Raw genomic sequence first — 281,240 nt, 5'->3', positions numbered from 1 at the left:
GCAGGCACCCCTGTTCGGACACCTCACTAGGTCCAAGCCCCGAGTCACAGATCGGGAGCCAGCCTGCCAGGCCAAGCCTTCCCCACTGACAGTCTGGAGGCAAATCGTGAGGCTGCCCACCACCCCACACCACCTCTCTCCCTCCTTCCCCCTCCCTCCATTTCTGTCTGTCCTCAACATACACACGTCTTAAGTAACTTTCCTGAAAGCATTTCCATGATTTAAAAACAATACCCCTAGGACACTAATCTCAAACACCAAGGGACATGATTATGAAGAAACTTAGGCCTCACAGTGTGGCAGTGAAAACCTGCATCTGAGTGGAAGAGCTCTGACTCCTCTTGTGGGAAGAGACGTGGTTATCTCTAATAAGTGACAGCGCCCACCCACCCCCCGAAACTCACCCTTTCCTCATCTATGCTGGCTCTAGGAATTGCAGGATCCACAATGTACATCCATCCACCCACCTGTCCACCCAGCCACACTAATGTATTCATCCATCTGTCCCTCATCACAGGCCAATCTGTCCATCTGTGCATCATCACCCATTCCTCATCCACCCACCCACCCACCCATCCATCTACCCATTAATCCATCCATCCCCCCATCCGTCTATTTGCTCTTCTACCCACCCATTGCCTGCCTTTCACCCCAGCATGCCTCCATGCCTGTGTCTGCTCATCATCTGTCCCTCTAACCATTTGTCCATTCATCTTCCATCATCCATCACCCATTTTCCCATTCCAGCCTCCCATCATCACCATCATCATCCACCCATCCACCCATGCATCCACCCATCCACTCATCAATCCATCCATCCACTCACCATTCATCCAGCCAGCCAGCCATCCACTCATCCATCATCCGTCCAGCCAGCCATCATCCATCATCCATCCACACATCCATCCATCCACTCATCCACCCATCCACTCATCAATCCATCCATCCACTCACCATTCATCCAGCCAGCCAGCCAGCCAGCCATCCACTCATCCATCATCCGTCCAGCCAGCCATCATCCATCATCCATCCACACATCCATCCATCCACTCATCCACCCATCCATTCACCCATCAACCCATCCACTCACCGTCCATCCATCCATCCACCATCCACCATCCACTCATCCACTCATCCATCCACCCATCCATCATCCATCTACCCATCCATCCATCCACTCATCCACCCATCCATTCCCCCATCAACATCCACTCACCATTCATCCATCCATCCATCCACCATCCACCCATCCACTCATCCACCCATCCATTCCCCCATCAACATCCACTCACCATTCATCCATCCATCCACCATCCACCCATCCATCCACCATCCATCCATCCATCCACCATCCATCCATCCACCATCCATCCATCCATCCACCATCCATCCATCCACTCATCCACCCATCCATTCCCCCATCAACATCCACTCACCATTCATCCATCCATCCATCCACCATCCACCCATCCACCCATACACTCATCCATCATCCATCCACCCATCCATCATCCATCCACCCATCCATCTATCCACTCATCCACCTATCCATTCACCCATCAACCCATCCACTCACCATTCATCCATCCATCCATCCACCATCCATCCATCCAGCTATCCACTCGTCCATCCAGCCATCTAACCATCCACTGTCCACTAAGTGAATGCTAATTAAGCCCCCTAATATGCCCTGAGGCACCAGGTACTGAGGATAAAGAAAGATTATAAAGTAGTGGTCCCTGCTCTCTGAGCACATTGTTTCCCTATTTGTCTGTCAAATTAAACCAAACACATGTGCCTGATGAAGTCATCCACTGCCAGGCCCAGGTCTTCCTGTCCAACCTCGTCACTTAACAGTAGTTTTACAGCCAATCTGTCCCACAACAAAACCGGATCACTCACTGTCCCTCAAAGTCCTGCTGCCCCTCTTACTTCAGAGCCGCTGCTCACGCTGTGTCTTCTCTCTGTGACGCCCTTTCTCCTATCATCTTTCTCCACCAACATTCTAGCCCCACACCAATGCCCTGTTTAACACCCCCTCCTCCAGGAAGGCTTCCCTGATCCCCTCATTAAGATGAGCTGGCTCCCTTCTCTGACAGCTATGGTAGAGACCACTGCCTGCCTCTGCCCTGCAGAACACTTGGCTCTCGTGTGAGCTGGAGGGTGTGGCTGGGACAAGTCAGAGGACAGCTGAGAGCATTTTCTCTTCTTTCGGGGGACTTCTCCTTTATCTCTCCTTGTGGAATGTTTATTTCAGCACAAATCATGTAGTGTTCAAGAGCAACTTCCATGCCCTGACTGCACTGTGGGATCTTCCCTCCAGGTGTGCGGGGATCTCTGGGCCACCAATGCTCTAGAACCTGCCGCGGTGGGCTGCAATCACTGGCTAGTGACCTCTTGTGGGGACAGCATGTCAGCCAAGTCTGTGTGACAGGGTGGGACAGAGTCTGCCCTGGGGCCCCTGGCCCACCCCTGGAATCACAACCCCAGCTCTTCCAGGTGGACAAGCCCCTCCTCTATCCCGGCTGGAGCCTGCTCCTGCTCCACGCTCATATTCCCAGGACCAGGGCTCTTTCATGTTTGCTGTGAAGGTCCACAGAGGAAATGCTCCCAGTTGTGTAAGCCTTTCTTTGTGGTAACTATTCAGTTCCGCTGCTACAGCCCCAGAGAAGCCATGAAGACAGGCAAGCGCAGGGCGCGACTGTGGCCTGGTACACCTCCATCCACGGGATGCACAAGGCCGGGCCCGCCCTCCACACACCCACCTGGCAGCTGGCAGAGAGGGCAGGGCACCCCCTTGCTCCCGCCAGAAGTCTCTGCTCACGTGAGGGTCTCCATCCTGCACCCCGAGCTCTGGTCATTGAGGACCATGGCTGAGTGTCCATCATCTCAGCTGAAGCTGCCCAGCATTTAGGGAGAGCTGGCATCACGACCCTGGTCCTTCCTCAGGAGACTCGGCCTCTGGGGGGTCACCTCACCTGAGTGCTCAGGTGTGCGGGGAGGGCACCTTCTGCCAAGTGGCAGACCCTGGGGGTGGAGTCAGGCTGCCACAGGGCCTGGGGCCCACTGCCCGCCTCGCCACCACAGGTCAGACTCTGGGGACAAATGGGGCCTTGAAGGAGATCACACTCACATGCTGCCCATTTCACTGTGGACGGCAGAGACCAGAGCTGTTCCTGAGCCCAGAGCATGCAGTGGTGGGGGCTGCCAGAAGCACACCCCATCCATCCCCAGGCAGGGGGACGCAGCAGCTCCCTCCCACCTGGGCTTGACCAAGCAGGCGCCTGGCTCAGGACACCCTCCCCGCCAGCCCGCCTTGTCTCAGCGACCCCCGACCCTGCCAGTCGCTGCCCCGTCACACTCACAGGAAGCAAGGATGCACAACCGTATCCGCCCTCCAGCCCCCAAGCTCCACTGGATGAGCCTGAGTGTGCCTCCTCCGTGAGCCCTGTCCAGCCTGCAGTGACGCACATGAACGCTCGGTGACCCACGTGGACGCTCGGTGACCCACGTGGACGCTCGGTGACCCACGTGGATCCTCAGTGACCCACGTGGACGCTCGGGGACCACATGGATGCTCGGGGACCACGTGTGCTGAGCTGACCCGCCATCCACTTCTGCTGCCATCAAGACCCCCTGGTACCAGCTTTCTCGCGTTACCATCACCTACAGCAACTTGCTGGGCTTCTCTGTTGATTTTCTGTGCCCCTCCCCCATCAGACATCCGGCTCCAGGAGGGCAGGGACCCATGTGTCTCCAGCACTGTGGCCACCGCTGGGTGGGAGATGTCAGAGGTCGTGAAGGCAATGACAGTCCACAGGGTGGTCACACACTTAGCAACTGCGTGGGCCTGTCCTCGCTGGACTCTGTTCAAATGCCCAGTCCCTTCGGCTCATCCATCAGCCTGACAGGAACCTGATTTAATCGCCCTGTGGCTGGATTGAGTTGACCTGAGGGGGCGGGCAGTACTGGTGGAGAAGGGACAGTGGAGGGGCACCACCGGGTCCCGTCTCTGCAAGCCCCCTCTTTAACGGACACGCACGGGCAGCTCTTCCCGGCTGGAACACGGCCTCCCGCATCCCGAGCGGAGGGTCAGCGGTGCGGCTCTGCCTGCCAGGCAGGAGCCCCTGGGACGAGCCCGGTGCCCCGAGCCCGCAGGGAATTGCTCTAGGAGGGCACCTCGCGGGTGCTCTGTGCATCTGACTGGCCCCACACACCTCTTCACTTACGGCAGCCGGAGAGAGAAACGCAGAATCCCAGCGTGGCCGGGAATGGGCACCTGCCTCAGGCCATCTCGGAGCAGCTGGCGACCTGGGTGTGTGACACCCCTGCCACGTGGACACCTCCCCTCAGACCACTGGGTCCTGGTTTCCTCAGCTACGAGGGTGGCTGCCCAGGCCATATCCTTGTGAGGATGGAGGCTGGAGGAGCCTTCTGCAAACTCCAAGCTGGAGGCTGAAGAAGCAGCAGCTGGCCAAGAGCTCCAGGAGGTCTGAGCCACTTCCAGAGTCAGGCTCAGACAGAATCGCATGAAATTTTGGGCTTCCCTGGTGGCTCAGATGATAAAGAATCTGCCTGCAGTGCAGGAGACCCTGGTTCAGTCCCTGGGTTGGGAGGATCCCCTGGAGAAGGAAATGGCCAACCCCCTCCAGTATTCTTACCTGGACAATTCCATGGACAGAGGAGCCTGGCGGGCTACAGTCCAAGGGATCACAAACACGACTGTGTGACTAACACACTTCCCAACAAAGCTACACTCTTATTGTTACCTTAATGAGCAATGACAATCGGGCTTAGAAAGGGTGAAGTGTTTTCTCAGGAGTATAAAAGCCTGCGTGTGAGTCAGGTTTCTGCTGCGATAATGTTTTGTAAGAAACCGCCCTCCCAGCCGGTGGTTTAGGAGGACCCCTCCTTTTCCTGGCTCTCGGGGGTGCAGGCAGGCTGGAGGCGTTGCTCCTGGCCCGTGTGTGGTCAGCCAGCTCCGTGCCTCTGGGACCCGTGGCTACTGTGTGCACCTTTCTCACAGCAGATGACAGCCCAGGGTCCAAGCCTGTGTCCTGTCTGCTAATATCCACTGGCCAAACCCATTCGATGGCCAAGCCAGCAGCAACAATCTGATAAACTAGCTCCTGCGCTGGTTTGGAGCAGGGCAAACTGGGCATGATTCCAAACACAGGCAGGAAAAGAACTGGGACGAGAGGCTGATTCCACTCTGACGACACAGCCAGTCCACCTCCCCATCGCTTGGCTCCAAGAACCTTTTTTCCCCTGACCCGAGGGCCCTGGGAATGCACTGGGCTTGACCTCCGCTCTCCTGATGCCCAGGGTCCACTCTGCCACACCCAGAAGGACCCCAAGTGCCAGTGTCGCCATCCACGCTCACACTCTCCACCTCTACGGGTGAGCGTGGTACCCTCTCTTCAGACGCCAGCCCACCTCTGGTCCAGCCCTGCCTCAGCCCACCTCACAACAACATCTGACCAGGCCCGCGGGGTGGGAGCCAAGCAGGAGGAACCAGCTGACCTGCATAAAGAGGGAAGATGTCCCCCATCCCCACTCACAGTGCTCTTGGCACTGAACCAGCTCCTAACAGGCATTTTTAGAAAAATGGAAAAATACAGAAACAGGTCCAGAAAAGGAGCCTTTAGCTAAATGCACAGGGCAGAGCAGGTCTTCTGGATCCCAGGGCCCTTTGCATCCTGCACAGCTCTCCCCCAGGGCTCTCTCCTCGCTGTTCTGAGGCTTGGAGGCTCTGCTGTGCAGGGGTGTGGTGTGTGAGCAAGTGCATAGCATGTGTATATGTGTGCGATGGATGTGTGTTGGTGTGTGTGTGTATGATGCGTGTGTGACTGTGATGCCAGCATGCAGTGCGTGTGTGTGTATGACGTGTGTGCACGGGTAGTGCAGAGAGAAGGGGTCAGGGGTGTATTTGCATCTGAACAGTCAGAAGTCCCCTGCAGAGACGATTTAAGGGGTGACAGTGCCAGGGCTCAGCTAAACAAAGGGCTGGCGGATAGTCCATGTTCCATCTGAATGCCTACTGAGGTATGAAATTAAGTCAAATGCTTCTACTCAGCTGGACTGATTACTGGCATTGAGGCTACAGGAACAAGGCTTGCTCACTTCGCTGCCCCCGCCCCCACCCTCACGAGGTGGACTTGATTGCCGGGAACCTCCTTTCCTCTCCAAGGGTCTGATGGCCATCTTGGCTCCAGAATTCATGTTGTTGACAATTTCTGATGTGATGGGGCCCAGCTCCAACCCATATGTAATTTCCATTTCTGTCTGACTATGTTGGACCCTGTGTCGGGGATTCGAGATGCACAGTGGAGAAAACCCAGTCTGCAGCCTCAAGGATCCACGCTCAGTCCATCTCCGAGTGGCCAAGGTATTGCGGTGCAGCTATGGAGCCAAAAGAGAGGGCAACCATAGTCCTGGCAGGGCAGCGGACCTGAGGTGATGAACAAATACGGAGCAGCAATCACATAATATGTGTTACAATAACGCAGTGGGGATGGAGCATTGTCGGTGAATTCGGGGATTCTGGGTTTCTCTGGCCGACATCACCGATGTGAGCTTTCCCCCTCCACAAACCTTAGTGCCTACGAAGGGCCCCAAGTCATGCCGAGATGGGGGTGTGTTGGGGGCGTGGTCCAGAAGTGCGGGGATGAAGGTGAAGACGATGGTGATGGTTTGGGTGGACATGGCCTTCCTGACACTCCAGTGCCGCCCACAGGCGGGGCGGTTCTGAGATGATGGCACTGTGAGGGTGATGCTGAGGGTCACTGCATTAGGAATGGCGGTGCAGAGGCATGAGCATGGGGACAGCAGAGCTGGAGGGTGGAGGCAGTGGCGGTGGTCATGGTGTCAGCTCAGCAGAGCTGGAGGGTGGAGGCGGTGGCGGTGGTCATGGTGTCAGCTCAGCAGAGCTGGAGGGTGGAGGCGGTGGCGGTGGTCATGGTGTCAGCTCAGCAGAGCTGGAGGGTGAAGGCGGTGACGGTGGTCACGGTGAGAGCAGAGGAAGCCTTGTGTTCCGAGCACCATGACCCCGTCCTCTGCCTCTCCCTGCAGACTCCAGTAACAATAGGGCACCTGTCGTCCAGACAAGTTTGAAGCAGAGGAAGTCTTCTCAGTCGGTGGTCCTCCGTCTTCACCTCCCATGCCCGGCACGCCCTAGTGGAACCCAGGAGCCGCCGTGGTAGAAAAAAAAATTTCCCCCAAATTACATGCTCTGTGCTCAGGTGCTCTGCTGTTGTGATACCGTCAGCAGTGTGTTTAGGGGAAAAAAGAGCCACAGTGGGGTGACTGGGGACAAATCCGATTATGGTGATGAAGTCTCGGTCGGTGTTCAGGGATCTCTGTATTCTATCTAGACATTTTTGTGTCCCACCGGTGGCATGTCCACGCAGCACAGAGGACTTCTGTCCTACACAGGATCAAACCACAACATCTGTGTGACGCATCTCACTTTGTGCCAAGAGGCAAACACTCTGCAAAGTTGACATTTGCGATAATATATTATGTCAGGTGAAATAGGCAAGAAGTTAATTAAAGTCAGGGAGTTAATTAATGAGATCCAGTGCACATTAACGATCATTACCTCATGTGAGAAGAGTAATTAGTGGCGTGGCTGGGGTTTCCTTGTCCTCCTGGGTGGTGTGTTGACATGGCACATAAGTCACTCCCAGCTGGAGGGATACCTCCTCGTGCAGCAGCCGGGACAGCCAAATGTCATCAACCCCCGGCTTGGAAAGCTGTGTGACACGCGTCGGACATCCAAGGAGCCATGGGCGCCAGGGGTGGCCAGAGCCAGCCAGCTTCCACCAACGCTGCCTCCCGCTAAGCCTCGGCCCCTTCCTCTGAAACAGGGGCTAATCAGAGCCACCGTGTGGGACTGAGCTCACACTCAGCACAGAGATGAAGTGATACACGGATGATGAGAAAGGCTTGGTAAATCATCCTGAGTGGGAACGGGCATCCTTACATAAGGTCATCCTTACGCCCACAGGGCCCCCACGTCGTGCAAGAGCTCTGTTCTGACCCTGTGAGGGGCCGGCGGTGGGCCAGGGTGCAGTCAGCCTGGAAGGCACGGCCACAGGGGGTATGAGGAGCTCCTGGGTGGGGTGGGGGAACCTGAGCTGGGGCCCAGGGCAGGTTTGGTGGACTCAAGCCTGGACAGACACTTGAGGTTTGGAGAATGTGGGAGACACAACCCCTGACCCCACTCAGCTGCTGGCCGCTGGTGGAGACATCTTGACGGTCCCAGAGCTTGGGCAGAGATGCTGTCCTCCCCTGGGGCCCTCCTCCCTGAGTGCTGGGAGCACAGGGCCAAGTCACACTCCTGCGTCTGACAGGAGCCCCGCTGTGCAGCAGGGACTCTGTCCCAGGGGCCGACGTGTCTGCCTGGGATGGGGTGGTGCCTGCCGGGCACCCCAGCGCCTCACCAGCCTGGGGACCGGGCAGTGGGGGGCCTTGGGGGGCGGGGGGGGCCACGTGTCTGCACACAATGTCTTCGAGTCTGTCACCAGGATTCACTCGACCTTCATGTGACCCAGCATGTCTTTGCTGACTGGGTACAGCCTGCCCTGCACGTCACAGACGGCCGCCTTCCTCCGGGCCCTGCCTTATAATACAGGGGCTGTGCAGCTTCCCTGGTGACTCAGAGGTTAAAGCATTTGCCTGCAATGCAGGAGACCTGGGTTTGATCCTTGGGTCAGGGAAGATCCCCTGGAGAAGGAAATGGCAACCCACACCAGTATTCTTGCCTGGAGAATCCCATGGATGGAGGAGCCTGGTGGGCTACAGTCCATGGAGTCGCAAAGAGTCGGACACGACTGAGCATCTTCACTTTCACTTTCACAGTGACCGCCAGACAGGTGGGGCAAGGACAGCAGAAGTCAAGCCCACCTCGGTGTGGCTGAGCCAACAGCATTCAGGCAGGGGGAAGAGGAGCCCCGAGGCCAAGCAGCTGTAAGAGCCAGCTCCTGCCAGGCTCCTCTGCCCATGGGATTCTCCAGAATACTGGAGTGGGTTGCCATTCCCTTCTCCAGGGGGTCTTCCTGACCCAGGGATTGAAACTGGGTCTCCTGCATTGCAGGCAGTCTTTACCATCTGAGTCACGAGGAAGCCTATAATTACCTCTGCAAAGGCTCTATTCCAAGTAAGTTTACATCTCAAGGTTCTGAGTGGATGTGAATTTGTGGGGACACCATTCAACCCACTCAGGCCCCAACAAGGGAAGGACACAGGCAGGGGCAAATCAGGTCCCAAGTGGGTCTGAGCTGCAGAATCAGGCTGGTAGTGTCCCTTCAACACAGCCCAGCACCAGGCACCCCTGCCCCCTGCCCTCAGGGTCCCCAACGGTGGCCTCCACTGCCCTAGCTGAGTGGCAACTGTCCACGCCCCATGCCCCTCACCTGCCTGGCTTTGCTCTGACCCCTTGGCAGCAAAGGGGCAGCCGGAAGGTGGGCCGATCAGGAGTTGCTGCTGCCATCACTGCCAAACACCCCCGGGCACAGGAGGATGCCTGAGAGTCCAGGGAGTGCAGCCACCCTCTGGCTGCTGGAGCCGGGGGTGCGGGCGGGTGACCTGGGCCCCTTTTGTCCTCACCTTTCAGAATAAGCATTCTGACTAAAGGCCAGAAGCCTAGCTTGGCACCGAGCTATGGACCGCCTCTCACTCCTGGTGTAGCAGGATGGCCTGTCTGCCACCTTCTAAGGGTCCCAGGGAGTTTGGGTCTGTGAAGCTGGAGGGTCCTTGTCCTCACTGACCCCTGACTCTTGCTTGTCCTCCTTGCCAGACCCTCCCTAGCCCACCTGGGTCAGGATCCTCCGCTCCAGCTCACACGAGCATCTCCTGGGCACTTCTTAACAGCGCTGACACGGGCCTGCCCTGGAGAGTCTGACTCAGCTGTCTGGGCAGAGCCTGGGGTGGGGTTGTAAGGTTCCCCAGGCCTAAGCCACGGATCTAAACTATGAGCCAACCTGGATGGGCGCATGCCCTGCCCATGGGGAGGCAGGTAGGCCTGTGCCCACAAGTGTGTGTGGCTCACCCCAGAGGCAAAGCAGGCAAGTGGCCGCCTGGCCAATCTGCGTGTCCATCACACCCGCAAAATGTTCAAGAAGCGTCCTGCTAGGAACTCCGGCTGTTTCTGTCCCTCACGCTGGAGAACGGAACATGGAGAGAGAAAGCAAAAGCGAACAGGTGGAGAGGCTGAGTCCAGGGGCCCGGCTCCAGGCAGGAAGGACCCTGGGGTCCCTGCAGGCTTGCCGTGCATGCCCAGGTCCAGCCTGCCCACCCCCAACCAGGGGAAACACAGGAGGAGGGACAGCTGCCAGCCGTGAAAGGAATTTTAAATTCTGTGTTGCAGCATGAAACGGGCAGCTCAACCCCCAATCGTGTTTATTCTTTCCTTCTCTAGGACACACTCATGCATAGCCAAGAAGATTTAAAATGTTTATGCATTATGCGGGCCGGCATAAAACAAGGCAAAGCACCGCTATCACCGGGTGCTCAGGCTCATAATAAGCCGCTCCTCAAGGAAGTAACAAAGAGAGGAGTGTCCACCGACGTCCTGAGCACTTCAGGAAGGAGTGGGAGGGGGGAGGCGGCCCGGGCCTGCGTCTGCGGGACTCCCCATCCAGAGCTGACCTCCAGGCCAGAGGCTTCAGCCTGCCCCTCTGCCCCCCAAAAGCCGGCCTCTGGGATGGCAGAGAAGCCCCATGTTAGCCACTGCTTTCACAGACAGTATCTTGTCTGGGACCCACCACGCCTGCGCTCTATTTTATAGACAAATGGCTGAGGCTCCAGGGGGAGAGGGGGCCTCCCTGAGGTCACATCCCAAGTGGCAGGGCCGGTCACGCCAGCAGCTCAAACCCTGCCCTTCTGCTCCCCAGCCACCTCTGAGCCTCCCTTGTAAACCTGATGCCTAGATGGCAGCCTGGACCCCTGGGAACCAGGCAGGAACCCCGAGAGGGGAGATCTGATTCTCGTCGCTCAGAGAAGAAGCAGTCTGGGCCTGCAATGGCCCAGATGGCAGCGTCAGACAGGGACAGGCTGGAGAGGCAGTGAGGCCCCCGTCGCCATCAAGGCCCCAGGAAGCAGGAGAGTGCAGACTCTGATGTCAGAGAGAACCCTGAGAACCAGCTCTGCACCCGCTGGGAGACCTTCCTGGAGGCCCCTCACCCACACCTGCCTCAGCTTCCTGGGCTATGAAATGGCTATAGATATATGACAGCTCCCAGGTAGAGTGTGAGGACTGGGTGAGCTAATAGTTTTGTGGTTGTCAACACCCACCACAGCCTGACCTGGGCAGTCCCCCTCATCAGTCCTCCGCTCCCCCAGCCCCCTGCTGAGGAGGCCTCTCCACAACAGAGGTGATGATGGAAGCCGAAATTCAATTCAATGTCCTAACCTGACAGAGGAGACATTGTCGCTCCTGGTTTTGTGCCTGCTGCTGTTTGGACGCACGGGTGGGGCTCTCCTGAGGGTCTGGCGGGCTTGGACAGGAGGTGGTTGCAGGAGAAAGGAGACTTGACCAGGCCCTTGGGGTCAGATCCCAGCCCTGCAGCCTCAGGAGCTGGGCTCCTCGTCAGCCACACCCACCTGGCCTCTGTCTACCCCTCCCGCCTCCTGGAGGGAAGGGCCCAGCCGTACTGTGGACGGTCCCCCGGTCTGGAGGCCAGAAGGGGGATGCCTTCCTAGAGGCCACACCTCTGTTACCACGGTCTCCCCAGGGCCTCTTTCCCGCCCCTCAGATCTCTCAAAAGTGCTTAAAAGGGTTAGTCCAAGAGGCTGAGTCCAGGGAAGAGCGTGGTCCAGCCTCATCTACCCCACCTTGCTCCTCCAAGTCCCCAGCTCTGGAAAACAGGAAGCACCAATGCTGGGATATTTAGGGTGCTGCTCTGGGGTTACTGCAGGCGCGCAGGAGCCTGCCAGATGCTGTCAGGGTGGGGATGGAGGCGGGAGGGGATGCCTGCACTCACAGCCTGCAGGGCGGGCTGGGCACTAGATGGCTGGAGAAACAGGGGCCCCTAGGACTGTGGAACTCTGCTACTCACACCCTCCCGTGCACATAGGGTGCTAAAACACACGATGCCCGGTTAAATTTGAGTTTCAAGCAAACAAGGGATACTTTCTCAGGATGAGTGTGTCTGATGTGATATTGGCTGCATCTCTGGTCTCCCCCAGCTCCAGAGGGTAGGGGGTGGCTCTGACTGAGTCTCCTCCAAGGACCACAGCCTTTGTCCTTCTCCTAGAGTCTTCCTCCCCTTCCTCCTCCTCCTCTCCCTCCTCCCCAGCCCCCAGTGTTGGCAGAACCCACCAGAAGGAGGGGGACGCAGCTCCTTGACGCATTCCATAAAGGTCAGCCTCCCAAGACACAGGACCCGAGGAGAGCGGACCTGAAGGGCCAGATGGGGAACAGCCAGCCCAGGGGTGGGGTGGTGGCCACCGTGGCGACGGCGGAGGTTGCGGTACCCATGGTGGTGGACCTGCCAGTGACAGTAACCATGGTGACGGCGGGGGTGGTGTTGGTAACCATGGTGACGGTGGGAGTGACAGCGGCTCTGGAGATGCCCCCAGGATTGACGGTACTCATGACAACCACCAAGAGATGTCGGCGGCCTTTGCCATGACGGAGATGCTGTCCTGTCTCTCTCGATCCCCGAAACATGGCCGGCAGTGAGTGGGCCCTCTCCCGTCCAGCTGGGGATCCCCGAGCACCACTCCCCCGACAGCCTGCTCAGCGTCAAGCGGAACAGTTTGCCAAGACGGGTCTTCAGCTTGGGCAAGCGCTCATCGCAAGAGACCGTGGGGGAGGAAGTAGACAGGGCGTCTGGTGGAGGGGCCGGCCTGGCTGCGGCACTAATTAAGCCCCCACTCCCCTCCCTCGGGAAGAACTGTCCTTTCCACTGGCTTCTCCAAGCTGTAATCTGGCGGCTGGTTAATTAAAGCCAATTTGCTTTGGATCCAAACAGTGTTTACTGTGACACACAGGCAGGCAGGGGACAGTGGGGAGCACCCCCGCAGCCCCCACGAGGAGAGAGGGGACGGTATGCCGCCAGACAGGGTTGCCCAGGCACCTGGGCCCCTCGTGGGGGCACCTCTCCCAGATTCCACGCAGAGAACAGGAGAGGCTCAGCCCAGGACACACGCCCCACAGGTCCGAGCCCTGGCCCCCCACCCCAGAGTCTAGGGTGGTCCCAGGAGGGTCCCTTCACTCCAGAGCTCCTGAGTCCCCACACTCAGTGGGGATCCTGAGGGCTCCCACAGGCCCACTGGGTGACACTGCTGCTGGGGGGCTGCAGAGCCTGTGTGTGGGACCACCTCATCCCTCCAGAAGAGGCAGTATTTGCAGCCCAGATAAAGACTACCCTGTAGCCATGACCCACTCATCCGGAGAGCCCGGCCTGCCCCTAGCAAGGGCTGTGGCCGCCCCGAAAGACTGAGGCAGGGCCTTGGGCTCTAGGCCCCGCACGGCCGTGCTCTGGGCCCGCAGTCAACCGATGAACAGGACTGCTCATAGGGGCCCCAACCTACCCAGGACTGGGGAGGAAATAGCACAGCAGACTTATCTCCTGCTTCTTCTCCCCAGGGTTTGCAGCTCATGTGGGGAGACCCACCTCTGTCACCTCTTGAAGGATGCGAGTCAGGACATAAATCTTGACTCAGAAAAGCAATGAAGCAGTCAGAGCAGGCTGCCTGGAGGAGGTGGCAATTCACACTGATCCTCACAGAGATGGGATCTGTGCTCCTGGGGGAAGAGCACGGCTTCAGAGGTGGAGGCTGGAGCTCAAGCTGGGTTCTGCCACTTGCCTGCCGTGGGATTCATTCTTCCCAAGCCTCCGTCAACCCATCTGTGAAGTGGAAGCTACAGTGTTTAAGCAGAGTGTGGATGTAGCAAGCAGTGCAGGACCACGTCTACAGCAGAGGGCCCAGAGACAGGGAGGGCCCAGGCCGAGGGAGACAGTGACCGTGGTCCATGCCTGGAGTCAGCCTCTCTCTCGTGATTCACGTCCCAGGCTCTGGCCTCTCCCTTGGACGTAAGCCTCCCCTTCCCAGCGCCCCGCTGCCAGCCTCTGCCTCCATCCATGCATCAGCCTGGCTCAGCCCACACCACACAGCTGGTCCGCTGTCTGACTCACTACAACTGAGGTCACATCAGCTGGACTCAGGCCGGTCTGAATCCACGCCACGTGGTGCCTGCGCTCTGAGCTCCAGCATTGGACGGCCTGCCCTCGGGGGCTCCGACTCCGGGGGGGGGCCATGGTGGGCCCCTGGGAAACCATGGGGGCATCACAGGGCAGCGGTGAATCGCTGCGGCGGGGGGCGTCTGCGGCCCGCCCGCAGTGGCCCGACTTCCCCCCGGGACGGCTGGGGACCTCGGCTCCGGGCAGCAGGGATGGGGACTGAGCAGGCTCCTGGCGAGAGCTTCAGGGTCTCTTTCCTCAGGCCTCCCTGGCCTGGACCGCTCTGGGCAGGAAGAGGTGCCAGCAGTGGGGGCAGGGCTAGGGGTGGGCAGACTCCCCGCAGCAGTCCCCAGCCTTAAGGCAGGCGGCCGCTCTCCTGGGTGTCTGGTGTGCATTTGGCCCACAGGGCAGAGGGCCAGGCTGGAGGTGCCTGAATATTGGGATGCTCAGCCCCTCTTTCGAGTCGGGCGCCTGGAAATTATTTCATGGAGGTCAGGGCCAGGCGAGGGGAGAGCACTTAGGAAGCAGAAATTACAAAATTCTGACTAATTGCCTCTTAAAAGCACTCTAAGGCCCTAGAGGTGAGAGGCCCTCGGGTTTAATCACTTCTCGGGCACTGGCGGCTGGTGAGAGGCCCTGGCCCTGGCTCCCTGGTCCTGTGCCTCCAGCTCCTGGGGTCAGGGGGACACGGAGCGCTCTGGGGACAGAGACCAAGCCCAGTGCAGCCCCCTCCCGCACATGGCAGCTGGCACAACTCGGGGAGCCACGGGCATAGCGCCCACTCCCCTGCAGGGCAGCACGGCCAACGCTCCCCACAGCCAGACTCCCAGGGTCACGTGTGGCCCTTGGTCCCCTTTCCCCTCCAAAACGGGGCCCAGACCTTCTCAGCGAGCAGCCTCCCGCTGTCATCCAGGAGCTGCAGCAAGAAGCAAGGAGCGCCTTGAAAAGAGCTCAGGTGTGGGTGGTGGCAGCAGGCAAGGGTGTCCCAACCCTGGGTGTTCCAGCCCCAGTCGTCCCAGCCCTGGGACCTGCGGGGAGGGACGCAGGCTGCATATACCTGAGCTCGGCCAGATGGGTTGGACTTGGTCGCACGGGGTGGAGCCAGCCCTGCCCCCCAGGCCCCCGCTGCCATCCCAGCTTGAAGGAGGGTGAGGCCTCAGGCAAGAGTGTCCCTGGGGGTCTCTGGGGTTCTCCAAGCTGCCCTGCTTGATCATTACGATGGAAAACTGGTGATGACATCAAAGACAATAATCACAAATCTAGTCAGGGTCTCGGTGAGCTGCAGGAAGGAGGTCAGACTCTGGTCCGACTGAAGGGACTGGAGCCGGAGGGTTCGAGGCGGGGCCACAAGAGGCAGAGCGCAGCAAGGGCGAGCGGTCACTGCTCGGCCTGAGAGATGAGCGGGTAACGTGGGCCCCGGCGGCTCACGGGCTCTGGCAACTGAGACTGGCTTGCAGAAAGGAAGGGGGCAACCTCCAGGGTCCCCGCCGGGACATGCAGACAAAGCTCAAGGAGAGGGCTGTCACTGCCATGACGCCGGGGCCTCACTCCCTCCTGACCCTCCGCAGTCTGCGGGCAGGGTCTCTGCAGAGGTGGAAACGGAGGACCAGGGAGTGGGGGGCTGGTGGGCTGCGGGTGGAGTGGACCAGGCCGTCCCTCTCCTGCCCCGCCAGAGCCCCGGGCCCGTCACTCACGACACCTGTGAAATCACACTGGTTGGAGCCCTGGGGGGTGATGGTCAGGATCTGAGTCCTGTCTGAGCACGGAGGCCACTCTTGGCCCATGAAGTCCGGGGCAGCTGGCTCGGGAGAGGTTCACCCATCTTGGCAGGAAAGCGAGGGAGCCGTGAATGAGGATGCAGCCCCACCTCTGCCCCCGCCGCCCGCCAGCCTCAGCGTCTGCTGCCAGGAAATGGGAACGAGGGATGGGCCCCGTTTATGTCAGGGAGTGAGCGGGTCTTGGGCCTCATGGCGCTCCCAGGGTGACCCTTGGGAGGATGCTGTGGTCCCAAGACAAAGGGCCCGGGGAGGAGGGCCCACAGCTGCCAGCACGGCTCTCCCGGGACCAGCCCCACGGCCTGTTTCGTCTGGCATCCGCTGGGCTTCAGGCGCCGGCATCACACTCTCCGCCATCGCGGGGAGCGGAGCAACAGAGCCGGCTGCCTGGATGCTCCTGTTTGCAGCGGACGCTACCGTTCCCTGAGTGTTCCTTCATGGGTCAGGCAACACAAATGTGCTGGTCTTCCCTTTACTTTCTTTATTTCTTTATTTTGTTACGGTTTCAGTTAATGCTATTAAGCAGTCAGAAGCTGGCTCATCCTAGGGCTCCGGGGGGCAGGGTCCCCCTGGCTGCAGGAGAAGGGCAGAACCACACCCCGGCTTGTGCCCACCCAGGGTTCCGGTGCACAGGAGCCCGCTGTGACGGGCCCCACGGGCAAGGCCCGAGCCACCACCTCCCGGTTCACAGCTGCAGGAGCCCGAGGAGCTCCTTCAGACGCTGTGACCTTCACACATGTGAGGATGTGGCTGCCGCAAGTCACATGCCAGGTCCTAGGCAGGGTTCCCCTGGCACAGGCAGAAGCCAGAGCCTGGGAGCCCCAGGCAGAGACCAGGGTGGGGGTGAGGGGCCGGCGCGTGGAGGGAGCCGGAGAAGCGCGGGCCGTGGCCATCGAGGCAGGTCCTACAGCCTCTCTCGGATGCTGAGACCCTGAGGGCGGGGGCTGAGCCTCGTCCACTTCTCTGCCCAGCGCCCAGCCTGCAACAAACCAGCAACAAGAAAGCTATCGTGAGGGTGAGCCACAGGCTCAAGGTCGCCCAGCCCCACAAGGTCACCTCCTCCCAGAAGCTCCACCCTCGGCTCCTTCTGCTTCTCGAGGTTGGTACATCAAGGGGGCCCCCTGGACTCCTGACTCTCCCAGAGGAGCAGCAGGAGCCACACCCGGCCCCGGCCTCCTGTCTCCACGCGGTCTGATTAGGGAGGCCACAGAGGCTCAGAGGCAAAGGGCCTGGTGGACGTACTCAGAGGCTGACAGCACGTGCTCCCGAGGGTGCAGCCAGCAGATCTCTGCACCCCCACACTACCAGCCTGGGACCCACCACACACGACCCTCAGCCCAGGACTGCATCCTCGCAGGGGCTCTCCCTGCCCCCGCCCAGCTCTGCTGCCCCTGCCTGGACACACCAGGTGTATCTTGTCCTCTTTCATCTTCCAGGTTATGAGGAGGAGAAAAGAGAGCATCAAACATCTAATGATTTAAGAAATTGTGGACAGGTGAACGAATAATATGCTTTCTCGTCTCGAGCATTTTCCCATGTACTTATTCACAACAACAAAAGTCAAACACCAAGAGGCTGAATGGATAACTGTGCTAGCAGTTTGGGGCTTTTTTCCAGGTATTGTGTTTTGGTTTTTTTTTTTTAATAAATAAATAAATCTTGCAATTATATTTCATTAAATCCCTTGTGACTTTAATTAAATCCTTCCCGATAGAACCTTTTCTGGAAGGAATCTGTGTGTCCAGTGTCAGGATTCCGTGGAAACCAGGCTGCGCAGGAGAGGCTCCATCTGGCCAGCACCAGGCCTGAGGGTCCGACCCTCCCATGTTCACATGCCCAGGAGAATTAGGGGGTTTCGTCCCGAGTTGAGGACCTGGGTGCCGGACCAGTCGCACGTCCCACTGCCTCTCCTGGGTCCTTCCCTGCTTCTCCCAGCAGTGACGGGGGCCCCTGCCCCAGAGACCCTGCTGACAAGGGTTGGTCACTGGGTACACTGGACACCTGCATGACTGACCTCAAACTCCAGCCGCTCCGGAGGCAGAGCTGAGACTGTGTGGCTCAGGGGCCCCCGAAATCGCCTCACTAGCACAGAGCAGTCCCGTGGCCCAAGGGCCCCTGGGAACAGAGATACTCTCGTCAGGCAGGACGTTCAAGGGCTCAAAGGTCACCTCCAAAGAGCTGGCAAAGGCCAAACCTTTTGGCGGGGGGCAAATTTAATGCTTTATTGCATAAACAACAAATAAGATTTACTTCCCAAATATTGCCTGGGCCATTCTTTTTCTCTTTTGTTTTTTCTCTTTGGCTGCACTGGGTCTTTCTTGTATGTGGGCTAAGAGCCGGGCGACTCTTCCTGCGGTATGCGGGCTTCTCATTACAGTGGCTTCTCTTGTTGCAGAGCTTGGGTTCCAGACACACGAGCTCAGCAGTTGCAGCTCCTGGGCCTCAGAGCACGGGCTTCAGTAGTCATGGCGCACGGGCTTTGCTGCCCCACGGCATGTGGAGTCTTTCTGGGCCAAGGATCAAACCCGTGTCCCCTGCATCAGCAGGTGGCTAAGAATCCACTGCACCACCAGGGAGTCCGTGCATGGGACACTCTCTCTGAAAATTTGCCTGTCGCTGATCTGAAGTTCCAGTTTGCCTGCACGTCCTGGGTGCGAATTGCTCCCAGCATCCGTCACACAGCTCGTCCCTGTAGACCCGCAGCCACTGGCTGGGGACAGGCCACCTCCAGGGAGCGCAGAAGGGGGCACGTCAATGCCAGTCCCGTAATGCAGCAAACCTGCCCACCCCCAAGCCAAGACGCACGTGGGAATGACTGTATAAGCCAGGAATCGAAGCGGGAGAGGACAGAAAGAAGTGACTAAACACGACACATAAAATATTTTCAGCGAGATTGGAGAAGCTACACACCAAACACCAGGAAGCCACCGCCGTGGCCCTCCTAAACACCACCGTCGTCAAACTTTAATGTTCTGTCCTCTGCCTCCGATCTCATTTCCTTTAAGAAATAAAATCTTAGGGATGAGCCGGCCCTCCTGGCTCTCTCCCTCTCTCCTCCCCCTCAGTCCTTTCCCAGAAGGAGCCGTGCGGCGAGAGCTTCAGTCAAAACCTTTCATGTTGACACACGTGCCGGTGCGTTGGTCACAAGAGCAGTTTCCTTCACACCAAACATGCAGGGCGTCTGGGTAATCCTCAGCATTTCAGCTTCTTTGTGAAACATCCAGACACAGAATACTCATTCACTGTGAAAATGATGATACCTAGCTGCAGCCTCAGACATGTGAGATGGCTTTCCTAACGAGATCAGAGGATTCAAACAGAGCTAAGTCAGGACCCACGTCGCCGACACACGCATTGTTTGCCCTCGAGAACGGGAGAGGAAGTCACCCTGGGAGGAGAGCCATGGTGATTTTCCCTGCCTATTTTCCTTGCCTCTGTTACAGGTTGACAAACTTGCCTATATTAATTTGGAGATGAAAAGTGGAGAGCTGGAGGCCTCAGGGTTCTCCAGGGCCCGCTGGGTGAGGGTCCTGCATGTCTGGCCAGGATTCCGAGTGCCCTGGGGAAGCCCGCAGGCGGGGCCGCTCAGGAAGCCATTGGGGCTGGGTCCCTGCAGAAGCACGTATCTCTGGGTCACCATGGTCTCAGCACCCCTAGCCTGCCCCCACCCCTACCCCGGCAGGCAGGGAACCGGCAATGATAGCTCGGCTCCCAGAAGCTCGCAGTCCAGGCCAGGTAGGGGCAATCAGGCTGTGAGGCCCGGCCCAGGTGGGCGTGGGAAGACAGGTCACATGCCCAGGGTTGCTGGGCAGCGGGTGCTCCTGATCCTTTGAGCACTTGGAGAGGCCACAGGGCCTGCACAGGCTGCCGCCTCCCCAAACCCAGCCAGTTCAGGGCAGCTGGCTCACCCATGCAGCCACATTGTTGGCCGGGGTGGGAGGAGCCCCTCAGGGCCTACTGTCCTGGCAGGCATCCTGGCGACTGTCCTACAGCCATGCCCACTCTCAGGCTCAAACCGCCCTCTCTTCTTGCCAGTGACCTAGAGTTAGAGCTTCTGGTCCATCCCCTCCAGCCTCCTCTGGACCACAGAGGAGGCCAGTTCCCCCCGTGGCTGAGAGGTGATGGTGGTGGAGGTGTACTTGAACATCACAGTCGTGTTACCATGTCTGGGCTGGTGAGCGCCATGAGGTGACAGGTGGATGGGGAGGTGGGGTGGCTGGGGCGAGGGCAGGCTCTGAGCGCCGAGGTGATGGTGTCCTGAATGAGGTGGCGGGAGGTGACCAGGGCAACTGAGCCACACATGGTCTTGGATGCCACTCAGGGGAGTGACCGGGGTACCCCAGACCCGTTCTGCGTCAGCCAGGCCTGACTCTGACCACCAGGCAGGCAGTCAGTTCAGTGGCTCAGTTGTGTCCGACTCTTTGCAACCCCATGGACTGCAGCACGCCAGGCCTCCCTGTCCATCACCAACTCCTGGAGGCCACCCAAACCCATGTCCATTAAGTCGGTGATGCCATCCAGCCATCTCATCCTCTGTCGTCCCCTTCTCCTCCTACCCCCAATCTTTCCCAGCATCAGGGTCTTTTCCAATGAGTCAGCTCTTCGCATCAGGTGGCCAAAGTATCGGAGTTTCAGCTTCAACATCAGTCCTTCCAATGAACACCCAGGACTGATCTCCTTTAGGATGGACTGGTTGGATCTCCTTGCCATCCAAGGGACTCTCAAGAGTCTTGTCCAACACCACAGTTCAGAAGCATCCATTCTTCAGTGCTCAGCTTTCTTTCTTTTCTGACCACCAGGCAGGATTCAATACGCCCCTAGACCGATGTCCAGGAAGGAGCCCTCACAGGGGTCAGGAGCCTCCCCTGCCCCGCTTCCCGGGATGCCGAAAGCATGAACAGTCACAAGGCGCTGATGAGCCGTCTCCACGCCCTGCAAACAAGCCTGGACCAAGCACCCCGGAAGTTAACGGCAAGGGAGCCTTCTCCCAGGAAGGAGGTGATGTGTAGAGATTGATTGTCTTCAGGTCTCAGACACAGCACAATGTGAAGGCGACTGCCTCCTGAGCTTGAAAGACGCTGACACCTTAAATGAGCCTGAACCTGTCTGCTGTCATCGCAGACGCCACCTGAAGGGAATTCATTGCCCTCGGGACTCAGGCCCCCACCTCCGGGCCGGAAGCTGCAGCCTGGCTGCTGAGTGGCTGCTTCCTTCCTTTCTTACTTCTGCTGTTGTTTCTCGCCCCGAGTGGAGTGTGCAGAGTGCTGGGGACCTCAGACCCGTGGTCATCTGCCCCTTTCCCATCCCTCCTGCCCCGCAACAGCCAGAAGCCTGGATTTAGGGGCCAGCCTGGGGAGACGGGCCCATTCACGACTGCCCGTGTGGGGTGAGGTGCGCGGTCCATGGGTGCGCCAGGGGCCGCCAGGGTCAGCGGGCTGCGGCTTCTGAGTCGATGGGGGTGGCGGCAGCAGCAGACATGCCCCAGTGGCCCCAAATGTGCACAGGCCAGGAAGGGTCCTTCCGGCCAGTCTTCTTCCTCCGGGTCCTGGGAATGCACATACCCTGAGTCAGGGAGACAGGCGGGCCCGGGCAACTTCACCAACGGCAGTGTCCACCTATTAGGCCTTTAGCAGATGAGCAGACAGGGGCTCGGAGGAGCTGTGTCCTGCCCTCGGGCTGAAAGGGCTCCTGGGAAAGAGCAGTGTGGTAGTTAGCGTGTAGTTGACACTTGCTGTGTGCCCAGCACACATGGGTGAACCCAGTCATGAGTCCTCTCTGTCCACGCCTTCCTGGCCATGTGGTCTGGGGGTGCCCAGTCCCCCCACCAGTAACGTGGCCAAGATGCGGGCCTTCCTGCCACACAGAGCCTGACTCCCTCGGTGCCCAAAACATCAGCCATTGTGTTTATCATCGAGACGAGCAAGGCCAGAAAGGCAGAGGCTCCCTGCAGCATGGCTCACAGAACGCAGGGGCCCTGGGTCCCAGTCCCCCTGCCAGACATCTCTGCCCCGGGGGAATCCCCCGGCAGGGCCTGGTGCTGCCTGAACAGCACTGCCTTCCCCGCCCCTGCTGGCTGATGCTCAGGACATGTCTTTCTCGCTGCCTGGTCTTGGCAGATCCTCCCAGTTCCCCAAGCCCCAGCGGGTGGGTGGGAGGATTTGGGGAGATGAAATCTGCAGGATGCCAGCTCCATGCGGCCTTCCCGGATGGACAGATGGACGGATGAATGGACAGTGGGTGGAGAGCAGCGAGGAAGGCTTTGGATTCCTGCCCAGCGCCCCCTGCACCCAGCACAGGCCTGGCTGTAGTAGGCACTCAATAAATGTTTGCTGAGCTGAACTCAAGGGGAAAATTGACTTTCTTCTGCCCAGCGCAGCCCAGAGGCCCCTGATCGATAGCGACCATTGCGCCTCCTGCTTTATAAAGTGGTCACACTGCTGTGTTCGGAGCTGCCACAGAAACGCGCAGGCGAGCCTTCGATTCTGGGGAGAGCGTAATGGCATGGCCCTGCCCGCAGAGCCCAGCAAGTGGAGGTGGGGGTCACCCATGGTGAGGCAGGGGCAGAGCCTCTGGGGTCCAGTCTGTGTGGCCGGGAGGAGCAGCCCCCTCCCCAGGGGTCTCTGTCATACTGGGGGACAAGCAGGAACAGAAGAGGCTCCTGGCCCTGCCTCTGAGCACCCCCAATCTGGGCATGGAGGGAAAGGGCAGACCCTTGTACATTCAAGGGAGGGAGCGGGAAGAGGGCGCTGTGCTCCACAGAGGAGGGCCCGGGCTGACAGGCAGCAGGGGTCCAGGAGGCAGGTGCCGGCCGCTCTGGCCCCACCATCATACCAGCAGCCCCTGCCCTGGGCCGCCCTGTGCGGGACCCAGGGAGCCCATGGGTCTGCCCGCCCTCGGACCGAGTGCTCTAGAGCAAGGCCTGGGCCTTTCCGGCCTCCTCGCCCAGCTGAGCGGACAGCTCCCCTGCCACACTGTCGGGGGGGCCCAGTCCCGGCTCCAGCACCAGGGGGTGACTCCGCTTCCCCAGCCCCTGGACACCCTGTGCCGTTTCCAGAGGCTCCCTGGATGCCTGACGCCGCCACCTCGGCCACTCCTGCAGGAGAGGACATCGTGTGGGGATGGTGGGGGGCCCCCAAGAGCCTCCCTCCCAAGTCTTATTGGTTTTTCCCCAGCTGCCTCTCCCCCCAGAGACTTATGCAAATCCCATTGCCGGATTGTTCTTTAATGTCAAGTGCAGGCGGATGAATGTCAGATTCGGTCCCAGCCTCAGTCAGTAACAACACTTGATAGGATAGATTGTAATTTCTTCCCAAGCCAGAGGGATCAGCTCTTTAAGCCCATCGCTCAACAAATATTTCCTCTCTCCCTACCTCCCTGCTCGCCACCCTGTCCCCTTGCCTTGAGGACAGCTGCAAGGCCCTTAATCCCACACTCACACCCCCTCTGAAGCTTCTGTGGAACCAGGAATTGGGTGGTGGAATCAATTCTTCTCTGTGAATCAGGGTGCATCTTGATCAACTGTAGCCCTGCTACCATCACCTCCCCCTCCATCAGCTTCATCAACAATGGCCCCCGACTCAGCCTCTCCCGCTCCCAGTCACTGCCTCCTCCAGCACTCCCAAGCTCACTATGTGCCTGGTGTCCATCATTCCATCCTGGCTGACCTTCACAGAGTGGACCCACGACACCAGCCACTGCAACTCAACCAGAAACAAATGACCGGTTAGAGACTGGGCAGAGGGTCTGAAGAGACAGTTCCCCAGGAAGATATGCAAATGGCCATCAGCTCAGGGAGACGTGCGCAGCAACACGGATCAAATCACACCACAGTGAGGGGCTGTCTCACACCCATCAAAATGGCTACTACGAAGAAAATGTCTAAAAACAAAACAACTGGTGTTGGCGAGGATGTGGAGAAATTGGAATGCTTGTTCACTCTGGTGGGAACACGAAAGGGGGCGGCCACTGCGGAAAACAGCACAGAGGTTCCTCAAACACTTAAACATAGAATAGGCATGCGATTCAGCAATCCCACTCCTGAGTAAATATCCTACAGAAGGGAGAACAGGGCTTTGAAGACAGATGTGTATACTCGCGTTCATAGCAGCATCACACATGATAATTATAAGATGGAAGCAAGCCACGTGTCTACTGACGGATGGATGGATAAACACAATGGAATATTACTCAGCCTTGAACGGGACGGGCGCTCCAACACCTGTTAGAATATGGACGAGCCTTGAGGACATTCTCCAGGCCAGAATACTGGAGTGGGTAGCCTTTCTCTCCTCCAGGGGATCTTCCCAACCCAGGGATCAAACCCAGGTTCCCCACATTGCAGGCAGATTCTTTACCAGCTGAGCCACAAGGACATTATGTTAAGTGAAATAAGACAGTCACAGAAGGACAAACACTGCTTGATTCCACTTTCGTGAGATCCCTGGAGCAGTCACATTCAGAGACAGAGGAGAACGGTGGGTGGCAGGGCTGGGTGAGCAGGCTGGGGAGTCAGTGTAAAGGGGGACAGAGTTTCACTTTGCAAAAGTGCAAAGAGCTCTGAGGAGGGCGGTGATGGTTGCAAGGGCTGCACGGCAGCGTGAGCACACCTCATATTGTATTCATGGTGTTGGTGTTTGAGTGTGTTAAGTGCACGCTTAAACATGATAAGCATACAAGTTTTGTGTCATGTATGAGAAGTGAAGAGAAAGCATTAGTCACTAGTCGTGTCCAACTCTTGAAACCCCGTGGACTGTGGCCCGCCAAGCTCCTCTGTCCGTGGGATTCTCCAGGCAAGAATACTGGAGTGGGTTGCCATTTCCCTCTCCAGGGGATCTTCCCGACACCGGGATTGAACCCAGGTCTCTTGCATTGCAGGCAGACTCTTTACCATCTGAACTACCAGGGAAGACCTATGTCACGTATATTTTAGCACCAATTTTGGTTGGGTTTTTTTTTTAGAGACAGAATGAATCAGGCCAGCCTGCCACGCAGATACATTCACAGAAATTACAAGGAAAACCCAAGTGAACGTCCAAGGTCAGCAGGCAAGGACAGACTCTGGAGGATCCAGGGAAGGAGAGTGACACCTCAGTCCTGAGTTCCTTCAAGGCTCCAAAGTTCCAGACCTAGCAGCCTGGAGCCCCCAAGGGGAGCCCACCTGAGTCCTGCCTCCTGCAGCCCGCAGCAGGACGTGACCTCCTGGCCAGCCAGCGAGCTGCCCCAGATCTCAGCATCCGAAGCCCACATCCGCCTGCCAGGGACACAATAACAATGCAAAGGCGTGTTCAGTGAACGCTCACACCCTGCTCCCAGGCGGTTCCTCAGAGCAGGAGTAGGCGGCAAGGGACAGCCTGGCCTCCTTCCCAGGCCCCCCTGTCCACGGGGCAAGCCCCTGTCTGAGCCTGGCTCTGCGTCCCCTGCTCTGGCAGCATCAGGCCTCGGCCCTCTGTGGGATGCAGCACCTCCCTTCCCAACCTGCACAAAGTGTGACAGATGCTTGCAGGACAGGAACCCATGAATGAACAGACGCGGGAAGATCCATTCAAGCCGGGGTGGAAGGGGAGGACGTGGGGCCGGCCCTTCAGACAGGAGGGGTCCAGACCCGCAGGCTCGACTCCGCCCTGTCACCCACGCCCAGGCACGAGCCCTGTGAGCACTGATCACACAAGTACGTGTGTCAGTAAGTGTGAACTGAGCACCCTCTCTGCGCTGGGCCGTGCAGGGCCATCAGGGTCTTGACAGACGCATATGAGGGTGTGGCCAGCACACGGTCTCCAGGTTCAGATACACCTGCAGCCCTGCCACCCCCTAACTGTGTGACCCTGGCTGAGCCCAGTGCCTCTTTGAGCCTCAGCTTTCTCCTCTGTACAACGGGGACAACAGCACCCACACCATAGCGTCGGGGAGAGAATTGAAGATGCCGGAAGGCCAGCTCCTTGCGGTACTCTGCAGGGGCCAGCCCCGCTCAGTGTCCACATCGGGAGCCTGTGGGGCAGAGAGGAGCCCAGGGGAAGGCCTTGGTCGCTGAGTGGGGAGGAGAGGCTTTGCTGGCAGTAGGGAGCCTCTGAGAGTGGTGCAGCTGGGGCGCCACGTAGGCAGCCTCTCCCCCCAGCACTCCCTGGAGGCCGTGGCCCCTGTGGCCACGTCCTGTGAACCTTCTCGCCTGGCCCAGCCCCCGTCCAGCACCAGGGGCAGCCCCTCCTAGCTGAGCTGAGCACCCTTGTTTTCCATTCCCTAGAACTCATGGTGCAGGGAGGTGGCCACAGCTCTGCAGCCAGAGCCTAGGGTTCCAGGAGGGTGGGCTTCAACCCTCAGTTTTCTCACCAGTGGCAGCACCAGACCAGAGGCCTGGTGGACCCAGTAAGCAGGTGGCTGACTCACGCGGTCCCTCCATCCCTGCTCTCAAGGAGGGCTCAGAACAGGCCTGCCAGCTGCCCAGGGGAGACACCTGTCATCGGAGGGGGCGTCAAGATGTCACCAGCCAGTCCTCTTCTTTTCCAGGGGCCATCAAAGCCTGGCACGAAGCCAGAACTCGTCCAGAAGGGAAGCTGCTAAGCCAGAAATGAGAAATAAAAATAGAATCCCCCACCCTCATTGGTGGCATGATAACGGGAAATTAAAAGTAGGAAAGGGGGCAGGACAAAGCTAGCTGGGAGCTAACAGGTGGGATATTTATGGAATTCTTCAATAAAAGGCTGGGAGGGTGAATATACTTATGATTCAGATTGTCTGGCTCCTGAAACAATCAAGGTTCATTGGAAACAATGTATGCAAATTTATTTAAATGACTTGGGAGGGCAAGGCGGGGGGCCTGGGAAGCTCTGCAGAGGGAAGGGAGGCCAGGGGGGCCTGCAGGCATCCAGAAGCTGCCCCAGGGCTGGGGTCATACCAGCCGAGGGACCAAGAGTGGCTGGTTTACCCTCCTCCTCAAAGTCTCATCTCAGGCCCACAGAGTGACCGCCAGTGACATTCAGCATGTCGTGGTCAGAGGGAGGCCTGGATTCTGCATAAAGGGGAGTCCTCTGGGAAGCCCCTGTTTGTGTCCTGGCTTCTGTGGAAACCGATTGCTGGGCACTAACCTCCACCCTCCTAGTCACTACGTACCCACTTGTCTCTTTGGTTCAGCCCTGAATCCCTGGAGGGCAGAACCCCTGACCATCCTGTCCTCTCCCCGCCTGCCCTGTGGTACCTGCAGCCAGGATGGTCACGTACATCACAAGGACTCTGCTTACAGAACTAACGAGGGAGGGAAGGAGCCGACAGGAAGGACAGACACCTAAGCCAGTCACTCACCCTTCAACAGAACCTCCTCGAATGAATGAGTGAGTCATTCATTTACTCCCAGAACAAAACTAATGATGTGTCCACTTTACAGGTGTGCACACAGGCCCAGGGCCATGCAGTGACTTCCTGGGGCTTCTGGTTTAGGGAGGCAGGGAGCTCACTGGAAACAGCACCCGCTTTAGAGACAGACCTGCCTGCTTTGGTCACTTACCTCCTTACAGGTAAGTGGGGCCCCTGCCCTGTAAACGGTGCCACGTGACTGCTGAGGGCTGAAACACCTCCCCACAAAGATCACCCAGGTCCAGCGAAATTCCTGTGCTGAAGCCCTGACCCCAGGACCTCAGTGGGAGACGGTGTGTGGACACGGGAATTAAGGGAAGCCAGCGCATGAGGGCGGCACTAACCCAGTCTGACCGGCGTCCTTGTTAGAGGAGATCAGGACACAGGGGGCTGATGCCTAAGGACGCAGGGAGGAGACGGTCGTCTGCACACCAAGAGGAGTGGCCTCAGGGGCTCAGCCCTGCCGACGGTGCGATCTTGGACTTCCAGCCTCAGAACTGGGAGACGGCGAGTTTCTGCGTTTCCACCGCCCAGTGTGGTGGCTCTTATGACAGTTGAGCTGGTCATTACACTGGGCCGCGGCTTATATTAGAGGAAATGACCAGGGAGAGAGGAGGGGTCAGAGCGGACACACGAAGGAAGGATGGAGCCAGGATGCAGGCCTCGCGTGTCAACCGCCCCCTTCCGAATTTAATTTAAAATGAATTAATTTCAATTTAAGGAGGCACGTGTGGCTGGTGGCTGGCGCCCAGGATGGTGGAGCTCACAGATCCTTCTGGTGATGGAGAGGACGGCGTGGGGACAAGGGGGTGGGCTGGGACCAGTTACAGCCCTCCCACGAGGACGGCGGGTGAGAGGGAGAGCTTCCCCCCACCCACAGGCCGTGTCCTCGTAGCAAGAGGGCACCCACTTCCCACAAACCCGAAGGTAAAGATCCAGCAGCCCCCTGCAGCCCCACCGCCCAGCAGAGCGAGGCCCAGCCCTGCAAGACACTCCTCCTCACTGCCGGGTGCCAGCTGACTGTCCATGGCTGGCCCACCAGATGCGGGTACCGGGGGCAAAGAACAGGGGCCAGGCAGGAGGAGAAAGGATTTCCAAGGCCGTTCTCACCTTGAACCTAGACAAGAGAGTCCAACGCTCTCTGCCGCTGACAGCTCCTGCTGGCAGCTGCAATTAACACAGAGCCGTTGACATCTAAATAATATAACAGTTATCATGAAAAATATGCGGCTGTGATGAAGATCAAGTTATTTATAAAAGAATTAATAATTGAGACGTGAGCGTGCTGTTGGATGGGATTCAGCGGGGACACTGCCCAGCTCCCTGATCAGAATTTCTGTGGGGAATAAAGAGTCCCCTTAAGAAGACGAAGACCTTGACGTCTCCTCTGCTGTTTACAAACCGATTCCTGGCAATGAGGAAATTAACGTGGAGAGTCGGGCTGAGCTCCGGGGACTGGGGAGGGCAGGAGATGCATCTGGCCCGGGCATCCCAGCGGAGAGGACCACACGACTTGTCAGCGGTTCTGGAACGCGGTCGATGCAGGGAGTTATTGGAACAAAAGATCAGACGCCACCCTCGGAACACACACGTGCATGGAGCTCTGAGGTGGGGGCCCACCGGCCCTTTGCCACACGGGCCTCCGCACACTCCTAAAATAGCGGGAAACTTGACCGACCGGCCTGGGTCGGTCACCACAGGCCATGGGGAGAGGAAACAGACTGGCTGGGGGGCCACCCCCTGCCCCCACTCCCAGCTACCAGGAGTGCTGGTAAACCAAGGGTTTGCCTCTGCCAATCCTGCTTCCGAGGGCTGGTCCCAGGCCAGTGGCAGGCTGGAGCTTCGTCTCACCCAAATGGAAGCATTTCCTGCTGGACACGTCTGATTTCTGGGGGCCTCTCTGCCTCCAAGGCCTTCCCCCCTCCTCACCTCCCTCCCTACCGGATCTCTGAGGCCAGCTCACATCATCTCAGTCCCCCAGGGCGGTCGTAACCAAGCCCCACCCAAGGGGCAGCTTAGGCAATGGACGTCTATGGTCTCAGCGCCCTGGAGGCCAGGACACCTGAGATCAAGGTGAGGGCAGGGCTGACTCCTTCCAAGGCCTAGGGGGAGAAGTGCCCAGGCCCCTCCCCCAGCCTCCCGTGGTGGCGGCATCCTTGGCCTTCCCTGGCTTGAAGAAGCCTCACCTGGTCTCTGTGTTCAAGGGGCGAGCGTGTCTATGTTCAAATTTCCCTTCTCGGAAGGACCCCAGTCATGCTGGATGAGGGCTGACTCTGCCACAGTGTGACCTCATCTTATCAAATTATTCCTGCAAAGACCCTGTTTCCAAATACAGTCACATTCTGAGGTCCTGGGGGTTCAAGTTGCAACATGAATCTTGAGGGGATGCCATCCGGTCCAGGACACCCCATGGGCAGGGCCCCCTGGTGCAGCCTGACCATCATTAAGGGCAGGAAACAGCCTCAGGAGGTGCTGACAGTCATCGGGTGTGGGGAGGCCACCCCGAGCTGGACACCCAGGAGCTGCACTCTCTGCCCCCGGAATGGGCATGGCCCCCAGACAGAGGAGACTTGGACCCCAATTCCAAGCCATCAGCAGCGCTGGGCAGGGGCTTATTCACTCATTGTTGCACTTTCGCATACTGATTTGAAGGGTTGCTGTTGCCCAACCAGTAACGCTGGAGAAGCTGAAGCTGAATGGTTCTATGAAGACCTACAAGACCTCTTAGAACTAACACCCAAAAATGATGTCCTTTTCATTATAGGGGACTGGAATGCAAAAGTAGGAAGTCAAGAAACACCTGGAGTAACAGGCAAATTTGGCCTTGGAATGCGGAATGAAGCAGGGCAAAGGCTAATAGAGTTTTGCCAAGAGAACGCACTGATCATAGCAAACACCCTCTTCCAACAACACAAGAGGAGACTCTACACGTGGACATCACCAGATGGTCAACACCGAAATCAGATTGATTATAGTCTTTGCAGCCAAAGATGGAGAAGCTCTATACAGTCAGCAAAAACAAGACCGGTAGCTGACTGTGACTCAGATCATGAGCTCCTTATTGCCAAATTCAGACTTATATTGAAGAAAGTAGGGAAAACCACTAGACCATTCAGGTATGACCTAAATCAAATCCCTTATGATTATACAGTGGAAGTGAGAAATAGATTTAAGGGAGTAGATCTGATAGACAGAGTGCCTGATGAACTATGGAATGAGGTTCATGACATTGTACAGGAGACAGGGATCAAGACCATCCCCACGGAAAAGAAATGCAAAAAAGCAAAACGGCTGTCTGGGGAGGCCTTACAAACAGCTGTGAAAAGAAGAGAAGCAAAAAGCAAAGGAGAAAAGGAAAGATATAAGCATCTGAATGCAGAGTTCCAAAGAATAGCAAGGAGAGATAAGAAAGCCTTCCTCAGCGATCAGTGCAAAGAAATAGAGGAAAACAACAGAATGGGAAAGACTAGAAATTTAATTTAATTTCTCTTCAAGAAAATTAAAGATACCAAGGGAATATTTTATGCAAAGATGGACTCAATAAAGGACAGAAATGGTATGGACCTAACAGAAGCAGAAGATATTAAGAAGAGGTGGCAAGAATACACAGAAGAACTGTACAAAAAAGAGCTTCACAACCCAGTTAATTATGATGGTGTGATCACTCACCTAAAGCCAGAGATCTTGGAATGTGAAGTCAAGTGCCTTAGAAAGCATCACTACGAACAAAGCTAGTGGAGGTGATGGAATTCCAGTGGAGCTATCTCAAATCGTGAAAGATGATGCTGTGAAAGTGCTGCATTCAATATGCCAGCAAATTTGGAAAACTCAGCAGTGGCCACAGGACTGGAAAAGGTCAGTTTTCATTCCAGTCCCAAAGAAAGGCTCAAACTACCGCACAATTGCATTCATCTCACACGCTAGTAAAGTAATGCTTAAAATTTTCCAAGCCAGGCTTCAGCAATATGTGAACTGTGAACTTCCAGATGTTTAAGCTTGTTTTAGAAAAGGCAGAGGAACCAGAGATCAAATTACCAATATCTGCTGGATCATCGATAAAGCAAGACAGTTCCAGAAAAAAATATCTATTTCTACTTCATTGACTATGCCAAAGCCTTTGACTGTGTGGATCACAATAAACCGTGGAAAATTCTGAAAGAGATGGGAATACCAGACCACCTAACCTGCCTCTTGAGAAACCTATATGCAGGTCAGGAAGCAACAGTTAGAACTGGACATGGAACAACAGACTGGTTCCAAATAGGAAAAGGAGTACATCAAGGCTGTATATTGTCACCCTGCTTATTTAACTTCTATGCAGAGTACATCATGAGAAATGCTGGGCTGGAAGAAGCACAAGCTGGAATCCAGATTGCCGGGAGAAACATCAATAAGCTCAGATATGCAGATGACACCACCCTTATGGCAGAAAGTGAAGAGGAACTAAAAAGCCTCTTGATGAAAGTGAAAGAGGAGAGTAGAAAAGTTGGCTTAAAGCTCAACATTCAGAAAACGAAGATCATGGCATCTGGTCCCATCACTTCATGGCAAAAATGGGGAACAATGGAAACAGGGAGAGACTTTATTTTCTTGGGCTCCAAAATCACTGCAGATGGTGACTGCAGCCATGAAATTAAAAGACGCTTACTCCTTGGAAGGAAAGTTATGACCAACCTAGATAGCATATTAAAAAGCAGAGACATTACTTTGCCAACAAAGGTCCATCTAGTCAAGGCTATGGTTTTTCCAGTGGTCATGCATGGATGTGAGAGTTGGACTGCGAAGAAAGCTGAGTGCCGAAGAATTGATGTTTTTGAACTGTGGTGTTGGAGAAGACTCTTGAGAGTCCCTTGAACTGCAAGGAGATCCAACCAGTCCAGCCTAAAGGAGATCAGTCCTGGGTGTTCATTGGAAGGACTGATGGTGAGGCTAAAACTCCAATACTTTGGCCACCTGATGCAAAGAGTTGACTCATTGGAAAAGACCCTGATGCTGGGAGGGATTGGGGGTAGGAGGAGAAGGGGACGACAGAGGATGAGATGGTTGGATGGCATCACCGACTTGATGCACATGAGTTTGGGTGAACTCCGGGAGTTGGTGATGGACAGAGAGGCCTGGCGTGCTGCGAATCATGGGGTCACAAAGAGTCGGACACGACTGAGTGACTGAACTGAGCTGAACTGAACTGTTGTTGTCCAGTCACTAAGCTGTGTCCGATTCTTTGTGACCCCATGGACTGCAATACACCAGGCTTCCCTGTCCTTCACTATCTCCCAGAGTTTGCTCGAACTCATGTCCATTGAGTCGGTGATGCCATTCCCCCATCTCATCCTTTGTTGCCCCCTTCTCCTCCTGCCTTCACTCTTTCCCATCATCAGGGTCTTTTCCAATGAGTCAGTTCTTTTTGTCACATGGCCAAAGTATTGGAGCTTTAGCTTCAGCATCAGTCCTTCCAATGAATATTCAGAGTTGATTTCCTTTAGGATTGACTGGTTTGTTCTCCTTGCTGTTCAAGGGACTCTCAAGGGTCTTCTCCAGCACCACAATTCAAATGCATCAGTTCTTCGGTGCTCAGGTTGATCCTCAGAACAGAGATCCTTCACACAGCCTGGTCCAAAATGCCACCAGAGTCATGACCCTGTCCTCCGCAACATGCCACCCAGAGCTTCGGGGACACAGGAAAAGGCACTCCCTCAGAGAAATGTACGAGCTTGTCAGAGCCTGCTCTGCACCTGGAGCCACAGGAGGCTCCCACTTTGCTCTTCATCAGCCAGGGAGTCCTCATCCCTCTTTTGCAAACGAACAGGCCCAGAGAGGCTGAGGGACGGCCTGCGGACACACAGCCAGCCGGGACAGGCCGCCACCAGACTCCCGGCTACACCCGGCCTGCCCGCCCCACTGCCTGCACTTACAGGCGCCCTTTCTCACCCAGGACCAAACTGCCCCAGCAGAGTGGACCCGGCTCTGCATCGCTGGTAACATGGGGTCTCCAGACCCGCCTCCCTTGGCTGGCTCCATGACGCAGCACCAAACGCAGCGCCCAGCAGCGGTGGGGCCAGGCCATCAACAGCTATCTCACCCCAACAGCCTTTCAGAGATGCTAAACCTGTCTGGAGAGCCACCTACAAACCCGCATCCCTGCCAGGGACAGTCCGCAGCAGGAACACTCGTGGGGCCCGTCTGCAGCGTGCTTGCAGGGGGCTGCCCCTCCCTGCTCTCCGCCCCATCTCTGCTGCACTCTCAGCCCCTCTTGGGGGGCTGCCAGCCTGGCTCCCAGGCTCTGTTTCTGCCCCCAACATTCATAACCTCATCTGAAGCCTGCTGCCTTCTGGAGCTGGCCTGCTTCACGTCCCCACAAAGCGCCGGAATACTAATTGAAAAGTGATTAATTGCATTCACGGCGATGTCTCTGTGCAGGAGCTGGGGGCCACTCCCCACACTCCCTGAGTGGGCTTAGGACAGCAGGGGAGCCATGCTTTTGTGTTTTTAACGCTGAGCTGTTTCTAGTCTGATTTAATTCTCACAGGGAAAGTCTTATACCATGAGCCTTACTCAGCGATGGGGTCCAGGCCACCCCTCTCAGAACCTCCTTTTCCTCCTTTGAAGGTGGGGCTGCTAGCCCCCCGGACGTTGGGATCAGACTGTCCGGATTCAAATCCCAGCACTCGGTCATCACTGTGGCAGAGTTTGACCCAGTGCTGTCAGCCTCCTGGCCCCTTTGCTCTCTCCAGTACACTCACATTCCCCATATCTACCCACTGCCCACTTCCCGAGATTCTGTTCGGAGGTCACTTCCTCCAGGCAGCCTGCCAGGAGCCCTCCTGTCTGCTCCACTAGCACCCAGGCATCTCCCCACAAGAAGCTGTTGTGCTTGCCAGTCTCCCACTGGAGAACAAGGCCAGTATCTGGCTACTCCCACCCCCACAAAACTCACACCTGGAGACACACCCAAGCAAGTGCATTACCCACCGTATCTGAGCCCCCAGGATGGAACCCAGATTGAATGAGGCATCAGGATGTAAGAACCTCGCACACAGCAGGTGCTAAGGCACCGATCAGCCAGTCCAACCTCTCCCAAAGCCCAGGGTAGCCCCTCACGCCTCTCTGGGCCTCCATTTTCTCAGCTGTGAGAAGGGGTGACTGCCGGGGCCGCCCTGCAGGACTGCGAGGGTTAATGAGGCCGTGGGCACCGAGCACAGGGCGGGCTGGTCTAGACACTGCGCGTCTGCACCCCATTTCCAGCCTCCAACCTCCAGGACCCAGGACCCAGAGTTTCCACAAGCTGGTCTCAGTGCAGGTGACAGGCTGAGCCCAGGGGACCTGGGGGAGGACCAGGGCACTGCCGTGAGAGGCCCTGACTCCTCTGACCCCAGACGAGGGGGGTCTTTCAGTGGAGACTGGGTGCTCACTCTGAAGTACGTCTTCCTGGATCCAGGCAGGGGGCCGGGGCCAGGACAGCTCGGTGGGGAAGCACAGACAGCCTCTCCCATGGGAGTGTCAGAGCCACCTGGAGGGGCTCCGCAGGTCTGGAGGGGGTGGGGACCCCTCGGGTGGGCGGGGCCAGCGCCCGGCTCCGCCCTCCTTCCCCTGCAGCTCAGGCGGATGGTTGACCCCTCCTGGACTGGGCTGTGCAGGACGCCCCTGACTCGGGTCCAGCCCACATTCGCGCCACCTTGAGCAGTAGCAGAGGCTCTGGTCCTGGCTGGAACTGGCGGCCCCGTGGGCACATCCTTGGGCTCGGCTGTGAAACGATGACGTTTCGGGGAGACCGTCTGGTGAGGACAGGGCAAAGGGGGCTTCAGTGCTGAGTGCAGGCGAGCTGGTGGGATTTCCACGGGCGGTGCCTCTTGTCCTGAGAGCCGGGCTGTCCCCACCTGGGGACACACGTGGAAAAGGGGGAGGGGGATGGCGGTGGGGGAGGGGGGAGGAGGTGCTGCCAGGACTTCGGGGGCCACTGGGTTCTGGACACGGGGACGTGATCTGACCCGGATGCTGGTGGGACCCTGGGGGGCTCTGAGAACCCACAGTGACGGGAGACCAGAGGGGCCACGTGGACACCTGGCAGGGCCGGACTCCAGTCTCGTCTGAAGACGGGGTGGATGGCATCTGCCAACAGACAGAGGGGAGGGGCCAGCGGCCCAGCCCTGAGCCTCTGGGGCAGAGCAGCCAGCAGCCGACGCAGAGTCCACGGGAAGCGCTCCGGAGCTCAGGGTTTCCCACGCTGAGCTCGGGTGACGGTGACCCCCGGGCAGAGGGCGGCGGCTGGAGGTGGGTTCTGGAGAGGCCTGGCTGGACACAGGCCCCGGGGAGCCTCCGAAGGGACGAAGGGCAGCGGGAACAGGGACCCAGGGCTGAGGCAGGGGCCCAGGCCTCTGGTTACCGCTGACGTGGAGCCGGTCTGGAGATGACCACCCTGCTGGCCTGGGGCAGGCTGCCAGGCCTGATGCCCCAGCTGAGTCTGAAGCTGCCCAGGGGTGAGGACGGAGCTCGGACTGGCCCCCAAATCTGGTGTTCCCGTAGAGACCCATGCGGGCCAGGCCAGGGCCGGTCTTAGGAAGAGCGGCCCTATGCTGGTGGCTCCTTCCCAGAGCTTCACTCTGGAACGCTGGTTCCCAGGCTGTGCCAAGCACACTGAGAGCTTACTCACTTGTTACTCAAGAGCTTCCTTACTTGTTTTTCCCCCTCCTTTGATACAATTATAGATTAATTAATTCTCACCAAGCAATATCTGACCTACATCAGCGCCTCTGTAAGATGGCAGAGCCAGAAGCAAGAAGCATTCAGCTATATAAAGACAAGAATCTATTTTAAAAGAGGCCCGTGTGCGGAGAGTCAGCTGCTCCTACGACGCCTCGTTACATAAGGCTTATTTAAAGGCGCCACACACCCGCTCGCCCGCGCTCGATTCACGGCCGGGGAGCTCTGAGCGCGGGGTTAATTGCCTGATTCAGTCTGAACACAGCGGAGGGACTCTGAGCAGGGAACGGTCCCCCGCGGGTGGACAGTTTCGGGGGGCACGGGCACCAGAGCCAGAGTGCCTCCCCTGCCTCCTGCCCAGCAAACCCTGGTCTCCTCATATTTTGGCTGCGGGATCCTCATTGCATTCAGCGCGATGGTCTCCGCAGCACCAGCGCGATCTCGGGAAGTCGTCAGAGGCATCACCACTGAAGAATTAGGCCATGATGTGGCAAGGGGCTGACCAGGCTCCGGAAGCAGCCACCTCGCTCTGCTGCGCACCCGGCGCTCTGACCAGCTCGTGGAAGCACAATCCTTAATCACCGCGGCTGTCCGGGGAGGACGGCCCCCCGCAGTGGCGGCTGCTCCTGGGGCCCACGCCCCGAGCCACCCCTCCCTCTGCGAGGCAGGACCCCCCACAGTTGTAAGGAACAGAACGGGCAGAGGAGATGGGGCGTCACTTCTGAGATTGCTCTCTCTAGCTCTTCGTGGGAAGCCCCTGTCCTGTTGGGAGGCAGCATGGGCAGAGGCTCCCATGACAAGGGACCGACCCCTCCAACACGACTCAAGGGAGCTTGGAGGTCTCCCACAGTCCAGCCCCCAACCCCCTCTGCCCCGCCCACTATCCAGCCCTCAGAGGAGACCACAGCCCCGGCCCACAGCTCAACAACCACCTCGTGACGGGCCCGGGCACCTGGGCTCCTGCCGACACTGTGAGGGGATAACTGCTGGCCATCTAACCCACGTGCACCTGGGAACTTGTCACACAGCAGACAGCCAACACACCGATCACTGTAGGATGGGAAGCTGATGCTCTGAGCCATAGACGTGGCTCAGGCCACATTCACACAGCCAAACCCGGGTTCAAACCCCGGTCCACCCAGCCCTGCACAGCACACAGATCTGGCCCCGAGATTACAGGCAGGGGGCCAAGCCTTGGCCTGCTGTGCTCTGCGGGAGGCAGTGGAGGGCCAGCCTCAGGACCCAGCAGAGGGGTCCGTCACAAGGGTCTGCCTTCTCCATGAAGGGCCCACCACCCCCTCCACCACCGCTCCCCACGCCCCTCCCGATGCTTTTACCCCAAAATTTCCCTGGTTCAGGCTCAGCCCCTCCCATAGGAAACTCCCCATCTGCTTCATCCAGGAAGCAGGCCTGACCACAGGCCACCCGAAGAGCCCTAGGAGGGGCCGTCCCTGCCCCAGACCCCGAAGTTTTCTGCAGGGCCATGTCTGACCCCAAGCTCAGAGGGCAGTGACTGGTGGCCCACAGGCTGTGGGGCCTGAGTCCTCACTGGGTGTGGCCTTGTCCTGGTAGCCCCGTCTTGACTTGCTCATAAGATGGACCAGCGGGTGAGCTCCCGGCTGGTACGCTCACCACCTTCACACCGGCCACAGCTCAGCGGCCATTTCCAGGCTGGGGCTGGGCCCCAGGTGCAACAGGGTAGGGGCTTCCCAAGGGCCTTCCCATCCCCGTGACCTGCCCCCCAGCTGGGCCAGGCTCACATCGGGGGCCTAACTCAGCGGGGCCCTAACTCAGCGGGGGGCATGGTGCCCTGCCTCAGGCTGCTGCACTTGAAGAGGCCTGGGGGCCTGCCTGGTGAGGGGGATATTGCCAGGAGGTGGGAACACCTCCCAGTCCCGCTGGTTCAGCGTCCTGTCCGTCAGGAGCGTTGTGCCACTGGACAGGGGGTTGGGCTGGGCACGGGGTCGGGGGGAGACGGCTCTGCAGGTTCATGGAGACAGGGGTCAGTCAGCTCAGAAAAGCCACCCTGGACCCTCCCCACCCCAACACACAGATTCCTGGGTCCCGGGGGTCCGTGCCACCCCTCCCCTACCAAGCACAGGCTGAGGGTATTGTGGGGCTGGCAGAAATCTCCCCGTCCAAGGGGTCCTGTCCACTGACCCCTTCACTCACTTCATCGTGCACTCATCTTCTGGACAAGCCCCCTGCAGGCAACAGCATGGAGACCTGCCCTGTGAAGCTCACAGTCTGGCGGGGGGGAAATAGACTGTGGAATGGAAACCAGCAAACGCTCACAGGTTGGTGGAGGGGCAGCCTCTCGGACCAGGGGTCTGTGGACGCCGGACTTTCAGGGGTGAATATGGAGTCTCTGTGGCAAGTGGGTGACAGAGGACGAGACAGTTGGATGGACATGAGTTTGAACAAACTCCAGGAGACAGTGAAGGACTGGGAAGCTTGCGTGCCGCAGTCCATAGGGTAGCAAAGAGTCAGACACGACTGAGCGACTGAACAACTGGTAGCCCTTTGGGTCCTTCGGTCCCTGGGGGAGGTGACTTCTGGGCTGTTGTCAAGAGAATCCAGCCACTCAGGAGAAACAGCAGCTCAGACAGAGGAGGGGGGCTGCTGGACACGGCCAGGCCTTCTCGGGCTGTGGGGCAGGGAACTTCCCTGAACCCGCCAGTGTGGACGGGAGGGGGTCTCCCCGCCTAGAGTATGGCCACCAGGTGACCCTAAACATCGCTGAGTCCAGTCCTCAGGAGGTTCCCTTTTCTTTTCTCCAACCCCCATCTTCTGGAGGTTCCCAGCGGCCCTCCAGCTGGGACGCCCCAGGGTTCAGCTGAAGAAAATACCCCAGCTCTTCTCACTGCGTTAAGTTTCACAGCTTCCATTTATTTATGGAGAAGGAAAAAAAAAATCTTTCCCCTGTAGCCAGAACACAAGCATTCCAGGTAAAAGAAAAGTATTTTGGTTATGTACATATCTGTGGAGACTCCAGGGAACATGTGCCCTCCATCCACCCACCGTAGGGCTTCCCCGAGAGCAGTGGGGAGACCAGGCGTGAGCCTGAAACGGTGGGCCCTGAGCTCTTCGCTTCCCAAGCCCAGCCCAGGGGCCCAGCACCCAGGAGGCAGCCCCTCCTGTGCAGAAAGGCTGCGGGGTGTGGGAGTTGACGTGGGGGCTCCCCTAGCTCCAGAGCAGCCTTCCCGCCATGCCCAGACGCCACCTGGACACCCGGCCCAGTGCCAGGCTCTGCACTTGTTTCCTGCTAGGCCCTCCCTCGAGCGCTTCCTAATGCAGCCTTAGGCAGGTTTCTCATCTCCGCCTCACCGTTGTGTTCCCAGGAACTTTCTTGTAGTCATTTGCTTCTCCACGCGTTGACTGTGCTCAGGTATTACTACGCTATAGTATCAGGTGATACTGCAGTTGGGTATTACACGCACTGCGCAAATGAGACAGGGGTGGTGCAGGGAGGGTAATTCACTTGCCCCAAGACACACAGTAAGAGAGGCTGGGCTGCTACCTACAGCTCCAGCCCCTGGCTCTCTGCAAGCCCCTCCAAGCAAAAGCCAGTCTCAGACTCCATGTTGCAAATCCCAGACGCCTAAAACCCAAGCCCGCTCTTCCCAGCTTTAGAAACTGCCCACGCTCTGCAGTCTAACATGGCAGAGAGTCAGGAAAAACTGTACCACCCGCTGGGCCCCTCATCAGCTGACTAGGTGGCGGGCAGCCTAAGGACCAGATGGCCAGCGTCACCTGGGAGCCTCGGGCTCACCCAGGCTCGCCTGGTGAAAAACTGCCTGTTAACCAGATCCTTGGGCAACACTGAGCCCTAGGTTGGAAGAGCTCGCAGACAGGGCTGTGGAGGGGCACACTTACCCCACGGCCCCTCCTGCAAAGCTCCCCCAGTGGTGTACTCTCTGGCAATGGGGATTAGGTAGGGGCCCCAGAATCAGCTAATATGACACCCAGTGATGGCCTCCTCCACCGACCTGGAGTGCCGGCTTGGAGGCCGAGCCTCAGATCAGGGTGCTCTGCCCGGGCCTGGACACTCCTGCAGGCCACTGGGCTCACAGGCCTAGCCAGGCTGTTGATAGAGTCTGGGCTCCTGTCCAGAGATCATCTCTGGCTTTGATGCCACTTAATGTTCTTTCGATGTATTATTCATCCCCGTGCATTGCAGAGCTCACTCTTCAAAGCTTAGACACATACGCAACTTGACTGGGCACTCAACATTTGTCCCCACTCTCTCCATCCACATCTGACCCCCACTCACATCATCACCCCACCCATCACAACCCTTCCCCGCTTCTCTTCCTGAACTCTGTCCACAAAGACCCAGGACTGACTTTCCGGTGTCCGCACTCCAGTTTGGAATTTGCTCTGTAGCCCTGGGGAAGTGACTCTGCTCCTCTGGACTGGACCTAAGTTCTGAGAATCTCAGAAACTCAGGGTTGGGAGGAAGCTTGGGGCCCTCCAGGGGGAAGTGGAGTATTTCCTGCCGTATAGTAAACAAGGATGTCAGCGTCATCAAGGACTGCGGTCCTCCAAATGTGGATTCCTCCAGAAGGGAAAGCTACTTGCATGATCCAGCAGCTGCTAGGCTGCAGCCACTCCTATGGTGAGCCCTGGGGAACTCAGGATGTGAAAAGGCACAGGATGCTGGCCCTGGGTGGCGGAGATGCGTATGAGCGGACCAATTTCAGTGAGCTCAGACTCTTGCACCTTCCCAGACACAGAAAAGCGCTAAACTCCTTAACTGGCGATGTCGAGTTCTCTTTAATTCACAAAATACTTTTGATGTTCACACTACCTGCCCTTTGTTGAAAACTTCTATGTAAACTGACTCCTCCCCCGCCTCCTTCTCACAGCGATTCTCTCAGGGTCACTTGAGATGCTGTCTCCCGGGTTTGAAGTCCTAAAAATTCCCACTGAATAAAACCTGACGCTCAACTTTTAGGTTGCGGCTATTTTTTAAGTCAACACCTGAGTCATCAACCATAGAAGACGATGGATCTTGCAACAGTATCTAATCCAGGACACGCGTGGGGTGCTGCACACCTCTGGGGATGGGGAACCCACTCTCTGAATTAAGTCAGAGGCTCAGCCCAGGTAACTGAGCCCCTAGATGTGCCACTTGTGATCCTGAAGTCCCTCCCTCTTGCCCTTTCTTGCTGTCCAGAGCAATATTCAAAGATGGTGAGTTGCCAAAATACCACCTAAAATCAGGATGCTGGGTAAGTGATAACAGAATTGTTGATTGGCTCTTATCCTTTTTTTTCCTTTCTGACACTTCAATTATTTCAGTTATGACTTTTTCATAAAACAGTTCATAGATTGCAGGGGAACAAGTAACCTTTAAATCTCCCATTTAGCATATTACAATAATTTCCTTGGAAATGTATTAGAATATCACAGGTGCTCATGCTATACGACCTACTGCAGGCCCTCCATCAGCAAATTAATGTCGGGGTTAATTCAAACTTTGGGAGAAAGTGCAAGCTTGACAAAGATGAATCTGGCCATTCCCAGTAATGACAAGGAGGGCACAGATAGGCCGCTGGGGGTGGCATTCCTGGAGAACAAGCTCGGGAGGCAAGTGAGCAGCTGTGGTTTATCAGAAGTTTAGGTTAAAAGCAGGTGTTTCGAGGTCAGTCTCCTGAGTTCAAACTCCAACTCAAACACTGCTAGAAGTCACGGAACCATGCATGAGCAAGTGACTGCCCATTTCTGGATCCCAGTCTCTTTATCTGTAAAATGGATAGATACTAGCATCTGTCTCATTGTGTGGATTACATGAGTTAATAATGCATCGGAAAGTGTTGGAGCCACCGTTTGCTGCTGTTGCTGCTAAGTCGCTTCAGTCGTGTCCGACTCTGTGTGACCCCATAGACAGCAGCCCATCAGGCTCAGCCGTCCCTGGGATTCTCCAGGCAAGAACACTGGAGTGGGTTGCCATTTCCTTCTCCAATGCATGAAAGTGAAAAGTGAAAGTGAAGTCGCTCAGTCGTGTCCGACTCTTAGCGACCCCATGGACTGCAGCCTACCAGACTCCTCCGTCCATGGGATTTTCCAGGCAAGAGTACCGGAGTGGGTTGCCACTGCCTTCTCCGGAGCCACCATTTATTTAAGGTCAATGAATGTTAACTCTCACCATTCTCATCATCATCACCCTGATATTCATCACCGTACCCATCACCATTCACGCTATCATCGTCACCACTGTTACATCCATCATCAGCCTCATCAGTACCATCACCATCATCTCCATCTCCATCACCACCGTCGACACCCGCATCACCACCATCGTCATCATCCCAGTGAGTCCTGCAGCTGCCCGGCCCACCAGAGCCTCACAGGCCTGGATTCAGGACCCAGCTCCAGGACTCCCTCCTCAGAGAAGCCTCCTGAGACCCGTGGTAGCATGGTCCTCCCTCCTCAGAGAAGCCTCCTGAGACCTGTGGTAGCATGGTCCTCCCACCAAACGTCTCTCACCCACTCCTGTATTCCCAGCACCGCTTCGATGGCTTGCTTTTTGTCCATCTTCTTGCCTCTTTCTCGCAGTAGGGGAAGGAAACCCAGGACCTAGAGCACCATACCACAGACAAAAGATGCTCAGTCAAGATTTTTAAATGAACGAATTAATGAAAGAATGAACGGATGATTGAACAAATAAATCCCACTGCTGGTCTGGGCTGAAGGCCTGCCTTGCCTCCGTGCCCTGCCCTCCCTGGAGGAGAAGGAGCAGGGAGCCCCAGGTCGGCGGAGCCCCAGCTCACCCACGCCAGCACCTCCCCAACTCCCTCAGGTGAACAACAGCCCAAGGAACCCGCGTCACAGACCCTCCGCCCACTGCCAGCGCACTCCGCAGAGGCAGGGGTGCCTTCCTCCTGTTCCCGGGGTGCAGGACAACGGGCTCCTGGGGATCTCTGCGCCCTGAGGTTGTGGCTGCCTGCTCATTGACAATTGCCCGAAAGGGCTCACAGTTCTGCACCAGAGATGGAGCCGGGCTCCCTGCCTCCCGCACAGGAAAGGCAGATGGCTCGGCCCCTCATGTGGTCACCCTCCAGGGGCACAGGCCCTCGGGGCAGTGCTGGCCAGGCCAGGGAGCTTCTGCTGCCTGCGGTTCCAGGAGGGCAGAGTCCGCACATGGGCAGGGACCCCGGGGGGAGCCACAGAATTAACACCAGTGGCTGTAGGGGGCGGGGGTGGGGGAGCCGGGAGGCCCCATCCTCAAGAGGGTTTAACCTGGAGGCCTGGGAGAGGGACTGGGCCATCTGGTGGGGTTGGGCTGGGCACTTTCATAGTTCCTTCCACTCTGGGGCCTGACTCCCAGGGGTGACCCAGGTCCTACAGTGTGGGGGCTGGGTGAGCCCATCCCCAGCTCAGGCAGCCTCTGCCTGGCCCAGCCTCCATCTGTTCCTTCCCTATGCCAGCTGCTGGGCTCCCCCAGGGCTGGCTAGGGTCCACTGCGTCTCCCCAGGGTGGCTGGGGGTCGGCTCTCTGTTGGGAGGTGGGAGCAATTATTTACTAAAGCTTCCTTAGGGGCATAGGGAGAAGAATATTTTTAGCAAGTAAATAAAGTCTTTCACAGAGAAAAAAATACTAATGTTGGGATGCAGACCCAGGAACCAGAGACAGCCAGGCTGGGTTTCCAGAAGGCAGTCAGACACAGCGGGCCTGCGTCAGGCTCGTCCCGGGGTGCGTCTCCAGAAAGGGGCTGAAACTGGCGCTTAGCAAGAGGCTGGGGCAGAGGCTGCCTGAGTCGGACCACGGGGGCCCTGGACCAAGCCCTGTGCAGGGAGCAGCCTGGAGGCGTCCCCATCCCGCCGTGTCCACCCTGCAGCTCATCCGCGGCCAGTGAGAGCATGGACTCAGCAAAGCGCTCACCCCTCAGCAGCTCCCCACACAGCTGCAGGACGCAACGTGTGCTGCGGCCAGTGTCGGGCCAAGGACCCTGGAGACGGTGCCCAGGCCCTCCCGCCAGGAGGGCTCCCCGAGGGGACAGCAAAGGGCCCGCAGCGCTTGGTCGGGTTTGCGCCAGGACCCCTACCCAGCTCAGGACTTGCGGCTGATGGCCAGCTGAAAGTCAAAGGCCCCTCCCCAAGTCCGGGAGGCCTGATCAGGGCAGGGGGGTTCTCCCCTCGCAGACCCCGCCCACTGGAAGACCAGGCTCCTCCTTGTCTCCTCTGGGTTGGGGGCTGGGGGTGAGATGGGAGGGGGACGGGCCCCCACAGGCCTTCAGTGTCCCTGTTCTAACCCTCTCCTGTCCCAGCCTTGCTCCAGGAGAGGCGATGAGGCCACTCCGCCCCAGGAAGATCAACCTGCAGGCTCCTGTCACGGCCCTGCCTCCCACTGGAGCGGTCGCTGAAGACTCCAGAGGAAGCTGGACCACGGCTGCGGTCGGGGCGGAGTGGGTGCTGTGCTGTTCCGGGCAGGGAGAACCGCACGTCCGCACCAGGCAGGTTAACTGAATGTACACTCATGGGCACGCACACCCACGCTCACGTGCAGACTCCCAGGTGCACATGCACACAGAGCCACACGTATATGTGCACACATGCTTGCTCACACACGTGTGCAAGCATGTTCGCGTGCACACGCACCAGGGCAGGCCCCCAGGAGCCACGCTCAGGGCCTGGTCCTGGTGGGAGGGCTGGCCCCGGTCACCCGTCCCGCCCTGAGCTGCCCTCCCGCTGGCCTGCGCCGGCCTGGGCTGGGAGAGCGCGGCCGCCCATGCTCTGTCAGCTGGCGCCCGGCTCGCAAGGCAGCAGATGCCGGCAGCCTGGTGACCCGCCATTCACCCCGCTCGCACACCAGCCCCATCCCAGATGGCTGGAGACCTGGCCTCCTCTCCAGACACCACCTGCCATCAGCGCCCCCATTAGCAAAAATGCTTCCACTCAGAGGTCAAAGGGATGACGTTTGCCCCAGACTCCTGGACGCGGGGTGATCGCACCGCGCCACTGGGCTTATGACTTCACTTTCCGGCAGGAGTCAGAGCAAAACAAGAGTGAGCGTCCAGTGGCCTGGCTGGTGCCAGCCCCGAGTACGACCTCGGCTCACAGAACTAACCCCCTTGCGTTCCCCCAAGGCACCATCACCCCCGGGCACCCACAGCCTTAAGTCTGAGAGCCTGTCCTGCCCAGGGCCACACACTCAGCAGGGCATAGCTGGCCTGTGAACTCCAAGCCACACACTGTCCCACCGGGGCCACGAAAGAAGGACAGCGTTGGCCACGGTCACCCGGCCAGGCCTCTGACGTCATGCACACCCATGGAGGCCCACAGGGCCGGGCTCAGGCCAGTCAGGTCTGCGTGGACTGGCACTCAGGCCAAAGACGGGACCTGCTCGGTGGTGACAGGATGCTGTCACGATAGCATGGGGCGTCCATGACCTCTTCTCAGCTGACCACGCCAGGCCCCGGCCGTGCCTGGACATTCCAGCCACCCCACCCCTCCACCCCAGGGCAGCCCCTTACGCCCAGGCTGCAGTCTGTCCCTCCACCTCTGCTCATGAGGAGCCTCTGCAGACAGCCCTGATCCCTCACCCCCGGCCCCCCACTCCTCCCTTCCCAGTCTGCACTTCTGCAGGTCCAGCAGTCTTAGCTATCCTTTTGGCTTCAAGAAGGGATGGTGGGTACTTGTCAGTGTCCTAACAGGAGATCTCACAGAGGAGGGGTCATTTGAGCTGGGTTTTGAAGGATGGGGAGGAGTTCACCAGCTGAACGAAGGGCAGGTGAGGCGCACTTTGAGCGGACACAGAGGTGTCAGATATCTGAGGAGGAGAGGGATCAGCAAGACTCATGTGGGGACTTGGGGACGTGGGACTTGATGGAGGTGATTGAACCTTGTGGGCCTTGAGTATTTGAGTCCCAGGGCCTTGAGTGCCAGCCAGGGCCACCGAGGGTAGGGGGAAGGCAAGGGATGAGAGGACCATTCAGGAGGCAAAAATAAATGGAATACTTACTTTGGTGCCTTTTATAGATTCAAAGTCACTTTGTTAACTTAAGAACATAAAAATGTATAATGCATGGCTTGATTTGTTCATAAAATTACCATGTTTTGGTCTATTTAGAGAAGACAGCCTGAGGGAGGGAGCCAGTATGGGGGTGGGGGAAAGGAGTTCCTCAAAGATGTATTCAACTTACTTTTCTCAGGTCTTTGCCACACGGGTAACTTGTCCATCTGGCATTGCTCCAGCATGTCAGGGGTCAGAGGTGGGAGGTCAGCCTAGCAGGGAGGCAGAGCTCCTGGTCCCCACAGCAGCACAGAGTGCCCCTCCCTAGAGGCCCGGGGCAGGGGAGCAGGTCTCGATAGACAGACACAAAGTTATCCCGGGAGGGGGGCCGTCTCCCTCCCACAAATGCCAGCACACGAGGACAGGGCAGCCCTGCCCACCTGCACACCCAGGTCCAGTGGCCTTGGTGTCTGACGGTGGGCTGGGGGAGTCGGGCTCTAAAGAAGCAGAAGGGAGCCCCCAGGCCTCCGCTTGGTTTCTCCACCTGGAATCCCCTGCCTTGGGGCTCCTCGCCCTGCCTTCCCTGGCTCTGCCCCTTGGGGCTTTCCCTGGGGGCTGTGTCTGATTTCCCCAGAGAGCCTCCTCCCCCCACACAGGGCCCACCTGAGAAAGAGGCAAGAGCGTGTTTGCTGAGTGACTTAACGAGGGACCCAGGGGGCTGGGCCCAAAGCCCCAGGCAGGACTGCAGGCCCTGGGTGGGGATGCGGACGTCAGGCTCCTCAACGCTCCCTGGGCTCTGGAGCAGAGAAGTGAGGATGGAGACTCACACGGGAGCGAGCAAGTGGGAGGAGAAGAAACCCAGAGGCAGGCCCCGGAGGAGGAAGCAGAAACCGAGGCAGACGCATGGGGAGCCGCCTTCCTGGGTCCCCTCTGGCAGGGCCCCAGTTCCCCACTGGAAGCACCCCAAATGCTCTGCTCCGTCTCCACAGAGCCACAGTCCAGACCCATCCCCACACTGAGGAGCTGCCTGCATGTCAGGGGAATGAGGAAATCACTTCCTACTGACCATTATTCTGTTCGAAATTTTTTGTTTTTTTTAGCTGTGACTCAGTGGAAACTTGCCTGCACAGCCCATGGATGGGGTGAGCTGACCTCCGTGACCCCAGTCCCCGACAATGACGCAGCTCCTGCCTTGACCTCTCAGGGGCCTGGGGCTCCTGGAGGAGGGGCCCACCATCCGCCTCCCCCTCCCCAGGGGCCCACCATCCCCCTCCCCCTCCCCAGGGGCCCACCATCCCCCTCCCCCTCCCCAGGGGCCCACCATCCCCCTCCCCCTCCCCAGGGGCCCACCATCCCCCTCCCCCTCCCCAGGGGCCCACCATCCCCCTCCCCCTCCCCAGGGGCCCACCATTCCTCTCCCCCTCCCCCTCCCAGACCCCTGGGACTCCGCCCATCTGCAAAGACCAAGTCAGAGCCCAGGTTCCCTCAGCTGCCCAGAAGAGTTGAGGGTTATTAAGCAGAAAAGCCATAAATGCCTTTGCATTCTGCTGGCTGTCTTGCCAGCCTGTAGATCAATTATTTCCGGTTTATGGACAACATGCCTAGGCTGCTGCTAGAGCCCGCAATGCCCCATTGGTTTGTCTCTGCCTCCCCCCGCCCGGGGACCAGCGTCAGAAGCCTGAGGTGCCGTGACGGATGGTGCTGGCCAAGGCAGGAAGCAAATGATGCTCCCGCCAGCCGAGGGCTCGTGGTGCCGGGTGGAGGGCGGGGGGCCCTGGGAGGTGTGGATGGTGCTGCAGGCACCAGAGGGGCACTGCCAGCTGAGAGGCCGTGGGCTCTGCCTCTGCCCAGGCTCTGACTCTCCCGAGCTGTGTGGTCCCAGGAAAGTGTCCTAACCTCTCTGGGCCGCTAACTGGGGCTGCTCCCCTGCTTCACTGGCTTGGAGTGAGGACCAGTGTAGAGACTGGGCATCCTGTGTACACATTACCATGGCCCAGGAAAGCATCACATGGCACCTTGTGCTACTGGCACAGTCTCCCCATGGGCCGGGTTCTTTGATCCAGAACCTTCTATGCTTGTGCTCGTCTATCTCAACTTCAGGCAGCCCTCAAGGTGGGAGCTTGGCTCGGCTTTACCCGGGTTCCTGGGTACAGGCAGCCGGTGTCCTGGACTCAGGCCCAGACCCCGCATGTCTCAGCCTTGCTTTCCCCAGGCAGGGCCGCGGAAGCCGAGACAGACACACCACGCAGCCGGCTCCACCAGCAACCACCTGAGCAGAGCCGCCCCGCCTGGACTCTGCCCGTTCTCCCGGGAGCTGGGGGTGGCCCTGCCTCCAGGGGCTCCTGGTCACAACTGCCCAGCGGCTGGCTTCAGGCACACAGCAGAGCCCCTGGACATGCGAGCTCCTCCTCCTTCTCCCCTCGGCCTCTGCCCTGCGCTCCTTCCCGTGAGAGGCTGCAAGTCACACACCTTCCCGGCACTTCTCAGGGACCCTGGGCAGCGGGCCAGGAGCACAGCGGGCACCCAGCCCAAAAAGAGAGGAGGGAGGCTCCAGGCCTTGGAGGACCGGGCGATGCTCGTGGTCACCCAGGTGCCAAGTGGGAGACCTGAGTGAATCCACACCTCCCACTGCTGAAGGAGCCCCAGGAGCGACTCTGGAAGCGGCCAGACTCCTCCTTCCACGTCTCCAGCCTGGCCCCTGCCTCCTCCCCTGGAGCCTTATTTTACAGCGTTACCAGACCGCCCCATTATTTAATAAAACTGTCAGAACCACAGATTTGTGCAAGGCACACAGCTCTCTCTTTCTCTCGCTCCTTTCTTTTCAGATTCAATAAACCCTGAAGTTGTTCCAAGAAGACAGGAGAGTGATGGGAAGTATCGATGCCACATGAGAAAAAGGGGTCATGCAGGCAGGATGTCCTTTGCCTGCAACAGCCCACCTGGACCAGGTAAAGCACCCCCACCCCAGAAAAGTCAGGCAGCTGCTCAGGGTAGGGAAAGCAGGCTTGGGCAAGGGCTGAAGCTCACAGGAAGCCCCACAAACCCGCCTCCCCCCACCCACCGCAAGGGGTGGGAGGAGCTGCGTAGGGTGGGCACAATCTGGGAAGACTTCCCGGAAGAGGAGACACCAAGACCACATCTTGAAGCATGAATAGGAGATCCCCCTTGGAAATGGGTACAAGGGGATTGCACCCCAGTGGAACACTGAGAGGGCAGGGCTGTGTGCAGCAGAGCAAGGCTATGAGAGGACACCGGGGTGACGGAGTGTGCGGCATCTGGGCCAGAGCCTGTCCGGGGCCTGCTGCCAAGATGAGGTCCTCGATGTCCATCTTGGGGTTGCTCATGGGCCAGGAATCTCAGGAGGGAAGCTGCCCTTAGCCACAGGCGCTGGGCCCAGGGAAGGGGCAGTGCCCCAGCCCACGAAGAGGGAGACAGGATGGCGAGCCCTGGTGCCTCCTCACCCAGAGGGCAGAGCCCCCACCGGCAGGTGCCTCGTGGGTCCTGCCCCACAGTAGCTCCTGGCCTGCTGTGTGGGGAAGGCTCAAAAAGGTGATTGCCTGGCTACCCAGCACCCCAACCTGTAATCACAAGGGCCTGCAAGGGGAAGGCAGGGGCCAGGGTGACGGCAAGCAGGGACAGACTGGCACCACAAAGGCCCAGGGGTGCATGGCCCCCAGGAGCTGGAAGATGCAAGGAAACGTCCCAGAGCCTCTGAGGGCCGGGCCCTGCCAGTGCCCGGACGCCAGACCCTGAACACCCACTCGCTCAGGAATCAGGGACCCCTGACCTCCAGAGCCACAGCAGATGGACAGACATTGTCTCCAGTCACCAAGCTGGTGGGGATTTGCAGCAGCCAGAGACAAGCAAACTAGCACCGTGGCTTTGCTCCCAACTTCCCAGCTCGACTCTGTTCTCCCTGAAGGTCTCATCACAGACTCCTCCAGCTGCAGCGCTGAGGAGGGACCCCTGCCCTGACATGGGGGCCCAGGGCCAAGGACGCCGAGCTGCCACCCCGAGGGGCTGCGGCCCCGCCAAGGCCTCCGCCGCCGCCGCGGCATTGCTGGCAATGACTAGGGGCTTCCTGCTGAACGTTAAAGATATTTTACATGGGAGATTTAATACGGAACATTAAGAACCATTGAGATCACTCATATCAATTGAAGATATAATAATTGAACCCCATAAAGATCGCTGAGAAGCTGGTGGAGCTGTAAGGAGAGACATGAAGAGAGATGAATGGGCCCCTGTTCCTCTCCCCGCGTCCCCCACCCTGCCAGAGGTGCTCATTACAGATGCTTGTGGGGCCTCCATCAGCGGCACAGGCCTCAGCTGGGAGAGGGGCCCAGGGCTCTAGTCTCAGAGGGGCCCAGGGCTCTAGTCTCAGAGGGGCCTGGGAAGATCCATAAAGTCCTGTGCATCTCCCGATAGTCTCAGTCAAATATTTGGCTAAGAGGTGGAGCAAGGGCACCGAGGAAATTAGAAATCCAATCTCATGCGGCCCAGGACCCTACATTCCATCTTCGTGCTGTGCTCTGGGCTGCAATCACGAACGCAGAGTGAGCCTTGACCCTGGTCCCACTCAGACTGTGACCGGTCACGCTGACCCCTTTTTTCTCTCCCAGGCGGGTCTCGATCCCAGAAATGGAGACCTTCCCTGACTCCCGCCCCATTCATGCACTCAGCCCCTCCCTGCGTGCAGCCTGGCTGCCTCTGCTTATCTCTAGAAGGTTCCACGCCCTTGGGGAGGTTGGTCAGGGGGAGACAGCTGGGGAACAGCCACGGTTAGCCAAGTGACCTGAAACGTCTCAGCAGGGAGCAGTGACCCGCCTCACCCCCCACTTCCTGTCCCCAGCTCCGACCCCAGGGGCCTCCAGTCTTTGTGTCTCTGGGAGTGAGGCCCTCAGGCAAGCCAAGCCCTGCTCCTGGGTCTCTCTTTGCTGACCCTCTGTGTGGGTCCCTCTTCTGATCCGAAATATGCCAAGGCCAAGGTCACAGAGACCAAGCACTGGGGCTGAGCTGGGACTCCCCCCCCCCGCCAAAGGGCCCCACTCCTGCCTATTGCGCTCACCTAGCTCAGAAGAGCTGGCCAGGAAGAGAGAGGGGCACAAGTCAGCCTGGCTTCAAAGTCCTTGTCCGCCCCTTCGCTGTGTGACACAGGGAACCCGCGTGACCTCTCTGATCCCGGCCTGCCCAGCAGCAGTGGGATCATGGTGCCACCAGGCTTCTAGGTGTGAGCTGACCCCCAGCAAGTCCCTGGAACACGCAGCCCTCTGACGTGGAACCTCCCAGGTCCCTGGGGCCCGGGTGTGAGTCCAGGAGTGGAAATGGTGGTGGGTGAACAGCCGGTGCCCCAGCCACCCAGCCTGAAACAAGTCCTTCCAGGCTCATAAATCTGCCCCATTCCCCTCAAGCTGACACCCAGCCCAGCCGCCTGCATGATCCCATATATTTCATTTACAAGCTGGTCTATTACCCGATTCATAACCGATCTGTCACCCTGAGGGATCAATGCGTTCACGGGGCGCCACACACATAACACCTGGTGTGTAATTGAATCCAGGTTCCCTGGCATCTCACTGCACTGTGCGCTCCCCTCGGGGGCCATCGCCACCCCCACCCCCAGCCTGGGGTGAAAGCACAGAGAAGGCGCCTCCCGACCCCAGCTCACGGAAACGAAGCATGGTCTTAGGAGGACTTCCACGGTCCTAAGCGAGCTGGGCCACTCCCATCCCTGGGGGGCCTTCCTTGCATTCTCTTTTGATCCCCACTGAGCAGGCATCTGGGCTCCCCCTGCCAGTCTCCCAGGCCTGGGGTCTCATACCTACCCCCGTGACGGGCACTCACTCTCTGGCCCAGGGCCACATTCATCAAGTACATTCCTCGATGCGCCGTCAGCTGCTCAACACTTTCAGAGCAAGTCTTCCCATTTTACAGAGAGGGATGCTACAAGAATGACTTTCCCAGGCTGGCGTGTGAGACCTAGATCTGAGCCTATCAGGGCCCCCGGCCGGGCCCTGACCACCTGCACTGAGATGACACTGACCCTCCTCCCCAGGGGTCAGCAGGCAGAGGGCCAAGCAAGGGTGGGACCCCAGCAAAGTGAGACTGAGCTTCTCACTGGGGTTTGTGTGTGATGGGGGCACCGTCTCCCTCAGGGCGGCCTATCCGGGGAGAGAGACCCCAGTGACTGGGCACAAGCCTGCCCCATGCCCAGCTGTGGCCCTGCTGCTCTGGCCCACGCGTCCAGCTGATTGCCCAGCCCAGGGGCTCCGCCACCCCGGCTGGTGGCAGCTCCAGCGAGGTCTGTGGCTGCAGGCTGGGCACCCTCCACACTCGACCTTTCTGGAAGCCTGTGCGGCTGACCTCCCAGGGCCAAGCTTAGCGTGGCTCGCTCTTCCCCACCCACTTTCTCGCTTCTCTGTTACTAACTCTCCTTTTCACAGACGTGGCTCCCTGATGGAAACGGCGTCCTGCCTTCTGCAAGGATTCACATATTCCCAAAAGAGCAGGAAGTCCCCCTCATGTGAGAATTTCTCCGCAGAGGCGGTGCAGAATGGGGCTGTCGGGCTGGGTTTCCACAGGGACCTGGTCTACGGGCACCTCCATTCCCAGAGCGGCCAAACAAACTGACTCAAGGCCCGGGGAGCCGTCTGTCTCCCCAGCGCCAGGACGGCAGGGGTGGAGGGCGTGCTGGGGCCAGAGGCCGGGTCTGGGCCTCCAGCCTTACCTCCGTGTCTGTCTCAGGCAGGGGCCTAGGCCCCGCTGCACGCACAGGTGAGGGTCGGACAGCATCTGTCACCCGTGAAAGGCCACGCGGACGTCCCTCATCCACACTGCACATCACAGCTAAGAGACAGGCCTGGACAGGGAGGGAGCTAAGTGCTCCGGGCTGCAGTCGGGCGGGCTGGCCTGAGCCAGGATGCACCCACGCCAGGCTCTGAGGTCGGACACACAGTCACGCTCACACAGAGACACCCCCAGAGGGTGTTGGCATGTTCAAGGGGGGTGGCCATGGGGTCATGCATCTTCCCAGGTGGCTCAGTGGTAAAGACCCCACTGCCAATGCAGGTTCAATCCCTGGGTCAGGAAGATCCTCTGGAGAACGAAACGGCAACCCCTGCAGTGTTCTTGCCTGGAGAAGCCCATGGACAGGGGAGCTTGGCGGGCTGCAGTCTAAGGGGTCACAAAGAGTGGACATGATGTGTGACTAAGAATGGGGTGACGGCCTCTCAGGCCCTGCTGGCCTCACCAGCAGGCCACCACCTGGCTGCCTGGGCACCTGGGGAAGCTCCCTCCAGCGAGGGCAGGGTGCAGGTGTTCAGGCTCAGTCAACCAGCGCAGAGAGAGTGAGGGGCTCAGGGAAGGCTCCCCCTGCCCCAGCAGCCCCCCCCGAGGAAGCGGAGGCAGGCGTCCCCAGGCAGGCGGTGGCCCAGTGGGAGAAGATCCAACCCCTGCTCCAGTGCTGCCCAGGGAGGTGGGGGCCCACTGGGCAAGTTCACAGCTCACGTGGTCCCTCTGAGCTTCGATGTCCCTCCTGGCAAGCAGAGCAGGGTGCCCACATGCACCCCAAGTTGGCCCCAGGACAGACCCAAGTGGGCGGTCCCCCTGGAGCCTGTGACTGTACGTCAGGACTAGAAAGGAGGAGACCAGGGACAGTGGGGGTGGAGAGGTGGGGAGAGAGGGCGCCTCTCACAGGTGGGGAAACTGAGGCCCAGAGGGCAACAGAGGTTTGTTCAGGAGTACCCAGCAGGAGCAAGGCCCTCGAAGACGGAGGAAGGGGGCGGGAGCACCTTCCGGCTCCCGGGTGCCCCATCCTGAGCTCCCATCATGGTGATGACGGGAGACGCCTTTTGTGGGACGTTCCGGGCCCAGCCTGGGCGGTCTGAAAGGGACACAGACCCACAGGGCCGCGGGGCCAAAGCCCTGGGGGCCGGCAGCGCCCAGCACGGCCTCTGTCCAGAGCTGTCCATTATCCTTCCGCAGCTAAGGATGAGGATCGCGAGGACATTAGTCTCAGAATTACCGGCGGAGGAGAACGTTAAGAGGAAAATAAATTAAAAAGAAATCCATTCGAGCTGTAATTGTAATACAGTGTATCATAGTCAATTGAATCGCAAATACAAGCTGGTCCCTTGTCAATTGATTTCAGCAAGTAAACAATTTGGGTATTTAAATTGGAAATTCACCGCAAAGGGAGTGGGATTTGGTTCAAGGAGAACTAGAACTTCAGCTTAAACTTGGCTCTGGGTCTCCAGTCCTGGTTGGCCTGGTGACTCTGCACTGGAGGGAGGGGACAGGTTCCTGCCCTGCTGCCGCTTGGGGGTCACCTCCTCGGGACGCCGTCCTAGCCCCCAGCCAGAGCACATGGCCCCCTGCTCTGGGCCGCCTTTGTTCCTAGGTGCTTCCGCCTCTGCCCATGCCTCCCTAAGCAAGCTGGGGCTTCTCTGTCACATGGATGAATGCCCCTCCACACTAGGGGCTTCCAGTGGGCAGGGGTCCTGGTTTACTTCCTGAGCCAAGCCCAGGTGAGAGGGCAGTGCTTGGACCATGCAGCTGTCGAGAGAATAAGTGGGTAAGTAATGGCTAAGAGGATGGATGGGTGGAAGAATGGATGGACAGATGGACAGGCAGGTAGATGGGTGGGTGGAGAGATGGACACGTAGGTGGATGGATGGGTGGGTATGTGGGTAGACGGATGGATGGATGAATAGGTGGATGGGTGAGTGGATGGATGGATGGGTGGATGGATGGATGGATGGATAGGTAAGTGGATGGGTGAGGGGATGGATGGATGAGTACATAGATGGGTAGGTAGGTGGATGGATGGATGGATAGATAGATGGACAAGCAGATGGATAGATAGGGTGGATGGATAGATAGGTATGTAGGTGGATGGATGGGTATGTAGGTGGATGGGTGAGTGGATGGACAGATGGGTGGGTAGATGATAGGTAGGTGGATGGATAGGTGGATTGATGGGTGGATGGATGGTTGGATAGGTAGGTGGATGGATGGGTAGATGATAGGTAGGTGGATGGATGGGTGGGTGGGTGGATGGGGGCAGAGTGGCTAGGCAGATGCATGAACAGCTTAGCAAGACAGCTGGATGTTTCTGAGCTAATCAAGACAAGTGGCCACTTCATTGAGAAGTGCCTTTCTTACTCCTGAGCCTTTCTTACTTTCAACCAAGATACCATTTTCAGAGCAAAGCAATGCCTGTTGCCTAGAGGATTTACAGGTATCCCGTCAACTGAAGCAGCTGGCCTTAAGCACAATGAACAACCCCTGGATGACCCCTCCAGGAACAGCGCCTATGAGGAGGGGTGCACTCCTGCAGGGCAGGGCATCTGCAGGAGCCTGTGGAGGTCACGCCTCTCCAAGTTACCTCCCCCGCGGGGTCACACTGTGTCCACCCCAGGGTCTGCCTGAGCTGGCACCAAGGAGGACTGTCCCCCGGCGGTCTCAGCACTGACTCTGCTGCAGTGAGGCTGACACGGCCTCCTGTCCAGGGCCACAGAGTTAACAGGCTGAGAGGACATGGGAGCCGTGGCCAAGGGCGAGAGATCTGAGCATGGGGGGAGCAGAGAGGACGGAGCCCAGAGAGGTCCCGGAGCAGCCTGTGTCCCCATGGCGTCCACGGCAGGCAGGCCCTCCTTGCTGTGACGAACAGTGAAGTCACAGCACAGCGAGCGAAGATGGAAGTGAAGGGGGTCGGAGGCGGGTTCCACTTTCCAGAGACGGCCACACTGCCACTCTTCCCAAGAGGCGACGTCTCCCCCCACCTCCCCGTGAACCTGGGCGGGCTCAGCCTTGCTCGCTGCAGTCCCAGTGACGCTGTGTGACTTCAGAGATGAGGTCTCAGGCTAGGATGCCGTTTCTGCCGGGCTCTCCCTCTGGGGCTGCTCCCTGGGACCAGCGGCCAGCCGCACGGAAGCCCGGACCACAGGGAGAGGCCACATGCTGGCGTGAGGCCGGCAACCCCAGCTCAGATCCCAGTCGACGGCCGGCATTGACCGGCAGGCCTGCGGCTGAGCGAACCTGCAGGTGATTCCAAACCAGGACCAGAGACGAGCTGTCCCTGCAGGGCCCCGTCTAACCGGAGGGTCGGCGGCGGCGGCGGGGGCTGTTTTGTTCCACGGTCATGACAACCACTGCAGACACCAGCTGAGTCTCCCGCTCTGCCGTCTGTTTAATGAGTTCCCTCCCTGTTTTCCAGTCCCCCGCTCCATCCGCGCATCGCTCCGGCTGCCTTAGAGGAGGCTGTGCTTCTTACTGAGTCCATAAACCACAGGACACGGCGATGGCGTCACGACAGCGCTAGGAAACACCTGGGAGCAACGGCGCCTGGTGGACATGCCCGTAGGGAGAGGAAGCCTCTTTCTTTACCTTTGTCTTCTGTTTTGTTTGGTTGTGTTTGGTTGTCTGCCTGAGGTGTGTCCTGTGAAGTGGAGGAGTTGCTGAGATTGTATGTGGTTGACGGTGTACACACGGAGTGGAAGGACCCCTTGGACGCGGCCCCCCTCCACCCAAGGCTGGCTCAGTGGGGGGCTCTTGCAGGTTTGTGGCTCAGGGTCCAAGGGGCCCTGAAGTGCCGGGTCCGGGTCCTGGGCAGGGGGTCCCCACAGCAGGGTCCTCTCGGGGTTCTGCAGCAAGCAGGGAGCAGGCAGGGCACGGCCAGCGCAGGGTGGATCCTGAGCCCCAGCCTTGTGCAGGCCCGGCTCCTGTCACCCTTCCGCTGGAGGCTCTAATAGTCCCATTCTACAGACAGGAAACTGAGGCTTGGGGGAGGGAGCCGTGAGTGCCCCTGGGCTGTGACCCACATTGAACAAATACCTCTCTTCCACCAACTCGGTGCTGAAGCCAGGTTCTTCCCAGCACCCACACGCTCCCCAAAAGGAAAGTCCAATGCAGCCAGCCTCTGGCTTCCTGTGACTCGTGTCTGGCCTGGACACGTGAGACTGGTTCCAAGTCTGGCTCTGTTGCCACACGCTGTGGGACTTCAGGGAGCCTGGTCTGTCTCTGGACTTTCCCAGGAGAGGAAGGGACAGAGCAGAGGTGCTCCCCTCATCCCGCTGGCTCCGGGAGGGCACAGTGGGTACCGCTGGTCATAGCGGCCCCAGCCCATTATGTGCGGGCACCATATGGGCACCTGCTGGCCGGCCGCTCACTGTCTGCACCCAGACAGCTGGCCTGGCTCTCGACCTCCCTGCCGCTCCAGACAGCAGGAGCCTGAGGTCACCCTGATGCGTCACTCTCCAGTGGGGAGGCCCGGAGTCTGGCCAGGCAGTGGCTGCTGCCACCACCAGCCCTGCCCTGGGCGCCCTCCTCCTGGCCCCGAGCTGCCCTTGGCCTGTCCACGTCAACGCCTCGCCCTGAAACACCTGCTCCCCCAGGGTCAGGGGGAGCTGGCGGGGCGGCAGGGGGTGCTGGGGTCCCAGCAGCCCCTCCCGCGCCCTCCCCACCCACAGACACTCCAAGGTCGGGCGGCCGAGAGTGAGTGGAGGCAGAGCCTGTGCAGGCAAGCCGGGGCCCCTGTGCTCAGGCGGCCAGGTGGGGCACGGGGCACCGGCCAGCCGTCTCCTGCCCCTCCGCCCCCACGCCCAGCCTTGCTCCCCCCTGGCTGCCCTGCCCCGAGTGCCTCCCCTCTGCAGCCCACCCCGGCCTGGCCAGCAGAGCTGGGCTATGCACTCACAAGTGCCGCCCTCCCGGCTCCTGAAGGCCCGAGGCCTCGCACCTGCGGCCGGAGGCGTGATATCCAATTTGCAGCCGACACCTCCTCTAGACACCCTGGGCCCAAGCAGCCAGCGGCCCCGCGGCTGCAAAGCTGAGGACGCGGCTGCTGCCCCAACACAGGGGTCTGCCCACCACCTCGCCCCCCCAGCCTGTCTTGCCGCCATGCCCACACTGCCGCAGGGTCGCATTTCCCAGGCCCTAGGGAAGGAAGTGTCGAGAAACGCAGAGCTTCGCAGGATCGTTCAACCTGAAGCTGTCTTTGGGGCAAAGCAGAAGGGGTCCGGAATGCTTCAGACCCTCTGCAGCGGAAGACGGACTACGGGGGTGGGGGGCTGAAGAACGAGGGGCTGCTGAGCAGGAAGTAGCCTCCTGCAGACCCTTCTGGAATTCTGAGGCCATGGACTCTGCCTGTCCTGGGGGCCTGGCATGTACAGCCCCCAGCCCACAAGGTCCTGAGCTCTATGGGGGCCTGGGAAGGGCAATGCTGAGTCCTGCAGTGAGGGGCCGGGGTCTGCCTGCACCCCCTCTCCACGGCGGGTGAGGCTGTCTCCCGCCCTCTCCTACCCACAGAGGCCAGGCACTCCCAGTGGCTTCTCTGGCTCCAGACCCTCATGTGTAGGAATGCCTCCCCCACGCCTCACTCCTGCAGAAGAGGGGGACCCATGGGCAGCCTGGGCTGGGCTCTTCCCACCCAGGACCCCCTTCTCCGTGCCCAGCCCCCGGCTGGGTGCCCAGAGGCAGAAAAGCTGTGACATCACTTCGGGAGCTGGAGGGGCCGCAGAGCTGCGTGGGGGAACAGGGTGGTAGGCTGCCCGCTGGCCCTCAGGGAGGACGGGCCGGGCCACGGCCGGGCTGGGCTCCCACGGTTGGTGGAGGCCCTGCCCCAGCCTGCATTTCCTGCGCACACGGCCATCACACCCGCGCACTCACACACTCACACACACCCCCGCCACCCCTTCCACCCAACGCAGCCCAGGCTCCACCTCTGGGGTCCCGGAGCCGGAGGCTGCCTCCCGCTGACGGATGACAGATGGAGACCAGTGGCCCTGTAGCTGGCTATGATGGCAGTTTATTGGGCGGCTCAGCCAGGGGCCGGCACAGAAGCAGGGGCTCGGCACGCGGCAGGCGGCAGGCAGGTGCAAAGCTCTGCAGGTCCATGCAGGCCAGGCGACAGCATCAGCCTGCAACACAAGAGGCTCTGTCAGCTCCTGGCGAGAGAGCCCGGCTCAGCTGTGGCAAGAGCAGGCAGGGCGGAGGCCCGGGAGCCAACGGCGGGCGAGGGGTCCTGCCGGCTCCCAGGCCTGGGTCTCCCCAGCACGCCAGCCTCCTGGGGGAGCCGAGGGCCTTCCCTTGGGCAGGGCTGTTGGAGCTGGGGGTCCCCTGGGGGCAGTAGGCTGGGCGGTGAGTCACAAGGTGGCAAGGAGGGTGGGCCCTGGCGACCAGCCTCCATCTCACAGGTGAGAAGGCAGAGGTCCCGGGAGGGGAGCCGCCATGGCCACGGTGCCGCGTGGACCCCCCGGCCCAGGTCAGGCTTCCCCAGACCTCGCTGTCCTCCCTCCACCCGTCTAGCCTGTCCTCACCCCCGAGTTCGGCCTGGCTGCCCCGCTCTCTCCTGCTTCCAAAGCCACATGCCTGGAGCTGTCCTCGGTCCCTCCTGGCCCCTGGCCTCTCCCTTCCCAGGATGTCACAGCCAACCGGCCCTTGCAGCCCCGAGGGCTCTGCTGACCGCCCCTCCCCCTCCTCTCCTGCAGCGCCGCCCACACGTCCTCCTTGGAACCACAGGGACTGTGGCCGTGTGCGTCTGCACAGGCTGGGGGCCCCCCAGACCACGCTGGAGCCACGAGCCAGCGGGTGAAGGGCAGCTCCTCAAACAGCGCCTCTTAAGGAGGCCCCAGAGCACTGCTGAAAATCACAGCCCACCATGGCAAGGCCCCTGCAAAGGCCCTGAGGAACAGGACCCCCCGCCCCGCCCGCGCGCCCCTTGCACGTGGAGGTCTCCAGGCACGTGCCACCTCCTTCGCCTCCCCACAGTCCCTCTGCCCCAGCCAGGGCCCAGCAGCAAACCTGAGAACCACAGGGAACCGCCGCTGGTCTGTGCTTCCCTCCCTGCTGGGCAAGCTTGCCCACTCCCTTCGGAGGGTATGCTGAGTACCAGGAAGGGGAGGGCAGGGAGGGGAGCAGAGGTCGCTCCCCAATGCCCCTCCAGACACAGGCCCAAAAGGGTGACCGAGGCTCAGCCCACGTGGGCGCCCTTCAGAGCTGTGCCTGCCTCAGCCCCCGCCAGAGAGCCCCCAGCACCTGCATGCCTCCTCTGCGGCCTCACCCGCCTTCCTGTCCCCGCACCCCACCTCTGCGCCTGTCACCTCCTCCCCAGAGTCCCTCCCAGGAGGCCCTCTAATGCCAGCCTCATGGGAGACCCCATCCGGAGAGCCAGCTGCAGGCCTGGGCCTCTAGGCTCCATCTCCTTGTTGGTAAAATGGGGCTACAGTCAGCTGGCACCCCCAAGCTGGCTTAGCGCTTCCTAGAAGCCTGGGCACGGGCTCTGGCTGGTAGGATGGTGAAGACTCAGCTGCCCCCCGCCGACCCCCACCCCCAGGCCTGTGCAGACCCCACCCAGCCCTCTGCAGGTGCGTCTCCACTTGCATGAGGGACTCAAGTGGGGGACCTCCGCACCCAGCACGCGGCCCCCACCCCAAGTGCCCCACCTGCCGCCCTGTGCTCTGCAGGTGGAGCCTCAGCCACACGGTTCTGACGCGAGGCTGCAGAGCAGACCTTTGGATTTGAACAGATGGGACACTGACGGGATCTGAAAGGCGCTAGGGGTGGGAGGCCGCGGCCTGCAGGGCTGAGCCCCTGGTGCTGGGATCTCCCCTGGGCTGGGGTCCGCGGGGCCTCCAGGAAGGGCACCCACAGATCCATGGTGCGGAGACTGGCTCTCAGGGTGCAGGGGCTGGAGGGGGCCATCTTTCCAGGCTTCGCACAACCCACAGCCCTGCCTTGCCCCCATCCCTGCTGCGCCCTCTTCCTGCCCCGGCCGACCTCCTCAGTCCCCGTCTCCTCAGGGTGGCGTCACCGTGGGGGCCACAGGGGCTTCACACACCCCCACCCCTTCAAGATGGTGCCCGGCTCCAAACACCCCCGGGGGCTCAGGGACCCTGGGTTGATTTGGACCTGCACTGACCACCTTCCCCACCTCACCATCAACTTCATGCAGCAGACACACTGTGCCTGCCCCATGGTTTCTCATCTCTTAAGAGCAGAGTCAGGGCCAGGTCTACAGCCAGGATCAGGTTCAGAGTCAGGTCCATCACGTGATCAGAGCAGGACCAGGGGCAAGGCTCAGGGCGTGAGCAGGGGCGGGGCTCAGGGCGTGAGCAGGGGCAGGGCTCAGAGCGGGACCAGGCTCAGGACTCAGAGCGGGAGCAGGCTGCCCTAGGGTCCATCTGGAGCACCTTCCTTTGACTGCCTGGGGCTCAGATCACCCGTGAGCTCCCTGGGCTGTGGGGTGATGGTGAGGGGCCTTCTCGAGGTGCAGGCACCACAGAGGCTGGGCTTGGCTCCCATCCCTCAGGTCACCGTCAATGTCCCTCAGAAGAGTCATTTCTCATCCACTCACCACTCTGCCAGTGATGCGCCCAACCCTTTGGTGGTGGGCAACTTCAGCTGCCGTGGGGACCCAGGCCCAGACCCCTGGGCATTCTTCTCCACTGCTGGGCCTTATGCCAGTCTCGTGTGCCCACTGGCCGACTGACAGGCCAACTGATGGCACACTGACCATTGACTCCTGCACCGTGGCTGCATGTGGGTTAGCCCTGCCCTGGGAGGGAGAGTTCAGGGGCTGAGCAGGAGAGCACCCAGCACAGATACAGTCTGCTGGTCCTCCCTGGTGACACTCTCTGAATAGCTTATTAGAAATTAATATTTAATTCTCTTCTGTGGATTTAGCTTAATTATTCAATTTATTATTGCAATTACTGAGAAGTACCCAGAAGCAAAACTGCTAGCTTTGAGCAGGGAAACAGTCGGGGGGCAGGGTGGGGCGTCTTGTGAAGCGCAGCTGACCCTCAGAATGCTTGCTTCATAGACTTTGGCCCAGGGGCTCCCCCTAGCCCCCTGAAGTCCTCGTTCTGCATCGAAGCCCTTTCTCCTCTGGTCAGGCCTGGTGGCTCCCTTCCAAGTGCCTGCCCTACAAGTGGGGCCTGGAGCCCTCCTCTCAGGGGGTCCCCGAGGGCAGGGCCCCACCAGCCGCCTCCTGCATGGCTCTGGAGAAGCAACGGGAGGAAAGTGGCCAGGCCCTCACCCGCCCACTGGGCTGATTGATGGGGCTCCTGCAGGAACCCCATGATCATGCAGCCCTGTGTCAGGGCGGGGACTGTCCCCCTTCACGGGTCTGATACCAAGGCTGCGTGGAGCTGGGGACCTGCCCTCTGCCCCAGGTGGAGACGGCAGATGGGACCCAAACCCAGGGCCATGCCACCGCCCAGACACGCTCTCGCCCGACCCTTGGCTTCAGGCAATGTGTCCTCCTACAGCCCAGTGAGTGGGGTTGTCACAGTGGACACAGGACTGGATGGCTCAGTGGCCTGACCCTGAGGTCAAGGTGAGCATGGGGGATGCGGGTGGTGCCAAGCTTCACCTTCTCCCTGCTCAGAGGGGCCCCGGCTGGCATCATCAGGTACCCCCACTCCCGTCCTGATGTTGCTGAGGGCCCAGCGCCCTGGCACGGCCTGGGATTCTGTGTGTCCAGTGGTCACTCCAGGGACAGTGTGACCCCTGGACAGGTGCCGCCCCAGAGCCTGGAGTCACAGAACCAAATCTGAGGCCAAGTGCCAGCTGGGCAAGGGCGGGGGTCGGGGAGAAGGGGACAGTCAGGGGGGCAGGGTGGGGCGTCTTAGGAAGCGCAGCTGACCCTCAGAATGCTTGCTTCGTAGACTTTGGCCCAGGCCCAGGAGCTGGGCACACAGGCCTCAAGCGCCCCTACCCCCCATGATGGGAACAAAGGCCTGGGGCTGGGGTCTGAGCGAGGTTCCCAGCCTGGGTTACAGGAGTCATCGGGGAACCCAGACTCCTGCTTCTGGGGAGGTGTGTGGTCAGGCAGGTCGGCAGCCAGATCGCAGGAGAGGAAGCCTGAGAGACCCTGTGGGCACCCAGGGTGGCTGGGACTCGAAAGGCTCCAGGCCATTCCACCTCGCCCCTGCCTAGCAGCTAGCTGGCAAACGCCGCCACACCGTCCATCAGCCCTCCCATCTCACTTCTGTGCGGCCACTGGCACTGGAGTGTTTCTGTTCTTTTCCACCTTTGTTCTGGTGGAGGGCATCCCCACCGGCTGGCTGGGCCAGGCCCTCCTCATGTGGCCATCTACCCAGCCTGGGGTGCCAAGGGGTGGGGCCATCACATGCAAAGGGAAGGGGGCCTACTGGGAGCAAACACTGCTCCTGACAAGTGGCCCCAGGAAGCCCAGGGGCCTCCTGAACGTGGCCTGGCCTGGCTTTTGCTGCCGTGCTCCACCCACAGTGACCCCAGGCCATTGCCTGTCCCTGCTCTCAGCCCCAAGTGCCCACCTCCTTGTTTGATGGAGGAGCCCATACCCACCTCTCAATCCTCAGCTCTCAAGAACCACCTCCTCCAGGAAGCCCTCCCTGCAGAGCTGCAGCCCTTCCGGCTTCCACTCTGCTCCTGACAGGTCAGTGCCTCAGGGGCCTGCTTCTCTCCTGGCTGTGCGCTGCGGGAGCAGTGCTGGGTCTGCTTCCCACCGGCAGGGGCAGGGGTGTTCACTGAATCAGACAGAGGCATCGCCGACCTCTGGGTTGCTCGGACTTGTTCCCGTGTGTCCTGCCCGAGGTGACTGGGAGGACAAGGCCCGGCCCTGCTGGCTGGAGGGCCACTCGGGAACATCAGAGAGAAAGGCCAGCTGAGTGTCCCATCTCCATGAACAAGAGCAGGCTTGTGACAACAGCAACACCATTGCGACAGTGACGGCGTGGTGAGGAGACAGCCTGTCACGGAGGGCGGGACTCCTCTGGGCTGGACACCTGGTGGGCTTTGCCACTGATGCCCACAGTCACTGCAGAGGCAGCATGGACGCTCCTTCATAGATCGGGGCCATGATGGGGGCCACAGCCCCTCCCCCTCCTCCTGCTGCCCCCAGCCTCGCCCAGGGGTCTCTGCCCACCTGCCTGCTGACCAGGGGCTCTGAGAGGTGGGCACTGGGTCTCTGGGGGAGATTTCCATGCATAAATGCCCAGGGAGCCATGTGACCTTCAGGGAGCCCTCCCAGCACCCCCGGCAGGCACGCTTCCCACTGCGGCAGGGCGGGCAGGGCTGCCCAGTGTCACCAGACTGCAGGTGACCAGGCCACCAGGCCTTTCACAGGCTCAGCCTAGAGCGGTCAACTGAGCCACCTTCATGAGCACGCCCCGAGGACAGCGCCACTGACCACCCAGGCCACATGGACGACCCGCAGTCCCCGCACCACCAGACCTCAGGGTCACGCAGACCCGAGCTGGAGCCTGGCCCCACACTCCCACTCTGTGATCTTGAACAGCCACTTGGCCTTCGGGGCAGCACTTCCCTGGCACTCCCAGCCCCAGAAGGCTCACTCCTCTGTGCTGTCCCATTCCGGGTAAGTCCCTTCATCTCTCCATGTGTCAGTTTTCTCATCTGAAAAATGGGGACATACCAGCACCTCCATCATGGGGCTGTGTGAAGATTAAGTGAGGTTCTCCCATGTAAAGTCCCTACTGATGGAGCACAGTCATCTCCTGCCCACCCGGATGCCACGCTGTCCACCACCGCAGCCTCTGGGGAGGGGGAGCGGGCAGCTCAAGGGGAGGTCTGTCCCTCCCTCCTGACCTCACGCATGTGCACACACACGCAGACACACACACGCAGACACATGTGTACACACAGACATACATGCACACACAGAGACACGTGCACAGAGACACGTGCACACAGAGACACACATGTGCACACACATGTACAAGACACACGTACACACAGAGACGCATGCACAGGCAGACACACACGCAGACACACGTGCGTGCACATAAACATGCAGACATACATGCACAGACACACATGTACACAGACTCACATGCACACACACGCGCATGTACACAGACACATGTACAGAGATGCACGCACACACAGATACATGTGTACACAGACACATACATGTACACAAGACACATGTACCCACAGACACACATGTACAGAGACACACGTACACAGAGACACACATGCACACACAGAGATGCATGCGTGCACACACATACACAGACACATGTACACAGAGAGACACACATGTGCGCACACAGACACACATGCAGATGCACACAGAAACACACACAACACACATGCAAACAGAAGCGCGCACACACACAGAGCTGCAGACACACACGTGCATAGAGGAGCCTGGAGATGAAGACCCCACCACTCACTTCCCAAATGGAAATCAACGGCTTCAAGGTGGATATTTCACAGCTTTCAGAAACCATTAAAAACATGATTTGCTATGAGCCTCCATTGAGCCCCTTAAATTTTTGTGCTCGTGAAAAATGCTTCATGGATTGTTGCCCAGATACTGGAATTTCCTATTTGCTGAGGCCCAGCTTTGTGACCCCAGTGGGTGCAGGTGAGGACAAGCCCCTGCTTGCCCTGACCCCCTGCTCCCTCCTCCAGCCACTCCCCCATCCTACACCAGGCCTTGGGACCCACAGAGCCCACAGGGACACACAGACAGATCCACAGCGAACAGCTAAACGTGAAAAGAGATCCTGAGGGTGTAAGCACCGAAGCTGTGGGTGCCCAGGAGGACAGAGGGATGGGGAAGCCCTCCAGATCCAAGGACTCAACTCCTACCGGTTCCACCAGCTCCTTTCCCGTAAGAGCCACCAACCAAGACCTGGGCAATCCTGCTGCTGGCCAGTTGCACTGGGCACTGGGAAACAAGCCCCTCTGAAGCCTGACACCCTGCCCCGCATCCCGAGAAATCACAGGGGTACATGCCCGGGCCCTGGGCCCTGCTGGGGACCCAGATTCCCCATAGCTTCCTCTGCCTGAGATTGCATCCCTGAAAACCAAGGTTGACCCCAAACCTTCATCTCTCAGATCTGCTCAAAGCAACCGGGCTTGGAGGTACTTCTGGAAACAGCACTTTTCAGAAAGGCAAGGGGGTCAGATATGAGATGAGGAGCTGGGGCCAGGAGCTGGGCTTGACCAGGACAGGCACCCTTGCTTCTGCTCCTGTGTCATCTGAGGTTCCTACTGGGGCTGAGGAGGCTCAACCCGGACCACAGACTTGGTCTACACCCCTCTCACGCTATGAGGCCGACCCAGTCATACTCTAAGCCCTGACCCTGGTCACACTATAAGGCTGATCCCAGTCACACACTGAGCCCTGACCCTGGTCCCACTCTGAGCCCTGACCCTGGTCCCACTCTGAGCCCTGACCCTGGTCCCACTCTGAGCCCTGACCCTGAGCCCTGACCCTGGTCCCACTCGGAGCCCTGACCCTGGTCCCACTCTGAGCCCTGACCCTGAGCCCTGACCCTGGTCCCACTCTGAGCCCTGACCCTGGTCCCACTCTGAGCCCTGACCCTGGTCCCACTCTGAGCCCTGACCCTGGTCCCACTCTGAGCCCTGACCCCAGTCACACAGTGAGCTCTGACCCCGGTCCCACTCTGAGCCGTGACCCCAGTCACACAGTGAGCTCTGACCCCGGTCCCACTCTGAGCCGTGACCCCAGTCACACAGTGAGCCCTGACCCCGGTCTCACTCTGAGCTGTGAGCCCAGTCACACTCTGAGCCCTGACCCTGCTCACACTCTGAGCCCTGACCCTGGTCCTGGACAAGCCCTCATACTGCTGTAAATTGAGTGCAGGAGCTCACAGGTGAGCGAGGCTGGCTGAGCTAGGTAGGAGGTCCTTCCACTTTGGAGAGTTCCAGGTCCTGACCTGCCCCGTCCGCACACCCCCAAGCCCCAGCCCGTAAGGACCAGGCAGAGATGGGCCTGCAAACCTCGGCAGCTGGGAAGAACTGAGCCTAGGGGAGCTGCAGCCCCGGGAGTCGGCAGGGGTCCTTGGGGGGTAGCCTGGACAGTGGGACGGGGGTGATGTAGGGCTGCACCCCCTCCTTGGGAGACCCCTGGAGGGCAGGGCCTCGCCCGACACACAAACAGAGAAACGGACACATGAGGCTGCAGGTGTCAGGGAGCCCCTCCCTCAAGGCCTATTTTTTCTGCAGAAGTAATAACCCCCTGCATTTGAATAGAGCCTTTTCCTTCCTCAAAGCACTGTTTATATTTAGCCATTATCTGCCTTTGTCCTCAGAGCAACTCGGCAGCAAGAGAGAGGCAGACAGCAGCCCCACAGCTCTGCAGAAGCCGCACCCAGAGCAGGTGGGCCTCCAGGTCCCAGAGCCTCTGCTGCATGGCCTGAGGGTCACAGAGGGTACCTGAGCGCAGCGGGCTGGGGTCTCCCCTGGCTTGGTGACATGCCAGAGATGACGTGTCCCTACAGGGACGGGCTCAGGGCTCCCCTGGTTCTATGGTGCCCAGGGACACCCACACCCCCAGACCCCCCCACCAAGTGGCCTGGGGCCTGACTCCCAGCTTGTCCTACCAGGGTCTGAGCTGCCCCAGCCCCAGGCCCTCCCCACTGTTCATCTGTGAGCTTCTAGGAGCTGGAGACCCCTCCTGCCCCCTGAGCCCACAGGCCACTAAGGGGCTACTGGCCAGCTGTGTGACCTGTGTCCCAGCCTCGCCTTCCATCTTCCCAGGGGACGGACATGGCTGTGGTCAGTCCGCTCCAGCCAGGGAGCTCACTGGAGGCGGATCAGCTGTTCCCATGGGGTCTGCGTGCCTGGCCCGAGGACGCATCCTTGGGTTCCCTCTCACAGTGGGATAGGTTCAGGGTGCAGCATTGCCCAGCCCTGGGGCGGGGTCACAGCTGGGTGTGCAGGGGAGGGTGGGAGGTCTGGGCGGCCCTCGGAGCAAAGGAGGGCAGTAGAGAAATCTGAAGGAGTGGAGAGGCGGCTGGAGCCCCTCCCCGCTGGTCCCTCAGCACCGGTACTATCCCTGCCCAGGGCCCAGGAGCGCAGGAGGCCCCGTCATCGTGGGCCATCACCTCTGGTGATGGAACCCAGGCTGGGACATGGCAGCGCCCTGCGTATGACCGTGGGCCTCAGTCTCCCCTGCTAGATGGTCCTGACGATGACCATCCCACCATTGTGAGCAGAATGACCCAAGTAGCAGGCGTGTTGCCCCCAAGGGTGACACCCGGAGCTCTACCTATGCCCTGGGCTGCGTCACAGATGACCACAGATGGGGTGGAGACTAGGACCCAAAATCAAGGGCCAGCAGGGCGTTAGGCCCTCTGAAGCTCTGGGGAGGGTCCGCTGCCTGACTCTGCTCACCGCTGTCCCAGGGGACTAGTCAGCCATGACCTTCTGGAAGTCAGTGCTTACACAGGGGTCTTCAGGAGAGCCTATCCTGGGCTGTGAGCTCCAGGCTCGTGGGCTGCCTTCGGCCTTGTTCACCACTGGTCAGCAGGGCCCAGCCATGGCTGACACATCGGAAGATGACAGGTGGATAAGTGGACGGGTGGGTGGATCAGAAGTGGGGAGATGAGCGGATGGATAAGTGGGGGGTGGTGGATGGATAAATGAATGGATGGGGCTGGGTCAAAGGAGATCAGATGGGTGGCATGGGGGCAGGGACGGCACCTACCCGGGGCGGCATCACTTTCGAACAGAGGTGGCGACGATGAGGACGATGACCAGCAGGACGGTGACGCCAGCCGCCAGGAGGAAGCACTTGACTTTGCGTCTTCGGAGCTGGACAGAGAGACAGAGGCTGCTGTCGTGTGTTGGGTGTCTAGCCTCCCATCCTGGGGGACACTGGGCCTGTGACTGCAGGGGGCTGGGCCCACCCGAGGCCAAGGCCCACACAGACCTTGTCCCTTGCAGGGGGCCCTGCCCTCAGATGGCACACACTCATCCAAGAGCCGCTCTGGGCTGGCCCTGGAAAGGAGGCAGGAGAGCCAGTGAGGCGCTTGCAGCTCCAGAGGCAGCCAGGCCTGGGAGTGGCTCCTGGTTTGCCCTCCTCCTTAGCCACGCCCCTTCCTGGGACCTTGGATTCTTCTGCAAGTATATGATGAGGCCATGGACTCCAGGAGCCACTTGGAAGACTTTATAAGATGACGCATGGAAAGTACACCCCATGGAGTCTCACACATGCCAGCCATGAAGTCCTCCCCAGACACTTTTCTTATTCCTGTATGTTGCTGTGGTCACTAAATTTACAACTTGCAGGCCCACCACCAAAGGCCTCAGTGCGGGAAGACACACAGATTGGTGCTGGAGAACTCGTCAGGGAGGGTTCTAACTCTCCAGGTCCTGAGCGCAGGGGGTGTGACTCCCCAGGCACGTCAGCCAGTGGGAGATAAGGGACCAAGGTGGAAGCTGGGGCAAAGAGAGAGCTTAGAATAGCCTGGGAGGTCACCAAGCAGTTCAAGAGGGTTAGTGACAAGACCTCTAACTTCACAAGAGTTAGTGACTTAGGAAGTAACTAGGAGGATGGGGAGGAGAAGGAAGACCATCCCTGGAAGGACAAAGGCCTCAAGCAGAAGGGCAATCTGAGAGGATGGGGGCAAGACCAGGAGGGGAAACCTCAGAACTTGGCTGTGATGGGATATTCAAGAGAAGGGAAGGAGGCCAAGGATGAATCCCCCAGCAGCTCACCTGAGCCATCAGGTGGAGGCTGGGGCTGGGCCTGGACTCATCCGTTCATTACTGCACTCCTGTTCTTCCATCCATCACTCATCCATTCATTCCACTGACCCCCCTGCCTGCCAGTCCACACACCCATCCCTCCATCTGCTCATCCACTCATCCGTCCCCCCATCCACCCCTCCAGCAATGTGACCACACACACACACACACACACACACACACACACCCAACAATCCACCCATCTATCCACCTTTCTGCCCTTCCACTCTCTCAAGGTGGCTCTGGTCTCTAGAGTGGGCATTACGGTGGAACGCTGACTCAGCCGTGGGGAAGGGAAGAGCCTGGCAGGGAGAGGGTAGACAAGGTCCCTGGAGTAGGTGGCACTGAACTCTGGTTCAGGGCGGTGTCTTAGATCTGCTGGGTGACGGATGGATGACCAACCCCCCATCCTCACTGTCTCAGTGTTACTCCAGCAGAAGGCCAGCCATCATCAGAACAGCCCTGCCTCCCAGGGCTGCGGACAAGTACTGTCACGCCATGTTCTGAGCCAGGACTCGGCTCAGAGAGGTTAAGGGACCTGCCCCAGCCTCAGAGACGATGTGGTGCTCATCTGAGGTTCGGGCCTCTCTGCCCCGCTTCCCAGCTTTCACAGGTCACACTGCTGCCCTGGCATGCCAGCTGTGAGGAGGGGCCAGAGTGAATCAGACACAGCCTTCAGGGAGCCCACAGCTGGGGGTGGGGGAGGTCAGAAACCCACAGGGCAGGGAGGGCTCCGAGGGAAAGGGTCTCCAAGCCAGGGCCCCTGCAGGACCCTGGACAGAGCCCCTGCAGGACCCTGGACAGCGCCCTCTGTCCATGCGCAGCAGGACAGCCCCCCTTTCGAAAACTTTTGAGCGCCCAGCATCCCCCACGGGCTGCCTGGACTCAGCCCCTCCCCAACACTGACTGGTGGGTCCTGTCAACACGTCTGCAGAAAAAGAGGCGCCAGCTTACGAGCTGCAGTCAGGATTCCAACCCGGCGCCCGTGGCAGGCCTGTGTGTATGTTCCACGTCCCCCACAGAAGGGCCGATGGGCCCTGTGAGCTCTCAGTGCCCCTCGCACACCCGGGCCCCCACACGAGCACCGATGGGGACTGTCTGTGGGAATCTGGATGCCTGTGAGAAACACAGCTGCCAGGGTTGGGCAGGGCTGGCTTCCACGACCTGACTGTGTGTGGCTGGGGCACACTGCCCGCCTCCCAGGCTTCAGGCGGTCACAGCAAGCCACTGTCCCAGCTCTCCCATCCGTGTGGCTCAGGCACAGCTCAGCTGGGACCAGCCTGGCCTCATGCTCGCCGCCAGCAGGAGGAGTGTCTGTGCCCAGCCCAGCCCAGGTCAGCCTTCCCGGGACCCTCAGGCTGACCTCGAGCTGGACAGCAGCTGAGCACCTGCGTGGGTAAGATCTATGCCAGGCCCACGCCTCCCTGGTCCCCTCTGTCCACCCTCCACACCTCACCGCCACATTGAACAGAGCAGGGGAAGGGAGGCAGCAGAGCTGGGAGCCATGCCAGCAGCCCAGGGGCCTGGCTGGAGGGAGAGTGGCCCACAGCAGCAGGACAGGTCACCAGGGGGGAACGGGGTTGGCAGACAGCATCCCCAGGCCCTGCCAGCCCTGCCAGCCTCCACCAGGCCCGCCCCTTCTTGTCCCTCCTCTCCCCGCAGTGAACCACGCTGGGCCTCCCCTCCAACTTCAAGGGGAAGAGGCGGGCAGGCAATGACAGGTGGGCCGGAGGCCGCCAGATGCTCAGGTAAAGACAGATGGAGGAGCAGAGGCAGGCTTGGACGAAATGCTCTGTAGTCCCGGCCCTTGGGGCCCCCTCCCATGGCACAAGGCAGAGCCCCGCCACCCCCCAGCCTCTGCTCAGCCCCGGGCACCTGCACCCTCGCCCACAGGGATGGAGGCGGCTTCTGCGGGGCTGGGCTGGGCCAGGGACAGAGGCCACACTGGGCTCCCCCAGGAGCAGCCGGTGAGACGCAAGCCCCTCCCGGAGCTCCAGGGAGCAGGAAGCCGCCCTGGACACAATGTCGACTGATGGGCTGACCTTTCCGGCTCCCAGCAGAGGTGTCCTGACTGCATCTGTGACCTTCCAGTAAAGCGCGGAGGAGACGTCCTTAAGGAGGCATGATGAGATTTCCTGTTAACACCACTGCGTCCGACAAGGGAGACCGGCCGAGAAGGGCCTCTCGAGCTGCTAAGAACTGGCACACCTTTTTTACATGGAGCTAGAGCCATTTTTAAAGGCAGGAAGAGCCCAGGGACCCAGGCAGAGGCTGTGGGAAGGATCATAGGGCCCTAGGGCCCCCGAGCCCCTACTCTCCAAGCTGCACCCTTGTCCACATCAAGCTCTCATAACCCCACACTGCGGGCACCGCCCTGGCCCCCTGCTGCGGGGACACCAGGACACAGACCTGGGAGGCCCAGGGTTACAGGCTGAGTTGAGTTCCCGAGAAAGACGCTGAACCTTACCCAGGACCTCAGAGCAGGTCCTGAACAGGAGATGGGCTTTCACAGAGGCCACTGGGTTAGAGCAGGGTCATCTGACCAGCTCCACGGGGAGAAGGCCGAGTGAACACGCGGACGACCATCTGCAGCCCAAGAGGGAGACCTGGAGCGGAGTCCCCCTCCGGCGGCAGAAGCAGTCGGCCATGCCAACATCCTGATCTCGTACTTCCGGTCTCCAGAGTCTTGAGACTAAATATCCACTGTTTCCACCACCCATCTGTAGGGTCGGTTATGGCAGCCCGCACTGACCATAGGCCAGGCCCTGACCCGTCTCCTCTGCCGACCCTGGGGAGTAGCTGCACCCTGTTGCCAGAGGCCTTCAGACAAAGAGCTCGCGGGTCCAGCGGCATCTTGGGCCTCATCCAGGCCCGCCTGGGGCACCCCACAAGAGCACCTCCACCCTGCTCACCGATGCCCTTGCTGCCCTGGGCGCCCTCGGGCCCTGTTCCTGCCCCCCAGGAGCTGGGCCCAGGACGTAGGGGTCAAAGGCCAGTGGGGCCGCAGGTGCCTTCCCTTAAGGCCATCACGTCCTACAGAGGAGGAGGTGGCCTCAACAAGGATGCTCACAGAGCTACAGACACCTCCAGAGGTGGAGAGCTCTGCACTGGGTACGTCTGGGCAGCCAGGACCAGAGGTCACCGTCTGGAGCAAGGGTGGTGGGCTGCCCAGAGCCCCCACCCTTCATCTGGGGCCTGTTCCCACGAGGCAGTTGCGAGGCCCCTGGGGAACAGGCTCCAGACAGAGGCTCCCAAGACACAGAGCAGCCCCTTCCTGGTGGCCGCTGCCTCAGTCCCCTCAGAGAGGTGCTGAGTGCTACACACTAACAATGACTCTCAGGATAGCCCTGCAAGGGGCCCGAGCACACCCATTTCAGAGGTGCAAACACTGAGGCTTGGGAAGTGCAGCTCGCCCACGCCCCTCAGTAGTGGTGGGGGACAGAGCTGCCCAGGGACTACACAGGAGGGAAGGAGCAGGAGAGCACGCTGTGGGGACGGGATAAGTGAGGCCGGTAGAGGGACCCCTGCCCGGCCGTCAGTGTCAGCTGATTAATCCCTCTTAAACGGCAGCCCCATGCTGAAGGAGTCTGATGGGGGCTGGCAGCGGGGAGCCAATTAACCTGAATTACGCTCTTGATTGGGGCCCAATTAGCGTTGGCCGCGTGGGGTCAGAAGCAGTCCTGGTGCAGTAATTGTTGAATTAATTCCCTGGCTGGGGAGGGCTGCACCTCCCCGCCCCAGCCTGGGATACCGGCTGGCTTCCCGCACCAAGCCTTCCTGCACCTTCCACCCCCCACAACCCCTCGCCACCCTGGCCTGGTCCGGCCCACTCCCCCTGTGGGAGGGGGTGGCCACATGATGGTCTGGGAAGGGGGCTTGCTCAGACAGCCCCCCCCCCCAGGGCCTTCCTATGTATCCCTCCCTCTGCAGCGCTTCACTCAGAGAACAACTCACTCTTTAAAACCCACCTCCAGCATCACCACCTCCAGGATGCCCGCCCGGGTGCTCCCTGGCTGCACCAGGAGCTGTCTCTCAGGTTCCCAGCCCCGCTTCCCTCTGCTCAAAACTTGCCTCCTCCCGGCTGTTGAAGGTGACCACGACCCGAGGACGGTTGCTGCCCCCAGGCTGGCAGGACTCAGCGGAAGCAGGATGAGCAAGGGGAGCAGACCAGTCACCCCAGCCTCGGGGTCCAGGGACGGGCTCTGCGGACACGCCCTCAGGCCGCCTCAGGCTCGTGTCCACGGTCAGGGAAAGTGGACACTGGCTGGTCGGCCCAACGGGCCCACAGAGCTGCCGCCCTCTGCCTGCCCTTACCCATGAGAACCAAGATCCAGAGTGGGCAGTTTGGGACAGACAGCGAGGGTGAGGCGGCGAGGCTGGGGTTAGTTACTGGGGGTGGGCCAGCCTGAGCAGGGCGAGGGGAGGACCCCTGGGGCTCCGGAGGGGTCACGGTGAGAAGCAAGGCCCCGGCTGCTACAGCCCCGGACAAGCAGGGGCCCCGAGGAGGAGAGGGCACTGACTTGGAGCCCCGAGGCCCCCAGGCCCCTCCCCACCCCCAGGGACCAGGCTGCTGTCTGGAGTCCTCTGAGCGCCTGGGCTCTGGGGCTCCAGGCCCAGTGAAGGGCGCAGCAGCAGAGGATCAGAGGAGGGCTCAGGGTGGAGCCCCAGCTTCCCAGGGAGGCCACGACCCCTGTAAAGCTCACGGCGGCTCACACCTGTCGAAGCCCCTTCCAGCCAGGGCGTGTGCGCCCCTTCTGGACCAGCAGGGCTCATTTTTCTGTCCTCTCAGCCCCTAGTTGAAGGGCAGCCCCTGTCCCAGGTGTCCCAGGCCAGCGGGGCCCATGCAGAGCAGGGGCTCACTGAAGCCCGAGCCTCTTCCAGGGCCCACGTGTGCTGAGACTGCAGCCTGGCCCTCTGGGTCCTTCTGGGCTCACCGTCCCCTGATGAGTGGGCCAGAAGGGCTCCCCCATCTCTAGCAGCCAGGGGCTCTGCAGGGGAGGAGGGAGCAGGGAGGAAGGAGAGAGGGGCAGGTGAGGAGGGGCCAGGGCACTTGGGCATCAGATGCCGGCTTGGGACTCAGTGGGACCAACACGCACTCTGCCCCTACCCCCGACACTGGCTGCAGGGAACGTGGGGGCTCTCCTCGAGGTCCTGGGGAGCACGAAGCCCCCATCACGAAGGGTGATGGCGCACCAGTGAGAGGAATGGTGAAAGCTGAATTACCGGCCTTAAACAAACTGTGGGCCTGTAATCTCTGTGTCCTCGGTCTCCAGCCCTCGCCCCCCGCCCCTCCCATCTGACCCATGGCCCGGCGTCCCCTCCTCAGAAGCCATCAGGCCCTCAGAAGCCATCAGGCTTCCACTCTCTGCCTCAGAAGCCGCTTCTCATGCAAATGTATTCAGAATACATGACATTTCAGAAACATCTATTTGTATATATTTAGACTCCATTTCAAACGAATTATTCAAAATCGGAGCCATTTGGATGGATGGGTGTGGAACGGATTGTTTCTTAAGTGTGAGCATCAAAAACACCGTGTTTTCTAAGTGGATTACAGACGTTGTAATTATTGAAACATTCGGCTGGGGGGAAATTCCAGAACTGTGACTTTTGACTTGGTGACTCTGTGTCTCAGGACGGGGGCTCAGGGGCACCCCAGGATGGAACCCGAGGGCAGCTGAGAGCTCCTGGCTTGTCCGCTGCTCTGGCAGAGGCTGAGGTCCCCACGCCTGGCAAGGTCCTGCACGGGACATGGGCCTGTCCACTAGGGCCTGAACTGTCTGTGTCCACTCTCTGGCTGACTCACGTCCTGACCTGAAGTCTGGGTCCAGTACTTCCGGGGATGGAGCCCCACGCCATGCCTGCACACACAGCCCCATCAGAACTGGTGAGCTGGGCTCCCTCCCCAAGCAGCACCGGGGAAGGAGCAGTCATTGAGCCCCATCCAAGGCGGGGCTGGTCTCCCAGGAACTCTCTGCTTCAGAGAGCGACCCTGCAGAACTGGGCAGGAGAATCAAGTAAGCGGGGCTGAGACGTCCAGCAGTCCGCTCGGTCCCCACCTCCTGCAGGAAGGGAGGCCAGACCCCACCGATGTGGTCACGAATAATGCAGTAGGGCCGTGGCAGCAGGCAAGTAGAACTCAGCGCTCTCCGGATGAGAAACCCCCAACTCCAACTCAGCCAAGCCACGGACTCAGCATCAAACAACATCAACCAAGGAAGGCAGCAGCGTCAGGAAACAGATTAGACAACCGAAGACTGTAAAAACCGAGGGCAACGCACGGGTAAACGTCCAAAGAATGAAGGATATGGTCATTGAGAGGCAACCAGGGACTACTGAGAACGAACAGAAGATCTGGAAAAGAAATGAACTTTTAGAAAGAAACACAGTTTTTGAAGTGGAAGACTTAGCTGACAAGTTCAGCAGAAGACGTGACCCAGCCTAAACCAGAGAGACGCATCTGAGTGAACCAGCCGTCCCCGGAGGCAAGCGGACTGGAAGGCAGGAAGGAGATGGTCAAAGCTACAGAGACGGCAGGAGGCCTCTAACACAGGCCCTGCTGATGAAAGGCCTGCGGGGAGCATGAGGACAGGCCTACGCAAGGGGTGACAGCCGCGGTCTTCCAGGACGGGTCCACACGGGCGTCCACTGACGCCACAGCCATAAAGCAGAAGGGGAAAACGTCCATATCTGGACATACCTTGGGAAAACCACAGAACCCTAAATACAAAGACAAGCTCTTCAACTGGCCAGAGGAGGGAAAAAAACAGATCCCCAAAAATAATAAGAAGAAGAAGGCATGAGGACAGTTAGGAAACGCCTCAGTAGCCGAATGGAGCCAGTCAGCACCAGACAGGACTCTTAACAGAGCAACACCCCGTGTGAAGACGCAGGCAACGCAGCAATAAAACAAACAGAAACTGTCCATGTGGAACTTCCCCGGGGTCCAGTGGTTAAGACTCTGCGCTTCCAATGCAGGGGACACCGCTTTGATCCCTGGTCTGGGAACTAAGATCCCATATGCCTTGTAGCTTAAAAACAAACAAACAAACAAACAACTGTCTAAGTGATCACCAAGATTGGTCCTAAAAAGTGACTTCAGGAAGGAGAAAGAGCCCAGAAGATCTGAGATAAAAAGAACCACTGGTGCCCCAGTACATGACACAATGGATCCTCATTCACACCAGCTGCAAAAATCACAGCATCCCACCGGGGAGCCTGTAAAAAAAAGAACTGAGGATGGCAGAGGTCCAAGGCAGGGGCCTGAGCTCACACATCCAGAGGCTCTGTGTGTCCATCAGGAAGGGGCAGCAGTCATGTATGCCTTTAGACTTTGCAGCCAGATCTCAAGGGAAACAAATGAAAGACGGAAATAAACTGCAAGAAAAAAAAGGAACTAATTTCTAAACACTCCATGGATTAAAGAGATGCGACTAAATCCAATCAACGAACCTGGGTTAGAATCCTGGATGTTAAGAACATTATTGGGATCATCGCTGACACCTGAATGGAGTCAGTGATTCGACAGGAACATCTGATGAGCGTTGATTTACTAGTTTGATGGCTATGCAGAAGCACATCCTGGCCTTCAATAATTCCACATTAAGGTATTATGGAGCAACACTGTGGTGTAAGCGATTCTCAGGACAAAGAAGTGCCAAAGACTGGGGAGCATGGCTTAAAGAGATGCAGGGACTCTGAGTCCTAGCTCTGCAACATTCACACACATTTGAAATCCTTATCAAAATAAAAAGTTTACAACTTAGAACTAAAAAAGCAGGCTTCAAAAATAAAGATAAGTGGAAACCAAAAAGTAAGATGAGAGAGACGAGAGCTAACACATCAGCCAGGGCTGAAGCTCAGTCAGGACAAGAGCCAGACCGTCACTATGGATTTTCAAATCCAGCTCAATGCAATTTACGAGTGACATATCAAAGGCATAAAAGAATAGGAAAATATATTGTGAAAGCATTAATCAAAAGAAAGCAGAAATAGACCCATTGAGAGCAGACAAAATGGGTTTTAAGATAAAAGGCATCATGTGGGATAGGAAAGGTCACTTCGTAACGCTGAGTTTTGATTTATCAAGATGATACACCCACCCTAAACTCGTATGCAACCTAGAAAAAAAGAGCCATAGAATATATAAAGCAAACATTTATAGAGCTACCGGGAGAAATTTCCAAATCTAGCAATGTGGTATAAGATTTCAACAGATTTCTCTCGATTTATGATGTCAGGCAGACCACAAAAGGGAAAGATACAAAATATCTGAATTACCTAGCTTGGTTTATTGGACACTAATAGAACTTTCCATGTCTGTGTATTTAAAGAATACACATTCTTCTCTCATACACATGGAATATTTGCAGAATTGGAAAGCTCTAAGCCATAAAGAAAGTCTTAACAAATTTCACATAAAAGAAATGCTTTAAACAAAATGCGACTATTAGAAGATAACAGAAAAGAGCAAATTTAAAATCCCCATGCATTTAGAAATCCTACCATTCACTTCTAAATAACCCATGGGTCAGAGAAAAAAGTCATAATAGATAAACTATTTTAAATTGAACATTAATGGATGTATGATATATCACTACATGGAGCCACAGTAAACATGGCCCTTTCAGGGGGGTTTGTAGACTCAAAATGCTGATGTCAGAAAACAAGAGAAGGGCTGCACCCGCACGGGCTGAGCGCCAGGCTGTAGGCACGAGGAGGAAGGACAGCCACACAAGGCGGAGAAAGAGGACCAGGAGAGGAGGCCGTGCGAGACACAGCAGCAGCATCAAGGGCGCCAGTGAAAAGGACCAGCACCCGGAAAGAGTGATCAGCACACAAAGGAACGGACCAATGAGGTAGGAGTGAGAGGCACAGATCGCGGATGGACCGGGCACTGTGCAGCAGTCAACAAGGTTATTAGCACCTGGAGCCTCCACGCCGAAAAATCAAGACAAGCGGAGACTCTTGAAACAGGTGGCTCACCAAAACAGTTGAGAATAAGAAAGAACCTGAGCGGTCTGAGAGCACTCCGAGAACTCAGAGAACAGAGAACACAACCCTAAGCTTCACATGAATCAGACACAGGCATGCCACTAACATGGGACACGACCATCACGAGCAGGGGCGTGCAGAGGCCCACACAGGAGCGACAGCCCCCAGCAGACCAGCAGCGAGAGAGCCCACACCACCATCAGCGGCTGTTATCACTCACTCTGGTGAGGACGCAAGAAGAGCGACACGCACCAAGTCAACAGATTAAAAGAAAAACAAATAATCATCTTAACAGATAAATATATACACGATGTAATTGGACACCCAGCCCTTACTTTTCCTAAAAAAGCTCTTGTCGAGCCCTTAGCAAATATCCTTCATCTGACAAAGAGCACAATAAGTCTAAAATTAACATTCTTCACAGGCTAAGGTTGGAAGCATTCCTTTTTAAAATTAGGAACCAAACAAGGAAGCCCATTTTCCCTCCTTCTAAGTCAGGACTCACCAGGGCTCCCTGCCTACACAGCGATCAGGAAAGAGAAATTAAAAGGCATTGGGATGGAAGAAATAAAGCTGTTATTATCGATAATAACAGGATTATCTTCAAAGGAAACCTAACAGAATCCTTAGGCAAAGTATGAGAAATAATTAGACATTAACATCTGGCTGAACATAGACTTAATTCACAAAAATCACACACATTTCTATATACCAGCAACTTGCTGGTACATGTACCATTTATAGAAGCAAACAAACAAATACGTTTAGGTATATACCTTTTAAAAGATATGATATATATATATAGAGAGAGAGAGAGAAAGAGAGACAGTCATTGTTTAAATGTATTTTAAAACACTTTAAAAGACATAAATAGAGACACTGTGGGCTTCCTGGTGGCTCAGAGGTTAAAGCGTCTGCCTGCAATGTGGGAGACCTGGGTTCGATCCCTGGGTCAGGAAGATCCCCTGGAGAAGGAGATGGCAACCCACTCCTGCCTGGAGAATCCCATGGATGGAGGAGCCTGGTGGGCTACAGTACACGGGGTAGCAAAGAGTCGGACACGACTGAGCGACTCAGGAAGTCCCCATACCATGAGGATATCAGTTCTTAACAACTGGAGCCACAGGTGCAATGCAATTCCAATAAAAATTGCTGACTTGGTTGTTTATGGAAACTGACGAAGAGATTCCAAAACATACACAGGAGTGCAAAGGGCCAGGGAGACCGAGGACAGGGCTAGAAATAATAAGGGTACGGCCCCCGGCCAGAGTGTCGCTCAGCACAGAAGCGGATATATGAGTACAGGGAGGCTGCGGTGTGAGAAGAGGCTCGGCAGGGCCAGAAGGGACCACGCGGAGCCTGCACGGGACTGGGAGCAGGGCCGAGACACAAGGAGAGGAGGGGTGTTCAGACGTGGTGAAGGCGACTGAACCCCAGAGCTGGAATGTAACAGGCAGTTGGAGGTCTGCAGAAAAAAAAAGAAAAAAAAACAAAGAAGAACACCTCCTCGACACGGGGTGTGGGGGACCCAGGAGTGGGCACGGACCCCCGGAGTCCTCAGGAGACTCCGCCAGGCGGGGAGAGTGGTGATGTTGGCGGCGGGGCCAGGCACACAGAGCAGTGTCGCCCAGGTTAGAACGCACACGTGTGTGTACACTCTGCAAATCACCGAGGAGCAAAAACAAACACTCCAAGTGTTTAAATGGGCAAAAGGCATGAACAGACTTCACAGCAAAGCAAACACAAATATAAACATGCAAAGATTCCAACTGCGTCAGTAATCAAGAAAATGCAAACGAGGACCACAATTACACACTATCTCACTCCCACCAGGCTGGCCGAGATTAGAGAAGCTGACGCTACCCAACACTGTGGGCAGAGCCCACACGTCGCTGGGGGAGTGCGGTGGCCAACACCCATCTGGCCAAGATGAGCCATCCACGTGCCTGTGACCCAGCGGGCCTGCTCCTCCACTGTCACCCAGAAAAAGCCTTCCCCACCAAGCGCACACTCGAGGGGCATGGTCACGCAGACTGCGACAACATCCACACTGTGTCACGTAGGACCGGTGAGATGTGTGGACCAGAGCCGTGCACAAGCGCACGGTGGGTCCTGGAAATAAGGCTGGATCAAAAAGGCAGCCAGTCCTGGGGAAGGAAGGAGAGTCTGGCTTGATTTTTATGGAGATAAAAAGCAAGCACAACTGGACAATCCACACGGAGCAGTTAGGGGGCAGCAGGTGAGCTGGGGAGGGTCTGAGCTGCCCCTGGGTGCAGGGGCCATCCCAGTGGCCTGCTGAGGGGGCTGGTGGAAACCCACTGTATCCTCACACTTTATATCATTAAGTATGTGACGTGTACTACCTTGTGTGAGTATTAAACACTGAATTAGAAACACTGTATCAATTAAATGATCAAACACTGTATTAGAAAAAGGCCGGAACGATGACAGTATGGGGACTGGCGAGGGCTGTGCAGCCAGGCAGCTGTAGCCATCACAGCACTCAGGCCCTCCCCGAGGAGGGCTGAGACCTGCTGGGGCCAGGGGAGGGCTTTGGGGGGGCGAAGATATAGGGATGCAGGAGGGCTGGATGCTCCCAGGCAGAGAAGTACAAGGAGGGCCTGGGGGGCCCCCTGGATGTGCCCGAAACCCTGGGGACCAGGGCCCAGACCAGACAACATCCTCCCTTGGGGGTGGACCCAGCCGCAAGGGAGTGCAGGTCCAGGAGTGAGAAGGGAGAGCAGGTCCAGGGGTGAGAAGGGAGAGCAGGTCCAGGGGTGAGAAGGGAGAGCAGGTCCAGGGGTGAGAAGGGACAGCAGGTCTAGGGGGTGAGAAGTGAGAGCAGGTCCAGGGGTGAGAAGGGACAGCAGGTCCAGGGGTGAGAAGGAACAGCAGGTCCAGGGGTGAGAAGGGAGAGCAGGTCCAGGGGTGAGAAGGGAGAGCAGGTCCAGGGGTGAGAAGGGACAGCAGGTCTAGGGGTGAGAAGGGAGAAGGTCCAGGGGTGAGAAGGGAGAAGGTTCAAACCCAGCGGGGGCAGGTCACTGAGGTTAGTGTGTGTGTGGTGACGAGTCCCCAAGTCCAGGGAACGGAGGAGCAGGGTGGTCAGTCCCCAGACCCCCAGGGAGGGCAGGCCTGGCCCAAGGCCACGAGAGGAGGGGACGATGGAAGTTGGGGTGGAGGAGGCTTGCTGGGGGTAGGGGTGCAATTCTGAGCAGGGGGAGGTTTGGACCATTGCTCAAAAACGCACAGCCGTTTTCTTGGGCCTCTCCCTCCCTCCCTGAAGGACCACCCACAGCAGCCCCACCAGCCCCGCTCTGGCCTGTGAAGGGCCCAGTGGGTGCAGCATGCCAAAGGGCCACTTACTGCTCCCAAGCAGACCCTCAAAGCTTCTGTTCAATTCTTCCACTGTTCTCATCTGCTGTGAGCCAGGAAAGGGGAGGCCGCCCACTGGTCTGGGTTCCAGAGTCAAACACAGGAGCAAAGGCATCTCCATCCTGCTATGGGTTTACAACACAAGCAAGGACCAAACCCAGCCTTGGGCTCATTTGTTATTGTGGCCAAACAGCCTGCGCTGACTGATACAGGGAGGAATGGGATGAGCCCTGCTTAACAGAGGGATGGAAATCCTGCTGCTAGCCAGCCATGTGACCCTTGGTGGCCCTTGAAGCCTCTCCAGCCTCTCACCCCCTTCTCCAAAGTGGACAGCACAGCCCAGCTGGTGCTGAGGCTGGCAGCTCAGTGAGGTGTGTGCTGGTCTGTAACTCAGGCAGGCCCTGAGTTGACCTACCCCACCCGGGACCCTCAGGCTCGCAGCCGCGCACTCCTCTCTGGTTTTCACCTCTTCTCCTGCCAACGGCAAGAGTGTTGAGGAAGACACAAACCCGGGGAACAGGAGAGCTCTGCACAGCTGACACCGTGCCAGACCGAGGCTCCCTCCCCAGGGCAAGAGCAAGCTGAAATCCCCCAGGTGCCAATGCTTCTGGTGTGGGGGCACCAAGGTGGAGCCCCAGACCCCTTTCCCAGCAGACGGCAGTGCAGGCTGGACCAGCAGAAAGGGAAGCAGCCGTCAACGCCACTGGCTGTCCGTGTGGCAGAAGCCTTGCTCACGGTGACAGCGTCGGGACGGCTTAACAATCCAGGATCACAGCCTTCCCCTCGCTTGGGTTTCCTCTTCTGAGGCTTTTCGTCAACTCTGTTGACAGCACTACTAATGAGCTGTCATCAGATGTTCCTGAAGCTGCGGGGAAGAATGGGGGTGGGAGGGGGGAGGTGGGGAACACGGAGTCGGTGCGCCCAGGACCTCCCTGATGTGTGAGGTCGGGTGGGCCACGGGCACCTGTGGTGCAGGCAGGGGTTAGCCTAACTGCCTCCCCAGCTGCTTCAATGTGCACAAAGCTCCAACCCTGGAGCCTCAGGGAGGCACACCGGGGAAACAGGCGGAACCTCTTAAGGGGAGGGACAGTGCTAGTGACCATCCTTTCCCACCCAGGGCCCCGCAGCCTGACGAATGTGAGACACTGCCCCCTGGCCTGAGGTCTGAGCCTGTAGAGAACAGTCCTAAAGGGTGACCCAGCATCCAGCCACCCTGCCTCTGTCCATGGTGCTGACACTCTCGCCTGGCACTGCTGCGGCCCATTCACAGGCTGAGGACGCCAAGACCCGGGCACACACAGAGGGCCAAGGATGGGGTCAGACCCGTCAGACTTCTCACCCACCCTCACCTCAGTCAGACCCCTGTTCTGCAGATTCTGACCCCAGACCTCCAGGACTCATCCAACAGTGCCCACCTGGGGCTTCTCGGGGCTCATGGTTCCCACCAGCTGGGACTGAGAAGGAGAAGCCAACCCCCCAAAAACCACAGTCGAGAAGGAGAGCTGGGCCTCACTGTTTGGGAAGAACAGGAGGCTGGGGGCAGAGCGTGGGGACCGCGGGTCCTGCTCACACCCCTCCCCGCCCCATGCATCCAGGACAGCCGGCCAGCAGCTTCTGCCAATCAGGACACCTACCCACCCTGGGCAGGCTGCCTGGCGCCCCTGCCCGCTGAAAGCATTGGTTAGGCTGGAGCGCTCCCACCCTGGAGTCCATGATTCGCTGGAAGGACCACGTCCTCAGTCCCAGCAGCCACACTCCACGCCCATCCTTCCATCTGCAGAGTACGCACTCGGAGGGAGGGCTTGTTTGATGTCTGGGCAGTTTGTTTGGTTTAATTTTGTTGTTCCCCATCTCTGCTGTCAAGAGGTAAACAGACACGCTGCTTGTCTTCCAAGGAGGGCCAGATTAATAATGCATTGGAGCAGGTGGAGGAGTACGGCCAGGACTCGGCACCAGGGTTTCCATCCGGGCTGAGCCCGCGACTGGCTGAGTGACCCCGGCCAAGGCTCTGAGCCTCTCTGGGCCTCTTCTCTCCTCACGGATAGTCTGAGGCTGGGGTCCTGCCCTCCACCCCCACGATGGTGCTGGCGGAGACAGTGCTTGCTGCAAGAAGGCCTGCCTGTGCTGGGTTCCCGATGGGCATTACTGGCAGTTTTCCTGGGCAAGGGGATTCCTCCAGACAAGAACGGCTTAGAGATTGTACGAGGTCCCGTCAAAGTCACACAGCGAGTAATTAACGCAGCCAGAACTCAGGCTGGGCCAGTTCTAAGCTCCGTTCTTTCCCCAGGAGGAGCTGATCAGAACCAGACAGCCCTGCAGGCACCCCTGTCACTTACTGTCATCTCTGCCGCCATCACACCCACATCAGGCCCGGGGTGGCCTCAGCACCGCATCCCCATTCGGGGATCTTCCTTGCACTGGGTGTCCCCCAACCATTCCCCACACCCCGGCTGTCTCTTCTGTACAGTAGGCACATTGCCTCCTGCCTGCCCCTCAGATGGCAGATGTGAGGATTGGCTGAGTGAGGGGGCGACGCATAGAGCTGAGACACAAGCCCACTCCACCCTGCCCTGCGCCTCCCGCCGTGGAGGACAGCGTCTGAGCCCTCACACAGACAAGGAGCCCAGGCCAGGCCAGTCCCTCCCAGGGCAGGTGGCATTCTGGGGAAACTGGACAGGCAGGTAATGCTGACTCAGGAAGGACAGACTCCATGGCAGGATGGGCTTCAGAGGTGGATGACGGGGTGCCCACCTGGCCACTACCAGCTGTGACTTCACGCGTGTGATGCTACAGGAATGGCAGCAGGGACACGAACTACAGGGCTGGGGACAGGCCAGGGACAAGGCAGGTAGGAACTCTCAGGCCACCCCACCATGGCTGCCTGCCCGTCCCTCATCCCTGTGGCCCCCACACCCCTTCAGACCTGAGGCTGGCCTGGGATGGGGCTGCAGTAAGAGCTGAGCCTGTTCCAGGGACAGCAATCAATTCCACGCAGATACTCCCGGCTTCTCACTGCGGGGGCTATAGTTCTGCCCCTCTCTCCCCTTCTTTCCCAGCAGAAAGCACAGGAGAGCTGAGGGCTGGTCCCGTGGGCCTGGTAGCACTGAGGTTTTCAATGAAACAATCTATATCTGTCTGCGGAAGGCAGGGCCCAGCCAGCTGGATTCCTCTGGGATCCAAGCCTTGGGGCTGTGGCCGGTCTCCAGGCAGCCCATGTGTTCTGAGGCCTGGCTAGGAGGGCTCCCTCTTGCCCCAGCCTTGCCCCTCCCTCCACTGAGGAGCTGCTCCCCCCAACCAAGCCCACCACCCTCTCCAGACCACCTCCAGCAGCTCGAGGTGATGGACAGGACAGTTATTACCTGGGCTGCCAGAGCACTCTGAAGCCCTGTCTGAGCATGGCGGGTGGTGTGGGGGCTGCCCCCCAGACCCTTGCATCTGTCTCTCTGTGGCCACTCCCCCCCAGTTCCTTCCGCTGCCAGGTCCTTCCAGCATGACACTCGCCTGGTTCGGTCAGAAATCCCGAGATGCACGGGCAAGCCCGGGCATCAGAGACCTGGATTCGAATTCTGGCCCCGCCCTGTTGCCAGCTGCACGATTTGGGGCAAGTGCTGGCTTTTCCTGAGTTTCAGCCCCATATCAGAAAGCGGGCAACAGTGGCTATTTGTCACGAGAGCAGGACGGGGACCGGCCACGCTCTGGGGCTCTGCATGCTGTAGCTGCATCCCCTGACCACCCTCACTGCACGGGGGGAGCGCAGCAGCTCCTCCGGCAGGTCCCGGACACTCACGCTGCACTTGGCCCGTGCTGTCAGCCAGGAGGGTAGAGACGCACACGTGCCCACCCAGGGAGCTGGAGGCCTGGGGAGGCGGGTCCCAGAGGCAGGATAAGGACAGCGGGGTGGGGGGCGCCGCAGTGCGGAAGAAGGAGCAGGGCCTGGGGCTGCCTCTGCACCAAGCACGGCCTATGTCCTGTGGTGGGTGCGGGGGGAGAGGGCCAGGAGCATGCACTGTCCTCCCTGTGCTCCCCACCCCCACCTGCGCCACCCTCCTGGCACAGCAGGGCCTCTGGAAAGGAAGGTCCCCAGGCCAATGTCACGGCCGCCCTAAGTCAGGCACACTGGCAGCCCCGAAGGGCAACAACAGTGCAGGCGTTGTGGAGAGCAGAGCTCCTAGGGACAGAGACCTCCGGGGGTTGGAGGGAAAGGACACAAGGTAGGATGTCAGCCCCACCTTGGGGAGGCCTCCACAGATGATCCAAGCATCTCACAGACAGAGATCACTTTCTTCTCCCTTCTCCCAGGTTTGGTCCCAGACCTGTTGTAGAGGACTTGCTCTTATCCCCAAATCGCCACCACAGCCTGATCCCCACCTCCCATCACCAGCTCTCATCACCATCACCACATCTTCACCACCACATCACCACCACCACATCACCATCACGACATCACCACCACCACATCACCATCACATCACCACCACCACATCACCACCACGACATCACCACCACCACCATCACCACCACCACATCACCACCACCACATCACCACCACCACATCACCACCACCATCACCACCACCACATCACCACCACCACATCACCACCACCACATCACCACCACCACATCACCACCACCACATCACCACCACCACATCACCACCACCACATCACCACCACCACATCACCACCACCACATCACCACCACCACATCACCACCACCACATCACCACCACCACATCACCACCACCACATCACCACCACCACATCACCACCACCACATCACCACCACGACATCACCACCACCACATCACCACCACCACATCACCACCACCACATCACCACCATCACCATCTTCACCACTATCACCACCACCATCACCTTCACCATCACCACCACATCACCACCACCACCATCACCACCACATCACCACCACCACATCACCACCACCACCATCACCACCACCACATCACCACCACCACCATCTTCACCACTATCATATCACCACCACCACCAACTTCACCGCCATCATCACCAGCATCACCACCATCACCTTCATCACCACTATCACATCACCACCATCACCATCACCTTCACCATCACCACCACCACCATTTTCACCATCACTATCACCCCACCATCACCGTCATCGTCTTCATCTTTACCGTTATCATCTTCACCACCACCACCATCATCACCCTCACCACCATCATCACCCTCACCATTCCCATTGCGTCAGTCAGCTCAGGTGCCTGTAACAAAATACTATAGACGCCACCACCATCACGACCACCACCATCACGACCACCGTCACCAGCGTCAGAACGCGTCCCTGCGCTAAGCGCTCCCCAGGCAACCAGCAGGGCCAGTTTTTGTGTTTCGCAGCAAAGGAACAAAGAGCAGAGCGGCTCAGCGACGCGCTCAAAGTCGCACATGGGCAGCCACTGCAGAGCTGGGGCTAGAGCCCAGTCTGTCGGACTCCAGGGACCGTCCTCACGCGTTACAGAAGCAGCAGTGTCCCCTACCCGGCCCGGCTGCTGAAGAATGGGGTTCTTGCTATGGATGCGGACAGGATGCTGGGCTGATCTGGTTCTCCAGACCCCCGTTTCCCTGGGCCTCTCCCGGGTATTGGAAGGGAGGCAGGCTCATTTGCATTCAATTTGCATACAGCTGCTGAAAATGAGCCCAAATTCCCTACCACTTCAAAACGGCATTGTTTCTGCCTTGGAAGGGACCTTCCCACGCACACAGCCATCCCCGTCACCCCGCTGAGGGGCGGTGTCCCCTCGTCACCTCTTTGGAGGAATTAGTTCCCCACTCCCACCCCAGCCGCCGCCCGGGGGTGACCACAGCCTTAGTCTTCTTCCTCCTTCCTCTCCAGGGGCCATGGGTCCCCACGGCCCTCCCCACGGCAGACCTGGCAGGGGCAGGGCAGGGAAGTCCTGCAGCGGAGACGCTGGGGCCACTGGCATGAGCTGGAGTCCTCTGTGAGTCTGGCACCCCAGAGAGCCAGGGTCAGTCAACACCAGGACTGGGCCGGACGCCAGGCGCTGCCTCCAGGGGCCTCCTACCTCCTCCAGACCATCGTCTTTATGTGGGACCCCTGGCCCCCTCATCTGCCCACCCTGCCCTCTGATGCTCAGCTTGGGACTGTCAGCCCAGGAAACTCTATCAGAAGGGCCGCCTGGAGGCTGGGGGTCAGGGGCACTGTGGACAGGGCCCGGGCTCTCTGCAGACCCGCCCTGGAGAGGGCCTGTCCGACCAGGGGCCGGGAACTGTGAGGTGCAGGCCGGCACCCCGCCTCCCCCGGGGCGGGGTGGGCAGTGCAGCGGCTGGAGGCCTGGCCCCGGGCGTGCAGCCCTTCCTCTGCCCGGAGTCCGGCTTTCTTCTGCCTCCTGCAGACCAGCTGCCTCCCGGAGAAGCCCTTCTGCACACCCGGCGCCCCATCCAGGAAGTGGACCACGCCCATCTCCGGGCTCCCAACTCTGCCCGGGAGACAAGCAAGGGGCACACATCTCTGCACACCAGTGCACAGACACACACAACGCACACGTACACACACATAAACTTCACGCACAGCACAACACGGCTGAGCACTCGCACGCAATGGGCACCACCCGAGGGTCTGCCCACCTCGTGCCCCTCCCGGGCTGTGAGCGGTGCTGGCTGTGTGTCTCAGAGCTTTGGACGAGCCTTCACCGTCTAGCCTCATGGGGTCCATCTGAGCAGGGGTTGAGACTCTTCTCATCTTGGGGGCTCAGAGGTACCCCTCAGGGTTAGAGGGAAGCAGGGGGCAGGCACTTCTGGCTTCAGACAGTCCCACCACCCCTCAGGGGCTTCCCAGGTGACTCAGTGGTAAAGAATCCCCCTGCCAACGCAGGAGACAAAAGAGACACAGGCTCAAAACCTGCATCAGGAAGACCCCCTGGAGAGTCCCATGGACAGAGGAGCCTGACAGGCTACAGTGCAAAGAGTCAGACCCGACTGAGTGACTGAGCACGCACGCATTGCCCCGAGACACTTCCTTCCCCCCTGGGAGGCTGTGGGGATTCATCCTCCATCCAGGTCTGGTCCATGGGGCTGGCATTTCAGTCATTTCTGTAGCACTTCCTCTAGGGCCTTAAGGACATCCCTGATCCTGGTCTACAAAACGGGGGCATGTGCCAGGATGGCCGCCAGTGCCCAGCTGGACTCCCACACTCAAAGGGAGCTCTACTCATGAGATTAGTGCAGCAGGACGAACTCGGGAGGGGGCCCCAAATCAGGGCTGACCTGAGTAGACTTCTTCCCGGTCAAGAAACAGTGAGGGGGCCTCGCTAGGAGGGACCCACAGGAGCTCATAGCTGCAGTCGCCCACCTTGGGCCCCAGGAAATGAGCCCCTCCCTACTTCCTGTGGGCTCCAAGTACCCCCCACACACAGGTCTGGTCCCCACACCTGCCGGAGAGCTGGGGGGCGGGGCTTGTGGGGGGCAGGGACAGCCCACAGAGTCCGCAGGCTTGAACGCAGACCCACCCACCTGAAGCTGCTCCGAGTTGCCAAGGACACGGGGGCAGGTGTGGCAGAGCAGGGTGCAGGGCTCCCCAGTTTCTCTGTGCTATGCCAGAGGACTCTGCCCATCCACCCAGGCGCAGCGAGCCCAGTAATGAGCAGACTGATTTAAACGTTTGCTGGGGTTCTGTTTCTGCTGGCAATCACTTTGAGAGGAACTGGAGGAGCAAACAGAGCAGGGTGGGAAAGGGCCCGGCCTGGGGCCCAGCCCGAGGCCCAGGTGAGGGCCACCTCCCACCCCCCCGGCCCATGGCTCTGCCAGCTGTCCCTCCCCACGCCTGGAACCCAACCATATTTACATTTCTCAGCAGATGGCAGGGAGAACCTATAACAATGCGATCACGAGAATGAGATTCCCCGCTGTTCTCGGTACCCAGGGGCTCGGGCCTCAGCAAATCCAGTCACTGCTTATTTACCCAGCTTGCCTCCAAATTAAAAGGCGGCTTCCCCTCCCCCAGGGTGGGCTCCCAGCCCAGCCCAGCCAGGGCAGCAGGGCCCACACCCACCGCCCTGGAGAGGCCTCGTGGCTCTTGGGTCACTGGAGACAGGACGGAGGGCTCCTGCTGGGGAGTCCCTCTTCGTCCTCCCTAGAGGCTCCGGGCCTGGGCCAGGCTGCCCGGAGGGCCCTTCACAAGTCCTGCCCTTTGCTGGACTTGGATGAGTTCAGGGGCCCTCACTCCTCAAGCCTGCCCCAGACACCAGGCTCGACCCACTGGAGACCTTCCTTCTTTCTGCATCTCTAATCCCCCCTGATCAGAACCACTCCCCGCTCCCCCACCCCATTTTGCCTCCAGGTACCTCTGATGCCCCAGCCTCGTCCACACCTAGGCAGTCAGGAGGTGGAGGAGCCACGCAGTGTGTGCTGACCAAGCATGGGCTCGTGCTGAGCACAGTCCTGGGGGCCGGGGCACCCAGAGCCCAGCCTCGTGGAGGTCACCTGCCCAGGAGGACAAGGACTCCAAGGGCATGTGGGCAGGCGTGTGGCTGGGAGGGTGAGAGGGATCGCAGATGCCTCTCTGAGGAGCATGTGTCTGAGTGAAGACCTACAGGGAAGGGGCAGTGAGGACCTAGAAAGCATACAGGACAGGAGGAAGGGAGAAGGCCAACCTCAGCTGAGCACCCAGGAGCCAGGACGGGCATCCCCGCTGTCTGCTGCCACCCATGGGCGGGGGACAAGGGGGCTGTTCTCAGCTCAGCATCGTCCATCATCCGCCTGCTGGAAGCAGCACCCTGGGTGGGGGTGGGAGGCATTATTTTCCCCAAAGCCAGTGGTTTTCCAGGTTTCCTGCTAAACCGCCAAAAGGCAGGCCACAGGGCTCAGCACAGTCAGCCCATGCTGTGCCCCGATGGTCTGTGTCCACGAGACAAGAAGGGCCCATGATGTCCCTCTCCTGAATGTATGTCATCTCTGATTCGACCTGTTGTTACTTATTTAGGAATTTCCCTTTTTCCTGTGGTCCAGGAACATTTGTACAAGACTGGATCTCTGCTCTGAAAGCTGGGTAGAACGTCCATTAAAGGCCAATCTCCGCAGGGGAGAGGGGTCTTCCTGACCCATTCCGTTTCTTTAATGGTTACAAGGACCACCAATCTTTTTATCCTTTAGTTGGTGTCGACAGATTGCCCGTTTCCAAACTTGCTGGCCTAGGCCTGCTCACAGAATTCTCTCATTACTTTGGAATGTGCGACCAACCTCGCCAGCGGTTTGTCCACCTTCATGGTCTTTCAAAGAGCCAGCTCTCGTTTCCATTCAGTTGCTCTGCCACGCCCGACTCTTTGGGACTACGTGGACTGCAGCACACCAGGCTTCCCTGTCCTGCACTATTTCCTGGAGTTTGCTCAAATTCATGCCCATTGAGTCAGTGATGCTGTCCAAATGTCTCATCCTCTGTCACCCCCTTCTCCTCTTGCTCTCAATTTTTCCTAGCATCAGGGTCTTTTCCACTGAGTCAGCTCTTCACATCAGGTGGCCAAAGTATTGGAGCGTCAGTAATAAATTCTGCTTTGTCTCTATAATCTTCTTCTTTCTAATTTCTCAGGGTCTATTCTGCAATCATTTTACTTATTTAATGTCTTTTTAATATCTTAATTCATTATTTCCCAGCCTTTCTCCTTTTGTTGTATAAGCATTTAAGGCTATTAATTTCCTCTGAAGTACCCCCACAGATTTTGATATGCAGAATTTTCATTATTATTCAATTATGTATTTTTACCTATCCATTAATGATTTATTCTTCTTCGACCTCCCAATTATTTAGAACTGTTTAAAATATTTCCCAACGTATAAAAAAATTTTTATTTTTGTGCTGATGCTATCTAATGAGAGGATTTTCCTAATTGCATTTTTGAATAATTGCAGTGTTTCACCCATTTACTGATTCTTTGAAGTTTGTTGACACTTGGTCTTCAACCTAAGTCAGGATCAAAATCCAGGCGTCCTGGAGAAGACTGGGTGTTATCTGCTGAGTGTTGTTTGAGCGTCTGGTGAGTCAACTGCTGGTTATTAGTGAAGCCTGCACCATCTTCACTAATTCCTGGTCTTTGTGCCCATGCTGACACCTTCCACTCTCAGGATGGACTCCCTCCGCAGGCAGGCAGTTCCGGCTTTACCCATCTATCTGGAGCTCGTTTGAAGTGTACAGAGATGAAGGATTTTTCATCTTCCTGAAGAGCTGAACCGGCCATGCTATCCTATTTAATATATTGACATTCACTTATATGAGTGATATTGATAGGGCTAGCCCCTCACGCTCTTCCCAACTCTGACCGCCGTGTCTTTCTTTACACTCTCACCCTCTTGTCCTTACGTTTTACTGGATTAGTTTTAAATGGCAAAGAGAGATGTTTTTCCCTACAATCTGTTGAGTCTCGACGTTTAATGGGCTCTTTTGGCCCATCCACACTAACCTGTTCACTGGACGTGATACCGAGGGTTTGCCGCGGGTTTTCTATTTATCCTATTGTCTTCTTCTACGTTAATTTATCTTTCCCCCACTTTTTTATTCAGTAATGAGTTTTGTCTGCTTGGTTGCATTTTTATTCCTTTTTTCCTAACTATATATCTTCTTTGGTGAAGGATCTGCTCAAATCTTTTGCCCAAATTTTCTAATTCAAGTGTTTGTTTTCTTGTTGCTAGATTTAGAGAGCTCTTAATATATTCAGGATACAAGTCCAAAGTCAGATGTGTGATATACAAACATTTTCTCCCAGTAAATAGCTTGCCTTTTTATCCTATTAACAGGGTCATTTGCAGAGTGTAAGTTTTTAATTTCGGTGAAGGAATTCTTGAGTTTTTAACCACGTATAGCTACTAACAGGCACCAAGATTAATAATGTAATCACTCTTTGCAAACAATACAGTCATTGTCCCACCGCTGTTCTGTCTTTTTGAAACACTGACCCATGCAAACGAGACAGTACAGTCAAAGTCCACTGCTTAATAGGAAACGGTTTCACTATCAGTCCTTTATCGACCAGCTTCCGGCTCACCACCCATGTCACAGACCTTCCTCCTGGGGCCATGCCGGAGTCCACCCTTCAGAGGCTCTTCTTGTCAGTCTCTTGGCAACAAACCCTCACGCTTTCAGTCCTCTTTGTCCTGAGAGGCGCCTTTGCCTGGGGCCTGATTCCAGGTGACCATTCCTCCCTGGGCCTGGTCTCCCCATAGCCTCCACTGCTGAGCCTGTGGCTAGCTTGGGGGGGGGGGGGTGGGCACTGTCGCTCTGTCCCCCTTCCTGAGCCAGCCTCCCACTCAGGGGCCGAGGTATCCCACCACATAGAGCCGCCTGGTGCTGTGCGTGGCCCCCACCCCTGTCTGCAGGATGGCAGGTCAGGGGGTCACGCACCACCTTTCCTCATTCGATTTTCTTCTCCTGGGACCCTGCTCAGACCCAGGCTGGATTCCTGGTCCTCTGCACCCTTTCATCTCTCTGTCACCCTTGCCACTTTCTGAGGTCCCCTGTCGTGTTGCTATTTTTCCAACTAAGCCTCAAACGTCATCTGTGACCAAGGATGCCACCAGTCTCCCCACCAAGTTCTTTGTTCTTAGAAGTTGTCACTGGCCCTTTCCAGACACGCTAGGTCATTTCTGATCATGTTACTACTACTCATCTTTGTGACTTCACCTCACTTTAAAAATATTCCTTAGAAACTATCTTACGTTAGGTATCTGCTTGATTCCTTGGGGGTCTGCACGGGCCAGTTGCAGCTGCCTGCCGAATCAAAAAACACAGACTCGGCAGCTCTAACAGAAATGCAACCCCCATCCACTCCCATCCTGGAGGCGGGAGGTCAGAGAACGAGGGTGGGCAGGCCTCTCCCCCAGTGTGTGGCTGGCTGCCTCCTCCCAGGTCCTCATGCGGCCATCCCCCCACATGCGTCTCTGTCCTCATTTCTTCTTCACGCTGAGATGGAAGTCACCCCAGGGATCCCACTTCACCTCGATCCCCTCTAAAAGCCTCAACTTCTAACAGTCACCTGCTCAGGTCCTGGGGTGCAGACCTCGGCACCTGAACTCTGCACCTGGCGGGCCTGAACCTGTTATTCTGCGATGCTGGCCCTCCTGCCCCCTGCAGACTACGTGACAGCTGCCCGTGGGCTCATGTGATGCTTCTTCCTCCCTCTGAGGGGCCCCCAAAGGCCTGCGGGGCCCTCCCTCAGAGAGACCCATCTGCCGGGACCCTGGATCTCAGGACCGGCCTCTGAGATGCCTCCAGCTCAGTGCTGGGGTGACTGGGGAGGTGAGGGGGTTGCAGGGAGGGGACAAGCCTGGCTATTTCACTTCTCCCTGCAAACCAGCAAAGCCTTTACAACCACAGCTTTTTCCACATTAATCTGTTTCCCGCGTGGGCTCCTAGTAAAAGTAAAGTCTCTCGGTAGTGTCCGACTCTTTGTGACCCCATGGACTACAGCCTACCAGTCTCCTCCGTCCATGGGATTTTCCAGGCTAGAGCACTGGGGTGGGTTGCCATTTCCTTCTCCAGGGGTCTTCCCGACCCAGGGATTGAACCCAACCTAACCTGCAGTTTATCCACCAAGAGCAGACCTGAGATACACCCAACCTTTGCAGGGCAGCAGGAAAGGCCACCAAGGAGAACACCCGGTGTCGTCTGACCACAGGGATAAGGAGGTTGGAAGGACGCTGGCCATGCTGTGGAGGGCTGGATGGGCCCCTAAGCAACCTGGGCGCTTTTGTGGACGAGAGTTACTGACTCGCCTCTGGCGGGGAACAGTGAAACCAGGAAACATCCCTCCCTCTGTGTAGGTCCCACCCTGCGCTCAGCTCCTTCCAAGCCGGGCTGCCCCAGGAGCCCGGGGGTCAGCTCACTCGCTGTCCGGTTCCTGCCAGGACCTCAGCTTCCCACTTCCGGAAAACGCTGTTTTCACAAGGGGAAGCTGGAGGGGAGCCCGGCCTCAGGGCCACAAGGGCCCAGACGGCCATCGGAGCCGTGGGGCCGGCCATGAGCCTGCCTCCTGGGGCTGCCCCGAGGGGCCGTCCCGCCCTGGGGTCACAGGCGAGGCGGATCGCAAGCCCAGGGAGGGCTGAGGGCTGCCTGCGGGCAAGCACAGGGCACCGACCACCATCAGGACAGACCGGCTGCCTCTCATTTTCTGTCAGCATCACCCTCAGCACTGTCTCTGCCTTTTTTTTTTAATATTGTTATTTTATATTTATATAAGAAAAATATTTTTTCCAAAAAAAGTCAGTAGGTATAAAATGGCACCCTACCCAGACCAGTACCAAGGAACATTTGTGCACACATATATCTCACATCATAGACGTAAACAATGACCACAGGCCCTCGGGCGTGGGTCCCTTGGGGCAAAACCAAGCAGACGCAGGTGCCCAGCCCCCACCCCAGTCTGTACACCTGCAGAGCAGTGGGGTTCCCAGGAGTCACTCCGGGGCACACGCTGGGCATCTTCTGGGTGCCCGGCTGAGGCACACGTCCAGGGTCTACGCACCAGGCAGTGGTCTGGGGGCACTGTGCCCGCATGCACGCGCCTGATGGGAGGGTGGGCTCTGCTGCCCCCGACGTCGTCCCTGAGCAGACCTTGTCCCTGCACTCCCTGGGGCCGCTGGGCCCACAGGCGATGGCAGGATGGAAGGGGCATGCTGACAACGTCGCGAGTCCTCCCCAGCTCCGTTGAGGGCCCGCAGGGCTCGGATCCTAGGTTTCCTCCTCCACCTTCAGGATCATCCCTGAGAAGGCCTCCGGGCCAGTGCGGCTGCCCTGGGAGGCTCTGGCCGGCCTGCAAACGGTCCCGCCCCCCGGGGAGCCGCCCGGGCTGGCGGGCGAGGCACCCCGGGCCGGGAGGGCCTCCATCAGCCTCCCCAGGGTCTGGGTGAGCGCTTCGACGCCATCGGCCAGCCGCTGGCTCTGCTCAGCCAGCCGCTCCAGCAGCAGGTTCTGCTGGGCCATCAGCGTGCTCTGCTGCTGGGACCAGGCGCTGAGCAAGGCACCCTGCCGCCGCTGCACGTCCAGCAGCCGCCGCTCCAGCTCCGAGGCCTCAGCCCCCGCAGCCTTCCCGGAGGGCTGGGATCCTGCCGAGGTGGGCGGCGAGGGCCGAGTTGGCCCAGGAAGCGCGGCCGCCGGGGGCACTGAGCCCGGGGAGGCGGGCGGGGAGGGTGAGGCGGCGGCCACGGGGAAGGCTCCTCGAGGGTCCAAGGGGTCGGCTTCGGGCGGGCTCGGCCCATCCAGTGTCCGCAGGGGGAGCCACAGGCAGCCAGGGACCTCGTCCTCCTTGTCAGCTAGCAGGGGGAGACAGGAAACGTGAGCCTTCGCCGGCCGGGACCCAGGCAGCGCGGGGAGGGCTCTCGGTGCACGAGGCCCTCTGCACACACGGTGATCTCGGCCTCTCCTGGGGCCCTGCTGTGGTCGGCAGCAGCCCCTCACAGGACGCCGAGACTCAGCAGGCGAGGGCATCCTCCAGGGATGCTGAGATAAAACTCCAACCTGGCGGCTCCAAGGCCAAGGTGCCACCGCCAGGTTGCCATCTGTCTGTCTGTCTGCTCACCCAAGCTGGTCATCATCTACTCACTGTCCTGTCTGTCCATCTGTCTTCCTACACGTATCCACCCACACATCCACCCCTTCGTCTGTCTGCCCATCTGTTTGCTGGTCGAGCACCCATCCGTCCCTCCATCAGCCCACCTCCTTCCTTCTATCCACCCATCCATCCGTGTGCACCTTCCCGTCCATCCACTGTTCATCTCTCAGCTGTCCATCCATAAGCCAGCCCACGCACCCAGCCACCATTCACCCATGTCTGTCTGTCCATCCGCACGGCTGTGCTGATGCCCTTTCAGCCCTTCAGTCCATCCATCCATCGCCCCAGCCCCCCACTCATCTGTCTGTCCAGCCATCCGCCACGTCCAGGAAGATATGCAGAGTGGACATAATAGCAGCACTTCACCAGGAAAAGCTGAGACCTGGAATCCTACACGCTGGGCCCCAAAACCAGCTCCACCTCTTGGGAGTCGTGTGACTGGGGGATGCCCTTCTCTCCTCTGGGTCTCAAAGGCCTGTCTGCACGTGGAAGGTCAGAGGCCGTGATGCCTGTCCTGCCGACACTTCCCAGCACGCTCGGGCAGTGGGCAGGAGCCGGAGGGCTTCCTGCCTGGTGGCCACCGTGGGCTGTACCTCCTGGGCGCAGCCCCCCTCGTCTCACCTATGGGGCAGGATCCCACCTTGGGAGGGCAGCATCACCCCAGAGCACCGGGCCCACGCGCCCCCTGGCACCAGGCAGGCCAGGTTCCAAGCCTGCTGTGCCTGGGCACGGGTGGCCGCCCGCCGCTGTCTCCTCGTCCTCCTCCTCCTTCTGCAGTCCAGGCTTGTGCTGATCCTTCTGACCTGGTGGCCCCTGGGGGCACGAGGGGGAGCCAGCCGCCCCACCGGCTTTTTGCTTCTCTCCTGAGATGAGGCTTCGGGACTGAGGCCCTCGGCATGTAATGTCCAGCTCCGCTTTCCCACGGCAGAGGCCGGGCCAGGCTTTCGACAAGCCCGCCGTGCCTGTCAGTTCCAGCGGCGCCATCTCTCTGGGAGCCCGAGGGGACCGGCCCGGGGAGCCGGCCGTGCCTGTCAGTTCCGACGGTGCCTTCTCTCTGGGAGGCAGGCTGTGCGGGCAGAGGGCCCTGAGCTGCCACCAGACGCCGCAGCCCTGCCCCGCCCCGCCTTGTAGACGCGGCCCACCCCCGGCAGCTATACCAGCTGTCATGCGCGCCCAACGTCGCCTTCACTGAGGAGTCAGGGGACCCGACGCAAAAAAGAGGCTGCCAGCAGTGGGCCCAGTGGGCGCCCCCACGACGCGCCCTTGCGGAGTCCAGTAGCCTCCAGGCTCCCCACTGGGGAGGCCTGGGGAGGGTGGCTCTGCTGGGAGGGGCCGCTTTCCCCTGTGGCTGGCCCCACCCTGCGCCCCTCCTCCCCAGAGGCAACCGGAGTCCCTCTCCCAGCCCAGTGCCGACATCTCAAAGCCCCCGGGGAGCACGGACAGCGTCCACCACCTTCCCAACCCCTCCCTGCCCCGGGTGGCACGGCTCGCACAGGTCTACTCCCTGGCTGCAGCAGCCTGAGCCCGCCTGGGCAGCCCCTTCCTCGGCCTCTGCCCCCGCCCCTGCCTGGCATGCCCTTGGAAGCTCTCCCTGCCTCAGCGGGCCCAGGGCCCGCAGTCACTGGACTGCACCGTCCGCCCACCCCACCCCTAGGACGTGAGCTCTGGGGGACACAGGCTCTGGGGGCTCTGTCTCTGAGCGAGGGCCCAGCACAGAGCAGGGGGCCTGGGGGCGGGCGGCAGGCAGAGGACGCTCGCGGCGCCCACCTCCTGCTGGACCCCGGCCTGGCCAGGGGCTCATGGCTGTGTCGCAGCAGGGTCCCCAGAGCTGCCTGATGCCCTGCCTCAAGCAAACGAGGGTCAGACACTGGTCCTCGCTGCCCCGGAGCCAGCTGACATATCCCAAGCGGCGAGGCCCGCGCCTGGCCCAGGGCAGACAGAGAGCCCTCTCCACAGCCGTGCCCTCCAGGACAGCTGAAGCCACAGGGCCTCCTGTTGGGGCAGCCAGGTGCCGCCCACTGGGCTGGGGAGCCGCAGCCCCACCAGCGCCCACGGCAGCAAGACCCGCCCCTGGGAGCTGCTCACCCCTCACCCCTGCCCTCTCGCTCGCTGAGCCGGGGGCACAGACCTGGGACACGGCCTCGGTGGGGGTGCAGACCGGGGCAGGCAAGGCTGACCGTCCTGGGCACGCAGCCCGCACCCCTACCTCTCCCCTCCCCCACAGCAGTAGGCCTGGGCACAGAGAAGACCCTGCAGGCCTGCCCCTCCGGCGCGGGTAGGGGCCGAGGGCCGTGCCCTCACACTGACTTACTTGGTGCCGGCTGGCTCCAGCGAGGAGCTCACTGGCCGCCTCTGTGTGCGAGGACGCAGCCTCAAGGCCAGCTTCAATACTATCTGCAAATCAAGACAACACAAGCAATTACAGAGAGGAGACCCTCCGGTCACCCGGAGCAGGGGTGGGGGAGGCACAAACGGGGAGTCCGGCTTCCAGAGGTCAGAGGCTGTGGGGATGGGCACCGCCCACCCACCCAGCATGGGCCCTGGCCCGCCTGAGTGTCAGGACAGAGACCTTGGCACTGTCTGTCCTTGGGGCCTGGCAGCCCCTCAGAACGGGTGAGTCCAGCCCAGGAACAGCTCTGCACACAGAGCGCCACCGTGAAGACAGCCATCAGGGTGTGGGAACACCACTGGCCCCCAGGACATCAGCACATGCCGGCCGCCGGCATCCCCACGCCACGCAGCTGGTTCTGACAACCGTGCAGCTCCGAGGGGGGACCAGGGACTTCAAGCAGGGGCCTGCTGGGTGTCGGCAGAGCCCCCAAGACGTCACTCCAGCAGCACAGCTGAGCCACCCTGGGACACCAGAAGACACCCCTCCGCGGCACCGGGGGTGAAAAGGCGGTATCATGTAAAACACCCACAAGTCCACCCTACCCTGCGACGACACGTGGCCAGGCTAGCGGGCACAGGGCAGGGGTGAGTCAGGACCAGGGAGGGCCCTCGACCCGGTAGGAACAGGGCTGGAACCCCCGGGAGCACCAGGGCAATTCTCTATGCTGTCTCCTCTCCCCCCGAGAAGAAGGACCCGGTGCTGCCCAGACAAGTGGGCAGTGGCCACAGCTGTGCGCACAGCCCTCAGCAGAGACCAGCTGGTGCTCTGTGGGCTGACCGTCAGACGCAAACACGCATCAAGCCAACTCAGGAAGAGAGGACGCGCCTCTGAGTTCACGCATTCTGGCGAAAACTCAGAGCTGGAAATGGCTACATGCACGCATCTCCTCTGATGCTGGGAAAGATTGAAGATGGGAGGAGAAAGGGACGACAGAGGATGAGATGGTTGGATGGCATCACCGACTCAATGGACACAAGTTTGAGTAAACTCAGGAAGTTGGTGATGGACAGGGAGGCCTGGCGTGCTGCAGTCCATGGGGTCACAAAGAGTCGGACACGACTGGGCGACTGAACGGAAGTGAACACATCTCCCTCGACCGCCCAGGGCCTGAGGCAGAGCCGCGCCCATAAACACAGGTGCAACCTGGGCACTGAGGGACCGGTCAGCAGCTGGCTGCCCCAATGGGCGAGAGCCTGAGGGTCACGGGGGATGAGGGATGGGGTGCCCGCTCACCAGGGTGGGTGGGACATCTGGGCTGAGCTGGGTCTCATGGCGGAACTTGCAGAACCAAGCATCACACACTGGGGCCACCGAGCTCCTGCCCCACTCCCAGGTGGGGGGCTGGCAGGACGGGTCTGAGCACCCAAGGCCCCCCGCCAGCTCCTCTGGGCCTTCGACTGTGCCCACCTGCAGCACCCCAAAGCCGGGTCTGGCTCTGCCGGTAGAACAGGTGGCCCCCACAATGACTAACAGGCAGGCCCTGCCCCGTCGTCCAGGCCTGTGACTTAGTCCAGCCCAGGGCATGGCTGTGTCCTGGGTCCGTGTGCATCTCTGACCTGCCCCTGCCTGTTTGGTGGAGACCCCCTGAAAAGGTCTGCTGGGGTCTCTGCTGGGGCGTCGACGGCCCCTGCTGTTCCTGCAGGCCCTCCTGCTGTCCGCTCGCAGCCCTCAGGACACAGTTGGTCCTGCTTTCCGCTTCTCCCTAAAGTCCTTCCAGCAGCTCCCCAGGACAGGGGAGGCGAGGGTCTGCGGGGGCACGCTTCGAGCTGTGGGTGGAGCCAATGTTTCTGCGGCGAAGGGCGCTGTGATAGGCTTGCAGAGGTGTCTTGAGAGGAGGAGGACGAGGAGCAGGAGGAGGAGGAGCTGGAGGCGGCGGCCAAGACCCAGCCAGGCAACCGTCTTCCTCGTCAGGGTCAGGAGCAGCCGCAAAGGCGCCGGCGGTGGGCCTGGGGCTCTGGGGTCAGCATGCCCTGGGAGGCTGAGGGCCCTTGATGCTGCCTGGCCTGGCCTGCGGCTGAGTGACATGGGCGAGGGGCGCCCCTCTCTGGCCTGGAGCCTCGGCCTCCCCATCTGGACGCAGAGTGGGCCTTGCTGGAGGCTCCGGGCAGGCTGTGGGGAGCCACTTACTTGGCAGGGGCTTGACGGCACGGCCCTCCCCAGGGGTGCCTGGGGCCGTGAAGGTCTCGGCCACCATGCGCTCGACAGGCGTGAGGACGGCGGGGGTGCGGGGGCACTCGGCCAGCTTCCTGCGAACCACCCCGCGCAGGTCCCGCCACTTGTGCTTGACGTCGCCCAGGTCCCGGCGGCAGTAGCCCAGCGCGTTCACCGCCTGCAGGATCTTGCTCCACACCCGGTGCTTGCGGGCGGGCGGGCCCCGCAGCGCCCCGAACAGCAGGGAGTAGTGGCGTGCCACCCTCTGCACCAGCACCTCCGTCTCCTGGGGGCTGAAGTTGGGCTTCCGCGTCTTGGTGCGTAAGTGCGGGCCTGGCCCGGGCAACAGGGCTGCCGCAGCCGGCTCAGGGCTGGAGCTGCGCCCGCACGAGGCCTTGCCGCTGCTGGACCCTGGAAAGGCACCGGAGGCTGAGGACAGCGGGCTGGCCCCACCACTCCTGCTGGGGAGGACGCGGGCCTCACTGACACCCGCCATCCCAGGGACACCCACTCTGGCACGCAGTGGGGTCCCGGGCCGTGGCTACTCTGGGCACTGGGGCCCACCCCTCCAGCAGGCATGGCACTGGAGGAGGTCAGTCCTCACCGGCCCTCCGCCCAGCAGAGAGGCCCTCCTCATTGGCCCATCGCTGGGACCGAGTGACCATCTGGTGACCATCTGGGAAACACCTGGGTGTCCATCTGGAGCATACAAAGCATTCTGCACACCCACCCTGAGACGGTCACCCACAGAGGCGATCAAGCACGTGGAGACAGGGAGGGTCCCAGGAGAGGTGCCGTGAGCCAGGACAGGTGATGCCCAGAGCTGCCCACAGCAGAAGCGGGGGCCCCGTGGGCACCCAGGCTTGCGGAGCAGTGAGGGGCTGGCAGGCAGCAGGGCCAACCCCCACTCGCTCTGCTCCTGGGGGTGCAGCACACACCGGGCAAGGGGGCTGGGCTGCCTCTTGGGGAGCAGGACATGCCTGGGCCTCCGCACGCCTCAGCCTTCAGGCCCCACTGAGGTGACAACTCAGCCCGACATCAGGGTGGAGACGGGTGCGGGCAGGCCTGGGCCCTGGCCGCAAGCTGCCTGTTAACCAAGCAGCTCTGGGCACTGGGAGCCGCCTCGTTCCTGAGGGCCACGGGCTGTAGCCCAGCACTGCCCCGGGCACCTGGGCACGGGGGGGGGGGAGCAGGAAAGCCTTGCGGCCACATGGCTGAATGGCCGAGCTGGGGGGGCAGGGGCCCTCGCATGGAGGGAATGGGGCCACCGCAGGGGCAGGACAGCTCAGCTCTCCCCGCGCGGCCACGGCCAGTCCCCACTGCACATGCTCCTGGGAGGAAGGTGCAGAGTGAGGGGCAGGCAGCCCGGACACTCCCACAAGCAGGAGGAGGGGCCCGCCCCTCAGGGGGCATTCCCGGGCTGGCCTTCCTGAGGGGTTGGGCCGACCTGGGGGGAGGGCATGGAGGGCGGCTGGCAGAGGCTCGGACCGCCAGAACCTGCCCAGGTCCCACTGTCTGCTGGGCAGCCCTGCCAGACCGTGCCCAACCCTCCCTGGGGCAGCTGCTGAAAGGACTCGGGTCGAAGCCAGACGCAGGGCCCCCAGAGGACGGCCTCGGGCGGGTGGGGCAGGTGGCTTGGTGGATGCTGTGGGTACCCACCGATGGCCTCTCCTTGCTCTGAAACCATGGAGGCCAAGTCCTTGATGATCTGGTTCACATCTAACAGGTCACTCTGCGGAAAGAAGAGGACAGCCATTAGGTCCCTGGGGCTGCAGTTCAGAGGTCAAGGGCACGGCCAAGAACCAGAAATGAGCCTAGGGTCACGCCCCAACTCAGAGACACTGCTGGGATCTGAATCACTGTCCCCCAACCTGAAGGTCAAAGGCCACGCTGAGCATCTTGGGGCCATGAATACCCTCACTGGGTGCAGAGGACTCAGCGCTGGCCCCTGGAAGGGTACAGTCTTCCGCAGGATGGCATCCCCAACACTGACCTACAGGCCTGGCTAGAGGAAAGAAGAGGGTATCTGGAGCGGAGGGCTCAGTGCACCTCCCACAGGCCCCTCAGTCCTGTAGACACCTCACTCCTCGTCCCCTCCTGCAATTCGACTGAGGGGCCGACCTGCCCCTCTCTGTACACCCGGCACCCAGCATGGCCGGCACACGTGGGTGGTAGATGGTAGATGGATGAAAGGTGGATGGTGGGCAGGTGGATGCTGGCCGGTGGCTGGACGGACAGTGGATGGATGGATGCTAAACTGGATGGGGGGATGAACGGAGAGATAAATAGTGAATGGATAGATGGATGGCGGATAGAAGCGAAACAGATGGGTAGATGGCTGGATGGACAGAATAGTGGACGGTGGATGGATGGAAGCCCCACTGCTGTCTGAAGACTGAGGAACTTCTTGAAGCTAGTGAGTGGGGTAAAAAGCAGAACTTAGACCCGGAGACTCTGGGGTACGTTCCACCCCGCTCGTCATGCTGGCCGCTTGCATTCTCCCTGCCACCCTCCTCTATCTTAACTCCACTCGCCCAACAAAGCAGAAGTGATATTGATGAAGGATGTGGGCATGCCACTCACAGAGCACACGCCTGGGGCTGTGCTGGGCACGCTGACGTCACAGAGGTTCAAGAAGGGCCTCTCAGAAAGGGGGAGGGCAGGGATTTGAGCCTTCCCTGCAGCAGATGGCTCCTCCACTGGCCAGCCAGGTGACCCTGGGAAAAGCCGCTCACCTAGGAGTCAAGTTCCCACACCTCCCACCCAGCAAATCCAAGCCTCCTCCCTCGGTGCCAGGCGCGTGGCCAGGGTAGAGCCAGGAGGGGAGGCCCCTCCACACCTCTGAGATGCAGGTGCCATGCCCCTGCCCCCCATCCACCACCCTGCAGCCCATCAGGACCCTGGATTCATTTCCACCAGGGTCATTTCACCCCACTGCTAAACATCGCAGGGAGATTCATTTTCTTTTTAGGAGTGTTCTGGGAAATGAAGCAATTAGCATGATCTTAAACCGACAAGTACTATCAATCGCAATTCAATTACTGGGCTTACACATGGCAGAGGCGGCGGCTCTGCGGGAACCGGGCCCACGGCCGGGAAGGTGGTGAAGAGTGCAGGGCCTCGGATGGCCTCTGGCCTGGACCCACTTCTGGGATCTGCATCCCCATGGCCCTCCCTGGACAAGGCTGCTGGTGGGAAGGCCGAACTCAGGTGCAACCCGAAGGTCCAGACCCTGAGGTCACCCGTGACGGCCGCAGCCTCAGCCAGACCTCAGGGAGATAAGCCCACCTCCCCACTCTTCCAGGTCTCTGCCCCAAGGCCTCCAGACGGCCAGCCTCGACCTCAGCCACTGAGCCCGCACCGTGGGCAGAAGCCTGGGGGTCCCAAGTCTTGGACTCGGGGGCTCCAAGGGGCCTTTTAGGGTGCTTAGTCTCTACACACTGCATGAGGTCACCACTGGGCAGGCAGGGAAGCCGGCACCAGAGGTTACGGTACTCTCCTGGGACACCCCCGCTCGCCAGGAGCGGGGCAGCCCCGGCAGTCCGGACCCCTGATCAGCACCAGGGATGGCAGGCTCGCTCCCGGGAGGCCTCGTGCCCCAGCCACTGGCGAACTCAGCATGCGTGCAGTGGACCCCTTCCCTTGGGCACAGGGACAGTCTCAGCGAAGGAGAGGGCGGGAGGGGTGGCTGAGCAGGAGCCACGAGCCCGGGACCTCTGGGGGCCCAGGACCGCAGGCTGCCTGCCCAGGGTGGGGGGTGGGGTGGGTAGGGGTGGAAGCGGGAGCAGCAGCACTCAGCCGCGGCCCGGCTCCCACAGCGACACACGGCTACTGGGGCGGGTGCTCCTTGTCCAAGCAGCACTGACCCCAAGAACCCAGAACCGCCTGATGGGACAGCGGGTCCCCAGTCCAGCTCCCTTCAGGGCTTCACGAGAGGCCTCCCACTTCGCGAGATGCAGTGGCCAAGGCTACTCTCTAACTGCTGCAGACACATGGGGGCCGCCCCCTCCAGGATGCCTCCCCACACCACGTTTCTGTAGAAAGCAGCCCCCCAAACACAGTCAGGGCTGTGACTGCAGATGGTGGCCAGGACCCGGTGCTGGCCCGGCCATCTGGGGCCTGGGGTCACTCCCAGGCCCCTGCTACCCGCCCTCCACAGCCGCCATGCCTGCCCGCACATGCACAGGGTTGGTCTGGAGCCAGGTGGCCGCTGCCAGGGTGCCGGCTGCTCCTGGCTGGCTTGGCAGAGCAGCACTGACCTGGCCCGCTGGCATGAGCCGAGATGTCCCCAGCGCCCCAGATGCACAGGGAAGCAGCACCGGGGGGCCTCGTGTGCGTGACCACCCCCCACCAGACAGCATGCCAAGGGCACCGCATCCCGTCTCCAGAAGGTCGTCATCAAGAGACCGCCGCCAGGGAGGTCTCCATTCACCAACCTCTTGGACGTGGAGGTGACCTTTGACACTGGCACCCTTCTGGGTTCCCGGCTCCCCTCTTTGGAGAAGGGATGGCAACCCACTCCAATATTCTTGCCTGGAGAATCCCATAGACAGAGGAGCCTGGCGGGCTACAGTTCATGGGATCGCAGGAGTCGGACATGACAGCACTATCTTTATCGTTTCTTTTCTTTCCCTCTTTTGACGATGCTGAGACTCCGACGCTGACTCATGCCCATCTCTCAGCTAACGCTGAGGAGCACGGTGGCCCCATGTCCCTGGCAGGCCGTCCTGGGGCCCCGCTTTGCCCTCAGGCCCGTGACCCTCTGAGTTGTCCAGGGATGAACTAACCACCCTCTGGAACAGACACGCAGGCTGGGCCCCCAGCCCCCGCTCTGTGCCCCAGGAACCGCCTACTATAGAGACCCCTTCCCACTCAACACCGCCACTGACTCCCCGGCCGAAGGGGGCCCACACCCCTAACATCTGCTCTGTGTGTTCCGGTGACAAGCCAAACCACTGACCGGCCCCCTGACCCGTCAGGACAGGAGGCATGCTGGCCGAGTCTGAGCTGGCTCCTCTCACAACCCAGGCCGCCAGGACACGCCCCAGGCCAGAGCCCTTCTAGCTCCACTTCCCTGCCCCCCGCCCCTGCAGAAGAGAGCGGGAGTCCCAGCGCGCCAGGGTTCGCACGTCTGTCACGGCGTTCTCCTGGCTCAAGAGCCCCCCCAACCACTGGAATTATCCTTTTGAATAAAGAGCAACCCCAGCCCTTCTTCAAGAAGTAAGGAAGCCACCTTGGAGGGAATAAGGGGAGTGGCAGTGTCCCAGGGCCCTGGGCTGCAGCCCGTCTCCGCCAGCTTGGTGGCCGAGGGAGCAAGGGCGGACTCAGGAGACATCGCCCCAGCAGCAGGCTGACCCGCAGGCACACCTGAGGCCTGACCCCCAGCCATGAGCCGCTGTGAGGGGTCAGCAGGGGGCATCCTCCAGGCAGAGCAGGCTAGACTGTGGGGAGAGGGTGGCAGGGGAGCCTGGGGTCAGACTCCTCCGGGACCCCCAGGCAGCAGCCTTCTAGGTGATCTCAGAGACGACAAGGCTGGCTCCAGAGCACTGCTCAGGGATGGGAGTTTACGGTCCCAGCTCCCAGGTAGATCAGCCTGTGGGCACACAGCCCCTGCCCTCCAGGAGGTCTGGTGCAGAGAGCCCCACCGCAACGGCCCAAGAGTAGAAAGCCGGCCTCGGTCGTCCGACGCTACAGTCCCACCCGAGCCCCAGGCACTCTGCCCGTGGAGGCCCTCCTTGGCCTGCAGCTCCCCCTCCAGACCACTCTCGGACGCCGGGGCACGCTTGTCACGGGAGTTGACGGTGGGCACGCGGGGGAGTGGCCTGTACGCTAAGCGGCAGCATCAGGACACAGGCAACCAGCCGGGAAAGATGGTCACCGTGCTGGACACCTGAGCTGGCTCGGGTCCTGATGGAGGGTGCTGAGGGAAAGATGGGACATGCCAGAGCCCACACCCACCAGGAGCCAGGGGGAAGGCCAGGCCTCAGACCCGGAGCCAGGCTGAAGGCCAGGTGTGCCACGGGGGGCCATGCCGGGAGCCCAGAAGCCCCCAGAGCCGCTGGGATGGAGCCCCCGGGGGCAGCCAGGCGGAAGGCCAGGCCTCAGGCCCAGGGTCTGAGCTCAAGGCCAGGCGGGCCACGGGGGGCCATGCCGGGAGCCCAGAAGCCCCCAGAGCCGCCGGGATGGAGCCGCCGGGATGGAGCCGCCGGGGGCAGCCAGGGGGAAGGCCAGGCCTCAGGCCCAGGGTCTGAGCTCAAGGCCAGGCGGGCCACAGGGGGCCATGCCAGGAGCCCAGAAGCCCCCAGAGCCACTGGGATGGAGCCCCCAGGGGCAGCCCCAGCTGTGGCACACAAGGGCGGCAGGGACCAGGAGCCGCGTGCCCAGGCGTGGGCACCAGGGAGCGGGAGAGACAAAAAAACACCTTAACTTAGTAAATGTTTAAATCATGCAATTATTATCCTGATTGCTTCTAAAACTAGAACTCATTAAAGGCTCTCACGGAATCTTCTCCCTTCTTTTACTGGCACTGAGGAATAACAGCCTTGCGCAGGACATAATAAAACCTCGGTGCGCGTGTCTGTGTGTGCGTGTGTGTTCCCTCCACTTTTAACCACGAAAGGAAAGAAAATACCGCTGCATTTTTCTCTACCACACAATCTCTCCTCATAATTAGGATCTTGGCAACCATCCACCTACAGAGACGACTGTTCAGCTAATGGAACAGCCAAACTTTGTTTATTGATTGATTCCCATATTTATAGCTAGATTCTGGCCAGATCAACCTCCCCCTGGGCTTTGGCTTTACCACGCCAGCTACAGGGAGAGCGGCTAGGCCCCCTCCTCACCCCAGCCTGCTCCCTGCCAGGTAGCCATGGCAACAGGGCAGCTGGTGAGGAGCTGCACACCTGGGTCAGGTGACTCAGCAGCCCAGGAAGGGGCAGAAGCGCAGGGCCGCGCAGGTGAGCGCAGGTGCGACGGGCTGGGCAGAGAGGGCCGGGGCAAGGCAGGCCGCGGCAGACCTCACTAGGAGCCCACAGGCGACTCTGGTCCATCCCAGGTGGCCAGACCAGTGCCTTGGCAAGTCTGCTACACGCTGGCAGTGGCTGGGGGCACACGCCCATCTCATTCAACCTCCTCCTACCCCTGGAGAAACCCGGCCCTGCCTTGTCCTCCAAAGAGCAAGAACCCCACTCAGCCAGAGCTGAGTGATCACGTGGGAGGCAGAGCTGGGCCTCACGGGCGGGCTCCTGGGCTCTGGGCTCCGCACAGGCGGCCTTGGGGTCCTGCCGCACCCTCCACCAGGAAGACAGCAGAGCACCGCCATCAGGACGGCCCCGCTCTCGAGCCGGGCACTGGCCACAGTCCCAGCTCTGCCCCACACAAGCCGCCGGGCCCGGCCAAGTGACATGCCTGCTCCCAGCCTCCACCTAGGCTTCGGTAAATGCTTGCGCTCCCAGGCTTCTGTGTGGGCTGCAGACGCACATACATACAGGGAGCAGAGCCCTCTTATTAAAACACAAATCTTCTGCAGAGTCCCAACACGCAAAGCTTCTCATCCATTCAGTTGCCACCCACCCACCCTCTTCCATCCACCCACCCCTCCCCCATCCTCTCCCGCCATCCATCCATCCACCCCCACCATCCATCCATCTCCCATCCATCATCCACCCCCACCATCCATCCGCCCCACCATCCATCCGCACCCCCACCATCTATCCATCCAGCCCCCCACCATCCATCCATCCACCCCATCCATCTATCCATCCCCCATCCATCATCCACACCCCACCATCCATCCCCCATCCATCCATCCATCCACACCCCATCCATCCATCCACACCCCCACCATCTATCCATCCACACCCTCACCGTCCATCCACACCCCCACCCCCATCCATCCATCCACCCCCTAGCCCCTCCATCTGCCTGTCCCGGAGAAAGGCCCTGAGTGCCCAGACAGTGCCAGGCATCCTACAGGTGCAGGAACACAGCCAGACTAAGACAGACAACACCCCTGCCTCCATGGGGCTTACAATCTCCTGCAGGAAAAGGAATAGTTAACAAGACGATTAATTAAACAGCATGCTAGACAATGCAGGGAAATGAAACCTTAGACATGGAACATCTGAACCAAAACCTGAAAGTAAAAGGGAACAAGGTGCTGAAGTGTCGGCAAGGTCCAGGCTCAGGGCGGGGGCGGGGGAAGAGGGGCGCACTGGCCAGGTCCTGGCCCAGCGACCTCGGCGCCACTGAGGGGGGCGGACAAGGGAGCCCACTTAGGGGGCAGCAAGGAGCCCAGGTCTTCGAGGCGGGGCCACACCGCTCCAGGGCGGGAGAGGGCCGCCCCCCAGAGGACCCAGGAGGATGTGCCTGAAAGCCGGCTGGAGGGCAGCAGGAGCGTGGGGCCGTGTGGGGCCCGCAGAGTCGGGGGCAGCCTTGCGGGGACAGAGCATGGGCCACCCGTTAGCATCTGGCCAACAGCAAGTGCACCGAAGGCCCACGAAGTGAGCCGGCTGCCGCGGTGGGGACACTGGGCAAGCTGCTGGCCAGAGATGTCCTTGCCCCCGGGAGAAGGCCTGTCCTCGCCCTCTGGGAGGGTGGTCTCCTGGGAAAGGGGACTGGCAGGCACACCCCTGCCCCTCGGGAGAAGTCCACCCTGTCTCCCCGCCCCCAGCTCAGCCTGAGCTGCAGGGGTCGCCACGGTGGACCGGGGATGCCCTACTTTGTCTGCCAAGCACCCCCAGCCTATGACCTGAGTGTTCCCCAGTGGCACCTATACCCCGACCCTCGGGGCCCTGGGAGTTTTGGGGTCCACGTGCTGACCCACCTGGGACCAGTGTCAGGGAGGGGTCCTCGGTTGGCAGGCCAGAGAGCAGCTGAGTCAGGGCGGGAGGAGGAGCCCCAAAAGCGCCCCAGAGGTCCCTGTGTGCGTCCGCCCGTCGCAGCGGCCCGCCTGCAGGCCTGGCTCCTGCGGGCTCTGAGCTCCCCTCAGCCTGGCACAGGAGCCCAGTGCGGGGGTTGGGGGGCCTGCAGGCCAAGAGGGGAGAGGGTGGCAGGGGCATCTCATCCACCCACAGACGGAGAGCCCCCAGGAGGCCTCAGAGGACAGTTGGTGCTACCAGGGGATGGGCTGCCCTGGGAGGTTGGGTAGAGGTCCTCAAGGAGCCCACCCCCCCAAACAGCAAGACACCCTCATCTGAAACCTAACTGGGCAGGTTCAGGGGCCACTGAGCCAGGCAAGGGCCCAGAATCAACAGCGGCCCCAGCAGCCCTCAGCCTCCTGCCCACTCACCACCTGACCCCTGGCCGGCAAGCCCAGGTGCCCTGACCCACCCGTTTCACAGAAGCAACGACCGAGGCAAGCAGCAAACCCAGGTCACCCAGCCGGCTAGCAGAGACATGGACCTAAAGTCAGGACAAGGCACCCGAAGCCTCACTGTGCCCAGAGGGTGACCTGGGGGCAGAGGGGCAGGGAGTGGACCCGTCAGTCTGCCCCCATCAGCTCCAGGCCGTTCCCGGCTCGGCAGCCGCCATGAAAACACCCATCACAGGCCAGGAGGCAGAAGAGAGAGAGGAACATGAAGGGATGCGAGGCGGCAAGCCTCTGGCTGCGACTGCAACCCCACTTTTCGGGCCTTGGTTTCCCCATGTGTCCACAACCCCACCGCCCAGCCAATAGGGAGGTCCCTGAGGGCAGCCCAGGGCCTCAAAGGGGCTGCAGGACCACAGGTCTCCCTCCATCCGGTGACACTGTGCGTGCATGAACCACACACGCTCAACGCCCCTGGGGAACGTGGGGGCAGAGTTGGGGTGCGGGAAGCAGTGGCCACATGCAAACAGTCTGCAGCGGCCAGGGAGAGAAACGCCCCGCGTGTCAGCCGGACGCTGCTCCCATGGCCCCTCCCCAGAGCCCTGCCCACTCACGGCAGCCCGGCCATGCAGACCCAGATGGACAGCTTCAAGAAACCTGGGCAGTGGGGCTCAGGCACCCCTGGAGGGGCTGGGGCCCGCCACCCACTCCGGGACGGGCTTCTGCTGCCACAGGCAGGCACCAGGCTCCTAGTCTTCTCCCAGACCCACGTGCTGGCATCAGGACAGCTGCAAACCCGGGGGAGGGCTGTGTGATGGCCAGTGACGATCTGTCTGTTTCTCCCATTTCCAAAGATGGCGGGTGGGGGAAGAGGGATGAGGCGGGGAAGGAAACCAGGGATGCTGACCCCAACCCCAGGCCATCACCCTCCAGCAGACGCCTGCTGCATACGACGTCACCCACACACAGGTGAGGACACAGCAGAACCGCGAGGCTGGCCACAGGTCCTGTCCACGGCCCCCGTGAACTCACCATACTCACTGCTCAGATGAGGACGGGCTGGCAGTGCCTGGGCCTCCCTAACCCCACCCCAGGCGTGTCAGCCATGAGAGGCCATCAAGGCACAGGCAACCCCCTGAGCAAACCAACCCCATGACCTGCTGGGCCTTGGATCTCAGAGTGTAGCCCACCCCTGCTCAGGAGCTCCCTGCATTTCCGGGGGGTCACCCCACCCCACCTATGTTCCCAAGCCAGGCCCTGCATTGGAGCCTGCAACTCTGTACCCTGCATGCCAGGCCGAGGCCACGTCAACCCTGGAGCCCCTCGTCCCACCAAGGTGGCCCAACCCGAGGGTCCTCCTAAGAGGGCTTCAGTTCTCTCGCTGAAGCAGCAACGGGTCCCTCTCGCCACAGGCCTGCCAGCCCCCCGAGCTGTGGGGCAAGGGCTCCTGACTGTTCTGAGCTCTTGGGGAAAGCAGGTCTCATGTGCCAACAGCAGGGGAAGACATCTGTATGTCCAGTCCTTCCTGGAGCAGCTTGGCAAGGAGGAGAGGCCTGCCCTCCGAGACGGGCCGTGCACCGCCTTCCTCTCTAGCAGTGAAGTGCAGTGTGAGGGGGGGTGCTCTGCTGGGCAGAGTGGGGCAGGGGGCAGCAGTAAAGGGTGCGTCCACCGCCCTCAGGAGTGCAGACCTGCCCACTGCAGACACGGTGACGGGTCCTCAGCCAGTGACTCAGTTTTTCAGCCCAAGTTCCCATTTTTCTAAAAGAAGCTGCTTCAGGGAAACTTTGTTCCAGAAACGCAGCTCCTGGGGTCTGGGGGACAGGCGGGCCCCCAGCACCTCCTCCTGCAGGTAAAACCGAGGCCCAGAGGGAGGAGGGAACACACACTCAGGGGCTCGGGGCCACCACCAAGAGAACCAAGCATCCCGAGAGCCACGTTCTAATAAACGCACGTCCCACAACAGGAGACAGGCCTCGGTGCATACTCACGCTCACTAGCTCGCACACTCCCCTGCATGTCCACTCATACCCTCGCACCCCCACTCAGGCCTGCACACCTCTGGCAGCTGTCAGAGACCATACCCGGCTAGGGACACGTCTGGCAGCATGCATTACACACATACCAACTGGGGGAAAAAACCAGTGGCCCCACCCCTGCCCCAAGGTCAGACCCCCAACACCACTGCCACCTGCTCGCAGCCCCACCAAATCGCCGGTTCAGTTCCAGCAGTTCGCTTAACCACTCAAACACTATCCTCAGGGAACTGTTCTGGGCGTTGAAGGGCCTCATCAGAGCAGAACACCCTCTGGAAACCTCCGTGGGCAGTGATGGAGGCAGCCCTGGGGACTGGCTATGCCTCCTGGGCACGGCCCCCGGGCCCTGGGCTCCAGGTCAGACAGCCGACCCCACTGGTAAACGCAGGCAGGCAGGGACAAGACACGGGCTCCCCGGACTCTGTGCCCTCCACGGTGGCCCGCATGCCCGAGCTCGGGCGAGGCTCAGTGAGCCAAGGTCCCGCGCCCTGGGCTCAGACAGGAGCAGGCCTCGGTGTGCTGGGCACGGGCCAGTCTAACCCCCACTGGTGGCACGCCGAGAGCAGCCACGGCAAGGAATCGGGGTTCCCATGTGCACACGCACGTGCATGCTCGCCCGTGCACGCAGTCGCACCTCAATCTGCAGGATGGCCTCCTCTCGCAGCCGGATGGCCTCCAGGTCCTCCTCGGTGATCTCGGGAAGCAGCGCCTGCTCGTGACCCGACCACACACCATCACCCCCGTTGAAGATCTTCTCATCATCAGCCAGCTCAGCAAAGGTGGCCTGGGGGCTCTGCCGAGACACAGACCACCGTTACCACACAGCCTACTGCCGCCGGGCCAGCCCGCACCGGCCACCCGGGAGCCCCCAGCCTGGCTCTGCAGGGGCCTGGCCCCAGCCTCAGTCAGGGCTACTCCACAGGACTGCAGGTGCTGGAGCCACCGTGATGGTGGGCAGACACCGGGCCCCTGCCCGCGGCCTGAGCACTCAGCTCGGGCCGTCCCAGGCCTGGCTGCAGCGGGCCCCAACAGGGTGGCACATGCCCCACGATCACAGGGGGCGCGTCCACAGGCAGCAGTCCTCCTCCCAGAGCCAGCGAGCTCCCTCCAGACCACGTGTTCACCTCATCGAGCCAGGGAGGTCTTTACATAAACAAACACGTGGATGGATGAATATAAAATAAAAGATCTAAAAACTCTGTTGACGAGCGCTCCTCGTCCAAGGTGGCAATTATCACCTCCCTTCCCGCTGTGGGCAGAGGAAGCAAGCAGTGCCAGGTGGGCAGCAGCCGGTGGGGGCTGGCCGGGGCCAGGCCGCGTGCCCGCACCTCCTCCTCTCTGCGGCCCCAGCCCTGCCTGGGCTATGGGGCATGTCAGGTCAGACCCGGAACCGGCCCGCTGGAGGCCCAGGCCTGTCACATGCACTCAGCCTCAGCCTTCTCCTCCGCCAGACGGGAACAGCGGCCCACACCTGTGGTACGCGGCCTGTGTCCACCCCAACCCTGCCAGGCACACCCGCACTCCCAGCAGGAGGAACGGCACCTGGGGCCCCTTGCAGACGGCACACCCCAGGCCCCCGAGGCGAGGGGACTGGGTGTGACCTGGCTCGTTCTTAACTTCTCCCGCTACAGCCTTCATGTCCATGTGTCCAGAGCCATGGACAGGATGGACAGGGATGAGGGCGAGGCCCCAACCAGGGAGCACGTGTGAAAGCCCCGGTCAGGGGCCATGGGGTGCCGGAAGTCCCCATGCGAGTGAGTCATGGGGCACAGGGGGCCCTGTGCCTGCAGGGGACCCCGACGGTACACCCCTCCCTGCAGCAGAGGCTGCTCCAGAATGGGGTACCTGGTCCTGAGCTCCAGTGATTCCACTGGCCTGGGGCACCTCCCGTGAGAAGAGCCCAGGCCGTGCACCCAGCGACTGAGGTACAGACACACCCTCTGCAGCCCTGCCGTGAGCACAACCTGGCCAGCATGGGCTGGGAGCACAACCAGGAGCATGGGTGGGCCAGCGACAGTGACTCAGATGCACAACATGAGCAAGTGCACAGGGTGCCATGTTTGGCCACCTGGAGGCTGGTTCCCTGGAAGCCCCCGGAAAGTGCAAGGAAAGAGGGCCAGCCTCCCTGCAGTCGTGGGTGCGCGCCCTGGCCCCCACAGGTAAGGCCTGCCCTCCCCGAGCACCTCAGGACAAGGGACCAGGGAAGGAGAGGCGGCTAGCCCCACCCAAACCCCTCCTGAATGATCAGAAAGCACGCTGTCTTCTCACAAAGCCTCGGTCTGGGTCTTGAGCTCTGAAGCCAGGATTAGGGTTTGCTGGCAGGGCGCTGGAGCCGCAGCACAGAACGCGGCCGGGGGATGGTTTTCCAGCTCACCGGGCAGCCAACAAAGGCGGCTTTCTCTTCGCTCCAAGGCCAAGGGCTTGGGTCCTGCTCTGACATGTCCGTTTCACGCTCATGATCCAACAATTCAATGACTGCTGGGTGAGAGGGGGCCAAGCAGTTTCCCGTGAGAAGAGATGGAGCCCAGCGAGGGTTCAGGGAGGCCAGTGAGCGGCCAGGCAGGACTTAGGGCTCTCAGGGGCTCTGGGAAACAGGCCACTGTCTCGCAAACTCTGACCCCGGGCTCCGCGTGGGAGTATCCGTGACCCGGGCAGGAGGGCAGGGGTCAGGATGAGAGCTGTGTTTCTTGGGAAACACAGCTTCTGTACAGCAGCCCCAAGACTGGTCATCCATTCCTCCAAACAGCAAAGGCTGTGGTCAGCTGATGGACATCTCTGGGAGCTCTGCAAAGCCCGGAACAAAGGACTGGTGAGACGCTCAATCCTCCCCCAGCCCCGTGTTAAGTAACAGAGCTGCTGCCAGGGTGCGGCTCTGAGGGGGACACACGAGTAAAGAGCCCCCTGCAGATGTGCAGGTGAGGTGGTCTCTACTGCTGTAGCCCGGGGAAACAGGGCTCCGGGGACCACACGCCACACTGGCGCTGGCAATGAATGCTGGAGAGCGTTCCTGACGCGGGATGGGCTCCACCCTGCCTGGGGACAGCACCCAGCCCAGGAGCCCCCAGGGGCTGCCCACCAGTTGGGCCTGACCCTGGTTGGAGGCTGAGCCAGGACCCAGTTGAGGCGGCGGCCAACACAGCCAAGGAGGTCGACCTGCTCCCAGCCACGCCGGCACTCAGCTTGGAGAACAGACAGGCACCTCTGCTCCTGCCGGGACCACCAGCCTGCAGATGGCGGCCCCAAACTCTGGACCATCAACGCAACAGCATCCCCAGGCTGAATCTGCAGTGTCAGCTCACCCACTACAGCTTGCGAAAATTTCTAGAAATCACCTTTCATAACTTCTTGGAACCACGGTTGGCCATTCTCTTCCCCTTTAGGAAACATTCTACTGAAATAGGGCGTGAGCAGTTGAATGCACAAATCACACGTGGACAGGTCTGTGAACTTTAATCAAGGAAAGACTTCCAGGTCAAGACATAGACATTCCAGGCTCCTACTCAGGACACTGCCCCCAAGCAAGGACCGTCTGGCTTCCGACTCCGCCTGTTGCTTCGGCCAGGTTTGGACCTGTCCTCTTTGTGCTCAGCGTGTGTCTGAAAGCACCAGCGCTTGCTGGCCACAGACCACCCCTCTGCCGCCAGTCTTTCATGCACAGACTCAGCACAAATGCTATAGGCTGGCTCTCCCCCACGTGTCAGCTACTGCATGGTGTGCTGTGTTCAGCGTTCTTTGACGTGACTTTCCACTGGGTACACACCTGGGAGGAGCTGCAAGGCCCAGGCAGGAAGACCTTTCGCTCCACAGACATGTTCAGCAACCGGAGTAGGGGCACCACACACACTCCCGTCTAGCGCGTGAGACCTCCAGCTGCTCCACAGCTTCCTGAGTTTTCACCTGTTCTTTCTAGTTGTGTTGGTGGGTGCAAGGTGTGCAGAGATGGAGCACCGTGGGTTCACTCTGCGTGCTTCCAGCGACACACGCTGAGCATATCCATGTGCTCACCAGCCATTCCAATGTCCCCTTTCCAAAGTGACCCGCAAGGCGCTTGCCCTTTTATGGTGGATATGCAGCCATCTGCACCTACCACTGCAGGAGACCTTTACACACTGCGGATGTAAATCCCTTTCAGGTGTGCGTTGTGCAAGTGCCTTTGCTCATTCTGGGGGCCGCCTCTTCACTCTCAGGGGTGTCCAGACTTCAACAAAGTCAACTTTACCACCTTTTCTTCACAGTAAGTGCATTTTCATCTGTGCGAGAGGACGACAGCCTCCAAGGGCAGCTTCCAGACACTTCACTGCCTTACTGTTCCTGCCCAGATCTATGATCCCAGAAGGCGTTCTGAGCCGGGTGAGCTGAGGGGAAGGGGCTACTGGGGGTGGCAGCCTGGTGCCCAGAGTCCTCCAGTCCCTCTCCGGCCACACAGCAATGGCCCTGGCCTGGAAGGTCCGCACGGCCTGAGCCGGCTGCCGCCTGCATGCAAGTCTTGTCCTGCACGCAGCTCCCTGCCAGCTCCGACATGGAGACCAGAGGGCAGCATGTTTGGACCTGTGCTTGCCATGTGCCCGACAGGACCCTTCCCAGCTCAGCCATCAGCCGATCAGCATCAAGCCCGGTGCAGACCCTGCACTTCCCACTCTGTGGCAGTGCACCCCGCACCACCCAGGCAACCATGTGCGTGTACATCTGTGTCTACACACAACTCCGCTCCCACTGGTCTGTCAGCTTAGCCGTCAGCAAATACCACACTGTTTTAATATCTACAGCTCTACATTGTGTTCTGATACCTGGGAGTGTAAATCCTCCAGCTCTGTTCTTCAAAACTGTCTTCATTATTTGGGGCCCTTTATATTTCCATATACATTTTGTAATCAGCTTGACAATTTACACACACATTCAAAACCTGCTAGGATTTTTGTCTGGATTGTATTGAACGTATAGAGCCATTCAGTGAGAACTGACTTCTCTGTGTATCAAATTTTCCAATCTACAAATACAGTGCGCCCCTCCATTATTTAATCTTCTCTAATCTCTCTTCAGTAATGTTTTGCAGTTTTCTATACAGAGGCTTAAACAACTGGTCATCATTTCCTCCTAGTTTTGATGCTACAGTAAGTGCTATCTCTTTTTAACATCATTTCCAAATTGTCTTTTGCTGGCACCCACAGTATTTTCTTGCACATTAACGTGGTAACAGAAATCCTGTTATATTCACTTATTAATTCTAAGTTTTGCCAGATTCATTCAGATTTTCTAGTTACACAACCATGCTGTCTGTGAGGGGGTTTCTTCCTTCCCAGTCTCTACACCTTTTCTCCCTTTCTCCTGTCTCCCTGCAGCGGATATTCCCTGAGGTACACTGAAGCACAGAAGCAATACCACTGGACACCATGTCTCACCCGTACTCTCAGGAGCAAAGGTTTTAACATCTCACCAGTAAGGGCACTGCTGACTGCTGGACTTTTGAAGATACGCTTTATCAGATTAAAGGCATTCCTATTTAGTACTCATTTGCAGGAAATTTTGCATCTCCCTAAGTGGATGTTGAATTTTACCAAATGCTCTTCCATGTCTATTGAGACAATCAAGAAGATACTCTTACTTACTGTATTAACATGATAAATTATTCTGATTCTTTCTGAATGTAAACCAACTTTGCACTCCTAGAATAAATCCCATTTTAGAATGGTGTCTTACCTTTCTGTACATTACTAGACTTAGTTGATTAATACGTTGGTTAGGGGACTTCCCTGACGACCCAGTGGCTAAGATGCGATACTGCCAATGCAGTGGGCCTGGGAGCAACCTCCGGTCAAGGGGCTGGATCCCACATGGCACAGCTAAGACCAGTGCAGCCAAATAAAGAATTTTTTTTGTAATATTTTGGTTAGGAGTCTTTGCTTCTAGGCTAATAAGACATCTTGTTTTCTTTCTTGCAAAATCCTCATAAGAATTTGGAATTAAAATTTACTAGCCTCATAAAACAAGGTAAGAGGTATTCTCTCTTTATATTCTATGTAAGTGTTTGTGTAAACTGGTATTACTTATTCCTCAAATATTTGCGAGAACTCATCACTAAAGCCATCTGGTCTGAAGTTTCATTGCTGGGATGTTTTTAAATTATGGATTCCATTTCTTTAATAAATACTGCACTTTCCAGATTTTTTACACATCTTGGTAAGTTACATTTTTCTTTAAAAATTTGTATTTCTTTAAGTTGTTAAATTGATAGGCATAAGTTGCTCATATTATCTTATTACTTTTTTCATTTTTAGAAGCTTTAATTATATATGTATTTTCATTCTTGATACTAGTAATTTGTATTTTCTCTCTGTATTTTGATTAATCTTGGAGGACTTAATTTTATTACTCATTGTAAAGAACTGATCTTTCGCTTTGCTGAATTTGTCTATCATGCATCTATTTTATATTTCATTGGTTTCTGCTTTTTCCTACGTATTTTCTTTGGATTTAATTTTTTGTTGTTATTCTAGCTACTTGAGATTGAGAATTGGATCACTGATTTCACACTTCCTTTCTCATATACATATTTAAATCTATGAATAGAATATAGCTCTCTGTGCTATACAGTAAGACCTTGGTCCTCCCTGCCCTTCCCTAGAGTCCCAAGGGCATGGATTCTATGCTGTCCCCTAACGCCCACTGACCACAGTAAATCCTCAGCACCTACCTGCTGCTTGCCACCCCTCTGTGCCGTGGGAAGCAGTGCTCTGGACTTCTCTGCAATTTTCTGTGGGATAAAGTACAAGAGGAGGGAGGTGGGGAGAACAGAAAAGGTAGGGAAGAGAGAAGAAATGGTCAGATAAACACAAAATACTGGGCAATGACCAACAGTGAAGCACATCTCCAGATCCGAGAGAACGGAGCTGCCCTCGGACTCTGGGAAACCGGGAGCCTGGCTGGGTGTCCCCAGGGGGACAGTCTGCTGAATGGCCTCTTCCCACACACGTGGGGCGGAGGGACAGAGATACCTGTCCTCCCACCGCCAAGGGGCTCTTGCGAGGACCCTCTGGGGCAGCACTCCAGAGGAAAATGTCCCTCACGGCACACATACTGAGGTCACACCAGCCGGGTCCTGGCAACCATTGAAGGTCTGCAATGCGGCCCCCCGCTGCTTTAGGGGATGGGGCTGGCCCAGGGCGGGTGCTCAGGGCATCTGTGCGGGGCCTCACCTTCTGCACCACTCCATAGCGTCGGACGGCGTCTGACAGCTGAGTTTTCAGGCGATCTAGCTGAAGATGCTCCTGCTGCAAAGAGACAATGAAGCTTCAACAGTCGGCCGAGGCCGCATCCCATCCCCGCTGCGCCTCCATCCCTGGGCACACTCCCAGGCCCCTCCCGGCCCGCCTGGCACCTGCACCACATCCGCCCCCAGCCTCACGGGCATCTCCACTCCCTCTGTCATTAGAGCTGGGCTCACCCCGCCTACTTTGCCACCACATCCATCCTCTCTAAGGCCAGCAAAGGCTCTGGGGGCACAGCCAGCATCACCATGGACACCATCTCCACCCGATCCACACCATCTCCGCCCGATCCCCACCATCTCCACCCAATACACACCATCTCCACCCGATCCACACCATCTCCGCCCGATCCACACCATCTCCGCCCAATACACACACACACACACACACACACACACCCCTGATCCACACCATCTCCGCCCAATCCACACCATCTCCACCCTATACACACCATCTCCACCCGATCCATACCATCTCCGCCCAATACACACACACACACACACACACACACACACACACGATCCACACCATCTCCATCCGCTCCACAACATCTCCACCCCATACACACACACACACACACACACACACACACACACCCCCGATCCACACCATCTCTGCTCAATCCACACACACACACACACACCCGATCCACACCATCTCCACCCGATCCATACCATCTCTGCCCAATACACACACATACACACACACACACACACCTGATCCCCACCATCTCCGCCCAATCCACATACACACACACACACACACACACACACCCGATCCACACCATCTCCGCCCGATCATACCATCTCCGCCCAATACACACACACACACACACACACCCCATCCCCACCATCTCCGCCCAATATACACACACACACACACACACACGATCCACACCATCTCCATCCGATCCACAACATCTCCACCCCATACACACACACACACACACACACCCCCGATGCACACCATCTCTGCTCAATCCACACACACACACACACACCCGATCCACACCATCTCCACCCGATCCATACCATCTCTGCCCAATACACACACATACACACACACACACACACCTGATCCCCACCATCTCCGCCCAATCCACATACACACACACACACACACACACACACACACACCCGATCCACACCATCTCCGCCCGATCATACCATCTGCGCCCAATACACACACACACACACACACACACCCCATCCCCACCATCTCCGCCCAATATACACACACACACACACACACACACACGATCCACACCATCTCCATCCGATCCACAACATCTCCACCCGATCCCCACCATCTCCGCCCAATACACACACACACACACACACACACACACGATCCACACCATCTCCATCCGATCCACATCTCCACCCGATCCACACCATCTCCACCCCATACACACACACACACACACACACACACACACCCGATCCACACCCTCTCTGCTCAATCCACACACACACACACACCCGATCCACACCATCTCTGCTCAATCCACACACACACACACACACACCCGATCCACACCATCTCCACCCAATACACACACACACCCCCGACCCACACCATCTCCACCTGATACACACCATCTCCACCCAATACACACACACACACACACCCCCGATCCACACCATCTCTGCCCAATCCACACACACACACACCCGATCCACACCATCTCCACCCGATCCACACCATCTCCACCCAATACACACACACACACACACACACACACACATATGCTGTCCGCAATGACCACGAGGCCTGCAGCTCTCACGTGCTATGCCTGTCCAGTCCCCAGAACAAACCACTCCAGGGAGAGGTGTTACGACCAGACAGCTGACCTGACCTGACAGCTCAGGAGGTCTCAGGCCCAAGCTGAAGGTCACGTGGGGGGTGGAGCAGAGCCCTGAAGCAGCTAACCACAGGTGAGGCTGCATCTCACACCCACATCAGAAACACAGGCAGCAAATTGGCCATCCGCCCCCCAGCACCTCAGCACTCACACACGGCCTCTGCCCTCCCGATGGAACAAGACCTCGTCTCCTGTTCACCTCTGCACCCGAGTTTCAGAATGACACCTGGCACAGAGCCAGCGCTCAGGACATACAGATGAACGAGGGAACAGGCAGGCAGGCCCTAGATCTTGGCACTGCCGGGCCACCAGGAGTCCCCACCCTCTTCTCAGCAGGCAGCGTCGGCACCACCGGAGCTGTGTCGGCCCTGGGACCAGGACTCAGACACAGGCTCCCAGGCCCATCCTGCCCCAGCACCTCCCATTAGCTCCTGGGAGGGCCACGACACTCCCCAGGCCCTGCACCTCCAGTCCCAAGCCCAGCCTCCGCTGCCACCGCGCACCCCACGCAAGCCCAGAGGCAGGAAGGAGCTGCAGGGACAGCGGCAGGCCACGCTCGGTGAGACCAGCTCTGCAAGGCCTGCCCGCTGGGGGCGCGCGGCCTGGGGCCGCCGGGCACCTGCACCGCTGTCCAGCCTGCACTGGTGCCCAGCAAACAGTGGAACCCGCGCTCTCTGCCCGAGCGGCCACGCAGCATCCTTCGCCCCACCCTCTGCCCGGGCCCCCGCCGCCCTCCCGTCCCCGGGAACGTACCCGGGGGCAGCCCCGCAGGAGCTCGGCCGTCTGCTTCAGGGCGCTGGCGCTGGCCGCGATCGTGCGGTTGGTCTCCTGCTGCACTGTGTGCCTGGGGGGGAAGGCACGAGGGTGCAGGGGGAGAGGATGGGGGAGGGGCAGCAGGAAAGGGCGATGACACAGCAGGCAGCAGGGTGGGCAGGGGCTCATGGGGGGAGGGGTCAGGACAGGAGAAGCCAGGCAGAGGAGATGGAGCGGACAGGCCCAGGGAGGGGCGGATGAGAGGGAGCAACCCGAGGGGGCAGGTGAGGCGTGGAAGACGTGACGCTGTAAGCTCAGGCCAGCGTCCCCAGGCCCCAGGGCCCCGGTGCACAGCCGCAGCTCCTGCACATCTGGGGCCCAGCCGAGAGCCCTCCCTATGGAGGAGCCCCTGGGGTCAGCACTAGTTGGGGCCAGGAAGCAGGGTGGCCGCAGAGACGGCCCTGGGCCCAGCGCTGAGGACAGCTTGTCCCTCTGGGGGCCACACTGAGAGGCCCAGCTCCAGACCCAGGAGCATGGGACCCTGGGCCCAGGGTCTCTGCCAGATCCTCGGTTTAAGATTCTGAGTGTGACCTCAGAAGGCTGAAAAGGCCAGGCTGACCTCAGGCCCTGTGGACAGAGTGACTCTGGGCAGACCCCATCCACAGGTGTCCTGCAGGCTCACAGGCCCAAGCAAGGGCAGGGCCCTGGCCTGGCCCCAGGGGCAGACACCAGAGAACCTGCCAATCGGAAGTATCCAAAGCAACTTCAGAAAAGATAGGCAGTGCTGGAGGATGTCCACACTGACGTTGGACTCCCACAAGCTTCAGTGACTGAGACAACACAGCGCTGTCTTGGGACAGCGACAAGTGAAATGGAATCACCCCAAATGCACCCACGTGGAGAGCTCGAGTAAGCACTGAGAAAGGTGCCAAGGTATTCAAAGGTCGGTCCCTTTGAGAAGTGGCACAATCGTATTCAAAGAGTATCAGCCTTGACTCCCACCTCACACGCTGTGTCCAGGCAGAGGCTCTGAGGCCAGACACACAGGCAGCCCAGGGCCCAGCGCCCCAGCCTGGCACGTCTGCGAGAGGAGGGGCTGGCTACAGGTGGAGCCGGGGTGGGGTAGGCAGGCCATGCCAGCGGCAGCATCACACACAAAGGGGGTGATGGGCAGCGGCGGCCGTGGAGAGAGGGCTGGAGGCTCGGGTGCAGGAGCTAACCCCGACCAGGAAGGGGCCCAGCCAGGCCGCACTGAGGAGCAGAAGGCAGGAATTCGTCATGCGGCAGACGTCCTGCCTGGGGCTCCTGGAAGGACCATCCACTCAGCAGCCCTTCCCGAGGGGCCCAGCACTGCCCTGGGCTGACGCCGACAAGCCCCACCGTCACGGACCGGGCCACCTGGCCAGTCTGGGAGCCCGTGCTGGGGGCGGCACCGGGCCACTCATGGCGGGTGACAGGGATGACCGAGCCCACCCCTGTCTCACGTAAGATGAGGAAAACAGGTTCATCCCTGTAAGCCTCTTGTGAAACTAGCTATACTTACTCAATCTGAAAGACTGTCTTTCCTCCTGTGATCAGATCCCAACTACTGAAATGCCTTTTTTCAATGTGATGGCACAATGGATGATAGTGTATTTGTTTTTTTTTAATGTCCTTTCTTGGCCAAATAAAACAGCTGGCAACTGTCAACGTGGAACAAATACAGACTTGAAAACCCTGCACTGGCCTCAAGTCATCTGAAAATGCTAATGGTCCACAAGATACACAGGTTCCCCCAGGGCAGGGGTCATGGAAGGCTCTGGAAGGCCAGGACCAGCGGGGTAGGCAGTCTGGTCAGGGGCCACCCCGCGGGGAGAAAGGGTAAGAGGGCTAGGGGATCTGGGGGCACAGGGGGGCAGGAAGGCATGAAGCAGGTTGGGGACCTGGAAGCTGAGGCTGCGGGGAGAGCAGGGGGTGTCCAGGGAAGGGCCCGTGCCCCTCTCCAGACCACCGGTGACGACACCCTCCAGCCAATGGGCCATGGTGGGGAAAAGCACCCGCCTGAGCCCAGGGACACAACCCCAGGGCCCTGACCCAGGAACAGGCGGCAGCACAGGCGGCCCACACGCTCTCGTGGCGGATCCTGACGCTGAAGACGGAGGAGCCCGAGCGTCACAGCTCAGCACCACGCACGCCAGCCGCGGAGGCTGAGCCCCCAAGGGGCATGGTCCCAGTGTGTGCCGGGGGCATGCGCATCCCCAATCCCCAGCATCAAAAGTGGGATCTAGAACACTATTCACTTAAATGCGACTCTACAAAACGCCTATGGACTTGAGAGGCTGGCAGGAAACACCAAAACACTCTCACAGCGCTTCCTCCGATGTCCCGGGCGTCCAAGTTCCCACAGGGAGCATACGCTACTTCCACAATCGGAAAACAATGCGGGCTACTTCAAACAGGAAGCTCAAAGAGCAATTTACAACAGAACGGCACACAAATCTGCCAAGGGCCCTCGGGTGCCTCGCTCTGGACCCCAAGACTGGGCGGGGTGGTCCAGACCTGGGAGTGTGGACGGACAGCAGGGAGGATGGGCAGAATGATGGAAGGGAGGACGGAAGGGCGGGCAGGCGGGCAGACAGTGGGCGGGGCGTGCGTGGACGGACAGCAGGGAGGACGGGCGGACTGATGGAAGGGAGGACGGAAGGGCAGGCGGTGGGGGTGGGGGTCAGACAGTGGGCGGGGCGTGCGTGGACGGATGGCAGGGAGGACGGGTGGACGGATGGCAGGGAGGACGGGCGGACGGATGGAAGGGAGGACGGAAGGGCAGGCGGTAGGGGTGGGGGTCAGACAGTGGGCGGGGCGTGCGTGGACGGATGGCAGGGAGGACGGGTGGACGGATGGCAGGGAGGACGGGCGGACGGATGGAAGGGAGGATGGAAGGGAGGACGGAAGGGCGGGCGGGCAGACAGTGGGGGGGGCGTGCGTGGACGGATGTCAGGGAGGACGGGCGGACTGATGGAAGGGAGGACGGAAGGGCGAGCGGGCGGGCAGACAGTGGGCGGGGCGTGCGTGGACGGATGGCAGGGAGGACGGGCGGGTGTGTGGGCAGACAGTGGGTGGGTTTGGCCTGACCACCCACCAAGAGATGCGGCCTGGCCCTGTGTCTGGTCTCACTCGCAGAGTGCTCCTCCGTAAAATGGGAAGAACACTGCCTGCCCTCCTCCTCCCCAGGGTGCTGGCAGGATGCAAGGAGCCGAGGGCAAGGCCAAGTCCCGCCCCGAGGAAGTCCTGTTCTGCTGCCATAACTGCTGACTCTGGAGCATCCGGCCTCACCAGGGCAGGAAACACTGAGCCCACGGGGGACCAGCCCAGACCTCGAGTGCAGCCAGGCGCCCGTCCGGGGTCCCCCGACCATAAGAAGCCCTGTGAGGGGCCGGCCAGGGATCTCAGGGGCATGGGGCAGGTTGGGGCGGCTGCTGAAGGCGGGCACTTGCTGAGACCCAACAAGGAGGCATCTGCAGGCACTGGTCCCTGGGGTTCCTGCTCTGGGGGACTGGCCGTCAAACATGTCACCACAAGACAGGTTCTCCTCTGGGGGCCCCGGACTGCTCAGCTGGCCAAGAGCAATGGCAGGGGTGTCGGGGAAGGCCCACATGGTCCACGGACTACAGGGCAGCCTCCATCCTAGGAGCCCTGCAGAGCAGGTGGGGAGGGGCGGGGGTGCGGCTAGCAAAGCTGCACGGCCACAGAACAGGACTGGGAAGGTCCTTGGGTCCAGGCACAGTGCTCGGGGGATAGGTCCTCGTGTCCCTCTACTGGGGCACCGGGCTCAGCTCTGCCCAAGCACCCAGCCTCCCCAGGACCTAGAGGCCCCAGAGCCTCCTCTGGGCTGGACAGGTTTAGGATGGACGCCTCCCGAGAGAGAGGCCCTGGCCTCTCCCGTGGACGCCAATGCCAAGAAAAGACACACGGTCCTGGCAGCAGCCTGCCCCCCTCCTGGCTCTTGCGGTCCACCACCCTCAGCGCCCCTTCCCACGCAGGATGGCTCAGGCAAAGAGGACAAGGGCTCAGATGCAGGCCTCCTCCCTAGAGAGCCCACCCCAAGGCACACTGGGATCACAGCCCGCAGGGCTCCAGGGTGGCCCCCAGGGTGCCCTGAGAAGGGCCTGGCAGCCTTGGCCATACTGGCCAGGCTGCACCCCTGCAGAGACCTGCTTTCTCTTCCAGGGCCCCGACCCTGAGGGAGCAGAACCTCACCCCAGGACAGCCTGACCCAGCCTGAAGAGCCAGGGGTCCCCCAGAGGCCGCCCCTGGCACTCAGCCCCCTCCTGCCCAGCCTGCGTGCCCACCACCTGCACACTGGCCGTGCCAGCGGCAGCCTGTCGTGTGGTGCCCCGCGGGGGTGTTCAGCGTGCGGCCCTCTGTGCGCTCTGGTGTGTTGTATGCAAGCATGTGGACAGTCAGTGAGGCAAACGGTGAGCGAGGGGGCGCCCGCCACCTGGAAGCACACCTGTGCACAGGGCAGCTCAGGGCAGGGCTGAGCCCCTGCTGCAGCGGCACCCGTGAGCCCGCCCAACTGTGGGGCAGTGTGCGAGGAGGGTGGCGCGCTATACCCATGGGCACTGCACACACTCACAGGCTGTCCCGCAGCTCCTGCGTGTCACCCGGCGTCCCCAGGGACCGGAGGCTCTGCTCCAAGGAGGTCACTGCGGGAGAAGGGGCTGGAGTCAGGGGCAGCCAGGGCTCCACCAGACGGTCCCTACTCGGGCGCGCTGCCCACCCGCCTCTGCCCGAGGACATGGGTGCTGAGGCTAGGAGTGACCCTGCACCTGCCGGAGCCAGGATACCAAGGCTTCAAGCCCACCACCCCCACAGCATCAGTCACACTCCAGCAGGGCCCAGGCCAGCCTTTTCCCCAGGTAGTCTAGGACCAGGGCCCAGGCCTGCGTGGGGCTCAGGGGCTCTGCAGAACTGCCTCCAGGAGGCCTGCCTGGGTCTGGGGAGGGGGCTACCGTCCTCCCCGGGTCAGCATTCTCTGATCTGGTAGAGCTCAGGGCTCAGGGCAAACACCAACCCCTTCCACGAGGGCATGGGGAGCCCTGCCTGCCCCGTGTCCACGTTCCTGTGTCCCTTAGGGGTTGAGGACAAGCCAAGGCCTCGTGGGGTATGGCTCTCACCCCCACCCCAAGCCCTGGTGACCTGTGAGTGGGCCCTGCTGGTCTGAGGGAGGCTCCGACACGCTGCCCCAGGGCTTGGGCAGGTCACAGGCGTGTGATGCTGGAGGGAAGATGGGGGCTGAGGGGGCTCCTGCCAAGGTCACAGCCCGGCCTGAGACCACAGCACTGGGCTCACACTGCACCCCGCCTGCAGTCTTGAGTCACCCGGGCCAGGAGAGGGCACCCTAACGGGCTCGCCCACAGGGTAACCCCATGTCACCCTGACCCCCTGCAATACACTTAGCAGCCCAGACGAGGGCAAGGCAAGGCCCAGACACAGACTCACCATTGGAGTTGATTCGGAAGATGTTGGCTGACGTCTCTTGGAACAGCTCCTGGAGGTCACTTGGGTCCATCTGGGTGGCTGCAAGGAGACATGGGAGGGGGCCACACCTTTACTGGGCAGCCTACAGGAGCCAGGGCCACCGTGCTCACACAGAGTCACCTCCTCCCAGCTCTGCCCCCAGCGGTCTGGCAGAGCCGCAGAGGTAGAACAGGGCTGCGATGCTCAGCGGGTGACGGAGGGAAAGACAAAGAGGCCAAGCCCACTCCCCAGAAAAACAGGAGCCTCAGAAACCATGAGAGCCGAAGAACACCTCTAAGTGCTGAAAGAAAGGAAAAAAAATCAGTCAACCAGAATTCTATACCCAGTGGAGATACATTTCAAACACAGAGGCAAAATAAAATTGTCAGGCAAAAAATGCTGAGAGAAGCTCTTCCCGCTGGAAAGAGATGCAGAACAGGAAATGTTAAAAGGAGTTCGTCAGGTCAAAGGGGCCCTGGATCTGCAGGAGGAGCTGAAGGGTGTGGTGGGTAAGCCCAAGGCAGGCAGAGACATCCTGTCTCGTTCCTGGTCTAGTCAGGGGGCAGGGACCGCCAGGAACACCGTGTCCGCCAGCACATGTGCAGGGGGCACAGATGGGAGCCCTGGAAGGCACTCACACACCCGGGGGAGGCAAGGCTGCTCCGTGAGAGGAAAGCACCGGTCACTCACTCCAAGCCACCGCCATCAGAAACACCCGTGAGCCCACAGCAGAGGTCACATACAACACCACACTCCACTCGGTCACTCTGAAGAAAGGAAGGGGCAGAGAGAAAAGAAACAAGAACACAGGGGAAACAACGCAACTGTCAAAGCGGCAGACTCATCCCTAAACACGTGGGTTTCAACACCAGAGAGAAGCCATCTACAGCCGGCTGTGCACCACGGCCCCATGTGGCCAGCAGGCACCATACTGCAGCTCGGGATCAGAGCCACTCCATCGCCCCCTTAAGGTCAGGGACAGCTCTGTTGCCCCCGCTCAGTCCACAGGGGAGACGCCAGATGGGACAGAGGCAAACCTGGCAGCACACTGGACACAACAGGCCCAGCTCAGCTCAGCGCAGTGCAGTCGCTCAGGCGTGCTGACTCTGCGGCCCCATGGACTGCAGCACCCCAGGCCTCCCTGTGCATTGCCAACTCCCGGAGTTCACTCAAACTCATGTCCATTGAGTTGGTGATGCCATCCAGCCATCTCATCCTCTGTCATCCCCTTCTCCTTCCACCTTCAATCTTTCCCAGCATCAGGGTCTTTTCCAAGGAGTCAGTTTTTCTCAACAGGTAGCCAAAGTACTAGAGTTTCAGCTTCAGCATCAGTCCTTCCAATGAATATTCACGACTGATTTCCTTTAAGATAGACTGGTTGGATCTCCTTGCAATGCAAGAGACCCTCAAGAGTCTTCTTCAACACCACAGTTCAAAAGCATCAATTCTTCAGCGCTCAGCTTTCTTCACAGACCAGCTCTCACATCCATACATGACCACTGGAAAAAATCACAGCTTTAACTAGATGGACCTTTGTTGGCAAAGTAATGTCTCTGCTTTTGAATATGCTGTCTAGGTTGGGCATAACTTTTCTTTCAAGGAGCAAGCGTCTTTTAATTTCATGGCTGCAGTCACCATCTGCAGTGATTTTGGAGCCCCCCAAAATAAAGTCAGCCACTGTTTCCACTGTTTCCCCATCTATTTGCCATGAAGTGATGGGACTGGATGTCATGATCTTCGTTTTCTGAATGTTGAGCCTCAAGCCAACTTTTTCGCTCTCCTCTTTCATTTTCATCAAGAGGCTCTTTAGTTCTTCTTCACTTTCTGCTATAAGGGTGGTATCATCTGCATATCTGAGGTTATTGATATTTCTCCCAGCAATCTTAATTCCAGCTTTTGCTTCTTCCAGCCCAGAGTTTCTCATGATGTACTCTGCATATAAGTTAAATAAGCAGGGTGACAACATACAGCCTTGACGTACTCCTTTTCCTATTTGGAACCAGTCTCTTGGTCCATGTCCAGTTCTAACTGTTGCTTCCTGACCTGCATACAGGTTTCTCAAAAGGCAGGTCACGTGGTCTGGTATTCCTATCTCTCTCAGAATTTTCCATAGTTTATTGTGATCCACACAGTCAAAGGCTTTGGCATAGTCAACAAAGCAGAAATAGATGTTCTTCTGGAACTCTCTAGCTTTTTTTGATGATCCAGCACATGCTGGCAATTTGATCTCTGATTCCTCTGTCTTTTCTAAAACCAGCTTGAACATCTGGAAGTTCACGGTTCACATATTGTTGAAGCCTGGCTCGGAGAATTTTGAGCATTACTTTGCTAGCGTGTGAGGTGAGTGCAATTGTGCGGTAGTTTGAGCATTCTTTGGCATTGCTTTCTTTGGGATTGGAATGAAAACTGACCTTTTCCAGTCCTGTGGCCACTGCTGAGTTTTCCAAATTTGCTGGCATACTGAATGCAGCACTTTCACAGCATCATCTTTCAGGATTTGAAACAGCTCCACTGGAATTCCATCACCTGTGCTAGCTTTGTTCGTAGTGATGCTTCCTAAGGCCCACTTGGCTTCGGCTTCCAGGAAGTCACCCCTTACATGTGAGATACAGGAAGATGCGGCTTATACGTCAGAGGAGGGGACAACGCAACACGTGACAGCAGTCACGAGCCGGCTGGAGCGGCCACACTGACAGCAGACAGAGGACTCAGGACAACGGGTCCAGCCAGGGACCAGGCGGATGTCGTCACGACAACACCAGGGGCAACCAATGAAGACGACAAAAGACCCTCAGGGTGCACCTCACGTCACAGCTTGAAAACACACAGAGCAGAGACCGTGGGACAGAGGCTGCCGGGCGCTCCCCGGGGAGCAGGACGAGCAGACGGAGCAGCTGTCCGTCAGCACTCTCCAGGAACACGACCGAGTGATGTTCTAGGACCTTCCCCCCCAGCTGAGCGCACGTTCTCATCAGACGCACAAGGAGCCCACGGAGGCTGCCGACACCTCGGTCTACAAAGCAAACCCCAGTGAGCTGAAAACAGCTGGAATCATGCACAACATGTTCTCTGAGCACAACAACACTAGGAATCAACAGCAGAAAGAGACCTGGAAATAGACAGTTATTTGAAAAACAACACACTTCCAAACAACCATTAGTAAAAGAAAAGACTCACCAAGGAAATTAGAAAATATTGTAAGCTGAATGGAAAGATAATAACATACAAATGCACGTAAACAAAGTAATGCGGCAAGCATAATTTACAGCAATAAATACTTACATTAGAAAAGAAGTCCCCAGTCAGTGATACAACAGAAACAGATTAACCCCGATGTAGGAAGGAAACATTAAAGGTCAGCAGAAATCAATTAAATTGGCATGGATAAGTAGAGAGAACTGATGATGTCAAAACCTGGCTCTTTGAAGCAATCAATAAAACTAATAGACTTGCAGCCAGATTTGCTGAGAACAAATAGAAAAGACACAAATTAGCAACAACAGGAAGGAAAGAGGAGCTCTCACTACAGGTCCTACAGGCATTCGGACGACCAGACCTTCAGGAACAAGCGGAGCCAGCTCCTCTGTCAGCTCAGATCAACGGGCAAGCCCCCGGAAAGACACCCAACAGTGAAGCTCACTGCAGGAAAGCAGGCTGCACAGGCTGTTAAAGGGACCGTGGTGACACTCTCCCCACAGAGAAAGAACACCGTCTTGGATGGTGGCCACACAGTTAAGGGGAGAATAATACCAATTCTACAGAAACCCTTTCAGAAAACAGGAGGAGGAAATGATGACCCACTCACTTCAAGACTGACTTATGGTTTCCGTAATCAGACAGCAAGGGCTGAAAAAGCAGTGACATGGATGGAGGGAAACACGAGAACGGGGTGCTGGGTCATTCCGGGTTCCTCCAACAGTGCCAGGCTGAATACCTACAGAACCTCGGCCCCAAACCCACCAGGCTCAAGCATGAATGCAGCAAGGACCACAGGGGTACAATACAGGGGTCTGGTGGATCCCTTGCCTCCAGAATCAAGACTGAGCGGCTGCACACGACAGGCCAGGAGAGGGACGTGGGGGTCAGCAGACACTGCTGGGAAGAAGGTCAGACAGACAGACGGACAGCACAGGACGAGCCCCTGCCTGGAGCAGGCTGACACTGCAGTCAGGGCCCTCCCCCATCAGCCCAGGGAGGCAGGAATCAGGGTGACCACCAGCAAGGATGCAGGGGCCTGAGCTCGTACAACCGCTGTGGACGACGGAGCAGCAGCTTCTGACAGCTGAACTCACTCTGACGTGGGACCAGCAATCTGACTTGGGGATTTATCCAAACCCTCAAGAAAGCAAGGCTGCATGTCCACACACAGACATGCCCACGCTCTTCCTCAGCCGGTGAGGAGCCCGCCCCCAGCATGGACGGGGCACAGACTGCCAAGTATGCCCTCCTGAGCGTGGACGTGACAAGCTGCCAATACCCATGCCTCTGGTCAATAAGGGAGGGAACCGGCGCTGAAGGACAGCAGCCCACAGACCTCACACGGGCTGGGGGCAAGAGCGAGCTGGCCGGTCTGGAGGGGGCCCCCACCCGCCGCCACCCCCACTCCAGCCAGCCCAGCCTCAGGGCAGCAGGAGACGGGACCGGCGTGGGGACCGGGCACCCTGCCCCTCCTGGCCCCACGGCTGCAGCCCCAACGGCTTCACAAGGCCATCCCACGAGGGCCACAGGCAGTCAGGATGGCGCCAGTCCTCACACAGCAAGGCCCCAGTGCTTTCTGGGCACCAGGCGGCAGGCCTGCCCTGACCCTGGCCACTGCCCCCAAGCGCTGGGCCCAATGAGAGCAATGCCCCGGAAAGGCCAGGGCAGGCTCTGCCCAGGAGGATGGAGATAACCAGGGCCTCAGGTCCCCACCTGCCCACCCTGATGTCTCGGGGCCAGCCCAGCCCGGGCGAGGCCTCTCCTGGACGCTGAGCCAGCAAGAGGGAAAGAACCAGGAAGGAACCGGGGTCAGCGCTGCCAGGACACTGCCCGGAGGACACGTCTTTCTTGCTCCAGGTCATGACCTGAAGTCAGGAACTCAGTGCCCTGCAACGAGAGCTGCATCCTGTCTGTGCCCAGCTCCCCGTGACCCTGAGGGAGGGACGAGCCCCTGGGTGCCTGGGGCTTAAATGGGGCCTGTCGGGCGGCAGGAGTGAAGGAGCCAAGGACAAAGTACAGAAGGATCCAGAGATCACGGGGAAGGTGGGGGGGCGGCAGCCATCAGTGGCCGCGAGCTTCCTGCCAGCTGAGCTGGGCGAAGAACTCACCTCTGCGCGGCTCGGGGCCGAGGCCCTCGGAGGGCGGGGCCTGGAAGGAGAAGGTCTTGGCCACGGCCTGCTCCAAGGGCGTGAGGGGCAGGGCCTGAGGCGCCCCCGGCAGCTCGCCCAGCTTGCGCCTCACTACGGCCCGCAGGTCCCGCCACTTGTGCTTGAGGTCCACAAGGTCGCGGCGGCAGTAGCCCAGCGCGTTCACTGCCTGCAGGATGCGGCTCCACACGCGGTACCTGCGGGCAGGCTCGGCCCGCGGCAGGCCGGTGCCAAACAGAAGCTGATGGTGCTTGCTGACCCTGGCTACCAGCACCTCCGTCTCCTGCGGGCAGAAGTTGGGCTTCCTCTTCTTGGCCCGGGTGGTGCTGGCCACGTGGCCACGGGCCCTTGCAGCCGGCTCCTTCTGTGGGCCAGCAGGCAGCAAGGTGGGCTCTGGTGTCCCACTGCCATCGGGCGTGACCCCTGGCCCTGGAAAGGCACCGAAAGGTGGGTATTTAAGGCCCCGGCCAGGGCGGTGGCAGCTCCCAGGGAGCCTCCTCTTTGGCTTCCAGTTCAGAACAGTACTTGTTTCTGCCCACGGCCCCTTCCCTACTGGGTGTCCAGAGACGTGGGTCTGAGTCCTGGGCCTGCCACTGCCTGGCTGGGTGCGGAGCTGAGAGGGACCTTGCTTCTGGGCCATGGTGCCCATCTGTCTCCAGAAAGGCCCAGCCCGGCCCTACTCCCTCCGGCAGCCGATGTCAGGAGCAAGGGGTGAGAAGGCGGGGTGGCTGTCCCATCACGAGGAGCAGGCCCTCTGGGGCCGGGGCCAGGGCTTGCCGAGGGACATCAATAACCGCGGACATGCCGGACGTCCTGACCAAGACGACTTCGGGTGCCGCTGACCTCTGCCTCTCTGCCCAGGTGGCTGAGTCCTGGCCATGGCTGCCCCTCCCACACAGGGTCCCCCTGAAGGGCACACCGAGGCTCCTACACTCTCCTGCCAGCCGCCCAGCCGCCCCTGCAAGGCAGATGCAGGCTCTGGGCCCAGGGGCCACCAGAGCTGGGCCAGCCCTTGCCTCTCCGTCCCGCAGCGCTGGCCTCCTCCCTGGAGCCCCCAGGGTCCTAACAGCCTGGCAACACCCCTGGCCCAGACCCGCCACACCGTCAGCTGGCCTTGGGGAAGGCAAGGGCCAGCGCAGGTGAAGCCCTGCTCCCGCTCCCCAGCTTCCCCAGCCGAAGCCCCTGGGAGTCCACTCCCCACCCACTGACCCTCCCACCTTAGGGCGTGGCATTTCTGCGTGGCCTTCCCTGGCACCCCCGAGACCCAGCATCCCAGCAGAAGTACCTCGCTTCCTGGCCCTCGGGCCTCTGGGGGTGCCAGCTGGCCCCGGGTCACCGTCCCCATCCTCACCCACACAGGGGTCCTGCAGGCTGCTCTCTGGCGATGGGCAGGGGGAATGGCGGATTCCGTACTTGGTCCAACACTTTGTGCACTCTATAGACAGCAACGGACAGTCTCGGTTAAGCCCCCCTGCCTGGCTTGGGGCACCTCTGGTGGAGCAAGGCTCTCACACAGGACAGCAGGTGTGCCGGGCCCTCCAAGCATCCACACCAACAGCTCCACTTGCTCAGACCCACCTCTTCCAGGAAGCCCTCCCTGACTGCCACACCCCTCAAACACCCCCTTTTGCTGAAAGCCAGCACCATGTCCAGAACTTCAGATATTCTGACTCTCTCTCTGCACCCAGGTTCTTCTGAAACGTGACTCCAAGCCAGTACGAAACTCCTTACAGCAGAGCCTCAGGTGTGGCCCCCAACCAGGCCAGGACTTTGACCAGTGCACAGCAACATGCAAAATGGAGAATAAGGCCTTGGGCACGCTCATGGCAATGTGGCATCTCCGCACCACCAGCACGGGACCATGCCACTGTATTTTATAAAACCATCGTTCACAGTATATCACAAGTGAAAACAAAAATAAAATCGGTTCCCTTGACACTGCTGCCAAGCCGAGGAGCGATGGTGGGCCCCCAGGGAGGACGCAGTTACCTCTCTGATAATTTTCATTTATTCAGAAACACTTCCTGGACAGGTTTGCCAGAATTCCTGAGCCCGAAGACATGTGTTGTTAAGACAGACGGACACCTCAGGAACCAAGCTGCTTCCTGTGCACAGCTCTTCGGAATCAAAAGAGGCAGTGGTGCCAGGCTAAGACCACGCACCACAGCCAGGGCGCTTGGCGGGTGGGTGCACTGTCCAGAAGTCTGCCTTGGAGGAGATGTCTAATCATGTCAAGGGGCAAGCGAGGTCCAGAGCTTCAGCACTGAGCTCCTGCAGCAGCAGCCTCTTTGCAGAAAAGGCCTCCGCGTGGAGCACGTCTGTAGGTCCAGGATGGCCCAGCTCTTGAGAGGGCAGGGCCTGACATGTCCTCTTCCCCAGGGCTTCCGGAAGAGCCTGCGGGCAGAGCCTCTCCCCCAGCCGTCTGCCCAGGCTCCCCTGCAGGCAGACAACCCGGCCCTGGGGACTGCTGCCCCGAGAGCACTGTGTAAGGAGGGGGTGCAGCAGCCCAGGCCCCGCCACGGGGCCACCACCAGCTTCGTGGGATGCAGGGGGGCAGAGGCGCTCGATGCCCTCGCCACACGGGCGTCCGGTCAGCACAAGTGCAGGCCTGGCCCACCTTCCCCCTCCCCCACCCCCATGCCCTGCAAGGTCCCCAGACAGCCGTGGAGGAGCCAGTCTGGTCTGCTCTCCAGAATCATGTGAACTCTGAACTCTGGGAACACAATATAAACGCAAATGCAGGCAATTATCACAGGAAACAATAAAGAGCATCCACCAGCAGGCGCATCGTGAGGGAAACCATCAGCACTCAGGGGTGAGGCCTCAGGCAATGAGAAGCCCAGGCAGGGGTCGCCTCCACTGTCATGTCCGACCGTCATCCCACTGGACGCGGGCAGGCGCCCGGCACTCTCCAAGGACCCGCAGGATGGCCTCACGCCCCATCCCAGACCACGGCCCATCACACTGTCTCCCTGAGCTGGGGAGCAACGGCATTTCTGCCTCACATCCCCTGCGGCAAACATCTCTGCCAGTAGCCCTTGATGGTTCCCTAACAAAGAGGCGTGGCTGGGCCAAGACAGAGGGAAGGAGGGGGTCCGGAGGAGGCAGGGAGCAGTGTGCCCGCCCCTGCAAGTGAGCCCACCCCCAACCCCCTGCCGCCGAGCCACAGGAGAAGGGCCAAGTTCACATCCTTCTCTCCAGGTACCTTCTCACGGTCTGTGAGCCACACCCTCTCTTCACAGACTTGGCCTGTCTGTATACAGATCTGGAGGCTTTCCTCCCATTTATGTGAGTTCTTTACATGATAGTAACTTCCCACTTGGCTTTTTGCTGCATTTGTGATGGGACTTTATGGCAAGAGCCCACCCTAATCTCTGCATAATTAACTTTACGGTCCCCTAGTAACCCGTAACACTCAGGGCTTGGCACGCGGCAGGCAGTGGTGATCACAGCTGCTCCCACACCTGGGGTCTCAGTGGGGCCCCTCCGTCCTGGCCTGGAGCCCCAGCCTGCCTCCCTGGCAGCCCTGCTGGTCACCCCCAGAATTACACCCAGCACCCCAGAAGCAGCCCCAGTCTCAACAGCTGTCAGCAAATGCAAATACTCTTCTGACAGAAATGCAATCAATATAGAAATCAGTTTCAAAGGAGAACTAGGAAGAAATACACATGTTCGGAAATGAACTACAATTCTAAATAAATCCTGGGTTAAAGAAGAATTCACAAGGGAGATTAAATATTTACAACTAAACATTAATTTTAAAATGCTATATATTTTTGAATTGTAAGATTCAACTAAAACCATGATTATCTGGACATTTATAACAGAAATGCTTTTATCAGAAATGAATAAAAACTGGATATGAATGATCTTAGGAAAATGAAACAGCATCAACTCAAAGAAAGAAGGAGGAAAACAGTAAAAATGTGGGCAGAAAGAAATCCATCAGATTTTAAAACTAGCTTTTAATAGAGGTTCAGAAAATCAAGTCAGCCCTTTGGAGGGGTTTATAACGCTGCCACGAGTCTGTCGACGTTGATGACAAAACAAGAAAATTGGGAGCAACAATTAAACAACATTAGGAATAAAAGAGGGTGTGATCCAGGGGCTGGGGACGCTGGTGGAACGACAGGAGCAGAGCTCAGCCTGTTAATTCGCTCTGTCTCCCCCGCGCCAGAGGGGAGCCTAACCCTGTCCATCTCCCTGGTCGGAGCCCAGCTGGATCGCGGCAGAGCAGGCGGTCGGGACCAGGGCTGCTGCCCTAGTGGCCGCGCCCCTGACCACAGAGTGACGCTGCCCAGGTCCCACTGGATAACATGCGACTGCGTGCCGTGCTACTTCAGGCAACGTGAACATTCAAGAGCAGACACGCACCCACAGAAACACAGCGAGCTGACCGAAGAAGAAGCGGAGAGCCTGGACAGCTGTCGCAGATGGCATGAGCAATGGGCAGGCCACAGAGGAGCTCCAGGCCCTCCCGGGGGAGGCAGTTTTACAGCGAAATCCCAGACACCGGACAGGAGCAATCTTGTTCTTCCAAAACCTTACAAAGAACACAGCCAGCAGGACTAAGCCCCCACATGCCACACGACACAGCCTAAAAAATATAATAATAATAGAAAAGGGAACACACTCTCCGGGACTTCCCTGGTGGGTCAGTGGTTAGGACTCCGTGCCCCCAGTGCAGGGAGCACGGGTTCTATCTCTGCTCAGGGGACTAAGATCTCACAAGCCGCACAGCGCAGCCTGGAAAAAATAATAGAAAATAAAATAACAATAATAGAAGAGAGGCCACAATCACCATTTCTACTCAGAGTTGAACTAGAGCTTCCGGTGGGCTCAGGACAGAAGGAAAAACACGAAAGATAAAAGCGTTGACGCAGAAGAGGTGAACACTGTCATTATTCGTAAGTGACACTGTCTATACAGAAAGCTCAAGACTCAACAAATTATTACAATTAATAAAAAGACTTCAGCAACAGAATCGGTGCTGTGTTCCATTAACGCGCGTGCATGCTAAGTCGCCTCAGCCATGACCGACTCTGTGTGACCCTGTGGACAGGCTCCTCTGTCCATGGGGACTCTCCAGGCAGCAAGAATGCTGGAGACGGCTGCCATTTCCTCTTCTCGCGGCTCTTCCCCACCTAAGGATGGAACCCACATCTCTGACGTCTCCTGCACCGGCAGGCAGGTTTTTTTTTTACCACTAGCACCAGCTGGGAGCCCCTGTCCCATTAATAATGGTTCTATTTACAAAAGCAGAAATTAACAAAAAAGTTTTCATTTTTGTTAAAACCAGTTTAATGAAAGATATGTAAAATATTTATGGAGAAAATTACAAACTTTGTTGACATTAAAGACCCGTCAACAGAGAGGCCTACGGTCTCGTGGGCAGAAGACTGGTGAGGATGGCACCGCTGAGTCTCATGGTAACAGGGGATGGGGGCCAGTCTCAGCCCGAGTGACGGGCAGGGGCTCTGAAATCCATGCAGCAACAGAGACCAGAGGGCCCAGGGCGCACCTAAGGAGCAGCGATGGAGCAATCTACCCTGAAAGTATCAACAGTTAGAATAACTGTGAAAATCAGGGTGCGACTCCGCACAGAAATAGAAAACTGACCTGGAGAATCTGCATAGATACCGCGCTTATCACACAGCTGGCACCGCAGGTCTGCAGAGAGGGAATTTTCGGTCAAGGGCCCGGGGACAATTTGTTATATCAACAGAGAAAAGTAGTGTATTACACTTCACCCTCCTCATACAGAAAAATCAATTCCAGGTGATCGCAAGACTTAAATATGAAAAACAAATTGTATAAGCTTCAGAGGAAGTAAAGGCAAAACCATTATCCTTGTGCTAGAATTAAAAAATGCACATTTTGACAAGAAAGATTGATAAACACAGAGGTGCTGTAGTTAAAAACTGGCTTTCATCAGCAGCACCACAAGGAAAAGCCAGCACGGGGGGCAGAGTACCTCCAGAAGACACATGGAAACCCTGCCCATTGACAAGAACAAGACAAACTGGAGGGGAAAACACAATTAACCTGAGACCCAAATGCCCAGTGACCGCGGGAAAAACTGATCCCACCAGATGCCGGAGAAACGCGCGCTGAAGCCAGATGACGCCGCTCCAGGCCCACGGGCGGGCAGACAGCCAAGGCCACCGCCCTTCTGGGCCCACCAGACAGGGCCGGGCCAGCACGGCCACCAGGCGCTGAGCTGCCCACCCCACCGCCTGGTGGTCGTGCTGACCACCGTAGGGGCCGTCCCAATAGCGCCAGCATCCGAGCTCCTCAGCACCAAACCCAGGGCCCAAGACAGGCGCTCCGACGGCCCGTCCCCCGTGGAGCAGCTGTGCCTGCCACGACCTCGCACGTGACTGAGCGCCCAGAGCAGGCAGAGGGAAGGGCCACCAGGCGGAAGGCTGTGCCTCGGGGGCAAAACCAGCAAGTCACAGGCTGATTCAACCAGTGCAAAGTCAAGAGACACACACACGCCCACAGGGTCTGCTCAAGGACATGACATGGCAGCAAAACCTCGAGGACAAACCGCCAAGGGTGGGGAAGGGGGTGGGTGGAGTCTGTATCACATTTCAAGTCTGTGAGCACACATGCTCACAAACTCACACTCGCTGCAGATCCCTAAGGACCTGGAGTCAGTTTCCCAGACACAGGTCTGGCAGAAAACCCCTCTGCAGGGGGATGGGAGCTGGGGGGTGAGCAGATCACAGAGCCAGCCCACGGCAAGGGGCCCAGCCCAGCACCTGGAAACCAGAAGCAGATCTGCCCTGTGGAGCCCAGGACGCCACCTGTCACCCATGGGCCTCCATTCCCCGGCTGTGCCCCACACGCAGCACCAGGTCCACACGGGCACCTACAAGGCCATCCACCAAGTACCCCAGCGCCTGCAGACTCCACGGGACACCGCGGACGCCTGGACCCGCCCCCAGGCAGGGCGGCGTCTCCCACTCTGCTCTCCCCAGGTGCTGACCCAACGCCAACAACCCCGGCCCGTCTGGGGCCAGGGTCACCCCCGATCCGGGGTCAAAGGCAGGGCCAGTCAGAAGGACAGAATCCTTCTGTGGTTACCATGGTTACCAAGGTAACACAGTGGAGACGGGCCCCCGGCTGCTCCCCCCCAAGCCCACGCTGCCCTTACCTAGAGGCTGATAGCCTTGTTGGGAGGGCCCCCCGAAAGGGCCCCGGCTCCCCAGGCCGCCACTGCCTGCGATGGATCCATAAGACATCTTCTCACAGGACGCAGGGCTGCACCTTCCTGCAGAGGAAACAAAACACCGGGTGGGGGGAGAAGGGGGCGGTCAGAGCTGGAGCTCAGGTTCCACTCCCGCGCCGCCCACCCTCCCGGGAGCCTGACTGCTGCGACCTCACCTTGCAAGTCAACAACTAATGTCTGAACGTGGAAACAAGATCGAGCAGTGAAGAGCGACACGAGTGTGTTATTCAGGGTCAACAGCCTCCCAGAAGCACCCAAAGCAGCCACGGGATGGGAGGAAGGCGACTGGCAGGGGTGGGGGCACTTCTCCCTGAGTAAACCACGCAGCACTCCTTCTCTCTCTAAACTCCATGCGTGGAAACTTTTAAAACACTAAGCTTAATTTGCAAAATCCCAGAGAAATCCTCCTCCAGAAGGCTCGGCCTGGAAACACAGCTGCACGGGTGTCTGCCTTGAGCTGACAAGACCCAGGGCCCCCAGCATTGTCCTGCACGGCCAAGAGACTCGGGGCGGGCAGGGACCAGGACAGCCACGCACCCACCATGCACCAGGCGCATGTCCAGTGTGGGCAGGAGGGCTGGCCCCAGGGACCTGGCCGCGTGGGCGGCAAGGGCTCCCGCAGGAGCTCTCAGAGACCCTGGGGGTCCGCAGAGCTCAAGCGGGAGCAGAGAAGGGGCTAAGCCTCCAAGCCACAGCTTGGAGGAAGGGGCAGGCCAGCCCTGGGAAGACAGGAGGGGCACCGGTGTGAGGCGGTCCCTCGGCCACGGGCGGAGGCTGCGGGCGGCTCTAGGGACCCGCCGGGCTGAGGGTGCACCCAACGCCTGGTCGCAGGCAGGCAGCTGGACGGGACTGCGGCGATGAGCCAACAGCACAGGTCGCCTGAGGGGCAGAAACAGGCCAAGGGGCTGCCACCGACGTCCAGGCAGCTGAGGGGTCATGCGCAGTCCTGGTCTGAGGTGGAGGGAAGACCCCCAGCCTGCCCCATCTAGCCTGTGGTCTCCCACGGCCTGTGCTTTTGCTCAGAGACTGGGAAATGGAGGCTACCTGCCGCAGGGACCACAGAGCCAGCCCAGCCGGAGGACGCCCAGAGCGTGTCCTCTGCCTGCTGCCCGGGCCCCCGGCAGGGCTCTGGGCCTCAGGGGCCTGGGCGCACAGACCCCCGGGGCTCCCCCCGTGCCCCTCACCTGCCCTGAGCCAGGCTGCACCCTCGGCTCCCGTCCAGTGTTCCCGCCCACCCCGCACAGCCAGCTCATGGTCGATTTCTCCACCAGGGTGTCCGCACCGCGAGGGCGGGCAGCGGGCAGCCACCGCGGGAGAAACAGAGCTGCTGGCAGCCCAGCGGGCAGGCGGAAGCTGCAGCAGGGCCAGGCCGGAGGGCCGGCGGACACCGCTGGGCTGGGGTGCCCAGGAGGAGCCCCAGGCCACCTCAAAACTGCCAGCCAGACTCCAGGGAGCGATGCCCACTCCCCAGGAGGCCTCCTCCGGAGCAGCTTCCATGACCACCCACCCGGGTGGCCGGCCTCCTCCGCCTCAAGCCCCCGGCTCACGGTGGCGCCAGGCTGTACCCTGGACATCAGCCCCCCGCAACAGCCTGAAGGGAGCTGTCTGTCCCTGGACTGCCCAGATCCTGCCCCCTGGGCACCAGGGGAAGCAGGGGTGCCAGGGAACGCCCCAGCAACGCAGCCCTGCCTGCAGGACAAAGTCCCCAGGCCCTGGAGGAGGGAGCGGCCGGCCAGCAGGATACCACAGGATGCCAGGCCGGAAGGGGCCCCCGGACACAGCCCAGGCTGGAGGCCAACGACCCGGCTCCAAGGCCAGTGCTGAGGCCACAGTAGGGCGGGCCCTGCCCGTGACCTCTGCCTGCAGCTCTCTCTTGCCAGCCTGGGGCTCGCAGAGGCCAGGGGCCCCCCAAGGCCAGGGCTGACCCTCCCAGCAGCAGACAAGGAGTGGCACTGTCTACACGGGGATGTCCCAGCATGGGCCCTGCCCCCGCACTACGCCGGAGGGACCCCCAAGGATGGAGAGCGGGTCCCGGTGGGGCCCAGCGTGAGCCACTCTCTCATCTCTGGTCCCGCTTTCTCCTCTGTAACTGGGGCAGCACGCCCGCCCTTGGTGGGTCAGGGTGCCATGTCAGAGGCCTCCAGGAGTTCGTCTGTGAGCCGGGGCCCCGTGGTGACACTAGACAGCAGCAGCCCTGAGGCAGGCCGAGGCCTGGAGGCCAGAGGGGGCGCCCCGGGGGCAGAGAGGCAAGAAAGGATGGGCTCTCCCTCCTGCTCTCGGCCTCCCGGAGGCCTGAGCTGACCCAGAGCAGGAGAAGGGCACTGGGACCCCGGAGCCCCTCTGCGGGGGAGAGCTGACCTCCCCAGAGGGCTGCACCGTGCCCAGCGTCTCGCTCCTGCTGCGGCCTCGTGGAGGTCCTCCCAGCGTGGTGATGGACCTGACCACAGTAGGCGTCCTCCCCGCCCCGGACGCCTCCAGCCTCGGCAGAGCACACGGCCGCATCCCCGGCCTGCCCCACCTGGCCGGGTGCATCCGTCCTCAGCCAGGACCCAGTCCCCCCCAATAGGAGGTACCAGGAAGGGAGCCCCAGGGAGGGCAGTGAGTCACACAAGAGAAGGCATGAGGAGGAGGCCCCCCTCAAGGCACCTGTCCTCACACTGAGGGCCCCCTGCACGCCTGCTCCCACCCGAACACTCACAAGCCCCTGAGGGCCGACAGTGAGGGCTTCCAGACTCCCTCAGGCCTTGTCCGCCCCCACGTCAGCCATGTCAGGGCCGGTGGCCCCAGACACATGGGAGGGAGGCCCAAGACCACCCAATCCAGTGGAACCCCGGGGGCCGGGTAAGGAGCAGGGCCCCCAGGTCCACAGAGGGAGGTGCATCCTTCCTCCTGACCGAGCCCAAACCTCCCACCGCCCTGGTCTGCACCCCCAGGAGGGCCCTTGGCAGCAGGCCAGAGGCGGGGGCCTGACGCACCCACTTGGCGAGTCCCCTCCTCCAGTACCTCGGCTCCCACCCGACTCTGGCTGTGTCCCTGCTGACAGCCCTCAAGACCTCACCCTCACGACCGAGCTCGGCCACAGCCTCCGATCCCCACCGCAGGGCCTTGGGGTCTCCCCCCTTCCTCCTCTGTCTCCCCTCCTCGCCCAGCCCCGAGCAACCACAGGGCTCAGTTCCGCCCCGCCTCCCCTTCCTCCCCTCCCCAGCACACACAGCCCTGGTGGAGCCAGCTTCCAGGCACCGGGGGACCCAGGGGTTGGCATGGGCTGCAGCCCACTCGCCATCACGGCCCAGCGCCCCCCAGACACGGGCACCCTTCCTCCGGCCACACGCCAGGCCTGGAAACACAGACACGGGGCCAGGCTGAGGGGATGAGGCGGCAGGCCCGTCAGCCCGACTCCTAAGGGATGCGACTCTCCTGTGCGGTGAAGTCTCTGCGATTCACTGAACCAACACAGGCAGAGGGGGTCGGGGCAACAGGACTAAACGCCTGACCTGGGCCGAGAGCGGCTGCAGGCCTCACAGGGCCCGCTCCATGTGAGGCATGTGGGAAGGCTCCCTGGAGAAGGCAGGTCTGGGGAGGAAGAGGCTCTGCGGGCTGGGCCGGTCAGAGGGAGAATGGCCATGGCCTGGCCCCTACCCAGACGCCCTCCGCTCACCTGGTCCCAGGCGCGCTGGTGGGAAGGCTGCTGGGGAGCCCTGCCCTGCTTGCCTTCTGTGCTCTGCTCCACCCAGGCCGGCAGTGCGGCTCCAGGGAGGCAGGAGGCCCCGGGCTGTGCTGCTCAGAGACCGAGGCGCTGCCCTCAGGGGGGAGGGAGCAGCAGCAACACGATGCCCAGTCCTGCCCACACCTCTGCGGGGCAGGCCCAGCAGCCCAGGCTGCTGCCCACTGAGGGCCCAGAGGACACCGTGAACCACCCCACAGCAGAGCCCTCCCTGGGCTAGGCCCACGCCTCCCTCCACTGACCGCTACCCACGGGCCCACCAGAGTGGCTTCAGATGGGAGTATTCTGGAGCCAGAGCTGCTAGGAGACCCTAGGATGAAGAGCAGGACGTCGCTGGAGACCAGGCTGCCCAGCACACCTGGCCCCATGCCTGCCATATCCTGGGGAGAAGACATTGGGGCCACGGGGCCTCAGTTGCAGCACATGGGATCCTCAACCTTCACTGGGACACGTGGGACTGAATCCAAGGCCCCTATACTAGGAGCGCAGTCTTAGCCATTGGACCACCAAGAAAGTCCCTGAGACCCTGATTTTTAAAATGAGAAAACTAAACTCAGGGAGGGGAAGCGACTCACCCGCGGTCTCACAGACAGATGGGTCGAGGGCAAGGCGCCTCCCTCCGTGGCTGCAGCGCTCCCCACGCCTGCCCCAGCGCTCTCTGCCGGTCCTCCCACAGCCCACGGCGACAACTCCCGCACCACCGGGCCCCCCGCGAGCACCTGCCCGCCCACTGGAGCTGGCAGGCTGCGTGTGGCCGCAGTCTGCACCGCACACAGACCTGTCTGGGCCACTCGCTCACACAGCTGTAAGCGTGACGATCACCCTCCTGGCCTCATCCCCTAAGACAATGTGATGCTCCAGAGAAACAGGAACATGGGTTTCTCAGTTACAACACACCATTCTTTACAGATAGGAATTAAGACTACTTGGAGAAATGGCTGATCCCAGGACTGGGGCAGAGAGAGTAAGATAAGCCTAGATCATTCTGTTACATGAAAGAGCAAGGAAGTGATCAAAGCAAGGCAGGGCCATCGCCAAAGGGCCCAGAGGCCAGCCCGACAGGCTTCCTTCCGCTGGCCAACTCGGCAACAATTTGAGCATGAAAAAAGACGATGGTGATAAAAGATTATAACTTTTATTTATCGTAACCTCTAAAAAACATCTATCATGTATTGATTTATCTGGCTGCGCCAGGTCTTGGTGGCAGCACAGGGGGTCTTCCATCTTTGCTGTGGTAGTTTCCTGACCGGGGTGGAACCCAGGCCACCTACATAGGGAGCTCAGTCTTAGCCATTGGGCCCCCAGGCAAGTCCCTGTTATAGCCTTGCAATAAAGAAGTAAAGTAAAAGTCCACAAGTCCACGTGGTTGTAAACACACACAAGGGAAAACGAAAAAGCTCAGACGCGGACAACTGGGAAAGGAAAGATGAAATCAGCAACATCCTTACGAGGACCGACTCATACAGAAAAGCCCAGCCACCAGGGCAACACAGGAAAGGACAGGTCAAGGAATGATAGTAACTCATTCAGGCAAGAACGTCCAGCAGGCCTGAGAACTGCGGGTGCGAGTCCCATAAATGGCAGGAGATCCACGCAGTCTCAAAGAACCTTCCCCAAGAAACTAGGTAAAAGTGGAGGAAGGACAACTCTGCAGAGGAGAAACTTCACGGACGTCGGCTTAACCCCAGGGCCTGGGCCACGCAGTGGGGCACAGATCAGACCTCACGCACCCCTGCTGCCAGACAGCAAGGAGGAGACGGCAGCCTCTCCAGGCCCTCCTGCCAAAAACGAAGGACCACGGGGACAGGAGACACGCCAGGCTGGGCGACGGCCCACAGCACAGCCGACCTGCGCCTTTTCCTGCATCAGCGTCACAGACTAGTAGAGACAGAGGACTTGACCATCCAGGTTCAAGGAGGCCAAGGAGACGGCACCCCCAAAACCAAACGGGATCCTGGATTTCATTCAGCGGAGAAACGTGTCACTGGGCTCACTGACGAGGTCTCTCCGAGGAACACCAGGAAGACTCTTAGGCCAGAGTACTAGCCAGTGTTAATGCTGCTATTGACACCAGCCCTGGGGTTACATAACAGAGTCTGCATTTGGGGGTCAGGAGCATCGTGTCTGCAGCTCGCCGGGCGGTCCAGAGGAACACGTGACGTGCACAGGAACACAAAGAGGGAAGGGAGGAAGTGAGCACGGGAAAACGGCTATACGTGGGGAACCTGGTGGGATTGAAGGCTTCCTGTTAATATGGTAACTGTTCTCAAAACTAGAATTACTTTTTCCAGGAGTTTTAAGTTCAAAACAAACGAATAACTCTACTAGAATATTTTTTTAATCCTAGGAACATATTCAAGAAAGGTCTAAGATCTGTGTACTGATAACTAAAAACAAACACTACTAAAAGGAAGTAAAGAAATTGTAAACGAATGAGGGGCCACAGCAAGCTCGTGGGGGGCCACCGGGACCCCACGGCTATGGGAACCAGCTCTAACGCGCCAGCCCTGGCAGTGAAATCACACACACAAATGCGTAAAATATTTTCTGAAGCTAAGAGGTTCCTCCCATCTCAAAAACAATCTATTAGACAACTCTTGAAGAAAGAAAAAAAAATTAAACTGAAGAAATTCTTTTAAAAAAAGTGAAAACATCACCTATGAAAATCAACAGAGCACGTTTAAAGCAGTTACCAGAAGAAAAGTCAAAATGCTCAATATTTCATGCATAAAAAAAAATCAAATGGACTTCATAACTCAAAAGGTTGGAAAAGAGCAAAAAAGTCAAAAGCAACCACAAGGAAAGAAGAATATAAACAAAAGTTAATACTATTAATGAGGTAGGAAACAGAAAAACAATAGAACTAATTTACAAATTAAAATCCTGTTTTCCATAAAGTACTAACAAAAGAGACGACCAAGAGCTAAGTAGCCAAGAAAAGAGGGAAGGAACCACGAAGACACAGTATCAGCAATGAAAAGGCGGCGGGTCACTGAGACAAACGCGTGAGGGACTCATTAAGGCCCTGCTTTCAAACCTCTATACACAGAAGCTGTAAAACGTGGACGGGATGGGCAATATCTGAAGAAAACGGAACTCACCAGAGGTGACCCCCTGGAGACAGAAAGCTTCAAGAGACAAATATGGATAAAAGAAATAGAAAGTTGTCATGAAAACCACCCCACAAAACACCAGGACCAGAGGGTTTTGCGGGGGATCCTGCCACGTTTCCAAAGCCGAGCATTTCCAGAGCTCCATAAATTATTCCAGGGTGCTGACGGAGCAGGGCAACCTCCGGACCCTTGTATGAGGCACCTACAATGCTAACACTGATAGAGAAACCTGGTGAACGCAGTGCAAAACACGGGGAAGTTACACACCAGCACTGGCCACGCATATGCTGCCAGGCACTGAATGCCACAGCAGGAGACAAACTCAGTCCTGACCTGCTCACCTTTCCAGGGATGCGGGGCACGTGCGGCCTTAGGAACCCATTAACACGACAGCGCATCCACCCGAGGGAAACGCTACGAGTTTCCCCACAGACGGACACTAAAACCAGCATCAACAGAACTCCCGATGAAGACAATCAAAAACATTTCTTAAAACGGTAAACACCCGCTAATCCTAAGAGGAGCGTTTGCTCTGTGGGAAACGGAAGTGGGGACTGACGCTCGCTACCCACGCACCACGGCGACGGAAATGCCGACACAAGTTAAAGCTCCCAGAAGTAGCGGGCGGGGCAAAGCAGCAGCACCTAAACTCACCGGTGCGGGCTGGAGGAGAACCCCAGTCCCCAGAGCAGCCCGAGCGAGGACAGGTCCAGGAACGCAGGCCTCAGAGACGGCGGTCTCCCCGACGACCAAGGCGGAGCGGATCGCGTGGACAGCACCCCCGTCCTCGGACAGGACGGCCCTGCTCACAATGACGTCGTCCTCCCCTCCCAGTAAACACCAGCCAGCCCAGGGCGTCCACACGGGAAGACACCACGGAAACAAGCAGATAAGAAGCACTGTATCCTTCAGGCTTAGAAACCCAGAGCAGGAAGGGCCGACACTGCTGCGGCACGGTGGATCTGGAAACGTCTCGCTGACTGAAGGAAGCCGGACGCAGAGGCCACACACCCACGACCCCATTTCTGTAAAACGCCCACGACAGGCGGGCCTGCAGAAGCGGGACACGGACAGGCGACGCTCGCGGGTATGGGGCTTGGTCCAGCGTGACCAGAGGTCCGGGCTTTGCAGGCGGTGATGGACGGTCGCCCTGTGAGGACCCTGAAAACCCCTCGAGCACACACGTCGGGGTGGGATCTGTAGGGGACGTGAGCTCTATCTCGACAATGTGATTGTTAACACGTGCTAGAAAGTCTCTATGATTAAAACCGGGCAGGAAAACACAGAACAACGGGATGAAACAGTCAGTCTAAAATGAGACCCACATAGATACGGACATCAGGATACAATTTTTAATAGACGGTGCTGGGATATCTGGTTAGCCGTGTGGGAAAAAAGTGGTTCGTGCCTAACATAGTGAGAAGAGCCTGCACCAAAGAAGAACAGCCACCCAAGTGAGAGAGAGAACAGTCTGAGGAAAGACAAGCTCCCCTGAAGCTGCATGAGGGAGTTTCCTGGGGAGAACTCGGAGCCAAACGCTGTGAAACAAGAGGTGCACACGCGCCCACTGCCCCGCCCGAGCCCCCCCACCTGGTCTCCCCCTCCAGGAACTAGGCCCCCCGTGACACTGGCCCCCACGGGTGGGGGAGGAGCAGGGTGGGGGAGTGCTCCCACCTGGCCCAGGTCAAAGGGGCACATTGGCACCAAGGCCACTTGCAGTCTGGGTCCTTCCCCTGTGCCTCCAGGCAGCTCTCCCCTACCCCACATCCGGACCCCAGCATTTCCCCAGAGCCCCCTCCCTCACCAGTCTACTAAGACCTCCCCTTCTCTGGGACGCAGAGAAAAGGCCAGCAGGCCCCCAGGACTGGGCAGGAGCACGCAGAGCAGGCTGGGGACTGAGCAGGACGCCCTGGGGAAGGAAACCATCTGGTCTTTGAAGGAGCCGCAGGGCGCAGCCCCAGGCCCTGGGAGCTGGCTCAGGCACCTTCAAAGGACAGCTGGGCAGTCTCAAAGGCCTGTTAACAGAGGGCCTGTGGCCTGAGCTCACACCGGGAGGGCGGACACACACCCCACCCACGGGAGAGGCAGCGGACAGCCTGACTCCGCCCCAACACCTCCCCCACAACTTGCCGGAGAAACCAGGATACAGGCTAAGGGCAAAGACAACTCAGCACTGCATCCCCCAGGCCGGCCCCGGGGCGCCACCTGCACTGGCCCTCAGCCACCCCCCAGGACCTGCCCCCAGGCCACTGCAGCCTGGGCCGGGGAGAGGTGGGGAACCCTGAGGGTGGGGACCCCGAGACCACCAGGCAGCAGAGGGGCACTGACCCCGCTCGGAGGAGAGGCCCTCCCCCCGCCACACAGGGGAGGGGCCCCAGGCCTGCACTCCTGACCACAGGCTGGGCAAGGGGAAGCTGGGCAGGGCCCAGGACAGGGTTGGGGGCAGGAGGACAGCCCCCGGCCCGCCAGGCTCCAGAGTCTGAGAACCTGGGCTGAGCCCACAGCTGTAGGAGCCCAGCAGGGACCACGACTCGCCCAGATGGAGGTGAGGGAGGCCGGAGACAGAAGGGAGAGGAGGGAGGAACACGCTCCCATTGGACGGAAAAGCAGCCGGGATACACCGCCTGGCCACCCCTGCTCCTGCGAAGGGGCGGCCTGCAGAAGACTCTTGGCACAGACTCCAGGGACCCTGAACGCTGGAGCTCAGTCACAGGGGACTCAGCTCTGAACACATCACTTATGAGTGGGAAATCCAGGATTACAGGCCCCTGGAGGGTTCTCGAAAATGAAAACGCCTGAAACGGAGGGAGGGACTGAGGTGGAGGCGGGGCAGGGAGGGGTCGGGGAGTGGGGGGGCGGGGGGGGGGGAGACCGAGCCCAGGCGGGCTGCGAGGGCCCCAAGGCTCGCCACTCCCCAACAGACTGCTCGGCAAGACAGACCCATGCAGGACAGAAGCTTCAGGCGCCCAAACACCCAGAGCTCCCGGTCGCCGGCCCCCAGGGACGTGACAGGCTGAGTGGGAAGACGCCACCCACAGTCACAGCACGGGGACTTCCCTGGTGGCCCGGACGTTAGGACTCGGGGCTTCCGCTGCAAGAGGCATGGGTTCCATCTCTGGTGAGGAAATCTGCACATGGGTGGTAAGGCCAAAAAAAAAAAAAAATCACAGCACAGTTGGGAGTGCCTTCCGCCACCCCGAGAGCAGCCCTGTGCCCTCAGGGTCCCCTGGCACCGCGGGAGATCAGAGAGGCAGGGCTGCAGCAGCCCCGGCAAACCACACCCTGCACCCACCCGAGAGCTCTACGCTGACAAATCAGACAGGAAGCACTCGGGAAGCCAGAAACACTACAAAATAAAAACACAAAGCCAGAAACAACCAAAATAGCCAGCAATAAAGAATTAAATACATCGCGTTAGGTATCTAAATAGAGTATGACGCAGAGAATTTAAATAGTGTTAAAAGTATAGATTCAGTTGTGGGGGACATGCTCACACACGACACCAAGGTGAAAAATGACGTGAGAAAAGCACAGGACACAGTTACCCTGAGGGGTGCGTGTCCTGGCCGCGGGGGCAGAGGAACCGCCACTAGGCCACCCCACTCCTGGGCCATCGTCACTCACTCCTGGAGGCAGCCCAGACACACACCAAGAAGGCGGGGGGCGCACTGGAGCCCTCCGTCTGCTCGGGCTGCTCAGGTGCGTGGCACACAGGACACGCAGGACCCACAAGGGGAACACAAGAAGCAGGACAGAGCCCAGCGAGCGACGGCATTTGTGCAACAGCAGAAGGGACATGTGGCACCTCAGGGGTCACGGCCAACCCACCTGCACACACTCACACGCCCTGAGCCGTCGGAGACGCACAACAGGGCCTGGAAACACCACGGCAGGGGTGGGGGTGGATCCCGTCCACGGGAGACAAACCCACAGTCGCCGGACAAGGCCGGGCCACAGGAGATCAGAGGTGGGAACGGCAAGTGGTCGCCAGGGGTACAGGGATTCTGTGCCGGTGTGAAAAGGTTCTGGAATCAGGTGGTGATGGCCACACACCATGAAGAACGGACATCGCTAAAGCGCACTCTGTTAATGTATAAGACGGCACGTGAGTCCCACCACAGAGCTGCCCAGAGTGGGTGGTGGGTCACAGGAGGCTGCGGGCGGACGAACTGCCTTGGTGCGGGCCAGGGCCTCCCAAGCTCTCTGCCAGGCCCACATGTCACTTTCATGATCAGGAGAAGGAAAGAAACGTGGTCCTTGAGCCCAGCAAACACACACGCTAGCACTGCTGGTCCAGACGCGCAGGCAGCAGGTGGCATGCGGCCGCGGTCACCACTGTGCCCAGGATGGAAGAGTACACAGCAGATCCTCAGGCAGCCTGCCGGCATATGGGCCCGTGGCACGCCAACGCCATGCCCGGCCACCTGGGGCCATGGGAGCTGGCCTGGTGACACCCATGTCTGCAGAGCACACAGCCGGGAGCCTGCCTGGGAAGCCTCAGCAAACGGGCACAGCCACTTGCTTTCAGGTCACTTTGTTAATTTCTGCAGCCTGGTGGAGGCTGAAGGCTCAGCCGTCCACAAATGGGTCTTCATCCCCAGCCAACCCCAGCCTGGCCCAGGAGGAACCCAGGCTGACCCTCGACCCAGCCGCAGCAGGCTCAGGCCAGGGCACCCAGTGGCCCCTGCCCCTGGCCACGGAGCAGCCTGCACCCAGGAGTCCCCAGCTCATCACCTCCTAGCTGAGAGAACTTGCACCTCCTGGCACCTGTGACAAGGAGATGAGGCCACAGACCTACTTCTCCACGGGGCTGAGTTAAGTCCTGGAAGCGCGTCAGCTCCCCAGCCGTGCTCACTGCTCCGTCCACGTCCCAGCCCTGCAGCACCCACCACTGCCAGGAGACCCTGAGACACAGAGCCGGCTGGGCCACCTCTCACCACGCACGCACACCTGGGCCAGACCCCAGGGCCCCACGCACGTGTGCCTGTGTGTGCAGAGGCAGAGGAGGGGCCGGGGGCTGCAGTGATACGCAGTGGAGTGTTGCTATAGCAACTTGGATTCCATGTCAAACACAGCGCCAACCAGGCACCCCAGGCACCCCGAGAACGGTGCCCAGAACAGCCACGGGGAAGCAGGGGTTGCTGACAGCACCAAAGGGTGGTCGGGACGCTGGGCACACAGGCCCTCCCCCACCCCACCTGCCACCCCGCCCCCACCCCAGCCCCTCCTACCGCCCTCCCCGGAAAGGCCGCGGGAGGCCCGGCTTCAGGGCCTGGCTCTGCCCACCGCCCTGCTGCCTGCCCATCAGCCGAGCCCCCAGGACGGCAGCGGGCAGGGAGCATGGAGACTGGGCCTGAGTCACGAGGGCAGGGGCGGCAGCCCACGGCACAGCTGCAGCGGCCAGGAGTCCTGCCCCCCACAGACCTCAGACTTCCAGGGAGAGGCGTGGGGGTGGAGGAGGGTCATGGCGGAAGCGGGAGCCGGGGGCCCCGTTCTCTGGAGCACAGCCCGCTCAGGAGGGGAGCCAGCCTGTTTTCTGGGGACAAGCCCGCATCAGGCCCGGGACTTGCAGCCCATGGCCACCATGTCATTTAACCTTGGGGAAGGAGCCTCTGCTGTTACACGCCACAGATAGGAGACTGAGGCTCAGGCAGGTTAGGAACCTGCCCAGGAAGCCCAGATGACCTGAGACAAGGTGGGATCCAGACCCAGGACTGTCTCCAGACAAAGCCTGTGCTGCACTGGCCCCCTACTTGGCAGTGGACACATCAGACCGGAGCTCAGGACACACCTGGGTGTCTCAACCCAGCTCCCCCAGCAGAGGCCAGCGACGCAAGGACAGCCAAGGTCATCCGACGAGACAGCCAAAGCCCCGGGACTCTCCCCAGCCCTTCGTGGGGAGCCACCGGCCGCGGCGGCGTCCTGAGGACAGGTGTGCTGAGGGCACCGCTGGCTGCAGGAAAACGGGACAGGCACATACCTGCCACCTCGATCCCAATGGCAAAGGCTTTATGCTTCTTCTCCCTGCGGGGAGGGAGGAGACTCTCACTGTCCCGGGCGAAGACAGGCACACACTCGCTAAGTTCATGGAAGGCCCCCGGTGTGGGAAGGCTGGGGCCCTGGGGAAGCCCCCACCGCACAGAGGGAGCGGGGAGGCATGGGCTCGGTGTGCTGGGAGCCGGGCGTGCTTCTGGAAGCACCATCACCACCATCACTGCTTAAGTGTCCTAGGGGGTGGCTCCCTCCCAGCCTCACCCACCCTCAGGAGCAGCACCAACAGCAGCATGACTGGGGACAGGAAACTCCCGCCCTCCCCCACCCCTCAGCCCCCATTCATGGAAGCAGGGTGTCCTCCATGAGCCACCAGCCCCATGGCGACCCCCAGGTCACAGCCACCACCTCCTCACAGACAACAGGACGAAGCCATGCTGAGGAGACAGAGGCTGGGAGACGGCTTGCAGTCTGCTGCTTTCACAGGAGAAACATCAGCAACTTAACTGGCTGAGGAGGACAAGACCCCTCCCACAGGAGGGGTGGGTGGCAACAGGAAGATGGGGATCCCTCTTTTTGCAGACAGCAAAGGTAAATCACAAGTGTCACTGCCCAGAGTGACAGGCAGGAGGTGTGGGCTGGGCCCCAAACCCCCGCTCTGTGCCCAGGAGCTGAAAGTGCAGACCCAGCTGGAGGAGCCCCTGGGGAAAGGAGAGCTTGCCCTCAACCCCTAACCCACAGCAACTCCCTGCAACCCCTCCCGAATGTCCACCCACGACACAGGGCAGGCCGGTGGCTCCCGCCCTGCCCCAAGGCCTGCAGGGAGGAGGCATCCATGGGTAGGATGGGCTGGCAGGACAGAGGCGCCTGCAGAGCTGTCCGTGGTGCTGAGCACAACGGGCCCAGAGACAGTCCGGCTGGCCCTCAACTAATGCTGTTGCTGCTGCTAAGTCACTTCAGCCACGTCCGACTCTGTGAGACCCCACAGACAGCAGCCCATCAGGCTCCGCCGTCCCTGGAATTCTCCAGGCAAGAACACTGGAATGGGTTGCCATTTCCTTCTTCAGTGCATAAAAGTGAAAAGTGAAAGTGAAGTCGCTCAGTTGTGTCTGACTCTTAGCGACCCGATGGACTGCAGCACACCAGGCTCCTCCATCCATGGGATTTTCCAGGCAAGAGTACTGGAGTGAGGCGCCATTGCCTTCTCCGCAACTAAAGTCAATTAATGTCAACGATAATGTCAAATAATAGAAGGGGAAAGACTAGCAATCTCTTCAAGAAAATTGGAGATATCAAGGGAGTATTTCATGCAAGGATGGGCACGGTGAATGACAGAAACAGTAAGGACCTAACAGAAGGAGAAGAGATTAAGAAGAGGTGGCAAGAATACACAGAAGAACTATATAAAAAATAGTCTTAATGACCAGGATAACCATGATGGTGTGGTCACTAACCTAGAGCCAGATATCCTGAAGTGTAAAGTCAAGTGAGCCTTAGGAAGCATTACTGAGAACAAAGCTAGTGGAGGTGATGGAATTCCAACTGAGCTATTTAAAATCCTAAAATATGATGCTACTAAAGTGCTGCACTCAATATGTCAGCAAATTTGGAAGACACTGCAGTGGCCACAAGACGAGAAAAGGTCAGTTTTCATTCCAATCTCAAAAAAAGCAAAGCCAAAGAATGTTCAAACTACAGCACAATTGTGCTCATTTTGCATGCTAGTAGGTAATGCTCAAAATCCTTCAAGCTAGGCTTCAGCAGTATGGTAGTGAACAAAGAACTTTCAGGTATTCACGCTGGGTTTAGAAAAGGCACAGGAACCAGAGATCAAATTGCCAACATTCGCTGGATCATAGAGAAAGCAAAGGAATTCCAAAAACTTACCTCTGCTTCATTGACTATGTAAAAGCCACTGACTGTCTGTATCACAACAAACTGGAAATTCTTAAAGAGACAGGAATACCAAACCCCCTTACCTGTTCCCTGAGAATTCTGAATGCAAGAGAAAAAGCAACAGTTAAAACCTTACATGGAACAACTGACTGGTTTAAAGTTGGGAAAGGAGTACATCAAGGCTGTGTACTGTCATCCTGTCTATTGAACTTCCATACAGAGTACATTATGCAAAATGCTAGGCTGGATGAATCACAAGCTGGAATCAAGATCACCGGGAGAAATATCAACAACCTCAGATATGCAGATGACACCACCCTTATTGCAGAAAGCAAAGAACTACAGAGCCTTTTGATGGGGGTGAAAGAGGAGAGTGAAAAAAAACTGGCTTAAAACTCAACATTCGAAGAACTAATAAGGTCATGGCATCCAATCCCATCACTTCATGGCAAATATAAACGGGAAAACGTAGAACCAGTGACAGATTTTATTTCCTTGGGCTCCAAAATCACTACAGTCGGTGACTATAGCCACAAAATTAAAAGACGCTTGCTCCTTGGAAGGAAAGTTATGACAAACCTACACAGCATATTAAAAAGAGGAGATATCACTTTGCCGACAAAGCTCCAGATAGTCAAAGCTATGGTTTTTCCAGTGGTCACATAAGGATGTGGGAGTTGGACCAGAAAGAAGACTTGAATGCCAAAGAATTGATGCTTTCAAACTGTGGTGTTGGAGAAGACTCTTGAGAGTCCCTTGGACTGCAAGGAGATAAAATCAGTCGATGTTACAGTAAATCAACCCTGAATGTTCACTGGAAGGACTGATGCTGAAGCCGAAGCTCCAATGCTTTGGCCACCTGATGTGAAGAGCCAACTTGTTGGAAAAGGCCCTGATGCTGGGAAAGAATGAAGGCAAAAGAAGAGGCAGACAGACAATGAGATGGTTTGACAGCATCACTGACTCAATGGACATGAATTTGAGCAAACTGCGGGAGATACTGAAGGACGGGGAAGCCTGACATGCTGCAGGCTTAACAACTTAACGACTGAACCACAACGTGAATGAGTCTAACTTCTCCAGTCAAAGAAAAACGATTCTCAGGTTAGCGGGTAAAGCAAATCCAGCCTCACGTGCATGTAAGAAACACTCATGAAGGAAGCAGAAGGCGACAGGAAGAAGGATCGTGAAGGCACGCTAGGCACAAGGAGGGGTGGGCAGCCCTTTGTGACCCGCAGTTGGGGAGCACAGAGACAAGGCAAAGGGCGGGGTTAAGGGTAAAAATGATATTCGTCCACAGGCGCCAGTAGTCGCAGGAGACACAGGAGGAAAGGACAGAAACACTCACGCAGGAATGCAATTCACTTCTCTGTCAACGACAGAGCAGGTGGACAAAAGACACACGTGACCCACACACAGTCAGATGGTGACACTGACCGGGACACACACTGGCCGCTGACACCCAGAAGACAGAGCAGATCTCCTTTCCAAGCACCTGCGGAAAACTGACAACTGACTCCGTGTCAGAAACACAAGAAGAACCTCGTGAAACCCAAAAAGTTCAAAAGAGAACAACTGAAGTTCTCTGATCAAAATGCAATTAAAACCAGAGCAACAACAAAACCAAGAAATCAAAAGACGCTTTTAAGACTTACTCCTCAACAGCTTTTGGACCAGAAAAGAGACTGCAAACCAAAATGACAGCACTTCCAGACAGCACTGATAAGGAAAACACACTATCAGAACTTAAGGAAGGGCCTTTAAATAGTAAACACTTTTCTGAAAAGAACAGAAACAAATGAATCAATCATCTAAACACCTAGAGAAAAGAACGATAGGATAAACTGGGAGAGAGCAAAAGAAATTAACTATAAGCAAAAAGTGATGCATTCAGAAGCAGAAAACAAGGGAATTAATTTAATAAAAATATCCAAAAGGTGAATCTTTGAAGAAGAGAAAACCCTACAGTGCAAACAAATAGCCAATCCAACCAAGGAAAAAAAAAAAAACAGAGCAAAGGAAATAATCACAGGAACCAAGGAAATTAAGAGAATAGTAAGCAATAGCTGCACTCGAGTCTACATGAATAAATCTAACAACCTGGATGAAACTGATGATTTTAGGAAAATAAAATATCTATAACTGACCCCCCCCAAAAAAGAAAGAAAAATATTAAAGGATTTTCTTCCTCCAAATAGAAACAGAACAGAAGAGCACCAGGTCCCAATAGTTTCACAAACTCTACCAACACCGTGCAGACCAAACGTGCGTGAGCCCGTGTGCCAGGCGCTCAGCTGTGCTCTTTGCAGCTCCCACCTAGTCCAATGCTATTCAATAACTCTGCAAACACATCAGAAAAAACACATCTCAATGATACCTACGAAGCAGGTAGAACCCTGCTGCCAAAACCGAAAAGTACACACCAGAAAAGAAAATGACGGACCAAGCTTCCTTATGAAAAGCAGTACAGATGATCAATTAACCAGCACAAAGCATCCAGCAGCACCTTCGAGGAATTCCACGTCAGACCACGTGAAGGGCATTCCAGGAACTCAAGAATGTCTCAGCATTAGCAACTCCCCTGAGTACAGTTCATCATATGACTATGTCTAAGGAGAAAAGTCACATGATCATCCCATAGGTGATTAAAAAAAAAAAAAACTAAACAAATTCAACAATAATTCTTCAGTTTTATTACAAATAAGATGCTCAATAAAATGGGCAGCACAGGCTCTTCCCTGACATATGGAAGGCATGTGTCTCATTCCAAACCCATGTCTGCCCCACGGGGAAACCCCAGGCGTGCCCGCCAAGAGATGCCCAACACCAGCATGACTGCTCCCCAGAATGCTAGACGATCTGTTCACACGAGCAGGGACAAGAAGGAGCCCAGAATGCAGAAACTGGAAGGGAAGTTTAAATGTCACTACTTGCAGCTGCTAAGACTGGGTACCTGCAGAACCCAAGAAAATTACCTAAAAAATAGCAGAATTCAGCAAGGAAGGCAACACGGGACAAAATCAAGAGTAGTCACATGTGCACACACAGACAAAGGATATGCAGAAGAGACTCCTAACCACAACATTTAAAAAGACATGGGACTCGCCTGGTGGTCCAGCGATTAAGACTCCCTCCGTGTTTCCACCCCAGGGGACATGGGTTTAATCCCTGATCAGGGAACTAACACCCCTCAAGAAATGCGGTACAGCAAAAAATAATAATAACAATAATACTAGATAAAATTCCTGCAAATAAAGAAAATGTGAAAGCATTACAGAAAAGGAGACCTAAGAAGCAACCGAGAAAATACAACACCTTCAGAAGCGAGACTCAACGTCATAAAGACATCACTGTCCCTGATTTGTACATTTAACACAATCCAATCCAAAGCCAATCAGGTTTTAGGGATGCAAATATGTGTATGTGTCTGAGTAAAGAACAGGCAAGCTAATTCAGAATTCATATGTAAAGATAGCCTAGAACAGGCAAAAAAAATTATGACAAAAAAGCAATGAGTTCTTTGAGATACTGAAACACAGCAGTAAGTGAAAGTGAAGTCGCTCAGTCGTGTCTGACTCTTTACAACCCCGTGGACTGTAGCCCACCAGGCCCCTCCGTCCATGGGATTCTCCAGGCAAGAATACTGGAGTGGGTTGCCATTTCCCTCTCCAGGGGATCTTCCCGACCCCAGGGATCGAACCCAGGTCTCCTGCATTGCAGGCAGATGCTTTAACCTCTGAGCCACCAGAGAAACATAGCATAAGGCCTTCATAATAAATAGAGACTACAGCTGCACACAGGGACAAGGCAGCAGCTGATAAGCAACGTCATCAGTCCTGAGAGGGCAATGACGGTGGACGAGTCACACACGCTGCACACAGTACAGGGCAACAGCCGCTGAAACAGTGCGCCACGGCGGAAGACAAACACGCAGAGCGACGGGACAGGATGGAGAGCCCAGAAACACACTCACACACCGACAGCAGACGGATCTGCCACGGGCGCCAAGAACACACATGGGGAAAGGGCAGTCTCCGCAACAAACGACGCCAGGAAACTGAAGCTGAACCTGGAAGACAATGAACTTGGATCCTGTCGTACACCACAAATGCATGATAACTCAGTCAATTAAAGACTTACACAGAAGACCCCAAACTGTAAAACTGCGAGAAGAAAGCACAGGGACAAAGGTTCAAAACGTTGGTTTTGACGAAGATTTCATGGATATGACACCAAAACCTCCAAGTAACAGAAACAAACAAACAAACAAACAAAAAAAAAGAGCTGAGTGGGACTACAACAAATAAAAAAGCTGCTGCAAAGCAAAGGAAGTAACCATCGGCGTGAAAAGGCATCCACGGAACTGGAGGAGATATTTACAGGGACCTCTTCCTTGATGCACAATGGGGTTACACCCTGATAAACTCATTGTAAATTGAAGATGAATTGAAAATGCATTTAATACATCGAACTCAGCAAAGGTCACAGCTTAGCTTGGCCTTCCTGAAACGTGCTCAGAACAATCACATCAGCCTACAAGTGGGCAAAACCATCTAGCACCAAGCCTATTTTATACGAAAGTATGGACTGTCTCTTCCTGATGGCTCAGGTGGTAAAGACCGCCTGCAATGCAGAAGACGCCAATTCAATACCTGGGTCGGGAAGATCCCCTGGAGGAGGGCATGGAAAACCACTCCACTATTGTTGCCTGGAGAATCCCATGGACAGAGGAACCTGGCGGGCAACAGTCCATGGGGTCACAAAGAGTCGGATGGGACCGAGCAACTAAGCACAGATACAGCACGGATGGACCGTCTCAGACTGAACGCTGCTGAAAACGAATACAGAACTTGGCCAGGGCCCAGCTGTGCACGCCTGTGCTCTCAGGGCTGACGGGGTGCTACCCGCTGCGCAGCATCAGGAGAGAGCACCATCCACCCTGCCTCACTGGTCCAGGAAAAGATCAAATTCAGAACTCGAAACATGGACGCGTATCACTTTCACATCGTGAAAAGTCAAACACTGTAAGGTTGTTAAGACCATCATAAGTAAAGCATGATGTGTATCGAATACGGGGTTAATCTCCAAAACACATAAGGAACTCCTACGATTCAATAGCTTAAAAAAGAGAAAACTAACACATCACCCAATTATAAAATGGGATGAGGACTTGAACAGACATTTTTCTAAAGAAGACATACAAGCAGCCAAGAGGAGCATGAAAAGATGCTCAGCGTCACTAACCATCGGGCAGACGCAGATCGAAACCACAGTGAGACGTCACCTCACCCCTGGCAGAAGAGCCACGATCAAAAACAAGAGAGCGTGAGAGAGTCCGTGCTGGCGAGGATGTGGAGAACCTGGAACCTGGAACACTGACAGCAGAGATGAAATATGGCACAGCTGATACGGCAAACAGCAGGAAGCTTCCTCAAAAATTAAAAACAGAACTGCCATACGATTCAGCAATCCCACTTCTGAGCATTTGGAGAAGAAAATGGCAACTCACTCCAGTATTCCTGCCTGGGAAATCCCATGGGCACAGGGGAGCATGGTGGGCTACCCATGCTCCACGGGGTCACAGAGAGTCAGACACAACTTGGCAACCAAACCAAAGGGATTCCCTGGTGACTCAGCTGGTGGGGAATCTGCCTGCAGGGCAGGAGCCCCAGGTTCATCCCCTGGGCCAGGAGCATCCCCTGGAGAAGGGAATGCCAACTCGCTCCAGAATTCTTGCCTGGGGAATCCCATGGACAGAGGAGCCTGGTGGGCTACAGTCCACGGGGTCACAAAGAGTCGGACACAACTGAGCGACTAACACAACACATACGATTCAGTGATCCCACTTCTGAGCATTTATTTGAAAGAATTAAAATCAGGATCTCGGACAGATGCCCCCCATGGTCACCGCAGGGTCATTCACGGCAGCCCAGACGTAGAGACAACCTCAGTCCCATCTGCAGATGAAGACGAGGTCCACGTGGTGGACAGCTTCAGACTTAAAAAAAAAAAAAAATTCTGCCATATGCGACAACATATGGACCTTGAGGACATTATGCAAAGTGACATAAGCCAGTTACAGAAGGACAAACAGGGCATGACTCCACCTGTGTAAGACACCTGAAACAGGCCAGGGGCTCGCCTGGCGGCCCAGTGGTTAAGAATCTGCCTTGTAACACAGGAGACCCAGGTTCAATCCCCGGTCAGGGAACTAAGGTCCCACAGGCCACAGGGCAACTAAGCCCAGAAGCCACACAGAAAAGATCCATAATGATCCAAGGAAGATCCCAGGTGCCACAACTAAGGCCCAACACAGCCAAAGAAAATAAATGAATGAATTTTTTAAAAATAAATGAATAAAACAGTCTCATTCAGAGAACCACTGAGTAAAACAGTGGTTGCCAGGGGCTGGGCCGGGGAAGAGGGGAGCTGCTAATCACCAGGAAGAAAGCTGCAGGGAAGCAAGACGATGCAGTTCCAGAGCACGGCTGGCAATGCTGCACCTGGACAGCAGGATGTGGTACTCGTACGTGCATGCCGCGCGGCTCTGTGCACTTCAGCCTGTGAAGAGAGTTCAGTTCAGTTCAGTCGTCTCTGCCTCTCTGCGACCCCATGAACTGCGGCATGCCAGGCCTCCCTGTCCATCACGAACTCCCGGAGTTCACCCAAACTCATCTCCACTGAGTCGGTGATGCCATCCAACCATCTCATCCTCTGTCATCCCCTTCTCCTCCTGCCCTCAGTCTTTCCCAGCATCAGGGTCTTTTCAAATGAGTCAGTTCTTTGCATCAGGTGGCCAAAGTATTAGAGTTTCAACTTCAACATCAGTCCTTCCAATGAACACCCAGGACTGATTTCCTTTAGGATGGACTCATTGGATCCCCTTGCAGTCCAAGGGACTCTCAAGAGTCTTCTCCAACACCACAGCTCAAAAGCATCAATTCTTCGGCACTCAGCTTTCCTTATAGTCCAACTCTCACATCCATACATGACTACTGGAAAAACCAGAGCCTTGACTAGACAGACCCTTGTTGACAAAGGTATATCTCTGCTTTTTAATATGCTGCCTAGGTTGCTCATAACTTTCCTTCCAAGGGGTAACCGTCTTTTAATTTCACGGCTACAATCACCATCTGCCGTGATTTTGGAGCCCAAAAAAATAGTCAGACACTGTTTCCACTGTTTCTCCATCTATTTGCCATGAAGTGATAGGACTGGATGCCATGATCTTAGTTTTCTGAATGTTGAGCTTTAAGCCAACTTTTTCACTCTCCTCTTTCACTTTCATCAAGAAGCTCTTTAGTTATTCTTCACTTTCTGCCATAAGTGTGGTGTCATCTGCATATCTGAGCTTATTGATATTTGTCCCAGCAATCTTGATTCCAGCTTGTGCTTCTTCCAGCCCAGCATTTCTCATGATGTACTCTGCATATAAGTTAAATAAGCAAGGTAACAATATACACCCTTGACGTACTCCTTTTCCTATTTGGAACCAGTCTGTTGTTCCATGTCCAATTCTCACTATTGCTTCTTGACCTGCATACAGCTTTCTCAAGAGGCAGGTCAGGTGGTCTGGTATTACCATCTCTTTCAGAATTTTCCAGTTTACTCTGATCCACACAGTCAAAGGCTTTGGCATAGTCAATAAAGCAGAAATAGATGTTTTTCTGGAACTCTCTTGCTTTTTCCATGATGCAGCGGATATGTTGGCAATTTGATCTCTGGTTCCTCTGCCTTTTCTAAACCAGCTTGAACATCTGGAAGTTCACCGTTCATGTATTGCTGAGGCCTGGCTTGGAGAATTTTGAGCATCACTTTACTAGCGTGTGAGATGGGTGCAATTGTGCAGTAGTTTGAGCATTCTTTGGCATTGCCTTTCTTTGGGATTGGAATGAAAACTGACCTTTTCCAGTCCTGTGGCCACTGCTGAGTATTCCAAATTTGCTGGCATATTGAATGCAGCACTTTCTCAGCATCATCTTTTAGGATTTGAGATAGCTCAACTGGAATTCCATCACCTCCACTAGCTTTGTTCATAGTGATGCTTCCTAAGGCCCCCTTGACTTCACATTCCAGGATGTCTGGCTCTAGGTGAGTGATCACACTATCGTGATTATCTGGGTCATGAAGATCTTTTTTGTACAGTTCTTCTGTGTATTCTTGCCACCTCTTCTTAATATCTTCTGCTTCTGTTAGGTCCGTACCATTTTCGTGGTTTTTTTATTTCTGTCCTTTATTGAGCCCACCTTTGCATGAAATGTTCCCTTGGTATCTCTAATTTTCTTGAAGAGATCTCTCGTCTTTCCCATTCTGTTGTTTTCCTCTGTCTCTTTGTATTGATCACTGAAGAAGGCTTTCTTATCTCTCCTTGCTATTCTTTGGAACTCTGCATTCAAATAGGTAGATCTTTCCTTTCCTCCTTTGCTTTTCACTTCTCTTCTTTTCACAGCTATTTGTAAGGCCTTCCCAGACAGCCATTTTGCTTTTTTTCATTTCTTTTTCTTGGGGATGGTCTTGATCCCTGTCTCCTGTACAATGTCATGAACCTCCGTCCATAGTTCATCAGGCACTCTATTAGATCTAGTCCCTTAAATCTATCTCACTTCCACTGTATAATCATAAGGGATTTGATTTAGGTCATACCTGAATGGTCTAGTGCTTTTCCCCCACTTCCTTCAATTTAAGTCTGAATTCGGCAATAAGGAGTTCATGACAGTCAGCTCCTGGTCTTGTTTTTGTTGACTGTATAGAGCTTCTCCATCTTTGGCTACAAAGACTGTAATCAATCTGATTTCAGTGTTGACCATCTGGTGATGTCCATGTGCAGAGTCTTCTCTTGTGTTGCTGTAAGAGGGTGTTCGCTATGACCAGTGCATTCTTTTGGGAAAACTCTAATAACATTTGCCCTGCTTCATTCTGTACTCCAAGGACAAATTTGCCTGTTACTCCAGGTGTTTCTTGACTTCCTACTTTTGCATTGAAGTCCCGTATAATTAAAAGAACATCTTTTTTGGGTGTCAGACTAAAATGTCTTGAAAGCCTTCATAGAACCGTTCAACTTCAGCTTCTTTTGCATTACTGGTCAGGGCATAGACTTGGATTACCGTGATACTGAACAGCTTGCCTTGGAAACAAACAGAGATCATTGTGTCATTTTTGAGACTGCATCCAAGTACTGCATTTTGGACTCTTTGTTGACTATGATGGCTACTCCATTTCTTCTAAGGGATTCCTGCCCACAGTAGTAGACATAATGGTCATCTGAGTTAAACGCACCCATTCTAGTCCATTTTAGTTCGCTGATTCCTAGAATGTCGACGTTCACTCTTGCCATTTCCTATTTGACCACTTCCAATTTGCCTTGATTCATAGACCTAACATTTAAGGTTCCTATGCGATACTGTTCTTTACAGCATCGGACCTTGCTTCTATCACCAGTCACATCCAAAACCGGGTGTTGTTTTTGCTTTTGCTCCATCCCTTCATTCTTTCTGGAGTTTTTTCTCCACTGATCTCCAGTAGCATATTGGGCACCTACCAAGACGGGGAGTTCCTCTTTCAGTGTCCTATCTTTTTGCCTTTTCATACTGTTCATGGGGTTCTCAAGGCAAGAATACTGAAGTGGTTTGCCATTCCCTTCTCCAGTGGACCACATTCTGTCAGACCTCTCCACCATAACTGTCTGTCTTGGGTGGCCCCACATGGCATGGCTTAGTTTCATTGATTTAGGCAAGACTGTGGTCCGTGTGATTAGATTGGCTAGTTTTCTATGATTGTGGTTTCAGTCTGTCTGCCCTCTGATGCCTCTCTCAGAACCTACCGTCTTACTTGGGTTTCTCTTACCCTGGACATGAGGTATCTCCTCTCCACCGCTCCTATGCCATGCAGCCACACAGGTCTTAGGTAAAGTGCTCTTATCCCAATAAACACATAATTTTAAATTCTAAACACAAATGGCAGTTTGGAGCATGGCTAAGCTAGCCCCTAAAACCAATGGGGGAAGAAATGGACTCTTTAATAACCCGGACAGGACTATCGATAAATCATCTGGAAAAAATTAAGGTCAGATCCGTATCTCACACCATATGCCAGAATAAAATACAAATGAATAAAAACTTTAAAAGCAAATCAACGAGAATGAGAAGAAAACACAGGATTTCTTTTTGACCTCGAAGCAAAGAAGCCTTCATCAACTACAACTCAAAATCCAAGCGCCACATATGAAAGCTGACGGATCTGATGGCACAAAAGTGGCAAGACAGTGAGGACGACAAAACGCGGCAGCAAATGCCCGGAATCCAGCTGACACTCAGAGAGCCCACGTCCACAATCAACAGGGAAAACAGAACCAACAACGCGGCTTTCAAAACACGAACAAAGTCAAGGAACAGAAAGCTCCCAAGGAAAACACAAATGGCTCTTTGATACATTAAAAGATACCAAGTTCATTCATCACACAGGCAAGGCAGACTGTCCCCCTCTGAAGCCTGACCACACTCAGCGTGGAAGCGGCTGGAGGACACGCACCCACAACTCCCGAGGGTGTGTGGATCGGGGCACCCCTTTGGTGGGGGGCGCTGGCAGTGTGTCCTAATGAGGAAGGTCTGAGTCTTCCGACCTGGAGCATACATCCTACAAACACGCACCAGACGACATACGAACCAGTCGTTCATTCTGTCATACTCAAAGACTGAAAAAAACCTAGATTTCTATCAACAGGAGACTATGTTAAATTGATTCTGAAATATCCGTATTTGAACCATTCTGCAGTTGTCGACAAGGAAAAGAGAAGCTCTCTGTACTGCCGGGGGAAGACCGCCAGGACTCTTTGGTTTGTGGCGGGGGGGCGGGGGGTGGGGGTATAAGTTTCTTATTTGGTTGATAATCATATTCTTATATATGTGGAAAGACAGGTAAGGGACCAGCAGCAGAGTCACGTGTGGAGACATGGAGCTGGCCCGCTGGGATGGGGAGACCCTTACCTCTCTGCTGCCAGCGTCCTTGTGTGTCTCTTTAATGCGTGTTTCTAGATTCATGCAGTTACTCACCTGGCAGTGCCAGATTTCAGCTGCAACTCTCGGGATCATCCCTCTTCGCTGCACCACGCACCATCTTTCAGTTACTCTGCACAACCCCGTGGACTGTCGCCCACCAGGCTCCTCTGTCCATGGGATTCTCCAGGCAAGAATACTCGAGTGGGTTGCCATTTCCTCCTCCAGGGGATCTCCCAGACCCAAGGCTCAAACCCACGTCTCCTGCATCTCCTGCACTGACAGGCGGAATCTTTACCTCTGTGCCACCTGGGAAGCCCGGCTGCAGCACAGGGGAATCTTTATTCGTGACATACAAACTCTTAGGTGCAGCATGTGGGATCAAGTTCCCGGACCCTGCGTCGAGAGTGTGCAGTCTTAGCCACTGGACAACCAGAAAAGTCCCTTCCTTATACGTTTTTACTTTTGAACTATGTAAACTTTTCAAAAAGCACAAGGCACTGGGACAGTTAGACTGCGGTCCATTCACACCGCAGAACGGCAGACCCAGTGACAAAAAGCAGCAAAGTACAGATACGTGTGACAAGCAAGAAAAACCTCCAGGGGATTACACCACATGAAAAGAGTCAGTCCGCAAGGGCTACATACTGTCTGATTCCATTTGTGTAACACTCTTGAAATGACAGAAGAAAAAAGGAGGACAGGCTGGGGCTTCCTAGGAATTCAGGAGGGCGAGGGCAGCAGGGAGGTGGGTATGGCTACAAGAGCAATACCACATGACAGAACAGCCTGTGTTTCCACCGCGTCCTTGCTGGTATCTTGGGTGTGACTCTGTGCTACAGCTTCCTGAGAAACCGGGTAAAGGCACACAGGAGGCTCGGAATCCGTTCCTACAACGTGAACACACAACGTGGCGAAATATAAAGCTTAAAAGACACTGGGCTGCTGGCATCCATGTCCAAGGCTGCCAGGTGGAGAGAATGGAGGACGCATTCAGTCTGGCCTGGTTCCCGAGCGCCGGCCCCCTGGAACGTGGGGACCATAGGAGGGGACCCCCGCACGGCTCACCCTCTCTCTGGGCACAGGGCAGTCCCAAGAGGAAAGGGCAAGCAAGGGGAGGAAGGGCGCCCTTCCCAAGGCACAAGCCGCCTTGTGGCTTGACACTGCTGGCACCTGGGGGGTGCTCGTTACTGCAGCAAGACCTACCCGACACTGCCAGGACTTCTGCTCATCCAACCCCACCCACGCCTGCCTGACTTCATTCTTGCCCAGATGGCCATCCTGGCTCTTAAGACAGAGCCCTGCCTGCATGTTGCCTGTGGGGCCCCTCCTCCACGGGCCTCCAAGCCCTCGCACAGGTGGGCAGCAGTGCACACTGCCGGACAGGAGGCCAGACAAGGCTGCACCCTACAGCAGCAGGTGGCTCAGGCCTCCACCACCCCCTCCCCAGTGTAAAACGAGGGCAGAGCCAGCTTTAGAGCTTTCCAGCTGCGGGATCCTTTCTTCAAACACAATCATCCCCAGAGAGCTCACACAGAATGGGGGAGACCAGAGCTGCTCTGGGTGAAGGGAGAAGGAGCAGGCAGCTGGGTTGACTAGAAGCCCCAGTTCCAGGGGCCCCCTCCCACCACTGGTCCGGCAGCTCTCCACAACCCCACACTGATGACACTCTGGATAAAGCCCAGGTTCTGGGGCTGGATTCATGGTCCTGCTCCCAGCCTGCCCTGCACTTTGCAGCCTCAGGAAAACAGACATCCCCTCTCCCCTCCTCCCTGCTCTGACCAGCAACTCTAAGACCAGGTGGGGTTGGCGCCCAGCCATTCAAGCCAGCGGGGCAGCAGAGCTGATCCCAGAGGACAGGTTTGGGCAGCCGAGAAGTCAGCCCAGCGGTTCGACCAGAGGCTGAAAAGACGTCCAGGTCACACTGCCAGAGCTGCGAAGGCCAAGTACAACAGGCAGCCTGATGCTGCAGACTGGCCCCTGGGCAAGAAGAGCCAGGACACTGAGGGAGGACTGGGGGGTGCAGGGACCAGCTGCGACATCAGCCCTGCAAGTGAAGCCTTTCTGGGCCCTGGCTCTGGAGCCCAGGCCCATCTCCCACCCTCGCGAGCTCATTAGCACCCTGGCAGGAGGAGGGCAGGCCAGGGCAGGGATCCAGCTCCTCGTTAGCACGGCCACTGAGAGCCGGTGCTGAGGGCAGCCAGGCCTGGGCGGAGGCTGCTGGGCTACCGTGGGAGGGACTGGTTCCGGGCTGCTGGTGTGAAATGAGTCCCTTTCCAAACACTTGGCAGGAATGGATTATGGATCCCAGTGGAGGGCAGCCAGAGGTGGCTGGGCAGGAGGCGGGGGGATGCCCCCGGCTGGCGCTGACTCCTGAGCAGAGCTCTGATGCCCCCTCATCTCCTGAGGGGCCTGCCCTCCGTCCTCCCGAGGCAGCATCCCACCCGCCACCGCCACCGCCACCCCGCACCCTCAATATCCAGCTTCCAAGTCAGTATGGGTGCAGTCTGCACCCCCTCACAGAGGCCACATTCAGGGTCTGGCTTGGCCATCAGAAGACAGACACGGACAGACAGGTGCCCGAGCATAGCGCCTGATACGAAAGCCCTAATAATGCTTGACTAGACATGGACACCTTTCCACAGGACCTGGAGAGCAGCTGCGGCCAACGGTGGGCTCACTCTAACCTCCTTTCATCCGTGGCACTGGGAACCAGAACTCCAAGTTCCAGGCCAGCCTCCTCCCAACCCCAGCCAAAAACACACTTCCAGACCTGGGCTCCCTGATGCCCTCGACCCTTGCCTGGCTCTGCTTGAGAACATTGGTTCAACACTGAGGGGAGTTTAGGATTAAGTCTTTACCAGGGTAACCACCACCATCACCACAGACGTCCTCCAAGGGACAGGGCATCCTCTGGGGTGTAAGCAGCCTCCCATCCATCCTCCGGGAGGCAGCAGAGCAGGAGTGCTGGGTGGGCAGGGCGACAGAGTGGTCAGCAGGCTCAGGAGCCAGCGGGCTGAGTTCAAATCCCGGCCGCTCACTTATGGGCCTGTGACTCTGGATAAGCTACCCGGCCCTAGGAAGTGTCCTGATCTTAGGAATGTAAGGAACCCAGCAGCTGCATGGCAGACCCCAGGGGTCCGTAAGCAGTGGTGACCATCACAGCTACGATATGAAGAGAGTGACAACTGTCAGTTCTGTGTTCCCACGAGTGTGCCGCACAAGCAGGCCGGAGCCAGCTTGCCGGAGCCAGGGGGCTGCTCAGAAGTGGGGCAGCCACACCAGCCTCCCGGACACTCCCTGACTCCCACAGCCCCTCCCAGGGCCTCGGCGCCCGCACCTCAGCAACAGCACTTCCAACTCACCTTCTATTGCTAGTGCTCCGTTCTCTATCATGCCACCTAACCTTCTTCACAACAATTATGCCGGGAGCCAGCGTGAGGAACTCTGCCCGTGGCAAAGGTCATGAGGAAGGAGGCTTCGGCATACGCAAAGGCGGGATCGAGCCTCAGGAAACCCCCTGTTCCCCAGCATCTACCCCCAAAACCAGAGTCTGCCTACTTTACTGATTTATGCTCTCACCTACACCTCTGACTTTACGGGGGGCTTTCCCCCACCTCTCTCAGAGGAGTTAACCTACAGCTCCAGTTAATAAAAATTCCTGGGCGTGACAAGGGTGTCTCAGGTCAAACCTCTCTGCTGGCAGACTAGCTTGTGTGACAGGATTATCCACACTCTTGCTACTAGGTACATGATTGTTTACAACCTCTCAACCATAAACAGCACAGAGAGTTTGGAGGATTTTGAAAGTGTTAGTTAGCATTGGGTTTTTCTAAAGATAAAAATCATGCTGGTGAAGGGTTTTTCATTTATTGGGCCAAGGTTTGCTGCTAAATCCCCTGCCCTTATACATGTTAATGAATATATAACTAGCATATAGGAGAAATAAGTATTAACCTTTAAGATTAATCATGTTAAACCTTAGGCTAAGTAAATTACTTTCTTAATTGTAACCCACTACACCCTCACCCTATAGGGATGCAACTTTATCTGGTACCTTCAGAAGGTGGTGCCTGGTTTAAGAAAAATCACCCCTGGTAAATAAGTTTTTTAGTTGACTGACCATTATCAGAAAGAAAGGATCATAAAATGTTAGTAGGCCCCCTGGCCAGAAGATGACGTAAAACCCCTAAGACCTTTTTGTATACATTTATATGAAGCACCTGATTTTGATAAAGGTCAGGACTGCCGACCCCCGTGTGACTTTAAAATTTCCGTTTGTCTCTATGCGTAACAAAAGGTATATAAGCAAACCTGAAAATAAAGAAAACGGATCAGTTTCTGCAAAGACTGATTCCCCCGTGTCTTTCTTTCTTGTTCTGTTTTTCTGGCTGAATTCCCATCTGGAGCATGGGTACTTGCCAAGCCTGCTAATTTTGCCCTGGCTTCTAAGATCTACGTGAGAGGGAGCCCAAGGTGGGGCACCTTCTGCTATTCAAGTGGGTGCCGGTGGCCTACGTGCAAATCTCTTGAGATTTTATTGGTATTCCACGTAAACCAAGTTATTCAGCCTCTTTTTCTCCACTAGTATTTTCCTAACTACACTATTTCTTTCTTATCTCCCTGCATATCTTTAATTAAGCCATTAACTCCTAGGACGCTGACTCCGTCCCTGCTTCGAATTACCCTGGATCCACCGGGGCTGGACCCCGGCACAATTATCACTATTTAAAACGGTCCTATTTATTACAGCAACAAGAATGCTATATGTCAGGTTCACTACTGTCTCCCAGATGATAGTGTGCACTAATGTTTGTGGTACGAGTGACTGCCCTAAGCAGTTACTTTATCCACGTTTCGTCTCTGATTCTCACGTCTGGCTTCAAGAAAATCTGTGAGTGGTATTTGCCTCCTCTGCCCTAAGGCACCCGCACAGGACAAGGACGTTCAGAGCAGAGAGCAAGGACACGCACAAGAACCAGCATCAAACACCCCAGGGCAACAGCGCTGGAGGAGGCAGAACAGGCCCCTTCACTCTGATCTGCTCATTCTCCCTCCACTTTCGTCTTTCATCACCCACTCCTCCATTTACGGATCCAGCAAACGCTTACAAGCCAGGCAGTGCTGGGTGTTCTGGCAGAAGACAGCCAAATCTCAGAGGCCGCTACCTTCACAGCCTAGCAAGCCCATCATTACTACTGATGTCACAAATCACCATTCAAATAAAAGAAAGAATTATGGCTGGACTGAGCCACCCAGATTAAATTCCTCTTGTAGCAAATAATACAATCAAAACAAACCCAGCAACCACAGACATGCCTGTGCGCATTAAAAAAAAAAAAAAAGGTCGAACCAACAGTTCACTTCTCCCAAACACTAGTCCCAACACTAGTCAGAGAGCAAGCAAACTCTCAGTAACAAGCAGGGTGCTGTGAGCCACAGGCACAGACATGGGTGAACCAACCCAGGGGAGGTAGGGGACAGTCGGAGTACAAGGCATTCTAAGAGGAAGACACAGACAGTCTCATATCAGTGACAAAAGACATGGGGTGTGCAGGAAGTAAGAGCTTATGCCCTGGCGGGCCACACGAAGCAAGTGGTGGAAGAAGTGGCTGGAGCAGAAGGCAGGAACCAGGTCCCGACCATCACCTTACAGGAGGGGACTTAAGGATTCCTGTCTGCCCACAAGACCCAAAACCCCCAGACAGCAGTGCCTGTGCCTAGGCACCCACCTCAGGGCCTGCAGAGGAGCACCCAGGGAAGGCAGCGGGGATACAGCCAGGGCAAACAGGCCAACAGAGGAGGAGAGAAATGTGCAGGGGGCCAGGAAGCTCCACCTCCTCCAGGAAGCCTTCCTAGATTGCCACTCTCCCACAGCCACTCCTGGGCAAGCATTTGCTGAACGAGGTTTCTACTGAGGACCTGCAGTGTATGAGGCTGAGCCACTAGGAAGTACCACTGTAACAGACCGAAGCACTCCAATACTGACATGCTTGCCCTGATGCCCCCTCACCCTGACACTGTGTCCACACTGGGGCTATAGTGAGAAATAATCGCAACCCCTGCCTCACGGGGATCCAGGATAAAGCAGGAAAAAAGCAAACAAGTGACAAACACAAAACATGAAGCGCTGGGAAGGAAAAGGGAAGGGATCTGAACCAGGGTAGTGATAGGAAAGAGTGGTCAGGAAAGTGGGCTGAGACCCACTGGAAGGACGGTGAGGAGCCATCCAGCCAGGAACCAAGACGTGAGCAGGAAGAGGGCAGAGGAGGACAGAGCCAGGAGTAGCTGCCATGGCAGAGGCCCCTCTAGTCCCGCTGCTTCACCCTCAGAACTTTCTGCCGTGACCGCAGTATTCCAGGCCTGCGCCTCGCTAGCTAGTGGCCGCCACAGTGGACGCCGCGCATGGAGCCCAGAGGGCATGAGTGAGACTTGAGTCTCCCGACAGGAGGTCCCCGAAGAGCGTCCACTGAGGCAGCAGAGATCGGGGTCAACAGAAGGTGGACAGGCGGGAGAGCCCTCATCCTCGGTGCCCAGGAGGCACGTTTCAAGCCAAACGTGGAGGGAGGACAGGAAGGGCCGGAGAAGAGGCACGCGGGGCCGGGCTCTCCCTCGACGGCTGCCTCCCACTCGCGGACCATGAGGACCATCCCGGTGCCCAAGTGCTCCGCCCCGAGACCCGCCCCGCCCTGGCCCCGCCCCCTGCAGGCCTCAGCCCACGGCAGCCCCGCCCCTCCCGGAGGCCCCGCCCGCCCCACGCGCGCCCCGCCCCGCCCCGCCCCCGGCCCCGCGGACCCCGCGGGCCCCGCGGGCCCCGTGCACCCCTTTCGGCACCGCCCCCGCCTTGGGGAGCGCGGCCCCGAGCCGACCCAGCCTCGCCCCGCCGGTCCGCCGCCGCCGGCCCGGCTCCGCCGCGCGCAGCCGCCTCACCTGGGCCTGGGTAGCTCGCGGGCGCGCTCCGTGCGCTCTAGGCGGGCGGGGCGGGGCGGGGGGCGGAGCCAGGACCCAAACATCACGTGACGACCCTCCCGCGCGGCGAGGGCCGCGAGGCGCCCCCGCCCGTCGCGTCAGCCAATGGCCGCAGAGCCACGGACACGCCGAGGGCGGTGTCCGACTCGGAACTACAAGTCCCAGAGGGCCCCGCGCGGGCGGCGGAAACGGCCTGGGACCGCGGCCGACTGGGCCAGAAAGCCTGCGCCCGGCGGGCGCGCTTGCGGTCGCCGGGATGTGTGGTCCTCAAGAGACACCAAGTACCGTGCATCAAGTACCGGCCTCGGGCCGGCTTACTCGCTTCTCCGAGGCTATGTCTTCCCATCTGCGGAGCAGGGTCACTTAGACACGAAGTGGGAGGACTCGCTTCGGAGGCCCAACCAGATCTCAAGGGTCTGAGAGGCAGAGCCGCTGCGACGCAGTGACCACGCAGGGCCTGGACTGGAGAGCCGAGGACAGAAGGGTGGGCGCCCAGGTCTAGCACGGCCCACGGGTACTGCCGAGAGGAGCCGCGACCCTGGACGCCACGCCTTGATCCGCACCTGCGGGGGCGCAGACCAAAGCCTTTCCGCGGAGGGCCTTACGGGGACGGGTCTCCAGAGCGCTCGGCTGTGGAGCTTAGGATGCGGGGCCACGCCCCGTGCTGGGGCGGGTGGAGGGAAGGAGGGGAAACAGGACCACACCTCCTCCAGGACGACCGCCTGCAGAGTGTGCTTCCTGCCGACCCAGTTCCCCAACCCCCAACAGGGTAGTCTAGCGGCGTCCCAAGCTGTTTTGGCACCAGGGACCCGTGGAAGACAGTTTTTGGGGAGAAAGGGGAATGGTTTGGGGCGTTGCATTCATTGTGTACTTTGTTTCCATGATTATTACATGAACTCCACCTCAGATCATCAGGCGTTAGATCCGAGTGTGGGGGACCCTGGTCTGGTGCCAGCAGCGCCAGCCCAGAGCCAGTGCTGAGTACCTGCTGCTTCCTCTTTACCTGGGGCAAGCCCTCTAGCGTCCCACCCCACCCCTCAGAAGCGGTAGCGCGGGCCCCTCCAACAGGACCTCCCCCTGGGAGAACCAGGAGGGAGGTTGGGTAAAGGGGACGTCTAAGAGACCCCCAGAGGAAGAGCGGAGGGAGGAAGCTGCCGCAGCCCCCACAAGATATCTGTCTGTGAGTCGCATCCTCCCCCTGTGCCCCGCTTCTGGAGGACCCTCTGTGCAGCGCCCACTAAAGCTGACCTCATACGCGCACAGGGCCGCAGTGTTCACTCAGTGTCCCCACAGAGCCTAGGCTGTTCTATCACCACACCTACACCTGTGTTGCTGGGTGATGTTGAGCAGTAACACCTCCTCTGGGCACATTTTCCAAAGCGTTGATGTGGGAGCCTCTGAGGCCGCAGAGTGCCAGAGCGCAGGTGTGGGAGGGGCGGTGTGGGAGGGGCAGGGGGGGCGGGGGGGAGGGGGGGCATGCCACGTCGCCCCTGTTACCTGTGTGGGGGGCAGTGTCACAGGGGGATGTGTGCTGGGAATATTCTGGCACAGGCCCAGCACCCCACAGGGGTCTGACCGAGAGAAGAATCTTGCCCTCAACCATTCAAGACCAGTCTCATCACAGCCCCAGGCTCTTAAAAACTGAGCATGAAACTCGTAACAGCCTCCCAAGGTATTTATCACCAAGCAGGAGTGGCAAAAAAAAAAAAAGTAAAAGAAAATCCCAACAGGAGCATTTGAGTGTCATCCTTGCTAATCACATCCTCTGTGAAGGAAGAGTTTGCCGCCCCTCCTAGGAAGTAGCAGAGCCTGCTTCTTCTCCATCTTTGTGGGAGGAGGCATCTCCACGCCCCAAGGAGCCATCTGTCTGTTCTACACCCACCACCCAGGCTTGCTACCTGGCACAGCGTCCAGACTCCTCTTGCCAAATCTCATCCTGTTTGTCATCACTTATTCATTCAACAATCTTATTTCCAGTGTCAGGCAACATACTAAGCCCTGGGGATGCCATACAATTAGATTTGGTTGCTAATGACAGAAGATTCCAATAACAGTGACTGAAATAAGATCAGTATGCAACTTTCAATATTACACATTCTAGCCCAAATAGGCTGTAAGGCTGGGAGCGTGCCCCTCACAATCATCAGTATCCCAGAGTCGTTTAATCTTGTTGCTTCTCTGATCTGCAAATGGGCCCTCTGCCTCATGGCACAAGGTAGCTGTGTAAGTGCCAGCCATCACATCTGCTTTTCAATAGCAAGAAGGAGAACTAGACAGTGGAAAGTCATCCCCAATCCCATCCTTTTAAAGACAGTTCCTAGATATTGTACACCTGCTTACACCATCACCTTCCACTTGGCCAGAACTGGGTCCTTTGGATACTTTTAGTTGCAAAGGAGGCTAGGAAAGGTCTTCCTCCCAAGGACTGTGTTCCCAGCAGCCATCTGGGCTCTTGCACCAAGTAAGACGGTGACGATGGGGCCCACCTAGCAGTCTCTGTGAAGACACAGCCCTTGTGGCAGTGCTTGTGGTTTAGCAGGTGGGCTGCAAGTCACACCGATGTGCATGGGAACATGGGTGGAGGCTGTGCAGGAGAAGAACGGGGGTGTGGGGACCAAAGGGGGCTGAGGGTCAGGGATGGCCCCCTCAGCGAGGACGCCCAGCATGGGGAAGTCTTGAGGGGTAGCCGTCCGTCCTGACCATGCCAGCTGCTCTGACCACCTCTTCTCTCCCTCAGCCACAGGGGGTGAGGGCGGGCACTGGCCCTGGTGGGGAGGGGCACCCGCAGGTCCCAAGGGGCCTCGGCAGCTCTGCGGGCCCAGGCCTGTCCCTGACACCCAGCCAGGGCCTCACCTCCGCGTCACAACCTGGCGCCCCGTGGGGCTCTCAGCCTGTAGTGGCCGTAAGATCACAGGCTGCGGGGTTGAAGAGCACCTCTTACCTTCCGCTCCACAGCGCGCAGCTCAGCCCGAGATCACGGTTCTCGGTGTACGTGCTGTGCGGCGGTACTTGGGCCCAGGTGAAGCTGGGACCCCGTGAAGGCGGTGAGCGTGCCGGCCACGCCGGGCCACGGGGCAGCCCACAGTGCTCCTGTGGGAGACAAGAGCCGGAGGAGTGGGAAGACAGACACCAGAGGGGACACCTTGGGGACCGGCCAAGGCAGTCAGTGCTCCTGGGTGCTTGCTTCTCTGTCTTGGACACAGCCACGGTCCGTGGCCTCCCCAGCAGTTTGGTGGCCCCATGGCTGGCCCCAGACACAGGACTGGGAGCAGCAGGGGAGGACGCGCCTTTCCAGCTGCCATAAGCCGGCCCCATGGTCCTGCATGCATCCCCCTTGTCACCAGGTCGTGGAGGGCTCCACCGGTTTGAGGGCCCCTGGTTATCACCAGACAAGCCCCAAGAGGGAATGGGCCTGGGAGAGGGGCCGGCTAATCTCCAGGTGACCGAGTGTGAGAGGAGAGGGCAAGGTCAGGAAATGGACAGAGGAGAAGGTACCGCCACTGCAGGACCCTGAGCCCAGCCGGTCAGCCCAGCGCCATTTCCCAGGGGCCCAGGGAGTTGGGGTGAGGAGTTGGCAAGTCTGTGAGGAAGACAAGTAAACAGCAAGGGGCAGGGAGAGGTCGGGGTTATCCCAGCACCCAGCGAGGGTCTGGCTCACCCCCATGCAGAGCGCCGGGAGCTGGGCCTTTGGTTTGAGTTCCTGTGGGGGTAGCGTGGTAAATTCTCTCTGCCGAGGAGCCCCCACACCAGGACCAGCGTAGCTCCTGCCTGCAAGCCCCTTGATTTCTTCACAGATGCTCTGTGCACACAGCACCTTGTTCTTTCCATATCGGGTCTCTTTTTAGGGACAAACAGGCTCCTTCTTCCCTCCCTCTTCCTCTTCTCTCTCCAGTTGGGCCACCAGACCAGTGGCCACGTCCACTGACTGCCCAGCCTCCCACTAGCCCTGCACCACGCCCTCCCGGCTCTACCACAAGCCAGCAGGGTAGCAGCGACTCCGAGTCTTGGCTTCCTCAGGCCTGTGACACGGACCACAGTGTGCCCTGCTCTGAGGGCTGACGCAAGGCTTGTGTGGGCCAGCACCTGCCAAGCCTTTCCAGCCCTTAAGCCAGGCCTGGTCCACTGGAGCCCCAGGGCACGTGTGAGCGTGTGGCCTATCTGATTTATCATCGAATCTTGGGTGGCATCAAGCCCTAGTGCCAGGCACCATGTGGGTGCTGCCCTCGAGGTGTCTCAGAGGAGCAGAAGGAGACAGAATCACCTACTGAGTGCTAAGTCTGTTGTTATTTATTATCGTCAGTCATTCAGTCATGTTCAACTCTTTGCAATCCCACAGACTGTAGCTCACCAGGTTCCTCTGTCTCTGGGATTCTCCAGGCAAGAACACTGGAGCAGGTAGCCATTCCCTTCTCCAGAGGATCTTCCCAACCCAGGGATCAAACCTGGGTCTCCTGCATTGCAGGCAGATTCTTTACCTTCTGAGTTAGAAGGTCACATTCGGAAACAGTACATTTTTCCCAGGGTGTTGGAAAGATTTCCCAGAAAAGGAGCGTTTGGACTGGGTGCTGAAGGATGAATAGGAGTTTGCCAGGCAGGACTGGTTTGAATCTACCGTGGCTGCTGGAGAGTGTTACCTTGTCCACCTCCTGGGTGGAATTCTGTCCAAGCTCCTCTAACCCGTGGGAATTTGTCTGGGCTCCCCCATCTCCCCTCCCCTCCTCCCTGCACACACTGGCAGAAACACAGTCACACACACTCATATACAGTCACACACACTCTCACACTCAGAGTCAAGAGCTGGTTTCAGTGCGCTGTCCCCCACCCCCACCAGCACGTGCAGGGAACCACGGTCACAAGATGCTAATGAACAAAGGTAGACCTCAACGAGAAGAACATTTTACAAAATCACAACTGTGTGCTTCCAGGGTTCCCTCCCTGCAACCCACAGAGCTGCTGAACCTCACGATAGTGCTGTATGTGGGCGGAAAGCCCGCCAGCCCCACCTTCTGGGATGACGCAGGGGGCCTGTGAGGGGGCTGAGTGGGAGCACCCTCCCCAAGACCGGCTCCACAGTGCTCCTGTTCTGCCAGCTCACACATGGTCTCATTTGGGGTCGTGAAACTCCCATTCAAGGCCCTTCCTGGGCCACCATCACCCAGCATCACATCACGTGCCTTCAGGACGCCGACCCAAGCCCACAGCACCAACTCTCCAGGTGCGCCCTCTCACCTGTGCCCAGTCGGCCCCCACCCGTCAAGGCTGGCCCTGCCACGGAGTTGCCCCTCCAAGCTGCCCGGCCCGGGGCTTGCTCTTTCACAGCACTGGAGCCTGAGCTCCTGGCTACCGGTCTAGTGCTCGTCTCTCTCTCAGCTGACTGCCCAGGTCCCCAGGGCTGCAGGCTCTGCTGTCTGTCCCTTTCCCTGGGGTCCCCACGACTCCTCAAGCTCTAAAAATCTCTCTCTCAGCCCAGATCCCTGACTATCTCTCCTCCCTCCCAGATACCTGTCCCCTGGCTGAGCTGTGGGCTCTGAAAACAGGTGCACAAGGGGGCCTGAAGGGTATGGCTGGGGACTTCTCCCTGTGGCCAGCAGGCCCTGTGCGCCTTTACCCTTGGGAGTGTCCAGCACGAGAACGGACGGCATCTCTGGCCCCTCAGAGGTGAAGGAGGCCGAGAGAAAGGGAACCAGGCTGGACCACAGTGGGCTGCTTCCTCAGCCTGACCGCAGGGAGCGCCCAGGGCTACGAGGAGGTGGGATGCAGGTCTTGGAGCCCCGCAGGCAGTACAGGGTTACTGGGTGGCGTTACCCTGGTATTGACGGTGGAACAGACCACCCAGGCATCTCCCTCGTTTCCATCAAGGTGGCTGGTGAGCAAGGCAGGCTTACCAGCTGAGTGAGGGTCCAGCATGGGGACACACACACCCAGGCCTCGGCAGGGCCGACTGGGCCCAGGAATGGTGGTCCCTGTGGTGAGATGAAGGAGGACCAAGGCCCAGTCCAACCATGACCCCCTATGTCCCTGTGTCCTAAGTCGCGTTGGCATTTCCACACATTCTCGCTTGTGGGCACCACCACCTTGGAGGGCAGAGCAAAGCTCCAGGCTGGGGAGCACACCCACTTTGGCTTTATGGTTTCGTGAGCCCCCTCCCCCTGCCCTTACCTGGGACTCCCCCACCAGTCCTCCCGGTGAGTTCCTAAGCCCCTCCTCCCTCTGTGTCTTGACAGATCCAGGGAGGACTTGCCATCCGAGAGCAGCGGCTGCCTGGAGGTGAAGGGGCAAGCCCTGATAAAGCACAGTGGTGTGGCTCACGGACTGCCCGAGCCCCTCGTGTTCAGCACTTTCCAGCCATTAGTTCTTGTCATTCATCCATCCACCCTCTCAACTTTCCATCGGTCTGCCCACCCACCCACCCATCTAATCCTTCCATCCATCATCCATCATCCATCCATCCATCCATCCACTCATCAAACAAATATCCACAAAGGGTCTTGACCCAAGCACAGGGGCAGCAGAGACTGAAGCCAGAGAAACCCCGTCCCCTCCAGGAGTGGGCATCAGGAGAGGAGAGACGACCACCAACCTCCACCCGGGTTGTCACCCCTATTTCTCTGATGGGAAAACAGAGACCCAGAGACTCCAGAGAAAGAAAACTTCCTGTTTGCTTGGCACCATAACCAGGAAGCAAGAGAGGCGGTGCCAACATGCCCCGAGCAGAGGGGAGCTGGGGTCCGCCCCAGGCCTGCCCCACCTCCTCAGAGCCTCGGCTCTCTGCCTCTCAGCCCTGGTGCCCACCGAGTGGGTGGGCAGCACTGGCGGCAGGAGGCCTTGGGCGTGTTGACTGTACTTGGCGGTCACTGCAGTATTTACAGGGCTCGATGGGGCTTAGCAAAAAGGGGAGGGGGCGCTGCTGGAGTCGCCGCGGCACTGCAGGCCCTGCCTCTCCCACCAGGAGTCCAGTCGGGCTGGGCGCAGAGGGGAGGGGCAGCAGCATGTGGGCCCCGGACAGAGCGTGGACTTGCTGGCGGATATCATGCAGCCGGTGCCCAGCTCAGAGCAGGATCCCCACAACCGCCGCCCCCTGCTTCTCCTACCCAGGCCTCCCCACAGCCAAGGACGGGATCCCTAGACTGTCCAGCAAGGCAGGGCTCAGACCAGGCTCAGGGCTGCACCTGTGCCCGAGGCCGGGTTTCCGCCTGGCCTGGAGGTAGGAGGTCCCCCCTGGGGGCTGGAGCCCTGCGTGGAAGCGGTGCTCAGGTCCTGTCTGGGAACCTGGGGGACTGGGAACATGTCCTCGTCCGGCATCTGGGTCTGGATCCCGTCCGAGTCACTCCCCCATGAGCCCCCACAGGCAGCAGGGCGGTTCTGTGTGGAGGAGGCACCTGCGGCCCCCCGCCATCTAAGGCCCCCCAATCCCGGCCCCCAGCCATGAAGCTTCCCCTCCAGCTCCATCCCACCATCTATTGTTTTTAATTGATGTATTTTAACTGGAAGCTAATGACTTGACAATATTGTAGTGTTTTTTGCCACACATTGACATGAATCAGACATGGGTGTATATGCGTCCCCAATCCTGAACCCCCCTCCCACCTCCCTCACCATCATCTACTTCTGCTTCGAGCTCTGCTACTGAAATCTAGCTCCACCAAGTCACCACATTGGGAGGAGCCGGGGAGGAGCAGGGTCAGCGGTGAGCAGGCCTGGCCCCTCCCCCAGGTCCTGGGGCTCAAGGTGGCTTCGAGGTGGGGGGAGCAATCACCCCTTTCTCCTTCAGGCCAGGCACAAGCTCCCCAGCACTGCTGCCAGCCTCCACCAGCTCACTCTGTGCCAACAGCCTGGCTGGAAGGAGCCTCCTCACCTTCACTGCAGAGCAGCCCACAGCCCAGGCCTGGTGGGTGGGCGCTGCAGGGGCCAAGCCCTCACCCCAGGCTGGGGCAGCTCTGCAGAGCCATCTGTGCTCCTGCGGGGCCAGCGGGTGCCCCCGGGGACGAAGGCGCCCAGCGCAGCCTCTCCCCCACCCACCCCAGGAGCTGTTCCGGTCCACTCTCCACAGTGAACTGCCAGCAGACCAGTCTCCCAGGACCCAGGGACAGGACTCTGGCTGTAGGCCACCACCTCCCTTCCCCCCACCCCGGACTGGGTCGGGGTCTCACTGGTGACAGCTCACCCCACTCCTGAGTCACACAGGGGTGGGGGCAGCCGAGGAGGGAGGCCCCGGGCAGAATACTGTATCCTCAACCAACAGCCCAGCGGCTTCAGCCAAACTCCTGTCCAGACCCCACGGGCCAGACGTGGCCAGCATCCAGCCCCCAGCGGCTGAGGTAAAGCTGGGCTCACACATTGGGGGGCAGTGGAGATGATAGTGACAGGGGGACCCCTGCGGCTGGGCCCAGGCCCCAATATCCACACCGCTGTCAGCAGCAGCCGTGGCGTGCGCTCCCCCACCACTCTGTCTTCCTGTCACTGTGGGAGCATGGACAGCTCCCGTGCCCGCTGTCACAGCTGTGCATGGTGGCCGTGTCCCCTCCGCAGGGCAGAAGTCAACACTCAGTTCCACGGTGGCCCATCCGCCTTCACCGCTCCCCGACCCTGGGGAGGCCCACCCGCTTTCGGTCCTGAGAATGCTGTTCGCTTAACGGAGGCTGGTGCTTCCATCCATTTAGTGATAGAAGAGGATGAGAACTTTGGAACAAATATCTCTGGGCAGCTTTCCTAGCGGTCCAGTGATTAAGAATCTGCCTGCCAACGCAGGGGATACAGGTTCGATCCCTGGTCCAGGAAGATCCCACGGGCCATGGGGCGACGACGCCAGTGTGCCACAGCTACTGAGCCCATGCTGAGTGCTGCAACTACAGAGCGTGCCCGCCGAGAGCCCGCGCCCCACAGCAAGAGAAACCACCGCTGTGAGAAGCCTGTGAACCTCAGTGAGGAGCACACACCCCGCTCGCTGCAACCAGAGAAAGCCCACGTGCAGCAACAAACACCAGCACGGCCAAAAATAAATAAGCCTCTAAAAAGAAGTCTAAAGGCTCAGAGGGCCAGCATCTCATATGAAGATAAAGGCTTTTCTCAAGAGTCGAAGAAGGAAGGTTACTTTTAGGCAGTACGGGGAGGGTCCACACATCTTCAGAAGGTCATAGGACGACACTCCTGCCCACCCACCCTTCCTGAATTCTGGGTGACTCAAGAGATGGGGAGCCGTGCTCGGCCGAGTGGTCAGTGATGGCTTTGGACCTTGCCTGCCACATCACGTGGCCCGGTTAGCTTCACCCCGGCCTTCTGCACGTGGGGTGATGCTTGGCTTGGCACGTCAAGCCTAGACCCTCCCTCGTGTTCCAGATGGAGGGTCTGTTACTCCCCCATGTTGGAAACACAGATAATTAAACAGGGGGACCCATCCCCTCTTACGTTCTCCCATTTGAAGATAGGTGGGCACCCCAGTAGGCTTCCCAGGTGGTGCTAGTGGTAAAGAACCCACTTGCCAGTGCAGGAGACATAAGAGACGTGCGTTTGATCCCTGGGTCAGGAAGATCCGCTGGAGAAGGGCCTGGCAACTGACTCCAGTATACTTGCCTGGAGAATTCCATGAACAGAGGAGCCTGACGGGCCACAGTCCATAGGGTCACAAACAGTCAGACACAATTGAAGCGACTGACCACACGTGCACAGACACCCTGGTGGTTGAGGCCGTAGGGAGGGGAGATTGGCGTCAAAGTCTCTGCGGTTCGGTTCTAGGTAGGATGGTGCAGGCACACACAGCCCCTCACTGAACGTGGCTATGAAACCTGGACAGGTCACACAGAGCAGCTGTGTGAGGACTCTGGCAAGTGAAGGCCAGCAGGTGCCTGGGAAGAAAACTGGACTCTGAAGCACCTTCAACTCACTGGCAACTTCTCCCCTTTGTCCCTCGTGTCCTACAGCTTAGACTCAAGGCAGGCTGAAGTCTGGAATAGGCATCACAGCCACCAGAAGAGTACAGAGAAAATCCCTCCAGTTACGGCTCAAGGAAGAGGGTGGAGAGATGCCCAGCTTATTTTTGTTTTCTCTGTCATCCAACACCCAGCCCCCAGGCAGTCCTCATAGCGGCCAGCTTGGCTTCAGCTGGCGACAGCAGCGGGCCTGCAGGCGTTCAGCGTACCAGTGGAGGGGAGATACCCTCTCCAGCTAGAAGCTGTGCGCTCAAGAATGCCAGTTCTTTCTCACATTTTTTTCCATCACCCCTTCCTCACTCCACTTGGTCCTGGGTATGGACACAGCCCTAGGAAGTACACAGCAGAGCATTCTAATGAAAACCCCTCCCTTTGGCCAAAGACCAAAAGGAAGGCATCCCAGGAAATGAAGGATCAGAGAACAGAGAGAAAGGGTGTGGGAAAGCGACCCTCACTTGTGTGTGATTGCCAAAGGTCAAGCTAAGTGGATGTGGACAGTGAACGGTGTGCCAAAAGTCTAAGAAACGAGCTACAGGGCAGATACTACCCAAGCCCAGAATGACCGGCAGATGCTCACATAGGATGGATCTGAAGAGCAACAAAAGGCTCTAAACTCTGACCTGACGTAGGAATCCCAGCCCCTGAAGACTGGTCAGAGCCTGCAGCCTGAATGCGACTGGTTAGATTGTCTGCTGCAGCCTAAGTATCTACATCTCCATGGGACTAGGACAACATCCAGAGCCTATAAAGTAGTATTCAAGATTTCTAGGATGCAATCCAAGACAATTTGGCATACAAAAGAACAGGAAAATCACAACTTGTGTTTTGCATGGCACAAAACAATAAACAGGAGCCAACTTGAGATAACACAGATGTTAGGATTACCAAACACAAATTTAAAAGCAGCCATTATAAAAATGTTCCAATCAGTATGGGCAAACACTCTTGAAATAAAAAAATATAGAAACCTCAGAAAATATAGACATGAAGAAGAAAGAAACGGAAACATAACAAACAACTGAAAAATACATAAACAAGGTGTAAAGTACCCAGGGGTGGAGTCCCAGAGAAGAAGGGTGAACACAGAAGAAATCGCGGCCGGCGCACTGAGCGTGGCCGAGAGAAGCTACCCTGCGCCCGAGGTCAGGGGCGATGGCCGAGAGGAGCTACCCCGCATCCAAGGCCAGGGATGGCGACCGAGAGGAGAACATGAACACAGGTCAAATCAAAGTCTCTGCTACTAGCAAGAGGAGAGCTGAGATTAAGAGAAGAAAAACAGAGCCCCTGGGACCAGAGGGATACTATCAGAAGGTCTAATATTCACAGACTCGGGATCTCAGAGGGAGACAAGAAAGTGTGATGCAGAAAAAATATTTGAAGAAAAAATAGCTGAAGATTAGTTAAAATACATAATCCTACAGGTTCAAGATCAGTGAACCAAAGAAATTCATTGTCAGATACGTCAAGATCAAACTGCTAAAAACGAAAGACAGTTAACTCATGAAAAGCGCAAAGGAAAATAACGAGTTATCTGTAAGGGGAAAATTATCGAAATGACTTTGGCCATCTCATCAGCAACCGTGGAGGCAGACAGAAGGGGCACGCTTGTTTTCCAAGGGCAGTTCAGACTTCTGTGTCCAGGAAAATACCTTTCAGGCATGAAGGTGAAATGATGCCATTCCCAGATGAAGGGCCTCTCTCTCTGTGCCAATGTTGCAGCTTCCTGTGAGTCTGTCGGGCTTCCCTGGTGGCTCAGTAGTAAAAAACCCGCCTGCAATGCAGGGGATGTGGGTTTGATCCCTGGGTCGGGAAGATTCCCTGGGGGAGGGCATGGCAACCCACTCCAGTATTCTCGCCTGGAGAATCCCATGGACAGAGGAGCCTGGTGAGCTAAAGTCCACAGGGTTGCAAAGAGTCAGACACAACCAATGCCAACACATGTCTGGGGCGAGGGCCTCAAAGCTGGGTGGCTGGGCCTTGGGGGCAGTCTGGGTGGGACAGCAGCTCGCAGGCCGCCCCTGCCATGACGCTGAGACAGACCGCCCCTGGCCTGCGTGGCCCCGCCCTCCACACTCATCTGTGGCTCCCCGGCTCCCCCTTTCTGCCTCCACCCTCTCGGTGTCCTGTCTTCCCTGCCTTGGCACTCTGAATGCAACAGCGCCCCGCCCCATTACAGTGGAAATAAGAGATGGAGAATGGCGCTTATTGGGCACCTACTGTGTGCAGGTCCCGGCTGGTCGCTGACACGCCACACCTGTGAGAGGGACACTTTCGCCCCACTTCACAGATGAGGCATCTGAGGCCCAGTTGGAGGCAGCAGTGGGCACAGGAAGGGCTGGGATTTGAACCCAGGGCCGCCTGAAGCCAAAGGCCCCCCTCCCATGGCACAGCTGGTCTTGCCTCTGCTTCAGCTTTGCCCCCTGGTCACTCTGCACCAACTGTCCACCACCAAAGGGGAGGGGCAAGGGGGGCAGCAGCGATGCTGGGCGGGCCTGGAAACCACGCAGGGACTCCTGTGAGCTCAGGGTGACTGGGGCTGGGGCACCCACAGACCTCTGAGTGGGAGTCCAGCCCAGGCACCCGGCTGCCAACGACTCTACTTGCGCTGTCAAACTGGGTTGTGCTAAAAACTGCCTCCCACTGCAGGAGAGGACTTGTTAATTAATTAAATGACACTTTGGCTCCCTGCATGGCCAGTGAGTGAGAACGGCCCCCGCGGTTCGAGGATCTGGGGCGAGGCAGGAGGGCAGGAGGCGGGCAGCTCAGGTGGCAGGTCTGGCTGCTGGGGGCTCGCTGGGCAGAGGCCGGGCCCTTCTGCAGGCCTCGTAGCCACATGCAGCCCTCGGACGCTGAGCAGGCACAGCTGCTCACATCCTGCACACCGTGCCCGCCCCCTCCTCTGAGGCAGGCCAGCCCATCTCCTCATCTGGATGGCCCACCTCTGAGCGGCTGTTCCCGGTGGGTAGTCTGCCCCGTGCCTGGCCATGGAAGTCTTCCCCGTCTTGGCCCACGCTGCCTCCTCCCTGCCCAGAGTGGGCATGTGTCTGACCATCTCTAGTGCCCCGTCACCCCTGACCTGGATCTGAGGCTTACGCCCCCAGTGATCTGTGGATGACCAAGGGAGGCCACCCCTGGGCCACGGCGCCCACGGCGGGCATGGCTCCGCTTGCAAATGGGTGTCAGGTTCTGGCTGAGGGCTCGGCCCAGGCCTGAGGGCAGGCCCTGTGCTGGGATCACCTCAGCACTTCTGTAGCCACCGGGCCCAGGCCCTCATCTCCCAGTGCCCCTCCTTCCTCGGAACAGAGCCCTGGGTCTGCAGCAGGGTGAGTAGCTGCCAGAATAAAGACTTCACTGTGGGGCCACCCGAGTCTACTTTCTGACCAACAGGATTCATAGGAAGTGATGTGAGCAACTTCTGGGAAGCGCTTGTAAAGAGCAGAGCAGACCTCTTTTCTCCGCTTTGCCTTCCTGCTAGCCAGAAGACAGATGCAACAGCTGGAGCTCAAGCAGTTACCTTGCACCATGAGGTACAAGATGTGTAATGAGGAAGACTGTGTGGGCTGCAGGTAAGGATATGGATGCTGATTCATCCTGCTCTGTGAAGAGGGCCATTATGAAGACAAAGTCAAGGCATGAGGACAAGGCAAAACAAAGAGATTAGCAGAGAAGCAGAGCTGGAACCTTGATCACAGTTTGCCTGAAACCCATACTGTCTTCATTTACAGGGGTCAGTCCATTCCCTTTGTGGTTTAAGCCAGCTGAGATGGATTTCTGTTACTGTCCACTGAAACCTTCCCAATAGATACTGTGGGGGAGACAAGTGCTGTGAAAGAGACGTGCGGCTCAGTTGTCCTGCGTGGGCAGGGTCCTGAGGAGGGAAAGGAGCCTGGGGCACTCAGGGCAGGCTTCCTGGAGGAGGAGGAGCACTTCCGGGGAGGGGATAAGGGCACTCTGCAGTGGGGTGAGGGCGTGGGGGCTGGGCATGGGGTGGGCAGCCCTTCAGAGGGGGGCGGAACTGGTGTCTCCTGGTTGCCAAGCCCAGGACGCTGCCAGTCACCATTTGGCCCAATTTAAATTTCGCAGATAGCACCTCACACCTTCCCTGGAGCTGTGAAAAGCACAGCATGACCTTTATACAATCCGAGCAGCTTTATTCCTTGGGCCCCCCAGATTCTCCAGGGCAGACAGGCTTGCCACTCCCCCCTCCTCCGGCCACACGCACATGCCAGCCGAGCACGCACACGCATGACAAACCCACACGCCTATGCTCTCATGCCCGCGGGGTCTGCACAGGCGTCCTGTGCTTGCGTTCACATTCACACACACGGTGCCCTCGCGTGTGACCTGTGTGCACACCGGTGCGCCATACCCATGGTCATGCCCCTGTGTGCATACTTGTACTTGCGGTGCACACACTGACACAGGTGTGGTGCGTGTGTGCATGTGCGGGCTCTGTGCACACACACACACACACACACACCAGCATACACACACGCATCTCAGTGCCTGCAGGGGTCCCAGGAGCTCAGCACTTCCCCGCACTCTGGGCCGGGTAGGTCCAGGCCCTGCTGGCTGTGCCAAGAGGCGGGGGTGCCACACTTTAGGGGGCCCCGGTGGGTGAAGGTGAGGAACCGTCCCCCACCCTCAGATCAGCGCTCGGGCTCCAAGGGCAGGGAGGGGCCAGGGCAGGGAGAAATCCTGGGTCTTTTCTCCTTGTATTGGTTGGGAAATAGCCTTCCCCACCTTCTCAGGGCCTGGGGAGCTGAAGATCTTCACGCATCTAAATCTGGGGCCGGCAGGTCGCGGGCGCCGTGGGCACAAAGGAGGTCAGCCCAGGAGGGACAAGTTCCATAGCCCTGGCCCCGTTTGTGACCCACATCGCCTGCCAGGGCACTCGGGGCACCACCAGAGTGAACGCTGCAGTGAGGTTCCGGGGGTGGGGGTGGGTGGGGTGTGCTGAGACTGGACTCCCTATATAGCACACACATACACACACACACACACACGCACGCACACACACACCCTGACCCGCTGTCCTTGTAGACACCCCTGGGCAGGCCCCCCAGACCCCCTCCCTTCCCTCCCCTGATCCAAGAAGCTGGGCTCCGGCCCGTCCTGGGCAGGGGCCAGACCCCATAGCCCCTCATGCCAGGCCCCGGGCGACCCTAGTACGGAGTCTCCTCTTCATCGCCCACACCACCCTCTGACCACCAGGGGCACCAGCACCCTGCCCCGCCTGCCACGTTCCATCCCACCCCCAGCTTTGGGGAAGAATCTGACTGCAGAAACGGGAGGTCAAGGAACACGGACGGCAGCAAAGTGAAATGACTGGCCCCAGGCCTCGGGAGCTCAAGGGGTTGGAGCTGGTGTTTGGGGCTGCCTGCCCACAGACGCGCACGCAGGGCTCCCATCCCTGGACGCTGGCATCCCTGGCCACTGAGTCCACCAGTCCTCGCCACCAGCCACCTTCGCCGTCCATCTCCTTGGTGCCATGCCCTCCCGCTGGTAACCAGCGGCCCACTCTGCCAGCCCAGCACCCGGCTGTCTGTGGGGTCAGATGCCTCCCGGGACCAGAGCTCTCCCCTGGGTCTCAGGTCCTCCAGCACACGGCCTCTGATCGAAGCCGCTGGACCCTGCTCCGGCGTCAGATGCGCCTCGCCGGGACCTCTGGGCTCCTGCTCATCCCGCCTGGTGCCCAGCCTCATTCAGGCCCTGCTGACCCCCACCCAGGCCCGCTCAGCTGGCCGCCCGTCCCCTCTTCGGACAGAGCGGTACCCAACCCTCTTGGCTGGCTGGATTGGGTTTGGGCTGCCTTGTTTGTTTATTTCTTCCCTCTTTGAGTCTTACTCCTTTTTCTCCCTCTGAATTGGCGTGGAGTGGGGAATTCACCCTCCCGGTTCCCAGCCCAGCACACGCGCCTCTCTGCGGCCTTAATTATCTAATTTGTAATATTTCATCTCCCCTCCCTTTCATCTCCCTCCAAACACCCCGACCGGTTAAAATAAATATGTATTTTTAATTCTGAGGCGCCTCATTTAATCTGGCAGCAACGTTCCACCACTTGCTGGTACGCATCTCCGGCTGAGTCACACTCCAGCCCACCAGGCACACCGGCCCCCCACCCACCCTGCCAGGGGGCTGCATGGAGAGAGGGCTCGGGGCCATGTGCCCAGGAGGCAAGCCCGAGATGGGCCGGCAGCGTGCTGGCCCAGGGGTGGCCCTTCCCGGGGAGGCCACAGGACACCACGAGGAATCCCAAGGCAGCTCCTGGCCGTGAGCACAGGCCCCAGAAAGCCAGCCTGGGGCATCCAGAGTCACTCCCCTGCCTCCTCCCAGGGCCTGGCCAGGCACACCAGGAGGGCCTGTCGACCAGTGGGGAGAGGAGCCCCGGCCAGAAGCGGCTGCCCCTTCCCCTCCGTGGGTGTCTTCGGCTTCTCTTCCCTTTCACTGGGCTTGATCATCAGGTGGACCTCACCCAGGGTGGCTGCTGTCAGACCACGCGGAGGTCACTGCCACCCCCCTGGAGACCCCCAACCCTGCCCCAGCCTGGTCTGCTGCTCTCCTCTCCCCTCCCACCGAGCTCCACGTGTCAGGCTTGACAGGGGAGGGGTGGCACCTGGCCTGCCTGCAGAAGGGTGCCCGGGAGGACAGGAAGCCAGAGCCCCAGCCCTGCACCCCGTGGCCAGGCCCGGCTCTGACAGGGCTGGAGGGCTCATCCAGGGGCACCCAGACCCCCACTCTCCCAAAGGCCTGTTGGCACATGCTGCCTCTAAGCTGTTGGCTGAAGGTGATTTAATGTCCTTAAGTCAGTGGGCATCTTGGCTCCTAAGTGAAGTCTTCCTGGCTAGTTGGTTTGTTTGTCCACTCACTCATTTACTGGGTCATTCGTCCACAGAGCGTCTGGCTAGCAAGGAAGGAGGGACCCAGGGAGTCAGGAACGAGCTGTGTTGGAAGACGGGGTTCTAAACCAGGAAGGTTGGGAGCTCAGGGCTGAGGCAGCGGGCGTGAGACAAGGCCCCGCCCCGGGTCCCTCTCAGGCCCCACAGCTGCCGCTACCACTGGTGCTCAGAGCAGGAGCTGAATCCAGGTTACACCCAGACCCGGGCCCTGCCCCCCGCCTTCCTGCCGCTCCCAGGGGCCGGTGGGCAGCAGGTCTGAGTCTCTCTGGGTCTACTCCACTGACCCGCTCCAGCTGACCTTTCTCTTGTCCCTTTCCGCTCAGCTTCCAAGGCCAACCGGCTCACCTGAAGGACCAGGAAAGACGAACGTAAACCACAGGAGATGCCCATCTGTGCCCCTAGGCAGGACCTGCGCCAAGGAGAGGTGACAGCCAGCGCCCCTCGGGTGCTGGACAGGTCAAGCTTCCAGAGCTGGACAGGTTAAGCTTCATGTGCCCTTTGACCCAGACCCTGTCTTCCTGGATACACATGCTGGAGAAAGCCCACCCCATGACCCCCAGGGGTCACCAGCAGGACAGGCCTCACAGCTTGATGCAGAGAAAGTGGCTAGGCACTGCTGGAAGCCCGTTCACGTGGCCACATCTGGGCAAAGAGAAGTTCTGGGAATGTGGTCAGGACAGAGGACAGGTGAAAAGCCCGAGGCCTGGTCCAGGGTGGAGCACCTCACAGCGGGGAGGACGAGGAACTGTCACTTGTGTTCACCCTGCAGGCAGAGTCGAGCTGATCGCTGAGAGGTGTTAGCCTGGGACAGTGCCCAGCTGTGTCACCACGCACATGACCGGCACGGTTTGGATCGGCGCATGGGGCCTGGAGACGTAAGGGAAGATGCAGAGGCATGATCGAGTCTAACACGGGCAGAAGAGGGGCCTGCATGCTGGGAGAGCCACAGAGAACTTGCCCAAGTTGGTGAGGCTTTCTCCCCCTAAAGCCAGAAAGATCTCAGGAAAAACACTGAGCTCTGCTGAAGCTGGGTCCTGGGCCGGTGGCCCCCATCCATGTTGCCCCCATACTTATCAGCATACTTACATAACATTACGTAAGATATACATGTTTTAAAAGAGAAATGGCATCCGTTTCCTCTGCAGCATGAAAATGTGGCATGCTGACAACTCAGCAGCCCTGGAGGCTTGGGTGGGCGCAGTGTCCCCCAAAGGGATCAGGGGTGCAAGGAACCCATAGGGCGCCTTGACCATCAAGGGTGGCCACCTCGGAGTGGGGCTCCTCCTGGACCCCCTGCAAACGACTTGGCTGGCTGGTTCCCAAGGCCGCCATTCTACATCTGAGCCCCTCTTTAGCATTCAGGGAGCCTCCCCAACCTGCCCAGGGGCCGTGGGCCCCCCTTTCTCTCTATCTGAAGCACTGAGCCCACCAGCTCCCAGGGACACTCAAGTTGGTTGATTCTCAAAGGCTCCTTTGCAGCCTCAGCTCCCTCCCTGGGAAAGTATGAGCCCAGCGGTGACACCCATCAGGAGGGGCAGTACCCTGTGCGAGCCGGGCTGCATTGAAGACATCCACACTAGGCAGACCCATTCTCTACACCATGAGAATCACCACTGTCCTTACCACACCATCACCACCACCACCAGCTCCACCACTGTCTGCATCACCACCACCAGCATCACCACCACTAGCAGAACCATCACCACCACCATCTTGACCACGACCACCACCATCACCAGCAGCACCACCTCTCCCCCCACCACCATCTCCCCCTGCACCACCATCCCCCCTCCGCCACCATCTCCACCACCTCCCCTACCACTATCTCCCCCAGCACCACCATCTACCCACCAACACCATCTCCCCACGGCCACCATCTCCCCACCGCCACCATCTCCCCTCCACCACCATCTCCACCACCTCCCCCACCACTATCTCCCCCAGCACCACCATCTCCCCCCTCACCATCTCCCCCAAACACCATCTCCCCCTGCACCACAATCTCCCCCCCGCACCACCATCTCCCCAACCACCACCATCTACCCACCACCACCATCTCCCCACCGACCACCATCTCCCCACCGACCACCATCTCCCCCCAACCACCATCTCCACCACCACCACCATCTCCCCCCAACCACCATCTCCGCCCAACCACCATCTCCCCACCACCACCATCTCCCCTCAACCACCATCTCCCCTCAACCACCATCTCCCCACCACCACCACCATCTCCCCCCCAACCACCATCTCCCCCCAACCACCATCTCCCCCCCACCACCATCTCCCCCCCAACCACCACCATCTCCCCAACCACCACCATCTACCCACCACCACCATCTACCCACCACCACCATCTCCCCACCGACCACCATCTCCACCACCACCACCATCTCCCCCCAACCACCATCTCCCCACCACCACCATCTCCCCACCACCACCATCTCCCCTCAACCACCATCTCCCCTCAACCACCATCTCCCCACCACCACCACCATCTCCCCCCAACCACCATCTCCACCACCACCACCATCTCCCCCCAACCACCATCTCCGCCCAACCACCATCTCCCCACCACCACCATCTCCCCTCAACCACCATCTCCCCTCAACCACCATCTCCCCACCACCACCACCATCTCCCCCCAACCACCATCTCCCCACCACCACCATCTCCCCCCAACCACCATCTCCCCCCAACCACCATCTCCCCACCGACCACCATCTCCCCCCAACCACCATCTCCACCACCACCACCATCTCCCCCCCAACCACCATCTCCGCCCAACCACCATCTCCCCCCCAACCACCATCTCCCCCCAACCACCATCTCCCCCCAACCACCATCTCCCCACCACCACCACCATCTCCCCCCCAACCACCATCTCCCCCCAACCACCATCTCCCCACCACCACCACCATCTCCCCCCCAACCACCATCTCCCCCCAACCACCATCTCCCCACCACCACCACCATCTCCCCCCCAACCACCATCTCCCCCCAACCACCATCTCCGCCCAACCACCATCTCCCCCCCAACCACCATCTCCCCACCACCACCACCATCTCCCCCCAACCACCATCTCCACCACCACCACCATCTCCCCCCCAACCACCATCTCCGCCCAACCACCATCTCCCCACCACCACCATCTCCCCCCAACCACCATCTCCCCACCACCGACCACCATCTCCCCCCAACCACCATCTCCACCACCACCACCATCTCCCCCCCAACCACCATCTCCGCCCAACCACCATCTCCCCACCACCACCATCTCCCCCCAACCACCATCTCCCCACCACCGACCACCATCTCCCCCCAACCACCATCTCCCCACCACCACCATCTCCCCCCAACCACCATCTCCCCCCAACCACTATCTCCCCACCACCACCATCTCCCCCCAACCACCATCTCCCCCCAACCACCATCTCCCCACCACCACCACCATCTCCCCCCCAACCACCATCTCCGCCCAACCACCATCTCCGCCCAACCACCATCTCCGCCCAACCACCATCTCCCCCCAACCACCATCTCCCCCCCAACCACCATCTCCCCACCACCACCACCATCTCCCCCCCAACCACCATCTCCCCCCAACCACCATCTCCCCCCCAACCACCATCTCCCCACCACCACCACCATCTCCCCCCCAACCACCATCTCCCCCCAACCACCATCTCCGCCCAACCACCATCTCCGCCCAACCACCATCTCCCCCCCAACCACCATCTCCCCCCAACCACCATCTCCCCCCAACCACCATCTCCCCACCACCACCACCATCTCCCCCCCAACCACCATCTCCCCCCAACCACCATCTCCCCACCACCACCACCATCTCCCCCCCAACCACCATCTTCCCCCAACCACCATCTCCGCCCAACCACCATCTCCGCCCAACCACCATCTCCCCCCTAACCACCATCTCCCCCCCAACCACCATCTCCCCACCACCACCATCTCCCCACCACCACCATCTCCACCAGCACCACCATTTCCACCACCAGCACCATCTCCAACAGCAGTACCATCTCCACCGTCTCCACAACCAGCACCATGTCCACCATCACCACTATCAGCACCATCTCCACCAGCAGCATCATCTCCACCAGCAGCACCATGTCCACCATCTCCACCACCAGCACCATCTCCACCATCACCACCAGCAGCACCATCTCCACCATCTCCACCACCAGCACCATCTCCACCATCACCACCAGCAGCACCATCTCCACCATCACCACCAGCAGCACCATCTCCACCATCACCACCAGCAGCACCATCTCCACCATCACCACCAGCAGCACCATCTCCACCATCTCCACCACCAGCACCATCTCCGCCATCATCACCACCAGCACCATCTCCACCAGCAGCACCATCTCCACCAGCAGCACCATCTCCACCATCTCCACCAGCAGCATCATCTCCACCAGCAGCACCATGTCCACCATCACCACCACCAGCACCATCTCCACCATCTCCACCAGCAGCACCATCTCCACCATCTCCACCAGCAGCACCATCTCTACCACCAGCACCATCTCCGCCATCTCCACCACCAGCACCATCTCTATCACCAACACCATCTCCACCAGCAGCACCATCTCCACCAGCAGCACCATCTCCACCATCTCCACCAGCAGCATCATCTCCACCAGCAGCACCATCTCCGCCATTTCCACCACCAGCACCATCTCCACCACCAGCACCATCTCCACCACCAGCACCATCTCCGCCATCATCACCACCAGCACCATCTCCACCAGCAGCACCATCTCTACCATCTCCACCAGCAGCACCATCTCCACCAGCAGCACCATCTCCACCATCTCCACCAGCAGCATCATCTCCACCAGCAGCACCATGTCCACCATCTCCACCACCAGCACCATCTCTACCATCTCCACCAGCAGCACCATCTCCGCCATTTCCACCACCAGCACCATCTCCACCAGCAGCACCATCTCCACCATCTCTACCATCTCCGCCACCAGCACCATCTCCACCAGCAGCACCATCTCCACCAGCAGCACCATCTCCACCAGCAGCACCATCTCTACCATCTCCACCAGCAGCACCATCTCTACCATCTCCACCAGCAGCACCATCTCTACCATCTCCACCACCAGCACCATCTCTACCATCTCCACCACCAGCACCATCTCTACCATCTCTACCACCAGCACCATCTCCACCACCAGCACCATCTCCACCACCAGCACCATCTCCACCACTCCCCTCTTGTATTAGGCCCTGGGTAGAGGGCCCTGCTGGTCAGGGCAGGCGGTTGGGAAGAGCGGGAGGAGGCACAGGCCTGAGGTCCTGCCGTGGTCCTTGTGTGTCACGTGACCTCACACAGCTGGCTTGCCATCTCTGAGCCTCAGTTTCCCCACCTTTAAGAGTAGGATTATGCTCCCTAACCTGTCTCTTTTTCAATATTCTTTTGAGAGTGAAATAAATTGAACGATCTGAAGGTGTTATGTTAATTTTAAAGTGCTGAGCAACTGTTATTCTTTCTTCTCAGCATATAAAGTCCATTTCCCTCTCTTGGCCCCCCTCCCAGCAACCACATACTTGTCGGGTCTTGGGAGTGCTGCAGTTCCAGGAACCAACTCCAGGAGCTGGAAGATGGATGCCACCTTTGACTGGAGTGCAAACAACATGCAAGTGAGCATGCAAATCCCCCGGGACCCTCGGGGAGAGTCGCGCCCAGCCCTGACGGGGCTGCCCTGACCTAGTCTGGTTCAGGACAGGTGGTAGGGGGACAGGGCTGCGGGGGTCCAGGGAGCACAGGGAGGGGGGGTTCTGGGCAGAAGGAGAGGCTTGGAAACCTCTGCCTATGGCAGAGAACCCGACAGGTCAGTGTGTTCGCCACATCTCTGCTCCACACGATATCCACGTGTCTTCCGGTGGTGCCAGCCTCCCTCCTTCATCTCAGATGTGGCATCTATCCCACTCCCTGACCCCCTCTCGCTCTTCCCTCTGCCCTCCCAGCACTTTCCACTGGGGCCCTGGACTCTCTCTCCACCGCCAGCACCTGGGCTCCGAGAGAGAGACCAGCAAGAGCCCACATCCCGAGTCCCATCTCACAGTCCCAGGGAGTCACCCGATGGACCGGGGGTCAGAGGCCACTCCCTGAGAGACCGTGGTGTGGAATTGTGTATCCGCCATCCTCCACACACCTGTCTGTCTGGCCACGCAGCACCGAGACAGGCGTGTCCTGCAGTGCCGAGACCAGGCCTCCTGCCCAGTGGCAGCTGGAGCTCGTGAGGCCTCCTGATTGATGAAGCCATGGTGATGGGACTTCGGGGCCCTGGAGGCAGGACCCACGTGGAGACCTAGGTGGCGTCCAGGTTCTCTGGAAACCAGGGCCTCCTTGGCCCTCAGAGGCGGTGAGAGCTGGGGAGTGCGCCTGACTTGGGGACCTGGGCAGGGTGCTGGGTCGTGGGGGAGAACTCAGCCTGTGACCCAGAGGGGCAGGGAGGCTGATTCATCACCCATGCCGCTAGGAGCCCGCTGGGCACCACGTGTGGTGGATGAGCGTGCAGAGCCGACCAGGCCACCTTGAGCCCTGGCTCCGTCAGCTCTGTGATTTCTGCTATTGTCGGTATTGATTTTCACTGCACTGTTTATTCAACGCTTAATCTCTGTCCACTGAAAGCCCCCAGAGCAGTGCCGTGTGCCCCCTCCCAAGGGCTCACTCAGCCCAGGGGAGGGGCTGGTGGAACCAGCACCACAGGGCTGGGGCACACAGGTGCCAGCCCGTAAGAGGGGTCCAAGAAAACTCGTCAAGTGGCTGCAGTGGATGGTCATCCTCACGGGTGACCAGGGAGGGTCGGGGCTCAGTCAGGATGGTGAGGACTGGAAATGGTGCTTTGGAAGTGTCCAGGGTTAGAGCCAGGAGCTACAGGTAAGGTCCCCACCTTCTCTGTCTGCACTGTCAGTCTTGAAGACCCTCCCTCTCTTTGAAGAACAAGCCCATGACTCTAAGTCCCACCTGGTCAGAGGAAAGACTTTGGTGTCAATACTGGCTGTGTGAGCTCGGGCCAGTCACACCCCTTCTCTGAGCCTCGAGATTTCCCACTTCCAAGAGGCACCACGCCCTGTAGCCCCTGGAGGTTGTAGGAGACAGAAAGGAGCGGCCTTGGCAGCATGGCTGCTGCGGACATGTGGGAAGCATGGCCACCGGCCGCCCGCTTGCCAGGTCTCAGAGACCCTACGGGCTCCCCAGTTGGCCCCAGCCCGGGACCCTCGCAGCAGCAGCAGCAGCAGCAGCAGCAGCAGCAACGCCAGTTATGGGCTGGAGCCTCCTCGCCTCTCCCTGACCTGCATTTCCTCGGCCCTGCGGCCCACGGAGGGTGTTAGGAAAATCCGCCAATCGCGCCCGGTTCTCACCCAAGAGTTGTGAGAACGAGTGGTTGAAAATAGCCCGAAACTACCCCGGCCTCCTCCTCCCCAGGGGTGACCAGGGAGGGGCGGGCGAGGGGTGCCAGGCAGGGCACTCCTGTTACATAAGCTCGGTGTCCCAGGCTCCTCGGGAGAAGGCCGAGGACTCAGCACCACGGCCAGGAAACCAGGCATCCAGGGCCCCAGGGTTTGGGCCCCTCGGGCCTGCGGGCAGCAGCTGGTCACGCAGACTGAGGACTGCAGCCTGAGGGCCAGGTGGAAGAAACTTATCAAGCACTTGGTCCCAAGTCCCCCAGACAGAAGACCCATTCCCCCCAGAAGTCCGCCTGGGTCCTGCCTAATGGGCTCAGCTGGTGCCTTCACCTCTCTGCGGCTTCCCTGCAGAAGGGCGATCCCAGCCCCGAGCTGGGCTCAGCAGAGTCCAAGATGGGACTGGCCGCTCCCCCACTTCTGCTCCCCACTCGGGAGGCGTAGGCCCCTCCTAGGTACCCACACCCCAGCACCACCTGGGCTTTGACACCAGCCGGGGAAGAAAGCGCCTTGCCTGGCTGAAAGCGCCCTGCCAGGGGGCCTCCAGCTTTTCAGCCTGATGTCCCCCACCCCAGCTGCCAAGTGGACCCCTCCATCTGAGATTTCCGCATCAGACATGCCTGGTGTTAGGCAGAGGTGGGGAGCTGGGGTCAGATGGAGGGCCAGGGTCGAGGCTGCAGCAAGAGGGCCTAAGGTCAGGTGCGGGAGGAACTTCCAAAGGGCAAGGGTTATAACTGCTGGAGTCACGGGCAGCTTTCCCCTCACCTCCTGCCCTGCCAGCCGGAGGCCCATCACTCAGCCCAGGCATGGGTGGTAGCTGGGGGCCCACGGGGCGGGGGCACACTGAGGGCTTGCACAGTGGTCCACAGGACCCTGGTTCCGTGGCGCCAAGGCAGGTGGCAGGAGCTGAAGGCCCTGGGGCCAGAGGGGGCGAAGCCGTGGGCAGCCGACCGCCATCTGCCGCCGTCACGCCTGCTGACCCCGAGGGGCTGATGGCAGGGATCCCACCCTGCGGCTGCGCTGAGTCAGTGCGGAGAAGCAGGAGGGAGGGGGCAGGAGCTGGGCCCGGGCCAGGAGGTTTGGCACCAGAGAGCGGGAAAACTGGGGCTCTGACGTGGAGCCCACACCTCCATCGGAATTGGCCATCTGTGCCAGGCCCGCCTTGATTTACTCACTCGATCCTGACAAAGACCACACAGGGGGTGCCATTACTGTCCCCGGCACACAGATGAAGCGGGCACAGAGGAGGCAGTTGCCTGAGGTCACACAGCGAGAAGGTGGGGCCGTCAGGATACAAACCAGACCACCCTGGTCTGGCTGCAGCCACTGCGCCGACCTGCCCTGAGGACTCCCCACTCTCACCTGGAGCCCGATGTGGGGGAGGGGAGGTGCCAGGCAGCTCACCAGCTCTGCTGTGGAGCCCGGAGCTACAGGTCGCGTGCTCACTGGAGTCCAGTTAATGACAAATCTCAGGCCCCCTCTGGCCCGGAGCCCTCCCCAGGGGGAGCCTCAGGACTCCTAGAGGCCAGTCCCCTGCGGGGAAGACAGGCCACCATGCAGTAGGGCAGTCACCAGCCACACGTGGTTATTTAAGGTGAAACTAGTGAAAAGTAAGTAATTAAAACTTCAGTTCCTCTGGCACACGAGCCACATTTCTGACACTCAGTAGCCACGCGTGGCCAGTGGTGGATGTGCTGGTCAGCCCTGCACAGAACATGCCCACCACCCATCCTGTTGGCCAGCTCTGTAGGGCCATCTGGAGACCAGCCGTCTCGGCCCTTTGCCTCTGCCCCCACCCCAGTGCCTCTGGCCCAGGAGCGAGCAGCCTGAGCAGGGTAGGTGTGGAGGTCGGTCCCTTGGGCCCTCTCACTGCTGGACTCTGGCTACTTGAGCTGATTCTGGCCCTGGACTTGGTCTCCAGGACACAGACCCCAGCTGGGTTGCTGCTGTGTGTGCACACCTGGCTGGGGCTGGGGCAGGACGATGGTGCGCAGGGGACTGTGGGCGTCTCAGAATGGAAGCTGACTGCCCACCTGCCCGGGCCCACCTATGCTGACCCCGCCGCCCAGTCACTCAGCTCTGGGCTGGCCGGGGGTGCAGGAGGGCTGGCCACGGTCACTGGGCCCAGAGAGGGCCTTGGCCTGTGTGCTTGCAGGTGGGCGGAGACGTCCGGGTGTTTCGGGGAACATGCATGCAGAGGGTGGGGGGCTTCCTGGAGGAGGGGCCCACGGAGCCTGTGGCTAGCCGGAGGAGCTGGGAGCCCTGGCCTCGCTTCCTTCCTCCCTAGGCATCCCTCCTCTTTTCCGTCTCCTCACAGTCGCGTAGCCTGGGGAGTCCAGGGCTGAGCGGGTGGGCAGCAGGGGAGCGGGAAGGCAGAGCAGCCGCAGGGCAGGGCCTCGTTCTGCTGAGTGGCAGCGCGGGCCCTGCGTGTCCTGGCTGGGAGGCTGATGCTGGCATGTTGCATCCACAACTAATTACATGCATGTGAATCAGCCCATTACTCACTCTGCTCCGCACCCCACCGCCACCCTCTGGCTTACAAAGTCCACCAAGTGGCTGGAGAGGGCCACGATGTCCCCAGGCTGGGACCCCTGTGCTGTGCCCTCCAGCCAGCCCCGAGGCAGCCTCTGAAGGCCAGAGAAGGGGTGCCAGGTGCTGCAGGCCCTCGCTCTGCCTTGGTGCCAGGAGGCCGGGTGGGGAGACCAGGACTTAGGGGGCTCGGCTCTAGACCATCCCAGCTCTCTCCTTGACTGCTGAGGGGTAAACCCTCACGTCTTCCCCAGAGAGGGGCCGGTCCTGTGTGAGAATGGTTTTAAACAGACAAGACCCTGAGGTAGGCTTCCTGCTGCTCCACTGGGGGTCCTCCTAGCCCCCGCATGCACAAAGCTTCGGTTTCTCATTCCTCAGGGATGGCTTAGCGTGTACACTCAGGCTCGGGAATAAGAAGCTGAACGGGGAAAAGTGCCAGGAGGACAAGGCTCAGTGGGGCCAGGCTGGGGCTTCAACATGTGACCAGGGTCAGGGCTGAGTGGGACCACGGTCAGGGCTCAGTGTGGGACCAGGGTCAGGGCTCCGAGTGGGACCAGGGTCAGGGCTCAGCGTGGGACCAGGGTCAGGGCTCAGAGTGGGACCAGGCTCAGGGCTCAGAGTGGGACCAGGCTCAGGGCTCTCAGAGTGGGACCAGACTCAGGGCTCAGAGTGGGACCAGGCTCAGGGCTCACAGTGGGACCAGGCTCAGGGCTCACAGTGGGACTGGGCTCAGGGCTCACAGTGGGACTGGGCTCAGGGCTCACAGTGGGACCAGGGTCAGGGCTCACAGTGGGACCAGTCACAGGGCTCAGTGTGTGAATAGGGTCAGTGGTCAGTGAGTAGATGGCTGTGGTCAGGGATTGGTTTATGGCCATGAAGTTTAATATCATGCTCCCCCTGGGGCTGAGTGAAGAGGTTCCAGGACTTCGTGCCTGGCTGGATAGGGCTGGCCTGGCATGGGTCCATCGGTTTCAACCTCCTGTGCTGAGGCCACCTTGGACTACTACAAGCTGTGGCCCCGCCCTTCATGTCAGTGTGAGCCATCGGGATTGTACAAGCTTTGGTGGAGAATGCTGGAGGTAAACTGGGAGCAAACTTCAGGCTCAGAGGTGTAGAATCCTGGGATGTCTGGGCTGCAAGAAACCTTCACCCTCTTCTGTCGTGGTCCACATGCAGCCACAGGGCTGCTGAAGCCCCAGTGGGGCCCGTGCAACTCTGTTTCAGGACTTCAGCTGGGTACGGGCCTGGGGAGTGGGTAGAATTCCCTGTGCAGCAATCCCAGGGCCCTGCTGACTCTGCTCCCTCCTTGAGGAGCAGGGGTCGGACGGCCTCTCTGCCTCTGGGAGGGGAACCGTCTGGGGTCTGGATCAGGAACTGGGGTGAGGAGACCCTTTTCTAGAAAGGACAAAGAGTGGACGGAGGCGAGGAGGGGCAGGCAGGGCCCCGCTGAGAAGTCCTGTCTCAGGCAACACCGCTTCGCACCAGATGGCCTGAGTGGAGGGGACCCCAGCCTTGCCCTGGGAACCCCCGGCGGGGGTCCCAGGGCAGAGGAGCACGGGGTGGCTACTACCGTCCTCCGTGGGCACGAGGAGGGCTGGTGGCAAAGCGGCAGCTGAAATCCTGACTCAGAGCTGCGGGCACCCTTGGCGCGGTCCATGGCCCAACAGCAAAGGCCCCCTGGTGGCCACAGGCTGCAAGTGCAGAAAGGAGAGCGAAGCCAAGGCTGAGGCCCTGAGTCTGGGCCTGGAAGGGTGGGAGCAGCAGCCCCCCAGGGGCACCGCCTCTGCCTCCTCCCTCAGTTCAAAGACCCTGGGGAGAAGGTCCTCTCCCCAGGATGAAGGCGGAGGGATACAGCTGCCCTGGGGCCTCCTCTGCCTTCCGATTGCCTTGGGGGCCGTGTCTCCCTAGCTCGGACCAGCCCTTCAGGATGACCCTATGAAGCTCAGTCCACAGGCTGTCCTTCCCAGAGGGACTGGTCTGCACGGAGCTGCCCCTGATGAGGTGAGCCACGTACCCTGGCCGGTGATGGCGCTGTAGAGGTCCTGCTTGGGGGTTACGGTGATGGCCATGGGGAGAACCGTGCGGGGCTGCATGCTAACGTTCAGGCTGAGAATGGTGGAAGCGACTGTGAATTAATGGTTGATGGGGACAGTGATGACACCCTAATGGAGCCTTCTGGGAAGAAGCTAAAAAAAGCCGACAGTTGGACCAGATGTTGGGCTTGGGCCGCAAAGGCATCGGTGGCTGGCTAAGACGAGAGATGTGTGTACTATTGCATATTCAGGAAGACTCAGTGAGGATTTTGCATTCAGAGTGGACCACAAGTTATGAAAAAGAAGTGAGGGGCTCGGAGGCATAACCGTCCTAGTAGAGAAGGACCCTGAAGTAATCTCCCTGAGGTCCTTTCTCCAAGATGCTGTTTCATTTTAGGGAGGCCCCCTGTGGGTATCTGGCCAAAGGCCTCAGAAGAAGGGGGACTATGGTCACTTTAAGATGAGAGATGAAGCAGCTGAAGGGGCGTCTCCCCCAGTTTATGGGAAAACAAAGCCTGCATATGGGACTGGGATGTCCCCACTGTCACCAAGTCAAAGGAGGATGCGTGGAGGACACGAATGTGGACAAAGTGACTGAGGTCGCCCCTCAGGGTGAGCGCCGCTTCTGACCCTCGGCGCTCTTCTCTCAAGCCCCTCCCTCAGCACCTCTCAGAACAGAGCCCCCTGAGGAAAGACTGGACAAACCCAACCTCAGCCGTTCAAGCTGGGCCTCCCCATGTCCGCCAACCTCTGAGCCTCACGGTCCTGGGTCTGTTCTTCCGCCTCTGTCTTCTGCCCTTCCCTCATCCAATCTCCCCTCCTGCACCTATCCACGCGCCATCCTTTCAGCTGCATGGCCCAGCCATCTCTTCAGCCCTCCACTCAGGTGCCATCCACCCAGTTATGTCCCCACCTCTCCTGCCCATCTTCTTCCACCTGGTTCCTCCATCCATCCACCCACCCTCCACCCTTCCATCCACCACATCGCCCATCTCTCTAGGCATCTGTCCTTCCACCCATCCCCTCCCGCACCTCCTCGACCGAAGCCCACTTACCTCATCCGCCCTTCCACCCAGCCCGTTCTCTCTGGCACCTCTGCGCCCTGTCGGGGCACAAGCCCGTACAACTTCCTTCCCTCCATCCATCTGCCCTGCCTGCCCATCCACCCACCCGTCCGTCCTCTCGCCCAGTCGGCCCGCGGCAGCCACTCCTCGGCTCCCGGGAGAGGCAGAGAGCTGAGACCCAACTCCTGGTGTTGCTGCTGCATGGGGCGGGCGCCGGGCTTCCCCCGATGCGCGCGTGTGTGTGCGTTTTTCCTTACCCGCCCCCCCGCCCCGCCACCTCTCCCCTCCCCCACACCCCGCCCCCCGCTCGCGCTCCCCTCTCATGTGTGATCTGGAAGCTCTAGAAAGCCTGATGTAATCCGTAATGCAGTCTCTGGCTCCCGATTCGGGATCCAGTTTCAGAGCGAGAGATTGGGGAGCGCCGGCAGCCCGGTGGGGGAAGGAGCCCGCCTCTCTCCTCCTCCTTCTCGCCGTCCTCGGCCTCCTCCTCCCCCTCCCCGCGCCGCCCCGCCCCCGGCTCGGCTCGGCTCGCCCCCCCCTCAGGAAGGGGAAAAAAGGCGAGAGGAGCGGGCCAGGAGAGAGGAGCCGAGCGGCGGCGGCGGCGGCGGCCGGAGAGGGAGCGGCGGTCGCGGCGTTGGCGGCGGCCCCGGCGGAACGAGCGTGGAGCCGGCGAGCCGGGAGCACAGGCGGCCGCACCGCGTCCTGGCCGGGCCCGGGCCCGCGCGCCCCGCATCGCCCGCAGCCCGGGCATCCGGACCTCCCGGGCGTCCGGGGGGCGCCGGCAGGCGGGGGGAGGGGAGGGGGCCTGCGCGCGCCGGCGAGTGTGCTCCCGGGGGCGGCTCGGCTAGGCCTGGAACGGGCCGGGGGTGGCGGCGGCAGGAGGAGCCCCCGCTCCGGTCGGGCGCCCGGCTCGGCCGCCGGCGACGCGGGGCGCTCCTGGGGATTTGCAACTCGCCCGATCAAGTCTTCGCCAGCGGGGCCGCTGCTGCCGGGGAAGGTAAGGAAGGCTCTGGCGGGGGGCTGGGGACTGGGGGCGCGGCGAGAGGGGGCGCAGCCAGGGTGGGAGGGGGTCGGGGGAGGGGCGGACGCCCGGACTTCCTAACTTCGCCGTTTGGGGCTTCGTAGCTCCGAGGTTGGCGCTCCGAGCTCGGACCACCCCCCCCCCCGCCCCCGCCCCCTGCCTCCTCCGGCGGCGGCGACGGAATCTGGCAGGTCTCCGCGCGCCCGCACCGGGCGGGTTGAGGAGGGGGCGACCTGGACGTGGGAGAGGTTCCTCGGCGCTGCTCGGCTCCCCCGAGTCCACACACCCGCAGCCTGGCCGGGGTGGCAGGCCAGGCTGAGGAAGACTGCCCTCCCCGTCACATGCACAGAGCCAGGGCCGGCTGGGGAAGGCGTTCCCCTTGTGTCCCTGACCCACACGGGCGCTGGCAGGGGTCTTGGGAGCCCCAGAGGTGCCCCGCAGCCACACACTGACCCAGGTAGGTTCAGGAGAGACACCCCGGTGTGTCCCCTTCCGCTCATCACATCCAGAGCCCCTAAACCCCTGTAGGGGCCCGAGATGTCCTCCCCGCACGCACAGGCTCTCCCTCGCAGCCTCCAGTAGACGCGGCACCGGCGGCGGATACTCCCTGGAGGTGCTCTTCCTCCCAGATGGTCAGAGGGCTACCCTAGCACCGTCCGGCCCCCTACACACACACACACACACGAACGCCCTGACTCGTTCCATTCTGATCTTTTCCACTCGCTCGGACAGGCCGCGCGGATAAGCGGATCCGAACTTTGGGTCATCCCTGCGCCCTCTCCGCGCGAAGCAGCGAGGCCGGGCGCCGGGCACTCCTCGGTCCCCATTCCCAGCGGGCCGAGGCCGCCGGTCCTCGTCGGCCGCCGCGCAGCTGCCTCGAGGAACTAGCCTGGCCCCCGCCCCCTCCCGGGCAGGTTGGTGCTCTCGGCCCGGCCGGCCGCCCTCTCCCGCTAGTCCCCGCGGCCCCCTGGGCAGGGCACAGCGCGCCTCGGGCCTGCTTCGGGAGGGCACGGCAGAGCTGAAAATCGCCGCGAAGCTTGGTGGCCGGGAAGGCTTGTCAGAGGATGCGGCTCCGAGCCCGTGGACCGCTGCCGGGTGCGGCGGCTCCCGCTGGGTCACTTCCCAGGCAGCTCAGAGGGAGCGCCCGTTCCGGCACCGCGGCCCCGGCCCGCTGGGCACCTTACCCTCCCCACTTTATTTTCGGCTTTCAAGTTTCTTGGAGTGCAGGGAGCCAGGATGGACCCGGACGAGTCCTCACCCACCCCTTCTTCAGCGCCCTTTCCCTCCGCGCGTTCCCGTCACGTCCCTTTCATTCCCCGGGGTCAGGGCCGAGAATTCCTTAGCAGCAACTCCCGAGGAGTTGAAATATGTGCAGGTGTGTGGGTGGGCAGGGGGCGCGCACCCCCCGCCCCAGGCAGCCAATTGGCAAACGTGTTGGGAAGGGGGCTGGGAAATCTGCGCTCCCAACCCACCCTCGGGACCTAAGGGGACCCCCAGCTCCTTCCCCCACAGACACAAACACACGCCCCCTCCGAGCAGCGGCCGCGCGGGCGGGATGGGGGCGAACGGGAGGCCGGGGTCTCTTTTCATATCCGGAGGTGGAATACCGTGTATTTGGGGTCTGAGGCGGCGGCCATAGCGTCTCCTAGAGTCTGCAGCCTTCTATTCCTCGGCGACCCCCGCCGCCGCCGAGGAAGGGAGGGAGGTCGAGGGAGAGAGCCTCCCTCGCCCCCGCAGGTGGCCGCGAAACTCTGCGTCCGGACGCCCGGGTGCCGCCAGGTCCGGCTTTGAGGACCCCAGCAAGGTCAAGCAGACGAAGGAGGGGGTGGGGGCTCCCGGGCGCGCCCCCGCCCGCGCAGTGTCAGGGCCGCTCAAGGGGTGGGGGCCGCCCGCCGATCAGTCCGGACAGCCCGCCGCCCGCGCCGCGTCCCCCGAGGCGAACGTTGCGCGTGCCGGGATCCCGGAGCGCCCAGCCCCGCGCGCCCTTCCTCCTGGCTCGCTCGCTCTTGCTCGGCGCTGCTTTCAGACTTGTTGCGCCTGGATCTGGGGGGCGGGGGGCCGGCCTGGGAGTCCCGGAACCCGGGCGGCGGGAGGCCGAGAGCGAGGCCGGCGGGAATGCGCCAGGGCGGCGCGCGGCTCCGCCGGCGGGCGCGGCGCGGAGGCTCGAGCGCGGAGTTTGCCGCCTCCGATCCCGGGGAAGGGAGCTTGTCCCCGCCGCGCTCCTGCGCGGGGGCGGAAAAGGGGATTCGCCGCCCTGGGCATCACGCCGCTCTGCTCGGGACCCAGGGACGGGAGAGGACGCAGCCAAGTTGGGGGGCCCTGCCTCGCCCACAGGCTCTGGCCCCTCTCCGGCCTCGGTGGCCGCGTCCGTGAAATGGGGGCGAGGGGGAGGCTCTGGGGGCTCTTCCGGCCCAGGCCCTCGGCGCTCTCCCGGACATCCGATGCGCTGGGCCCGCAGCGGGCTAGGCCCGCAGCGTTCCGGGCCCGCAGCGTCCCGGCCAGCCGGGTCCGGAGGCAGCTGGGTGCCTGCGGACGCGCGGCCTCAGGGCCGGGCAGGAGGCGGCCTCGGCGGGGCCGGACGAGCGGCAGGGTGCAGGCAACCTCCCTCGGCATCCTCGCCCCCTGGCCGGCCCTCCTGGCCCGGGCCTCCACCTCCGGAGCGGGTCCTGGGGGTGAGTCCGCCCCCCGGGGACGCCTCCAGCTCCGGCCGGGGCGGCGGGCGCCGGGATGCGGTGGCGGCGGCGGCGGAGGGCGGCGCGCTGTCCCGAGCGGCCGAGAGAGGGCGCCCGCACCACCGGCCGCCTGCCCGCCCCTTCCGTCTCGTCCGCGGCCCGGGCGCCCGCCCCATCCCCGCAGCACGGCCGCCCCCGCCTCTCGGCGGGCCCTAGGCTCCCTCGTCAGGGCCCGAGCGCAGTCAGCCGCCTCCCCGCACTCGCCGTGCCCGCGTGCCCGGTGCACGGGCGTGAGGAGCGCGTTTGGGTACCTGTGTGCCACGCGTGCACGTGCGTGTCCTGCCGGCAAACTGGTGGCTTGTGTGGGCAGGCACGCAGACTGCCACACGTGTGTGCGTGCGCAGAGCAGATCTGTGTCAATGCGCGCCCGGGATGGCAGGATTGAATCTAACCACGTTTTACCTGCGGCAGGTCCTGTGGTGGTGTGCAAGCGGTGGCCCCCCTCAAACCTAAACCCAGAGAGTTGGTTAGCTTAGTGCATCCCGGCTGACCCACTCTGTCCCACTGTCCTCTGGAACTCTCTGGCCCCCAGCCTGCGTGGCTGCGGCCGTGCTACCGGTCAGAGCAGCAATTTCTGAGTAGACATATGGCCTGGATACATTGTGTATAGCCTGCACACACGTAGTGAAAATACAGGTGCCCACGTGGACACGTGTGCACTGGGAGTGCAGCTTGGGCAAGGCAGAGGGCGTGCCCTGCCATGTGAAGGCTAGTGGGAATAAGGCAGAAAAGAGACTCTGCTCAGTTCAGTGAATGGGCTCTGGGATGGAAGACAGCAGCCTGCAGGAGGCCAGAGGCAGGGGCTCTCCCAGAGCCCTCTATGGGGAATGGCAGCTAAACCAGGAGAAGAGGGGTGGGAGTGGTGAGGATGGTCTCACACCGGAGCAGCCATGCAAAGGCCCTGTGGCAGATGTAAGGTGTAGGCAGCTCCTGTGCAGAAGCTGGAGAGAAAAACAGCAGGACTGGAGCTCCAGAGGGAAGGGGGCGGGAACCCAGAGCGCTGCAGGCCTTGGGCTGTGTCTTGGGAGTGGTGGGGACTATGGCGGGGGAGGGGTGTGGTCCTAGACTGAGGTGGTGACCTGCCCCAGTGGCCGAGGAGATGGTAGGCGCTCCTGGGGGGCAGCCCCTGCCCACAAGCACGCTGGACTCCAGGCTCCTCTTGTCATCCCGACACCACCCAAGACCCTCTTCAGTGTGTACCACAAACAGACCCACAACACAGCGTAAAATATGAGTGTGCACTGCCCTGGAAGCTGGGCGCTGTGGTGGACATTCATGTCTGGAGCTGTGGCATTGCTCTGAAGATACCGGGCAAAGGGTGCTGGGGGAACCCTTCTTCACGCCCTATGTTGTTGGGAAAGCAAGGCCCAAGAGGGGAAGAGCTTCCCGCTGATTCCCAGCCTGGGCCACAGAGGCACGAGGCCTCTTCTGCAGGGCGAGATGCGGCAGCAGACCCGGGACCCTTGGCCGTGGCCGCGGCCACAGAGGAGTTCGGATCCCTCGGTTCGGATTCCTTTCTGCCAGAGCATCCGGAGCCTTCCCTGTACCCAGTGTCCCCCTGGCTCACAGGGTGGCGGGAACTGAGGCTCCTTCCTGCCTGTAACCACCATTCCCTCCGCTCTTTCTTATTAATTCATTTCTACTTGGGCTTCCCAGGGGATGCTAGTGGTAAAGGGCCTGCCTGCCAATGCAGGAGACATAAAAGATGTGGGTTCGATCTCTGGGTCGGGGAGATCCCCTGGAGGAGGGCATGGCAACCCACTCCCAATATTCTTACCTGGAGCATCCCCTGGACAGAGGAGCCTGGAGGGCTACCACCCATGGGGTCCCAAAGAGTTAGACCTTCCTGACGCATGCACCTGGAAGGTGACAAGGAATGGGAGCAGCCCCAAAGGGCTAGAGCGAAGAGGGAATCTCCTCGCCCTAGACCCCAGGTCCTCCTGTTAATGTGTCCCTGTTATCCTTCCAGAATGTTCTGTGCCTTTACAAGCATAAAATGCTTTAGACAATGGAATCCGTCTGCGTGTGGCTGGAGACCCTGGCTCACCCCTTGGCCGTCTCATCCCCAGCCTTCACTCTCACTGTTGCCCCCACGCCTCCTCCCCCTCACCCCCCATCCCCCATAGCGCCCCCACCCTCTCCTTTGACTCTCCAGCGGGTCCCTGCCCGTGGGGTCTGTGGGCATCCTCCAGGGCTCACTTGGGGGCGGGGGTACGGACTGGTCCCTGCTGAGTGACTGGGTGACTGCGGGACCAGAGAGGTCTCCAGGGCAGGAGGTTTCCAGGACCTCAGAGGCTGCGATGGATGGCGAGATGAGGGCCAGGTTGCCCCTGTCCCCCACGGGGTGGCTGGTTTTGGGGTGCTGACTCTCAGCTGAGACACGGCTGAGGGGTCCCCAAGGTGGAAGGAGAGGCAGAGGACCCGAGGAGCTGGCAAGCAGCGGCCTCAGAGCTCCGTGCGTGGCCCAGGTGGCCTGGCCAAGTCACTGAGGGGCGGGGGTGATGGTGGGGGGCTGCCCCCTGGAATTGGTGCCCAGGGCCGGCGGAGCCTCCCTGCCGCCTGGCCTGCGGAGTTTGGACAGGCAGTGTAGGTGACACCCTGGGCAGTCAGGGCTGCCAGCCCGCTTGTCCAGGCAGATGCAAGTGAGGTCAGAACATAGAAAGCACTGTCCCTGCCCCCAGCCCAAGCCCTGACCCTTCGGGTTCCACCAGTCCCTGTGCACATGTCCCTCCAGCTTGGCCCAGCCCTGGTTTCGGGGCAGCCTCCTCCCCGGAGCTCGCCCTGGGCCACAGGTCAGCTTGTCCCCCTCTCTGCCCGCCCAGCCCTAGCTCTTGGGGTGCAGCTGGTGGTGGCGCTGGGCCTGGCCCACACTCTGCCACCCTCCCTCCCCTCGGCCCTCCTGGAGACGGGGGAGAAGGTGCCCGTGGGTGCCAGGAGCCTTGGTACCTCTAAGCACCAAGTGCTCAGGCCCTTCTCGGACGGCCTGTCCTGATGCAGCCGCCGGTGTCATGGGGCAGGTCAGGGGGTGTCGAGAGCCCCGAGACCTGGGCTCCTGAAGTGTGTCCTGGCTAAGCACCCCTTCCTCTGTTCTCACCCCTCCCACCACCCCATGCTGTCAGGGACACCCTGACACCCCTGGGACACCCCTGGGACCTCCGCATCGTCGGCCCAGCCACAAGGGCCCTTCCTGACCGCCTCTTCCGATCTTGCCGCCATTCCCACCCCCTCCCATGTGACCTTGGACCGCTGACCTTGGATGAGCCCCTCTTGCTGAGAATTCCGGGAACAGACCCTGGCGTGGGGTGTGGGTGGGGCGTCACCCGTGGCCAGCAGCTGAGCGGGCAAGGACTCTGTGTCTCCTGCGAGGAGCATGAGCTTCCTCTCGGTACCAAGCAGGGGAACACGGAGAGGAGAGGCAGGGACATAGGTCGCAGCCAGAATATCGGGAGCCTCCCCTCCTCAGGAGAGCTCCCTGCCCCCGAGGGATGCCCAGCTGAAGGGGCTGATGCTCTCACTGTCCCCGCCTGGGACTCCGCAGAGTGTGTCTGTGCAACACAAGAGCACTGTGTGCGCCTATGTGTCTGTGCCCGGGCCGCAGGACGTGGTGGGAGCTCGCAAGGGCGCGTCTGTTCTCGGGAGGCCCCGCAGGCTCAGGTAACGCTTTCCAGGGCAGCCACCTTGCCCGTGACCCAAAGGCCCTGACCTGAAGGACCATGCGTGTCTACCCAGTGGGGGGTGGGGGTGGGGCAGAGCTGCTCAGAGCATGCAGGTGTTAGCACAGGCCTGGAGCACGGAACGCTGGATGTCTTCAAGGCCTGCAAGTGGCTTGGGGTGACAGGCTCTTGGGAAAGAGAGGCGTGATGAGGGTGCGGGTCTGGATGGGGCAGCCTGGAGCAGAGCCAGCCCAGGACAAGGCTCCTCTCTCCGCCCCCAGCACTGGACCTTCCGGCCGGGCCGTCTTTCTCTTTCCTCCGGGGCGGCTCTGCCTGGCTTCCGGCCAGGTTCCCCTGCAGGCCCTGGTGCCCAGGCTGGCGGGCAGGGGAGGGAGCCTCCCCACTGGCAGCCCAGCCCCACCCCGGCACCCCCGCCCCTGGACCTGGAGACCCTTCCTGGTCTGCTTTCCCTCTCTGCTGGGAGGATGACATGGCCGGGCCCCCTTGGGGCAGGCCTGGGATGCTCCACAAGTCGGCCGGGGTGCTCAGGAAGCTGGCTGGCCCCGCATGGGCTGGGAGTGGGGGCAGGTCGTGGTCGTGGGGCGGGGGGCCAGGGTCTCCTAGCAGACCACTCCCGGTTCTGCTAGTAAACGGAGGCCTGTCCCGGCTGCCAGCCCCTCCCTGTGGCCCCACGCCCCTGAGACCGCTCGCAGGCTGTCCGGGGTCTGTGACTGGGGTCGCCCAGGGGGGCTGCCTGTGCCTCTGGGAAACTAGCTCCCTGACCTGCCACAGCCCAGGAGGGACCTGTGGGGGCCCTGGTCACCCCATGGCAGGAGGGCAGGGTGGTCAGGCGCCCTTAGGTGGCCTCTCTCAGCCCTGCCCACCCGCCAGCCCGCGGGCTGCCATCCGTGCCGTGGCTGCCCACCCGCCCCTCCCCCAGGGCAGCCTTCTCCAGGACACAGGCGGGCACTGTTCAGGGGGCCGGCCGGGACAACAGAGCGCCTTTTGTGGCTGGTGTCTGGGGATGCCATTGGTGGCCTGGGGTGGGTGGGGAGGGGACGGCAGGGCCGGGAGGGGAGCGGGGGGCCCAAGGATGGAGGTGCGGCTAGAGAATCCCGGAGCCTGGCAGGGCGGCATCGAGCCCACACCCCTGTGGGCAGGGAATCTGGGGCACCCCGGCTTCTGATGGCAGGCGGGGCCTGGACAGTCCACCTGGGCACGGAGGCGGGTGGGGCACCCCTCAGCGGGTTGGTGACCCCTCCAGCTGTGACGTGGGGCTGACACTGTTCCTGCCTCGCGGGGGTCCCCTGAGACCCGAGACCCGGCCCGGTGTGCGGTCAGCCCTCGCTCATCTCCATGACTCCAGCTCCTCCTCCCTCACCTGACTCTCTGGGGTCCCCCATCCCTCACCCAGAGGCTGCCCCGCAGGCTCCGAGAGGCCATGCGGTAGGCTGCGGGGCAGAGGCTGGCCAAAGTGCTGGGGCCAGGCCCTCAGCAGGCTTCTGTCCGCAGGCAGGTTGGGGAGGCAGGGACCTGAGGGGGCTCGGGTGCCTGTTGATCGCTGGGACCCAGGACGGGCAGTGTGCGCTTGACGCCGCAGTGACCCCAGTCAGGGTATGTGAACCCATGGACCAGACAGAGGCCAGCAACCTCGGGGATACAGCCACCCATGAGGACTTCTGAGAGGAGGGACCGGCGACCACACTAGAGCCTGGCACTGAGGCCAGGCGCCCCTCCCACCCTCACCTTTGGTCAGTGGGCTTGTGGAGCCTGACCACCAGGGGAGGCCTGGGCTCTGGCTGTGGCTGAGGGCGGGGACCACGGGCGGCTCAGACAAGCCACTGCACGGTCACCTGCAGGGAGGGGTGTGGAGCCGCCCTCCCCGGCCCGGCCCTCCTCTGAGGCCCTCTCCTGGGCTCCCCTGGGCTCCCCCTCCAGGCTGGCCCCTCCCCGGTCACTGACCCGCACATCCCATAGCACACGCTGAGCCCTCCTCCTGCCGTCAGCCTCATGCAAGCGTGCTACAGGTGCCCACGTGTGCAGACACCTTGCAGACACGTGTGCACACAGAACACACACATGCTTGCACAGATACGCACACGCATCTGCTCCCCAAGTTCAGCGAAGGTCCCCACCGCCCATCGCCTGCTTACTTAAGGTGGGGGTCTGGTCATCTCTGAGGCCCTGTCTGTCCTCTGACCACCCCCCGCCCATCTCCTCCCATCTCTCTGGGCCTGCGCCCCCCACCCCATCAGAGGAACCCCTCGGTGAAGATCAGGGGCTGCCCCCGCTGATCCCAGGACCCTGACGGCATCGCCCCTTGGGGACACTACCCCGGGGTGCCAGGCGGGGTCAGGGGCTCCCTCGCGGGCCCCAGCCCCTCTCAGCTGTGATCTCCCAGTCTGGGATGGGTTCGACTGGTTGGCCTCCACCCCGCTCTGTGACCTGGGGCCTGACACTAGTGTGCCCCGGCATGAGCGGCCTCAGCCGTTTATCCAAGGCCTTGTTGGAGCTCTCAGGCAGGCAGTGAATAGAGGCGGGGGGGCCCCCGCTGTTGGAAAGCACCTGTGGGCCTGTCGGGGGCAGGGTAGACGGTGGGGTCTGGGCAGGTGCAGGTGAGTGGCCACTGGCAGGCTCAAGGGCCTCCCATGCTGGCGGCCTGGGCCTCCTGCCCAGCTCTGCCCTGAGTCCAGCCAAAAGAGGCCGGACCAGGCCACTCAGGGGCTTGGGCTCAGAGCTGGGACTGCCTTCTGGCCAGCAGAGCTGTCCTCAAGGCCCAGGGCATGGAGCCCTCGAGTTTTGGAGAATGCCTGGCCCTCTGGTGGCCCCAGCGACCCCCCACTGTGGGAGCCTGTGTGAAAACCCCACGGGGGGGCTCTGCCAGGCCATCTTCTAACCCCAGGAGCCTCTTGAAGGCTCACACCAGAGCCTCAGTCTTGGGGGTACCCTGACTTGCCCCTTACCTGCCCCCATTGGCATCGCCTACTTCCCCAGGGTGCAGGCCAGAAGGTGCCCTCCTCCCCCGCCCGCTGGGCCCAGGGCCACTCCCTCCTGTGGCCCCAGCACCTGCCCCGCTTCCTTCCTGCCCTCGGGCCAGCTTCTCATGTCGCCACCCTTCTGGGGGGCAGTTCTGAACAGGGGCCTGCCCTGCTCATTACCCTCACTGCTCCTCTTGCCCGCTGAACAGGGCCCAGGGGTGGCCTTGCTCCCCACACAGGCTGACCGGAGCCTAATGAGCCAGTCTAGATGAGGGCTGGCGGGCTCCCATGGGCCCCCGGATGGGCAGGGTAGGGCGGTCTGCCTGACCCGGGGCAGTGCCCTGCCTCTCAGGGGGCAGGGGCTTTGTCCCGCAGACACGGGCCCAGACCCTGGCTCCGGCATCCAGCACCCACAGACTCCCAGGTGGCTCTTCCTTGGCCCCCACACGCCCCGCTGCACAGTGATCCTCCAGGTTGCGGAAAGTTGTGTCTGGCAGAGGAGGTCCTCCCATGCGTCCCGCCATGTGGGGCCAGGCTAATGCCCCGTACACACCTGCGAGGCCACAAGATGGGGGATGCGCCCGTGCCTCGCCAGCCCCTCAACCCCAGCATGCAGGCAGAGTGTCTGCTCCAGGCTGTATCCACTTTCCAGACGAGAGGGCTGGGAGTGGGCTCCCAGAAGCAGGGATGGAGCAGGGGGAAGGTGGGCAGGGCCCAGGCAGGCCCCTCTAGGGGCAGCCGTGCGGCTTTGGGGCGGCCTTGACCCTGGGTCCAGGGGGATGGGACAGGCTGAGTTGGCTGTTGAGTGGTGGGGTCGGGGGGGCTGTTGGAGGAGGCACCAGACTGTGATGAGGGTCTCCGATGGGCTCTGCCGACATCCACCAGGGACTCTCCTGAGCATCAGAACAGGTCTGTCTCAGGGCTGGGACCCCAGCTGGGGGGCTGGCAGCCGTGTTAGTTCCCAGCCTAGGGCCAGGAGAGGGGGCGCTGCCACTGGGGCAGGGGCTCAGGTGAGGTCTCGAATCCCACGGCCACCCTGCAGGCAGGCCCCCAGCTCTGGGATTCGCCGTAGTACCCTGGCCCCAGCCTCAGTCCCCGAACATGGGCTACGGGGCTCTGCGGTGCTGGTCCCAAGGCTGGCCCAGGATGGCCTGGAGGTGTGGCAGGATTGGGGCTTCCTGGAGGCAGGGACCGAGGGCAATCTGCCCAGTTCTGCCCAGAGGGCCAGCACAAAGAGTTTGCAAGTTCCCTCCCCAGCGTTTGCCACTAAAGAGCCCCCAAGGGTCATCCCTGGTGCTGTGGAGCCCCCTCCCTGCTCCTCTCCCCACTGGGGGCCCCTCCTGCCCCATCTCTGGGTAAAGGGTCCAGTGCTTCCCTTATGCTGGGAGCGTGAGGCTGCACGCCCACAATACAGATGGGGAAACTGAGGCTGGGGGGTAAGGGGTGTAGCTGCATCCACACAGCCGGGGGAGGCTGCTGACGCCCAGCCACCCTGGCTCGGCTGGCGCAGAGCCCGAGGCTGCCCGTGCCCCGCTCCCTGCCCTGCCTCCACAGCCTGTGGGGAAGGACGGCAGGAGGGGACTGCAGAGCGGTGGCCGACCTTGTGCCGCCGGCCAGCTGGGCCTGGCAGCACTAAGCGGCTGGCGCGTGCGCGGTCAGCAGAGCGGAGGGGCCGCCCCCGGCCAGGGAGCTCGGGGGGCAGCTGTGGCTCTTCCTGTACCCACCCGCCCAGCTGCCATGGGGGACAACCCCAGCAGGGGCTTCGGGGAGGTGAGGTTTGCAGGCAAAAGGAGCTCTCCAGGGTCCATGTGCAGGCGGGTCAGGAGGGGCGGTGCTGGCCTCTGAGCCCAGGCTCTGCTGAGTCTCCACTGACTTGCGGCATCCCGCCCCCAGCACCCACAGTGAGTGGGTGGTACAAGGCCAGGCCCACTCCTCCACAGGTCAGGGGACCCCAGGGCCAAGAGTTTGGGGGCAACCTGGAGGTTCAAGTGTGGGTACCCCTGCCTCCTCACTGTGACCCCATCTGAGCCTCGGTTTCCTCATGTGACAGGAAGGGGGGCAGAGCCCGCCTGGCTGGGGGGACAGGCAGGGGTCAGCGCAGGCCGAGGCCTGGTCCCCGGGGGCTGCAGGTGACTCCAGGGAAGGGGAGAGGGCGGCTCCCTGGCAGGAATGCAGGTGGGAGGCTGAGTGGTATGTGCCAGGCACAGGGCGGATGGATGTCAGCAAAACCAGACCGAGGTCTGACCCCACCCTCATCCCCCATAGAGCCAGTCACTCCTGCAGACTTGAGGACTCTGCACCCGCCCAGGCAAGGCTCAGAGAGGCGAGGCTGCAGGAGGCCGGGGAAGACCTCTGTCCTCTGCCCTCCACTCCACCCTGCTTTCTCCTCTGGCTGGGTTTGCGGATCCTTCCCTGAAAGATGTAGGGGAGAGGTGTGGTCTGAGAGGCCTGGAGGCCCAGCGGCAGGATGACCCCCGTGGTTGTGATGGAGCCAGTGGGCAGGCCCGGAGCCCCCAGAGCCTTGCCAGGCTTCCCAGCCAGATGGGCATAGCCAAGGCCCCTGGGCCAGCGGCCCTGGCCAGGGCTGCCCACCACTTCCTGCCCAGGCTTGCTTGGGGAGGAAGTGACCTGCCCCTGGCTCTATGCCCCTGCAGGTGGACACACAGACAGGTGGGCAGAACGGGTGACTGAGCGCGGGGCCAGGGCCCGCATTGGAGGCTCGGAGCCCGGGTGGGCACTGCCCTCAGTGTACCCTCCCCAGGGGCTCAACCCTGCCCTCTGCTCTTTCTCTTCCAGCTGCTGCTTGAGACCATGGGTGGGTGCCAGGCTGCTGGACCATAGGAGCCGCCACTGCCCCCACAGTGCCCGGAAGCCACCTCTGCCCCACCCCCGCCCAGAGCCCCGGCCCCCCAGCGAGCCCCAATCCCGCTCGCCGCCGGACCCTGGCATGTCCAGGCCTGGCCCGCGCCTGCCTGCCCAGCCCGCGGAACCCCGGCGGCCCCGCGAGCTAGGATGAGGGGCCAGGCCGCCGCCCCGGGTGCCCTCTGGATCCTTGGGCCGCTGCTGCTGCTACTGCTGGGGCGCCAGGCGGGCACGGCCGCGGGCACGGCCGCCGGGCCTGGGGCTGAGCCCTGCACCACGCTGGTGCAGGGCAAGTTCTTCGGCTACTTCTCGGCAGCCGCGGTGTTCCCGGCCAATGCCTCGCGCTGCTCCTGGACCCTGCGCAACCCGGACCCGCGCCGCTACACGCTCTACATGAAGGTGGCCAAGGCGCCCGCCTGCAGCGGCCCCGCCCGCGTCCGCACCTACCAGTTCGACTCCTTCCTGGAGTCCACGCGCACCTACCTGGGCGTGGAGAGCTTCGATGAGGTGCTGCGGCTCTGCGACCCCTCAGCGCCCCTGGCCTTCCTGCAGGCCAGCAAACAGTTTCTGCAGATGCAGCGCCTGCGGCCACCCCAGGACAACACCCTGGGGGCCCGGGACGGGCCCCCCGGGCCCAGCGACGACTTCTCCGTGGAGTACCTAGTGGTGGGCAACCGCAACCCCAGCCGGGCCGCCTGCCAGATGCTGTGCCGCTGGCTGGACGCCTGTCTGGCCGGCAGCCGCAGCTCACACCCCTGCGGCATCATGCAGACCCCCTGCGCCTGCCTGGGTGGGGACACCGGCGACCCTGCCTCCGGCTCCCTGGCCCCCCGCGGGGACGTCTGCCTGAGGGACGGCGTGGCTGGGGGCCCCGAGAACTGCCTCACCAGCCTGACCCAGGACCGGGGTGAGGACGGCGCTCCAGGTAAGTGAGCAGCAAGGCGTCCATGACGCAGCGCAGGGGGCAGGGCCGGGGGGGCACTGCTGGTCACCTGGAGGTCCGGGGTCGCTTGACCCAGGGAATACTGTTTGGAATTCTGGGAGAGGTGAGGGTGAGCCCTGTGGGGGTCAGAGGCAGGGCAGTGCAGAGGTGAGAGTGGGCGTGTGCTCGGCCGGTGCCACCTTCTTAGCAAGCTTGGGGTCCTTGGTGAGATGGGCACCAGCACAGGGCGGGGCTGGTACCATCAGGGAGGTGGGACGGGGAGCGGAGCTCCCAGGGGCGGGGCAGGAGGGAGACCCTGCACGTGCACGGAGGGGAGGCCCCCGTGGGACCCCAGGGTGAGGGTGATGGGAGACAGCTCTTCACCATCTGTGCAGGTGGAGACCAGTGTGCCGGGCACTCGGGAGCCAGGCTGGGCTGGGCGTCCATGCGGGTGGGTCCCCATGGGGCCAGGTGACGTGCCCAGGGCTCTTGGCCTCTGCCAAGCCAGTGAGACTGATGAACTCCTCAGAAAAACGTCTTTCAAGGCATAAGAGCCGCTCCGTGGGGGGGTTTCAAAGGGAATCAGCTCTCCTGGAACATGGTTCTATTCATGGCCCCTGGGCCAGGGAGCCCAGATTAGAAACTTCCATGAAGCGGTGAACATAGCTGGAGAGAAGAGGGAGGGAGTGGGCAGAGCCCCCAGGGGTGGAGGCGCGGCATCCAGGAAGCCGTCGGGAAACCCCCACCTTCCGTCAGTTGGGTTGGGGTCCCCGGTGATGGGGTGCGAGGGCTGATCTTCAGGCTGGACCAGGTGGAGGGCGCTGTGACCTAGGCACAGGCAGCCCCACAACATGGTGGTGGGAGTGGGCCTCCGGGTGGAGGAGGAGGACAGAGCAGAGAGAGGGCAGCGGCTTTGGGAGGCCGGTGGGTGCAAGAGGGCCGGGCGGGGTGGTGGCCTGGCCACACGCGTCGCTCGACCTCTCCTTAGTGGTCACCTGCCCCCTGAACCTCAGCGTCCTCACCGGCAAGGTGTTGACTGCTTTGAGGGACTGTCCAGTCGCCTCAGGCCTGATGGCCCTGGAGCTTGGCCCACACTGGAGGCCACGGCACAAGAGCTGGCCTCTGCCAGATCCCGGGGCAGTGACCGTGCCAGGGAGATAACCCAGTCTAGCTGGAGCCACACAGAGCTTTCGGGACAAGGTCAAGGAGGCGGGGCCGCTGTGATGAGCTGGGAGCTTGTGGGGCTCGATGTGGGTGCTGGAGAGAGCAGGCCCAGGCATGCAGTTGAGTGCAAAGGTGACCAGGCCTTCCGGACGGGGTTTGCCTCTTCTCTTGAGAGCTGAAGGGCCATGGGGGCTTTAAGCAGAGGGGGCACAGGGCTGGGGCTGTCGATGTGGTGTCTGGCTCAAAGCAGAAATCCGGGAGGGAGCTGATGCTGGCCTGGCCGGGAGGAAGGGGAAGCGCCTGGGGGATGGGGTGTGCAGCTGATGGACTTGCTGATGCCAAGGATGTGGGCGTGGAGGAAGGAGATTGATCGCTGGCCCATGCCCAGGTTTCTGGCTGGGCGTGAGGACATCAGCTGAGGTGGGGAAGTAGTGGGGAGGAAGATCCGGGGGTCAGAGTGGGACCGGACTATAAGAGGCCCATAGGCCATCCAGCGGGAATGTCATTTGAGAGGGACCACGGGGTCAAGTTCAAGTTAATCCCAGCCTGCCCTGCACTTGCTGTGTCCCTGGGTCAATCCCCTCAGGCTCCTTGTCTTAAAAATGGAGTAAAACATCTTCTTTCCTTGGTTGTCATGAAGAATGAGAACTGGGGTGAAAGTGTTTCTAAGCAAAAGCAACATCAGTGATGAAATGTCAATATCGATGTTTATTATTAGGTAGGGGATCTGGAGGGCTTGGCAGGCAGAGACAGATTAGAGGAGGAGGAGGGCTATGTGGGGACTCTGGACTTGAGCAGAGATTCTGAGGACGGAAATGTTTGCTTGTGGTGCTGGAGGGAGGTGGGCATGTGTGCATGCTTGCACTCATACGTCTGAGTGCATGTGTGTGTAGTGTGTTATGTGAGCATATGTCCACAGTGTTCTGTAAGCCTGTGTGTTCGGTGTGTTATGCGAACATGCGTGTGTTCATGCATCCACGTGTACAAGTGTGTGTAGGGGGGACATGTGTGTGTGCATTCACACAGGCACTGCCAGTATGTATGTGTGCACACACTTACACATGCACGCGTGAGTATTTACATGTTTGTGTGGCTGGCGTGTACACGTGTGCACGCTGGTGTACAGTGCATCCGGTATCTGTGTGCATTGTTTGTGCATGCGTGTGTGTGAGCATGTACACGTGTGCACTGGTATGCACTTGCATTCACTGCACATGTGCGTGTGTGTGTGTGTGTGCAGGCTGGCTCTGTGCAAGTCTTGACAAAGCTCAAGTCAAGGCTCCGTGGCAGGGCCAACTGCCTCGTGGAAGACAGTTTGGAGGGCACACGGGCTGGGGCTGCCACCGGGAATTGAGGAGCTCGACTCTGAGGGGCAGGGCGGCAGGAATAGGAGGTGGTCACCCCCACCGAGGGGCGGTGCAGACCCCGTGCCCGTGCCTGGACTCAGAAGGCCCTGATGCTTCTGAGGCCTTGGGAGTACACGTGGCGTCAGCAGGTTACAGCACGGCCCCTTAACCAGTTCACTCTTCCCAGCCGCCCAGGTGGCTGCCAGCGAGGACCCGCCTCCCGGCCCAGGAGCTCGGGTGCTCCCAGGCCCGGAACTCTCTCCCCACATGGCCCCTCTCTCAGGGGCTGCCCAGATGGCACGTGGCGGCAGCCCCAGGCCCACTGTCTCCTCACTCTCTCTCCCTCTCTTCCCACATGGAATCGCCTGTGAACACCAGAGAATTTCCCATGTCCTGACTCTGTCCCTGCCAGGATGTCCCCGTCGTGGGGCAGGGACTGGAGATGCCCTGTGGTGGCCCAGCCCCTGGCGGCAGCAGGCCCTTGATAAATGCGTGTTGAGTAAGGGGAGGCACAGAGGGTCCAGGCTGCGGGCAGGCTCACACAGCTTGAAAGGGGAGACCCGGAGCAGAGCAGCTCTTGGCCACCCAGGGCTTCTCCTGCAAGAGCTCAGGTGAGAGGGTCTGGGTGTGTGTGTGTAGGGGCAAGGTGGCCCACGGGCCAGAGAGGTCTAGCAGTCATCCAGAAGACACACAGCTGAGCTGGACCCCATAGCGTGCTGCAGAGCCTGTGCCCCAGAGCCGTGCCCCCCACACCGAGCAGGGGAGTCTGGGTAAGGCGTGTCCTCCGTCCCGGCTCGAGGGGGCTGTGCAATGCCCAGAGTGAGCAGGCGGCCCAGGCCAGCCCGTGGCCCACTTTCAGCCCTGCCCCCGCCCGGCCTGTCCAAACGCCACATGGCCACGCCATGCGTCCGACTGGCAAGCCTTCCTCAGGCCAGAGCACCGCTCCCTGCCCCCGGCCGGCCACCCCTCTGCACAGCCTGCCCGCTCCCGCCCCCTCCAGAGTCTCTCTACATTTTTCTGCCTCTGGTGAGATGGGGCCATTTCTCTCAAGGGTTGCTTTAAATATTCATGTTTTAATTAAAGAATTTTATTGCAGAAGCGACATGTAAGATAATGAAAAAGCGGCATCCTGGGGGCTGGGGGCCAGTGTGTGTGTGTGTCCCTGTGTGTATGTGTGGGCCCCTGTGTGTATGTGTTCCTGTGTGTGTGCGTGTATTCTTGTGTGTGTGCATGTGTGTCCCTGTGCATATGTGTGGGTCCCTGTGTGTTCATGACCCTGCGTGTGCACATGCATGCCTCCCCCAAGTGCCTGCATGGGTGGGGTGGGGCTGGGCTGGAGCCTGAGTGTGTGACATCCCCAGCGGGCGTAAGGCGGGGATGCTGGGCCTAGGGGCCGTGACCTACCCCAGGCTGAGTGCCCCGGTGCCTCCAGGCCTGTCCGCTCTCAGCTGGGCGCCCCTGCCCTGACACCCCATGGGCTTTGGAGTAATTCCCACCCTCAATGCTGCACAGCTACCCTCTCTAGGGGCTGCAGTGTGTGGAGAGAGGCAGGGCTCTGATGGGAGGAGGTACTTCAGGGGGAAGGATGTGTCTCTGGAGTTTAGGGGTGACCAAGAATGTGTTAGGGACCCGGGGCAGGGGACAGGAGCAGGAAGGGACAGGAGCAGGAAGGGTCAGGGCTTCCCTGCCAGGATGGTTTTCATCCCAGCCCGGGGAGCTATTCTTTTGCGCAAGGGCCAACTTAGAAAACCTGGAAAACAAGGTTTCCAGCTCCAGGCAGACAACCTCCGGGTGGACAGAGGAGGACGTGACCTCGTGGAGCCCATAAGAGCACACGGGGGGCCGCCCAGAGGGGGGTTCCCACACTACCCTGCAGCTGGGAGGCTGGGAGCTGTGGCCCTGCTAGGGTCTCGCTTCCCCCAAAGCGGGAAGGGCTGTGAGTTGTGTAGCCAAAGCTCCGGGAGGGGAAGAGACCTGCCCAGGTCATCCAGCATCGAACTGCAAAGCCAGGCAGGACCCAGGCCTCCGTCTGGGCTTGTAACAGGCATCCTTCTTAGGACAGGGGGCGCCTGCCGGACTAACCCTGCAGACGGGGTCCTATCACTGACTTGCCGAGACTCAGTTTCCTTCTGTGAAATGGGGACGGGACAGTACCTGCCTGTAGGGTCCGGCGCCTCTGTCGTGCATGGAGGAACTCTCCTCGTCCTCCTCCTCTGGCAAGTGGCCTGTGGGCAGTGGCTGCGGTTCTCAGCTCCGTCCTGAGATCCCACAGTGCCTCCTGCAGCTGGGCAGCTTGCTGGTCACTTGGCCTGACAGTGGAAGCCTCAGGCCTTGGTGAAGGATGCACCAAGTTTGGACTTATGGAGCCAGAGCGGGACTGTGGTTTGGGTGGGGGCGGAGCTGCCTATCCCCTGTGGCCTTCATTTGCACATCCATGCAAGGGGCTCAGAGGAAGAACCTGCATGCTGCAGGGCAGGCCTTGACTCTGGGGGCTGCAATCCTCCCAGGGGCTTGACTGCACTGTGGTTGCCAAGGGACCCCAGCCTGATGGTCAGGGGCGGGGCGGAAACAGGCGGTGCTGCGTGACCTGCTGGACTGGGGAGACCTCTGCTGGACGAGACAGGAAGTGCAGACTGCCTCCTCCAAAGGGGACCCAGGAGGCGGGGAGGCCCAACGGGAAGAGGGCCTTCCTGAGCGCCCCACCCCAGCCCACTGGGGCACAGGGACCCGGGGACCGGGGCCACCACAGCCTCCAGACAGGGGTGCCAGGGTGGGAAGGAGGCCTGGAGACCCCTCGCTGTGTGTCCGCGCTCCTGGGTGGCCAAGGCTGCCTGGCGGCCATTAATTGGCTCTATTCATCCCTTAATGAGATGGAAATGAGGCTTCCAGACAGAGGGGGCATTGAGCCTGGGAAGAATGGCGGCTTCTTTCCGGGCCTGGAGGGGCAGCCCACCCCCCAGCCTTGCCCACTCTTCTGCTGCCCCTTCAAAGCCCACCCACCCCAAGAGCCCCATGGTCACCCAGCAAAGGGTAGCCTGAGCTCCTCTGAGCCCAGCTCTGCAGGCCCCCGGAGACCTGCCTGGGGGACTCCCTGGTCGTGGACGCGCTTGCCTGGGGAACATTTGTCAGGTGTCACCCATGTGTGACAACACACAGTAAAAACGATAACAAGAGATAGCAGCTGCCATTAACCGAGCGTGCATCAGCGGTCAGGGCTCGGGATGCGACAGGGATCCTGTGTTGAGGATCAGAAGTCAGTCTGTGATGAGGATCAAGGCCGTGTGTGATCAGGATCGGGAATCAACATGTGAGCAGAGTCAGGGCCAGGCCCAGGGGGCAGTCTGTCCTCTGAGCCAGTGGACCCCCTGCCTGGCCTCTCCTGATATGACCCTTCCTCTCCTTCCCCTCCCCCTACCACATCCCCACCACCTGGGTCACCAAGGTAACCAGCCCTGAAATAGTGGGTGTTTTGGCAGCTGAGGCCTAACCTGAGTCTATCCTGAAAGACTGAGCTCTGCAGCAGTTGCCATGGGAACCAAGTGGCATCCTCCGATTAGCCTGGCTTGGACACCCTCTCTCTCCCACCCACTGCCAGCTTCCACGTCACTCAGGCTTCCATACGGGGGCTGGGCTGGGGCAGCAAGGGGGGACAGGCAGGACGGGCCCGCCGTGTCCCTGCGGCCAGGCCGGCCTCCGACTCCAGCCTCTCCGTTCCTCCGTGTCAGTGTGACAGGACAGGGGCTCAGCCGGTGAGACCCCGGCCCCAGGCCAGGGGCTTCGAGTGCTGCTGGCAGCCTGCCTTGTCTGATGGCTGCAGGGGCAGTGCTTGGAATCTGATCGGGGACCTGATCCCGGCTCCCCTCGCTATCAAATGCGCGTGGCTGTGGGGCTCCTGCCGACCACCGGGCCCCGAGGGAAGGCGCCTGAAGTGGCGGCAGTGAGGCCCCGTGTCTGGGCAGCCTCAGCCTGTCACACCCTCAGAGCCACTCACAGGCAGTGTGCACCAGGGGCTGTCCTGGGCACCCCCCACCCACTCCGCGTGCCCTGGTCTGCTGGCTGCACACCCGAACCCCTGGGACACAGGCATTTGCAGTTCAAAACCAAGACATATCTGTGTGGCAGCCTCCATGCTCTGGCTCCTTCCCAGCCCTGGGGACCCTGGAGTCCCCTGCCTGGTGAGGCTCAGGCCTGCTTGCCTCCTCAACTCCAGGGCAGATTGTCCTGTGGGATGGGGTGGGGGGAGCCTCACCAGCTCCCGACTGTCTGGACCACCCCTCTCTGAGCCTCAGTTTCCTCTGCTTTAAGTGGGTCCACACCTGGTTCCTGGGTGGACTGGGACTCCAGGTTCCTGAGGCATCTGGTGCCAAGTGGGGAGGGGGGACAGGAAGTGGGGAAGACAGGACTCCGCTGCCCAGGATGCCTCCTGAGGGCCAGCCTTGCGGGAGCACCGGGCCTTGAAGGGTGGGGGCTCAGGTCCAACAACCTACTCAGCCCATCCTGACTAGGGGAACCCAAGCATTCTGTCACTAGGGCAGGCTCAGACTTCTCACGTGGACAATGGGGGCAGAGAGGCCCTGGTGGGAGCACAGGGCATCAAGCCCAGGCCCAGGAGGGGCTCAGAACCAGGGCCCTTGGCCCCCAGGAACCAGGGTCCCTGCAAAGCTCAGCCTGGCCTCTACTCTGCAGCCCTGGCAAGGTCCTCCCCGGGCCCCTCTGCACTGTGTGTGTGGGAGGGGCACAGCAGGGCCCATGCCCACCCACAGACCACGCAATTAAGGTCAGAGCCAGCCCCTCCTGCCGGTCCCCTGTCGGGGTGCTTTGGCCTGTCCACCTGCCGCACCCACCTGCGTGTCCCAACTGCAGGGCTGGTCTGAGAACAGGAGGCCTGACTTCTGTGTGCCCTTGAGGCTCTGCCTCTCTGGGCTCCGGGGGAGGCGGGACACTTGGGAGGGGGGCCTCTGTGAGGGCAGAGAAAGATCCTCGATGGCTTGGGGGCCTGGAGGGTGAATGAACCTTGCCTTCTGAATGGGGACCCCGGGGGGGTGGATCTTGGGCCCCCTCCCCTGCCTGCCATTCATTTGCTTCCGGCGCCCCCTGCTGGTCAGGTCCCAGCACAGGCACAGGACAGAACCCAGCACCTGGACGCCCAGCTTGCTGCGCGTCAAAGCAGATTCTCTGGAGGAACCTGGTGGGCCGGTGGTTAGGACTCGACACTTTCACTGCCTTTGCTCGGGTCAGGTCCCTGGTCTGGGAACTAAGAGTCCACACGCTGGGCAGAGTGCCAAAACACACACACACAAAATGGGATTTTCTAGCATTGACTGAGACCCCACACCTGTGGTCTCCCCATCGTTTCTTGCTGCTTGCCATCACAGGCGGCAGACTTGGTTAGACGTGCCCTCATCTTCAGGTGGAGGGCATGAGGGCAGGGTGGGGTGGACCTGACCATCCCAGGGCAGTGGGTGGGGGGCCCCCACATGAACCCCGTCTTTCGGCTCCAGCACCCACCCTAGGGATCTGCACAGTCTGCCTCTCCCCCACGTCTCCCCAGAGAAGCCAGGCTCCGAGAGGCCACAAGGGCCCTCCCGCGGGGCCAGGCGCGACTTGCCCTCGGCCAGCCTGGCTCCCCTGCTCCCGCCCCAGGTGGGGCAGTGGCCCAGCTCCAGGCTGACTCCCAGTGCCAGGCCTGGGCAGTGCCATCTCCTTGCCCCGTTCCTGGGGTCTGTATCAGGGGCTGTGTGCCGGGCACCCAGCCCACGGTAGGCACTTGGTGACCTGCGCATGCCCTTGCTGGGTCTGACTTGACCCTGCTGTTCTGGGAGCAAGGGGCCCTGGAGTTCCTGAGGACAAATGGGGTGGCAGCACCAGAGTCCCTCAGGGCGGGAGCTATCTGGCCTATGGACTGAATGCCCGGATGAAGCAGCCCCTCCCTGAACCCATCAGTGCAGCCCAGCTCTCGCCCAAGATGTTGGCCTCCTGCTCCTCACCCCTCAGTGCCTCCCCGGTACTTGGAGGCTCTTAGTGTCCTCGGTGACGTCCCTGGTGGCTCAGACGGTAAAGCGTCTGTCTACAATGCAGGAGACCCGGGTTCGATCCCTGGGTCGGGATGATCCCCTGGAGAAGCAAATGGCAATCCACTCCAGTACTATTGCCTGGAAAATCCCATGGACAGAGGAGCCTGGTAGGCTACAGTCCATGGAGTTGCAAAGAGTCGGACACGACTGAGTGACTTCACTTCAGTGTCCTCGGTGGCACTGGGGCCACCAAGGGGCTCAGACCTTCAGGGACATGAGGTCATGATGCTTGAGGCGACAGGACTGGGATGAAGATCTGTGAGAGGGCTGAAGGAGGGTGGCCAGAGGGGCCTGGAGGCCAGTCTCTGCTGTGTGTAGGGGAGGGGAGGCCTGGCGGGGCCCAGGGTGTGAGACCTCACTAGGCCACCAGGTGTGGGGCCTCTCGTGTCCCTGAGTGATGGGGTAATGAACACACAGATCATGGGGGGAGGGTGAACAAGTCTGGAGGAAACTAGACTGAGGGCCATGGGGGGGGGGGATCCGCAGGGGCTGAGGCTCGGTGCCAAGTAGAAGAGCCCCCTCTGCCCCCACCCCCTCACTGGGCCCTGAGAATAAGGCAGCTGTTAAGGTGGGCGGGGTGCCTTTCATTCATTCATTCTTCAGACCTGCCTAGGGTTCCAGCTCTGGATCCAGCCGCTACACTGGGGACCTAAATTCAGAGTCAGTGTAGACCCTGGCCTGGGAGCCTGTAAACAGAGCCAGAAAGCACTCAGACCCCAGAGGGAACTGGGGTCGCACCTCTGCCTCTCCCTGCCCTGCCGGCCGCCTATGCTTCGCACCCCATCGCTAACCTCATCCAGGCCCACTCTCGCCTCCTGGCTGACCCTCCAGGGCGCTGCGCTGGTTAAGATGCCAAGGCTTCTTCGCAGGGGCCGCTCTACCCCCAGACCCCTGCGAGATCCCTGAGACACTGCCTGAAAGGCATCGCAGCCCTTTGACCCCGGCCCTGACTCTGCCCTCTGGTTCCCACCAGGCGGCTGGAAGTTGTGGTCCCTATGGGGCGAGTGTACGCGGGACTGCGGGGGAGGCCTGCAGACGCGGACGCGCACCTGCCTGCCCGCACCGGGTATCGAGGGCGGCGGCTGCGAAGGGGTGCTGGAGGAGGGCCGCCTGTGCAACCGCAAGGCCTGCGGCCGTGAGTGCGCGGACTGGTGGGACGGGCAGAGTCGCGGGGTGTGGGGGGGAGAAGGAGGGGCCCGGGCCGGGCCAGGTGGGGAAAAGGGCGGGGGGCTGGGTCTGGCCGGACCAGGGAAGGTGCTGGGGCCAGGCTAGGCCGGCTCGGGCTGTGAGGGGCGGGATCTGGGGTGGGCGGGGCCAGAGGGGTGGAGCCTAGCTAAGGGCGGGGCCAGGCTTCGCCGGGCCCAGGCTGTGAGGGGTGGGACCAGGGGTGGGGCCTAGCCAAGGGCGGGGCCAACTCCTCGTCCTGGCCGGGTGGCATCGGAAGTAACAGCCTAGGAGGGGCGGGACCAGGTGTTAGACTGGATGCGGCTGTCTTAGCACCTGAGGACTGGGGATTCTGGGTGCACGCGGAAAGCTGTCAGTGAGGCTTCTCCCTCCACCCCGATCCCCAGCCCTGGCCAGAGCTGCCTGTCCCAGTTGCATCTTGCCTCCAGGATGTATTTCTCTAATAAGGCTCTCTAATGACCTCATGCATATTTTAGCTGCTGCTTCCATAAAGTTAAATCAAGTTATAATGAGACTGTCATTCTTCGGGTTGTTTCTTCCCCGATGAATTTTCCTGGGGAGAGGAGCTCATCTCAGAAGCCTGGGGAGGGCCCTGTGGTGTCTGGGCTGGGCCGCGGGGCGCAGGACCGCAGGCGGGATGCTAAGGAGGGGACAGCAGCAGCCATTCACACCTGGTGCCCTGCGGGTGATGCTGCGGGCCCCGGGGGAAGAGAGGGAGGGGCGCAGGACAGGGGAGTCTGGACCAGACAGGGCTTGGCAGCAGACAAGGGTGCCCTGGTCCCAGGTTTCTCAGCTGCCCAGTGGGACCAAGTGGCCCTGGTACTGGCGACCCTGAGCCCTACTGTGACTGAGGACTGAGGGACAAAGGGCCAAGAGCGCCCCTTTAGAGCTGCAGGGCGGGAGCCGCAGGCCAGGGCCTGGGCGCTTACCTGGACCCGCCCTGCAGCCGCTGGGCGCACTAACTCCAGGAGCCAGTCCCTGCGGTCCACGGATGCCCGGCGGCGTGAGGAGCTGGGGGACGACCTGCAGCAGTTTGGGTTCCCGGCCCCGCAGACAGGTAAGTGGCAGCGTCTGGGTGGGGCTGACAGCAAACGCACTAAAACTGGGAAGTGGGGAAAGTTGGTTCCGGGGTATTAGGTCTTTGGGCAAATACTGTAGGTTATTAATTGCTGCTGATTCCAATTAATGACTGTAATAATTTCCCATAATTAGACTAACCTCTCAGGTGCCAGGCGCTGGTCTCCAGGCACACTGGATTTAGAAGTGGTGTGAGGCGAAGGGGCCTGTCGAGAAAAAAAGAAAAAAGGAGGGGGGAGCTCACGGGCCTTGCTGCGGCCACCTGGGAGGTCTGACCGCAGCGCAGGGACAGGGGCAGCAGCAGGCCTGTGATGCTGTAGGTCTGGGCCCACAGGTGACCCCGCAGCCGAGGAGTGGTCCCCGTGGAGCGTGTGCTCCAGCACCTGCGGAGAGGGCTGGCAGACGCGCACGCGCTTCTGCGTGTCGTCCTCCTACAGCACGCAGTGCAGCGGGCCCCTGCGGGAGCAGCGGCTCTGCAACAACTCGGCAGTGTGTCCAGGTGGGCGGGGCGCCGGCCCGGGGGCGGGGCGTCGGGTAGGGGTGTGGTGTCGGAGCGGGACGTCAGGGATGGGGGTGGGGCGTCCGGGTAGGGGCGTGGTGTCGGGGCGGGATGTCAGGGGTGGAGGCGGGGCGTCCAGGTAGGGGCGGGGCGCCGGCCTGGGGGCGGGGCGTCCGGGTAGGGGCGTGGTGTCGGGGCGGGGCGTCCGGGTAGGGGTGGGGCGCCGGCCCGGGGGCGGGGCGTCCTGTAGGGGCGTGGTGTCGGGGCGGGGCGTCAGGGCCGGGGGCGGGGAGTCCGGGGCAGGTGACTTGGCTGCCGGCTGGGCCGGACAGGGGTCGCAGAGCGCTGTGTTCCCTCCGTAGTGCATGGCGCCTGGGACGAGTGGTCGCCCTGGAGCCTGTGCTCCAGCACCTGCGGTCGTGGCTTCCGGGACCGCACACGCACCTGCAGGCCGCCCCAGTTTGGAGGCAACCCCTGTGAGGGCCCAGAAAAGCAAACCAAGTTCTGCAACATCGCTCTGTGCCCTGGTAGGTGAGAGGGAGGGCGCTGGGTGGGGTGAGATAGGAAAGGACCCAGTGGGCCACCTACCAGCCCCCGGAGCCCAGCTTTGCCCACTCAGACCCGCCTACTGGGGCCTCAGAGATGAGATTGGAACCCCAGGCTGTAGGCCAGAGAACCTGGAATGTTCTCACTGGTGCACCAGGGGTGTTGGGGTGCTGGGACTTCCTTGAGTGTCACACCCATGCCTCAGACTTTGTGGGGTGCTCACACCTGTACCCCAGGTGGGGTGTGGGCCCTGGCTGTTCACGCTGGCTTCCTGTCCCCTTCTTCCCCTGGGCCGGGCAGTGGATGGAAACTGGAACGAGTGGTCCAGCTGGAGCACGTGCTCCGCCAGCTGCTCCCAGGGCCGGCAGCAGCGCACGCGCGAGTGCAACGGGCCTTCGTACGGGGGTGCCGAGTGCCAGGGCCACTGGGTAGAGACGCGAGACTGCTTCCTGCAGCAGTGTCCAGGTCAGGCCATGCCCCTGGGCCTGCGGGTGGGGATCTGCGGTCCTGAGTCACTTGGCGGGCTGGGAGCTGCTGGGGGGCCCTGAAACAAGGCCCCAGGGATGTGGGGGCTGTGGGAGGTCCCGGGGGCCAGTGCACATGGGGCACTTGTCTTATCCGTGTATCAAGCTGAGCTCTGCCTTCCCCTACCTGGTGTCAACTTCCTTCTGCTCCCGGCTCCCCACCCCTGCGTCCCCGTGGCTCCTACTTACCCCTCATCCCCATTCTCGTGCCTCCGTGCGTGGCCATGTCCTGCAGTGGATGGGAAGTGGCAGGCCTGGGCATCCTGGGGCAGCTGCAGCGTCACATGCGGGGGTGGCACACAGCGGCGGGAGCGCGCCTGCTTGGGGCCCTTCTTCGGGGGAGCAGCCTGCCAAGGCCCCCAGGATGAATACCGGCAATGTGGCGCCCAGCGGTGTCCCGGTGAGTGTCTCCACCCCATCCCACAGCTGGACCCTGAGGAGGTGCATCCCGAGTGGCGGGGGAGGTGTTCGGGGTGCAGCTGGGGGACGACCATTTTGCGAGGGTGGATGTCCCGTGGCGTCTAGGCGCTCCTGACCCTGTTGCCAGCTCTCTGCTCCTCCCTGCATTCCCCCCTCCACCACCAACTCACGTCTCTGGCCCTTGGCAGAGCCCCACGAGATCTGTGATGAGGACAACTTTGGAGCTGTGGTATGGAAGGAGACCCCAGCCGGAGAGGTGGCTGCGGTCCGGTGTCCGCGCAACGCCACAGGTGAGGGCCAAGGGGGCAGGGGCTGGCAGGGCACCTGTCCCTGAGGCCCGCCCAAGAGCTGTCAGCACAGGGCACGTGGCCCAGACCCCGCCCGGGCAGCCCCATGCGCACCAAGACCAGAGGGGTGCGAGCAGGGACCCAGGGCTGCCATGTCCTAAGTCACTGGAGCGAGTGGCCCCTTAGTGCGATGTTCCACGATGTCACCGCTTTACACGTGGGAAACCAGAGGCACAGAGCCCACACCCTTGCCCTGGGCTTGCCTGGCCAGTAACTGGGAAGTCGGGTTTGGACAGTGGTCTTGATCCCCATGCAAACCTATGGAGTGATACAAGGTGTGGGAAAGGCAGGGTGGGCTCCCAGAAGGGGCTCTGCAGTGAAAGTTTGGGTTCCTTTCCCCTCTTGTCTGAGGAGCATGTGTTCCTTTGTACCCCTGTGTGCCGTGTGACATTCAGGAAGTACCTACCGTCTCTGAACTTCCATTTCTTTCTGTAAAACAAACTTGCTGTGGGCTCCCCACCCCCTACCCCCCAATAAGGCTGGTGACCGTGGTGGAGGCTGTGTATTCCCAGCCGTGGCTTCAGCCCCCGTGCCCCGTTTTGTTTACAGAATAATACAGGTTCTGGGTAGCGTCTTGCAAATCCAGGGAAGTAAAGTGAAAACACAAGTTGCAGGATGGTGTGACTTCTCTAGCCTTTGTCTGCTTGTGAGCCCTCATTTTCATTCTGCACCATGCCGTAGACCAGGTGTCCCGTCCTGCCCCATGGCTCCTGCTGGGTGACAGTGTCCTGGCAGTTCTCTAGGGTCATCACGGCTGTGCCTGGCTCCCTGGAAGTAAGGTCTGGAACATAGACTGTGCCCGTGTTCAAGGTCGTCCACACCTGACCCCCAGTCAGCCCCAAGGCTGCCCAGTGTCCACAGCACACCAGGGTCATGAGGGGCCCCCTGACCCCAGAGGTGGAGCCGGGCAGCGGTGGGCTGTTGGTTCTCACCAGGGCTCTGGTTAGGAAGTGGCTCCAGGAGAAGCCCTGGGCTTAACTCTGAAGCCCGTCACTCGGCCCAGGGTTCAACCTCCACACAGGTAGGATGCCTGCAGGTTTGGCTCCTACCAGGCTCCAAGCTCCAGTGTCCGCTCAGAAATGTTTTGAATGAAAATGTCGCTGGGGGCCTGGCCCCTGTGCCAGCTCTGCTCCTGGAATACGGCCACAGGCGAGTGTCTGCTTGAAGGCACCTGGGAGCTGTGGCTGGGTGGGTGGGACTCTGCGGCAGATGTAGGCATCCTTCTGAGAAGTGGGCGATGGAGCCAACCCCCTATCTCCACAGGCCTCATCCTGCGACGCTGTGAGCTGGATGAAGAAGGCATCGCCTACTGGGAGCCCCCCACCTACATCCGCTGTGTGTCCATTGACTACCGGAACATCCAGATGATGGTGAGGCTGGGCGCCGGGGTCACCACCCCGGGCCCTGCCCATCACTCCAGGGCTTGCCTCTACCCCCATTCTCAGACATAACCCTGTGTCCCCAGTGGCGCACTCTGTGGACACGGGTCAGCGTGGCTGGGGGCTGCAGAACGCCCTCTGGGCGTGGAGGTCCTTGGCGCCTGCAGAGCCGCAGCACCCGCACCTTCCGTCCCCCTAGACCCGGGAGCACCTAGCGAAGGCGCAGCGTGGGCTGCCCGGGGAGGGCGTCTCCGAGGTCATCCAGACCCTGGTGGAAATCTCCCAGGATGGGACCAGCTATAGCGGGGACCTGCTGTCCACCATTGACGTCCTGAGGAACATGACAGAGATCTTCCGCCGGGCGTACTACAGCCCGACCCCTGGGGATGTGCAGGTGGGTGCCCAGGAGGGCATTCTCCACCCCAGCCTTAGACCAAGTCCCGACCTCAGACTGAGCCCTGAGCCGGGCCCCGCGCTGAGACTCGAGCCCGGCCACACTCTGACCCCGGCCACACTGAGCCATGACTCTGGTGCCTTATTTTCTGTTCTGGAGAAGGAAATGGCAGCTCACTGCAGTATTCTTTGCCTGGGAAATCCCATGGACAGAGAGCCTGGCGGGCTGCAGGCCCTGGGGTCGCAGAGGCCGAGCACACATGCCCTTTCACTGGCCTTCTTCCTTCTCCTTCCAGAACTTCGTGCAGATCATCAGCAACTTGCTGGCCGAGGAGAACCGGGACAAGTGGGAGGAGGCGCAGCTGGTACGCCTGCCCACCCGGGGTGCTGCGGGCGTCTCCGCACCTCCCCACTCCCCAGGCCGGCTCAGGGCAGGCTCTTGGATTCAAATCCCAGCTCGGCCTCTTCCAGGAAGTCATTCAGCCTTCTGACCTTCGGCGTCCCCGTCCGTCAGATGACAGGCTCACCGCACAGGGCTCAGGGAGGGGTCTGAGAAAGTGCAGGCCGTAGGGTGCAGGCCGAGACGTGGCAGTCCCTTCTCATCTGGAGAGAACGGTCCGCCTCCCCCCGACACTGACCAGGAATCTGCCATTCCTCCTGTACCCAGGGCCTGCAGCGCCCAGAGACCCCCTGCTGTCCTCCCATCTGGACACCCGGCCATAGGCCAGAGCGCCACAGCCCCTCTGCGCTCAGTGTTCTCATCCTCAAATCGGCAGTGGACACTCAGGTCCTGCTCCACTTCCCAAATCAGGTCCAGAGCCCTGCGGGGCAGGGAGTGACCAGCAGGACCCCGTCAAGGAGGGAACAGATGAGGGAAGGAGGCAGCTGAGTCCCCTCTGAGGGGGCAGGAGACTTGGGTGACACTCAGTTCTGGCACCTTCTTGGCTGGACTGCCCCCCACTGTCTTGAGGCTCCCTGACCCCGCCCCCATCCCGTCCCCAGATGGGCCCCAATGCCAAGGAGCTCTTCCGGCTAGTGGAGGACTTCGTGGATGTCATCGGCTTCCGCATGAAAGACTTGCGGGATGCGTACCAAGTGACAGACAACCTGGGTAAGCCCGTCCCTCGCTCTCCCGACCCTTAGGCCTCACCTGGCACACCTGGACGGGGCCCTCCAGCCTCAGATTCTGGCCAGGTGTGCCGGAACTTCAGGACCCCCAGGCCGGGTTCTAGGATGACCTATGAGTTCTCAGGTGCACAGACCTGAGTCTCCTGATGATGGTCGGATGTGATCCTGGGAGGGGGTTGGCATGGGCGCTCTTGGACCCAGACCAGGCCCTGGACACTTAGAGTCTTGGGATGCAGCAGGAAGCCCCAGCCACAGCTTCCACCTCCCCGGAGCTGGGGGCTCACGGTGCCTTGTCCCCAGTACCCGCTGTGCTGGGACCTTAGAAATTTGAAGGCAAGGTTGCACTCTGCTCCCAGAAGCGCTTGTCAGAGGGGCTTGGCGACACCCAGCTCAGTAGCATGGGCAGAATCTCAAGTGGGGAGGCGGCAGTGCAGGCCTCGAGGGGCTGCAGAGTGCTACAGACGGGCCTGGACTTGGGAGGCTGGTGATGGCTGTTGGCACACGGACCTGCAGCAGCTGCACTCAGTGCTTACCACCACGTCCCCTTAAACAGCTTTCCTGGCCACGCTTCTCGAGAGCACCTCCCCAGATACTCTTCTCATAGTGGGGAATCAGGGTGGGGCCCGGACCCATGCCCGGCGGTGGTCCACACAGCGCCGAGGAGGGCGACCGTCACCGCCTCTGTAGAGACTCCTGGGCCTCTGGGGATGTGTCCTCTGGGCCCACGGTGTCTGTTCGCATGCACCCGGGGACCTGCCCGGGCAGGGATGAACGCCTGCCAAGCTAGAAGTTCCTAGAGCCCTGGTCCCGCCTTTCGCCTCCGAGCTCAGGACCCCAGAGCTGGGGAGACCCCTGAGGCCAGAGGAGTGGGAGCAGCTTCCTCCTGTAGGTGGGGAGACCCCGGCCTGGAGGTCCCCTGGAGGCGGGGTCAGCAGTGGCTCCAGGCTCCTGGGTCCCTTTCTCACTGGGCTGGCAGGGCCCTTGTTCCAGGTGAGATGGGAGTGGCCGGAAAGCGGGCTCTTCTGTGGCCACATGTGACAGGCGTGGCCCGGAGGCCACCTCAGCTCTCAGCCCCCGGGCCCCGGACCTCACTGTAGAGGCTGGACCCCTGGCCACCCAGCACCACCCATAGCCCCTGGAGGGGGGCTAGGCCTGGGCCGAGTCCCTGACCTTCCACCTCCAGGAGCCTGTCCGGAGCCAGTGGACATTCAGGGCCCACCGTTTGTCATCAAAGGAGGCCCTGGACTCCTCCCATCACCCCTCATTAGCCCTCCCACCCCGTGTATCCGCACAGCGCCATTCTCCCCTAGACCCCACTCATACACCCGCACCTGTGTGCCCTGCACGTATACACTCCGTGCACCCAGTGCACACCCACACCCCCATTCACCCCAGCCCTACAGCCCTGCACCCCATGCACCCAAGGCCCTGCGCCCTGTGCACTCCGTGTAGCCCCTGCACCCCCTCGCGTGGTGTGGCTGGGTGGCTGCACGCGCACCGCACCTGTCCTGAGCCAGGAGCAGCCCTGTGATGGTCCCGCCCAACTTCCCGTCCCAGGGCCGAGGCTCCGGACCCTGAAACCGCTCTGTCTTTGTCTCCCTTTGTCTGTCGCTGTTGTCTCTCACCTCCCCCCACCCCCCACCCCGCCACAGTCCTCAGCATCCACAAGCTCCCAGCCAGCGGAGCCACCGACATCAGCTTCCCCATGAAGGGCTGGCGGGCCACAGGTGACTGGGCCAAGGTGCCGGAGGACAGGGTCACTGTGTCCAAGAGTGTCTTCTCCACGGGGCTGGCAGGTGAGGGCTTCAGGGGGTTGGAGGAGCTCCGCAGAGTCTAGAACTTCTCAGTCCCCGCAAAGAACTTCCCAGCCCCACTCCAGAAGCACTCCAGAAGTTCTGACATGCTGCGTCAAGGGCTAGGGTGGTGTCCGTTTCTTCTACACAGTCTCAGTGTTCCTGAGATTGCCCCCTCTTCCAGGAAGCCCTCTTTGCTCTCGCTATGTTGGGAGGCCCCAGGCAATCTTGGCTGAATGGACCCCCTCGTCACAGGGAGGGAGAGGGTCTTGCCTGTTGTCACAGCAGGCGATTCCAGTTCCCAGGAAGAGAAACTGTGCCCTGCCTGCTCCTGGCTTTCAGGGGCCATTCAGGGGGACCGAGGAGGCACCCCAGCTCCAGGGCAGTTGCTGTGTCCATGGTGGGGTGGCGGGGGGGACACGCACTCCTCTTGCCCAGCAGGGTCTTGGCCTGGGGGTGGTGGGAGGAGGAAGACCACTGTGCTCTCTTCCAGAGGCTGATGACTCGTCTGTGTTCGTGGTGGGCACTGTGCTTTACCGAAACCTGGGCAGCTTCCTGGCCCTGCAGAGGTGGGCATCACGGGCACAGATCGGGGCTGGGGAGGCTGGGTCTGGTGGAGGTGGGGGCTGGGGAGGCCGGGTCTAAGGGTGGAAGGCCTGGGGAGGCTGAGTCTAAGGGTGGGGGCCTAGGGAGCCCGGTCCTGGGGGGTGGGGGCCTAGGGAGGCTGGGTCTGGGGGATGGGGCCCTAAGGAGGCCGGGCCTGGCGGGTTGGGGCCTGGGGAGGCTGGGTCTAGGGGTGGGGCCCTGGGGAGGCTGGATCTAGGGGGTGGAAGGCTGGGGAGGCCAGGCCTGGGGGAGGTGGGAGTCTGGGGAGGCCGGGTCTAGGGGTGGGGGCCTAGAGAGGCCGGGTCTGGTGGGTGGGGACCCGGGGAGGCCGGGTCTGGTGGGTGGGGGCCCGGGGAGGCCGGGTCTGGGGGGTGGGGGCCTGGGGTGGCCGGGTCTGGGGTGGAGAACCAGGGAGGCCAACCCTAGGGGAGGTGGGGTGAGGGGCTCCTGACCCCAGCATGGCCTGCCGGCTGTCCCCCAGGAACACGACTGTCCTGAACTCCAAGGTCATCTCGGTGACGGTGAAGCCCCCGCCTCGCTCCCTGCTCACACCCTTGGAGATCGAGTTCGCCCACATGTACAACGTGAGTGCCCTTCATGTGCACGTCCGCATGCATGGACCCCTCCACCTGTGCCCGTGTGTGCCCACGTCCCGGCCTCTGGCCGGCCTTGAGCTCCTTTACCCCTGAGCAGCGGCGGGGGACAGTGGCTGGCAGAGCTTCGGGGACTTGCCCAGGGTCACAGGCAGGGACTGAAGGAGCCAAATGCAGCCTAACCCGGGTCTGAGGCCGCTGCTCCCGGGCCCTTCCGGCCCAGCCGCTCCTTGGAGAGGATGGAGCCATCCTCTGCCATGTCCCCCCCACAGGCCCACCATGCCCTCCTCCCCGGGCTCTCCGTTGAGCCTGAGATGCCCTCGACCACCAAGAGCCTGCCCACACCCACCCCGCTCCCCAGCCAGGATGGACAGTGTCGTCTGGCGCGGGGCTGTGCCCAGCCTCTCTGTGCCTGGCACCTCCCTCATCAGGCGGGAGCCCGTCTGTAATCACCCTCCAGCCTGTGGGGCAGGGGTGCTTGCCGAGCCCTGTCTGTGCCCCCTGACCCTCCCAGTGGCTATTTTGTATTAAGCAGAAGCGGCTGCTGCTGCCCAGCCCCTCCTAGAGAGGGGACAGAAGCTGCCCGAGGCCATGCAGAGGGCTGGGGGCTGAGCCGGCCCCTTCTCCGCTCTGGGCCTCAGTTTCTCCTCCTCAAACCCTGTCTTTGAGGAGCAGCGGAGGCAGGGCGCCAGGCAGGGCAGCAGGACCCTGCGTGGACACCACCTCGGGTGGGGCTCGAGGGTGGACAGGTGGCCTGACTTCCGCCATCTCTTCCAGGGCACCACCAACCAGACCTGCATCCTGTGGGACGAGACGGACCCGTAAGTGTCTCAGCCGTGCGGCCTCCGGGGCCAGCGGGCTCAGCGGCCAGGAGGGAGGGGCCTGGGTCCCAGGTTCAGGGCTGCCTGCTGACCATCCCCTGCCCTCCCCTGTCGGGCACAGTGTCTCCCTGCCTAGTCCAGCACTGATGGCGCAGGGGGCCCACCCAACCAGTTTCCCACCCCTCCTAGGGAAGTCCATGGTTTCAGGTCCAGAGGGCTGCAGCGGTCCCCCAGGCCAGGTGAGGGAAAGGGGCGTGGCCACAGAGCAGGGCAGCTGCATGAGACCCAGGGTGACTGATGGGACGCAGAGACGGGGACTCCTGGGGTCTCGGACCCAGCTCCCTACCCGGCACGTGACACCCGCCTGTATCAGGCCCTGTCGCCCTGCTGTTATGAGTGGGGGTGGGGCACTGGGCTGGACTGGCCAGGCTGTGATTCAGGGTCACGGCACCTGCATGGGCGCCCAGAGCAGGGTTCCTCCCAGACACAGGGAGACAAAGCGAAAGGTAGGTGGGGGCTCATGTAGTCCCAGGAAAGAGTCTGTGCAAAGGCCCCAAAGTGGCGACAGCCCTCAGAGGCAAGGAGGGTCAGAGTTTCGGGCAACTGGGCAGGAGAGAGCTTGGCGGCTGGAACCTGATGGACCAGGTGGGCCTGGTGGGGGCTCGGCCTTCCCCCGGGGGTTTGGTATCCACTGGGGAGGGGGTGGTCAGAGAGCGGCATGTCACTGCTACCACCTGCCTCCCTCAGCCCCGGCACTGCCAGTCCCCAGGCCAGCCCCAGGGCCATGAGGTACGTCCCTCATGCCGTGGGCAGTGCGATGATAGAGGTGTGTCCTGTGAGGGCAGGGGAAGCTCCCAGAGTGGCCGACATGTGAGGAGGACACGTTCTCCTGGCAGAGGATGGAGGCGGGTCTTGGGCAGAAATAGTTTGAGCAAAAGTGTGGAGGTTGGAAGGTACAGGAGGAATGTGAGGCATGGCCAGTAAGAGTAGGCAGCCATAGGGGCAGGGGTGTGGGGTGGGAGGGAGGCTGCAAGGGGCAGTTTGTAGGAGTTGTGGACCCGTGGAAGTTGTTGGGTAAGGGTGTGATTACCATGCATCCATCAAAATCTTCCACCCACCTGTCCTATCTATCCATCTATCTGTCCATCCACCCTCTCATCCATCCATCCATCCATCCTCCCATCCATCCATCCTCCCATCCATCCATCCATCCTCCCATCCATCCATCCTCCCATCCATCCATCCATCCATCCATCCTCCCATCCATCCATCCATCCTCCCATCCATCCATCCATCCATCCTCCCATCCATCCATCCATCCATCCATCCTCCCATCCATCCATCCTCCCATCCATCCATCCATCCTCCCATCCATCCATCCTCCCATCCATCCATCCATCCATCCATCCTCCCATCCATCCATCCATCCTCCCATCCATCCATCCTCCCATCCATCCATCCTCCCATCCATCCATCCATCCATCCTCCCATCCATCCATCCATCCATCCTCCCATCCATCCATCCTCCCATCCATCCATCCATCCATCCTCCCATCCATCCATCCTCCCATCCACCCATCCTCCCATCCATCCATCCTCCCATCCATCCATCCATCCATCCTCCCATCCATCCATCCTCCCATCCATCCATCCATCCTCCCATCCATCCATCCATCCTCCCATCCATCCATCCATCCTCCCATCCATCCATCCTCCCATCCATCCATCCACCCATCTGTCCATCCACCCACCCATCCATCTATCCTCCACCCATCCATCCATCCTTCCATCCACTCTTCCACCCACCCCATCCATCCATCTATCTGTCCATCCATCCTCCCACCCTCCCGCCTGTCCCTCTTCGGTGATTCCTAACCATTGAGAGCATACTCTACGAGGTGCTGGTGCTCAGCCTCCTGTCCCCTGTGAGGAAGGACAGGAAAGTAGGAGCATCCAGATCCCTGTGAAACTGTCCAGTCATGCCGCGTGCCAAGAAGTGGAAGCAGTGGATCTGGTGGCGGGGGGGTGAGGAGCCCGAGAGCAGGTTCACAGAAGCCTCTCTGGGGTGGTGTTTGAGAGACGCCTGCTTAGCACTGCACGTGGGTGTATGGGGACAAGCATTTTGGCAGAAGGAACAAACAGTGCAAAGGCCCCGTGGTGAGAGAGTGCAGGCCCGTGCGTGGACTTCACTGCCCTTGCCTGCTCTAGGGTGTGAGGACAGTGTCCAGGAAGCACTGGGGTGGACCCCGTGACCCCAGGAAACCAGCCCTCTGGCTTTGTGCCGGAGACTGTTTTTCTCTCAGTTTCGTGAGCGGCATAAATTTTGCACCAAGTGGACTGACAGAAAAGGGTGAAAAAAGAAAAGGCAAGAACGAGGGCTCGCGTCCTCCCAAGGCTGGCCCCTGTGGCCATCGTGTGGCTGCCGTCCACTCCATCTGGCCCCTGATGTCAGCACAAGCCCCTCCCCACAGTCCAGAAACCCTCCCACTGGGCTGTTCAAAGGTGGCCCGGAGCCCCTGGGGTGCCTGGTTCACCCAGCAGCCCTGCCCTTGAATAGCTCTGCTCACATTTATGTTGTTTCGTTGGCATCAAATCCCTGGACAACTTCAAGGCCTCAGTAGTAAATTGCTTTCCAGAAAGGTGGACCCATCCTTCCCCTTGGTCCTCTGGGGGCAGCAGGTTGTGAGAGGCCTGGCCAGCCCAGTGAGTGTTGGGTTCACTGTCCCCAGGGTATGGTCGGGGCAGATCCCGCCCCCTGGGAGTGTCCCTGGGGCCGGAGTCTGCCTGCTTGCATGTGGGAACAGAGTGGGGATGGGCAGCGGACAGTGGCCAGGCCTGTGGGACGCTCACGTCTGGCTGTGGCCTCCACTAGCCCCTCCTCTCTCAGGTGTGGGGGCCTGCCCACACCCCAGGCTTCCCTTGCCCTCTCCCAGTACCCCCGGACAGGTGGGACTGTTAAGGCCTCTGTGCCTGGGCCCAGGGCCCTGTGGACAGGGGAAAGGTGCCAGCAGCTGGCCCACATTGGAGGTGCCCCAGAACACATGCGCCCACCAGCGCCCTGCTCAGTCCCAGGGTGGCCCTGGGAGCCCTGCCTGTTACTTCTGGAGAAGCCGAGGCTCTGCAAGGTTGGTGCTTCAGCTCAGGGTAGGGACCGAAGCTTTTGCCCCAGAGCTGGACAGCCTGGGGCCCAGAAGTGACGGGGTGGAGGCACGGGGCAGGAGGGAGGCAGCTGGCTCTCCCCGCCCATGCTTTGTGCTGGAAGCACCTCCCTTCGTGGCCAGGTGAGGCCATCTCTCACATAAAAGGGCTTCAAAGAGCCAACGGTTTCCCAGGTGACCCGAAGTGGGGACCAGGGCCAGGGCCCCAGGTTGCTTCCACTGGTGTGCCCAGGGGTTAGGTCTGTGCTGGTGTGGGCCTGTGTTTGTATATGTTTGGATGAGAAAGGGTCTCATGTCTGCAGAGTTGTATGTATGTGGGTGAGGGGGAGGGGTCGGTGGGAATTGAGAGCCACTACTCTTGCCTGGAAAACCCCATGGATGGAGGAGCCTGGTAGGCTGCAGTCCACGGGGTCATGAAATATTGGACATGACTAAGCGACTTCACTTTCACTTTTCACTTTCATGCATTGGAGGAGGAAATGGCAACCCACTCCAGTGTTCTTGCCTGGAGAATCCCAGGGACAGCGGAGCCTGGTGGGCTGCCGTCTATGGGGTCGCGCAGAGTCGGACACGACTGAAGCGACTTAGCAGCAGCAGCAGCAGCAGCAGCAGCAGCAGCAGCAGCAGCAGCAGCGACCTTTAGCTGAGAAGCAGTGAGCTTCTGACCCACGACTGAGTCTTGGCCCTGGTCACCTCAGGAGCCTAGATCCCAAACCAGACTGAGCCCGGCCCTGGCACACTCTGACCCCTGGCCCTGGGCACACACTGAGCCCGGCCCTGGCACACTCTGACCCCTGGCCCTGGGCACACACTGAGCCTGACGCAGCGTCTCGCCCGGCGTCACTGGCGCGTGCTCACATGCAGCGTGCAACTGTGCACGTGCCGTGTGTGTGGAGGGCCGCCTCCTCTTGCAGACACATGCACCCGTCAAGCATGTGACACGCTCTTCTCGGAAAGTCTGACTCAGGCTTTCCACCCACAGTGCAGACCCTCCACCTGCCTCGCCCCCAGTCGCACACGCACTCTTGCACACACAGGCTCAGCGTCTACACTTGGGACGACTGCTCACAGCGAGGCTCAAGGCCGCCCCCCCACGCCCCCACACCCTTATGCCAGCCTGGCCAGTGGCAGTGAGGGCCTAGGGGGTAGGGCTGCTAGGGAGGGAAAGGGAGTCTTTTCAGAACTCTCAGATGTTTAGATGGCGGGGGAGGGGAGTCCGGAAGGATGGACCAGTGGGGGCGGGGTTGACGAAGGCCAAAAGCACCGCCCGGAGTTCATGTCTGTGGTTCTGAAAGGACAGCTCCCTGTGTCTTTCTAAGAAGCTGCAAATGTTTTGCAGTTTCCTTTTTAAAAATAAACAACTGAGAGTTACGCAGAGCAGAGAAGTCAGAGCGGGCAGGCCCTCAGAAGTCACCTGCTCTGGCTGCACTTGAAGATGGTGTGGCTGAGCCCCAGCGTGGGGATGTTAGGACAGGACAGGCCTGGGTGCTGCGCCCTCATTTTGGAAGGTGCTGTGCCCGATAGGGTTTCATGCCCACCATGTCTTGTGCTCCTAGGTTCACACTCGAGTCAGCTGTAAAGGCTCTGAGAAGTCCTGCAGCAGGCTGCTGTTGAGTCAGGTTAGGGGTTTCCCTAAGTAGGGCACCCCTACACTATGGAACTTGAGCTGGGAGAGCAGACGCTGGGACAGGCTAGTGGAGGGCAGGGTGATCCCCCAGCTCCCCCAGTCTGTAGGGTTTTCTCCAAAGCCTGACCGCCCACCAGGCACCTTCCAGCATTCACTCACACAGCTTTCTCAGTCGGGCTGAGGACCGGGCCCAGAGTTCTGTTCGACAAGCCTTGGGTGCCCTGTGGGTGTGCCAGTCTGGGCTTTCTCCCCACCCCCTGCAGATGCAGCTATCCTGGGGGACGCTCAGGACCCAGGCCCAGGCCCCTCCCTGGGGTCCTTGCCCAAGTGCGTGTCCTGGTCCCTTTAAGAGCCTTGCCCCTCCCCCCCCCCAAGTCCTTGGTTTCCTTGGAGAGGGCGGTGAGGGGGCAGGCCGAGGGGGGCAAGCGGAAGGGAGACTTGGCAGGGTCCCCAGGTCGCTGTCAGCGGCCGGTTCCCAGCCCAATTTCTCCCACGCCGTCTGGTTCCTGATGGGGGCAGAGAAGGCGGGCGAGGGGGGCAGGTGGAGAAGGGGGAGACAGCTGGACACAGAGGCCTTTTGGTGGCTCTTCATGAGCGTGGGTGGGAGGTGGGGTCGTGCACTGCGCCCCTACCTGGGGGGGAGCTAGGGCTGGGGGAGGGGTGCAGGGCAGCTCTCAGCGGCAAGACCACCCACCCCCAGCCCCTGCTCTGGACTCAGCCCCAGCCCCTTCCCCAGCGCCCCTCCCTCCTCTGAGCCTCCCCTGGACTGTGTGCTTGCAGAGTGGGGGTCCTGGCAGAGGCTTGCTCTGAGCCTGCCCTCTTCGAGGGGCATCTGAGTCCGGGCCTGCCCGTCTTGGCTGGGTTTGGGACTTGGAGGGGACAGACAGCATGAGGTCATGGCCCAGAGACAGCAGCTGTGCTCAGAACCTGGGGCGGTGAGTGCCCCACCCTGGCAGGCAGCCTGGCTCCCCAGCCACAGTCCTCCGCCCCACGGGCCCCTCGCCACTCCCCTCCTTGGCGCCAGCTGGAACGCCTGGCGCCTTTGTCTCTGGTCCCTGTGCCTCTTCTCCAGCCTCAAAGCCACCTGCTTCTGGAGGCCTCTCTTCCTGTTTTCCTACAGTCCCCCCAGGTCCCCTGCTTCTCAGCTCTGATTCCCATTTGCCAAAATTCTGTGTATCTGCATGTGCCCCCCTATGAGAGTGTGAGCCTCCTGGTCAGAGTGTGAGCCCCCTAATCAGAGTGTGAGCCCCCTAATCAGAGTGTGAGCCCCCTAATCAGAGTGTGAGCCCCCCCATCAGAGTGTGAGCCCCCCATCAGAGTGTGAGCCTCCCCATCAGAGTGTGAGCACCCCCATCAGAGCCTGAGCCCCCAGTCAGAGTGTGAGCCCATCCAGCAGATTGTGAGTCCTTCAGAAGAGTGTGAGCCCCCTAATCAGAGTGTAAGCCCCCACCAGAGTGTGAGCTCCCCAGTCAGAGTGAGCCCCTAGCACAGTGTGACCCCTCTAGCAGAGTGTGAGCCTCCCAATCAGAGTGAGCCCCTAGCAGAGTGTGAGCCCCTCCAGCAGAGTGTGAGCCCCCCAGCAGAGTGTGAGCCCCCCAGCAGAGTGTGAAATTCCCTAGCAGAGTGTGCAATGCCCCAGCAGAGTGTGAGCCCCCATCAGAATGTGAGCCCCTCAGCAGAATGTGAGCCCCCCCCATCAGAGTGTGAGTGCTGCCATCAGAGTGTGAGCCCCCAGCAGAGTGTGAGCCCCTCCAGCAAAGTGTGAGCCACCCAGCAGGATGTGAGCTCCCCTACCAGAGTGTGAGCCCCCAGCAGAGTGTGAAACCCCCAGCAGAGTGTGAACTTCCATCAGTGTGATCCCCCCAGCAGGATGTGACTTCCCTTAGCAGAGTGTGATCCCCCAGCAGAGTGTGAGCCCTCTCCTCATTAAGGGCCTGGGTCTCCCCACCTGGTGTCCCCCACCTGCTTGCTTTCACTTCCCGCTGGAAGGAACACTGGGGCGGGGGTGGGGCCCTGCCAGGAGAGGGAGCGTCACAGACACGTGGACATGTGTTCGAGTGCTCAAGGGGGGTGGGCGCTTTCCTGGGTGGAGTCAGGGCCTGCGGGTCTACTATGTCAAGTCTAGCTGTTCCCTTCCTGTGCCCACTTCTGCGGCCCTGTGAGTGTGGGTGCCCAAGTCGATGGTGGTCGTGGAGGAGGGGTCGGGACTGGCTCATCAGGGGAGGCACAGTGTGGCTGCCCTGAGCTCTTGGGACCTGCTGGATGCAGGTGGGGACAGCGCTGGATGGCTCGGTTCGGGAAGATGTTGGTGCTCGCGAAGCCGCCAGAGGTGGGGAGGGGCAGGTGGACCAACCACATGTTCTGTCCCTGGTCAAGTGGCCTGGGGTCAGGGGAGCTGGGAGGGGCCTCTCGAACCTTCCCCCAACCCTGCCTCCTGCACCCGCACTGATCTGGGGATGAGGGGACAAGGAAGAGCCTGGAGTTGCTCTCAGGGAGGAGGGGGCATCAGGGAGGTCAGTGCTGGGCCCTGAGCGCATAGGGCAGTGCCCGCAAGTGGGGAGGGCGCTCACTTCCCTCCTCCACTGAGATCTGGGGGCTCCAAGAGGGGCTGCCTGGGGCGACGGAGACAGCTGCCAGGGGCCGGGGGACTGGGGGTCCGTGTACTGGGATGGGCCTGGAGGGTGCGAGGTGACCCTCCTCCCTCGCGCCACTTGCTTCCCCGCACTTGAGATGTGCAGTTGCTAGTTTCCTGAAGCAGGAAAGTCTTAATCGAAACCCCAGCTCCCCAGGCTGCCCGGTAGCTTGCTGGTGGTATTGGCAGGGACTGATGTCCTCTTCTCTGCAGAGAACCAACTCAGGATGCAGATGGCAAGAGGTGCAGGAGACAGGAAAGCTTCCACGTTAGCAGGGAGTGGGGAGTGCCCACGGTGACCATTACCCTTTCCTGGCCCAGAAATGACCTTGGTGGAATGACCTTGAGGTTCACTTTGGAGGGTGGGGTGTGGTCAGCGGTGTGGAGGATCAGATGGTGCTGAGGGTGAGGTTGCCTGGGTTCAGCTCATCGCGATTGACTGGCATGGTGGGTGGTGAGGCCACCTGCAAGACGGTTTCTGCCTACACAGGGCCCTGGATGTGGCGGGTTGAGTGTTGGTGACGGGGGTTCCCAGCCTGTGTCAGTCCACAGACACAGTGCTGGCCCAGAGGTGATGGCAGTCGCGGTGACTCTGCTGACAGCGGAGGTGGTGCTGGTGAGCTCGGTGATCAGGTGACTGTGGTGAGAGCAACAGCTTTGGCAGCAATGCGTCGTTGATGGCAGTGCTGGTGGTGGTGATGCTGGTGCAACGGCGGTGTTGCTGCTGATGGCGTGATGGGCAGTGGTGATGTCCATGCTGGTAGTGAGGTCGTGTTATTATTGCAGCTGCTAGTGGTGGTAACGGTGACGGTGCTGGCAGTGGGGGTGATAGTGATGGTGGTGGTAATGAGGATGCTGCTGATAACAGAACGGTGGTCTTGGTGTCGATGGTGCTGCTGCTGCTGGTGACGGAGTGGAAATGCTAGTGGTGTTGAGGATGGTAGTGGTGGTGGCAACCGTGACGCTTTTAACGACCCAGTTAACCACGATGGTGTGGTCACTCACCTAGAGCCAGACATCTGGAGTGTGAAGTCAAGAGGGCTGTAGGAAGAGTCAGTACGAACAAAGCTAGTGGAGGTGATGGAATTCCTGCTGAGCTATTTCAAATCTTAAAAGAGGATGCTGTGAAAGTGCTGCACTCAATATGCCAGCAAATTCAGAAAACTCAGCAGTGGCCACATGACTAGAAAAGGTCAGTTTTCATTCCAATCCCTAAGAAAGGCAATGCCAAAGAATGCTCAAATTACCCTATACAACTGCACTCATTTCACATGTCAGCAAGATCATGCTCAAAATCCTTCAAGTTAGGTTTCAATAGTACATGGACTGAGAACTTCCAGATATATAAGCTGGATTTAGAAAAGGCAGAGGAACCAGAGATCAAATTGCCAACATATACTGAATCATAGAAAAAGCAAGGGAATTCCAAAAAAATCTGCTTCATTAACTACACTAAAGCCTTTGACTGTGTAGATCACAACAAACTATGGAAAGTTCTTAAAGAGATGGGAATACAGACCACCTTACCTGCCTCCTGAGAAACCTGTATGCAGGTCAAGAAGCGACAGTTAGAACTGGACATGCAGCATGGACTGGTTCAAAATTGGGAAAGGAGTATGTCAAGACTGTATACTGTCACTCTGATTATTTAACTTACATGCAGGATACATCATGAGAAATGCCAGGCTGGATGAATCCCAAGCTGGAATCAAGATTGCTGGGAGATACAGCAACAACCTCAGATATGCAGATGACACCACTTTAATGGTAGAAAATGAGGAGGAACTAAAGAGCCTCTTGATGAAGATGAAAGAGGACAGTGAAAAAGGTGGTTTAAATCCCAACATTCAAAAAACTAAGATCATGGCATCTGGTCCTGTCACTTCATGGCACACAGATGGGGAAACAGTGTCAGATTTCATTTTCTTGGGCTCCAAAATCAGTGCAGACAGTGACTGCAGCCACGAAATTAAAAGACACTTGTTCCTTGGAAGGAAAGCTATGACCAACGTAGACAGCGTATAAAGCAGAGACATCACTTTGCCGACTAAGGTCCACAGCCAAAGTTATGGTTTTTCCTGTAGTCACGTATGGATGTGAGAGCTGGACCATAAAGAAGGCTGAGTGCCAAAGAATTGATGCTTTCAAACTGTGGTGCTGGAGAAGACTCTTGAGAGTCCCTTGGACTGCAAGGAGATCCAACCAGTCATTCCTAAAGGAAATCAGTCCTGAATATTCATTGGAAGGACTGATGCTGAAGCTCCAATACTTTGGCCACCTAATTTGAAGAGCTGACTCACTGGAAAAGACCCTGATGCTGAGAAAGATTGAAGGCGGGAGGAGAAGGGAACGGCAGAGGATGAGATGGTTGGATGGCATCACTGACTCAATGGACATGGGTTTGAGCAGGCTCCAGGAGATAGTGAAGGTCAGAGAAGCCTGGCGTGCTGCAGTCCATGGGGTCTCAAAGAGTCGGACGCGACTGAGCGACTGAACGACGATGCCAGAGGACTTCCTGGCAGGGCTGGGGAGTTCCGGGCCCCAGACTCACCCGGGGCCCTGGTGGCCTTGCCCAGGTGGGTGGGTCAGTCAGTGAAGAACCACCAGGTCCTGAGGATGACCGGTTTCCCAGCCTGGGGCGGGCCTGCGGCCAGGGGCCCCGACTCAGAGGGAGTGGCGCCAGCTGAGAGCCAGGAGATGGCCATCGCAGCTTTGTGGGGAATGTGAGATGCTCCGGAGGCCCCAGTCACTGCCCGATGGATGCTGAGGGAGCCCGAGACTCTGTCAGTGCTGTGAGAACAGCCTGTGAGCAGGGGTGCAGGCTGGACGGGTACACTCTGCCCTGACACGTATCCATCCCCCAAGGTCCCCAGACCCTGAACCAAGAGGAGATGGAACTGACCTGGGCCTGCCCTGGGGGTTCTCAGCAGCCGGACGGGGTGATGGGGGCTGGGCACGGAACTCGAGCTTGAGGAGGCCTCCTGGAGACGGCAGTGCCTCAGGGGAGCCCTGAAGGAGGGGGCTGAGTCAGCCAGGGGACAGACGAGTGTGTGATCAGAGGGACGAGCCAAGACCCAGACCTGGAGGCAGGAGAGGCTCCTGTGTTGAGTCGCCGGTGGCTCCTCTGGGCTGGCACATGCAAGCGGGGCTGCCAGGGCTGGGGGTGGGGAGGGCCTGACGGTCACTGTGAGCTCCAGCCGCTGGCTGAGAAAAGAAGCAGAAAAGGAGCGCTGGTGCTTCTGACCCAGAAAAGAAGCAAGAGTGCAGCAGCAGGGTAGGACCTGGTGAAGGAGCCAGGTGCAATGCTTAGGAACTCACTGCTTACCCCAGCAGGCTCCCTGGACGAGGCGGCTCACCAGGAGCCTTGATCTGTGGATCGGTGGTCAATAGGGGGCCAACAGTCAATAGGGGGAGGCGGGAGGTAGGCACTCTGGATGTGTCCCGTACGATCCCGCAGGGGTTTCGCCCGGAAAGGATGGTCTGGGGAGCACAAAGGCCAGGCTGAGGGAGCCCCTGCCTGCAGAGACACCGTGCCCACTCCCTGTTCCCTCACCAGGGTCATCTGTGCCCACTCTGGGTTCCTTCTGCTGCGTGGGAGGACACCTATGAGTCACTCACACTCCAGTGTGAATTAGCCCATCAAACCCCAGGGGACCCCGAGGCACAGTCCCATAATAGCGCCTGCTCTGTGGGCCGGCGGGAGGCATCCTGAGCGCAGTGAAGGCCCTGGCTCCGTGGGTGGGCAGGCCGGGCTCTCCATGGCCGTCTCCGATGTTCCATGAGCACGCTGGGCCCCGGGCTGGGCACGGTGTGCCTGTGGTCCCTGGACATCACAGGGGTGCTGGTGCCCACTTCACAGAGGGGGCTGCAGCTCTGAGTGGCCTGGAGGGAATTTGCCCAGGAGGGGAGCAGACCTTGGCCCCCGGTGCTCCCCCACTCCCCGCAGGGAGCCAGCCAGGGGTTCCCACAGGCTGAGCCTCTTCCCATCCACCCTGGGCCCCGGGGGAGGTCCCTGGCGGGGCTTCCTGAGCTGGGTGGGGCCCAGCTAACTCCCCAGGCTGCTTTCTCTGAGCCACCCCACCTGGGCACCAGGATAAGGTGCGGCTCCTGCCCGGGTGCTGAGTGAGGTGGCTGCACTGGGCAGGGTTGCACGCGCTGCGGTTCACCATGAGTGTGGCTGGAGGGGAGTGCTCGGGGAGGGGGCAGTCCCTGGGGCTGTGGGCCCCTGAGTGAGGAGGGAGCTGGGGGAGGTCTTGAGCAGAGGCCAGCGTGTCCTGGCACATTTCAAATGATGGCGGGGGACAGACAGGTGGCGGGGGACAGACAGGTGGCGGAGGGCAGGGCGGAAGCTGGTGGTGAGGGGGTTCCTGCTGGGCGGCGTCCGCAGGGTGGGGAACAGCAGTGACTCTTGCGCACCTGCAAGGCAGGCCAGACGCCCCCAGGTCTGCAGGTGTAAGCCACAGGGGCGGGGGGCCTGGGGGTCACCGCCAGGCAGCAGGGCCTCGCTTGCCCACCCACAGCAAGTCCCGGCCGGGTGCTCCATTCCCACCAGGGTGTGGGCAGTGGGGAGCGCCAGCTGGGCCCCCCTCGCGCCCTCTCAGAGCAGGACTCAAGCGGGAGCATCAGACCATCATATGTGGTGGGAAAACCGGGCAGGGCAAGAGGACCCTCCAGCCGCAGGGAGAGGTCGCGGGTCAGAACGGCCTTGTTGTGAGAGCCAGGGCGTGGGCACGTGGCCGCGGGTGTGGGGGACAAGCTGGCCAGGCCAGGCCCAGCTGACGGACGTGCAGACCGCAGATAGCCACTGGGGGACACGTTCTCAAGGACCACTTGGGGCGGGCGGGGGTGGGTGGTGGGGAGGCAGGAACGGGAGGCCAGCTGCCCAGGGAGCGAGGTTGGCAGGTGAGGCTGGCATAGGGGTGGGGGGAAGAGGCAGGGTGTATTCAGGACTGACCCCAAGGCGCCGGAGGCTGGGGGTAGCTAGGGGAAACTCAGGTCCCAGCGCAGGGTCAGGACGCATGGCGGAGGCTGTGTGTAGAGGTTGCTGGCTCTGTCTGAAGTAAAGGGAATTGTCCCTTGGGTTTGGTGACACGGGTCTGGCAGGAGCAGGGTGGGAGGAGCCCATGGTGAGGAACTGGTGGCCTACAGGGGGGTGGGCAGTGCTGGACCTTTCCAGCAGATGCGGAGGGCACAGCTCTGTCCTAGGGGCTGTGATCTGATGGGGTAGGTGTGGTTGTGTCCTGGAGGCCCTGGTCTCTAGGGGCAGAGACGGCCTCTCTCTGGGAGCTCTGCTCTGAGGGGCCCAGCGCCCCCTGCACCCTTGCCTCCACTCAGACTGGGAGGGGCCGCGGCTCCAGCTCCTTCTCTGGCTCTGGACCTGGGGGCTGGGGTGGAACAGGTGTCCTTGACCCAGATTCCCCGGGCCTGGGCCCAGGAAGCGGGGCCTGGCTCTGTGACCCAGATATTCCCAAGTTTCTGAAGCTCAGTGAAGAGGCGGCCAGTGGTCTCCGGCGCGCGGAGCGGTCGGGGAGAGGGTGCGCAGGGAACGAGCCGCCTGTGTTGCAGAGATGGTAACGGCATCACGGCCACAGGAGGGATTTCTGTCAGAGGTCGTCGGTGTCCAAGGATGTGTCCGAGAGGTTTTTTGAAGGTCTGAGTGTGCCTGCACTTTCCCTGGTCAGGGTGGGTGTGCCTGGGATGCTGGCGAGGATCCTCCCGTCAGGAACCTCTGCCCACCCGGCCTGCTCCAGCGGGTCCTCTGCGGTGCCCGGCCCAGCCCAGAGAGTTCAGCGAAGGGCCTGGGGAGGGGCCATACGCCATCCTTGAGGGCCCCTTTCAGACTGACCTCTTAGAGCCCAGCGGTTCAGATGCTGTAGGCCTTGTCAGGGATATGGGCTGATCAGACAGATAAAAAACTGTAATCTGGGCCCTTCTGTCGTCGGGGTACGTGGCTTCAGGCAATCACCCCACTTCTCTGAGCTGCAATCTTTGTATCTACACAGCTGAGCTGAGGATCACTGTAAAGATTACGTGATAAAATGCACACGAAGCTACTAAGATTGAGGTGGGGCAGGGGCAAGGAACAGGTCCCTGTCTCTGTGTCGTGTGTCAGGAGCCCAGGCACGTTCCCCCCGGCCTGCTGGAGCTCAGGGGCCGCCGGTGTGGGGAGGTGCCAGGGAGCCCGCCAGCAGTCCTGTGGAGTCTGGGCAAGCTGAGCAGCTGCCCGCCTCCCGGGCTGCCCGCCCCAGCGGCCGGCGCCCTGGACCAGGGCGGATGCCTCCTCGTGTCTGAGGCTGAGCCCATCGGCAGCAGGCAGTGCCCCTCGCCCGCCCCTCCTGTGGGAGGCTGATAAGCTAATTAGTGCCCATGGCAGGAGCCCTGTGGGGCCAGCCACCAGCCGGGGCTGGCCTTCTCCCAGGAGGTGGCCGGCAGCTGTCAGCCTGGCGCCCAGCAGACCCGCCAGCACTGCCTGGGAACCCGCCAGGCTGCTGGCCCCAGCCAGCCCAGCTCCCCTCGCCCCAGGCCTGGGGTGCTGTCCTCTCCCGACCCTCCCAACAGCCTTCAGCGGGCGGAAGAGCTGGGGTCGGGGTCCCCCCTCCACTCAGACAAGGGCCAAGACAGCGTCCATGCCTGGGCGGTGGAGATTAGAGCTGAGATTTGAACCCGGGACGGCCCAGCTGGCCAGACTCCGGCTCTTAGGAGCAGGCACGTAGCCGACGTTGTGGACAAGTGTGAGAGACGGAGGTGGTATCTCCCGGCTGGAACGGCCCCGGGAGGCCACCTCCCCCGAGCACCCAGGGTCTCGGGACTTCTGGCCTCCACTGTTTTGGCCCTTTGGTGTCTGGTCCGGGGCTTGTATGTGCCATCCCAAGTGTGAGGACAGGGTGCTCCAGGGGTGGGAGGGACCAGGGGCAGCTGCGGCTCAGTACTCTGCAGTCCTGTCCTGTGTGATGTTGGGGGATGAGGGAGACAGGGTGTGATGGGCCCGGGGCAGCTGAGGCCTCGATGCCCCCTCACCGAGGGGGCGGGAGGACCAGACTGGGCTCTCAGGAGGCCCACTCTCCAGGACCCCATGCCCCCTTTCCCCATCTTCCATCACCCAGGTCTTCTTTCTGGTCCTGTGGCTATCGAGATCTTCTTTTCCAGAGAAGGAAAGAGAGAAGGGTCTCTAGCGAGGCCTTGATAGGTTTTGATTTCCACTCGGCTCAGCAGATGCTAGCGGGGTTCAGGTCGGCCAAAGCAGGCAGGCTCAGGCAGAGGCCTGGTCGGGAGCCAAAGAGGCAGAAGCTGGCAGGACCCTCCCATGGCTTTCCTTATGGAGGGCCCCTAAGATGGAAGAGCTTTGGATCCCCCAAACTCTGGCCCCCAGGGCTTGGGCCCCAGTGCCCAAGAGAGAGACGTCCCTTCCCCTCCCTGCATTTCAGAGATGAACAGACAGTGTGGGTGGGGAGGCATCTTCTGCGGCCACAGAGCCCTCATGCACCCCTCGGAGCCAAGGCCTGGCCTCTGCCTAGCTGTCACCATGGGCTGCCTCAGTTCTCCTCCTCTGTAAAATGGGGGCAGGTCCCTCCCCGTGGGGGAAGTGAAGAGAGAAGAGCAGATTCCAGGGCCTCCAGCAGGCCCAGAGCGTGTCCCTCCTCCCCTGGGGCCTGACGCTCAGAAAAGAGATTGTGTAACATCTCAAATTCAGCACAAGCTGCTCTGGGTTCCGGGATGCCTGCGGCCGAGCCCCTCTGCTTTCCTGAGCGTCCATGTGGGTGTTGGGGAGGAGGGCAGCTGTCTGGGTGCCCCGCGTCATCCTCTGGACTGCCCCCTCCCTGCAAACCGCAGGTCAGGCTGGTACCTGACTTCCCAGGTGACGCAGCCATGAGGTAGCCCAGGGTGGTGGCTTGCATCTAGGTGTTGAGCAGAGACCCTCTCCGTGTCCGGGGTGGGGGGTGGAGGTCGTGGCTCCCCTGGAGGGGCGCAGGGTGGAGTCACCCACCCCATACAGAAGGGTTGGGATGGGGGAGGCAGACTGAGGCCTTTGGAAGGCTCCTCGCTATTCCCAACTGCTGGGGCTGGGGCGGAGGGATCTAGGGCCGGCTGTGGGTAGACCCTGGCCACAGAGACCTGGAATTTTCCCCCAGGGCAGACTCGGGATCTGAGTTGTGAGCAGGTGGAGAGGGGCTTTTTCAGCCCTAGGGGCAGGAGTCCCCTCCCAGCTGTGGCTCCTGAACCACCGTTTCGGTCTCGGCTCTTCAGGCAGCCTGGAGCTCCCTAGCCTGCAGGTCCAGAGCTCTGGGGCGGACACTTCATGGGCACCTTCTGCCGGCGTGCCTGGCTGGATGCTGCCGGACAAGTGGGCCGGCCTGGGGATGGGGAACTTGGATCAAGAGCGACTGGTTTGCAGAGTAGCTCAGTCCGGTGCACTGAAGCCCTAGCAAGTGCTGGTTTCAAGGGAACCCGCGCCACCCCAGCGGCAGACAGCAGGAGGGCCTTGGGTCAGACGCCAGGGGGCACGTTCTGGCCAACGAGGCCCGGCCCCGGAGGTGGCTGTGGGGGCGGGGCGGCCCCAAGGTCACCAGCGCGACACGAGGCCCGGGGGCGGGCGGCGCAGGGCGCCCCTCACCCCGCCCGGCCCGCGCGCGCACCGCAGGCCGCCGCGGCCCCCGGCTGGCGCCCCGCTCCACGTGCGCCCACGCGCCCCTCCCTGCCGGGCGCTGGGGCGGGGCGCTCTCCGGGCGCAGGGCCAGGGCTCGGCGCCCCGCCGGCCCCGCCGGCCCGCGCTCCCGCGAGTCGCTCTCCCGTGGCTCGGCGGCGGCGGCGGCGGCGGCGGCGGCGGCCATGGGGCGCGGGGCTCCGGGGGCCGGCGGGGCGCGCGCGGCGGCGGGCGCAGGTGCGGGCGCGGGCCGGGGACGCGGGGCCGGGGCGCGGCCGGCCGCCGCTCACGCCGCCCCTGTCTCCCCTCCCCCCGTGTGTCCCGCCCCCAGACCCTCCTCCCCCGCCCCCCCGCAGCTCGGGCCCTGGTCGTGGCGCGGCTGCCGCACGGTGCCCCTCGACGCCCTCCGGACGCGCTGCCTCTGTGACCGGCTCTCCACCTTCGCCATCTTAGCCCAGCTCAGCGCCGACGCGGTGAGACCCCGGCCGGGAGCTTGGCGGGCGCGCGGGGGCGCGCGGGGGCGCGCGGGGAGGGGGCTTCCGGGGAGGACGGTCGCCGCCGGGGCCGGCGCGGGGAGGGGCGGCTGCACCCCGGTGCCCCCCGTGGCCCGGCCAGAGAGGCTCGGGCCTCTGGAGAGGGCGGGTGGGAGCCGAGTGGGTGGCAGTGTGGAGTTGGGGACTGGCCCTGAAGGAGCGAGGCTGGGGCCCCTGGGAGGGACTGACGGGTGAGTCTTCCGCGCTCTCCTTGGGGGCTTAGGACCCTGGAGGGAGCCGGTGCTCAGGGGAGATGGGCAGCCCCCACCGGGCGCTGGGGATGCAGGAAGGCATGGCCTGGCAGAGCCAGCCTGGTCGATGCTGTCACTTGATGAGGGTCCGTCCCCCAGCGGATGGCAGGGTCCTGGCCTGCCCTGGAGAGGGAGGGGGAGGAGCTGCCACCCTCCCTGGAGGCGTTCCCCACCCACCCAAAATGGACCGTGGTCTTCGGAGGCGCCTTCATCCCCAGGTAGGGGTCCCGGCTGGAGAGGGCGCTGGGCTTGGCCCAGGCCCGCAGCCCTCCCTGGGAAGGCCCCATGGTCTCAGGGGCCTCCTTTTTGTTCCCATGATCCTTGTGGGGGCTGCCAGTTTCTATGGCGACGGCATCTGGGGCCAGCTCGCTGGCTGGGGCCCTGGGTGCTGGGCCCAGCCAACCAGGGCTGGGGGGCGCTCTTGCCCAGGGCCAAGTTTCTCTCACTGGGCCCAGGAAAGCGGGGTACGCAGATAGGGGGTAGGGCCCACTAAGCCCCTGGATAGGGGACAGGGTCTTTGCTTGTTGAGCCCCCAGGCCTGGCGTGGGAGGGCAGCAGATGTGGAGGACACGATTTTGGGGTGTTTGGGGTAGCTGGCCCTCATCAGATGGGGATGGCACTGCTCCCTGTCACAGAACCCTAGTTTCCATGTGGAGGATGGCTCCAGGCCTCTCTGAGAGCAGTTTGCCCCCTCCTTTTTCCTCAGGGACGTGGGGAGGGCAGGGGATGTCAGCCAGGAGCACCTAGAGGGTAGGAGCTGGGTGGGACCTTGGAGGTCATTGCCTCTAACTCCTCCATCCACCAATAGGGAAGTCATGGTGGGGGCAGGGCTCGCTCAGGATTTTGAGGCGACGCTGCTGGACCCGGGTCTGTGCTCTCAGCCCAGATCCCGGAGTGCCGTCCCCCTCAAGCTGTCCCCGTGACAGAACTGTAGGTGTTGCTGGTTCTGGGGGCTTGGCCCTGAGGACAGTAGCCAGGGCCTTGCTGGGGGCTTCCCGGAAGAGGTGACTTTCTGCACAGGGAAGCGGCCCACTCTGCTGGAGTTCCCTGGGTCCCCTTTGCAGGGTGAGCAGGTGGAGCAGGGCTGCCTTGGGAGCTGCTCTTCCTTGGGGGGCGGGAGGTGCTGGGGGGCTCTGGAGCAGGGCGCAGTGCCCAGACGCCCTCTCCAAGTCTGAGGTCAGGCCCGCAGGAGATCAGTGCTGCTCTAGTCTTGAAACACGAGGCTGTCCCTCGCATGTGGCAACCACAGACTGGCCCTTGGTCCCTCTGAGCCTTGGTTTCCTCTCGTGGAAAACGGAAGTGGCCTCTGCTGCTCAGGGTGACTACGAGGGCTGTGCCTGTTGACAGGGACCTTCCTGGGCCAGGCCTGCAGCAGGGCAGGCCCCCGCATCCTGGAAGGGTGGTCTCCTGCCGAGCCCGGGGCCGCCAGCAGGGAGAGCGTGTTAGGTGAGGGGCAGGTGGGTGGCTGACGCTGGGTGGAGCTCAGGGGTGAGCATGAGGCCCAGGGGGCCTTTCTAGGAAGATCTGGCTTGGCTCTGGCACTCCCGAGGGTGAATGGACAGGGCCCTGCGCCAGCGTGCACAGGCGAGCGCATAGCTCTGGTCTGTGAAGGGGTCTTGGCTGTGCCTGGGTCCGGGGGCGGGCAGGGGGCGGGGGACGGGGGGGAAGCAGCCGCAGTCAGAGGGGCTTGCGGTGGCCTGGTCTGCATATAGGCGGGGACACCCCGTCCCTACGTCCCAGAAGAGGCAGCTGAATCCCGCTGTATGGGAGCTCTCAGCAGCCACAGAGCCACCCTTCGGCCATGGACCAAGGGCAGGCTGCCGGGCCTCCGTGAGCCTCAGGGCCCTCCTCTGTCAGATGGCAGAGCAGTGGGCTGGGGCACGCCCACTAGGCCTGGGCGTGGCTCAGAGGGCCGTCCCCTTGTGCTCAGCTGCCATCAGAGCCTTCACCACTCTCCTGTCTTTTCCCAGCCGGCTCCGGCCCCAGTGAGGGCGGCCCCAGAGGTGCCGATGGGGAAGGGCTGAGAGCGAGAGGGAGGCTGTTCCAGGCAGCCCACCCCTCTGCGTGCCCAGGGCTGGGCCCTCAAGGGGCACGATGTCTACTGGAGAGACAGCCCAGGCGGAGACAGGGCCACTCTGGGGGGCTCCGCACCAGCCTCCTTCCTTCCCCGGGTCAGGACACGGGCACGAGAGGAGGCGCAGAGCAGGGCCCTGAGGGGTGAGCGGGAGTTCACAGCAGCTCGTAGGGGGAGCAACGGCGGCCCCTGGGAGGCCAAGAAAGGCAGAGATGAGCAGGAGGCAGGGGAGGGGGCTGGGTCAGGAGGGCCTGCCTGATGGAGGTGGGGGCTCTAGCAAGGAGCATCACGCTGAGGTCAGTGGAGCTGGGCAGTGAGAAAGGGAGGTGAGAGGGTTGGAGTCCTAGAGGGGTCCCACCGATGTGAAGGTGGAGCGACCCAGCCGGCAGGGGGTGGTGGCAGCAGGCAGCTGGGCCATGGGGGTGGGTGCTGCCTGCCTGCACCCTCAGAGTGGGAGCTGTGCACTGGGCGTGGGGTCCGTCTGAGCCTGCGGAGGCTGCGCTCCTAGGGTGCAGAGCGGTCTTGGGGCTGGAGTCCAGAGCAAGGGGCCCAGAGAGGACGGAAGAGAAGGGGTGCTGTGGTCACACCCCAGGAGCCAGGGAGGGCTTAGATCCTGGAGGGAAGGAAGCGAAGGGAAGTGAGACCCTGATATCCCGCCAACCCCAGCCCTGCCTGCAGCCGGAGTGTCAGGTCCCGGCTCCGTGGCCTGTGCCAGGCTGTGACCGCGGGAAGGTTGAGGAACTGCTCTGAGTCACATCTAAGGGGACGAGGCTGGGTGGGGACCGAACCTGGCGAGGTACTGCCGGGGTCCACACAGCCTGGTGTGTGCTAAACGGTCTGCAGGGCACAGTGGCTGGTGGCATCGCTTCTGGGATGTGCCTGGAACTATGCGGCCAGCCTGACCAGGGTCACGGCTCAGCATGTGACCAGGATCAGGAAATCAGTCAGTGTTGGAGTCAGGGCTCGTCTGTGTGGGTGGCCGTGAGCCACGTGCAGTGCTGGGGTAGAGCTGGGGTAAGGACAGTGCCTTAGGAAAGAGCTTCAGGGCGCGTAAGGTGTGTGATGGTTCTTCCGGAGAAGACTGGAAGCAGGGAGTTCCCGTGGTAGAAACTGACAGTAACCATGTGAACCAGAAAGGAGTAAAGCCCTGGGTGGGTGGGGTGGGAGGGGCTGGCACCCTGCAGAGACTCAAGGCAAGAGGATGGGCGGACAGATGAGGGACCAATTCAGGGGATTGTCCAGTCCTCACTGTGAGGAACTCGAAAAGTGTTAGTTGCTCAGTCGTGTCCTACTCTTCGCAACCCCATGGACTGTAGTCTGCCAGGTTCCTCTGTCCATGGGATTCCCCAGGCAAGACTGCTGGAGTGGGTTGCCATTCCCTTCTCCAGGGGATCTTCCTGACCCAGGGATGAAACCCAGGTCTCCTGCACTGCAGGCAGATTCTTTGCCATCTGAGCCACTTGGGAGATGACAGCTAAGCTGAGAGAAGAGCTGACCGTGTGGAGGGCAGGGAAAGAGCACTAGGGTAGGACCAGCATGTGCAAAGGCCCTGGGGCACGCAGCTTGGCTAGGGAGCCCGTCCCAGCAGGAGGCTGGCCTGCTTCTGCCTGCTCTCCGTGTGGACTGGGGCCCGTCTCACATTTGAGGTCTCTGGTCCAGCCCTCCCAGCACGACCTTGAGGTCCCTGACACCCCTGCCCGCCACTCTGTCACCTGTCCCTTCCCCACACTGTTGAGAGCCTGCAGGGTTAGGGCTGTCAGAAGCAACGGGCGAGCCAGGCAAAGAGGAGGAGGGCGCGTGCGGGCAGGTGGGCAGCCGGCGGGCGTGTGGCTGCCAGGCCTGACGGGGACAGATGGAGGCAGACGGCCGCTGAGGTCGGGGCCTAAGCGGCCTAGGAGTAGGCCTGAGCCACTTGTTTGGCCACCCGTGACTTCTGTGGCTGACCAGGGCCCCAAGGTTGCCCAGCGAGTTCAGGGGTGCTGGCTGGAGCCCAGAGTCCCCCTTCCCCAGGGCCCTCCAGCGCCCCATGTGGAAACGCAGGAGCTGGCCTGGGCCAGCCCCTGGGGACAGCGGATGGCCTGGTTGACCTTGAACGACTTTCTCAATTTTCCAGGAGCCTGCCTGCCCAGGCTCCATTCGTGCAGCCAGTCACATTGACCGCCTGTCTGTGCTGGGCCTGGTGGAGGGGGGCTCCCGGACGTGAGGACAGCAGGCTTGGGGGACAGACAGGTGCCCCCAGCAGTGGCTCAGGGCGGGGATGGCAGCCCTGGTGGGGGGAAGGGCTGTCCGGCCATGGATGGAGGAGGGCGGCCCAGTGGGTGGGCCCAGCTGCGCCCAGTGGGTGGGCCCTGGGGTGCCTGTGCAGCAGCCCCCAGACCACAGACTCCCGAGGAGGGTGAACGGTCCCATCTGGGGGCAGGAAGGGCCGCTGTGGCTTCAGGAGGCGACCGGGAGGCTCGCTCTGCACGTGCAGGGTCAGCAGAGTGCCAGCCAGGTTAGACTTGGGCCAGGCCATGGAGGGGTCAGCTTTGTGGGGGGTGCCACCAGACTCCCCTTGTCCCCTGGCCCCTCCCCCCAGCTCCAGAACTCACCCCCTCCTTCCTCTAGGGGGGGCGGGTGGGAGGGGCTGCAGGGTCCCCGGTTTGTCTCTGGATTCCAGACGTAGAGGGACCGAGATCTTTCCTCAGCAAGCATCCATGAGCCTCCCGCTTGGGGGTCACGCTCACAAGGGCTGCACATGGAGGCGTGGGAATGGCCCGGCCAGAGCTCAGGGCTGCCCCGGGCCCCCTTAGGAGGGGACAAGCCGAGACCAGAGGGGCCTGAGGTGTATCTGGGCGGACGGAGTGGCTGGGCCAGGCTTGGAGTCTAGGGGCGGACTCTGGGTGCCCAGCATGGGGGTGGTTTCACATGGAGGTGGCGGGGGCCTTTGGGGGCAGCTGCTGTTTGCAGAGCCCCAGGGTGGGCCAGGGTGGAGGGCTGGGGTCTGTGGCGGGTGTTGAGGGGCCACAGCTCCCCGCCAGAGCCAGGTCCCTGCCCTTGGCTGGCGCTGCAGAGCCACAGGGTCAGGGACAGGTGCCCATGGTGGGTGCTGGGCCTGCTGCCTTGGTGAGCTCACCTGTGACGCGGGGGGACCCTTCCTGAAATGGGGTGGGCCCTGTGGCCAGGCTTGCCACGCGATTATACCAGTGGCGGGCACAGAGACCCGTCCTTGGCCGGAGATGAGACCCCGCCCCGGGGACCGCCTCAGGCGCTGCGGGAGAGTGGCCGAGGGCTGCTGGATGCGGGGGCTCCCGGGGGCGCGGGGGGCAGGCTCCCCCGGCGTCCCCCGCAGGTCTGCCCGCCCCTCACTCTGTTCTCTGTCCCCCCCCCCCCGGACCCACAGAGCATGGAGAAGGCCGCAGCGCCGTCAGTGACGCTCATTGTGGGCTGCGGCGTGTCGTCCCTGACCCTGCTCATGCTGATCATCATCTACGTCTCCGTGTGGAGGTGACTGCGGGGGGTCCCCGGGAGGGGCGACTGCACTCCATGGGGGGGTCCCCGGGAGGAGCGACTGTGGGGGGGTCCCCGGGAGGGGTGACTGTGGAGGAGTCCCCGGGAGGGGTGACTGCACTCCATGGGGGGTGGTCCCCGGGAGGGGTGACTGTGGGGGGGTCCCTGGAAGGGGTAACTGTGGGGGTCCCTGGGAGGGATGACTGCACCCCATGGCGGGTGGTCTCCGGGAGGGGTGACCACAGGGGCAGTCCCCAGAAGGGGTGACTGTGCCCCATGGCGGGTGGTCCCCAGGAGGAGTGACTGCACTCCATGGGGGGATCCCCGGGAGGGGTGACTGTGGGGGTCCCCGGGAGGGGTGACTGCACTCCATGGGGGGGGATGGGGGGTAGGCGGTCCCCAGGGAGGGGTGACTGCAGTTGCCTTACTCGTCCTCCCATCGGGGAGGTGGCACCCCCTGCAGGTAGGGGTGGAGCGGTGCAGACTGTCCCCAGGAAGGGGGACTGCGCCTCGTGCAGGGGTGGTCCCCAGGAAGGGGTGGCTGGGGCTGCCTTACCCCTTCTCCCATTGGGGCAGCCGTGGGCTGGGAGCCCAGAGCCGTCCTTCCCTCTCACCTTCCAAGTTGGGACCATCCATCACCTCTATCATCACCCCCAGCCGTCCCGACTGGAGTCCCCTGGATGCTGGTGGGCAGCAGGGGGGTGTAGGGGCAGCCCATGGGGCCGGGCCTTCCTGCTCCTGCCCAGCCCCGTGCCCACAGGCCTCTCACAGAAGGCTCCCTGCTCCCTCTTATCCTCTGAGTGGGACCCACCCAGCTGAGCACCCTGTCCTGTAACTGCTGGGCCCCGAGACCCCGACTTCTGAGAATGTGGTTGTCATCACCTGGATGTGCCAGGCCACTTCCCGAGCCTGGGTTCACGTGTCCGGTGGGAGCCTCTGCTGGTCTCCTGCCCCAGGCCTCTAGCCCTCTCCACCATGGACCCCCGTGCTCGGGTGCTGTCTGACTGGTGTTGGTCCCTTGGTCCCCAGGGGGTGGGACAGTGTGGGGGCGACCCCGTCCAGCCATCAGCAGCCCTGGGATGGGGGCGTGTGTGCACAGACTCCCTTCCCAGTGGGCCCCGAGAGCCAGGGGTTGGGATTGTGGGTCACTGAGGGTCAAGCCAAGGTTGCCCCACCCGCTGGGTCCAGCCCGATCCCCAGTGTGTCGACTCCAAGGGCAGCATGACCGCGGCGGAGGCCCGCAGTGAGGGGTCGATGCAGTCACAGGGTGGAGGGGGAGGGGAGTGCCTTCCTGCCCTGCCCCCACCCCATCCTGCCCGAGGGCGGAGACACCAGTGACCCTGAAATACCCGGCGCCCCTCCCAGCAGCCCCTCCTCGGACGTCTGCCCTGACTCCCTGTGGGCCTGCTTGGCCCCCTGGCCCAGACCCTCCCCCGCGACCACTGTGGTTTGCAAAGCATCTCTTTCCACGCGTGGGGTGGTCAGGACCCCCTGGCCCCTGCCGAGTCTGTGACGTGAGGAGCAGTGCGGGTGCGATGGAGGCCAGGGCCCTGCAGGGAGGAAGCGGCCCGGCTTCGTGGCCGCGGCGCCCAGCTCCTGAGGAGCTGAGGCCCTGCTGGGCATGGAGCACGCCACCCGCCCTTGCCCACAGGTACATCCGCTCAGAGCGCTCCGTCATCCTCATCAACTTCTGCCTGTCCATCATCTCCTCCAATGCGCTCATCCTCATCGGGCAGACCCAGACCCGCAACAAGGTGAGTGGCCTCCTCTGCACCCCGGGCGGGGAGGTGGCTCTCAGCGGTGATGGGGAGGCTCCGCGGCAGGGCCCCGGGCCCTGGGGCGCTTGAGGCAGGGGCAGAGCCCTGCAGACCCCTCACTATTCTGGCTTCGGCAGCCCTACCGCTCAGCCTGGAGGGGCTGTCACCTGGCCAGGAGTGGGGACTGGGTGACTAGAGTCTCCAGTGGGACTGATGCTCTGAGACGACCAGCTCAAGCTCCAGCATGCTGGCGCAGCGTCGGTCCCAGGCCTCCCAAGCCTGTCTGTGCCTTGTGGTGTGGTCTCAGAGTGGCCAGCTGATGAGCGAGTGGGCTCAGGCTGGGGCTCTTGGGTGGGCTCCCGCGACCTCTGAGGCGTCTGCAAGTGGGTGGGGAAGCCAGGGAGAGGGGTGTCAGTCCCTGGCAGCTTGGGAGTGGGGTCAGGCAAGCACGACCCAGGGCCTCAGTGCGCACAGCCCGTCTCTGGCGGTGGAGCGGGTGGACCCTGGGTGGCGTCCTGCCTGGGGCCTCGACCAGGTTGCTGCGTGGGCACGGGGCCGGTGAGCCAGCGGCTGCCCACCCGCCCGCCCTCGCAGGCCGTGTGCACGCTGGTGGCCGCCTTCCTGCACTTCTTCTTCCTGTCCTCTTTCTGCTGGGTGTTGACCGAGGCCTGGCAGTCCTACATGGCCGTGACGGGCCGCCTGCGGAACCGCCTCGTCCGCAAGCGCTTCCTGTGCCTGGGCTGGGGTGAGCGCTGCAGGGCGGCGGGGTGCCCCCACCCGGCCCCCTCCTCGTCCCCCCTCTCTGCACCCTCATCCTCCTCCAGTGGCCCCTCCAGCCTCCACCTCCAGGGGGTCACCTGGCTCTGTCTGAGTGCCAGGTGAGGAATAACCTGGTGGTATGAGTATATCCCAGCCGACATCCAGGATAAACTTAGGACGGAAAGTGTTTCCTTCCTTACGTGAAGTCCAGAGGTGGCCGGGCACCCTGTTTTACTTGCTGGCCTGGCAGCCCTCGCCCGTTTCTGTGCGTTCTCGTCCTTGTCCACCTCGTGTCCCCTCTCTCGTGCTCAGTGTCACTCTCTGTTCACGGGCTTCAGAGGCGCCTTGTCCCCTCCCCTCCCCCACCCGCAGAGCTGGGCCTTAGACGGTAGGGGTCGGCCCGACACCTTTCCTTTCTGCTCTTCCCCTAGGGCTTCCTGCGCTGGTCGTGGCTATTTCTGTGGGATTTACCAAGGCCAGAGGGTACAGCACCATGAACTAGTGAGTTGGGGCGGGGTGGGACATGGTGGAGGCCGCACGGCTCCCCAGACCCTCCCACCACCCTGGAAGGTGAGGGCTGGCTGGGCACCCGTCTCAGAGCTGAGAATGCTGAGGCCTGGCGAGAGCAGGGGCCCTGGGAGCTGGAGGCCCGGGGGTAGCCCTCTGCCCTCTGTCCGCTGGCTCCTCCTGGCGGTGGGCAGGAGGCTCGAGAGAAACAGGCCCCGGGCGATAGGAGCCCCTGTGTCCTCAGCTGCTTTGCCTCTCAGAGCTTCTGTTCCTGTCTGCATGACAAAGGGTCCAGGTCTTCAGGAGTCTGTATGACCCCTGCGGCTTCCCTGGTGGCTCAGATGATAAAGAATCTGCCTGCAATGCAGGAGACCTGGGTTCGATCCCTGGGTTGGGAAGATCTCCTGGAGAAGGGCATGGCAACCCATTCCAGTATTCTTGGAGAATCCCATGGACAGGGGAGCCTGGTTGGCTACAGTCCATGGTTTGCAAAGAGTCGGACACGACTGAGCGACTCAGCACAGCACACGGCCCCTGGGGGCGGGGGGGCGGGGGAGGAGCAGGGTGGAACGTGGCGGGGCTGTCTCATGGATGAAGTCACAGGCCTTGAAGGCTCAGCCGACCCAGGTCCAGGGGCCTTGAATGCCCAACCAGGATACCGTGTGGCTTCCTAGGGTGTGGGGCGAAGAACTGAGGCCTGGGAGGCCGTGGCTGTGGATGTGGGGAAGAAGAGGGCAGCAAGAGGCAGGAGGAGGGGCTGCACAGGCCCGGCTCCCTGGGGAGCCCAGGGGGCCGGGACGTGACCAGGCCCTGGGGCAGGCATCCCCTGCACTTGACTGAGCGGGGGGTGGGGGCTGTGAGTACCGGGAAGGACGCATGGACACTGACCCCAGAGCTGAGAGGAAGGAACACCAGTCTGCCCGGCTTGGGGACAGATCAGAGGTGGGATGTTGCAGTGGGGCTCTGAAGGATGAAGATGAGTGTTTGGCAGGTAACATGGAAGCTCAGGGCAGGTGAAACAGAACACGGGGAAGGAAGAGCAGCCCTCCCTGGGCTCAGGGCTCCTGGGGCCCCCTGGCTGGTGTCCAGGAGACTCGGGGAAGTAGGTGCGGTGGCGAGGAGGGCTCAGGTCCTCCCGTGAGCAGGAGGCCTGATGCTGAGGCCTTGGGGCCTGCCTGGGTTGAGTGGGCAGGCGGAACTCCAGGCCAGGGGCCCAGCCTAACATTCCAGCATGATGCCAAGAGAAAGGGCTGGCACGTGAGGTTGGGGAGGGTCTGCAGGGCGAGGTGGGGAGCTCAGGCCTGGGGGAGAGTCCGGGGAAGGGGGGGGCAGGGGGCGGCACCCTCTGCTCTGGACCAATTCCACCCGTGAACTTCACCTGTCCGCCGCCTGGGGGCTCCCTCGAGTTGCGAAGCCAAAGAATTGATCACGCGCAGCATCACCGCTTGCTCCTGCCTCTTCTGGGCTTTGCACCTGCCCACCTGGAAGCTGGTGGTGCCCAGCCTGTGCCTGGGTGGGGTCATGTCTGGCCACTAACCAGCCTGCCTCCCTCCCCAGCTGCTGGCTCTCCCTGGAGGGGGGACTGCTCTACGCCTTCGTGGGACCGGCCGCGGCCGTCGTGCTGGTAGGGACCCCCGCCCCTCTGGCCCGGGCTGAGCCCCTCGCCTCCCCTCGGGCCGGGCCTCCAGTTGCGTCTGCTTCCCATCAGGGTCGCCCCAGTCAGCAGGGGCCGTGGGACCCACAGAGCAGCAGGGGTGCAGAGGCTGGGCCAGCGGCCTCCTGTGTCTCTGGGTGCAGCTTGCCTGGTGGCTGTGCAGTGGCCGTGTACCTTCGGGAGGCCTGTGCGGGTTTGAGTGAGTGACCATGAGAGGACGGTGAGCAGACGGATGGCCAGGCCAGCAGAGATGCGACCAACCAGGGTTTTTTTTCCTCGACCGGTCATTCTCTAGAGGAAGGAAACCCCTTCCCTTGCCCCCACGCCCCCCAGCACTTTCTGCAGTTCTCCTCCCATTTGGTGAGGATGGCAGTGCCTCGGGCACACAGGGGTACCGTTCCTAGGTCACCGGTCAGCAGGGAGAGGCTGGAGATCTGAGTCCGTCTCGCCCTCCTCTCCCGCCTGCCCCCAGGAAAGAGCATCGCTCTGCAGGGTCCTGCTCGCCGGGCTGGGCCTCACTGCCTCGTTATCAGACCTGAGCCAGGCTGGGGGAGCAGACTGGACTTGGAGAGGAAAGTGAGGCCCAGGGCACCCAGGGGAGGCTGAGCCTGCAAGGGACGGGAGATGGGGGAGCCAGCAGGCAGATGGAGTTGGTAGGCAGGATCCGTGGGCGGCCCCCAGGCCCCTGCCCCCAGCCCCAGCCAGCCTGCTCCTTTAGTCTGGAAGACCGGTAGGGAGGGAGGCTGCGTGCTCTGCATTTCAATGCCACTAGTCAGTGGGCTGGGCCTCCTGAGGGCCCGGGGAGAGGGGGTGTCAGAGGCAGGAGTCCCCCGCGTCCCTTCCCATAGTGCAAGGAGGGCAGGCGTGGTCCTGGTGTGCCCTGCTGTGGACTGCTGCCTGGGGCCCCTCCTGTAACACGGGCAGGTGGTTTGGTTGCTCACACGTGTCCGGCTCTTTGTAACCCCGTATGGACTGCAGCACGCCAGCCTTCCCTGTCCTTCACCATCTCCCGGAGTGTGCTCAAACTTATGTCCATTGATTGGTGATGCCACCCAACCATTTCATCTTTGGTTGTCCCCTTTTTCTCCTGCCTTCAGTCTTTCCCAGCCTGAGGGTCTTTTTCACATGTAACACAGGCACAGGCAGATAAAGGAGGACACAGAGCCGCTGCAGGCAGGGTGGCGGCCACTGGTGTCCTGCCCCCTATCCCGCCCCAAGCCACAGCAGAAAACGAGGTCACCCAGGAAAGCCGCTCTCAGCCAGAGGACGGGAGGCAGGGACAGGCCTGCTGCTGTGTGTGCGGCCATGAGCGCTTGGAGCTGAGGGGGTCCCAGGGAGTCAGCCTTCCCAGACCTCTGGGCCTAGGGTCATGGGTCCAGGGACCCCCGGAGTCCCAGGGTCTCTGAGACACAGGAGCCTGGCGAGGGGTCACGCAGCCTCTGCAGAGTGGAAGTCTGAGGGGAGGGCATTTCAGGGAGAGCGGAGACCAGGGCCCGGTGGCCGATGGGAACACTGGGGACAGCCTGTCTCTGTCGTGGGCGGCAGTGTGAGCAGTAGCCCGAGACTCGCCTCGGCTCCAGAAGCACTTCCCGGAGCAGGCGCCCAGTGGTAGCAGGTTCAGGGAAGACTTGTGGGGTGGTGGTCCTGAGTTAAGGTTTCTGAAGGACTGCCCGGTGTGGAGAGCAATGTGGCCCCAGGCAGAGCCAGGATGGGGTATCCAGAGACGGCGTCAGGTCGGGCTCGAGCTGGGCGAGATCGTTCGTGGGACACACACGAGTTGCCAGGACGCTAAGGATGGGGGCAGAGGGTGAGCCTGGGCGTGGCAGCAGCTGGACTGGTGGTCACCTGCAGGCCCTTCTGCGGTCTGTGCGGGACAGGTGCCCCGTGGGGCCTTACAGCCAGCCTGCTCACGTACTTGACCACTCTGGGCAGGGGCCGATTCGCTCCAACCCCAGCCTGACCTCTGGACTCCATCCCAGATGGAATCCTGGCTTCACAAACTGTTGTTGATCCCAGGACGGGTGGCAGTGGGCCTGGGGACCTGTCACAGGTTTGGGGGTCTAGCGGGACCACGTGGTGTGGAGAACCCCCTCTAGGGACCGGGGCTCCAGGCTGTCCCCAGCATCCCCATCGGCCACCGGGCCCTGGTCTCCGCTCTCCCTGAAATGCCCTCCCCTCAGGATGACAGGGCAAAGGGACCAGAGTTTGGGTGGAGCTGGCAGCGCCCCCCTCCCCTTTGCATCCTCCCTGGAGGCTCTGCTTCCTCCCTAGAGCTCCTCTCCTCACCCGCGGGAGGCTGTGCGAAGCCCCGTGCTGCCCGGGCTTGGGGGGCCAGCCCCAGTGCCCCTGCAGGCACACCCCCAAATCCACTTTCTCCCGCCCTGCAGGTGAACATGGTCATTGGGATCCTGGTGTTCAACAAGCTTGTGTCCAAGGACGGCATCACGGACAAGAAGCTGAAGGAGCGGGCAGGGTAGGACCGGGCAGCCGCACCGCGACCCCCTTGAGTCAGGATGACCCAGAGCCCCCGCCCCCACCAAGCAGGTCGGGAAATGGAGGCACGGAGTCCCTGACAGAGCAGGGGCTTCACAGGTTTTCAGAGGCCGTGAAACCGACTGCTTCTCAAGACCCCAGGCCCACAGGGTGGAGGGCCGTGCGCCCACCCTCTCCTCGCCCCTCTGTGGTCAGCTGGCCCTGAACTGGCGCAGCGCCCCATGTTTGCAATGCCTTCAGCACGGGGAGGGTGCGGGGCCAGGCGGGATGCTCTTTCTGCCTGGGCAGCCAGCCCCAAGAGGGCGGCGCCTGGACAGGTCCATGGCGCTTGGGTGGGCGGTGCCCAGGGGCTGCAGTGCCCAATCTGAACAGAGGCACATGAGGGTGGGGCGATGCTCCTCCAGCTGTGGGGGCCGGGAGCCCCCTGGGATCACGGACGGGGCCTGTCCCACCCCAAAGCCAAGCCCTCTTCGCCTCACCTCTGCCCTGGCTGGTGTCTGTGCGGGGGTCCACGCCCCTCCCCACCCCCCTCTGTGCCAGTCCTGCCTGGTCTCCATCTCTCTGTCTCTCTCCCTCGCCTCGTCCTGCTCTTGGGTTCCCCGTGAACAGAGCTTCAGGAGCCCCTCCCATGGGCCCCTGGGGGGCTCTGTTCCTGTTAGAAGCCTGCCCTGGGGAAGGCGTGTGACCCTGGATGGCCCGCGGGGTCTGGGAGCTGGCCGGCCTGGCTGTGGGCCTGGGCCCTGCACTGCCTCGGCCTCTGCTCTGAGTCTGCGAAGCGGGGGCTGGCAGGCTTGTCCCAGAGCACAGCGTCAGCCACACGTGCTCCGGGAACGGCGGGTCGCACTGCTCGGGACATAGCACGGGCTCAGGGCGGCAGCAAGGCTGGGCCCGTCTGCCCCGTGGCGCTGTCCTCTTGGTCTCCTGCAGTGACTCGTGAGGCACGGTCTGCAGTCCTGCTCCCGTCTCACAGCAGTGCAGACTGAAGCTGAGGTTGGGGTGGGGGCAGGGGGCAGGGGGCGGGGGGAGCAGGGCTGGAGTCAGGTCAGGCCGCCTGCCTCGTTCGGCCTTCCTCAGGTGCAGCAGTGCCAGGGCTCGAAAGCCCAGCTGGACTCGCCTGTGGGCCTGACCCCAGCACCCCGCATGCTTAGTGCTAGCCGGGGGCGGGGGGAGGGTGCTGCCCAGGTAGCTCATAGATGCCCTCCGGGACCATCGAGCGAATGAATCCCTCCCTCTCTGGCTGGGGCAGCGCCTGGTCCTGCCAGATGTGGGGGAGACTGTGGCCTTGTCCAGGTGGCCCACTTCTTGCTGTGAATGTGAGCGGCTCGCATCACGCTGTGCTGAACGTGGTGTACACGGGCCCAGGCGGCCCTGCCCTGCGGTCAGCCGCACCCAGCCTCAGAGCCCGCGCTTGGCTCTCCCTGCCGCCTAGCAGGTCCAGGACCCCAGGTGGAAAGAGACCCGGGGACCCCTGACCCCCATCCTCACCCCTGCCCTGGAGCCTCGCTCCCCGCCGGACCCCATCCCCCTACCTGGGGAGGCTCGGGCTGGACGCCCTCTGGTTAGTTTTGGGGCTACACCCCTCCCGTTCCCCCTGCCTGTTTCCCCGAGAACAGTTTTGCTCTCGTTTCAGTCTGTTAATTTCACCTGCAGTCAGCTGCCCCAAGCCCCCCTCGGGCACCCCCCAAAATGTGCCAAGTGTGCAGCCCTCTCTGAGGCCAACGCCACCTACGAAGCTGCCAGTCACACCATGTTAGTGCCGCCCCTCGCCCGCCTGCGGGCTCTGCGCCCCGCGGTCACATCTCGTTCGTGTTAACGCTTTCTCTGTCCTTCATGCCGTCTCTGCTGTCCCCTCTGGGCCTCGGCATCCCCCCCTCCCCGGTCTCCTCACGCTGTGGTCCCGCAGTCCCCGCCCAGCCCGTCTTCTCCCTTCCATCCTCCGTGGCCTCAGGGAACCAGCCGGGCCCGAGGGCAGGGAGTCAGGCTGGGCCTCTGGCTGCGAGGGGTCACTGTGCTCCGTGTGAGTGTGGCGGAACGTGGCTGTGTTGGTCGAGAGTCGCAGTATCAGTTTGAGAGGCCGCCACACCTGTGGAGACTGGGTGTGTTGGGGCAGCTGGACTGTTCGCTGACCCCGGCTGCCTCCAGGGGCTGCGAGCAGAGCAAGGAAAGTGTAGCCTGGTGGATCAGATGACCCAGGAGCATCTGGTCGTCTGGTCCCCAGAGACAGAGGTCCCCGGGACCCTCCTGGGGGAGAGCCCGCTTGGCCTCCGGACACTTGGGGTGGAGACTCTGTGTCCTCTGGAGGGGACGGGCTGCTCCTCCGTGCTGGGGTCCACAGCCCGGACACCTGGGGCTCAGCTAAGCCCCTCCGTTGTTCCGCAGGCAGGCAGGCCCATGGGGTGGGGGACAGCCTCAGCTGTGACTCGGGCTGTGCTGAGAGGCTGTCCCCAGACCCCTGGGGGACGTACTGGGCAGGTCGCATGGGAGGTCAGTGGCAGTGGGCCTGCCCAGCCCCATTCATGCCCAGACCCCTCCCCTGGGGCATCTGACTTTCCCACGGGGGTGGCTACGCACCTGCCCCTCCTCCTGCCCAGCGGTCACGCCTGGACCTGCACGCCCCCGCCCCCGCCCCCAGCTGCAGGGCAGAAACGCTTCAGAAGCTGTAGAGGATGAACCGCAGGCATCGGAGTGATTTACGGGTCCCCAGGCCCCGGCCGTCTGCCAGCCGGCTGTCAGCGCCAGGCCTCGGGCCCGGGGGACAGTGACTCACGGCAGGATGAAGCGTTTCGGTGGGGTAGGCCCGAGCCCTCTTGCTCAGACCATGAGGGGTGGCTGGGCCCGGGGTCCAGCTCAAGAGGGCCTGCTGTGGGAGAGAGGAGGCAGACTGCGGGGCTCTGCCCACCCCGGGGAGAGACAGGCCCAGGCCGGGACAGGGCCCCGTCGTGGGCTCTGAGGCGCCAGGCCAAGGTGTGGGCACGCAGGCAGGTGCGTTGAGGGTACACAGCCTGCGGTGCAGGTCCCCGGCCCGGGGGATTCCGCCTGGCCCCCTTGTTCTCAGCGCCAGTAGTCTTGAGAGGCCCGTGAGGTGACGAGAGAGGCCAGGTCTAGCTCTGGAGGCCCGCCGTGCCCAGGGAATGTGCCCCAGGGTGGGGGCTGTCCCTGGGGTGGCCTTAGGGGCTCCCCTGGGAGGAGACACAGGGCTGACCCTGAAGTGGGGACCCAGGCCCTGGAGACGGCCAGGCAGGGTGGGGGGAGGACGCGGAGGCCCGGGAAGGCAGGTGTGGCTGGCTTGCCCTGTCCAGGTCAATGAGGGCAGTTTTCCCGTGGGGCTGGGCCCCTCACGGTGATCCGTTGCAGGGGTGGCGCAGCCTTGGGGGCGGATCTCTCCATGCCGACTGGAGGCCCCGCCGGCTTGGGGCTCGGGGACCTAAGGGGACCCCAGCCATTCTCCCACCAGCTCCCCCCGGTTGCTGCCCGCGGTCCTGCCCCACCTGCTCCTGGGGAAAGAGTCCCGCCAGAGCCCCTGCGGGCAGCCACGGGCCCAGGGGCAGAGCCCACCCTGGCTGTAGTCCTCGGGCCCGGCCGGCCTGAGAGTGGCCGTAGCGGCAGGGACAGGGCCTCAGGCAGGTTTCCTCACACTGCCCCCCGGGACCATGCTGGCGTGCTTTCTGTCCCCACACAGCCTGTTGACTCACAGTGTCCCCACTGTGGGGACAAGGAGACAGCCCAGAGTAACCTCCCGTGTAGCTCATGGTGGTGCAGAGGGTGATGCCTGCCTCTGAGGTGTTCCTGGAGGACTTCCTGGAGGAACGGGCGAAGGCTTCGGAGCAGGGCAGCTGCTTCCCTGGGGAGGGCAGAGTAGGGCCCACCAAGAGGGGGACGCGCCTGTCGTTTCTGTCCCTGTCTGTCCCGTCCCTTCCCCATACGGCCCTGTTTGTCTGTCGTCTGTCTCCTTTCCTCGCAGGTCCGCTCCTTCCCCTCCCTGAGGGGTCCTCTGGTCCCCTACCCCCGACCCCGCTGACCCCAACCCTGTCTCTCTGTGTGCTCAGAGGCCTGGCCAGACGCCTTCCCCTGTGGCCCTCCGGCAGTCCTGGCCCTGGGCCTCTGGCTTGGGCTGGACCAGACCCCTCCTCCCCCAGCTCACCCCTCCCTGCAGCGTGCATGTCTCCCTCCTGGGGCCTCCGGGATGCTCAAGCACCTGCATCTTCCAGAGACCCGTCCCCCCAGCCCTCACTGCTGCCCAGCCGCCTGGGACCCCCGTCCCGAGTCCCCAGCTGCCCTTCGAGCTCCCAGCTGGGGCTGTTGCTGGCAAAGTCAGCTCCCCAGGAGAGGAGGCAGCTGGGCTGGGTGGGGGCGGGTTTCTCCGGTTGGGGGAGAGGGCGTGGCGGGACCTGCCTGGGAAGGGAGGTGGGCCTGAGCCCTGGAAGGGAGGTGGCCCGGCCTGCCCCCGGGGCTCCAGGGCGGCCGTGACGCCCACCGCGTCCGCAGGGCCTCGCTGTGGAGCTCCTGCGTGGTGCTGCCGCTGCTGGCGCTGACCTGGATGTCCGCTGTGCTCGCCGTCACCGACCGCAGGTCCGCCCTCTTCCAGATCCTCTTCGCTGTCTTCGACTCGCTGGAGGGCTTCGTCATCGTGATGGTGCACTGTATCCTGCGGAGGGAGGTGGGCCGGCAGGCGGGCGGGCAGGGGGCGCCCTTCCTCCCCAGGCCTTGCAGTGGGCCAGGGGCCCGCACTGCCCTCCAGCCTGGGGATGAGCAGTCAGCCTGGCACTGGGCACTGGGAAACCACCTCCCCGTGGCCAGAAGGTTCTGGAAGGAGGCAGGAAGTGGGGGAGGGGCAGCTTCCTGGGCCCTGACCCTTCCGGGAGGCTGGACTTGGGCCCAGCACGCAGCCAGGGCTCAGTCGACACACAGCTTCTCATAGAGGGCGCTCCGGTGCCCTGTGCAGGCTCCGGCCGAAGCGGGGCTCGTACTTTGGGGCTGGTGGGGGCCCAGAGGCGGGAATGGCTCCCGGGGCAGCTGGGACTCCCGGCGTGGCATTTTCTGGGCTTCTCCGGAAGGTATAGGAGAAGGCTTTGACCGAACCCTGGCCCAACCGTCTCCTGGCTGGTAGCAACGACGGAGGGGACGTGTCCCTATCCTGGGGGGCGGGAGTGTGACACACCAGCATCAGACGTGGCTGCACTAGAGCCCACCCCAGGGTCTTGTGGAGGGCATTGAGCGCGCTGGGCAGCCCAGGAGGCCAGGCCGGAGTGTCCCTCGGTGCTGGGATGTCCTGAGACCCTGAGGGGTGATCTGTCTTCTGCCTGCCTGGCTGGCGCGGCCCACCCAGCCTCCCTGCCTAGGAGCTTCCCCTCTGGGCGTGGACGCCAGGGCTCTGCACAGCTGAAGATGGGGCCGCCCTGGCGGGGACAGCCAAGCCCACCCCCTGCCCTGCTCACACCTGGGGAAGACGGGAATGCCCCTCTCCAGGGGCTCCTGCTCCAGGAAAGACAGCAGGGCGAAGCCCTGACATTTCTGCCAAGGAAGTGGTGCCCCCACCACCTGCAGACGTCCAGTCGGTCCCGTGTGTCTGCTCTCTAGTCCTGAGGGCCCAGGGAGAGCCTCCCCCGAGACAGGCGGGGCCCGCCCATGCTGGAGCCAGAGACGGCCCAGGCGGAGGTGACCCTGCGGACCTACAGTGACGCCCTGCAGAGAGAACTTCGCTCCCCCAGCCCAGCACCCGCTTGGGCCTGGCCCCCTGCACATACGCGTTAAGGAGCCTCGGGATGGCCCCCAGAGTAGCTCGTGCCCACTCACCTTGGACGGACTGAAGCTGCGGTGGCCTGGGCTCGTGGCCCTCAGCTGCCTCACCGTCTGCAAAACAAGATGGGCAGCAACGACAGAGTGGCGTCCTAAGTCAGGAAGAGAGCCTGTGGGTGGCAGAGATGTTGAATAGAGATGGAAGCGCTCGGAAGATGGAGGAGCCGAGGCTGTGTCCCGAGGGGTGGGGGCGGAAGTCAGAGGTGGATTCAGGTGACGGGTGTCCTGTGGAGGGCAGGCCGCGCCGAGGGTGGGCTCATGGGGGCTGGCATGGATTCGGCTGTCTGGAGCTCCGGGCCGCCCCTAGGGACATTAGACGGTGGGCTCGGAAGCCCCTACGTGCGCCTGCAGGGCTGGGCCGGAGGACCCATGGGCCGGCCTCCCCCACCCTCAGTGAGCTCCAGGGACCCATGGGAGGGGCCCGGCCACCTGAGCCCGCTCAGCTGTGCTGGGGAGGACGGGCAAGGAGGGGCACTCAGACGCCGGCCCCGTGGGCACAGGATGTCCTGACGGGCACAAGCAGGGTCCCGGCCAGCGCCCGTGGAGTCGGTCGCGGCGCGAGGACACGAGACATGGGGAGCCCCCGGCCGTCCGTGCCAGGGGACAGCGTGTCCTCCGCACCCTCAAGTCCGCCGCCTCTGGGGCCAGGCCTGCCCCACTGGGCATGCAGCAGGGCCGAGCGGATGTTTGTTGGCCGGTCAGTGAGCATGAGAATGGGAGTGTGCTCCGAATGTCTACGGCCCTGGGGCCAGCAAGCCCCTGACCGGCCGGGTGGCCACGCGCATTGGGCTCTCCCAGCCCTCACAGCAGCACAGGCTCGGTGGCCGGGGTCACTGGGCACAGGTTCTTGGGTGTGTGCTGGGTCGGTGTCTGGAAGTCCTCCTCCCAGCTCTCCCCACCGTAACTCAGGACTCCTCCTCCAGGCAGCCTTCCATCCATAGCCCACCCCACTCTCCGTGCTTTAGCTTCCTGCACCTTCATTTATTCCCTGTGCCCCCGCTTGTGGCCTCTGAAGTGTCATTGCCCTGAGGACGGGCGCTCTGCTCACTGCTGTCCCCGCGCCTGGTGCTGTCTGCAGCAGGCGGAGGTGGCGGCCGCGGCTCCCACTCACACAGACCAGCAGCGTCCGTGGCTAACTGGGTCTCCTCCTCCTCTGGCTGCTCCCTGCTCCCCAGCTCCCTGCCACCTGCTCCCCGGCCCCTCGCTCGCAGCCACCCTCTCTCTCCTCTCTGAAGAGCCCGAGGCCGTAATGGCTCACCCCTTCCACGGAGCGCTCTGTTCTTGGTGATGAGGGAATGAGGGCCTGACCCCAGCTATCCCCAGACGTTCAGGGATGTGCCGGCCACAGTGAATCAGGACGCATCTGGACACCAGCTGACTCAGGCCGGCAGTGGTGGGCTCTTACCCACAGATTCCGGCCAGGAGAGCTTGCGGCGTGTTCTCAGGGGCCCAGAGCGCCGTGTTTTTTGAGTTTTCACCCCAAGACGGGCATAGAGGAGATCTCAGAGGTCAGAGCAGAGGCCAGGCCCTGGCCGGCTGCTGTTGAAGCTGCTCCACACTCTGTGCCCCACTCTGGCACACAGACAAGCGGGTGCCCATGTGAGCGCCCCCACCAACTCCCGCTGTGGCACGTGTGTCCGTGTGGCCCGCGATAGGCCCACCCCTCACCAAGATCCTGCCTGCTAGACTCGAACCCGCCTTCCCGGCGCTGGGGGCGTAGCTGGCCGTTGACTGCCTCTGCTCTCCATCCGCAGGTCCAGGACGCTGTGAAGTGCCGCGTGGTGGACCGCCAGGAGGAGGGCAACGGGGACTCGGGGGGCTCCTTCCAGAACGGCCACGCCCAGCTCATGGTAGGGTTCGGGGCCGGAACACAGACAGCCCCTGCTCGGCCCCAGCAGCCCGATAGGAGGACCTCCGAGCCCAGTTTGAGGCTGGGGTCTCGCCGAGGTGAAACCCGCAGTCCGGGGGCATGGCCAGGGTCAAGGGATGAGGGAGCTGGGCGGGGCCGGTGTCTGCCCCGGGCTCATCCTCTGGTGCCAGCCACGCCCTCTGTCGGCACACCTTCCGCGCCCCTGCCGCCCGCCCTGCCGTGAGCTTGTGCTCACACGTCCCCTGAGGGCCTGACTCCTTGCTCTCTCGTGTCACACGCACGGTGCGGTCTCAGGCACCGCACACCCCTGCCTACCCCTGCTGCCCACTTTGCAGCCGTCACCTCTTCCAGGGAGCCTTCCCTGAGCCCCACCAAGCCGCCTGTTCAGACCCTGGTAACGTCCTGGGTGAATTCTCCACGTTGTCATTTGGTGCCTGCTGCCCGCTGGGTGCCCCCAGCAGGTGGGAAGTGCTCGTTCAGTCTTCGGGGTGCCGGCCGCCTCACAGGCAGGGCCTTGGCAGAAGCTAGCGGCCGGGCTCAGGGAGGCGTTTTCAAGGGTGAGGCAGGAGCCCAAGGTGGGCTGAAGCCAGGTCCCGGATCCCCTGACACTTCTCCTGGCCTCTGACCTCTGGGCAAAGACCCTGATCTTTCTGACAACTTGGCCTCCGCATTTGCCAGGAAGGAGCTTCCAGTCTTAACTAAGGGCCCTGCTATCCCCTGGGGCCCCAAGGCCTGGAAGAATGCCACTGCCCTGCCTGGGTGGCCCGAGCCGGGTTCCCCAACTGGGGAGCTCCCTGGGGGCGGGGCGGGGACCACCCACCTCTGCCTCTCCCACCTCCTAGCCTGGGGTGGAGGGGTGCGGCATGCGGGGCAAGTGCTGCTGCAGGAGCAGCGAGTCCCACCCTGGCGTGAATGACTGTGCCCTGACCCCACCGTGCCTGTTCCGGGCCGGCTGGTCTCCACTTCCTTGTCCAGACGGCTGTGGTGGGGGCCATAGGGGTGATGGGGGTAGGCCCCTTCCTGACACACGAGTGGGTGGGCAGCAGGGGTTCTGCTATGGGACCCTCCGTGTGTCCCATCCCTCTGGACAGACCGGAGGCCCAGGGCGTGATCGAGCTGTTCCTAATCACAGACGCCCAGAAAGGGAGAGTGCTCACATGTGCGGGGGGTTCGCACACAGGCGCGCGGGCGCACAGCTGCACACACGTGGGCACGCAGGCTCGCTCTGTGTCAGCGCATCAGCCACGGGCACCCTGGAGCCTGTGGACACCCTTGGCCCTCTGGAGCTTGCACACACGTGCACACGCACAGCATCACACACGCCACTCTGAGGTGTGGCTGCAACTCCGGGGCGGCCCTCCTTCCTGGCCTGCGGGCAGCGTGGCACCGGGGCAGCAGCCCAGCCCAGCCCTGCCGTGCCCTGCCGTGCCCACCCTCAGGCCCTCACTCTGCCCATCTCTGTCTTGTAGACCGACTTTGAGAAGGACGTGGATCTGGCCTGTAGATCAGGTGAGCGCCTGACAGGTGAGAGCGACAGGTGGGCCTGGCCTGGGCCCACTGTTTCTTCTTTTCTCCGTGCGTGTGTCTGCTGTCTGTCCTCATCTCACAACCACCAACCATCTCCAGGCCCTCATCCCCTGGCCACTCCCCCGAGGCTGCCCGCAGGGTCCCGGGAGCAGAAGCGGCAGGCTCAGAGAGCCGTCGTGAGGCTCAGGCCCGGCAGGGGAGGGGCGTCCGCGCTCGGGGAGCCCTCAGCACTGGAGAGCACCTTCTGGGGCTCCCCCGACCCCAGCCTGGCCCGCTCCTCGCCCTCAGCGTGCCCCCATCCTCAGCCCTCTGTCCCTCCTGTGGGGCAATGTGGCCGAGCCAGCTCTGTGAGGCGCAGAGTGGCTCACGCTCCTGCCCCCTCACAGGCCTCCCTTCTGTGTTGCTTTCATTCCTTCACTGTTAGCCTATCCACAGAGGCGAGGCTGGCTGAGCTTCCAGGTTAGTGGGACGTCACTGGGAGCAGTGAGCCTTAGGCAGGTGATGAGCTTCCAGGAAGCAAGTGCGAAAACAGAATCGTTTGCCGAATGAAAGGAAGCTGTCCAGGTGTTGTGGTATTGTGAGCCAGGTGTCAGGGCCTCACGGGACCAGCTGGTTCTGTCCTCTCTGACCCGTCAGACGTCTGGGAGCATCTTTTCTAGAGATGGCCTTGGGGAGGGGCGGGGCCAGGCCTGGGTGGGCGGGGCAAGGTGCTGCCAGAAGGACACCAGGACGGCTTCCTGGAGGAGGTGACCTCTGGCTTGGTTCCTGCTCCATTTTCGTCTCATGTGCCAACCTCCCTGAAAGGTGACTCCAAGAGTTGAGAGCATTTGGGGTCTTGGGTCTGTGAGCATCCAGTTTGTTTGTCATTGGTAATCTGGCCCAGCCTGGCCTGTTTCCTCGAGAAGAGCCAGTGGCCAGGGGACAGGGGCCTGCCCAGGCCGGCACAGGGCAGATGGGGGCCCCAGCGAGTGCCCAGGAGGCCTGCAGGGAATCTGCGCGGGGGAGGCCCACGGGGCTAGACCCAGGCTCCAGGGGGACAGCCAGAGGGTAGGGACACGCACGGGAGAAGCAGGGGGCCTTTCCCGACCGTGAACCTGAGACAAGTGGCAGGGAGCAGGTTTGGCAGGGAAGTTGGTAGGTTGGTTGGGCCACGAGGGCCAGGGGCAGAGCAGAACTGCAGACTGGGTGTTGGTGTTGGCGCTTAGGGGGTGGAGAACAGAAGGGGCCTGGGACCCTGGCTGCTGGGGAGGACAAAGAGGAGGACCAAGGTGGGCCAGTGCCCACTGGTCTTGGCGGCTTAGAGGAGGAGGAAGCAGGAAGCAGCTGACAAGCCAGGGTGTGACATAGGCGTCTGTCCACCACCAGTGCCGGTGTCGGGGGCAGGGGGTGGGGCGCTACCTTCAGAGCAGGTTTCCCTAGGACTGGGCCTCAGTGGGCTGTGGGCAGCGCTGCCGTCGCTTTGCATTTTCCGTGGGCTGGTGGAGGCCGAGCTGACCGGCAGGGACGAGGCAGGTGGTGGGGACGCTGTGGCCCGGATCGGGTGGAGGTCAAGGCAGCCTGGTCCTGCAGCTGCACAGCAGAGAGGCCAGTGTGCGGTCCCACCCGCAGGGGGGCTGTGTGCCACACCGCCAGGCAGCACAGGCTGCCCCCACGCGCCCGCCAGCTGCTGTGGGTGGTGGTCTTCTGTGCTCTGCGGGGAGGTGTCCCTGCGTCCCAGCCTCCACCGAAGGCACACGGGCGCGTGAGCTGCTGCAGCACCAAACACAAGGCCGGCAAGTGCCCAGATCAGTCAGCAGCTGAGACCTGGGGGGCCTGGTGCCACCCTCCTCGGCCACCCTGACCCCCTTGTCTGTCCCCACAGTGCTAAACAAGGACATCGCAGCTTGCCGCACAGCCACCATCACGGGCACGCTCAAACGGCCATCGCTGCCAGAGGAGGAGAAGCTGAAGCTGGCCCACGCCAAGGCGCCCTCCAACTTCAACAGCCTGCCGGCCAATGTGTCCAAGCTGCACCTGCACGGCTCGCCCCGCTGCCCCGGCGGGCCCCTGCCCGACTTCCCCAACCACTCGCTGACCCTCAAGAAGGACAGGGTGCCCAAGTCGTCATTCGTCGGCGACAGGGACATCTTCAAGAAGCTGGACTCGGAGCTGAGCCGGGCCCAAGAGAAAGCCCTGGACACAAGCTACGTGATCCTGCCCACGGCCACGGCCACACTGCGGCCCAAGCCCCCGGAGGAGCCCAAGTACAGCATCCACATTGACCAGATGCCCCAGACCCGCCTCATCCACCTCAGCATGGCGCCTGACGCGGGCCTTCCGGCCCGCAGCCCGCCCTCCCGCCAGCCCCCCAGCAGTGGGCCCCCAGATCCACCCCCAACCCAGCCCCCACCACCCCCGCCCCCACCGCCCCCACCGCCCCAGCAGCCCCTGCCCCCACCGCCCCCCCTGGAGCCGGCACCCCCCAGCTTGGGGGAGCCCGGGGAGCCTGCTGCCCACCAGGGGCCCAGCACGGGGCCCGGGACGAAGACAGAGAATGTCTCCACACTGTCCGTGAGCTCCCTGGAGGTAAGGGGGTCCCGGGAGCTGCTCCCAGGACAAGGGGATCGTAGCGGGAAAGGCACAGGTGTGTCGGCCCTGTGGGTTTAGGCGACGGCTCAGCTGGGGGTGCGGGGCGTCCAGGTGGGGTGGCAGCCAGCCTCAGGGAGCCCAGGCCTGGAAAGCCAGGAGGCCAGCGTCTCCTCTGTGGGAATGGGCCCCATTGGCAGGATGGGAACCTGAGGCCTGGGCTGGGGCGAGCTTGCCTCCCCCTGGCCCGCCTGGCGTGTGTCAGGGCCCTGCCTGGGGAGGGCAGCATCTGCCTCCCTCCAGCCCTGCTCCCGGGACCTGCTGGGCCCACATGGCCCTGTCTGTGCCAAAGACACAACTAGTCAGGTGGTTGCCCTCGATGGTGGTCTCGCTGATTGCATAGGGCTCAGGAGCCCTCAGCCTGGACACAGTCCAGCCCCTTCGTGGTTGAGCAGCACGCCCCCCCTTAGGCCAGCCTGAGACCTGGAGGTGACCCCCAAGCCCTGCTCAGCCTGTAGGACAAAGGCTCAGGGTTGCGGGGGAGCCAGCCAGGCCCAGCACCCTCGGGGAGCCGCACCCTCTGCAGTCCGGGCTCCCACCTCCTGGTGCGTGCCTTGGATGATTCAGCCCCGGGGTTCCAGTTGTGTGGCCGGCCAGAAGTGCTACGACCCTGTGTCACAGTCTCCTTGTCCCTGGGAGCGTGTCCTGGGCTGCCTGAACTGGACATCCTTGCCCAGCCCTGGTTGCCAGGTGTCTCCAGGCAGAGTAGCCTCTAAGGGCCCGGGATACTGAGAGCCATAGCTTCAGTGCAGTTGGAGGTGTGTCCGCCGGGGCTCGGCTGGGAACAAGGGTGGGCCGGGGCAGGGTGTCCCTGGCCTCCCTCACCCTCTGGCAGGAGCTCGTGTTTAGGGGATCTGAGGGTATGCTCGCCAGTGTACACCAACCCCTTCTCCCCACAGCGGCGGAAATCACGGTATGCGGAACTGGACTTTGAGGTGGGTCCTGGTGTACCCTGTCCCACTCAACCGGCCCAGGCCTTACAGCAGGTGGGGAGGGGCTGGGGAGAAGGACTGCCCCCCTCCCCCCCATCGGGCGCCCAGTCCCCAGGAGCCTGCTCAGGCGGGGCCAGGGCAGCCCCTTTCCTGGCTCAGGGCTCGCTGCCTCCCTGCCCCCTGCAGAAAATCATGCACACACGGAAGCGGCACCAGGACATGTTCCAGGACCTGAACCGGAAGTTACAGCACACAGAGAAGGACAAGGATGTGCTGGGCCCAGACAGCAAGGTCTGGAGGACGGGGGCTGTGGGAGGGCTTTGGGGGACGGAGCCGAGAGTGGGGCAGGGGCGTGGGCCGGGCGTGGACGGGGCTATGAGCCCTTAGGTAAGCCCTTATCTCCTTCGTCTGGTCCTACTTCATTCATTCATTCAGCCTTTCCCCAGGATTGGCGTGGCCCAGCTCTTGCTAGACCCTGGAGGGACAGGGCGGGTGGATGGGTCTGTTCGGGGGCCGGCTGGAAGGGTAGACAGCATGCCGGGCTGACCCTATCCTGGGCGAGCCTGGACAAGGCTGCCCCCCAGTGCCAGGCAGCAGCCAAGAGGGGTCGTGAGTGGGCAGGGGCCTCCGACTGTCCTTCCTGGCAAGCCACTCCCACACCCTTTACTCAGTGGTGGGGGTCGCCGCCCTTGTGCGGTCGGGAAAGGCTCTGCTCCCGGGCTCCCCGCTCCGTGCTTGGGTCTCCCTGCCTCCCGCACCCTCCGGCCCGGCCCCTTCCTCATGGCTTGCCTCCTCTTCTCCACTCCCTGTCTGCTCTGCGTCCCTCCGACTGGGCCCCCACCCGTCCACTGCCCACCGGCCAGCAGCTAGAAAAGCAGCAGACGCCCAACAAGCGGCCCTGGGAGAGCCTCCGGAAAGCGCACGGGCCGCCCGCCTGGGTGAAGAAGGAGCTGGAGCCGCTCCCGCCGTCCCCGCTGGAGCTGCGGAGCGTGGAGTGGGAGAAGTCGGGCGCCACCATCCCGCTGGTGGGCCAGGACATCATCGACCTCCAGACCGAGGTCTGAGCGGGCGGGCGGCGGCCACGCACCGGGCCACGGACGAGGGACGCTGCTCTGCCCGCTCCTGCCGCAGGACGGGCACAGACACGCTCGTGGGCAGCGGGCGAGGCCCGCGCCCCGGCCTCAGGGCGCTCGGACGGCGGCCAGGCAGAGGCCCGCAGTGCTGGGACCAGAGCCAGACGGGACAGGAGACAGCGGCCCCCGTGGGCACAGGGCTCCAGAGGCCGAAGGTGCCTCAGACTCTGCCCTCCTCGGGCCCAGCCCTGGTGGACGGGCAGACAGCCGCGGACAACGGCCAGGCCAGGCGTGGCCAGCGTCCCCAGGGATGCCCGCCTGAGCTGCTGCAGCAGAGGACCAGCCTGCTTGGCCCGGCCGGCCTGGCACCGTTTTTTAGACACCCCCACCCCTCGGAAGCAGCCAGCCCCCCTCCCACAACCCCTTCCAGGGCCTGGGTGCCCCTCCCCAGGCCCAGGTGGAGAGCACAGCCCTCTCCCCTACGCCACCCAGGGCCAGGAGCAGAAGCCCACTCCGGGAAGAAACAGGGGTGGGGAATCTATTTTTTCTCTCCTTTTCTTTTCTTCAATAAAAAGAATTAAAAACCCAAGTTCTCTCTGCGTGTCTCTCCTCTGTGCAGCACACACACCGGGACCCTGGTGGGCTGGCAGTGGTCTTTGCCGACCTCGGTGGCCCTCCACCTGGGCGGGGAGGGCTGGGGAGGCCTGGGGGCTCGCACCCACCTGCTTCTCAGCCTGAGCTCTGAAACGCTGGCTGAGCGAGTGGACACTGCAGGTCCTACCTTTCTCCTGTGCTTCCAGCAGGGGGCAGCCTGAGCCTCCACAGGGAGCTGGCAGGACACATGAGGGGCTGCGGTTGTGCAGTGGCCGATCTACTCACCCTGGGCTGTGCACCCCACCCCAGCGAGCCTCAGGGCCTCTACC

General features: G+C 60.4%; 2 protein-coding genes and 1 long non-coding RNA gene across 11 annotated transcripts; 1 reads left to right on the top strand and 2 right to left on the bottom strand.

Annotated features, from left to right (window-relative positions):
* Positions 1-58,747: 58,747 nt before the first annotated feature.
* TSNARE1 (t-SNARE domain containing 1) lies at positions 58,748-173,007 on the bottom strand. 8 transcript variants are annotated; one of them, XM_069600849.1, is made up of 15 exons: positions 172,917-173,007; positions 140,197-140,313; positions 134,323-134,472; positions 132,999-133,466; positions 127,675-127,752; positions 126,809-126,878; positions 122,194-122,284; positions 119,505-119,579; positions 119,003-119,062; positions 112,946-113,104; positions 102,628-102,700; positions 100,945-101,379; positions 98,737-98,819; positions 68,424-68,530; positions 58,748-58,875 (listed from the first exon to the last, which is right to left on the bottom strand). In XM_069600849.1, the coding sequence occupies exons 2-14, from the start codon at positions 140,282-140,284 to the stop codon at positions 68,435-68,437; spliced, it is 1,926 nt and encodes a 641-aa protein (XP_069456950.1). In that variant the 5' UTR covers positions 140,285-140,313; positions 172,917-173,007; the 3' UTR covers positions 58,748-58,875; positions 68,424-68,434. The 8 variants fall into 8 exon arrangements, 7 of the variants coding, with proteins under 7 accessions (XP_069456950.1, XP_069456955.1, XP_069456949.1 ...); XM_069600854.1 differs by lacking the exon at positions 100,945-101,379; XR_011259140.1 differs by lacking the exons at positions 58,748-58,875; positions 68,424-68,530 and adding an exon at positions 95,008-96,126 and having other exon boundaries at positions 100,051-101,379.
* LOC138446054 (uncharacterized) lies at positions 163,326-169,564 on the bottom strand. Its single transcript, XR_011259116.1, has 2 exons — positions 169,352-169,564; positions 163,326-166,259 (listed from the first exon to the last, which is right to left on the bottom strand). It is a non-coding gene; the product is annotated as an uncharacterized lncRNA (long non-coding RNA).
* Positions 173,008-203,739: 30,732 nt separating the features above from the next.
* Positions 203,740-280,906, top strand: ADGRB1 (adhesion G protein-coupled receptor B1). Of its 2 annotated transcripts, XM_069600845.1 has the most exons (31): positions 203,740-203,853; positions 216,037-217,027; positions 226,582-226,743; positions 227,740-227,850; positions 228,205-228,369; positions 228,732-228,896; positions 229,216-229,380; positions 229,675-229,839; positions 230,048-230,149; positions 231,470-231,576; positions 231,785-231,979; positions 232,275-232,343; positions 232,981-233,089; positions 234,759-234,902; positions 235,393-235,468; positions 235,987-236,089; positions 236,876-236,919; positions 253,309-253,450; positions 259,218-259,321; positions 260,976-261,078; positions 261,676-261,826; positions 262,272-262,341; positions 263,905-263,971; positions 266,389-266,474; positions 270,980-271,151; positions 274,045-274,140; positions 275,630-275,669; positions 277,549-278,252; positions 279,212-279,247; positions 279,431-279,535; positions 280,111-280,906. In XM_069600845.1, exons 2-31 carry the CDS (start codon positions 216,253-216,255, stop codon positions 280,306-280,308), a joined length of 4,731 nt encoding a protein of 1,576 aa, XP_069456946.1. In that variant the 5' UTR covers positions 203,740-203,853; positions 216,037-216,252; the 3' UTR covers positions 280,309-280,906. The 2 variants fall into 2 exon arrangements, with proteins under 2 accessions (XP_069456946.1, XP_069456945.1); XM_069600844.1 differs by lacking the exons at positions 203,740-203,853; positions 216,037-217,027; positions 226,582-226,743; ... (12 more) ...; positions 235,987-236,089; positions 236,876-236,919 and adding an exon at positions 253,064-253,214.
* The last annotated feature ends 334 nt before the right edge of the window (positions 280,907-281,240 follow it).

The sequence above is a fragment of the Ovis canadensis genome, chromosome 9, assembly GCF_042477335.2.
Source record: "Ovis canadensis isolate MfBH-ARS-UI-01 breed Bighorn chromosome 9, ARS-UI_OviCan_v2, whole genome shotgun sequence".
NCBI classification, from domain to species: Eukaryota; Metazoa; Chordata; class Mammalia; order Artiodactyla; family Bovidae; genus Ovis; species Ovis canadensis.
This window is presented reverse-complemented; position numbering and strand designations above follow the sequence as displayed.

Bases quoted from the DNA above. Each gene is read 5' to 3' on its own strand.
- TSNARE1 (XM_069600846.1), bottom strand. From the start codon at position 140,284: ATGTCTTATGGATCCATCGCAGGCAGTGGCGGCCTGGGGAGCCGGGGC. The intron at 102,701-112,945 runs GTGCGACTGCGT...TTCTTTCCGCAG, and splicing joins AGGCCATCCTGCAGATTGAG to AGTGACCTGTTAGATGTGAA. The intron at 96,127-100,944 runs GTAAGTGGCTCC...TCCCCCTGCTAG, and splicing joins TGCCGTCAAGCCCCTGCCAA to CTGACAAGGAGGACGAGGTC.
- ADGRB1 (XM_069600845.1), top strand. From the start codon at position 216,253: ATGAGGGGCCAGGCCGCCGCCCCGGGTGCCCTCTGGATCCTTGGGCCG. The intron at 236,920-253,308 runs GTAAGTGTCTCA...TCCCGCCCCCAG, and splicing joins CTGTGGGACGAGACGGACCC to ACCCTCCTCCCCCGCCCCCC. The intron at 279,536-280,110 runs GTCTGGAGGACG...ACCGGCCAGCAG, and splicing joins TGCTGGGCCCAGACAGCAAG to CTAGAAAAGCAGCAGACGCC.